Here is a 218,864-nt window from a genome sequence, read left to right as displayed (position 1 = left end):
TCCTGTGCGGTGGCAGCCCAGTCATCTAAGATTCCGGAGAAGGGGTGGGGGGGGGGTTCCGAAGGCCGTGACAGCCGCAATAGTTGCGCCGCGGCCCGAGGGGGCGAGCGCGACCGGAGGAACGCAGTGCAGACTGTTTCTCGCCCTGTCAGGACCGCGCAGAGAGGGGAGGCGGAGGCCTGAGGTGAGTGGCCTCGGGCCTGCCGCAGCTGCGAAGGGACAGGTCGGGATTTGGACAGGACGGCGGGAAACGGGGAGTAGGGGTGGGTGGGAAGGTCGGCGATGTGTTTTCCTCTTTCCCAGCTTTAGATATTTAAAGGCCTGACCCGGGAGGCCGTTGGCGTCTGGTTGTCATAACAACGGGGCGCCTCCGGGCAGGACGGGCCGGGGGCGGGGCTAACGGGCTGCAGCCAAGAAACGGACATGGAGACGCCGCCAGGTTCGGAGGAGACTGGAGCGGCTCTTTGGCTTACCTTTAGGCATTAACCCCAGTCCGCTGAACGAGCGGAAGTCCTCACCTGGGCGTTCAGGACCCTGCGCGATCTGGTCCGTTTTCACCAAATATTCCAGCGACGGATTCCTTCTTCCCCCAACTTGTCGGGCAAGCTCCGCTCCTCTGAGTCACTGTACGTGCTGTTCCTGCATCCGGTAGAGCCCTTCCCTCTCCTGTTGCCTTGCAGTAGTCTCTGGTAGCCGCCTTCACCTCGGTGATTCTGCTGTCCTACAATCGGCCCTACAGAGCCCCGTTTCCAAAAAAGCATCCGTTGATGTGTATATGAGTTGCGTCTCCACCCTGCTGTTCGCAGTTCAGGGTGCACCAACTCCTGCCCCTGCTTCCCTAACCACAGAAGCACATCTCCTGCTGCTACCCTAATGGGATATTAGCTAGACAGAGCTAGGGCCCACGTGCTCTCTTCCCGTCACCTACGCACGGTGGCCTCTGGTGCCGCAAGGGACGTCCAGACACTGGCTCTGAAGTTCCATCATCCCACATTCCTAAAGTCACCGTGACCCCTGAGGGACCGGGCTTTCTCCTGTTAGACTCTGGGATACAAAAGGGGGAGGATTCTGGTTAAATGCTTGGGTGGAGGAGGTTAATCTGAGTAGTGAACCCAAAAATATCTCCTGAGGACTCCAAAATGCTAGTTCTGTGTAAGGGGGCAGTAAAGTGTAGTGCAGCTTGAAATCCCCTCTAACTCTGATACGAATTCTATTTTTGCCATTTACTGACAATGTAACTTCTCTGAGTCTATAAAAGGCAGATAATAATAGTGTATCTATGTTATGTGGGATACAGTTTACAGTCTATTTGTCAAACACAAAAATACTCTCTATCATATACATATACCACCTATGTATATAGGTTATTATGTATCTTTACATATATCTATATACAGTTGACCCTTGAACAACACAGGGGTTAGGAGTGCCCACCCCCCACACAGTCAAAAATCCACATAGACCTTTTTTTAAGATTTTATTTTTAAGGGGCTCAGTCGGTTAAGCATCTGTCTTTGGCTCTGATCATGATCCCAGAGTCCTGGGATCGAGTTCTGCATTGGGCTTCCTAGTCAGCTGGGAGCCTGCTTCTCCCTCTCCCTCGGCCCCTCCCTCCCCTGTTCTTGCTCTCTCTCTTTCTGACAAATGAATAAAATCTTTTAAAAAAGATTGGGCAGAGGGAGAAGCACTCCTTCCCTCCCCGCCGCCGAGCAGAGAGCCCGATGTGGGGCTTGATCCCAGGACACTGGGATCATGACCTGAGAGCCAAAGGCAGACACTTAACCGACTAAGCCACCCAGGCGTCCCCCACAAAAAAAAAAAAAAAAAAAAAAAGATTTTATTTTTGAGTAATTTCTACCCAATGTGGATCTGGAACTTACAACCCCGAGATCAAGCGTCGCATGTTCTACCAACTGAGCAAGCCAGTCACCCCTCCACATACAACTTGTGACTCCCCCAAAACTTAGCTACTAATAGCCTACTGTTGATTGAAAGCCCAACTGATAACAGTTGATTGACATATATTTTGTAAATGTTTTATATGTTGTATTCCCATATAAAGTAAGCTAGAAAAAAGAAAACGTTAAGAAAACCATGAGAAAATGCACTTACAGTACTACACTGTGTTTATAGGAAAATAATCTGCATACAAGTGGACCGGCACAGATCAAAGCCGTGTCGCTCAGGGGTCAGCTGCCTCTGGGCCCCACCTGCACCACACACAGTGCGGGCACAGGGACCGACAGGAGCAGGAACCTGGGGAACCAGAAGGGAAACCAAGTGGGAGGTCTGGGAGTCTGCATTCATCCCCCATGGTGTGGTAGGTGCTTTGAAAAGGCAGCCCTCTCTCCCTACCCTGCCCTGAGCTCCTGACCCTTGGCCCCAGGACCCTCGCACTTCACTCTGTGTCCCCTGCAGGGCTGCTTGGATGATGGCATGCTGAGAAGCACCCCAGAGCCTGGGCCCCCATGGCATCCCCGGACAAAGATGAGGAGTCCTCATCTCTCTGGGCCTCCCAGACAGAGCCCTGGGATGCCATCCTCAAGGCCGTCAGGGAGCAGCTCCCATCTCTGGACTCAGATTCCTCCTTGGTAAGCAAGTGCCTTCTTCCTAGGCCCCGAATGCCCTTCCTTCCCAGGGCAAACATGCTGCTGCCCCACGGACAGCTTCGGAGCTTTTCAGCTTCTGTGTTTGTCATAATCTTGGTGGTTTTTATTCTCTGAATACATTTACTGGTACTCAGAATCCTCCCAGGCCATTTCAGTGACCCCAAACCATGACTGGAGAATTCCCCAACGAGCTTATCAGGATGCATTGAAATGGTAACATGCATTCATTGAACAAACATTTATGGAGCCTACTTTGCCTTTTCAAGAACAAGAGCATCGGGGCAAGGGCAGCTGGAGCCTGAAGCCCCCACCCCCGGCTCTGCCCACCGCCCTGTAACCCAAAAGTCCTCTCATTTGTCCACAGTCAGACTGCGGGCCAGACGAGCTGTTCATCTTCCAGAGAGATCAAACTGCCCTGATCCCAGACTTGTCAGAGGAGCTGGCTGAAGACCCTGCCAGGGCCTGGCTTGCTACAGCCGATGGGCCTTCTGAGGTCTGTAGGAAACAGGCTCCAGGGATCCACGACGCTGGGCCCCTGCGGGCAGAATGGGGTATGAGTGTGGGTGTCCACTAGACCCTAACAGCGGTGGAGCTCAAAGAGGTTAAAACCCCAGCACTCCCCAAACATTTGTTGATTGAATAATGGTGACAGTGGGGATTCAGAGGTAAGACGGTGCCCCTAGCTGGAGAGGCCAGATGAACACAAGAAACAATTAGGAAACACCACAGCACACTCTATAACTAAGTAGTTATAGAGTTAGTCATCACCAACCATCAGAGCAAAATTTCCATTTTCTTGTCTTTCCATTTCCCAGAGACCAAAAACTCTACTAACAACTAATGACTTGGTGCTTAAAATTAATTGCTCCCTTTATAAATAGAAGTCATCAAAACGGTTTCATCACTGGGCAGGTCCCCAACCGGTCAGGCCTGTTCAGCTCCTGTTAAAAGCTCCAAGAGACTGGCTTAGCTCCATTTTAACTATTTTGACTAGTGGTCACTCATTAACCAGGGGACTGGGGGATGCTGCCTAAGGCCAACACAACCAGACTTCCGTCAAAGCAGGGAAAGCAGACTTTATTCAGTAACTGCTGACAGCCGGGGAAAGAGCTGAGCTCCGTCTGGTCTGTGCAGAGGGGGCTGGGGTTTTAAAGGGAGAAGGGAGGGAGAGAGCAGGGCCCACTGGAGTCAGGGCCACGAACGACCACAGGGAGCCGGTCAGTGTGGGTGTGACCAGGCCAGGAGGTGTGTCTGCCGGCAGGTATGGGAGTCGGCAGTCCCACGGAGAAGGCAGACAAAGGCCAGGTCCTCCTGAAAGGCCCGTGACAGATGTTTCTGGGTTATAAGAGGCACATACTCACAAAAATAACCGTTTTCGGTAAATGCTCTAAGAAAGGGAGGTCAGGTGTGGTTGGAACAAACACTAAGTTCTCCCTGCAGAATGGAGCTTTCTCAGGGGGTGGGGGGTCATCCCAGCCCTGTGCTGCTGGAGGCCACTCTGGAGTCTGGTCAAGTCTCTCCATACAGGCGTGGGCAGAGTGGTTCTGTGCCGGCAGTCTGTCCCCCTCAGTGCAAGCCCTGACACAGGGTGGTCTTACAGAACCAGACAGGGCACGTCTCCTACCCACCACCATGACAGACGTCCCCCACTCACTCAGCTGTGCCTGGAAGTATAACCCCAAACAGGAGAAACTCCCAGGGCTGCCAAGCCCTCTGGTTAGTACGGGTGCAGCGACGGCCACAGGACTTTATCTCATGTTGTCTTCATTCCTCTAATTACCTCGGTGACACTCCTGGAGAATTTTTTTCAGTCTGTGACGGGAAAGTCTGCACCGGCTCATGCGGGCAGAAGCCGTGGGCTTGCTCTGGAGTCGAAGGGCCTGGCTTTCTTCTTGTCCACCCCTTAACGGCTATGTGGCCAAAAGGTGGAAACAACCTGTGTCCATCAACACACCAAACGGACAAACCAAACGTGGTGTGTCCATACAATGGGACATTCACGGAACCAAGTCCTGACGCAGGCTACCACCTCAGTGGACCTTGGAAACATAAACCAAGCGAGGACACAAAAGGACCAATGCTGTAGGATTCCACTTAGATGCCGTATCTAGAATAGGCCACTCCACAGAGACAGAAGGTAGACTGGAGGTTACCAGGGGCTGGGGGACGGGGAGGCACAGTCCCTTTGGGGTGATAAAAAAGCTTTGGAAATAGACAGTGCTGACAGCTGCACACTATGAATATACTTAATGCCACTGAATATTTTAAAATGAGTAAAATAGCAAATTCAGGTTACACACATATTTTACCACACACATACACATTCCCTGGAGCTCGTCTCTGAGGATGCTAAGGACACCTGTTTTCTCCGCAGGCAGGTGTGGTGTCTGTGGAACTCACGGCAGGACGCTGGAGTGAGGGGGGCGCAAAGACAAAGGGTTCTGCCTCTGTGCAAGGCGGGGATCCTGACGGGCCTGTAGAGAGCTGTGGTGAGGCCAGTTCCCTTTGTCGGGCGCCTGCGGACACCCCCACGTGGCAGAAAGGCGACCGTGGGGCTTTGTCCTTCAGCACCCAGGGTTCCCCCTGGGGGCCACACAGAGAAGCCACGTTCTCCCCCCGGGAAGATGACCTGGAAACAGAACCCCCGGGTGCTGCCTCACCAGCCCGCTGGAGCACAGACTCCAAAGACCACAGAGCCCTCCGAAGGGAGAGGAGGAAGATGATTGAGAAGGACATACTCCATAAAGTTACCTGGGATGCCCGCGGCCCAGCCTGCAGTGACCAAAGTCCAGTGGAGGAGGCATCGGCAGGTCTGAGACCAGAAACGCCCCCAGAGGGGCCCCAGGAAGGACCTCGGGTGCTTTCCCTCAAGGTAGGGAACCCCCTAGCCCGCGCTTCCTTTGAGGGGAGGTCCCTTGCACGGTGTCAACCTGAGGCCTGGCCCATGACACCTGTCCTAGTCTGGGCTGCTGTGATAAACTCTCATAGACCTGGGGAGCGGGGCTTAAACCCCAGGAATTCATCTCTCACAGTTCCAGAGACTGGGGAGTCCAAGACCACAGCCCCGGTACATCTGATGTCTGTGAGAGCCTGTTTCCAGGTTCACAGATGGCATCTTCTGGCCGGGTCCTTGTGGAAGAGGTGAGGAAACTCTCTGGCCCTCTTTTATAAGACCTCCACTTTCATGACCTACTACAGCGGTCACCTCCCAGCGGCCCCACCTCCCAAACACCATCACACTGGGGGTTAGGATTTCAACCCGTGAGTTTTGGAGGGACACAGACATTTAGTCTACAGCAATAACTATAGGCCCCTAGGTCCATGGTCCCAGGTCCTTCAGTGGGCGGTCATGCCTGTCTCAGTGGGTGTGGGGTTGTGGCAGATGGACCATCCTCAGCAGAGGTAACGAGAACAAGGAACAGCAAGGAGACTGGAGGAGGGGAGAGGAGGGGAGAGGAGAGGAGAGGAGACGAGAGGGGGGGAGGAAGGGAGACTAATCCAAGGCATGTTTATAAAGACAGACAACCACATACGAGATACAGAACAAACTTTGTTAAAACATAATTGCCCAAAGGGTCAAGGCTTCATTTTCATACTGATAGTGTGAGCTCCTGTTTAAGTTGTATTTAGCTCATTAATGAGGGAACCAGCAGGATGACAAAGCCGGTTCAGAGAGATTATAAGAAAGCAGGATTTTGTAAAATTCTGGGGAGAAAGAGAGGGATGCTGAGACAAAATGGCACATGAAGTACAAAATCGGTCAGCATCCGACAAGCAGCAAAGCTGTCCATTACCTCCAGGGTTACCATCTCTACGGGACAGAGAAAACCACTGCATCTGTTTCTCAGGTTTACAAAGTCATAACACGATCGCCTGTGGAAACCAAATTACCCCTGCCTCCAGGAGGTGGGCTCGTCAGAGAAGCCCTAGCATGACATTTAAACATCGTGCGATTTTTTTTTTGCCTTATTTGCAAATTTTGATTAATTTTCTTAATAACTTAGAGAAAACTGGCCTTAGCTTGTACATGAAGGTCATTTTTACCAATTCCTTTCTCATCAATTGCTGTTGAAATAAGCCATTCTTTCCTTTCTGCTTGCCCTGAAACACCTGTTTTCACACACCTCTAACGCTGCGAGAGGGTCCACAAGAAACACCAATTCCTCCTTAACTTCCCTCCCTCCTCTCATCACAGCCAGGATCCCCCAGCGCTGTCTTCCCAGTCCTCCTGTCACAGTACCAGCCCAGAACAATCTTAAAGAGCAAAACGTTTAAACCTCCCATCACTAAACCCGTATAAACCTAAGGAGCTTAAGACGACACTGGGTTTCCGGGCCAAACAGTCTTTGTACCAAAAACAAAAGTATTGCTCAAAAAAGCCGTAGGAAGGAGACGGCAGGCGGTGCGGGCGACAGAGTGTCCAGGTGGACGGGCACCTACACCCTGGGGATTCCTCACCCGCAACCACCCACGATGGCCTCCGCTGGTCACAGCAGCTGTGGAATCGGGCACTCCCGCCACCAGGACCCCGCGCTGCCTCGTAATCACTGCTTTAATTATTTCAGGAACTTGAAGAGTGGGATTTGGATCACATCCTTCAGAGTCTGGCAGGGCAAGAAGGCGACAGGGGAGATCACGCACCTAGAGCCACGTGGTGGGCAGCTGACCGCCTGGGCCGAGGTCTGACCTTGAATGCCGGGGCCCAAATGCATGCCCACAAGCAGCTCCTTCCAGGCCCTCTCAGTAAAATAGGGTCAGCCCTACAGTCCACCATGTCCTCTCTGCTGCTCAGGCCCCATGGTCCCAAACACACAGGTGCCAGTCCGTGGAAACTTCCGTCCATTCATTCACTCACTCATTCGCTCATTATATATATGACCCCCTACTGGGTGTCGGGAGTGGATGAGGCTCTGGGGATAGGAGAGGGGGACCTTCACACTGGTCCCTACCCTTGACTCACACCTTTCCCTCCTGCCCACGACCTCGGGCCTTCCTCTCTTTCTGGGAGCAAAGAGATCTGTGATTTGTCCTCCTTCAGCCAGCAGCTACGCACACCCTGCCTCCACTCACCTCCCCAGTGACAAAGCAAGCCAGGGATGTGATGACTGCCACTGCATGTGTGCCCTTGCTCTGGGCAGTTCTGTAAATAAAAGGAGAGCTCCTCCTCCCCTCTCCAGCCGTCCTGGGCCACACACATGAGTGGAGGCTGGTCTGAGGCAAGAGCGAGGAGGTGTGAGGGTTCCAGCCTCCACTTCCAGAGCAGACCTCCTCCTCTGTGGCTAACAGCCCCTGGTGCTGTTTCTTTCTTTCTTTTTTTTTTTTTTTTTAAGATTTTATTTATTTACTTGACAGAGATCACAAGTAGGCAGAGAGGCAGGCGGAGAGAGAGGGGGAAGCAGGCTCCCTGCCGAGCAGAGAGCTGGTGTGGGGCTTGATCCCAGGACCCTGAGATCATGACCTGAGCCGAAGGCAGAGGCTTAACCCACTGAGCCACCCAGGCGCCCTCCCCTGGTGCTGTTTCAACGTGGTTTTGTTTGTGATTTATAGCCTTAGCGCACGATGTGGAGAAACCCTGCCCCCTGTCAGGCAGGGGCTGGCCTGGCGGCTGTAACCGACAGACGCTTTACGGAGGGCAATGTGGCAGAAGCCACTCTCATTAAAACCACAGAAGCCTTTGACGCCCTTTCTCCACAGCTAGCGTCTATCCTCCACACACACCCCAGTGGGCGAAGATGTGTGTTCGAGGATGTTCGTTACAGCACTGTTTATAATCAGGAAAATCCGGGAATGACCCATTTTCAGTATCCAGCAGGAGTCAAGCTCAGACACCACAGAACGCGCTAAAACTCAGTGATGAGAATCTATGTTAACGCAGAATGACATAATCTCTTCCGTGAAAAAAAAATCTATAGAGGATAATTCTGTTGCGATTTTTTTAAAAAAGTGAACACACAGAACTGTTAATTATGGTTCCCTCTGACAAGTGGGACTGGGGGGTGACGAAGTGAGGGAAACCGTTCCTAGTCACTCCTACTGCACGGGGCCTGCGCATAGATCGCTCCCCTGGTCCTGCAGAGCTGGGGACACGGGGTCCTCATAAAGGGTTGCGGGTGGCAGAGGGGGTGCACAGTGAGGTAGACCCACACGTGGGAGCCCAGGGGGTCCTAAGGCTCAGGCTGCTGTAAGTCAAAGCATGGGTGTCCCCCTGAGCAGCCTCCCCGCTCTCCCATCAGACCACACCCAGCCGAACTGCCAGGACAGGCTCATGGAACGGCTCACCTTTCTGTGTGCCGCCCAGTCCAGAGCCCCTTCTGCAGACATACTCCAGGACACCACGCAGCACGAGGCCAGGAGCAGGTGAGACTTCCGCCAGCCACAGCCCCTGTCCTCTCTCTGGAACTGGCCATGCAACATGTATCGGGTCTACCCTGGGTGGGGCACCTGAGGCACAGTTCTCATTTCCTCTCAAGAATCTGATCAGGTTAGGTGCTGCCATTATCTCCATTCTACAGATGGGGAAACTGAGGCTCAGAGGTTGACCTACCAGGCCATACGTGGCAGAGCTGGCACTCAAGCCCCAAAGCACCTGTTCTTGCACACCCCCTGGGAACCCTCCCTTCAGCACCCACATGGCTCCCCCAGAGTAGGACCCTGACCCTCTGGCTGCTGTTAATTAGGCCAGCCCTGGAGTCTAACGCGAGCCAGGCCGATCAGAGCCTTTCTGTGAGAATTTCCAATCTCCCTATCTCTGGGTGGGAATGGGAAGGCTGAGGTGGGCACAGGGCACTGGGATCCCTTAAAACCTAGCTTCCCACTCTTTTTTAGGACTCTGAGAGCCAATGAATTCTCCTTTTCACCCAAGCTAGTTGGAGTGGCCTCCTATTCCTGGCAACCCAGTGACCAATAGAAATATCTAGGGGCAGGTGGTGGTTCAGTTGCTTGAGTGACCAACTCTTGGTTTTGGCTCAGGTCATGACTTCGGATTCTGCACTCTGAGGGGAGTGTGCATCCCTTCTCCCTCTCCCACTGTTCCCCCCACCCCCGCTTATGCTGTCTCTTTCAAATACATAAGTTTAAAAAAAAAAAGCATCTAGACCTGTGCTGTCCAATTGGTAGCCTCTGGCCACACGTGGCTACTGAACCCTTGAAATGTGCCTGGTGCAACTGAGGAAATGAATTTTTAAAATTTATTTTTAAATTTAATTTTAACTAGCTTACAAGTAAATTTAAGTAGCAAGTGGCCACCACACTGGGAAGCACAGATATGGAACATTTCCAATACCACAGACCGTCCTGTGGGACAGTGTCGGCCAAATCTTGAGGGTTGTTCTGAAGAGCAAAAGAGCAGGTGCGCTTACAGGGCCTAGCTCAGGGCACATTGTCATCACCAAGTGACGAAAAGCCCTGCTCTCTCATCTCAGATCTGCTCCAGGCTTCCAGGCTTCGCTGGGCCTGGCCCAGAACAGGCAGCTAAGGAGCCCAGCAGAGCCTCCCACCATCTTCATCGATCTGCGGCCCTCGGAGCCATCAGACCCAGGGTCGGTGGAAAGGTAGGAGTGGTGACGGCCCTGCTTTGCGGTGCTCACTTTGGCCTCAGGAGCAGGGGCTTGGGCAGGTGGGAGTCATGCTGGTGTGGGCAGTCCCAGAGCACCACTCAGCAGAGAGGAGTGCTTTCAGCCAGGAGCTGAGCCTGGCCGACCCTCCCGCTTGGTCCCATCAGCAGGCTCTCCCTGCAGGGAGGCAAGAGCCCAGGTGGGGCTCTGAGCAAACAAAATCTGAGCTTTGGTACATCGCCCTGGGGGGTGTCCCTCTACTACTTGGCAGGAAATCTCAGTGGCCTTGCGTCAACAGGGAGGCCTGGGTGGCCTGGGGCACATCCCGTGAAGCCAGTTTTCCTCTTCTCCAGCTCCAGCTCCAGCCCCAGCTCCTTTGACAGCGAGGAGGAGGAAGAGGAGACAGTGGCTCCCAGAGACCAGTGGGGCCCCACTGAGCAGGAGAGTCCTTGCCCCCGGCGGCTACGGTAACCACCAAGGGGCTCCCATCACCCGGGGACGTCCCATCTCTGCTTTCCACACAAGCCCTCAGCCTCACACACTGAATATTTGTGCTTTCAGCTCTGTCTTGTACCCACAGGGACAGTATGTGTGGGTCTGGGGAGAGGGGTCTAGGAGGTGGCCGTGGGAGCTCACTTGGGGCCCAGCCTGGACTGCTGTCCTCCCAACATCACCAAGAACACCTTAGTTCACTCCTGAGAAGGGAGTAGTGCTTTCCTTCTGAAAAATAGCTCCTCAAATTGATTTGCGCCCTACTCCTGATAGCACTGGAAGTGAAGTTGTTGGGATGGAATGAAGTGACGGTGGCTGGCTAGAAATGAGAGGCCTGGGTGAAGGAGGAAGCGCAGTGCCCCATCTGGAGAAGACCCGCTTCCTACTGGGCAGAGGCCTCGCACGGTGGTCCTGGGGCCACTCAGACTTATATGCTGTATCTCTTGTTTTTGGAATTGCAAAGCCTGTGGATCCTATCCTCTGGGAATGTCAGAGTCCAAGGCAGCTTTCCCCCTAAAGTACATGTCTAGGCATAGAGGAAAAAAGAAAAAAAAATCTGAGCTGAGAAGTGTCACACAGGTGTGCTCCCGGAAGCCTTGAACAAGCTGACATGCCCTGTGACTCAGCACAGGCTGAGAGGCCAAAATCTCTCACTTACCGTCTTGAGAACCAGGGAACACAATTCTGGAAGCACTCTGGCCCCTTCCTGTGGGGAGGTCTGGTGGTGACTGATCGTCTCTTGTGTCACAGGGACTGCACTGGGAAGAGTCAGCTTCTCCAGCAGCTCAGGGCATTTCGGAAGGAGACGGCTCAGCCCAATTTGCCTGCCACTGGGGGTCCCAGTGGCCGGAAGGCTCAGGTCCCTGAAGATCCAGCCAGCTCCGCAACTAGGAGGAAGCAACATGTACCAGCTTGGGCCGAGCCCCAGAACGCCCAGGCCAGACACCCAGGGGGAGGTCCCAGGGTGCTAGGGGACACTCTTGGGCTGGGGACAGCCAGGGAGGCCCTGGTGCCTCCCCTGAGCCAACCGTAGCTGCCTCCAGGAACCGAGGGGCGGAGGAGCTGGGTGGGATGATTCCACTCTCCATCCACATGCCCTGGCCCCTGGCTCTTCCTTGTTTCCGTGACAAGGAGCTTCTTCTGCAGCGTGGGGACCGCTGAGCTGCGGGGCAGTCTATGCACTTACAGCAAAGACGCCAGAACACAACCGTACAGAGCGTGTGACAGCAGCACCTCTGACTGCCCCTGGGAAACACACCCCACAGAGAGAGCACGGTCTGTGCCGACAGTGAGACTGTCCGATTTCTTCTCTCCTGTGTCTGTACCCCTGTTTGGTGCGCATCTGTTATTGGCATCAAGCAAGCTCTTTCTAAAATTAAAACTTAAGTAAAACATATTTAGAGAATTTCAGGGTTGAAAGGGTCTTGCAAGAGAATCGAGCCTGATCTTCTGGGTCCCTGGCTGCTTGCTATTCTGTGGCCTAAATGAAGACATCACACGCTCTCTCTCAAGCACCAATTGGATTCTTTGATAAAGCGGTGAAGGTTTTTTCCCTTTAACCACGATACAAAGGCACACATCTGTTTTAGGGTCCTTCCAAACTATGGGTGGAGCTGATCTTCCCAGAAAGTACCGAGTGTCCTGACACCCAAATGGTCCCCACGGAACAGGGCAGCGCCCCGCCGTGTGGATGACATCCCTTCTGTTACTTTGCAAGCACTATTCCCCACCGCCCCCTGTTTTCAGTCCTTTCATATCGTCTCAGCCCTGCCGTCCCCAACAGGCTGAAGCCCTGACCTGGGGCTACCTCTGTTCTCTCATCAACTTGTATCTGAGGTTCCACTTCTCACAGTCTCTGCCCCGTTCCGCCCCGCCTGCCCCAGGGGAAGAGCAGTCATCTCAAGTCCCCGTGACACGGGCTCAGCGGCTTGGCAGGGTCCTTGGGATTGGGCACGTGTTCCAGCATTCGGCTGAGGTCACCACATGCGCTGAGGATGGGTAAGGGTCTCTTTCCTTCAAGCCCTGTACCAGACAAGGCAGGCTCAGCCAGCCACACTGAGGGCCACAGACCCCCTTGATATGGCCATGGGGGCCCCCACACCAGCCCCCACCTGCACCAGTGAGGAGCCAGGGGCGAGACAACTTCCACCGAGGCCACAGGAGGCCCTGGGTGGGCCTGTTAGCAGGGAAGGTGACCAGGCTGTGTCACCTGGGCTCCCGGGTCTTGCCCATCTGCGAAAGTCCCTCCCCCTCTGCTCCAGGGCACCGGCAGTGCAGTCAGGGCTCGGCCGCTGGGCAAGGCAGACTGGACGTGACCACCTCCACCCATGCAGCCTGTCAAGAGCAACGGCCAGCTTTTTTTCCTTTAAACCCGTTTTCCCCACCTCTACCCCTTTTAACGCCAAGAAATTCATTAAACATGTTTCACAAAGTAAGAGGATAAACACTTTGTTCCATGGGTGAGTGACCATTAAGGCAAGCCAAGAAGATGATGGGGTAGGAGTTCGGCTCTGAGTTTAAAGCCAGTTCTCCCACGTGGACAAGGTCCTGGAAGCACTCAGGACCTCAGTTTCCCATCTATAAAAGGAGAGTCACAAAAGTCCTATGTCCTAGGACTGTGTGAGAGAATATTCTGGAACAGGCACTAATGGGCCCGGGTCCCAGGGCAGGAAGCAGGCGGGCAACCGTCTCAGCACCAGCCTGGACACAACAGAAGTGAGCCTACAGACTCACGGCCACATAGGGAAGGAGAGTGGTCGGCACCGCCAGGCACGCTCAAGTGCCCTGGAAGCACGCCTAGAAGGTAAAACTGTGCTTCAACTGAGTGGCCCCATTCTCTGGAGAACACACAGGGCAGAGCGCACGAGGCCAGAGAGACTGACTTTGTTTATTAAAGGAACCAAAAACAAATCACACATCCTGGAACCTGGGTTACACTGAAAGATGGAAAATACCTACAGTGATTGGGTAACAAACAGAATGGAGCACAAGACAAGGCCCAAGGCAACCCCACCATGGGAAACTGCCACACTCCCTGCATGGAATGTTCCCGAACCAAGGGGTTTCAGCAGCTGCCCCGACTCCAGTGACGATGAAACAGAACAAGGACCCTCTACTTTTCCTGTGAGCTGCCTGTCTGCCTCAGGAAGATCCAGTGGGTCAGCCAAGGCTGCCTCTGTCGTGGCCACTTGGGGCTGGAACAAAGACAACCATGGACTCCTGCCGTGGGGACAGATGGGAAGACAGGTCAAATCCACAGGCTTCCTCACAGGCTGGGGAGGCTGGAAGATGGGGTATCAGAGACGTATTCCCACACCAGGCATTCATCCTTTAGAACAGCTGTTGGATCTAGGAAGGTGACCCCCAACTCACCCCATGGTCCCGCTGGTAACACAGGGACACGGAAAAGCCCCCACAGCCTACACACAGAGTGTGGCCAGGCTGGAGGGGACGGTGAGAGGCCAGGAAAGGCTGGGGTGTGTTAACGCTGTAAGAAATTGGAGCCGCTGAGGCTTCCCCAAAGCGGGCCGATGACGCGTCCCCGGCTTCACGTCCACCCACAACCTCAGAACGTGCCCTTATTTGGAAACAGAGTCTTTGCAGATGTAACAAAGATGAGGTCATTCAGGACCAGGGGCCCTAAATTGAATGACTGTGCCCTTAGAAGAGGACACCAGAGCAGAGAAGAGGCAGAGACGGGAGCGATGGGACCGCGAGGCGAGAACACTGGGGACGCCGGCAACATGAGAAGCCAGAAGAGAGGCGTGGGATGGTGTTTCCCATCAGGGCGTCCGGAAAGCAGTAGCCCTGCCTACACCTTGACTCGGACTTCTGGCCCCCTGAACGGTGAGAATCCATCCCTGGGGTGCTGAGCCACCCCGGCTGTGCTCATCTGGACAGCGGCCCCGCGGCCCAGGCCCACCTGCTCTGTGTCCAGCCGTCACTGCCACGCTGCCCGGATTCTTCCCTCAGCCCGGGCGCCTGAAATGTCCCACAGCCATCAGCTGGGCCCCCAGCAGGGGCAAATGGGGTGTGTCCGAAACGCCTTCAGGTTAGGGTTCTGGTTCCGGGATAGTCGCTCCAGCAGCTTCATGAACTCTGACCTTGAAGTTCTGAACGGGACCCCTGAGGCGGGTAGCTCAGTGAGTGGCGGCCAGGCTTCGGCCCAGCAGCCTCCTGGAGCCGCGCTGTGGGGCTCTGCGGGCCCGGCGGGTGCTGCTCTTCGCTGTGGATCCGCTGGTGTTTGTGGAGGTCCGTGCCCCGGCGGAAGCCCCTGCCACAGGCTGGGCACACGAAGGGCTTCTCGCCCGCGTGTGTCCTCCGGTGCGCGCTGAAGTGGGAGCTGTTGCTGAAGCGCTTCCCGCACTCGGCACAGGCGTAAGGCCGCTCCCCGGTGTGCGTCCGGCGGTGGATGACCAGGCTGGAGCTCTGGCTGAAGCGCTTCCCGCACTCCGTGCAGGCGTACGGCTTCTCGCCCGTGTGGACCCTCTGGTGCGTGCTGAAGTTGGAGCGGTCGCTGAAGCCCTTCCCGCACACCTGACACTTGTAGGGCCGCTCCCCGGTGTGCGTGCGCTGGTGCTTGGTCAAGTGGGATGTTTTGCTAAAGCCTTTGCCGCACTCGGGGCACGTGTACGGCTTTTCGACTCGTCGGGGTCCTCCTCTTTCCAGAGGCTGCTCAGGTCTGGTCATGCCCCCGGCCGGCTCTCGGTCCCACTCCCTTCTCATCGACACGTCCTCCCTGGCGTCCTCTCCATCAAGTTGCGGCCCAAGCCCTGGGACAGAGAAAGCACAGTCCCTGAGGCCCTCACGCGGAGGGGGGATGCTTCTAAGAGGGCAGAGGCTGGGCGGCTGTCCCATCTGAGGAACATGAGAGCAAGGCTCAGAGCACTTAGCAGGGGAGTGTCGGACCCCAAATGGAGATAATGAACCATGGCCAGCAGCCCATGCAACCCTCACAATGCCAGTGAGGTGGGTGCTGTTACTGCCCCCATCATAAGATGGGGAAACCGAGGCACGGGAATGTTGAGGAACTCACCCAAAGTCACTTGGCTATTAACTTACAGGGTGGGCTCTGGAGTCTAGGCTCATAACCTTTAGGCCAAGTGTTCTCATCCGGGGGCAGTGGCAGCCTTCAGAGGGCACTCAATGGGCAGTGTCTGAAGGCATTTTTGGTTGTCACACTTGCCGCTAGTGGGTGGAGGCCAGGGATGCTGGTGAACATCCTATAGCTCCCAAGATGGCATCATAACAGAAAATTCTACAGCCTCGGGCTCCTGGGTGGCTCAGTGGGTTAAAGCCTCTGCCTTCGGCTCAGGTCATGATCCCAGAATCCTGGGATCAAGTCCCGCATCGGGCTCTCTGCTCAGCAGGGAACCTGCTTCCCTCTCTCTCTGCCTGCCTCTCTGCCTACTTGTGATCTCTCTGTCAAATAAATAAATAAAATCTTAAAAAAAAAAAGAGAAAATTCTACAGCCTCAATGTCAACAATATTTTGGTGTTTAACCAAACAAACCACGGCCAGACTAAATAACCTCTCACAATGTTATCTGTAGATCTGTATAACAGCTATAATCAGCTGACAATTAAAAAAAAGCAGATCACCCTCCATACTGTAGGTGGGCCTCAACTCATCAGTAGAAGGTCTCAAGAGCAGAACCTGAGGCTTCGCAGAGAGGGGCAGAGGGAGAGAGAGAATCCTAAGCAAACTTCCTGCCCAGCATGGAGCCCCTTGCAGGCCTTGAGATCATGACCTGAGCTGAAATCAAGGTGGACACTTAACTGACTAAGCCAGCCAGGTATCTCCCCCAGAGAAGGAATTCTACCTCAAGACTGCAATACAGAAATCCTACCCAGGTTTCTAGTCAGTTGGCTGCTGCAGATATCAGACTCAGGACTGCAACATCAATTCTCACTCGAATTTCTAGTCTGCAGGCCTGTCCTATGATTTTACGCTTGTCAGCAGTCACAATCCTATGAGCCAATTCCTTAAAACAAATGTTTTAACTTACACACATACACACACACAACTGGTTCTGTTTCTCTGAAGAAACCCAACTGATACCAAGAGGCAGCTCAATTCCTTGAGCTGAACATGCTGCAGGGAGTGAACGGGTATCTGGAATGTCAAGAGAGTGGAGCGGGGAGAGCAGCAGTGCTGTGTGGAGAGCTGGGGGTGGAGGTGGTCAGGAGAGGCTGTGGATGGTCAAGGCCTTGCCAGGAGCAGCTCGACCCACAGGGCTGTGGGCAGCACAGAGGCGGAAGTGAAACTGGACCAACCATGTGGGTGAAGGCACAAAAGAACAAGGAACCCAGGACCGCTATGGGCACCTGCCTGGGGCAAGGTGAGCAGCCATACTCTCCCCACTGCAGCCGGGCCCCTGATGGGTCACTAGCAACCCTGGCTTGGCAGGCTGCACCCAGCTGCTTGCTGAGCGGACTCTCCAGGGAGTGGCCTGGCCCACTGAACCCACCGGAGCACGGGGTGCGTTCCTGTTTCAGCACGCTCCCCACTGAGTCCTCGGGCCGCTGCGGCCTGAGAACTGTTGAACCGGGAGATCGGAGCAGGGAGATGCCGGGCCTGGCATCCCCGAGGCCCACACACAACTGTTGGGAAATGCCGAGCCGGCCACGGCCAGCCTGGGGAAGGAGACCCCCTCCCTGAGACCGGCCCACATCAGACACGCCACCCATGAGCAGTGGCCGGGGCCTCTCCGCACGTTACCCCTGTGTTCCGGCAGTGCGTCCCAGCTGCAATCCCGCTGAGCTGGGTCCGGGCTCTCCCACTCCTCCTGGGACAGGTACGCTGCCATGTCCTCCAAGGTCACTGGCACCTGCTGGAATACAAACCACTCAGTCCCATGCTGCGGCTCCAGCAAGTGGGCCAGCCTGGTGGGCTCGCCCACCCCCTCCGCGTGTATCACAATGGCAGGTCCTGCTCGTCTCCCCCAACTTCCTCTCTCCAATGCCTTCCCTCTCCATATGCTGTTGCCCATCCCTCCTCCTCAGGCTCTGCTCAGAGAACGGCTGAATCCTGCTCCCTGGGAGGACACCATTAGCGCCGCACCCTGTCCCTCTGCTGCTGGGCCAGAGACAGTGCAGAGAGATTCACAGTCTGGAGCAGCTGGTTCCACTGTGCGCTCAGCCACGGGGCCCAGGTTCCCCAGGGGCATGAGTTAGGCATGCCCTGCCTCAGCTCAACCAGCCCTAGGACCCAAGCGGGGTGTCTTGGGAACTTCAGGAAGCCTCTAGGCCAGTCGTTCCAAATCTAGCACCAAACTGACCCAAGGAACAGATTAAAACCCAAGCAAACAATGTCTAGAAGAGGTAAATCTGTACAGACAGAAAGCAGGTTGCCAGGGGCTGGGGAAGGGGGAATGGGGAGCTGTTGCTAATGGGTATGGGGTGTCCTGGGGAGGAAAGGGGAGAACTGGGACGATGGCTGCATAACCCTATAAATACGCTAAATGTCATGCAGTCCGAACAGCTGAGCCGGGTGTGTGTGAATTACACCTCGATAAGCCTGTATTTTTTTTTTTTAAGATTTACTTATTTCTTTTAGAAAGAGCAAGAGTACCACGAGCAGGTGGAGGAGCAGAGGCAGAGAGAGTCTCCCGCAGACTCCCCACGGAGGGCAGAGCCTGCATGGGGTCTGATCTCCCAACCCTGAGATCATGACCTGAGCCCAAATCAAGAGTCGGGTGCTTAACCAACTGAGCCTCCCAGGTGCCCCTCAATAAAGCTGTTATTTAAACAAACAAGCAAAGGAGATTTCAATTCCAGGCCAGGGCTGGGGGAGGAATCTATATTTTTACCTAAAGTCCCAAGAGTCTAGCGCCTAGCTGGGTTGGAAATGACTGCCCCAGCTCACCATTAAGCCCCAGAATCTTCTGGGGCACAACTAATACTTGATGGGATCCGAGAAAAGACCTTGAGAGGAGAAAGTTGGGGTAAAGGGGCCATTTCACAAGGACGTGCCTCTGCGAGTTGGACCTGGCACGGGAGAGAAGTGTCCCCGTGACAAGGGTGGGGTACACACGGGGAAGATGCAGACTGGGAACGTGCACTCACCTGGGACCACGACGAAACGAAGGACGTGGCTGAAGCTGCTGTCTCCTGATGCTGGGAGGCCGCTGGGCCTGGGGAAAGAGGAGAGTTGCCAGAGAAGGCCACACAGTCAACCAGTGTGGACAGTAGCAAAGGCCCAGACAGGTGCAACTACTCCCCACCTTTGCTCAGCTCCCAGGGAGGAACCTGTCCTTCCCACATGCACAGAAGCCCAGCCTCCTGTGATACCCCCTTCCCTCTGCCTCCTTCCCCTGCAGGGCTTCTTTCATCTACAGGGTTGGCTACTCACCCCTCTTTGGCCAGAGCTGGGGGCCCCTCTTTGGTCTGCGGCTCCGTTGGGATGGGGGCTGCTGGCTGGAGCATCCAGACCCTTCCTCCAGAGACAGCTCCTCCGGCCTGGCCTCCACTTGGTGTTTTAAGGACTGTTCTCCTGTCCCGTGGGGCGATACATCATCAGGGAGCACCTCCAGGCCCTGCATGCAGACAGAGATCTGTCCACCAGCTCCCAGAAGGTCGGGAGAAAACCCACGAGGTCCCCAACCACTGTCTCAGGCACCCCTGGCCATCCTCCTGTTCCCAGACTCTGCCCAACTGTGCCTCACCCCCCCCAACCCAGGGCTTCCTCTCCCTGTCTACCCCCATGGCCCACCACATGCCACACAGTCCTCCCTCCAGACATGCTCGAAGAAGGAATGTGAGCTGCGAAGAGGTCAGGCTCCCAAGTGGGACAAAGTGAGACCTTCACTGTTCCTGGATGAGTCTCCCCAGTCTCTCCCCATCACACTGCACTGTCATTACCATACTCTTATCCTTCCTTCCTTGGTGCTCCCAATAGACCTGGGCCAGGAGGACCCCGAATCATGTCTCATTTCAGAAGTTCGCGCTATTCCATGTGCTACGTTTTCTGAATTCACCTGCCGGTGCTCTGAAACAATCTATTTCCCAATTCCAGAGAAGGTGAAGAGGATGAACTTGGGTCTTGGAGTTTACTAAGCTCTGCAACAGTACTTGGGACAAGAGACATCCCCCAGGAACTGTGAAACCACCGCCAGGGACCCCTGTGTCAGGCTCAACATTGCACACCTCTAAGAGGAGACAGTCCCCAGAGGTTATGGGGTGCATGGAGCCAGAGGGAAGCCATGCTAAGAACCCCAATGCCAAGGCTGGAGGGGTTGGGAAGGGATCCTGAATTCCTGCTGGCCACGATAGCAGGATTTGCCTACTGCAACCAACTCACACTATGATCAAATTTGGGGGGGATGTGCCTATGCTGCTGGGCAAATAGAAAAGCAGTGTATGGCCAATGGTACCACCACAAAAAAGGTCACCTGTCCATATTTGCCAAATATTTAACCTAGAAAAACTAATCTAATCGAAGCAAGAGAAATCCGTAAGACTTCCCACTCCTCAGATTTTCTTAGAAGCTGGAAATGTGCCCTAGAGTGGTGCTGTCCACAGAACTTTGCGTGACGACAAAGAGTCCTACATCTTCGTTGTCTAGTAACCAGTACAGGGGCCACTGGCCATGTGTGACGACTGAGCCCTTGAAATGTGCCTGGTGTGACCTAGGAAATACAGATGACATTTTTAGTTGTAATTTTAAAAAGACCACATGTGGCTGGTAGCCACTGCCTGGGATGGCACAGCTCCAGAGAGCCTGGGGACATGTGGGGGCTCTAACCAGGGCATCCACCAGCCCCTGCTTTTTCTTCCTCCTCATTCTGGGATCTCTTCAACCCCTAGCATCCTGCCTGGGAACGTCTATAACCTCCCTCCCATCAAAAGCAGTGTCTGACCTCCACCGGGATGATGCTGATGAACCAAACCACACAGCTAGTGGGCTACATGTGCTTAGTCGATGGATTTACACCCATCAGCCAAGGCTGAGAAACACTCCGCAGTTGCGTTCTTCAATTCACAGGTGCAGGCAGCCCCAGTCCCCCCCCAGGGACCCAGGCAGGCCATGGCTCTGAGCCCAAGGAATTTCCAAATGCAGACCTCAGGGGCAGGGCCCTGAGGTCTTGGGGCCCCGTTTCCTCACCTCAGGGCCAAATTGCCCCCCACCTCACCCGCTGCCTCTGTTTCCTGGGCTCCCGCTGCAGCCCTTCCACGAGGACCACGGCCTCCTCACCACTCTCCGGCTGCTGCTCCCGCACCCGGGCCTGGATCTCCCCTGGCAGCACCATCAGGAACTGCTCCAGCACCAGCAGCTCCAGGATCTGCTCCTTGGTGCGCAGCTCTGGCCGCAGCCAGCGGCAGCAGAGCTCCCAGAGGCGGCTCAGGGCCTCCCGCGGCCCGGCCACCTCCTGGTAACAAAAGAGCCGGAAGAGTTGGCGGAAGGTTTCAGGGCTGGGGTCTTCTGGCTCCAGGGAGGGCTCCTCTTCCCAGCAGAAATCCTCCTCCACCTTCACGATCAAGATCTCATCTTGGTCCAGAGGCGGTGGAGGCTGGAGACCAGGTGTGGTTGCCATTGTCTGGGGCAGGTCTTGCTTTCTAGTGCCTCAGGGCTCCAATTTGTGCTTCCCCCGTACCTCAGGCCAGACACTGGAAATGATGTTTGCAGGGCTCTGTACAGAAACAATAAAATCAACTGGGTTTGGTGTTAGGGCTAGATAAGCATCTACCCAGAAGCCCCTGTGCTTGCCCCAGAGCCAACTCACTGCTCACTGGCAAAAGAAAACGGCTTTAATTTGTAAGTTAAAGCGTTCTTGTGGCTACCCCTGCTAATTCCCAGGCAAGTTACTCAAACCCTCGGAGCCTCGGTTCCGCGTTCAAAAAGCAGAGAAAATGGTATCCCTACACAGAGGCTGCTGAGAAGACTAAAGGACTTTTGGAAAGGGTGTCACGCATTGCCTGGAATAGAATCAGAGTTGGAGAAACGCGGTTTTTATTATCACGGCTGGCCCCCCGGGCTGGTGAGAACCAGGGATTCTGTCACGACCTGACCCCCGATTTCGGGCCCTGCAAGCCCCATAGGCCCGCCGGGTACCCCCGACTGGATGGTCACCTCGGCCTCTCCAACTCCAGGGTCCTGGGAGTGCTGGGAGTCCCCGGCCGGGCTGCTTTCCCCGGTTTCGTCCTCAGGTGGAGGGTGAGCGGCAGCCCAGGCCGAGCACAAACCCGGGCTCTGGCGGGGCCCGGGATGGAAGCTCGAGCCGGGCCCCCGCGCCCCGCACCCGCACTCACCCGCAGCAAGGCAGGCCCGGCCGAGAGCTGGACCGCGGGAGCAGGGGGCGCAGCAGGCAAGCTGTCCACAGGCAGGACAAACAAACCCACACAACGAACACGGGAGACGCGTCCTCGTGAGCCGCAGATTCAGCACGCTGTGGGCGGGCTCACTGGTGCATTGTGGGTAATGTAGTCCCCGCGCTACTGGCCGAGCCCGCTGTCGAGTGTGGGACTGAGTCTGGATAGGCGGGTCCACGCGGGCACTGTGGGCAACGTAGTCCTTGAACGGTGGCCGACCAGGAGTAAGAGGGTGAGAATGAGACCGCGTGGGCGGGCCCACGGGAGGCATTATGGGTAAAGTAGTCCTTGCACCTTCAGTGAGGGGGCAAGGTTATTGAGGCGCCGCAGGTTCTGGGCAATTCTCTCTGCATCCTTTCCATCCGCTCTCCCCTGGCCTGAGAAAAGTACACTGCGGGCCGGGACTTGTGAATTTACATTTCTACTTACATGTACTTCGTATGCACCAGGCTCTGTTTTAAGTACTTTCCAATTATTAACAATTCATCTTTCCAACAACCGTGGCCGGACTCGGGGAGTGGGGAGGGGGTTGGTGCCTGGGTGGCTGGGTGGCTGGGTCCAACAGCTGCCTTTGGCTGGGGTCATGATCTCAGGGTCCTGGGATCCTCGCATCGGTTCCCGGCTCAGTGGGGAGCTTGCTTCTTCCCCTCCCCCTACTTGTGCTCTCTCTCTCTGCCAAATAAATAAATAAAATCTTAAAAAACAAACAACAGTGGGCGGTAGGTATTGTTAGCAATATTTTATAGATGAGGAAAGGAGAAACACAGAGGTTCAACAACCTGCCTAAAGTCATACATACTCAGTAAGTGGAGAGCTGGAATGAGGTTAGAGCCGGGGCATCTGTTCTAGCCTACCTCTTCATTTTAGAGACTAGTTAATGAAGACCCAGAAAGTTACCTGCTGGGGGCATATTGGCTACCAATTGCTTATTTATTTGTTAATTTAATCAATAAATATTTATTGGGCTCTGCTTTGTACGAAGCAGGCACCGTGAACAGAAGGTGAACTAGACAGATGGTCCTTGGTGTTGCTGTGCATCCTGAGAGAGACTAAGCCGCTGGACTTTAAGCAGGTAAAGGGTCATGGAGAGGCTTAGCTGCTTAGCACATCATAAGTGCTCCATGAACATCATCACTGACATAAGGACCAGGAGACTCCCAAGTCCTTCGGCTATGGCATCCCCAGACCTAGCACCTTACCCCACCTTCCCACTAGCATTTCTTCCCATCCCACTCGCCATTCTCTCTCATGTTTCATTTTTCCTACTACATCCAATATCTAGTTTTTATTGTGGGCACACCGAGCAGAACAAGACACTGGGCTGCCCGGGACTAATTGCACTGCCCCTCCCTGAGTGGGAGGCATCTTTAAGGGCAGATTTCAGGACTGTCCCAGGCCTCCACAGCCTTGTGCTGGGGCCTGAAGAAAGGCAGGACCATATATGCCTCAGTTTCTCCTTCAGCATGGGGTTGCTGGCCAGGAAACAAGAATGTTAGAATGAACGAACACCAAAGTGTACACTTACTCAGGGAAGTGGTCCTTAAGTCCAAGCCAAGAGGCCTGCACTCAGTTTGCTTTGGGAGGAGAATGTGCAAGGGGGACCTTCGAACAAGTCAGAGGAAGGATGCAGCAGGGCAGGAAGAAGATAGAACAAATAAAGCGGGAGAGGGAAAAGGAGAGAAACAGAAGAGGCTGGTGGAGAATCTGAGGGAAAATCAGCAGGTTCTGTAGGACTGCATGATTCTGATCTGACTGCAGAGTGTGCTGGGTTGTGTGTAAGGGAGCGGAGAGGTGTGGGGATGCCAGCATTTTCAAAGCTATGCCACGCCTTCTCCTTTCTAACTGCCTCCTGGTTAGCTGTGGGGACCAGGCATCCACTCCTCAGTGCCATATATCCAGAAGTTAGCAAGTCAATGTAGTGACCAAGGCCTGGCTGACATAGCCCTGGCCCTCTCCTGTCTGGGCAATTTTCAGTGACCACAACCAACAGAGGTTTAAAGGACAAGTTTCTGCTTTGCTCCGGATTTTGTGTGTGTTTGTTTAGGATTTCAGTCTTTTTTTTTTTTTCAAGATTTTATTTATTTGAGAGAGAGAGGGAGGGAGAGGCCGAGCAGAGTGAGGGGCAGAGGGAGAACCAGACTCCCCACTAAGCAGAGAGCTTGACGTGAGGCTGGATCCCAGGACTCTGGGATCATGACCTGAAGGCAGACACTTAACCAACTAAGCCGCCCAGGCAACCCTTGGATTTCGGTCTTAATCCTATTTTGGGGGAGACACAAACATGCAGTCCCTAACAAATGTTAAGTCAGGATGAATTTGAGCATCCACAGATAACACCCCTAACCAGGTGTGCTTCAAATCCTGGTCCCACTACTCATTAAGTAGGTACACCTTACCTTCCTCACCTGTGAAATGGGGACGGCCATAGCTGCAGCTTCAGAGAGCTGAGGGACAGGATTAGATGAGACTGATTGTATAGCACCTGTGACAATGTCCAGTGCATAACCAATGCTCCTTAAGCATCGGCTCTAGCGTCATGACTTGCAGCCCCGAGGAGATGAAGTATGCGGGTCTCAGGGTGTGGGTCTTGGGTATGTGGCACCGTGGAGTTCCTGTAAGAGGTCACTGGGTCCACTAAGGCTCCAAGCACTGTTCATAGTCTGAATGAAAAGTATTTATAGTTATGCACACAGATCACTATTTATTTTTGTAGCTGTAGCTTGTTTTCAGTGTTTATGGGGTCTACAAAACAGTTCACGTTAAAATACATACTCACAGAAGTTTGCAGCACATACGTACTATACTCTGAAGACAGAGGGGAAGATCTCTTCAGACTGAAGACACAGTTCCGTCATCACATTTGAGACATCGGCTCAGCTCACACTTGCTCTTAACTAGAGGGAAAACAGGGTGTACAGTTAAGCCCTCCAAAAGTTCTCATCTTTGGTAGCAATTTCTCAATGTCCAAATGACTGAGAACTAAAAACTCAATATACAAATCAAATAGTTTAATTTGGCTAAATTATCTAAGAGAGTCATCGGAGAGCTGCCATGCCTCAAAACTAATATAGAATGGGTGTTTTATTACACTTTAAAAAAAATTTTTTTTAAATTTTAGAGAGAGAGGGAGGAGGGACAGAGGGAGAGAGAATCCTGAAGCAGACCCCCACCCCTGAGTGTGGAGCCCAACTCAGGGCTTGATCCCAGGACCCCAAGATCATGCTCTGAGCCGAAACCAAGAGCCAGCTGCTTAACCACTTTTTCTAAGGCTTCCATGAGGCAATAATAAAAGCTAATGTGGTTTTTAAAAAATATTTTATTTATTTATTTGTCAGAGAGAGAGAAAAAGCACGAGCTGGGGGGGGGGGGCGGCAGCAGGCAGAGGGAGAAGCAGGCTTCCGGCTCATGTGGGACTTGATCTCAGGACCCTGGGATCACGACCTGAGCCAAAGGCAGAGGCTCAGCCAACGGAGCTATGCAAGGATCCCAAAGCTAATGTATTTTAAGCACTTCCTCAGTCCACAGGAATTCTTTACTGTGCTACTTAAATCTTCACAAGGACTCTCTTGTATAGGTATCATTATGACCCAAATTCTAGAAGAGTAAACTGAGGCTCAGAAAGGGCATAGCCCTCTAAAGGCCACACAGCTAGGAAAGTGGAGAAGCCAAGTCAAACTCAAGCAGGTCCACTCCTGAGTCTGTGGCCCCAACCACTCCCCTAAGGTTCTCCGGAACACCAGCCAGGTAATCAGAGTCCTGCCTTGGAATAAATATCCGAATGATTCCTCGGAAGATTCTGGTCCTGCCCAAGGTTATCCTTTGAGGAGGCCACTTGGGGCCACAAAACCCTCTGGGTTTCAAAACACAGTGGGAAGATCTGCTTGGTTCACAGAGGTGCTCAGTAAATAATTGCTGGATGACTGAATAAATGAATGGGAGGAATTTGTTTTTCAGACACTGACGTCTGCAGCTCAGCCTTACACAAACATTCACAAACATAATGACGGTGGTACAGATGGAGATGAACAGTACCTGTGCCCCAGAGGATACTTACTAGGATTCAATGATCTAATACATTCAAACACTCCACTCTAGGGTGAAACCTAGAAGGAGTCAGTAAACAGTATTGTTACTATTTTCATTAACACAAAGCAGGAGGGAAAAGAATGCTTGCTGTGAATGCCTGGGAAATCTCTCCTTGGAGTCTGCTTGTGTTTTGGTTCCATTAATAAACTGGAGACAGGGACACCTGGGTGGCTCAGTTGGTTAAGCAGCTGCCTTCGGCTCAGGTCATGATGCCAGCGTCCTGGGATCGAGTCCCGCATCGGGCTCCTTGCTCAGCGGGGAGCCTGCTTCTCCCTCTGCTTCTGCCTGCCTGTGCTCGCTCTCTCGCTCTCTCTCTTTCTGACAAATAAATAGATAAAATCTTAAAAAAAAAAAAAGAATTAATAAACTGGAGACAGATGAGAGGATACATCAGTTAACAGGGAGGCCGAAGATAGCCATCGTTTACACCCTCAGCCACCCAGCACTTGAAACTTTATGTCTTATCCCTACAGCCAGCAGGTCAAATGAGAAGCTAACATGTAAGAACAGCCTTGCAAAGCAGGACCATTCCTCTGAGGGAGAGCCACCTCCAGGATAAGGAGGCTGGAGTGTGGAGGAAGAAGGGGGGGTTCAAGGACCACCAGGCATGCTTGGAAATCCTTACTCATCCGGATGACATCTGCTGAACTCCCCGGCTTGCGGGCAGCCCAGGCATCACTCAGAATGGGGGTGAAGAGTCACATGCTCCTCTTGGGAAACACCGTGTCTTCGTCTGCTCAGGGTGCCGTAGCAGCATGCCACAGAGACCGGGAGCCTTAGACCCCACACACTGATCTTACAGTTCTGAAGGCTACAAGTCCAAGATCAAGGTGTCGGTGGATTCAGTCCTGATGAGAGCTCTCTTCCAGCCTGCGGACCGTTACCTTCTTACTGTATCCTCACACGACAGAGAATGATCCCCCTTACTAAGGTCACAGTCCTATCAGGTTAGGGCCCCACCTGTTATCATCTCATTTAACCTAATGACCACTTACAAATCCTCTCTCCAAATATAGTTACATTGAGGGTTAGGGCTTTAACATATGACATAATTCAGTCCAGTTAATACAACCAGACTCCCCCCAAACTGCAGGTCCTTGGAATGACTGATGATTCTCCTCGGTCTTCACACCACCACCCACTCCAGACCAGGGTCAGGAAAGGAAGGAAGACAGGCCTTTCAACACAGACAGTTGGCACACCCAACATTCTGGAATATTCATGCTATCCACAAAGACACTTGCTCTCCCCCGTTTTTCTTTTCTTTTTTAAAAGATTTTATTTATTTATTTGACAGATAGAGACCATAAGTAGGCAGAGAGGCAGGCAGAGAGAGGAGGAAGCAGGCACCCTGCTGAGCAGAGAGCCCGATGCGGGGCTCGATCCCAGGACCCTGAGATCATGACCTGAGCCAAAGGCAGAGGTTTAACCCACTGAGCCACCCAGGTGCCCCTCTCCCCTGTTTTTCTTAAAACACGTGTCCATCTTGGTCTTTGGCACTGCCAGGTAGGAGAGTGACATGAATGTGGAGATTCTATCCCCACTACAAGAGACACAGCAGTGCCGGGACAATGGCAGCTCCTGCTGGAAGCAAGTGTCAGGGATGTGGGAAGTAGCACACGCCCCGTGCTGTCAGTCCATCTAACTGAAGAAATCTGGTATCTAGATGTTCAGGGGAAAACTCCTAATTTTGAATGTAGACTCAAACTGGTTTTAAGACCTGTGTGAGATAAACAAAACACATCAACAGGTTTCTGGGCTGTGTCTGGCACACACAAACAAAGGGAATGACACAGGCAGTGACAGTGTTATAAAGAAACATGTAGGGAACCTGGGTGGCTCAGTGGGTTAAAGCCTCTGCCTTCGGCTCAGGTCATGATCCCAGGGTCCTGGGATCGAGTCCCGCATCGGGCTCTCTGCTTAGCAGGGAGCCTGCTTCCTCCTCTCTCTCTGCCTGCCTGCCTACTTGTGATCTCTGTCAAATAAATAAATAAAATCTAAAAAAAAAAAAAAGAAAGAAACATGTAGGGCTCCTGGGTGGCTCAGTTGGTTAAGCAACTGCCTTCAGCTCAGGTCATGATCCTGGAGTCCTAGAATCAAGTTCTGCATCAGGCTCCCAGCTCCATGGGGAGTCTGCTTCTCCACTCTCATGCTCTCTCTCACTGTCTCTCTCTCTCTCAAATAAATAAATAAAATCTTAAGGAAAAAAAAAAAAAGAAACATGCAGCGGGAGGAGGGGAGGGAGGGACGCTGTTGTTTAGGTGGAGAATATTTATACAAAAAGACCATTAGTTCATGGGCTCCTGGGTGGCTCTGGATTTTGAATCAAGCCCCACATCAGGCTCCGTGCTCAGCGGGAGTCCACTTGAGATTCTGTTCCTCTGCCCCTCCTCCCCTCTTGCTCTCTAAAAATAAATAAATCTTAAAAAAAAAAAAAAAAAGACTATTAGTTCACCTGGTGGTTCATCTCCCTCATTAACAGAAGCCAGAATCTCCTTAGCTTCAATACTTTCTTCAATGCTTTTCTCCAAAAGGGCAGAAGGCCAAAGCGAAGGGAAGAGAAAGATAAAATGCCGGCTTCCCTCAAAAATCTTTTCAGCCATACTGAGGGCTGAAGGCAACCATGCAGAGAGCCAGCCTGTGAGAGAGAGAGAGATGGCGACAGACACACACACACACACAGACAAATACACATCTTTCTCAACCACTGTTCAGGGAAGTTATTCATGCCACTTGGCAAGCAATGGTACGGAAGGCTTTATCCAGGACCAGAGACAGGTGCAGGGATCACTGCAAGGGGGTGTGTAGTGAGGGAGAGACACTGGGCTTGACTCCCAAACACAGCGAGAAAGGCAGCATTTTATAGCCAAGGTGGGGGACGATGAAAATAAGAGGAAACATCAGGGGGACTGTGGCTAAACCAACCTACTAGGATTCTTGCTGAAAGCACGCCAACATGATCAGACATCACCTGGGGGATGCTGGAGGGTGAGGAACCCAATCAGGTATCAAGGGTGGGGGTCCTGGCTGAACTGACTCAACTGGATTCTTGCTGAAATTGGATAATGCAGAAATGAACACAGAAGTCCCAAAGTCAAGGCCCTGCTGAGAAGAGTTCAGAGGAGCCTACCACCTTCAGGGTAAAAGGACTCTCTCACAGATAGAAAGGCGCTCTCCAGAAGCAGGAAGTGCCCTTTGGGGTTCTCAGTTCTAAAAGCAGAAGTTGTTCAAGATAAATACAGCAAGAGATGCCAAGTGCTGTCCGCCCACCGCCTACCTAGGAGATAGAGACCTTCCAGGTCAATGCATAGCCCCAACCTTGTACTGCCTCCTTCATTCCTTCCTTCCTTCCCCGTCCCCCCTCCCCCCCTCCTCCTCCTTCTTCAGATTTTATCTGAGAGAGAGAGCGAGAGAGCAGGAACAGAGTGGGGAGCAGAGGAACAAGCAGACACCACGCTGAGCAGGGAGCACGATGGAGAGCTGCTTCCCAGGGAATCTGGGATCATAACCTGGGCAGAAGGCTGATGCTTAACCTACTGATCCACCCAGGCGCCCTGCCTGCTTCTTTCTGAAATAATAATATTGGCCTCCGATTCCGGAGCGCCTGACGATATACATTTGCTCTCCCTCAGTTCTTATTTTGGTAATAATAGGGGTAGTGGGATCTCTACAAGTAAAAACCCCTGAAGCTCCGAGGAGGTCACACAGCTGGGAAGCGCCAGAAACAGGACTGGAGGCCACGTCTCTGATTCCAGAACCCCAGCCCCGAAGCACCAGGCTAAAGCGCTGGCCGGGAATAATAACCCAGGCATCCCAACGCCTGACTTGGTTAGCTACTCTGGACTCTCGTCCGCTTTGGCTGAACACGCTCTGCCCCGTTACCCCATCTGGGTCGCGCCCAGAAAGGCCAGGAAGGGTCCTCAGATCCATGTCCGCTTCTGCCTGGTGGCTGCGACAACGCGCCACACACAGTAGGACAGCAGCTAAGAAGACGCCAACCATACTTACCGCGGCTGCAGCAGTTCTCTCGCATCTTTCCCCAAGCCTCGCGCGAAGTCCGTGACCGCCGGAAGCGGAAGTCGCCGGGGACGGAGACAGGACCGGACTACACTTCCCAGAGTGCCCCGCGCCGCGCTTGGAAATTCTGGTACTTGGGCGCTCCTGGGGTGCTGTGGGGTGCAGCTCTGCCTTGCGGTTCAACACGGGAGGCGGCTCTGCGAGGGCATCGGAGGGTGGCTTCATCTTCAGGGCAGCCACGTCCAGGTTACTGAGGCCTGGCCAGCCCCTCGTGGGCTATGAGCCTCAGTTTCCACATCTGTGAATGGGGACCTTAGCCGTTCACGGTTGCAACAAGTTCAAAACCATTCATACGTATTTTCCAAAGCATATTGAGACCTCCCATCTGCTAGCCGCAGGCGTTACCACAGAGGTTAGCAGGCGCTTGTTTTCGCGAAACTCAAATTCTACCAAGAGGGTATCTTGGAGATAGATCTACCTTGATCTTCATAACTAGGATGGTGGTTTTTTAAAAAAGATTTTATTTATTTATTTGTGTGACACAGAGAGAGAGAATACAAGCAGGCAGAGGGAGAAGCAGGCTCCCCACGGAGCAGAGAGCCTGAGGTGGGGCTTAATCCCAGGACCCTGGGATCATGACCTGAGTCGAAGGCAGAGGGAACCATCCAGGTTCCCTTTCTTGGTCTTCTTAATTCCATATTATTGATTTACCAACCTTCCTTGGGTATCTTTAAATCTTACATTCCTTTCTAGAAGAATAGAAAGGCCTCCACGTCACAGAACAGCAGTTAGACCTCTTGCACAACCCTCCAGCACTGAGAGCTGTAAAGAGGCACCACTAAGTCCACTTGGAATCAGAACTTGTTATAGACCACTGCACCCTCTCACTGATTAAAGACCCCTCCCCCTTTAAAACTCTCCTGGCTGGGCAGAAGCCAGGGAGTTGGCTTTTGGACAGGAGTCCCACTTCTCCGCAGGTGGCTGGCCTCCTGAATAAAACTCATATTCCTTTCCAAACAATATTCGTCGTTTGAGTATTGGCCTTTGGAGGGACAGGCAGCTGAAGTTGCGATTTGGTAACAAGAGGCATACCGTGACGAAATCATCACACAAGTATTCCTTGAGCACATCTAGCATATTCCTGCCCTCAGGGCCCTCAGGGCCTTTGCACTGGCAGTGGCTTCTTTTCCCTCTGTGTGGAATGCCAGGACCCTAGTTATCTCTGTGGCTTACTGCTTTACTCCTTCACATCATTACTCAAGGTTCCTTCCCAGTGAGGTCTTCCTGACCCCTTCCTCCAATTATAAACCCTAGACTGTCCGATATCTCTTAAATGCCTTACTTGCTGCTGGTGCACCCATTGCTATCCATTATGCCCACGTTTTACTTATTTTATTAGGATCCTGTCCCACCTAGGTGCAAGCTCCTGAGGGCAGTGACTTGGTTTTGTTCCCTGCTGAACCCTTAGCCTCTGTAGTAGCACATAGCGGACCCTAAAGTTCTATGGGTAGAATTAACACATGGGTGGTTGTAGCTCTGCCTCAATTTTTTTCTTCGGGCTTGAGATATAGTTGACAAGTAACATTGTGTAAAGTTTAAGGTATACACTGTAATGATTTGATATACATATATATTGTGAAAGGATCACCACAGTAAGGTTAGCACATCTTGTCACCTCACATAGTTATATCTTCTTTTGAGTGTGATGAGAACATTTAAGATCTGTTCTCTGGGCCACTTTCAAGTATACAACATATGTCAACTATAATTACTACACTGTATATTAGATCTCCAGAAGTTTTCTGTCTTATGACTGCAAGTTTGTAGCCTCTGACCTACCTACGTCTGCTCTGCCCCATATCCCAGCCCCGGGTGACCACTGCTCTACTCTGTTCCTATGAATCCAGATCTTTTAGATTCCCTATATGACCAAGATCATGCAGTGGCACTTGGGTGGCTCAGTCAGTTAAATGTCTGCCTTTGGCTCAGGTCATGATCCTGGGGTCCTGGGATCGAGGCCTGCATGGGGCTCCCTGCTCAGTGGGGAGTCTGCTCCTCCTCTCTCTGCCCCTCTCCCCCTCTGGTGTTCTCTCTCAAATAAATCAATAAAATCTTTTTTTTAAGATTTTATTGATTTATTTGACAAACAGAGATCACAAGTAGGCAGAGAAGCAGGCAGAGAGAGAGGAGGAAGCAGACTCCCTGCTGAGCAGAGAGCCCAATGCGGGGCTCGATCCCAGGACCCCGGGATCATGACCTGAGCCGAAGGCAGAGGCCTTAACCCACTGAGCCACCCAGGCGCCCCTCAAATAAATCAATAAAATCTTTAAAAAACTAGGCAAGATTGTACAGTGGTTGCCTTTGCTTCTTTTTTGTTTTCTTTCTCTTTCCTTCCTCTTTCTTTTTTATTTGCAAGGTGGGGGAGGGACAGAGGGAGAAGGAGAGAATCCTCAAGCAGACTCCCCACCAAGGCTGGAGCCCAATTTGGGCTCCATCCCAGAACCCTGAGATCACGACTTGATCTGAAATCAAGAGACAGATGCTTTACCAACTGAGCCACCCAGGTGCCCTGAGAAACATACAATCTCTAAACACAATTGCTGAGCCTGAGGGTGTGTGCTGGTAAATATCCCCGCCGTATTGCCTGGGGCTCTGTTGACCTCAGGAATGCGCTCAATCCCTCTGTGGCAACAAGCTGCCTCTGGGATGCTGGTGTGGATGGTGTGGGTCCCCACAGGCCCCGGGGAGTTCCTTAAGCCTGGTTGGCAGGTTTGTGAATTGGTGGGGTGAACAGCTATGAGGCAGGCGCTCTAAGGTTCATTCACTTAACAGCCGGGTCCCGACCAGCTGTCCTGTCCAGGATGAAGCTGATATAGCTCTGTCCTTACAGACCTCCCAGCCTGAGAGGGAGACCGACCTGAAAACAAACCATGTGATACATGCAGAGCAGGCAGCCAGTAATCAGCCTGGGGAAGTCACAGAGGGCATCATGGAGGAGGCAACTTCCAGCTCAGGGGATGGTTAGTTTTCAGTGTCTACTTACCTGGACCAAGGGACAGCCAGACAGCTGGCAAGATCTTATTTCTGGGTGCATTTGTGAGGGTGTCTCCAGAAGAGACTGGCATTTGATTTGGTAGACTGAGTAAAGAGGATTGCCCCTCCCCACTGTGGGTGGGCATTACCCAACGGGTTGAGGGCTCTAAAGGAGCAAAAAGGCAGAGGAAGAATGGATTTCCTCCCCCTGCTTGAGCTGAGACAACAGTCTTCTCCTCATGCTGGTCTGCCTGGGCAGGGCAAAGAGGAAGACAGGAAGGGGAGTTTGGGGAAGATAGCTGAAGATGGGGACTTTTTAAGCATTTATGACGCAGGGCCTGGCCCTGTGCCAGGAAGGAGGGTTGGCAGCTGTGGCAGAGCCTGATTTGGAACTTGGCTCTGGTTCTGGGGCGAAGGGGCTTTTGGTCCAAGGTACATGCTCCCAAGTCTTCAGGACCCCCCCAAGGGCCTGGGGTCTCACTCCATTATTTAAAAAAAAAAAAAAAAAAAGAACCAGGGGCGCCTGGGTGGCTCAGTGGGTTAAAGCCTCTGCCTTTGGCTCAGGTCATGATCTCAGGGTCCTGAGATGGAGCCCCGCGTTGGGCTCTCTGCTCAGCGGGGAGCCTACTTCCCTTCCTCTCTCTCTCTGCCTGCCTCTCTGCCTACTTGGGATCTCTGTCAAATAAATAAAAATCTTTAAAAAAAAAAAAAAGAACCATACTTTTATTTGATGATAGCTCAAAGAAATCATCTACAGGATGCCTTTTGTTTTCAAAGCACAGCTTTTCATAAAAAGCAATGTCCACCTTTAATACATGCTCTAGTACATAGGCGTGTGTTGGGGGTTGCCGAGGACACTGGGAGCCCCAAGGCCCGGGCGCCCTGGTGCTCAGCACTCCTCGTCATCTTCAGAGTCATTCTGGGCCTGCTGGCGCACCTTTGACGTCCGGGGGGTGGCCGGGGGCCCTCCAGGGGTCGGGGTCAGGTTCACCCAACCAGGCCCGCGAGGCAGCTGGTGGCTCTCATTGAGTCTGCAGACACGGTAGTTCTCGTAGTGGACGTTGTGGGTGATGTCCTTTAGGTCTTGGAGGTGGGAGCTGGGAGATGGGCAGCAGTTCAGCCCATGCCCTGCCACAGCTTCCCCCTGGGGTCCCCGCAGCCCCCCTGCCGGGCTCCCCCATCCTCACCGGATGAGCAGGTCTCTCAGGAGGGGAAACTCACAGTGCGCCAGGTTCTCCACTGCAAGACAGGACACGGAGCGCTGGCCCTGCCCTGCCCGGCCTGCCCTCAGTGCGTACTGAGTAAGCGCCCGCTGTATGCTGTCTACCCTCAATATCCACTGCAACCCTCCCCCCACATTTCTCACTGTCTTATCCCACCTCCCATTCATTCGTTCATTCATTGCTTTGTTCCCCAGTGCCTGGTACTGGCGGTTCCTAAAAGAGTTGAATCAATGAATCCACTAACTGTTATTGTATCCTTAATAATTACTACATTACTACATTACATTATATACCATATATACCATGTATATTATATCCTTTTAGTAATTGTATTGGTAAATTGGAGGCTCAGACCCTGGCTCCTCCTCCTTCACTTCCCAGTCTCCACCCCAGGAGGCCTCCCTCTGCTCCCTCAGGTAGCCCTGTCTCCCACCCCAGTTTATCTCATCGTCTCATCAGCTCTATGAGGACAAGAGCCCTGCCAGTCCTGCTTTCATTGTATCCCCTCAGGAACCACATACATTGCCTGGCACGCAGTAGGCCCACAGTAAATTCTGATGAATGCCTAGGGTATCTTCTGGGTGCTGGCCACTGTGCAAAGCAGTGGTCTGTCCTGTCCCATCACCCTCCATGTGCAGATGTGCAGTTCATCTACTGCACCAAAGCAACTGGCTATGACATTGATGTCGTCATCGTGCCCACTTTACTGTGAGGAAACTGAGGCTCAGAGAGTCGGGGAACTTGCCCGAGGCCTCCCAGCTGCAAAGAGGGACTTGATCCCAGGTCTGTCTGTTTCCTGACTGTGGGCCCTGGGATAGGTGCTGAAGGTGCCAAAGGCAGTAGGATGTGCCTGGCTTTTCACCCTCCCCCTCACCTGCATTCTCTGCAAGGTCGCTGCACTGACCTTCAATGATGCCCCACTTGGTCTTCCGGCCCAGGACACACCTCCCATTCACCAGGTGCTCTCGGTCAGCCCCGACCACAGCAAAGGGGATCCGGTCCTGCAGGAGATGAAACAGAAGGGTTGGCCTTGCCTGGGAGCGGGGGGAGAGAAGTCACTGTGGGAAAGGCACACTGTCCTCTGTAGAGAGAGAAAGTGGTAGAAGCAGCACAGAGATCTCAAGGCAAAAGACACGGGGCATCTGGCTGGCTCGGTGGAGCCTGCGACTCTGGATCTTGGGGTTGGGAGTTCAAGGCCCGCGTTGGGTGAACAAATAACTAAAAATAAGATCTTAAAAAAAAAAAAAGCCAGCAGGTACAAAATCTCATCAATGGCTCAGTTTCCTCATCTGTCAAGGGGGAGTCAGAACGGCACATACACAGGCTTTGTGAATGTTTGGGAAGTTCACCCAAGGTCACAGTAATAACATAATCTCGCGGATGGCCCATCTCTTACCCGGCAAACAGGAGCTGCGACCACCTTCATCAGTTATCGGGAGGGTTAAAAGACACAAACAGATTGATTTGAGCTTTTACTTGCCATTGGCATCAGCACTTGGACTGAAGGGGCAGCTCTGTTTCTCTGTGCATCGTGGCCCTTGGGGGAGCGGGGTCTCAGGGAGGACGGACTGTGGTGGAAACCAGCCTCAAGATGCTACCACACAGCGGGGAGAACGGGCAGTGTCGCTCAGGGTAGGGTTGCCCCTTGGGTCTGGACACAATCATTGGAATGATTTGTTTGTAACCCAGGGCTTGGCAACCTACAGAGAGCACACCAGATTCAGCCACGCCTGTTTTTCCACGTAGAAAGTCTGTCAGCTCGCGGCCCGTCCAGTCATCTACTCTGGTCCAGGTTGCTTTCCTGCTGTCACAGCAGATGGTGGGGGCTGTGCAGGGATGGCACAGCCCACAGAGTCTAATACCTTTATCATCATCTCGGCCCCCTCACACACACAAAAAAAGACATTTGGGGGCGCCTGGGTGGCTCAGTGGGTTAAAGCCTCCGCCTTCAGCTCAGGTCATGATCTCAGGGTCCTGGGATGGAGTCCCACCTTGGGCTCTGTGCTCGGCAGGGAGCCTGCTTCCCCCTCTTGCTCTGCCTGCCTCTCTGCTACTTGTGATCTCTGTCTGTCAAATAAATAAAATCTTAAAAAAAAAAAAAAAAAAAAGACGTTTCCTGAGCCCTGCTGAAAATTCTAGTTGTTCACTTGCTCGTGGTCAGAAGTGGAGAAGACTCGAATCCATAAACTGCAAAGTGCTGTCCAGGGCTTTGTTTTTTTATTTCTCTGAGAGTTAATTTGTGATGAGGAACAACACGGACGCTAACAGCAGCAAGCTATCTGTCGCACACTTATTAGGCGCCAGCCTGTGGCAAACCCTCAATGAATGCTTGGTGTCTGGATGATTTACTGAGATGTCAGGTTTGTTCTCCTTGTACTTCTGGTTCTGTTCCAGCTGTGGCCAGGCTGCTGCCTTTACAGGCCTTGGGGCAGAAAGCAGAAGGCGGTGGAGGTTGAGGTGGAGGTCCGGTGTTTCAGAGGAACTCCTGTTTGTTGGAATGTATGGAGACACTGGGTACCAGCTGGGAAGGAGGGCCTCCATGTCCAGATGTGCGGGTTGTTTACTGGGCAAAGGCAACTGGCATTGAGGCTGTGTAGGGCTGCTGCCCTGCAGGCTAGAAAGGGACCCCTGGGGAGGGAGTCAAGGCCTAGGGTGACAGATGATGGATGATGAATCCCAGGCCTCACCAGGGTCCTTTGTACAATCCAGACAGACAGACATTGGATGCACCACAAGGACAGCAAGGTGGGGGTCTGGAGTCCTAATTCACTTGATTTGGGGAAAAAGAAGATATTAGCTACTCTCCTCCTCCCCCCGCTCCTTTTTTGGAACAGCTTTACTGAGATAGAATTCATGCACCATAAAATTCACCCTCTTAAAGGTTCAGCGGCTTTAAAGGTACAGTTCACAAGACTGTGCCCTCATCCCTACCATCTAATTCCAGAGCATTTTCACCACCCTGAAATGAAAACCCACTCCCATTAGCAGTCACTCCCCATTCCCCTCCCAACCCCCATCCCCTGGCAACAACCACTAACCTACTTTCTGTCTTTGTGGGATTTCTCTGTTCGGGACATTTCGGAACGGAGTCACGTAATATTTATCCTTTTGTTGTCTTGCTCCTTTCAGTTAGCTTCATGTTTTCCAGGTCTATCCATTTTGGGGCAGGTTTTCTTTTCTTTTTAAGGCTGAAGAATATTCCATTGTGTAAACACACCATGTGTGTTTCTCCGTTCATAAGTCAGTAAGACATGTGCATTATGTCCACTCTTGGTCTATGGCAAGTACTTCTGCCAGGAACATCCATGTATACGTTTTTATGTGAACATAGGTTTTCATTTGCTCTCCGGAGTGGGACTGCCGCTGGGTACTCTGCTAACTTAGAGTTTAACCTTTGGAGGAGGGACTGCCAGATTATGTTCCGTTTGGCCTTCCCGCCAGCGGCGTGTGCAAGGTCAACTTCTCCACGTCCTCACCAGCACTCGGGATTGCCTATCGTTTTTGATTGCAGACGTCTTAGTGGGTGTGAAGTGGTTTTGATTTGCGTTTCCCTTATGACAGGTGTTATCGAGCCGACATCTCTTTGTGTGCCTCTCGGCCATCTGTTCAAATTCTCTGGGGGAATGTCCGTTCAAAACCTTTGCCCAGGGGTGCCCGGGTGGCTCAGTCGGTGAAGCAACCAACTCTTGATCTCAGCTCAGGTCTTGATCTCAGGGTTGTGAGTTCAAGCCCTGCGTTGGGCTCCACACTGGGTGTGGAGCCTACATAAAAAACCAAAAAACAAAAAACTTTTGCCCATTTCTAAATTGGGTATTTATCTTATACTGTTGATTTGTAAGAGTTCTTTACAAGTCCCTCTCACATACATCATTTGCAAGCATTTTCTCCCGTTCTGTGGGTGGTTGCTATGAACCATTTCTTGGTCACTTTTTGAGTCTGTGGATATATGGGGGTTCAGACCTGCTAGGAGTATGTGCCTTCCTGCCCTGAGCGGTAGAGAGAGATAAGTCTGCAGATGGGAAGGATGAGTGGAAAGAAAATCACCCAGCCTCGGTCACGCCAGCCTGCCCACCCTGTCCTGGCCTCCTACCCGGATCTTGCTGTTGAGGATCCTGTCGTTGATGTCCTCATCGAAGCATTTCTGCGGGTACACCTCGATGCAGTGGGTCCTCAGGTTGTGCTGGATCTGGGGACGCAGGTGACCTCATCTCATCCTGTGTACTCTGCCTCCTCCTTGCCCCCACCGACCCCATCACCCTGGACGCCCAGATCACCCTGCGCCTGAAGCTCTCTCGCTCCTCAATGGTCAGGCTGTCAGCCCGGGCAATCACGGGCACCACGTTCACAGTCTGGGACAGCCGCTGTAGGAACTCAATGTCCAGGGGCCGCAGGCTGCTCCGGTGGGGGTGATGGCAGTGGTGAGTATGAGTGGGGGTGGCAGCCCCCAGCCCACACTGGGGACTCTCCCTCCTCCACCTCCTCCTCCTCCTCTCCGTCCTGGGAAGGGGCCCTCCCCCAGCAGGCCCAACGACCTCACCAGTGCCCCGTGGGCGGCACGAAGTACACGCAGCAGTGCACCCGGGTGTCGGGGATGTGACGCTGGCGGGTAATGAGGATCTCCTCCTGCAGGTACTGCTCATACTGTTGGTTGATGTAGCCGAGGATGGGATCCCAGCTGGGGCCACAGATGGATGGATCTCAGAGCCCCGCCCCTGGGAGCCCCACCCCATTCCCCTGCTAGGAAGCCCGATGGACCTGGTTGGCCCAGGACGCAGGACTTTCAGTCCTGTACAACCCAAGGCCCCTGGTTACCCAGGCACCCTCCTCCTACTCCCCGGAATCATCAGAGAGGCCCCCTGCCATTCTCAAGCTGGGGCCTCAGCTTCCCTGCTCCTGAAATGGGGACAATATGAGCACTTACACTTTGCAGGGGTGTGGTATTGAAAGAGCTAAATTGTCACAGCCCAGTTCATTGCCACAAGGATCTCCTGTGTCCTCTCCCTTTGTCCCTTCTGCCCTGGTTGGGCTATTGTCAACACAGCACCCCAAAAGATCCTTTTACGAACAGGAGTCGGAGCATATCCCTTTTCTGTCCACCCTGCAGTGGCTCAAGGAAAGCCAAACTCCTTGCGTTGCACTAGCAGGCCCCACACCATCCCACCACAGTTTCCTGCCTGCCCTCTCCTCCTCCTCTCCCTGCCGCTCACAAACCGCCAGCCACACCAACCTTCTGGCAACAAACCCACCACAGGGCCTGTGCACGTGCCACCGCGCCTTGAACACTCTCCCCCGCGTTAGCACACGGCTCGTTCTCGCATCTCCTGGCAGTCTACCCAAGTGTTTCCTTATCCGGGAGGTCTTGCTTGATCATTCTGCTTAAAGCTGCAATTCTCTGACTGCTCCCGACCCTGTCCACTTCCAGAGATGTCCTGCCTGGATGATAGAGCTGAGGCTCCCCCCCGTGTATAACTGATTTACTGTGCTCACTGCCCCACTGCTCCACGGCAATGTAAATTTCAGGTAGAAGAAGATGTTCATCTGTTTTGTTCATTGCTGTGTCCCTGAGTCTAGAACAGACCTCACACACAGGACATGCTCTCCGAGGCGCCCTGTGCAGGCCTGGCTTCTCGGGAGCACAGAGGGAACAGTCCCCCCGTCTCTGCTTCAGAGGGCCTGCACTTGGCTGAATGTTCTGTAGTGGTGGTTTTATGATTCTTCATACTTTTTTGAACAAGGAGCCCCACATTTTCATCTCACTGGGTCCCCCAGATTATGCAACCAGTACTGAGAGTGTGTGTGTGTGTGTGTGTGTGTGTGTGAGAGACCAACCACTGTCACGGGGTTGGGGTCTCATCGAGAGCTTAGAAGCACTCTGCAAGGTGGGTGTCAACATCCCCAAGTGACAAAGAAGGAAACTGAGGCATGGAGAGCTTCCATGAGCAGTTCCAGGTTACATGGCTGGAAAGTGGTCTAACCTGGCGGTCCTGGCTCTGGAGTGTGGGCTTCTAACCCCTGCTATACCATAACCTTGACTGAGCAACTATTTTGTATGCCGGCCAGCAAGCTCTGACATTTCCGTACTTAACTCCCTTCAGTCTTGGAGGGATGGTTGCACACACCCATTATACAGACAAACAAACTGAGACTCAACGATTGCACAGCCGGGTTAGGTTGCTTCAGGGCTGGGCTGTTTCCCAGAGGCCAGAGGGGCAGAGGCAGGGACCACCAGGGCTCAGCCCCCACTCCCCAGGACTCACCACTTGTCATTGTTGATCTGGTCCCCGAAGCCGGGCATGTCGGTCACGGTCAGCTTGAGCTTCACGCCCTTCTCCTCGATGACTGTGTGGGGAGAGCAGAGTGGAGCGAGACTGGCGGGGGTGGAGTGGAGTGGGGTGGGGTGGGGGGTTGGGGGCCACTCACTGTGTGTCACTGACTGCAGCTTCAGCGTCTGGGGTATAGGTGTCTCCATGCCCAGCACGGTGGACTTCCATATCTTGGACTTGAAGAGGGTGTTCACCATTGTGGACTTGCCCAGCCCACTCTGCCCTGAGGGTAACCAGGGGACAGCAATGGTGGTGGACGTTTTAGGCAGTGCTTCTCAGGCTCTTAAATAGTTTTAGAAAGTGAACTGTTTTGTAAGCATAACATACAGAGAAGTGGGTAGTATTGTCAGGGTCCCCCTCAATGTTAACCCCCCCTTCTTATTGAGGCAAAACTCATAAGATAAATAAAAAAAAAAAACATTAGCAACTTAAAGTGAATAATTCAGTGGTATTTAGCACATTCCCAGTGTTGTGCACCCATCACCTCTGTCTAGCTCCTGTTAAAAATAACCCGCATCGTGGGGCTTAACCAACTGAGCCACCCGGTCGCCCCCCGGAAATGTGGTCTTAACTCGTAGGTCAGGAATTTTCTGGCCGGCATCAATGAGGTTTGGTCACATAGGGCTCCCCATCCCCCCAAAGGAAGGGGAGGTAAACCACCTGGGACCCCAGCTTGTCCCCTAAGGGAAAGCAGCTTTGCCTGGAACAATCCTTTCCTTTTGCTAATTTTCCTTGCACTGCCCCCCTCCCCATTTCTTATAAAAACCTTCCAAAACAACAACAACAACACAACAACAACAGCCCCAAAGCCTTACAGCACAGCCCCATGGAGCTCCCCTCTTTTTGTTGGATGGGATGCTGCCCGACTCATGAACCATGTAATAAAGCCAATTAGACCTTCCAACTGACTAAGTTGAATTAAAAAATTTTTCTTTATTTGAAGTAGGCTCTGGGGCGCCTGGGTGGCTCAGTGGGTTAAAGCCTCTGCCTTTGGCTCAGGTCATGATCCCAGGATCCTGGGATCAAGCCCTGCATCAGGCTCTCTGCTCAGCAGGGAGCCTGCTTCCCTTTCTCTCTCTCTGCTTGCCTCTCTGTCTACTTGTGATCTCTGTCAAATAAATAAATAAAATCTTAAAAAAAAAAAAAAGAAATATTTGAAGTAGGTTGAAGTAGGCTCCATGCCCAGCATAGAGTCCAATGTGGGGCTTGAACTCATGACCTTGAGATCAAGACCTGAGCTGAGATCAAGAGTTGGACACACGACCAACCATGCCATCCACGCACCCCCGAATTTTTTTATTTTAACAAAAACAAACATTTGCAAAAAAAAATTTGCAAAGAAAACCTAAAACAAATCATTTGCATTGCCCCCCAAGAAACCCCACAGTCATTGGCAGTCCCTCCCTGTTCTCCCCACATGGTCACCCTTGGCAACCACGAATCTGCTTTCTGTCTCCGTGAATTTACCTATTCTGGACATTTCCTACAAACGGAATCATGCAATATTTGTCTTTTTGTGTCTGGCTGCTTCCCCTAAGTATCCCATTTTCAGGGTTCATCCACGTCATACCAGCTGTTGGGGGCTGCGTTCTTTCCCAGGGCTGAATAATGTTCCATTACAGGAACAGACCACATTGTGTTTATCCTTTCAAGCTGATGGGCAGTTTAACGCATTTCACAAATTGAACAGCTCATGGACACAGAGAGAGAGCACACACGTCCCCACAAGCCCACTCACGCCCCATCTCAGTAGCTATAAGCCCCAAGACCCCAGGGACAACTGCTTACTGCCCTGACTTTCGACAGCTGGGCGCGGTTCTGCTCCCCCTTGTCTTAGGGAATCACACAGCGTGTGCCCTCCTGTCTGGCTCCTTTCGCTTGACCCTATTCGGTGAGATACACCCAGACTGTCTGTTGTTGTAGACAGTCCATTCTCCCTGCTCTGGGGGCTTCTCAAACTCTGTGGACCACACCTTGCAGGAGGGAGCACCTTGCTTCACAAGGACACACCTTTGTGTAGCTAATTGACGTGGTCCTTAGGGATGAGCTATCCTATCTGGGAGTCACACTTGGCTTCTGCCACTGGCGATAGGGCAAAGCAGAACTGAATTGCTCTGCAGCAAATACAAACCAGATTTTGCAGCCCTGGGTTTGCCAGAAAGAATGCAAAAGGTCTCATGGATCATTTATTACGTGGATTACATGTCAGGTCACGATAGTGTTTTGGAATCGTCTGGGTTACATAAAATAAGTGGTTATAATTAATTTCTCCTGTTTCTCTTCACTTCTTTAAAGGTAGCTACTTGAAATTTTAAAAATGATGGTACATAGCTCATGTTATATTTCTATTGGACAGCACCGCCTTAGAATAGTACTCTTCATGGGTGCTACATGCCCTGACCTTTTACGTTCTGTTGTAGCTCGTTTGTTTTGTTAAAATTGTAGCTTTGGCCTACAAAATTAATTTTGCATATATCAAAAGGCAATTCTGGAGAACCTCCTGAACGCCAGGCCCTGTGCAAAGCCGGATGAGGAAAGGGGGCAGAGAGGGGTCAGGGACGGTGCACAAGGTCACCCACTGGTAGGTGTTAAGGGCTGGGACCAGGATCTGGGTCTAGGTGTTCACCACTTCCTGCCACAGCCTCCCCTTTCATTGCTTGGTTTGGGTTTGACTGGGGCTTCCTGGGTAATTCTTGTCTTTTAATGCCTCAGGGTTTCTAGATCTTCAACTATGACACCTGGTGAGGGACCATTATCAGGCCCTTTACAGATAGGGAGACTGAGGCTCAGAGAGGTGAAGTGATGTGCCCAGGGCCCATAAGGTTGCATTCATTGGTCTGTCCTGTGAGTCCCCACCCCTCACTCACCCACTACCATGATGTTGAACTCAAACCCCATCTTCATGGCTTTGATCTTCAGTTGGTCCAGCACGGCATCAATGCCCACGTAGCCAAGCGTCTCGCAGGGTAGGGTCCTGGGGCTGGAGGGTCTCGATGAGCAGGGGGAGGGGGACTGCCTCATGGGGTCCATGGGGCCAAGGACACAGCAATGCCTGTCATCTGTGGGTGGGAAGAAGGGGGTCACTGGGGGTCACTGGGGCCCCCGAGGGGGACCCCTGAATTCTCATGTCTGGACTCTGGCTCCTGAGCTCTGTTTCCAGGCACCCCCCACACATGATACCCTGTAATCTACCCATCCTCCACATCTCCATGGCTCAAGGGCCTTGGGGTGAAGTTCCTGGAGGAACTGCCTTTCAGGGGAGGCTGAACCCTTCCCTGAGATGCACAAGCCCACGAATCTGTTCCTCCCCCACCAGCCCCCTCCCCCAGCTTCTTCCTGCCCCCACCCATGGTCCAGGCAGGATACTTGCTCGGCTACTCCCCACCACCTCCCGCAGAATGTGACCAGCCTGGCAAAGCCCAGGGTCTGGACCCGTGGGGACAGAGAGAAAGGGAGAAGCAGCTTTTGTGTGGCACCTGATGACCTTGGGACTCTGAGGGAGCTCCAGGGGGCTGTTCTGTCCTGGCAGACCCTGGTGAGTGTGGTGAGGGAGACAGTTAACTGAAGAATCTGAGCTCCACCCCTTTCCCCTCAAGGGGGTGGGGGGTGGGGGAGTGGGGGGGCTCCTCTACAGCAGGGAGCTGAAGGCAGGGACAGGTTATAGACAGGAGCCCAGGGCCTCTGGGCAGTGCCCTCACCCAAGGTCACCTAACTGGGCTAAGCGGGCTTCAGTCGGTCCCTCTGACTTCCAAATTCATATCCCTTAACCACTCTGCTAGGAGAAGCCAACCTGTGATCCATAGCTGGAAAGCAGAACATCTGTGTGTCTTCTTCGGTCTGTCCACTGCCGGTGCTAGCACTGAAAAATCCGAAGACTGATTTAGGAAATACTCACCCCACACGTAGTCTGTGCATATGTTGCTCTGAGGGCCCTAGGATGGTAGCTTGTTTAATAATCGTCCCTGCACCGTGAAGCTGTTACTCCCTCCAGTTTACGGAGAGGGTCTGAACCAGGTGTTCAAGGTCACCTAGTGAGGAAGCAGTAGGGTGGGTGGGATCTGAGTCCATGTTCTCACCTTCTAACGCCTCTTCTCTTGTTCACAGGAACATCTAGAATTCCAGTGTGTCTTAGAGAATGAAAGCCCTGGTGATTCTGGCCCAGCCCACAGCTGATGAGCTGCCCTCTGTAGCCGGGCCGTGAACTCTCCAGTTTGCCATAGTCCTCACCCCTCCCTAACGTGTCCCTGATAAGATGTTTCTTATACCAAATCCACCTCGCTCAGTTCTTCCCCACCTGTTTCCTGGCATGTAGGCAGTCCTTGGTGGTGCTGGCAAACATTTCCTCTGAAAGCCTGTGCGTCATAACATCTCTATGGCATGTACCCTTCAGCCCTGTTGTCTGAGCGGGAAAGCAGCCACAGACAGGCAAAGGGTGTGGCTGTGTGGCCATAAAAGTATTTACAAAAGCAGGAGGGGGCCTGCTGACCCTGCTCTGCCTACGGGAACTCACCAAGTCTGCCCCAGTCCACTCACCTCCACCGTCCTGAGCCCCAGCTAGCCTTCTGTCCCTCTCTACCCACGCCCTTCTGCTCCCCCACCTTCTACACATCTACAAGGCAGAGGCTCAAACTTCACCTTCAAGACTTGAGGCTGGGCAGGGCCTGTGGTGGGAGGACTGGGCAGAGCCTGCCCTGGAGCAGAGAAATCTCTCAAGCCACCAGTCCCCAGCTCTGGAGGGATACAGGAGCCTGGCCTCCACATCAAAGCAAATGAGAATGTTATGTGTGGACGACTGAACAGTACTGGGGACTGCTGGACTGGCCCTGAGCAGGGGGAGATTTGGCCTCTGGAAATGTCCCTTAAGGAAGTAAGCCACTCTGGAGAGAACACCCCTCCCCCTGCCAAAAAATCACATGTGAGTGGCAGTAGGGTTCTGAACAATTTCTGAACAAAGCAAGGCTCAGTGGGTGGCCACTCTCACTGCAAGCGAGATGATGGGGTTTGCAGAAAGCAGCAGTCACCTGCAAGGTGCCCTTGGCTATGTGGATTGCGAAAAGCCCAGGGTAAAGTGATCTGAGCAGTGTGAGCCTGGCCGCTGAGCCCAAAGGTGTACGAAGAACAGAAGAACTGGGGGGGGGGGGGGGTCACACCCACAATTTGGGTGAGTAACACACGGCCATCTAGTGTGTGTTTCTAGAGCGTCTCATCGGGCTAAGAAGTGTTAATGCGGATTATTCCATTCAGTCTAAGACGAGAAGGGGGAATGCTATGTATACACCCATTTTACAGAAAAGGATACTGAGGCAAAGAAGATCAGGGATTGTGCCCCAAGGCCACACACCAGTGGGTAGTAAGGGCTGGGAGCAGGATCCAAGTCTGGGGGGGTCTAACCCACGTGAAATATGTCCTGCCACATGACCTCCCCATCATTGCTCTGCTTGGGTCTGGGGGCTCTAACGGTGGTTTTTGTCTTTTTTTTTTTTTTTTTTTTTTTTTTTAAAGATTTTATTTATTTATTTGTCAGAGAGAGTGAGCACAGGCAGACAGAGAGGCAGGCAGAGGCAGAGGGAGAAGCAGGCTCCCCGCCGAGCAAGGAGCCCGATGTGGGACTCAATCCCAGGACCCTGGGATCATGACCTGAGCCGAAGGCAGCTGCCCAACCAACTGAGCCACCCAGGCGTCCCGGTTTTTGTCTTTTAACAGCTTAGAATGTCCCAGATTTTCTTTAATGAAAAGGTCTTACCTCCGCACCCCCACCATGGGGAGGTCTTACTTTCATAATGGGAATGAAAAACAAGAAACAAGGGTCTGGATGGGAAGTCTAAGGGTCAGTGGGGAGAGGAGCGGACAGAAGGCCTCTTGCCCACCCAGCCCGGCCAAATGGTGGGGGGACAGGGGCCACAGCTGTGGACCCCAAGGGGGCAGGGGCAGAGGGAGAGAATCCAAAGCAGATTCTATACTAAGCACAGAGCCCGAGGCAGGGCATGGAGCTCACTTTGGGGCTCAATCTCACAACCCTGAGATTATGACCTGAGTTGAAATCAAGAGTCAGATGATCAACCAAGTGAGGCACCCAAGAGCCCCAGTGCTTCCCTCTTTTTAAAAATTGAGGTAAATGGTGGCTTGGTCGGTTAAGCATCTGCCTTCGGCTCAGGTCATGATCCCAGGGTCCTGGGATCGAGCCCTACATCGGGCTCCCCGCTCAGGGGGAGGCCTGCGTCTCCCTCTCCTGCTCTCCCTGCTTGTGTTCCTTCTCTCGATGTCTCTCTCTCTGTTAAATAAATAAATAAAATCTTAAAAAAAAAAATTGAGGTAAAGGGGCTCCTGGCTGGCTCAGTCATTAAAGTGTGCAACTCTTGGGCTTGGGCTGTGAGTTCAAACCCCATGTCGGGTGTAGAGCCTACTTAAAAATAAGTAAGTATGGGCATCTGGGTGGCTCAGTGGGTTAAGCCTCTGCCTTTGGCTCAGGTCATGACCTCAGAGTCCTGGGATCGAGCCCCGAGTCGGGCTCTCTGCTCGGCGGGGAGCCTGCTTCCTCCTGTCTCTCTGCTTACTTGTGATATCTCTCTCTCTGTTAAATAAATAAATAAAATCATTTTTTAAAAAATAAGTAAATAAATAAGTAAAATTGAGGTAAAATTCACATAAAATTAACCATTATCTGTTCTTTTTAAAAAAGCTTTATTTACAGGGGCGCCTGGGTGGTTCAGTGGGTTAAAGCCTCTGCCTTCGGCTCAGGTCATGATCCTAGGGTCTTGGGATCAAGCCCCACATGGGCTCTCTGCTCAGCAGGGGGCCTGCTTCCTCCTCTCTCTCTGCCTGCTTCTCTGCCTACTTGTGATCTCTGTCAAATAAAAAAATAAAATCTTTAAAAAAGATTTATTTATAGAGTACCTGGCTGTCTCAGTCCTTAAACGTCTGTCTTGGGCTCAGATCATGATCCTGGGGTCCTGGGATTGAGCCCTGCATCCGGGCTCCCTGAAGTGCGGGAAGCCTGCGTCTCCCTCTCCCACTCCCCTTGCCTGTTTCCCTCTCTCGCTGTCTCTCTCTCTGTCAAATAAATAAAATTTTTAAAAAAAGATTTATTTAAGTATTAGAGAGAGACAGTGGGGTCTGGGAGGATCACAGGGAGAGAATCTTCATGGAGATTCCCTGCTGAGCACGGAGCCCAACTTGGGGCTCAATCCCAGGACCCCAAGATCATGCCTTGAACCAAAGCCAAGAAGTCGGACACTCAACCGACTGAGCTACTCAGGTACCCCCCTCCCCCACCGTTATCTGTTCTTTCTTTCGAGCAGGTAAGTGGCAGACCAGAATTGAGTGCATTCACAATGTCATAATGCCACCACCCCTGTCCTGTTCCAGGACATGTTCATCACCCTAAAAGAAATGCCATCAGCACTAAACACTCACTCCCTGCCCCCCCCAGTTCCCCAGCCCCTGGCTACTGCTAGTCCCTGGATGTGCCCGTTCTGGACGTCTCCCAGAAACAGAACACCGCTCTGTGTTGAGTCTGGCCTCTCACCGTGCGGCATGTCTTTGAGGGGCATCCGTTTTGTGGCAGGTGTTAGGACTTCATTTTTCTGTGTGGCTGAGGAAGGGCCCAGTATGGACAGATCACATGGACTGTTTCCACCTTTTGGCTCTCGGGATGAGTGCCGCTGTGAGCATTTGTGCCCAAGTCTTTGAGAACCTGTTTTCAGTTGTCTTGGGTCTACACCTGGGAACGGAATAGCTGGGCGTTTGCCATCACCGCGTGTGACTACCTGACTTCGTTCCACAGTGGCTGCAGCCCTGCCTCTCCTTTGGCAATAACACTCTGGTTGTTTCAAAATGACCCCGCCTCTTAGAACAGGGCTCGGAGACGTCAGAATGGGATGGAGAGACTGTAGGGACCCAGGGCAGGAGACCCTAGAATACGGCGGTCAAGGCCTCTGGGGTCTGAGTGGCTGGGTCCCGGTTCTGACTTCTCTGCTCACTCTGGGTATGGCCGGCAGAATCATGTCCCCCCAAAGATGTTTTCATCCTAATCCTTGGAACCTCGGAGCAAATATGTTAACTTACTCGGCAGAAGGGACTTTGCAGATGTCATTCTGATCGTGAGGTCATCCTGTGGGCCGATGTCGTCACAGGGGTGATCGTCACAGGGAGGCCAGAAGGGTCAGGGCCGGAGAAAATGAGGATGGAAGCAGAGACTGGCCGCTAGGAGCTAGAAAAAGCAAGGGGCAGATTGTCCTCTAGAGCCTTCAGAAGGAACACAGCCCTGCTGTTGTTTCAGACTCTGACCTCCAGAACCGTGAGATAATAAATTTGGATTGTTTCAAGCCACTAAGTGCAGGGGTGATATGTTCTAGTGGCAACAGGAAATGAGTACATCAGGTGTGTGACTTGAGCTGGTTGCTGGACTTCTCAAGGTGGCACCTTTCCTATCTGTGTGTGGGGAGAACGGGAACGTGCCGTTCAGGATTGCCGCGAGGACGCATCTGGTAGCGGGTGTACGGTGGTCTGGTTGGTCCTCAGCCTAGCTGAGACGTGGTCCCCTGCTAGACCACAAGCCCCAGAAAATGTGTCCACCTGGGGCAGGGCCGACCTCAAGTGCTGAGCCGTCTTGGGCCCTTGGTGGGTCTGGATGCGTGTGTGCTGAAGGAAGGGAGAGTGAGAGCTGCCTTTGTGGTCAGTGTCAGGCCCCCAGGTCCCCAAGTCCCGTGGGAAGAGCTCGTTTGAGAAGACAAGCATCTTCTTGTAAGGATTAACCTGAAGATGAGAATACAGCAAACAAGGACACAGAAGACTCCTAGCGCGGTGCCGGCAAATGCCACCTGCCCAGGAAAGGGACGTGGAATGGAAACCAGGTTTCCCTCCCTCCCGTCTTCACTCATGAAGTCCACAGCGGCCCAGGGCGCACTGTGTTCCAGGCTGCTCGTCTGGTCTACTGAGAAAACATGAAAAATCCCGGAAGGAAGAGGGTTGCGGGGCCCGTGGCTCCCTCCGTGGGTCCTGCAGCACCTGCTGCTGTGGGGAGGCTGTGAGCACACCTGCTAGGGCACAGGCCCCGCCCTCTGGAGTCTGGCCGCCCCCTGGGAAGGGTGGGACCTGTTGCCAAGGTGCCAGGGCCTCAGGCGGCACCTATGCGGATCCGGAAGCAGGAAATAGTTGGTGTTCTCAGGACCTGGGACCTGCCTGGCTGGGGGAGCTCGGAGGCTGGTGGGGGTCTGGGGTGGGGCTGCTGGGGGGCGTGGGAAGGGACAGGGCAGGGGCGGAGGGGTGGTGTGGGAGGGGGCAGGCGCAGGGCAGGGGCTGGACTGCGGGAGGCCTGGATGCCGCCCGGTCCCAGAGAACAGGGTTCTGAGGCAGCCCTGGGGGGCCGGGGCAGGTGGCACCCAGAGGCCTCGAGCGGAGATGGACTTGGCAGAAGACCTGGAGAAAGAGCTGGAGACCACAGCCCAGGAAGTGCTGGGGAAACTCAGGAGCGGTGAGCTGTTCCAGTCCAACTGGGACACTGCTGCCTTCATCATCTTCCTCATCTTCCTCGGTGAGTGCGGCCCTGGCCTCTGGCCCCCCTTGGCCTCCTGTCCTAGGCCTGGCCGAGGGCCACGTCTGGACACCCGTTCCACCCCCAGGCACCGTGTTGCTGCTGCTGCTGCTGGTCTGTCTCCACTGCTGCTGCCACAGCTGCTGCAGCCGCCGCGCCTCCAGAGCCCGGAAGGTGAGCCCCGCCCGGCAGGTGAGGCCCGCCAGCGGCGGCAGCAGCCGGGAACTGCACGGGGGAGGGGGGTGCTGGGGCTCCTGTGGAGAGGGGCCGGCGGGGCACACACGAGGGAAGCCCGGTCAGCCCCCTGGGCCTCTTTTGCAGGAACACCGCAGGGGAGTGGATAACTTGGCCCTGGAACCTTAACGCCACAGCGAGCCCCCAAGCCCCCCTGCCCTTGTGTCCTGCTGGCAACAGTGCGGATGCCTTGGTTGTCCGGAACTTGAGTCTGGAGTGTGTTCTGAGTTTCCCTTCAAGGGGTGGGCAGTGTGGGCACTCACTGCTTTCTCCAAATGCCCACCTGCTCCCCCACGGCTTTCAGCGGGCTGGACTGTCGCTCCAGGTCATACAGCAACTGCTGACGAGAGGGGAAGCTGGCCTCCAACTCAGTGGTCCGAACCCCGAGGCCGAAACCTTGTCCCCAGCCCACTCAGTCCCTTGGCAGCCTGGAGGACCCCCTCAAAGGTGGGACAGGAGGCCAGGGGCTCCGTCATTGGGTACCCCACCCAGGTGCTGATGATCAGGGATCCCCAGCTTGGTCCCCACTCAGACAGACAGACAGACAAGACGCTCCAGGTAAAGTCAGATGATCTTTATTTCCTGGACGCCTTGTCAGGGATGCGGAGCAAACACATTCAAGGGCACCACAGCGAGGCGGTGGATGGTTCTGTCCGCCCTCCTGACTCCCAGCTTAGGGCCCTTGCCCACTCCTCACCCTCCAACAGAGGGGAGAGTACGGCTGCCCGTCACCATCCTGGGGCAGGTCAGAAGGCAGAAAGAGGAGGGAGGAGGAGAGCCCTGGGCCTGGCACCACCCCAAGTCCAAAGGTTCCCGCTGTGAAGGGAGGGCAGGGTTTGGAATGTGGGCCACCTCTGGGCTCTGCCTTCCTGACCACCCCCCGTAAAAGAAAAAGCAAGCCAGCATCCCTGTCTCTCCGTGCTTCCAGTGATCATTTCCATCTGTGCAAATGTGATGGGCAGGATGGGGCGAAGAGGGAAATAAATAATAGCCCACGCTGCCTGGTTCTGGCTCTGGCCAACGTTCCTGGGGGGGATGAGTGAGGGGGACAAGGGCCATTTCCCTGGGGGTCAGGCTCTTGGGTGCTCTGCTCAGAAAGGCCTGTAGCTCCAGTAGCTGGAGAACACGGAGATCTAGGGAGGGAGAGAGGTGGGGGGACATGGTGAGTGGAAGTGTTAGGGGGCTTGGCCCCTACTGTAGCCTGTGACCCAGGTGAGAGTTCAAGGTCATTTGGGGGCAGTGTGTCAGGGAGAGGGTACCGCTGCTCAGCCACACCGTGGCCCATCTGCCTCGTGTGTGCAGAAGGTACAGAGGACCTGAAGATTTGGGGGTGCTTTGGAGGTATGACAAGAGCCCCTGGAATCCCTCCAAAATGAAATGACTTAGTAGCCTGGTATCTGCTGGCCCCGTCTGTCTGAGAGAGGCCCGCCCCGCCCCCACAGTCCCCACAGCCCACCTTATCCTTGAGCTGCTGGCAGAGCTGCAGGGACACGGTGAAGAAGACTAGGGCGTCGTTGAGCCATGGGATCACACACTCCACCTTGTGCACGTGGCTCACCTCCAGGCGCTGGGAGCCCCACTCGCTGGGGGGAGAAGGAGGGTCCCTGGGGGTGGCCTGACTAGCCCAGCCCCCGGGCCCCCAAGGTGTGGAAGGTTGGGGCGGGCGGGGAGCTGCAGGGCACCGTACTTACAACATGGCCCCGGGACTGTGGAGCACGGCGCCTCCAGCTGGGCGGAAGTTCTAAGCCGAAGAGAATCAGACCCAGTCAGGCCCGAGAGGCTGCAAGGCACTTGGGGGTGGGGGGGCGAGTGGGGTCCCCCTCACCTTGGTGGAATTGGGCTGCAGGGCGTGCAGCTGGTACACGGTGAGGCAGAGCTTATTGAGGTTGATGTAGACATTGACGAGCAGGTCGGAGGGCAGCGCTGGGGCAAACATCCGCTGGGGACAGGGACCGGGCAAGCAGGAGGCATGAGGGCCAGGCAGGCACAGCTTCCCCAGGACCGCCTGGGGGACCCCATGCCCTGGCCCATGGACTGAGGCTTCCAAACTCTTCCCAGGTGCCCCGGGGAGCTTCCTGCACCAGGCCTGGGAACCACTGACCCAGACCCGGGGTATTTGGGGGATGCAAGATGGAGGCCCAGAAAACTGCACAGACCTAGACCTTCGACTGACAACAGTTTGGGGTTTCCAGGACCCCGTCACACCCCTGTGTCCCTCCCAGGGGCAAGTTGGGCTCCTTGGTGGGGATTCCCTCTCCCGGAGCAGGGGCTGGCCTAAGGCACTGACCGTGAGGCCACTGGCAGCGATCTCAGGCAGAGTAAGGGTGGCCGGCGTGGTGAGCCGGTTGCGGGCTCTGGTCAGCTGCAGCATCACAGCGTCCATCAGCTGTGGGGAGGTGGCCGGTCACAGCTGCTGCGGGGGCAGCGCCCACCCTCTCACATCAGGGAGGGACCAAGTCATGGTGGCGCCCAGCTCCTGCCCTGTGTGGTCCCACTCTCACGGCCTGAACCCCCATAAGGTGGGGCTTGTTCAAGGGGCAGATGTTTGGGCTCCAGCTGTGGGTGGGGGACAGGACGTCTGCACTGCTGACTACCTGTGCAGGAGGTTCTACCGCATGGGGTACTGGGTGCTGCTGGTCCAATGGGGAATGGAAGACAGAAGCTCCCTGGAGTTACTCCCAGGGGCATGAGGGCTTTGTGGATGGGGGTGCAGGCAGTGAAGGAGCTTAGAGGAAGGGGACTTAATCCAGGCTGGGTGCAAGGAAACAGGGGAGGCTTCTTGGAGGAGGTGACAGGATGGGTAAGTTGCGGTCCGAAGGTGGGCACCAGCCCCGTTTTCAAAAGTAAAGCTCCAAAGTGGTAAGGTCAAATAGCTAGTCAATGGTGGAACCATCTGGAACTCATCCTTTTCCTTTGACAAGGACCAAACCTCTGGCCAGAACTCCTCAGAGCCCCAATTTCCACTGCTTCCAGATATTGTCATGGGAATGGGACTGGGGGTGACCTGGCTTCTAGGAAAGGGAAATTTTGGGTGGAGGCCTGGGGGCCGCACCACCTACACCCAGGGTGGTCACAGTTCTGGGAGCTCAGTCCATCTAGTTGTAAGTTTTCATAGAGGACCCAGAGGTCCAAAGAGGGTAAATGAATCACCTAAGTCAGGGACAGAGCTAAAGCATGAATCTGAGGTGTGTCAGTGCAGCCCACCTCTCCACACCATGTGAATTCACTTTGCGAATTACAAGGGTTTCTCTCTGTCTAGGAGGGCGACTACTTCCTGAGCATTTGCCAGGGGCTGCTTCGTCTGGATCATCACAACTGCCAGTCATGACACCATGGCACCCTTTTGTAGTTGAGGCTGTTGAGGCACAGAATGGCTAAGAAGGTGACCTGGGGCTGCACAGCTCAGTGGAGCCCTGGGATCAGAGCCCAGGTCTGGCTGGAGCCCAGGCTGTGAATCATTTGACCGGCTGCGTGGACATGTCTATCGAGAGGTGATGGGGCGACCATCGGCTGCACCTGAGGCTGTTGGGGGCAGAGCTCTCCAGGGGCCTGGTCAGGGGTCAGGACCAGGAGTAAGGATCCTGCTTCTCCTGCTCCTGCAGGCAGCTCACCTTGAGGACCTCTGCTCCTGTCCTGAACTGGTAGCTTTCATCCCGGTTGGCGAGGAGGTAAATGGCCTGGCTTACGTGGTTCCTGGCATCCTGGATCTGAAAAAAAAAAAGCCCACTGAAAGGTCAGTGGGCTGGGCCTCAGGAGGTAGAGACGCCAACTTCAGAGTAGCCAGTTTCCAGGGCCCCCGATGACAGGGCCTCACTCTGAGGGGTTGTCCTCCGGGGAGGGCTGGGGTGGGTCTCGGCTGCCTGACCCCTCTCTGCCAGCTGTCCTCTCTGTGCCCACTGAAAGCCAGGCCCTGATTGGGTGTTGGGCATACAGTACAGACTGGCAGGCCTGCCATCACATAGCTCACCTTCTAAAGAAGGACAGACAGTAGCAGAGCAAAGGCACAAGAGGACAATACACGGAGTGACTTGCATAAGGACAAAAGGGTGACTCTGCAGGTTGGGGGAGGAGGAGCCTCTTTAGATGGATACATCAACGGAGGCCCCAGGGAAGTTCCTCTTGAGCATCACCCAGTGAAGAGTAAAGCAGTGAGAGGGCTCCAGGCAGAGCGATGAGCGTGGGCAAAGGCCCTGAGGTGGAGGAGCAGGGTCCAGTCACAGCGGAGTGTGGACTTTGTCCCCAGGAGCCACTGGAAGGCCCTGCAGGCTCCGTGAAGGAGAGTACCCTGTGTTCCCCACTGGGGCCCAGAGGTCTACGGACAGAGCAGGTTCCCACCTCCCTCCAGGCTAGACTCTGGAGTCCCAGGGGCTACCTGCCCCAGCTTTGCTGCTAGGAAACAACTTCCCGGGCTCGCTGCAGCCTTAAATCCCCCACGGCCACCCCAGGAGGCCTCGTGCCGCTCAGGCCTGCCCCTGCCTGCCCCTGTGGCTTGAGCCCTGGCAGGAAAAGGGCCCGACTACCTGCTGCAGCTTCCACTGCTTGTCCTCGCGGAAGGCAAAGTGCAGCAGCTGGTTGTTCCGCGGAATCTTCAGGTTCACGTCCTGACGGGCAAGAGTGTATAAGCAGGAGGACCCCTCTCCTGCTTATGGCCACTCCGAGCCCTTGAGCAGGGGGCAGACATGGCATGTGTGTGGTAGCTCCGGCCCCAGCCAATCCACAGGGGAGAAAGTCTCCCATCCTCCCTGGCATTTGGGGTGTGAACAGGGAGGTCAGGAGACAGGAGCTCGTGCCCAAAAGGATCCACGAGGAAATGAAAGGGAACAGAGACAGAAAGGGGAAGGTGGCCTCAGCTGAGAGGAGGAGGTGTGACTGTGGGCAGAAAGGGAGCGTGGCTACAGGCCAATGGACTCAATACCCACTACTGGAGGAGAGGCACCTTCCCCCACATCTTGGTGCCTGGCACAGACGGAGCTCAGATGTTGGCTGATTCCACTTTGAATTGGGGCCAGCCTAATCCCTCCAATGCCCACGCTTCACTGGGCCCAGACTCAGGGCCAGGCCGTGTGCAAAGCATCCCCCTTCCTGCATCTCTCACTGAAGCCACACACCAATTCCAGAGGAAGTTTAGTGGGGTGCGTTGTTATTGTACAGATGAGGAAACTGAGGCTCAGGGAGGTCAAGGATCCTACAGGGTCACACAGCCAAGGGTAAAGGCAAAGCTCAGCAGGAGGCCCCCACACTCTTCCCCACTGGATCCTCCAGCAGCAGGGAAAGGGAAGAGGGGCTGGGGGACTCACCGCCTGGCTCAGCGCGTCCCCTTGCAGAGTCAGCACGCCCTTCACCTGGTCTGTGCTGCAACATGCGGGGGTCAGAGCAGTGCCTGTGGCTGCCCTTTCCCACCACCTCGCCCTCCCGGCAGGTTGCCCCTGCTGTCACAGGATGGCCCAGGCTGCCCCACAGCACACCCTCTGCATGTTGGGGCTGAAATCAGTCTGCATGGCAGGGCCGTGGCAGTACAGCCTCCCCTAGAGGGTATCCCAGGTGTCCCCCTCACAAGCAGTCCGTCCCTCCTGTTTCTGCTCAGCCCTGGCTCACCTACAGCTGCCGAGGATGAAGTTCTCTTGCTTGGCAGGCCCCTCGGTGCCTGCACCAGAGCACGGCAGAGTGAAGCGGAGTGAGGCCTCCTGGAGGGGCAGAGGGGAGTGGAGGAAAGTTGACCCAATCCAGCTCACCTCTCCTTCCAGAAGCCCCATTCCTGGGCTGGCTAGGGGAGGGACAAAGGAGGCTAGTTTTCCAACCTCCAGGGCACCTTCCCATTTCTCTGGCCCTTCCCCCACCACCTGAGTTTCAGGTCCTACCAGAGTGGATAAGCTGTTCCTTTCACATTCCCCGGACGCCTACCTCCTGCCCAACTCAGGGATATAGAACAGAGATGACCTCCAGGCTGGGTGAAGATGCTCGAGTGTGGGGGAGCAGAGTCAGGGAATGACAGTACTCATGGTAACTCGAAATTCTGGCCATAGCAGGCAATGCCTGGACATTTTTGTAAGTTGACTTGTCTTCACAACAGCCCTGTGAGGCCAGTACTGCAATCTCGTTCTTGCGAAAAGGAGGCCCCATGAGGTTGAGTAAGGTGCTGGAGACCTTGAGATCACAGCTTCAAAGGAAGCCTTCCTTGAACCCAACCGTGACCGCCTAGACCCCCGCTAGCCGGGGGCCCATCCCAGGCCCACCCCACCACGCTCACACAGCTGCTGGTGATTAAGTGGGCAATCACATAATGGTGCCTCCACTGGACGCCAAGTTCACCGGGGCAGGGCCTGGTCTGCACAACGCGCGTCGCGTCCACAGCAGGCGCTTGGGAGGCAGGCGCGGCGCCCCGGGAAGGATCCGCAGCCGGGCCGGCCCGCCAGAAGCCTTACCTTGAGGATGTCCTGCAGCTGCCGGAGCACGGCGTGGACCTCGTCGTGCAGGAGCCAGCGGAACTCCTCCTCCTGCGGAGACAGGCCGGCGGTCAGCCGCCGGGGCCCGCCGGCCCCCGCCCCACCCCACCCCACCCCGTTCGCGCGCCTCACCAGCACCGCTCGCTCCGCCGCCGTCGCTGCCATCGCGGTCGCCATCGCCGCCGCTCGCCGCCCAGGGACCGCCACCCGCCCGCGGTCCGCCGGAGGCTCGGTCCACCCGCCGTCCGTGCGCCCGCGGCGCGCTGGCCCACCCCCGCCGCCGATTGGCTGCGCGCGCGCCCGCCCCGCTCCCGGGCCCCCTCCCCCGCCTCCGACCGGCCGAGCCGGGGCTGCGAATCGAGGCTGGCGACTGCGCGAACCCGCCTGCGCCGGGTCGCCCAAGCCGCCGAGGGCACCTACCGCGGGCGCAGCGCACTAGGGCGCCGCTCCCGCGGGAGCGCGGCGGTCGCTTATCCCGCCCCTCCCGGCAGTGATAGGGCGCCCTGCTCCGCTTGCGCTCACTGATTGGCCAACGGGCGGCTTGTTCTCGTCGCGCCCGGCGATTGGCCGGCAAGGAAGCCTGTTCTTGCTCAGCCTTGCCCTCCGCGCGCTGAGCTCTGCGGCCGGGAAGCAGCAGCGGGCTGAGCTGTCCCGGAGCTCCCGACCCTCCTCCCTCCACCGCTGGGCGTGGAGGGTCTGGGGGTAGGTAATGGCCACTGCTGAGGTAATCAGTCACAGTTGTGTTACCAGTAAAGGTTTTATTTTGCTTGCAGTAGCTTTTTGTTAATTGCACAAAATCATGTTTTTGCCATTTAAACATTATCACACAATCCTATTCTGAAAGACAAATGTTCATTAAAAACAAAGCAAAAATAAAAATTCACAACCTTAATTACCTAGATTTGTCATTTAAAGGAGGTTTAAAGGAAAAAAAAAAGGGTCATGGAAGAGGGGCTTTCTTACAAGTTTTTTCACAAGTGTCACATTTTCTCCTAAAAGGGAAGGATTTCAAAACAAAGGTGAAATAGCTTAAACAGAAATACTCATAAAAAGAAACTTTACAGAATTGTCAACAATATTAAGACAACATTGACTAACCAGTTTCATTACAGTATTCTCCCCCCCCCACCCCCCCCCCAAGTGTCCGGCTAGGACTAGAACAGGCTTTGTGTTCAGAGAGAAAATTCCAAATCCCAGTGAAGTTATGCCAAAAACACGCAGCATCTTCCCTGCCCTCCCCCTATGTCTTCTGAGAACCCTCGCCTGGTTTCTGATCAGCGGAAAAGGGCCAAGGTTGAGGGGGAGGGGTCCACACCAGTGTGGTCTCATTCTGTGTATTCACTAGAAATGCTGACCTGCAAAGTGTGACTTTGGAAAATGCAACCCAAGCAGAGGGAGAGAACACTGACATCCTTTAGGTGACTTCTCCTTGTTTTTATGCCACATTCCAAGCCCCTCTGGTCCCCTATCCAAGGAGAAATGTTAGGGTCTTGAGGATGTCTCAGGTCCACCTCTGAGGGTCAGATAGTTCAGATTGGGTCAGGTCCAGTTCTCTTCCCTCCCGAGAGACCCTGGGGCCCTGGAAGCATCGAAGACCATGCTTCTGGCTGAAGTGAAGACACTCGTTCCTGTTTCAAGAGCTGAGCCTAAGAAATGGCTGTCGTTGGTCAGGCTGGGTCTGGGCCAAAGAAGGGACAGAAAACACTGTCTCCACGGGAAGAAAATGAGGAAGAGAGAATGAAGAGGCGGGCAGGTGGGGAACATGTGCAGGAGTAGGCCGGAGAGGGTGAGACTGCTGTGAGGGGACCCAGTCAGAGTGACTCTTGAGAACCAGGTGGGAGTCTGCAGCATAACGGAAAACAGGAAGGAACCCCTCTCCTCCCTCTTCACTCCTCCCTGGTGGCCCTCAGGATCCCCTTCCCAAGGGCTGGAATGCAAATCCAAATACTAAGAGAGCCTGGTGAGGAGTGAGCTCCCCTTTCACCAAAGCAAGGAAGTCTGATCCCAGCCCAGGGCTCTGCAGTGACGGTGACTTCTGGGACAGGTGCTCAAGAGCGGCGAGGAGAGCAGGCTTCTGAGGCTCACCTCATGTGCTGGCGATTTGCTGCTCTCCCCAGAGAGCCAGAGCCCTGCGTCTGCTCAACTTCGCCAATCTCTTTACAGTTCACAAAGGCATTTATGGAGAGTTGGTTGCACATTGGTAGCTTAAACGTGACAATCCTCATCAGCTGGTCACCTGAGGTTGGAGGGCCCATGAGGACCCTGTTTGGAGTCGGTGCTGGCTCATCTTGACCCAGAGCCTCTTTTTCACACACAGGATCCAGTAGGGGGATGTGGACAGAACCACAGCCTCGTTGCTCTGAGGGAAGGAAGCAGTGGAAAGGCTTCCAGTTCTTACTGCTGATTCTAGTTCCTTGAATGGAAAGGGTCTGAGATAAGACAAGCTCAGAAGGAAGGAAAAAAAAAAAAAAAAAAAAGCCAGGCAGCAGTTTCTGGGCAGCTTCTATCCTGGGGCGAGAGCCAGTGTGTGGTATGTAGGGGTTGTGTGTATTGTGTATTTGTATGTGTGTGTGTGTGTGTGTGTGTGTGTATGAACACACAGCCACCTAGTCCGGGGCCAGTGCCCAGCTCAAGAGCTTTCCCAAAGGCCAATCCTGCTGACACCCCTCCCCTCCCCAGGACCTCCAGGGGAGGAGTGACGCTGTGTGCTGTGCTGATGGCAAGTCTCAAAGTCTGTATAAAAGGAGATGGAGACAGGTGGACTGGTCCAGAGTTAAGTCCCAGGACCCCAACCCCATGTGAGGAGGAGGGGTCAGAGGGAAGACTGGGGGGCAGGGGTGGGGTATCGAGGGCTTAGTGTATATAGGCTCGGTACACGGCAGACATGTCGTTGTCAGACTGGTCCAGTGCCTTGGCTCTTTTGTACACCTGGAAAAAAAGGAGATGGGCTCAGTCTCTGGCCACAGAGCTGACTTAAAGACACAATCTGCTTTTGGAGGTAGTTCTAGATGCGGTCAGGCAGGCAGGCTCTGGAGTCCAGGCTGTCTGGGTGCAATTCCTGGCCACCCTCCACTGATCTTGAGCGAAGTGCCTCAGTTTCTCTCTGTCTTCGTTACTACTCCTTGATGTCATGGAGAAGATAACAAGGTTATCATGAGGACTAAATGGAGCGAGGGAGGTAAAGTGCTCAGAGCATCGTTAGTAATTATAGTCATGTCTCTTCCTGCCTTTAGGGTCTCCCTGTGTTATTCTCTGGGCTGCTATGCTTGCCCTTCCCTCTGCATGGGATGCCTTTCCCTAGGCAAAGCTGGCTCCTTCCCAGTCAGCTCCAAGGCCTTCCCTGACCGGTCTCTATAAAGCAGCGGCTGTGCCACTTTATCCTGTCACCTTATCTTACTATTTTATTCGTACTTCTGACCTTCAGAGAATTCTTGTTTAAATACCTATCTGCTTATCTCGTGCCTCCTTCCATTAAAACGTTAAGCTCCACAAGGAAGGGAACGGGCGGCCCCTCACCATGTCCCCAGAGCCTAGAACAGTGCTTGGCGGCTGAGAGCCGCTCCAGAACCACTAGGTGAGTACTATGAATGAGCGTGAAGAGAATTAAAAAGCCATTCAAGCAGGGCAGTGTGGCGTCCAGGCACACTGAGGAAATGCAGTTGGCCACAAGGTTCCTCCCACATAGCTGCATCTTTGTCTTTTTTTAAAAACATAGTCCAGTTGAAGCCACGATAATTGAGTGTCCATTATAGCTCAGGTATAGCTGTCAGCTCAAAATGAAGGCTAAATAAAGACCATTTCAGAGAAAAGAAAACGAATCGTTGCCAGCAGACCTGCATTACAGGGAATGCTGAAGCAAGTTCTTCCAGTTGAAAGGGAACAATACCAGAGAGAAATTCAAATCTTCAGAAAAGAATGGAGAACACTGGAAATGGTAAATTAGAGAAATATAAAATTATTTTTTCTTTTAATTAAAAAAAAATACATACGACCACTTAAAACATTCCAACATTGTCTGGTAGGTTTAGAACAAGGGCAGATCTAACACACAGGACATCTATTCCCCAAAGCAGGGGTTCTTTTGGGGCGCCTGGGTGCCTGAGTTAGTGGCTCAGAGCGGCCGACTCTTGATTTCAGCTCAGGTCATGATCACTGGGGTGTGGGATCAGGCCCCCACGTCAGGGTCCACACTCAGTGTCAAGTCTGCTTGTCCCTCTCCCTTTGCCCCTCCCAACTCATGCACGTGTGTGTGCATGCTCCCACTCTCTCTCAAAATGAGTAAATAAAATCTTAAAAAAATAATACAGCAGGGCTTCTCAACCTGGGGTTATTTTGCCTCATGGGACACATGGTAGTATCTACAGACCTCTTCCCAACTGAGAGGGCACTGCTGGCTTCTAGGGCTTATAGGACAGGGATGCTACTGAATATCCTGAAATGCACGGGACCACTCCCACAACAAAATGGCAATAGTGCCCAGGTTAAGAAACCTTGCCTTAAAGGAGGAGGGAGGGCAGGTGAGGGAAATGGATCTATGTTTTATGTGAACAGGTATAATATTAACTCTAAGTGGGCCATGAAGTTAAGGGTATTGCATATCCTTGCACACTGCAATCTCTAGACCAAAGATAAAAGAGAATGAATTATTCAAGAGCCAACAGAGAAAATGGAATTCTAAAAAACAGTCCTATAATCCAAAAGGCGATAAAAAAAAGAGGGATAGACAAAGTCAGAAAGGACAAAGAGCAATCAAATGGTAGCTCTAAATCCGACCACACATCAACAGACTTTAAGACAAAGACTAAATGTGAATGGACTGGTGAACCTTAAGATCCTGAACGCTGGGCTCCAGTGAGGAACCTAAATTCACACCCTCCAGAAAGCACCACGCTCCACTGAGAAATTAACCAAAATGTCTGTTTTCAAGCCAACGAGTCCTGTAGAGCCAGGGCAGAGGCACGTCAGAAATCACAGAGCAAGCTGCCAGCACAAGCCACACGCAGATCCCCTCCGAAGTAACTTCAGTTAAAGACAATCGACCAAAAAAAATCTATAAAATACACAGAGAAGTCCACTGCTAAGAGAGAATCCAAGGCCAAACAAACAGGAGGAACCTGAAACTGTACTGCAACCTAAAAAGGTGAAGTGAGTTCCCTGAAATGCTCAGGCAGACAAGAAAGGGACAGGAGACTGAATACAAATTATGAAAGGCCACATCTGAAAAGAGCACAACTGTGTTTCTTTACTTCTTCACTGGAACAAGCCACTTGAGACTTCTTTTTAACTTGAATCGAATGTGTATCCTCTTAAAGTTCCTGGAAGATACAGCCTCTAAAATAAATCAATTTATGTGTTTTGTGTTTTATACAAAATACAGTTTTGATTGTAACTCTACAGTAATGAAATACTGCTCAGCTTTTTTAAGGCTACCCTTCTGAGGAAGATGACCTTCTCAACAACTCTTTCTGGAGCCCCTGGCTCGCTCAGTTGGTAGAGTTTGGTCTGATCTCAAGGTCATGAGTTCGAGCCCCACATCAGGTATACAAATTACTTAAACTTACTTAAACAAATAAACAACCCCCTCCCCAACCCAACTGTTTTCAGGAAGTGCACATGTAGGTGCCCCGTTGTCACTCAAAGAAATGTTAATGACCAAACACTCCAATTAACAGGCAGATACTGTCAGAATGCATACAAATGCAAGGCCCACCAGACAGGTTCTACACTGAGGATACCATTTAAATATAATCGGGTTAAAGCCTCTGCCGGGTTAAAGCCTCTGCCTTCGGCTCAGGTCATGATCCCGGGGTCCTGGGATCAGCCCTGCAGGGAGCCTGCTTCCCTTCCCCTCTCTCTGCCTGCCTCTCTACTTGTGATCTCTGTTTGTCAAATAAATAAAAATCTTTAAAAAATATATATATAAAGACACAAGTTGAAAGTCAATGAATGAAAAAAAGATATACCATGTACACAGCAGCAGCTAAGGTAAAACCAGGCAACAGGCTTCAAGACAAAGGTCAGGAGGGACATTCCATAATAATTAAAGGCCAAATTCATCAGGAAAACATGACCATCACAAATGGCTAAAAACCCAAACACAAGAGTTTCAAAGATAACAGAATTAAAGGGAAAAACCGACAATGCTACAATCATAGCTGGAGATTTTAGTATCTCTCTTTCAGCAACCGAAAGAACTAGAGAAAAAGACCAATAAAGATGATCTGAAAAACCACTACCTAACCTCGACCTAACTGATTATCGGCAGAACACAGCACCCGACAAGCGGAGAACAGTCTTCCTAAGTGCACATGGTACGCCCACCAAGACAGACCAGACCATCTGGTGGGCCGCAAAACAAGTCTCAATAAATTTAGAGTTAAAAATCACACAGCATCTGTTTTTTAACCACAATAGACATACATCAGTAATCAATAACTATTAGATTCGCAGGACAATTCCAATTATCTGTCTGATGCACTTTTAAGTAATCCGCAGGTCAATGAAATCACAAGGGAAGTAAGCAGGGCTCAGAAGGGAATGTACGCTTTTAAATGCTCCCGTCTAGAATCAATGACCTGACCTTCCACTCAAGAGGTGAGACACAAAGAGACACAAAGCAAAGAGAGGGGAGGAAGCCTAGAAGCAAAGGGAAGGCTGTCAGATCGGGCCTCTTGCAGTTACCTCATTGGCTGCAGCTGCCATAGGAGTAGGATGGTTGACGGCGTCCCCCAGGGCAATGGCTAAGCGCAGATCCTTCTGAATGTACTTCAGGTAGAAATCGGGCTTAAAGTTCCCTTGCAGGATATCTGAGGAGGGAAAGCCACATGACAGAAGAATTAAATGGACCCAAATTAAGAAACTATCTGCTGGACCACCAGGGCTCAACATCTAGCATTTCTTCCCTCTTGGACAATGAAGAAACCAGTCCCCAGCCAGTACCCCCACATCCCATCTGCCATGTCTCTGGATCCCTCTGACAGAGGGCATGGAGGGCACGGACTGACCAGAGAGGGGGCCTCTTTCAAACCGGTCAGCCCTTGAAGAGAATGCTCTGTGACAGCAACCTGACCCGGTTTCTCAGCTCCAATCACAACTAAAATGCAAGAAGAGAGGCCAAAGGCAACTCACTTTGGCACTTCTGGTCCAGGAAGATGCTGGCCAACTGTCCCTGATTGAGGATGTCCAAGAGTGTCTGCTGGGACTGGCCTGTCACTTGGGCCAGGGTTAACCCCTCAGCGATGGTGGCCATGAAGCTTCCCTGTACCATGTTCACAATCAGCATCATCTTGGCTGCATTGCCAACCTCACCTGGCCAGGGTAGAGAATCAGGGTCACTTTCCAAGAATTCCGAGGGAAGGGACTTTCTGCCCACCCTCGTCCCTGCTCGGACCCACCTCTACACCCAGGGGAGGCCCCATTCACCTGCCCCTGACAGAACTGGCTCTGACCCTTCGGGCTCTTCCTCCTTCCAGGCACTGACTGTGCAAGTCAAAGGAAACCTTCCCACGGGGGCCCCAGGCAGAGAGGCCGTGCGGGATTGACGCAGTCATCAGTGCGGTCTAGAGGGGATGTGGCCCACCCAGCCTCCGGGCCTGCAGTGGCCCGACGGGTGGGCAGGCGTGTTACCTAGAAAGAAGGAGGTCTTTCCCATTGCCTGGAAGCAGCTGCTGCAGTCCTCATACAAGCCCCTGTCTCCGGCTGCTAAGATCACCAACATCCCATCATTAGACAGCTGCTGATTCCCTGAGACTGGGGCTTCCAGAAAGCGGCCCCCCCTGGACACAATCACCTAGAAAGGAAAGTCACAGCTTCTGAAGGCCTTGCCTCTCACCGGGGTTTCAAGTGGAAACACCTGGCCCTCCACACTGAGCCCCCAGACAGGTGTCTGAATTTCATGCAGTAAACAGCGAAGAGGGGGTCTCCCCAGAGACTCCCACTGACTCAGAATTTCTTGCAATGACCGAGCGCGACCATGCCAATGGCTTGGCTGAGCACACCTCCTCCAGACACTGCCCTTCCCTGCTTCAGCCACTTTCAGAACACACAGGGGCCAGAAGTCACCGCCCTCTCACTCGGCCCAGGAGCTCAGGCAGGGAGAATATTGTTGGTAACAACTGTAGACGGCCGCTTAAACCAAAAAGGCCCTGCTGGCAGCCTGCACTGCTTCCCATTGTGGGGCTGGCAGCTACACGATCTAGTGCCCATCCCGGCAGCACCTCTCCTCTCACGGCTGTTCAGATTAGCTGTGGCTTGGAAAGCAGAAAGTGAAGACAGGCTAGTTCCAAGGCTACAAGCCTCTCCTCCTCTCCTGGCTTGGTTTCTAGAGTAACCAAGTTGCTCACTCAGGCATAATCAATCAGCCTGAGTCTTGGGCTCCAACTGCCAAGGACGCTGGAGGGCCAGCATGAACGAGGCCGCTACCTGGGCCAGCTCGGTGACTGTGTCAGCATCCACTGTTGACATGTCCACGTAGCACTTCCCGGGGCGGATCCCCTGCAGCACACCACTGGGGCCCAGCACCAGCTGTGGGGACACAAGGGAAAAGCAATAGCCCAGGCTCCCAGCCAGACGCCCAGGAGCCCCTTAGACTTAAGGTCAGAATGTTGTTACTTTTTTGGCTCATTTCCTGATTAGGAGGTATTAAGGCTGCAAGGGGGCAGCAAGTAAATAAGCCTGAGGGAGAAAAATACCTCTACTTCATTCCCATTTATCTTCAAAACAATACATGCATGTTCCTTTTCACTAAAAATCTCCCATTTAAATGATAACCTCAGTATTTTGGGGGGCTTCTTTGGATTTACTTGGATTAAACTAGTTACCAATTTAACAAAAGGATTACTGTACTTGAACTTATAAAACATACAGATACGGTCACAGCTAAACATAGGATCTTGCCAGGTACACAAAATAAGAATACATGAGGACAGTCGGCATAGATCTCAGGGACCCTAGTTATTTTCATTCTTTGTTCTGAATTAAAGGATGTCTTTATTGAATTTATGCAGGTAACTTTTCACAATCCCCCATTTCACATCCCCCATTTTTCACAATGGGGGATGGCCCCAGATGGGAAATACAACCCTCCCACATGCTACAGACACTCACTCATGAGCAGGGGAGAAGGCAGGGAGGCCAGCCAGCTTTCCTGGCCACCACCTGAGACACTGAGGGGAGGGAGGGGATCCTTACGTCCTTGGCTGCCTTTGGATCGGACACGCAGGCAAAGGTGATGTCACAAGTTGAAACGACTTCAGCGGGGGTTCTTCCTAGGCGGGCCCCCTCCTGGATGAACAAATCACACTGCAAAAGTCACAGATCCTAATGTGAGCTGCAGGCAGTGCACAACAAACACACCAGCTAGGCCAGAGACACGCTGCGCAGTCCTCCGAGTTGGCCATCCAAGGCAGAAGGCTGAGGCTAGGAGCCAGGGACACCAGAGGCGGTGGTCTGCCTTTCTGAGGGAAGTGGATGCGGCTCCTCAAGGACTGTCTTGTGTTTGTATACCTGATGCTTAGAACGATGTTCTACTTCACAGTAAGCATAAAACAAGTGTCTGCTGAAGGTTTCCTGTTTGAAGAACAGGTGTAAACAGCACCTGTTCGCAGCCCCCTGTGGCTAATTGGCTGCGGCAAAAACGTGCCCAGTGTCCCAGGCTATCCACATTGTGCTGGGGAAGGGCTGGGGCTGGGAAGCTGCTGCTCTTACCAAGATGTTTCTGGGAGTCTAAAAGCAGGAACTTTTCTTCCTTGAGAATTAAAATGACCCAGAATATCTCATAACAAAACATCATTAATATTTCAGTATTATTTCCTTTTCTAGGGCATTTAAAAAGGTAATTAGAATAAAGTGAACCTACTATTTTGTATCCAACTCTCAATACTGTGTGTGATATGTATTTATACATACTATAGTCTTTTATAATAGATGGCTGCAGAATATTCCATTGAGATAGACCCGAGTTTACCTAATAGCTCTCCTGCAGTTAGTTATGTAGCCTGCTTTTAATTATAAATGACTCCAACAAATATCTTCACATACAACACCTTTCCTGTATGTTTTGAATTTAGGTCTCGGAAAGCAGAATAGAACAGGCTCCAAACAGCCTTTAAAGTTCTTAATAAATGTAGACAAATGGCTTTCCATTGGAGCTGTTAATTTATAAAGATCATCAGCAAGGTCTCAAACCACTATCGGTACAAACTTTAGAAACAACAAACAAGGGGTGCCTGGGTGACTCAGTCATTAAGCATCTGCCTTCGGCTCAGGTCATGATGTTGGGGTCCTGGGATCGGGTCCTGCATTGGGCTCCCTGCTTGCGGGAAGCCTGCTTCTCCCTCTCCCACTCCCCTCGCTCGTGTTCCCTCTTCCGGTGTGTCTCTGTCAAATAAATAAATAAAATCTTTTAAAAAAATTAAAAAAAAAAAAAACAACAAACAAGCATCCATGAATACACAAAAATTTTGTCCTACTTTATGATTTAACCAGCCCACAACAGCAACTTTTTGATATATTTTGATCACTATTCATTACTGAACCTTTTAAATTTAATACCTTTGTTTGCTGTTTCTTTTGTGAGCTAGTTTTTATTTTGGAGTTATCAATATATTTAATAAAATCAATATATTACCTTTTCTCTATCATCTTTGCTATAAGCACTTTGAGTTGCTGTCCCCCTCAATCTACACGAAATTTACTTTAGTAGGGGGTATGAAGTGAGATTATTACTTCCTCAAATTTCTAACCAGTTGTTCTGAATACAGCTTACTGATTGGCCTTTCTCCCATCACACTGATTTGCAGCGAGCTGCCTCTATCAGACAGAGTCCTAGCCATCCAGTCTAGCTCATGGGTGTGTGTCTTTACCACACTACATATGCATCTTAGCCTTTACTATACAGCTTTACGTTTTAAACTTTGCTTGGGAGAAATCGCATTACTCTTTTCTGAAAAAGTGAAAATATGTTTCCCATTTACTATGCCAGGGAATAATTTTTAATCAAGATCCTTCAAAAAAAATTACACAGGGATTGTCGAAGATCTACATGGCTTTTTTTTTTTCCTTGAGAGAGAGAGTACGAGAGTGAATGTGAGTGGCGGGGGTCTGCAGAGGGAGGGGGGAGAAAGAATCTTGAGCAACCTCCATGTTGAGTGCAGAGCCTGACGTGGGGCTCGATCTCATGACCCTGAGTTCATGACCTGAGCCAAAATGCAGACTCCATGCTGAGTATGGAGCTCAACGTGGGGGTTGATCTCAGGACCCTCAGATTATGATCTGAGCTGAAACCAAGAGTCAGACGCTTAACCGAATGTACCGCCCAGGCACCCCTAACCTTTTGCTTTTGCGGCCATCATTTTACAGATGAGGACTGAGGTTTAGGAAGGTAAACAATCTTGCTGGAGAGGGTGAGCAAGACAGCTGTGACTTGGATTTAGGTCTGATTCCAAACCGAGGTTCGTAACTGCTTTGCTCTCCTGCTTTCCCATAAATTAATTTAGACAGAATGGCCATGTTTATATAATATTTAGGTTTTTTTTTTTTTTTTTTTTTTTTTTTAAGATTTTATTTATTTATTGAGGCAGGCAGAGAGAGAGGAGGAAGCAGGCTCCCTGCGGAGCAGAGAACCCGATGTGGGGCTCGATCCCAGGACCCTGGGATCACGACCTGAGCCGAAGGCAGAGGCTTAACCCATTGAGCCACCCAGGCGCCCCAATATTTAGGTTTTTTAATCCAGATACAGGGTGACCTGAGGCACCTCTATCAAAAGTGAATGTACTTACAAGGGAAACCCTCTGACTTCTGCCTTAGGTACCCAATGCCCAGCAGGGGAAGCCGAAACCTTTAGCACAGCTTTCAGTGCCCTTTCCCCAACCCTCTTGACTCTCCAACCAGTTCCTTGTTATTCTTGAAAAGGCTTTTGTTTCACTAGAGTAATTTTTTTTTTTTTTTTACCTTGCCAAGACATTTCTGTTCATTCAAACCCATCAGCCCTGACACCTCCTTCAGCAACCACCCTTTCAGCTGCACCTAGCTCCACAAGGGTGGTTGCTCAGTCACTATGTAAACACATACTCAGCCACACCTGCCCCCCAACAGGCTGGTCCTTCCTCACTCTCTCTTCGTGTGCCCCTGGTGACTACAGGTCTCTAGTTTCTCGGTACTCAGACTACTGTTCTTCACCTTTTCTTGGATAGGAATGTGATGGGAGGAGCCATGGCTCCTCTCCCTTACAAAAGGTGCACATTTGGACTTGGAATTCCATTTCAGGGCATGCACAGACCCTTGAAGTGGTGGACCACCACCTTAGGTTAAGAGCTTCTAATCCTGTCCTGTCCACTTTGGTGGGCACTTGCCATGGGGAGCTATTTACATTTAAGTGAAATAAATTAAAAATTCAATTCATCCATCACACTAGCCATGATTCAAGTGCTGACGAGCCACAGTGGCTAGTGGCTATCATGCTGGACAGTACAGACATGGACGTTTCCAGCACTGCAGAATGTTCGACTGTACGGTGCTGTTAATACAATCCCAGTAAGAGAACACAGTGCAGCCATTAAAAAGGAGAAGCAGATCTATCTCTATGCACTCACTATCAGTGAGCTACTAATATACACACACGCATATATTTTCATGTGTAAAAAAGGATACAAACATCTGACCTGAGCTACCACAGGTAATGGCAGGAAAGGGAGAATTTTCACTTTATTTTATACCTGAGGATTTTTAAATGTTTACTTTTTATAGTAACATTCAAAGCTTAAAGATTCGCTTTTTTTTTTTTTGAAGATTTTATTTATTCATTTGAGAGAGAGAGCATGAGCAGGGGAGATAGGCAGAGGGGAAAGCAGACTCTGGTGAGCAGGGAGCCCAAGGTGGGGCTTAATCCCAGGATCCTGGGATCACGACCTGAGCTGCAGGCAGATACTTAACCATCCGAGCCACCCAGGAGCCCCAAAGCTTAAAGATTCTTAACTATACAGAACAAACTAAGAGCTGATGGAAGGCGGTGGGTAGGGGATGGGCTAAATGGGTGATGGGTATTAAGGAGGACACCTGTGAGGATATATACACATTATGTAACACCGGATGATATTACAAGTGACGAATCACTAAATTCTATGCCTGAAACCAGTTTCTACCACGCATGTTAATTAACAAGAATTTATTTTATTTTAAGATTTTATTTATTTATTTGACAGACAGAGATCACAAGTAGGCAGAGAGGCAGGCAGAGAGAGAAGGGGAAGCAGGCTGAGAGCCCAATGTGGAGCTCGATCCCAGGACCGTGAGATCATGACCTGAGCCGGGGGCAGAGGCTTAACCCACTGAGCCACCCAGGCGCCCCAACTAGCAAGAATTTAAATAAAAATTTGAAACTAAAAACAAAAAAACAAAGCAAAAACAAAACACACAAAAAACCAACCTCTTAAGCTCATATACCTACAGCTTTACCTGCCTGAACTAAGAGCTTGGTTTTTCCTACTCCACCTATGCAGAACGCGGAGCGGAGACAACAGGAAGATCCCTATCCTTAAGCCACTCCAACTCCAAGGGTCAAGGTGTTGTCCCCACCCCGCCTGACAAGCACCCCCCCGAGTACTTACTTTTTCTGCAGTCCGGTTCCAGACAGTCACTGTGTGACCCATCTTTAGCAAGTTGGAGACGATGCCACTTCCCATGAGGCCAAGGCCCAAAAATCCTATCCTGGAAGAGAGAGATACGGACGGGCTCAGGGTGGGGCCCCACGCACCAGAAAGCTCACTCAGTGGCCCACAGCGCCTCCGCAGAGCCAGCAGCAGCGTGTGCACATTGGGCCTTTTCTCCTCATGCCATGGTTTCAGAGAGCCCCTCGGTTTTTAAATGGGTTTCTCTAAATCCTTGCCTGCCACAGAAAGAAGTGTGCCTCAGACGATTTAGGGCAAGTCTTCCAGCTTGTTCCCTTACTGCTCTGCTAGAGAACAGCGAGAAAGCAGGCATTTGCCTTCAAGTCTTGCAGCGGCTTCCTGGTCAGCCGCCCTGAACGCCAGGCTTTCGGATGTCATTTTAAAGCACATCAGGATCTGTGACAAGGAACTGAAGCAACGCGATCAGAGCCAGCCAACTTCTCAACTGCAGGGATCGGGATCATAGTCTTCACCTCCCTCCCCAGCTCGACACCGGACACTACCTTTGTGTTGTTCCTGCTGTTAGCAGAGGCGGCCACTGACCCTTTTCGAAGCCTGGAGCTAATCTTCTCCAGAATGTGCATTCTCCCTATGCCTGCCTTCTCCAGAACCTGTCTGGCACTGCTCTGTGCTGGCCTGTCCGCGGCTCCCCACCCTCTAACTGCAGCCCATGCTCGTCCTGGGGGACTGAGTGCAGGTGGACGGCAAGTTCTGCTTACCTTCGCTTCCTGCGGCCTGCTTCCTCCCGCAACGCTGAGAACTTAGGGGCTGTTAGCTACCACTGAGATTTCTACGTGCTCTTACAGATTTTACGTTGCCCAGCGGTCTTTTTCTCGTTCCTGCGCTTCACTCCTTGCATGGGATAGAGCTAACCAATGCCTCTTCCTTCATTTCTTATTACGTGGTGCTCTGGTTTCAGTTGGGTTTCTCTCAGCTCCAGACCCTCTCTGCAGCCTGTCCGCCTTCACCTGAGTTACCCTTTTAGTATTCTCGGTCTCCGGGGCTCACGTTCGCCGCTACCCCTGCAAACTGGCTCTTGTACTGAAACGGTCTCTCCGCATTCCCGGTGGACAGGCTCTCTGTCCTAGCCTGACTCCAAGGATGAAGAGAGCCCACCACCTTCCTCACCACATGGCACCCTTGCACACCCTGCAGCCAAAGCTCAAACCCAAGAGATCTTCTGTCACTCACATTTGTCTGGGTAGTGGAAGCTTGCCCTATGACGCGACATCACGGCAGACTAATTCTCTTTGCCTGGCGTTCCAGGACGCCTAGTACCCCACACAGTTGCTTTGCTTTTTTAGTAAGCTTCACATTCACATCAAAAAATAGTTTGACTAACGGGGCAACAAAGGTCTTAGGTGAAAGCGCTGGACTCTGGCCTCAGCCTCACTCTTGTCTTTTTTTTTTTTTTTTTAAGTCATTACAGTCCTTCTTAAATCATTAAGTGACACCCATCTCCCCTTTCATTAGCACAGAACATGCCTTTGCTTTTTCCATTCTCCCCAGGACCGTTCACCCAAAATAACCAGTAGAATCAGGGATTTCATCAGCACAAAAAATTAAGAATAAAGTAAAAGGCGTACTGTTTTCACTCTGAGAAAGAACTGTACAGGAGATATGCATGGAGAATTCAGACCTGGCACTCAGGAGAGCGCCCCATCTTAGCACTTTTAGACACACGACGGCAAATACCGCCAGAGGAAAGGCAGGGACGTGCGGGTGCAAGCTAAGGCAGGGTATGCGGACCACAGTCCAGGCTCACCCCAGAGCGCTGCTGGCAGGTATGCGGGAAGGACCCAGTGGCAATAGCAGGGAGAGCTGGGGAAGGCGGGATGATGGTGATTCACCTCTCACCAGCCACCTGCCCCCACCACAGCCAGTTTCAGGGTTTTCATCACTGTTCTACTAAGCCAGTGGTTCTCAAAATGTGGTCTTTTGACTGGCAGCAGCAGCACACCCTGGAAGGTGTCCAAGATACAAACTCTCCGCATCTACCCTAGAACTACTGACTGAGAAACCCTGGGGGCGGGGTGGGGGGTGGGGCCAAGTAGTTGATGCTTGACACGCGGCCTTCCAGCTGATTCTGAGTTCGGGGAAAGTCTAAGAACCACCAAACTGAGTGTTCCTCCAGCTCCAAGACTCACCAGCGTGCTATGAAGGCAATCCCACCACGTACTTAGAGGACCTTGGTCTCCTGCAGGTCAAATTACTCCCAGGCAACTCATTAAAAATTACGCCTTTCCTTCTCTCTTTCCATTCAATCCCAGCAATGGCTGGGATACAACCCTTAAGGAAGCCCCTTGGGGTCATCCCCTATTCCCTAACAGAACTAGAACCACAAGAAGCCTTTTCGTCAAAGGTCCTACTTTTTGTCTGTGGGTGTGATGCTGCCATTCACGGCCGTGCTGTCTGCTGCCTGGATGGAGGTGGACCCAGTTTCCTAGGGAAAGGAAGCACAACTCATCAGGTCAGTCTGCCCACGGCAAAGGCCCCAGTGGAAGAGAAAAATAGGGAGGTGTGGAACCTACGTACCTCTTCACATATTTTCAACTTCTTTGTGATTGCCTGGTAACAGACAGCTGGCTAATAAAGGAGGAAAAAAGACCCATGTATTAAACTGAACGCTTAACTGGTCTTTATTATAATTTCCCTAAGAGGTTAGGCCTAAAGCGTGGTGTTAACACTGTAAACCTGTTTGCTGTTCAACTTTACTGAACTCCAAAGGACACATCAGAAATGGAATACACACTATCTCACTCAAATATCTAGGCAACTCTGCAAGTTTCTTTTGCCGATGATGACATTAAGGATCAGAAAGTCATACACTCAGAATTACAAAGGTAGTCAGTACAACTGGGATCGCAACCCAGATCTGTCCAACTCCAAAGCCATAGCCTATCGGGTCCTATATCAAGGTTCAGCCTAACTCACGGCCTTGCCGATACTTTGAGAAGCCTTCCCTCCACAAGCTGACGGTTCAGAGAGACTGCTCGCACAGCAAGCCTGAGACTGCACCCACCAAGCCTGAGACTGCACCCACCAAACAGCACGGGCTACCTCATGAGTGCTGAAGCTCGCAAGGTCTGGCTTCTGCCCTAGACTCCGAAGGCAACCACAAATGTCTCAACCACACAGCTGCCGAGTCTTTTTTTTTTTTCTTTTTCTTTTCTTTTATTTTTTTAAGACTTTATTTTTTTGACAGAGAGACACAGCGAGAGAGGGAACACAAGCAGGGGGAGTGCGAGAGGGAGAAGCAGGCTCCCCGAGGAGCAAGGAGCCCGATGTAGGACTCTATCCCAGGACCCTGGGATCATGACCCGAGCCAAAGGCAGATGCACCCACAGCTGCTGAGTCTTAAATGCTTCTTTTGGGGGGTTTATTTTCAAACATAATAACACCTGATTCACAAGTGGGCCTCCATTTGACTTTGTTTTGCTGCTCCGCGCAGCGGTAGAAGCAGAGCCTCACTTTACAGACCAGTGGGGTGAGGTCCATGGAGCCACCTTCTCCCCTCAGGCCAGCCCCTGACCAAGGATCAAGAATGTCAAAGACCAACTCACCTTCTCAGTTTGGCTGAGCAGGAAATGATGGAAATGAGGGTCTGCATCTTTCACAGGCTGAAACCAGAAAATGATTGAATAAAACAACTTAACTTCCATCAGAGGTCACCTTGCCTGCTGCCTGGTAACTGACTCTCCTCTGGCTCAAACACCCCTGGCAGCCAGTCTCGACTCTGCCTGGAAGCGCCTTCCCTTGTTGGTCTGAGCCTTTTATGACTGATCCCTGCTCCACCTACAGGGAAACTGGCTACAAGTGGAAGAGAAGACATAATTCTGTCAGGTTGGCCTAAAAATTATTCCAGTAACAGTGTAGGAAAATAGTTCAGAGGAATACTGGTACTTTTTTTTTTTTAAAGATTTTATTCATTTATTTGAGTGAGAGAGAGCATGAGAGGGAGAAGGTCAGAGGGAGCAGACTCCCCATGGAGCTGGGAGCCTGATGTGGGACTCAATCCTGGGACTCCAGATCATGACCTGAGCGGAAGGCAGTTGCTTAACCAACTGAGCCACCCAGGGGCCCCGAATATTGGTGTTTTTAAAATGTAGCATTTACCAGTCCTGGGTAATCGAGCAGGGGAGGCCAAATCAATTCTCATGACTCCTGATCTAAGGGTTTTACCTACTGTGTCTGGTGTCAGACCCTGGAGTGTCTTGTCTCATGGAGGACTGATATAAACAGAAATGGAGGACAATGAGGGCTTTCATAATTAGGCTCTACAGGGGACTGGGGCATCCACTACAAGGGGCTACTGAACAGCAGAAGTTGTATATGTGAACAGTGAAAGGTGTGTGTATAAAGCATTAAGGAAAAAATGTGTGGGCCAATCCCACATTTGTGAAAACCAACCCTATTCCCAACAGTAGAAACCCCATGTGGGTATATAATTCTATAAATGATGGGTGAGTGGGGCGTCTACCAAAAGGTCTAGAAGAAGTTACATCGAACTCGAAACTGAGCACCTCTGAGGGTGGAGACGTGCACTTTTCCCCCTCATACACCTCAGTACTATTCTGCAATTTTAAAAATGGGGAAAGGAAAAGCGCCTCACACAGGCCAGGAAACCAGCTTGGAGGCTGGGCTTATCCTGGCCTGCGGGAGAGCTTGTTACCTCGCTCACAGTCGGCTGCCATTTAAACGCGGCCATCGGTCCAGCCATCACCCCCTTCACGGTACTAGACTCAGGGATGGTGAGATCCTACAGAGGGAAAGGCAGATGGTCAAGACACTGAGGCCACCTCAGTAGCAGATGTCTTCCTGAGCCAAATCGGGGAGCACCTCTTCACTGCTCCGCTTCCTTCAGTCACATTCCACATTAAAGGAACCCCAACTCCAGTCTCAGTCCCCAGGCATGGTTCTGACTGTCCATCAGGGGGAAACCAGGCAAGTTTTCATTAACAGGGAACAAGGGTTTCTTCTCTGTTCTTGAAATAACAAATTGTCTTCTTGTGCCCAAGTTTCACAAGGACAGGTGTCTCTGGAAAGCCCAACTGTGGTGTGCAGTGTTGTCAGCAAATCACAGCGAAGTGTCCTTACGGCCAATAACGAACATGAAGAAAACAGTACTCTCTTCAGAGAAGACCTCAAAAAACACTAAGAAAGCCACATGGTGCCAATGAGGAAATGTGCCCAGCGTTTTAGCTACTAAGTGACAAAGCTAGAGACAACCCAGAGCAGCTGGGAGCCAAGAGCCCCACTTGCTCTCCAGGCTGATGCCAGAGCAGGACCCAGCAGAACGGGGTGCACCTCCTCACCAAGGGCCTGGCCCATACCCATCCTGGACAGCGAGCTGCTTCAGCCTTACACCTGCTGTGCTCTTGTCCCCTCCACGAAGTTTACCTCACACTCCCTTCCCGCAAGTGCGATCTTCCGGCCACAGTGTCCCTCCTGACATTTCTACTTGGATATCTCATGGGAATCTTGACATGCCCCACTCTGAACCCTGGATTCCCCTGCCCAAATGGCCTCCTCCATAGTCTTCGCAGTCTTAGAAAAGCAGCTGCATTCTACCAGGCTGAGATCCTTGCGGTTCATCTTGATTCCACGCTCCTCTGATCTGCTGGCAATGATTATGGTTTTACGACTGCTGATCTGGGAACCCCTTTTGCCACCCCACCGCTAACATTCAAGCTAGGCTGCTATCACCTGTCACTTGGGCTGTAGCAAAAGGGGTCCCCCCGCTTCTGTTCTGGAACGCTGCAATCTAGACTGTACACAGCAGCTACAACTTCTCTGCCTACAACTGGCTTCCTGTCTCATAGGCTAAAGGCTAGAATCATCATGGCCTATGGGGCACTACAAGTTCTACAACCCTCACTCCATCCTACTCTCCGAATTCATGTCCTATTATATTTTCTTCCCCCTAATCACTCTCCAACTCACTAGCACCCCCTTGGCCCTCCAGCCATTCCCCAAACACACCAGGCATATGCCTGCCTCAGTGCCTTCTGGGAACGCTCTACTGGGAACGCTCTTCCAACAGTTATCGACTTGGCTCACGTGCTCACTTGAGGTCTCCACGGAAATGTCACCTTATCGGGGTGCTTTCCCTGACCCCTCTGTATCTTCCCCCATTCCAACATGATACTGATGTTATTATCAATGAGTTTTATGAAAGCAAGACCTTTGCCAATTTTGTTCACTCTATACCCCACAGTGGGAGCCATGCCTGGCACTGACGAGATGTTTCGTTATTTACTGAAGAAGTGAACACAGGAGGGACCTTGTCAAAGTATCATGCGGCTGAACCACTAGACATCTGGCTTCTGGTGGAGCGGCTCCATCCACAGGTGCTGAATAAAGATCTCTGGGGGAAAAGGGGGCCTAAGGCAGTACTGCCCCAAAGAACGTCCTGCCACGACGGACATATTCGGTATCTGTCCCCTGTGGCTAGGGGCAGCACAGCTCTAGTGACCTGCTTCAGGTCTCAGGACAGAAGAAGAGTGGCGTGGAGAGCACTGGCTTTCCATCTGGCAGCAGCAGCAGGCCTCAGCTCCCAAACCATCAGCCTCTGCAGCACTCCGGGACCTGGGGAGAGCCAGAGCCCCGGCGGCTGCAGGCTGCCAGGGTGTGGTGCGCCGACTAGAGCTGCAGTTCTCCTTTCCAGCCCAGGACTTGGAGACGAGAGCCCCTGAGAGAGGATGAAAGCACACCTCTCACACTGGAGTCGAGGCACGAACCCAGCCTTTCCCTGTTTGCAGAGAACTGACACCTCTCCGTCAAAAGGTCAGCCTTCCCCACTGATCCTCAGGGGACAGGGGATTATGGCTCCGAATGGCAATCATCTGGGGCTTTGCCCAGGTATCAGCCTAGGCTATTGCTGTTTCAGAGAGAAGCCTGACAGCCAATTGACAATTACCGTAGCAACACACACTCTTTTTAGAGCACAGGGATCAGAAGATGCACCAAAATTCCAAGCCCAGATTCCCTACATCTCTGAAGGTGCTTAATTAAAACCAACCGTCTGAACCGAAATGGCGGTGCCTGCCCTGCACCACTAGCCACGCTCCTTCCTCTCCAGCTGACAAATCCTTCACCAGAGGCCAGGCCAAGCAAGCAGACTGCACAAAGGGCTGTGCTGAGGGTAAATAGCAAGTAGATGTCTCGGCTGAGGACCTCACTCCAAGAACAGCAGCAGAAATGTTACTACCCCCTAATTAATAATTCAGACTCAAGGGCAAACTGCTTTTCTCTGGGAGCCCGTGAGAAGAGTCCCTGCAGAAAGCCCGGTGGTGGCCTCGGGTTACACGAAAACCACTACGCTCTCGCTGCACAACGGGCTACTGCCAGACACTGACACATGTAAAGCCATTCATCAGATGCGTAGATCACGGCTCACTGTTCTTGGTGCTTTGCTCGTTACTTGTTTAATTATCACAACAAACAAGAGAGACAGGTATCACTACTATTCCCAATGATCAGATGAGGAAATGAAACCAAGGCGAAGGTAGCTGGCCAAGGTCACACAGTTGCACAAAGTTATGGAGTCACAGTTCAGACTCAGACCTCCTCCTCACCTCTCCTGGACACCTCCCTTTTTCCAAAAAGATGTTGTTTCTCTGCGGGGCCAGCACGGAGTTGGTGAGATCCACGGCTTCAGAAGGCAGAAAATAGGAATTTGGAGAACAGTATAAAACCTGACAGCTCAGATGCCTCTGGATCCCCAGGAAATCAGTTCAACTGGACCAAATCTGATCACACCCCCTGAGGAGTTCTTTCTGCACCACGGCTAGCCGTTTTCTCCATCTTCTCCATCTCTGGCTGGCAGTTCTCTGTGCTCAGTGTCAGCCAGGGCTGTCCCGACCGCTAGTCACTCTGTCTACTCTCAGTCTCGGGTCATCTGACAGTGAGAAGGATCTTCTCTAACACAGTGGTCACTCAGTGGCAGCCCACAGGCTCAATCGGGCCCAGAGATGTTCCTTGGACCTAAAAGTACTTTAAAATTTTGAATTAGCATGTAACATTTAAAACTGGAGTGTTTCACATAAAACTCTGTATTTTCAGCTTTTCTTGAGGAAAAACCAGACAACCTGGCACAAGTTGGCTGGAACCCCATGGACAGAGCATGATCTCCCCAGAGCGCCAGCTGCTGTCACCCCTAACGCTCTCAGCGTGGAGGCAGGTCAGGGCTATGGACCCTCAGCAGGCCTCTCCGCTTGCTGCAGCAACCTGTCTGGTCTCACTGGTGTCTGAATTTGCAGGCCATGATCTGATGCGGTCTAGTGTTTCATCACGGCCTTATCACCCAACTGTTTCTGCCAGCCATCTGGCTCCCGTCCCCTTGATTGTGCTCTAACAATCCTTCCCTGTGTTTTGACAGCCTATCCCCTTCATCTCAAATTCTCTCCGATTGGCTTTTAATACTTGGCCCATATCTTTTCAGGAAGGTGAAAGGTATGTTACTTCCACTTTATTTCACTGTGATGGCTCTTCCAAACCCTTCCAACTCTGATCTATGGGTGTTTTCCCTGCAAAGCAGACTCCTGCCTTTGACCGCTCCTTCCTTACTTTCTTTAAAGTAGAGGGCCACTGGGCCTCAGATATACTTTGTTTGTGTTCTCCAACATACTTTCTACCTATCTGCCTCCCACATCTACATTCCATCCTGACATTAGTTCAAGTCTCCGTAATGGTCTGGCATTAAGCATTGGCATCACCTCAAATTCATCACAGTCAAAATAGTACCAGTCCTTCTGCTCCGTATGCCAACTCTACTCGACTCTTGCTCTTAAGAACGATGTTACCATTTCCCAAACAAAAACCTGAAATCATCTCCCTCCCCCTTTCCTCTGGAACCAGTTGCTAAATCTTACGAGCCCTTCCTCTGAAGTGCCTCTCAGGCAGTTCCTTTTAGTATATGCTATCAGGACAGCTCCTTATATAAGCGTAAACCTAGGTTTAGCTTTCTGACTGGCTTTAGCCTGTCTTCTCTGCCCTCCACCAATGCTAACACAGCTTCGAGCACACCACCACCCTGCCGCCCAGCTTCAACGCTCGTGGCCCCCTATTGACTCTGTGACCGTAAATACGGCTTTAGTAGTAGACCTTGAGGCCCTCTACAACCCAGTGACTACTCACTTTTAGCTCTCTGCTCTCCACCTTGTCCTCTACCTATAATGAGAACATCCACACTAACATCAAGCCCCACGTAGGCTGGGCACAGACCTCTGTCTCTGGAATGCTTTTCCCCTCTTTCTTCTTAAGCCCCTTCCAGTGCCAGCCCTCACATGCTGGCTCAAGTGGACTATTCTCCGGTCATGACCATCTAGCTGAATGCAAGATCCTTTACAGCCTTGTGTTCCTATTTCACGCCTGTGCACCCAGGCTGCGTCCCTCCCCTGGTCTGCAGGATTCTTTAGGGCAGCGCTTAGCACAGGTTTCTAGGTCCACTCAGTGAGCTGAGGCACACTGTAGGGCTCAGCTCTTTCATATACAAAAGGAAGTCGCTAATCCCAGAAGCTACAGAGGTAAAACAAACCTTCTCATCCTTTGGGGGCCGACCCCGTTTCCGGGGACTCTGCTCTTGGGCTCTTTTCAGAGGGGACTTGGAGCCTCTCTCTGATGAGCCTGAAGACACCCTCTTCTTTCCTTCTCCCATGTTCTTCTTCACCTTCCCTTCAGACAGGCTAAGCTTCCGCTTCTCATCACCTGAGTTTGGCCTACTTCTCTCCTCACTGGAATTACGCCGATTCTTGTCATCAGCAGAATTGTGGGACGACGTCTGAAAGTTTAATAATAACAATGATAGCCACCACAGCAGCCACTGCTGCCATCACCGCCATTTACACAAGCCACACCCTAGGAGAAGCATTTTACATGTGCTATCCACACAACAACCCTACGAAATAGGTTCTGCTATCACTCCCACTGATGTCTGGGGAAGCAGATAAAGTCAAATCACTTGCCTATAGTTCCAAAGCTAAGAAGTGGGATTTACACCCAGGCAGTGGATATACACAAGAAGCTATACTCCTAATCTCTAGGATGTAAAAGGGAGAAATGCCTGTGTGGTACTCAAAAGCTGAGATACTTCTCCTGAGTCCAAGAGACTTTCCTAAGAACAGCAATCCGTTTCAGAAAGTTTGCTGCATTCATGGAGTTTCAAGCTGATAGGCAAAATGCGGATACCCTAGATTTGAAGTAGTATTCTTTCCATTGGCATTTCGTAAGAATAGGGTTTGGGTTTGGGCCGTATTTAATCTGCTAGTTACTACACCAAAATAACCAGTCAGATGTTAGAATAAAGCAAGGATCAGTCTCTCACCTGGTCTTTCCCTTTGGCTCTCCGGAGGAACTCTTCGACAGCATCCACCGCCTGCTGGAATCGTTTCCCCTTGTTAATCTTTATCATTTCCTCCTTGTGTGCATGGTATGGCTTTAGCTGTTCCACTTTGATCCAGGCACTAGCAGAAAACATACACACAAAGGGTATGATCCACACTGCCCAGGCCCGAAATTAAACACCTCATCACAACAGAATGCAAATATTATGCTTGGTTTCACTGGACTTCGAAACATGCCTGCTGTGTTTTCAAAACATGTTACCAACCACCCCAAACTCTTGGGGTGTTTTCCTGAAACAAGTCAAGCACAACCACCACCACCACCACCACCACCAATACCAGAACACCCTTCACAAGCTGCACACTCTTTCTGTCCACTCTCGTTCACCAGCCTTCCACACTAAACCACACACCACTTGCCACTTGTGCAGGGCAGAGGAAGCCTGGAGATGTTCTTCCACTCTCATCACAGGAGCCCCTCATGGACCCAGGGCAGCAGGAAGCATTATCGACCACAGCAACATCACTGCCCAGTCAACGCCCAAACCCGAATGACAACCTGTCAATCAACTGGGAATCAGGGATGCTCCCATGGCTCAAGAAATGCAGCATCTGAAATCTGCTGCTCATACAGATATTTGTTCTTAAATGATTCTGTTCATGGCTACTAAACCACACAAAACGTGACACAGGATTTGGAATTAGGGCAGCAGTTGTAACAGGAGGTCTTTAGAAACAAGATTCTGCCTGTGATTACAGGTAGAACATACCCTTATGATGTTTTAAATTTTAATTCCTACCATCAATGTGTAACACACACAAGTAGACACGCCATCAGTTGTCACTTTTTTTTTTTTTAAAGATTTTATTTATTTATTTATTTGACAGAAAGAGAGATCACAAGTAAGCAGAGAGGCAGGCAGAGAGAGAGGAGGAAGCAGGCTCCCTGCTGAGCAGAGAGCCCAATTCGGGGCTCGATCCCAGGACCCTGAGACCATGACCTGAGCCGAAGGCAGAGACTTTAACCCAGAGCTAGCCAGGTGCCCCAGCTGTCACTTCTGAAATATCTGGTTTATCATACTAACCTGAACAAATCTGCCCCAGCTGGCTTCCTGTGATTTTCCTAAATGACATTTAGTATCCCAGTACAAAGGAGAGGATTTTATAGGCTTGGTGAGGTAACAGTTAACTTACATACATTTTTACTATGCAATGCTCAGGTTTCAGAGCAAAACCTTCTGAAAAAAGGGGTCAGGTTAGGGACCTAACTAACTTAGGGTCCTCTCCTTTAGACAAAGCTGGAGAATATTCACCAATAATAGTAAAAATGTGGGGCACCTGGGTTACTCAGTCAGTTAAGCGTCCAACTCTTAATCTCAACTCAGGTCTTGATTTCAAGGCGGTGAGCTCAAGGCCCACACACTGGGCTCCACACTGGGCTTGGAGCCTATTTAAAAAAAAAAAAAGTGCTAATCTCTACATAAAAATAGTGCAACTAAGCCACCAATGGCCACCTATGTTTTGAGTGTTACACGAATAATTGTGACGATGGATTTGTACAAACACAATAGCCGTGGGACTATCAGCCTGCAAATGTGACAGCAAACCAGGACTAAGCAGGTTCCCCAGGGCGAAACAAAACCACAGAGAACAGAATGATGAATGAGGACTCAGATGCGGTCTCACCGCACAAAGCTCCAACCAGGTGAGGTAAGCAGGTACCTTCCAGTAACTAACTCATCTTAAAGTCTGAAACCTGACATGATAGATTCAATTGGTCTATTCTACCGGGAGGAAAAATGGAATTCTATCTTGACCTTACACTGCCTGGCAGGTACACCACCGAGTGGGACCATCCTGCTTCTCTTCCCATTTAGTGTTTCTAAGGACAGACCACCAGAGCAGATGCAAAGCCAGACACACCCTAAAAAGCAGGTTAAGCTGTCCTACCGAGACGACAAAAGTACTAGCGATGAAGCTTACAGAGTCATGTGCTCTGGACTTGCCTCTTCGTTCTCTGAGCGGCTGGTTAGAAGCGGAGACCCACACAAGTTCTGGTGTAAGATCAATGGGGGGGGGGTGTTTATAGAGCCACCTGAGATGGGACAATACACTCCAGGCATTCTAACCCCTGCCTCCCTCTCCCCACATGAACCTCTAATTCAGGGGAAGTGGAGAGGTAGGGACATCCATGGAGGAAGCACCAATAATCCATGCACGTTTTTCCACTGAAGCATTTTAAGTGGATTACTGATTTCTGCCACAAGAATGGTACAGTCAAAATTCCATTCATCCCGAGACTGGCATTTGAATACTCAAATGAAATTTTCCTCTCTGACCACTTTTTGAAAAGTGAAGATGGTTTGCTAAAAGAACGGACAGTGTACATATCAAGAGGATAAATGCAAGAAATATTAATCTGGTTAAGATTGTTGAAGCAATGTGCCCCATCAGAAAAACTGTAAGTAAAAATCCAGCCCAGCAGGGCTCTAGGAGGATTACCTCTTGAAAGCAAGCCAAATTGAAATAGAGTTTTTTCTCTGAAGTCTGTATTGCAGAACTCTGTCTCCTCAAAGAGTATGCTTTTCAGCCAGAGTTTCAATAATGCACCATTCTCTAGTACACTGATGTCTGTCACCTGGGCCTGGCATGCAACTGGTGCTCAATAAATAATCACTGAGTAAATGATGCCTTCCAGGCAAGTTCAGAGGGCTGGAATGCTGGAATGTTATAAGGCTTTGCTGGCCTTTTCTGGTTGTTGCTGTTGTCTGTGCATTTCTGTTTCTGTTTTATTATGACCCTGAGATTGAGACCTGAGCCACGATTAAGAGTTGGGATGCTTAACTGAGCCACCCAGGTGCCCCTGTTTATTTATTTTTTTAGGTGACTTCTGTTTCTTTCTGTGATATGAGCTGTGACTTATGATTTCCTTCTTATCATCCTCCTGATGCCTAGATGGTGCTGGACCTTTTCTGCCTAATTTGCTGTGGGGCTGGGAGTCAGAAAAATCAAGCTTAGTCAAGTGGTGTGTAAAGTACGAACCTTTGCTTTTATGTACAAGGAAGTAAATCCCACTGTAGTGGCAATCAGTGAGGTCATCACGAAGAACCCTTAAGGAAGGTCCCTTAAGATGTCTGGCTAAGTGGAAGAAATCAAAATGCAGAACCTTGTGTACAGTATGCTATCACTCGTGTAAAAACAAGGAAAAAGGAGGAGGTAACTTCTTGATTTTGCATAGTGTCTTTGGTGGGACATGCCATAAGAATCTAGTATAACTGGATGCCCAGGGCTGGTAACTGGGTGGCTGAGGGACAGGGATGAATGGAAGTGTTTCACAGTTTATAGCTGGATTTGGGCGGGCAGGCGGTCAGGGGAGAGGGGGAGGGCATAAACATGTATTATCTTTAAGAAACAGCAAATCAACAATAAAGGCCTCTGCTGTAGAACATGGGCTGCTCTGCCCAGGGGGCTGCCCCCAGGACTTCTTCAGGTGGGTAGCTACTGGCTGGTTGCAGTAACTGCGCGTGTAACACAGCCAGGAGCCGCAAACTTACCCTGGTATTCTGATACATCTCCTGTAAATTCTTCTCATTTCTACTATAAGCCCTCTCGCATTACACGCTCTGCTCAAAATGAATTCAAACACCTCACGTTTTCAAAAACTTCATAGTTCTGACCTGCTTTTCCCTTAAGTTAAAATCGTATCATGTACACATTGTATTAAACATGTGGTCTACAAATTAAACGTGGGTCTACGAATAATCTCTAAAACTCTCACGTATGTGACTCAGACTTTGCATGACACAAAGACCTGGGTGGGGGTGGGAGGGAGAACACACACGTGTCAGCATAGTCCAAAGGTGAGAACAAAGATGGGGATAGAAGACACGGGCTGCTTCTCCATCTAGATTTTGTGAGTGGTACTAAGCAAATGATTTGTATGCTTGCCCTGCTTCAAAACCACTTAAGGAGACTGAGGATTACTAAGTTGTTACAGGTCCAAGTCTAAGCTATTCAGAAATCAAGACACCCCAAAACCCACAAACCAAAATACAAAACAAAAAACAACAAAAAGCCACAAAGAAAATAAGAGTTTGTCAATTAGTTTCAAGCACTGATTATCATATAGACATCAACAAAGACTTGCAGATAAGATAGATTAAGAAGATTCTGTTTTCAAAACTTGAAAACATTCCCGAATGCTGGATAAGGCTTCCAAACTGTGCTGTCTATGCCAATATGGGTAGCCACTTCCTTTGTGCTGGATTCTTTAATGCTGGAGCATGACACCTGTTCCTGGAGTCCACTGTCTCAGCCATGAGGGGAGTCACCTGTAGGATTGATGCTGGTGCTGGGACAGGAAAACCTACTCAGTGCTCTCTAGGACAGGTATCGTCCAGTCCTGGCAGAGGACACTGCTGGCTCAGTACAAACAGCAGCGCACTCGCCATCCATCTGGCTCCGTTCTCCAACTATTGCACAATGTCGGATGTAGGCAAAGCGGGGCCATCAGCTCCCAGGCGAAAAGACAGAGGGATGCTCAGATGGCTCCAATCTGCTTGTAATTACAAGCCGCAGGTTCTTCTCCAAGAGTCATACCTTTTATTTGCCTTGATGTAAAAAGTTTCTTAGGTTGGGATCCTGGAAATTCTATCACGGAATTCCACAAATCTCCTGCCTCTCAGTGTACTAATCTGTTAAAAAGTGAGAACCAGAACAAATATGCCATCTATTTCCCTAAAGGACTGTTGTAGGGTCAGGTGTGAAGACGCTACACAAACTCTCAGGTGGTCATTTGGGATCTATCCTCTTTTGCCAGTAGTCTCTTGAACTGTTTGTTTCTGGGCATTTTTGAACACCCACAGACTATATGAGCTTCCTCCATTCTGCCATCCATGGCCACTACTGAAAATTTCAAACTCCAGGCTGTTTCTATTCTGATGGGCAACTCCCTGTCCAAGATGGGCTCTCTCGTGCCTGAGACTTCATCTGCGGGTGTGGTCACCTGGTAGTCGTCAAAGTTATGCTAAAGTTATTTTTCCCTCTGTATCTCTGTGGAATAGAAAACGACCATAAGTAACCCCTCTACTGGCCATCCAGGCTCGGAGAGCTGAATCCAGCCATCTTACTAAGTCCTTCCCCTTCCAGGGTGGCTGGTTAGAAAGGTCTGGTCCTCTCTCTCCCTTTTTTTTTTTTGAAGATTTTTTATCCATTTATTTGACAGAGAGAGAGAGAGATCACAAGGCAGAGAGGCAGGGAGAGAGAGAGGGGGAAGCAGGCTTCCTACTGAGCAGAGAGCCCGACTCGGGGCTCGATCCCAGGACCCTGAGATCATGACCTGAGCTGAAGGCAGAGGCTTAACCCACTGAGCCACCCAGGCACCCCTCAAATAAATAAAGTCTTAAAACAAAAACAAAAACAAAAAAACCCCCCACAAACCAGAACTCGCTGAAGTCCTTAGGAATTTCCACCTCTCAAATGTCTTTTTCAAACACAAATCCTTTCTCTACCTCTCAAGTTTCCCTTACTTAAAGCCACCTGCTTCTTACCAACTTATTCTCTCTCGTACAGTATTCATTTATTTATTAAAAAGATTTTATTTATTTATTTGACAGACAGAGATCACAAGTAGGCAGAGAGGCAGGCAGAGAGAGAGGGGGAAAGCAGGCTCCCCGCTCAGCAGAGAGCCCGATGCGGGGCTTGATCCCAGGACCCTGGGATCATGACCTGAGCCGAAGGCAGAGGCTTTAACCCACTGAGCCACCCAGGCGCCCCTCTTGTACTGTATTTATATGTCAACCTGAAGTTTACTGAACCTCTGTCATATACCACAACACACTACAAACAAATGGCACTACTTCTGCATAACTATGAGGTAGAGAGCATCATCCCACATTGTGAGCAAGGACACAAGAGTTAGAAAGGTGAAAACAACTTGCCCAAATTGTAGGGCAGGTGCAATGGCATCTGAATGCACAGGAGGCCAGCATCCAATCCAGAGCTCTTTCCTCAAAGTAATTCCCTGGACACCTTACCTTCAGACAATTTAAAGATAGTAAATAATGTCTGCTGATCACTGACCACGAAGGACCCTTCTTCCGAGAAGTGCCTAGAGATCCTCACCCCTTGTTTCCTTTCATTGTCAACTGCCTAGCCACAAAAAAATGTGTTGGTCCTGTGACAACTTACTTTTTAATAACTTTTTATGTGGAATTCTACCAAGCGAGCTTAACAAGCTTAAAGATATTATATCTAACAGCTGCCCAGAATCCACCTGCTTATGAATCCCCTCAAAGAACTTTAGTTAGAAATCACATCAGCACCACCACTACTAACACCACTAGGTTATTTCTGAGTTAAGTGCATCCTTTTCGTTGGCTTCACTTGTGTGCCTGGTAAAGTGCTAAAATGCACTCAACTCCATTTTTCCGTCTCACCTATAGTATTTTTTTTTTTTTAACACATAGGCATCCGTTCACTCTTCTGACCTGCAGCTTTTTAAATTATAAGATCACAATGGCTTTCGGGCTTCCTGTAATCCGACCAAGCCCCCATTTCCCATGAGTTTCCACCTTTGTTTTAGACTTGTACATCTCCGCTTAGCTAACCAAGCTGGGTCAACCACATTTGCCTGTTATTCTCGAGCACAGTTCTTTACCGTGGGGGGGGGAGTGGGGGGGGGCGCTCTTTCTGACCATGCATCCAGCTAACACCCAGGTGCTCACAGTATTCACACTGCCTGCACGGCCCTTCTTCTGCCCCCCTATTTGAATTCTATCTGTCCTCCAGAGGTGAATTCTAACTCCATCTCGTCCATCACCCTTCTTTGATCTGCCTCTTCTCCGTGATCTCTCCTTATTCTAGAATCCTTTAATAGTTACCTATATCACTCACTCTGCACTTATTCCCATCTGTAATGTTTACGTCTTGTCACCTGAATTCCTAAAAGGCAAGGCCCACAACATTTGCTTTTCTCTAGAAGTTCCTCTTGGTGTCAACAATTTGGTGTGGCTGTACAGTTAGCACTTGTTTTATACACTGGGGCAATGTTTCTTATAAAGTCAATGGCATTACCAGAACATTCTGGCTTCCAGAGTGTCTCTGGCTCTCAAAGCTCTGGGCCAATGACTCCCTTGAATACTGTCATCAAAAGGCGGTAAATTGTTCTGTGACAGAGAACTGGGTATATTGGTGTATCTACACGGTGAAGATAAACACTTCATTTAAACTCTAACGCAGGGGTGCCCGGGTGGCTCAGTGGGTTAAGCCTCTGCCTTCGGCTCAGGTCATGATCTCAGGGTCCTGGGATCAAGCCCCGAGTCGGGTTCTCTGCTCAGCAGGGAGCCTACTTCCCACCCTACCCCCGCCTGCCTCTCTGCCTATTTGTGATCTCTCTCTGTCAAATAAATAAAATCTTTCAAAAATAAAATAAAACAAAATAAACTCTAACCCAAGGGGTGCCTGAGTAGCTCAGTCCCTTAAGCATCTCATTCAGCTCAGGTCATGATCTCAGGGTTCTGGGACAGAGCCCCATGTGAACTCCCTGCTCAGCGGGGAGCCTGTTTCTCCCTCTGCCTCTCCCCTGCTTATGCTCGCTTGTGCAGGCTCTCTGTCAAGAAAACAATAAATAAAATCTTTAAAGAACAAAACAAAACAAAAAACCCTCTAACCCAGGCTGAGCACTCCGGTATATACACCCCTGAATGAGTGAAGAACACTGTTTATAAGAGATCTTACTATAGAATATCATATTATCACTTTCTAGGAACATATATTTTAACCACGGTTATTAGATTCCTTAGAAAACTCACAGACATTTTCAAACCCAAAACTACATTTTTCTCTAAAAATGGTAAGTAGAAATGCAACTACTTAAACCATCTAGCTACACCCAGGTAATCAAATCCAGGTAATAACAAGAAAGCTGAACAAATCACCTGAAACTCAGGTAAATACACATTCTCTTCTTCACTGTGACCAAATGACCTATCAAAGAATCTCAAATGAATGGTAATGATTTCACTGTAAACCTCATTCATGAAGCACAATGATAAACAGCCATTAAAAGAAAATCAAACATAGCCCTTATAAGAAGAACTACCTATGGGAGTTGATAAAGAGATGTCAGAGATAATTTTATTGTGATTATCATACTCAGAAGATAGTGAATTCTATTTTTCACTCAACTGAAATTGTTATAGGCCCCAAGACAATTTCTAGGAGCTAAGAACAGCACCTTTTATTTACGTATAAAGCCAAAACAATATGCCATTCTGACAGACTACAGTAAAAGTGACCTAGGGTCCCTAGAATATTCTCACAAGCAGCTCAGATCCAGGACAACGCCCAAAGAAAGGGAAAGCGAAACTCTTGATGAACACTACTCACTGATCTTCTGTTCCAAAAAACTTCACAAAGAAGCATTTCTTTCCACGTGGTTTCTTCAAATCTTTGGGTGGATTAACAATCTGGGGAGTAAAAGGGGGAGAAAAGGTTTTTCCACACTTCTAAGTTGGTAAAAAAAAAAAAAAAAAAAAAAGGAAACAAAAGGAATATGTTTAAAAAGAACCCAGGTAGTACATGTCTAAGTCTGGCACTCTTCTACTGAGATGTGTGGAAATGTGCAAATATTCTATAAGTTCCCTACATCTACCATGTAGCACTGTTCAGTAGGTAGAATATCCCTTCTGCTGGAATTGGCACTGTTGCAAAAGCAGTTAAAACTAAGATCAACATCAACCCCCCCCAACCACGTGACCCTGTCATCACTGAAGAAATGCAGAGAAGAGTTCTAAAAATACATCGGTAAAGTAAAAAGGTTAGGTGGTGTCTATGTTTATCATGGTAAGCAGTGGATAATGTAGAATTACTGAATCAATATGTTGTCCACCCAAAAACTACTATAATGTTTTGTTAATTATGCTTCAGTTAAAAAAAAAAAAACAACTGTGCAAGGAGAGTTGAGGCAGGTAATAATGACAATGAGAACAACTGAGGCAATGAAAATGCCATATTGCAAAGAAACAGTCTAAAGACATTTCCTGGGCTCCTTGCAAGAATATAAAAAGAGAACATTTGGAAAGCTATGACGGATCGCCTCATGCAAAATCTGGAATGCCAACTTCTGCAAAGATGCACTGGAGCAGCACATATGGTAACATGGAAAGAAGATTTAAACTTAGTTGGGACAAAAATACTTTGACTTTTCACTAACCTACATTTAGACTCCTCTCTTCCTGGGGAATTTATTTTCTTCTCCTTTTGTTACATTTAAGTGTAAAGCTAAATTCAAATTAGAATTGATTTCCAGGATTAAAAAACTTCACCCAAACCACCTCTGAGTCAAGAGATAAGCATTTACTGAAGATTACACGACCTTGTTTATATTATATTGCCTTTTCTAAACAAACAGTAGAGAGAGAAAACCTCCTGAGTTATTTACTTATTTTTTGGAAGGTTTTATTCATTTATTTGACAGAAAGAGAGACGGCGAGAAAGGGGAACACAAGCAGGGGTAGTGGGAGAGGGAGAAGCAGGCTTTCCGGTGAGCAGGGAGCCTGATGCGGGGCTCAATCCCAGGATCCAGGGATCATGACCCGAGCTGAAGGCAGATGCCTAACAACTGGGCCACCCAGGCACCCCTCTGAGTGTTATTTAAATAGGTCCAGTTTAACTAAACTGGACCAGAAACTGAGGGGAATGAATCTTATAGTCTCCACCTTCTCAAACCCACTTCACATATCTTCCAATAGTAGCAAGACACTCACCTTTCCTGGCCAAGGAGGATACCGGCCGAGTTTGCCCCTAGAGAAAACACACAGTCAGCATTTGCCCTGGAAAAGCCAGTCCATCTCCTTCAACCCACTCAACGTCGAATTTATTTTCCTAACTCTCCACCTGCACCCTCAAGTGCCAAAACAAAAACTGGCAAACAGGAGGTCTTAATTTGGCTTCCACAGCTGGGGCCAAGAGGCCCAAACTCTTCAGAAATGAAATACAGAAGTGCATAAAGTATGTGCATTCTTTTGGTGACAGGGAATACAGAACAACAAAACCAATCGAGAGTCACTCGTATAGAGCCTCCCCGTTGACGGGGGTTGGAGGATAGTTTGCTCTGTAAACACAGACTTCCCCTTACAAAGTCTGGTTTAATTCACGAGCCCGGCTTTGACAAATGCTAATGGGAACCTTCCTCTGGGTCGAAAAGTGAGCTACGTCGCTCCAGGGAAGCGGCGACAGTCAGTCTTGGTTCGGGCGGTTGTCTGGGACACAGAAGTAGACCACAAGAGGCACCCAAGAAGGCACTGGTCACTGCCAAGCCTTCAGCTGTAAAGGAGAAGTCCCCCTTCCATCTCTTCACGGGGCAGCGCCAGCAGTCCGGTTTCGACACCCCCAGCCAAGTGGCCCGCACAGGTCGATTCCATTTCAACGCGAGTTTTGATGGGCTTGCCCAGGCGAGATGGCCCCGCCGGCTCCCCGACTCTCCCGCTTTCTGAGGAGCCTCAGCAAGACCCCAAGGACCCGGCGTCCGCGGGAGCTGTGCGGCGCCAGAGACTCCCTTCACGGTGGCCGCCGGCGTGCAGGTGCGGAGCGAAGCCCTCCCCTAGGCGGCCCTGGGGTTCAGAGCCCAGCCCGCCGCGGCCACTCACGGCCTCAGTCCCCCGGGGCCGGGCTGCCCCTTCCGCCCGGCGTAGCTCCCAGCGCCGGCCCCTCATCTTGCCCTCTCTCCGCAGCCTGGAGCGCATAGAAAGGCAGCTCCGGGGCTGTCTGCGAACCCCGCGCCCAGTGGGGGAGCTCCCCGGCGCACCTCGCTTAGCCCTGGCCGCCCGGACTCACCACACCAAATCGCCGAGCCGCAGACTCACAGCCGCCATCTTACCACCCAACCACCGCCGACGCACGGGCCGCCGGGAACATCAGGTCGCCCCGGTGCCGCCCATTGGAGTGCGCCCGGCCACGTGACGAGGGCCGGCTGTCACCGGCCACGCCGCTGCCCTGACGTCACCGCGCCGGCAGGGGTTCATTGGACGGCGGAGCGGCACGTGACCCGGGCGCCGCGGTCTCGGCGCGCCGGAGCCCGGAGTCTCCCGGCTCCTTCCCCCTCCCTCCGGCTCGTGACAACGAAGCGCCCGCGGTCTGAGGCGGCGGAGGTGGCGGCGACGGTGCGGCCGTTCGAGTGCGCGACGGAGCCGGCCCTGCGGCCCGCCCCGCCCCTGGGCTCTGGCCTCCAGCCCCCTCCCGTCGGCGCTTCCGTTACGGCCGTTAGTCCGGCTCGGGGGCCGGCCGTGTCGCCACACCGGGAGCTGCCCTGACGGACCTCGGCGCGGCCTGGAAGCCTGCCTCCGCCCGCGCCCGGGGCCCGCGCCCGGCGGGCTCTGCGTGGCCTCGCCCGGGGGGCGGACGGGTCCTTCGGTGCGCGCTCTCTAACGGCCGGCGTCCGGGGAGCGGCTCGGAGCCCGCGTTCGCCGCCTCAAGTTCTCCCGGGGCGCCAGTTGCAGCCCGCCCGAGGTCCCGAGCTGCTCGACCGACGTGGAGCCGGCGTCTCTCAGCTTCCTTCGGGGCCGGGGCGGCGGCACGGCCGGCGAGGCTCCCCCGGGCGCGTGGGGACCCGGCCATGGGCCGCGGCGGGGGTTGGCCGCCCGCCGGGAGGCATGGCTCGGGGGCCGGCCGCTAGCAGCGCCGCAGCCCGGGCGCCCGGGCCGGCATGAGGACGGCCGCGGGGGGACGAGTGCGGCCCTCGGGGCCGTAGCCTGCGTCGCGCCGGGGACAAAGGTGCGTGTCTTTGTCGGGACCGGGCTCTTACGTACATCTCGTTGTAGTTTGACACTTTTAGAGAAGTTGGGAGCTGGCTGTTGTCACAACAGGAAGGCAGATGCTCGCGTAGTTTCAGTACGTGGAAACCAAGTCGTTGAATGGGGAACTGTTCACAGCAGTTCAGCACAGGGCCCAAGCACCCGGGTGGAAAATAACAGTTTTTGAAAAGGTCCCAATCCCTCTTGCAGACTCCACATAGTTTACGTGTCGACTTAGAGTTTTTCTTGAGTCGCCCTGGAAAGGTGGCGGATCCTCACGCATCTCCCGTAGGTGTTTTTGTTGTAGAGAGACTTTGGTTGTAAGAGTGTTTTGTTTGTTTGTTTGTTTAGTGACTTGGCTTGTCCGAAGCTTGGTTTTTCTTGGAGTTCAGTTTCCCTAAAGTACCGGCAGTTAGTTTCAGGAGCTGTCATTTACTGTTTTATATTGTCTTAAGGGCAAACCAGTTATTAAAACACATTTAAGATTCCAGGAAATGATTTCATAAAATTCAACACGTTCTTAATATTAAAACTCTTCAATTTTTGAGCAATTGAAGGATATTTTAATGGTTTGATTAAAATATATGAATTTTAAATCAACATCACATTGGACCTAGAGGCATTCCCATGAGAGTCAGAACATGGCAAAGAATATATGTTTAATGTTATTCTGGAAGTTCTAGCCAATGCAATAAGACATGAAACAAAAATAGAGACATTTCAGAAAGAAGAAAAAATTCTCATTTCCAGAAATGACAGGGCAGCCTATTGTGGAGGGGGGAAGGGAAAGCCATTAAATGAGTTAAATAAGGAGACTAATTACAAAGTCATCATACAAAATTAAGTTTTTCTGTTTCACTGATAATCAGTTTGAAAATACAACATTTGGGGCACCTGTGTGGCTCAGTCATTAAGCGTCTGCCTTTGGCACAGGACGTGGTCCCAGATTCCTGGGATCAAGCCCAGAGTCCCACTCACTGCTTCTTAGGAAGCCTGCTTCTCCCTCTCCCACTCCCCTGGCTTGTGTTCCCTCTCTCCCTGCCTCTGTCCCAAAAAAAAAAAAAAAAAAAAAAAAGAGGATGTATGATAAAAAAAAAAAAGTGTAATTCCTGGGAATAAACCAAGATGCAAAAGAAGGCTAGTGGTTCTTAGATGAGGTTTTTTGGAAGTGATGTTTTTGTGTATACAGTACTGTGCTTTTATTTAGAGTGATCAATTGTTAAAATTGAGTATTTAAATATTTAGTTTTTCTTAAGCCTTTTAAGTTTCACTCCCAAATCTTTTTTCTTTTAAAGATTTTTATTTATTTTGAGAGAGAGGAAAAGGGAAAGGGGAGAGGTGGAGGGAGAAAAAAGGGAAAAGAATCCCAAGCCGACTCCATGCTGAGCAGGATATGGGGCTTGATCTCACAACCCGAGATCATGACCTGAGCCCAAACCAAGAGTCGGACACTGAACCAGCTGAGCCACCCAGGTGCCCCCCCCATCTTACTTTACTTATAAATCTAAGAGTAGTTATATAAAAATAAAAATATTTGACCCCTGACAAAGCTTCAATTAAGGTACCAGTTTAAAAGATTACGTTCCACTAAACAATGAACTTTTTTGCAAATGTTAACTACCCTTAAAAGTTTTAAACTGCATTTAAAGTTTTTGTTTTTTTAGTAGGTCCATGCCCCAGCGTGAAACCCAAAGCCAGGCTTGAACTCATGGCTCTGAGATAAAGACCTGAGCTAAGATAAAAGAGCCCAATGCTTAACCAACTGAGCCACTCAGGCACCCCTACATTTAAAGTTTTGTATGCTTGTTCTCTGAAATACTTCAGACTTCTGAAATGGTGAATTTATAAGCCTAATGGTAAAATCTTTCCAAAGACAACTCTTATAATGTCTTTTCTTCAGATAGATGTAGAATTAGGTTTAAATGAACACTTTGATACTTCTATTAACCATTTCAAATTAAAATTGTAAGTCTAATAAGTCAATCATTATTGTGTCTGATTTTCTTAAATGTTTCAAATAACTTTGTAACAAGTAGCAAGCAATTATGGTGATTATAAAATTTAATCCAAAATCTAATTACTAAGTGTTAATATGTTATAGGTTTGATTTACTTTATTCTCCAGGTCTTATTTGTAAAGTCATACAACTGAGAGAAGCAGTTTTACCGTCCAGGTGAATAAAGTTGCAGTGTCTAACATTAGGACCATGCTAAGGGTACTTTTTAAAAATTACTGCCTGCGGGCGTCTGGGTAGCTCAGTCGTTCAAGTGTCTGCCTTGGGCTCAGGTCATGATCCCAGCATCCTGAGATTGAGCCCCATTTCCCCATATTGGGCTCCCTGCTCAACGGGGAGCCTGCTTCTCCCTCTCCAGCTCCCCTGTGCTTAATCTCTGTCATAAATAAATGAAATCTTAAAAAAAATTACTTCCTGGACAAGGACAGGAACCTGGTTGCCCCTTCCAGGGTGAATGTCCTGTATTTCATCTGTTAACTTGCACGTTCCCTTTTTATAGTGAGACCTTGCCTGCTTGTGTCAGTGGGGGACCTTTAAGCATCAGCTTTCAGCTGTGATTTATTTTCACAACCCAGGGCATCATGAATGTCCTGGGGCCCTTGAAAGGTTTTATTAGGGGAATTTTACCCCAACATTTTAGTGCATGATGGTTTTTTGCACTACTAATCTATTTTGCTGCTAATCACTTTGCTGCCTACTTAGGATTATTCTAACTCTTCATTTTTAGATATTTTACTCCCTGATCTTAGCAATCAGAATTTTTGGTCATAGTTGAAAAAAATGAACATTATGTATATAGTAAACATTCTTACATGTGGATATATGAGACATGTGTAAATCTTCTTGAATTAGTTACTACTAATTATTCATTACTGTCAAAATACAGTGAGCTTTTTTTTGGAATTTGTCAAAATAATTCTAAAGTTGACCTAAAATAATAAACAGGCTGGAATAACTATTTTTTTTAAGATTTTATTTATTTATTTGACAGACAGAGATCACAAGTAGGCAGAGAGGCAGGCAGAGAGAGAGGAGGAAGCAGGCTCCCTGCTGAGCAGAGAGCCCGATGTGGGGGCTCGATCCCAGGACCCTGAGATCATGACCTGAGCTGAAGGCAGAGGCTTAACCCACTGTGCCACCCAGGTGCCCCTGGAATAATTTTTTAAAATAATAATAAGGATGAATTTTTGATTAAAGATATTAAAATATACCATAGAAATTTTTCAAAACAGTATAGTTTTGGTTAAACAATGTCTACATATACTAGATTAACAGGTTACATTTTAGTAACACATCTTAAGATGTCTAATGCATTACTATATAATAAGAGCCAAGTCAGCAGGGAAAAGAAAGGTTAGGGATTGATGCTGGGAAGAAGCCAAGTTAGTACAGTGTGAAAACTAAGTTAAAATTTCCTTTATACTTTAAACAGTAACAAAGCAGAAAAATATAGTTGTAAGTGGTATGACAGGCATTGTATATATCAAAATTTATAGATTTATAAGAATCAATTGTAAAAAGCTATGATTTTTTAAAATTATTTTTATTAACATATAATGTATTATTTGCCCCAGGGGTACAGGTCTGTGATTCATCAGGCTTACACATTTCACAGCACTCACCATAGCACATACCCTCCCCAGTGTCCATCACCCAGCCACCCTCTCCCTGCCCCTACCCCCTTCTGGCAACCCTCAGTTGGTTTTGTGAGATCAAGAGCCTCTTATGGTTTGTCTCCCTCCCAGTCCCATCTTGTTTCATAAAAAGCTGTGATTTTTTTTCCAACCATTTCCTTAATGCTGGATATTGAGGTGGTTTTTTAAAAATCATTTTTCTTGTATAAACAAGGCTGCAGTAAATATTTTTATTTAGTGGCATTGTAGAAAGTTCACACTAGAGTGTGTTTTAAAAAGCAAGACGTAAGATTATACCTGAAGCACCACACAAAAACTGTGTGTGTGTGTGTGTGTGTGTGTGTGTGTGTTTGGATATTTATGTTCCATAAACCCTTGGTATTCTGAGCTTTACTATCTATTTTGACCATTTCCAAGCAACTTTGAAGGTCTTTGGCATGTGATAATTTTTCATTTTGCTGAGGCCAAGTTTTGGGTGAAGAGAGGCTGGTGTGTTAGGAAATGAGCCGAGCCACAGTCCTCTTGAGACACTGGTTTTTTACTTATCCAGAAGAGGCAGTACCTTCTGTGATATGCTGAAAACTTTCTCATTGTAAAGATAGGCCCTAAATGTAAGTGCAGTGCTGGTGATGAAAGCATAGAGATCTTAAGAAAGAGATTATTCTCAGCCAGAAAATAAAGTGTCGGATAAATTAAATGAAAAATACTACTCTCTAGTGGTGTTTGCAGTTCTGAGGATTTTTTAAGGCCCTATGAGAATGGGTTCTCTAACATCAAAGAACTATTGACTAGGCATAGAAAAAAAAGACTAGAAAGAAGTATGCTGAACATTATCTCTCAATGATAGGATTTGGGGTGATTTACGTTTACATTTAAAAGTGGTATATTTAAGATGAATAGTATTGAAGAAGAAAGCAGTGAGTGGTAATAAAGATCAACTTAAAAAAAAAAAAAAGATCAACTTAACAAAGGATTCTTCTTGACAAAGAAATTCTTTTAAGCTTGAATCTGAGTAGCTGAACAGGAAAAATCACCATTTTTATCATCTTGGTTTGACCTGGCCCTTCTTTTAATGTTAACAGAAGCCATGCAGTGACACCCGCTAAGACTTGTTGGTAGCCATGTCGGAGCCCCACAGGGTCCAGTTCACCTCTCTCCCAGGTTCTCTGAATCCTGCATTTTTGAAGAAATCCCGGAAAGAGGAGGTTGGGGGAACAGAACAGCATCAGGACTCTGAGCCGGCTGCAGCAGCTGTTCGGATTACACTCACCCTCTTCGAGCCAGATCACAAGCGCTGTCCAGAGTTCTTCTACCCGGAGCTGGTGAAGAACATACGAGGGAAGGTGAAAGGCCTTCAACCCGCAGACAAGGTACACCCGAGCAGCCTCAGACTCAGTCTGCGGATACAGTGCATGGCACATCCTGTGCAAAAGGGGCTTCTGAAGGGTGGAAGCAAGACTAGAAAGGCTCTGGCTATCCCAAGATCATGGCAGTTAGTCCAAAGCAGTCACAAGGTGTGCTGGTTTTGCCACTGGCAGGAAAGGATAGAATTCTTTCTAGAACCATTCTCCTGATTTATGCTATAGAGAACACTCTGCATCCAAGGCTAATATGAATTATGGCTAATAATAAACAATGAAGCTTTTCATGCCAAGGTTATACATGTTATGTGTAAACGTGAGAAGTTCCTGGCTGTTCCAGCCCTGGAATTTGGTGCTGGACATTTTTATTTTCCAGTGGAATCTCACTCTGGTTAGTGTAAGGGCAGGTGAGAAAAGACCCTGACTACTCATCTCTTCTGAACAGTGAGATTCTGGATAGTTTCTTTACCTGGATGGATGGAGACCTGTTTTTATGGGATTTTTTTTTTTTTTAAATATATTTTGTTTGTCAGAATTGGGTCGTAGCCTTCAGGTCTTTTGAGAATCAGTTTGATTTCTTAAATGTTTTTTTAAATGACCTATTTATTTTCCCAGCAGATTTGTTTTGCTCTTCAGTATGGAACTTCTCAAACATGCACAGAGGAAGAGAGTAGTATAAAAGCCCCCATGTACCCATCACCACCTTCAGCTATTACTGATGTTTTGATAATTAACATTGTAAAATTTTTAAAAATACCATTTGCTGAATTAAATACATAAGAAAAGTGCATATATGATAAATGAACAGGTTGATGCGTTTTCACAAGCTCAATACACCCATGTATCCTGTGCCTGGATTATAAAATATAATATTTTCCAGGACACCAGAAATCCTCTTCCTGCTCTTCCAAAGTACTACACGGCCCACTGCTCTGATTTAGAGTATTTTGGTCGCTAGAGTGGCTCTTAGTAAAATGAGGATCAGCCTGGTACCTGGCTTACAGGGTGCTTGAGGGTAGAGTGAGATCACGTAGGTACAATTTTTGGCAGCATAACTCAGTGGGCCGTGCTCCTTCATTTTTAATTCACTGTTGTGCTGTTGGGGGTGAGTGCCTTTGGTTAGGAGGATTATCTGTTTTCTTTGCTCAGGTTAAAATGTGTTTCCCTGATTAAGATCTATTAACTGAATGGAAGCCAATAAGTTTCTTTGAAGGGTAAACCTGTTATTTGAGGGCTTTTGGGCAGAATGAGAAAAAATAATTTCAAATCCATTCATGATTTCTTTTCCAAGGTCGGAATGGGATCATCTTCCTTGAGAGGAAGAGACAGTAGCAGGGATTGGTTGAGGTCTTTATGGGCTTAACTGAAATTAGAACTCTAGTACTCTGATTCCACCTTTTTGAGGGATCCAGATGTTCTCCATTGCAGAAAAATATATGGAGCACATGCAGAGAGCTTTGGATTCAGTTCTGGCCCTCAGGTTCAGAACTCCTGAATCTTTGTGTCTACTCTGTGGTTTTCAAAGTATTATGTAATCTGATGGATTCATGTATTAATTCAGTTAGTGTGTGTATATGTGTGTGTGTATATATATATCTTTTTTTAAGATTTTATTTAAAAATTGACTGAGATCACAAGTAGGCGGAGAGGCAGGCAGAGAGGAGGAAGCACTCTCCCCGCTGAGGAAAGAGCCCGATGCAGGGCTCAATCCCAGGACCCTGGGATCATGACCCAAGCTGAAGGCAGAGGCTTAACCCACTGAGCCACCCATGTGCTCCAATATATATATATACTTTATTTTTTATTTTATTTCATTTTTTTTAATATATATATTTTAAAGATTTTATTTATTTGACAGAGAGAGACCCAGTGAGAGAAGGAACAGAAGCAGGGGAAGTGGGAGAGGGAGAAGCAGGCTTCCCACCGAGCAGGGAGGCCAGTGCAGGGCTCAGTCCCAGAACCGTGGGATCATGACCTGAACTGAACGCGGACGCTCAACAACTGAGCCACCCAGGCGCCCCAGCATATATTTCTTTCTTTCTTTCTTTTTTTTTAAATTTTATTTATTTATTTGACAGAGATCACAAGCAGGCAGAGAGGTAGGCAGAGAGAGAGGAGGAAGCAGGCTCCCCTCTGAGCAGAGAGCCCGATGCGGGGCTGGATCCCAGAACCCTGGGATGATGACCTGAGCTGAAGGCAGAGGCTTTAACCCACTGAGCCACCCAGGCGCCCCCCAGCATATATTTCTTATAAAGGCACTGGGCAAGATGCTGAGGACTATATAAAGGTGGAGAAGCCACTATCCCAGCCTCAAAGGAGCTTTCAGTCTTGTATGTACTTTAGAATTATGCCAACACAGGTAACAGGAGTTACAATGTGGCAGTTGCTAAGTCTCATGTAAATACAAACCCTGCAGGGCTTGGACAGCAGAGAGCTTACATTCCGGATGCTGTGCATGGACAGAGGTGGACCTTCATGCACGCAGAAGTAGACCTTTTTGGACAACTACTGGTTGCAAGACCTGAGAGAGTATGCATTGTATCCAGTATTTCTCTGGATTGATGGAAGTTCTTTAAATTATTTAAAGCAATTGAGTTATATGTGATCATCATAGAAAACATAAGAAGGTACAGATGAGTGCATGTTTTAAAGAACACTCACTTGTGGCACTTATATGTACGTTCCACAATATCTCATTTAACTGGTCCTCATGAGTGGATGGGATTCCAGTGGGCAGGGATGGGAGGGTCTTAAGACGGGCATCCAGTCTTTAGTGATTTTTGTCTACTTAAATATATTCCGTTTAGGAGTTTTTTATTAAAATTAAGGTTCCTTGCCAAAGAAGCTTGAAGTCCAGCTCTCGAAAATTTACTTGATGAGAAAAATGGAAAACTACATTCATGGAATAGAAATAAAACTGGAAAACCACATGAAAATATTGGGAGTGGGTATTGACATTGGGAGGAAAGATAAGATTATTGATCCATCAAGATAAGCTTCCAGGCAAAGGGAATGCTATGAACCTGGTTTTGACTATTTTTTGTTTTGTTTTGTTTTGACTATTGATAGCAGTGAGGGAAGTGCAAGTTCATACCTCTCTACTAAGAAATACAGCAGAATAGCTCTCCAGGACTTGTACTACTTTTCAGTGGGTTCTTAACCTTTTTGAGCCATTGACTGCTTTGGAACTCAGTGAAGCCTATGGACCTTCTTAGAGTACTGTTTTTAAATGCGTGGAATAGTTTTTAGGGTTACAAAGGAAACCAACTGGGGGCACCTGGGTGGCTCAGTTCATTAAGTAACTGCCTTCAGGTCAGGTCATGAACCTGGAGTCTCAGGATCGAGTCCCCCATCAGGCTCCCTGCTCAGCAGGGAGTCTACTTCTCCCTCTGACCTTCTCCCCTCTCCTGCTCTCTCCCTCTCTCTCATTCTCTCATATAAATAAATAAAATCTTAAAAAAAAAACAAAAACAAAGGAAACCAACTCTATTGAAACAGTTCTATACAGGTTGAGCATCCCTAACTAAATGCCCTTTGCCATATTTGGAGCCCTCTAGGACATAGTGCTTTGGTGGGCAGTTGTAGGCATTTAGTAAAGTTTTGTTGAATTATGTGAATGGAAGCTTTATTTCCTTTAGCAACTGAGGTAAACACTGTTGGGAGAGTAGCATGTGTTTTATCTTGTCTTTTTTGAAAAAGCTGTTTTCATTATGCAGTTCATGGGTATCGAATAGTCAGTGCAGGTATTATGAATAGGATTGTGGGAATTTTTTTGTGACTCTTATTTTTGTGGAATGGTCTCTTTGCAGAAGAAAGATCTCTCAGATCCTTTCAATGATGAAGAAAAGGAAAGGCATAAAGTGGAGGCCCTTGCCCGGAAATTTGAAGAAAAATATGTAAGATTCCTCTCTTGGGCAACAAAACAACCTCGTTGAGTGGGAGAGGTTTCCAGACATTTTTATGTTCCTTTAGTGGATTATCATCTAAACAAGTACAGAGGTTGGAGAGAACAAAATGCAATTATTAGATAAATGCATTAAGGTACAGAAAATGCATGTGGCAGGCACTGGTGTGTGAAGCTAAATGGATGAATGAGCAAGAAGGGCCTTTTATTCCTAGAATTTATGCTTAGAATAAATGTTTTGATACAAAGCATAAAAGCCATTTAGTTCCTTCTTCTGTTTGAGGTCATTTTATGCAGATACAAATCTGTTCTTTTTAGAAGGTCTTCAAGGGAGTGGGGTTTGGAGTGGGTGTAGGGGTATGTGTGTGTGTGACTGCTTCACTGATTTTACAGCCTTTAGTCACTAGTTGATGGAATTCAAGGCAACAGTTAATTCTGTGTATCAAAGAAAGTATGTGGCCTTAGACTTAAACATTTCTTATAAGAGGGTGGGCCTCATGCTATGTGTTTTTACTACAGTTACACATGGAAAAAGCACATAACCTATTTTAAATTTTAGGGTGGAAAGAAACGTAGAAAAGATAGGATACAGGACCTGATTGACATGGGATACGGTTACGACGAATCTGACTCCTTCATTGATAATTCTGAGGCGGTAAGTCCTTACTGAAAATGCCCCTGGAATCACGACATCCTAGCTTCTACTGATGATGGCCTGGAGGTGGAGGTTGGGTTGGTGTGGGCATGCCCTCAGTGTGAAGAAAAGACCGCCCTGGTGAGAGAGAGAGAGAGAGAGAGAGAGAAAGAGAGAGAGAAAGTGACACGCTTGATCAGGCCATGGTTCCCTCACTGAAAATGTTAACCAGATTTGTCCAAATGCCTTTGAGCTTGGACATCCGTGGTTGACCAGAAGCAGGTCTTGTCTGAAAAGTCACAGAAGAACACAGTCCTATCTGCTCTACCAAGACCCACTCTGTACCTTGGGACTAGAGTACCAGAACTTGGAGCTGACTGTTTGTTTTCCCCCCTTCAGTATGATGAGCTTGTTCCGGCTTCTTTGACTACAAAGTATGGAGGATTTTACATTAACTCGGGAACCCTGCAGTTTAGACAAGCATCCGAATCTGAGGATGACTTCATTAAAGAAAAGAAGAAGAAATCTCCAAAGGTTAGAACGATACTTGCTTTTGGATTTCAGAAGTGCTTTTCTTGTATGACTTTATAAGATCAGTAGGTGACTTGCCAAAATGCTGGTTTAGGATGGCTCAGGAGCTTGGTGGAAAGGCATGAGCTGTGCCAAGGCTGACAGGTCACTTCTTACACCTGTACTGTGGCGAGGTGCCGTGAACCTGGAGGTGTCCATGCCTGTGTCGGAGTAGGCTCAGCAGGGATTTGTTTCTCGAGGTGGTCTCAGGGCGGGGACTTAAGGCAGTGAAGGGTGTGGAGTGAGGGGAGTTTGCACCAGCCTTGCTGTGTCTCTTCTGCGGACATGTAGAGGACTTCAGTTCCCAGGGCTGTCACCCCACCAAAAATAAGTTAGCCTTAAGATAAGTTTATTTTGAAATCTGCCCACCACTGCCTGTGTGTTTTAAATAAGAGGTAGGGCCCATATACAGCTAACTTGAACTAGAAAAGTTTCAGGCTACAGAATGGCCTCTTGCCTCAGCCCTGGGTGCTTCCAGGAGACACTGTCAGTGGGAACGCTGTGTTGACCTGTTGCAGGTCTGTGGTCCAGGGACCTTTCTGAAAGCTGTTGCTCATGAAGGCAGTGAGACAGCTCTCAGGATGTCCCCTGGGCGGAGCAAGGCCAGTGCTGTGTAGTGCACTTGCTCCCTGAGTTAGGGAGCCGTGTAACTGTGCCTTGTCTTTAATTCTCAGAAGCGGAAGTTGAAGGAAGGTGGTGAGAAGATAAAGAAGAAGAAAAAAGATGACACTTATGACAAGGAGAAGAAATCGAAAAAGTCCAAGTTTTCCAAAGCCGGGTGAGAGGCAGCAGCTTCTTCGCTAGGATAAAATCTGACCTGTTAGGGCAGGACACCTGGGAGCTGACGCGCCCTCCTCCTCACAGCTTCAGAAGAGGCAGCAGGGCCTGGCCTTCCGTTCCCTCTCATGCCTCCCGCAGTGCCCTTCGGGGCAGTCGGTGCTCTCACATCTCTGTGTGTCAGACACTGGAGTTCTCTCTGTCCCTCTGTCAGTGTTGGCAGCTATTTCTGTCACTGTGTGACTGCTGATGTTTCTTGTTCTCTTGGGCTCCCCTCCTCTGCCCCAGTTCTCCTTCCGTCTCTGCCATTTCCTTTGTCTTCTGTGGTCCTGCTTTCTTCGCCTCACTTGGTCTCACCCCAGCTGCTTTCAAGTTGCTGCTGCTCTCTGCTGCTCCTGCTTTTTCCCGCTAAATACTTTTCTTGCCCCCCACCCCTTTTTTCGCAACCTTTTATTTCAGCCTGGCAGTGGTTTTTAAAAACACATCGGATATTTAGCATTCCGTGACACTGTTTTGCTAACCTGTATTAAATCTCAAGCTTTGGTCCCAGCAAGAAGGAGCTCCATATGCCAAGAGGAGGGAGGAGGAGTAACAGGGTGGCCTTGTGACTGAGGTTCCTGGAGACAGTTGCGCTGGGAGCAGGGGCAGTCTCTCATGAATTTCCCTTTTGAGGTGTACTGCAGCCCTCGTAACCAAGTTCCTCCTTGCTTGCAGCTTCACAGCCCTCAATGCCAGTAAGGAGAAGAAGAAAAAGAAATATTCTGGGGCTTTGAGTGTTAAAGAGATGCTAAAGAAATTTCAGAAGGAGAAAGAGGCTCAGAGAAAGAGGGACGAAGACCATAAGCCCGTAGCGGTCTCGTCGGCGGAAGCTCAGGGCCTGCGGGAATTGGAGGGCACCTCTGACCCCTTGCTCTCGCTCTTTGGCTCCACTTCTGACAACGACTTGCTCCAGGCAGCCACTGCCATGGACTCGCTGACTGATTTGGACTTGGAGCAGCTGCTCAGTGAGTCTCCAGAAGGAAGCCCTTTCCGTGATATGGATGATGAGAGCAATTCCCTTGGGGTGGGACTGGACCAGGAATTCAGGCAGCCCTCTTCCCTCCCTGAAGGCCTGCCTGCACCCCTGGAGAAGCGCGTTAAGGAGCTGGCTCAGGTATGGTGACACAGAGTGGCCGGGCTTTCCTGGAAGCGGTTTGGGCAGATTGACGCTGGTTCTGCACCACATGAAGCTCCCTGCCCAGAGCAACCCTTAGTGAATTGGCAGTTTTGGTGTAAGCTTTTCCAAGCTCTCTTCTCCTCCCAAGTGAGGACACCACGTAAGCTCTGCCCATCAGACATCACTTTTAGGCCTTTTGTGGTTCTTCCAGAGCTGGAAAATCTACTTTCTTCTGGGGGGAATTTCTGTCTTTCCATTTCCTGCCTATCAGTTCCTTCCCTGCAAATATCTTTCCTTTGGTGCAATAGACTGACACTGATGTTGGCAGCAGGCAGCTGAGGCACAGATCGGTCATTTTCGTAATCTTTTGAATGTTTTCAAAATTCACTAAAGCTTGCAGATGAATGTTACCCACAGAGAGTATGTGCTTAGTTGCCACTGGGTTTCAGTTGCTCCTTGGGCTTGCCTATCGTCACCATTAGGTAGTGATTATAGGAATGCCTAAGGTTCACGTGATAGATGAAAAGGAGCTGAACCTTAGTAATGTCCGTGAACCATTGAAAACAGTGATAGTCTTTGGGCTATAGCAGCCGATGGCAATTGGGAATGGATTTCTAGTGTGCTAAGAATTGTCAATTTGGTAATGTATTACTAACCATAAACCAAGCATAGGCCATTAGTTACAATGACTTTTAATTAAAAAAACGTTTTACCTTGGGCACCATGACTTATAATGCAACTCCTGCGGCATTCATAGTCTGTAGCTTAAGTCTTAAGCCAGTGATTCTCACAGGATTTCAGAATCACTGTTATACGTAATCTCTCTTGTGTTTTAGGGAAGGGTAAAATGTTAACCAGTGCTACAAATGATTTTCTTGTTTCCAAAAAATATTTAAGCACAATATACAAAGTAAAGCAAATGTCTTACTTGGATTTCTTGTTCTTCCTCGTTAGCCTATGTGCAGTATTCTGTTTGAATGTGATGACTTAAATGAATTGTGCCATGTCAGGGATTCAGAGTATATCTTAATAGGACGTTAAGTTGGAAGTAGTTGAATCTGAACTTGGCATGTTTGAGCATACTGTTCTGTGTTTGCTCTCGGAATTTGTTTAAAAATGTTCTTCTCAATCCTCCAGTTTGTAATCAAATTGTTTTGTAGCTTCTGAAAGTCTTGTTAAGTAAGTTGAGTGAGATATATGTCGCAGTAGCCAGTCATTTCTTGAGAGAAAAGTCAAAACCATTCTTGGATTTGACCCTACCCCCACCGTAGGTAGTGTTCTAGTCTGATGACTTAGACTCATTATTTCAATGTCTTGGGAAAGATGGACCAGTTCAATGGAAACAGAGTGGCTTAACATGCAACAGCATTGGGTTGTGATTCAAGAAAGCCTCGCTTTCTGGAGTCCACTGGATGGACCCTGAGCAAGCTGTCCTTCCTCAGCGATTGCCAGGTTATCTCTTGGGACAATGGAGACAGGGTTCTGGATCCCGTAGATAAGGTAGGCTTGGGTTTTGGTGGGAAGGTGGTGACCAGGACAAATTGACATACTGAAATGAAAATACAGTGTTCATATGTGAAATTGATACTTTAGTCATCACCTGGCCCTTCTACTATAACAGTGTTAAGAAACTTTGGGAAATGGGGTAGAAAGTGGGGATTACCCATCATTCTGCCAATCTGAAAACTATTTTCAATTTGCTTATTCCTTTCTAGCTTCTGTGTATGTTTTTATGCAGTTGTAATTATAGTTGTGAATAATTGTTTCCTGCTTTCTTCACTTAATAAATATTATTGTAAAGCCCTCATCACTTCTGATGGTTGCATGGAAAAGAAGGCTTATTTTTAGAAAGTTACTTAATGCCATTCCAAAGGATGCTCAGGTGCTCCGTTCCCACCAGGGCCTTTGCTTGGGAGCCTCCTGCATGTGTGCACAAGTGCTCTAAACCCAGATCTCACTGAGCATCTGCTGGGAAAGCTATTCTTCCCAGTAGAAAAAAGCCTATGTACACAAAAATTGCATATAATTCCAAAAGCCACCCATGGATATTTGGATCCTTAATAAGGAGCCCTGTCCTCAATCTTGAACTGGACATTGCGTTTTTAAAATTTAAATTAAACTCGATGTACGTAACTGTAACATTAGTAGTGTTATGTGTTTCTCACTTTATTTTTCACTCCCCTTACTATCTTTTATACTCTTATTTTTATAAGATTGTTTACATTTAAAATTTTGGCCCTGGGTAATAAGTGTATCAGTTTTTACTGTTGTCTAGAAAACTGCCCAAATCTTAGGGCTTCAAAGAATAGTTCGTTTCTCCTGACTCTGGGTGACTGGGCAGTTCCTCTTCTGGCCCTGCCTGGCTTACTCTTGTGGCTACGTTCAGCTGGCAAGTTGGCCAGGTGCTGGGATGGCTGGGATGGCCAAGATGACCAGAGCGTCTGGCCTTTCCCTCCTCTGATCTTTCATCCTGGGTTTCTCCAGGGTATGGCAGTTTCAGGGCAACATTTCAAGAGAATGAAGGTGGAAGCTGCAAGGCCTGTAAGATCTAGCCATAGAAGTCGTGTGTTGGCATCACTTCTCCCACTCTGTTGGTAAAGCAAGTCGCAGGAGCAAACCAGGTTGGAGGGTTGGGAAATTAGAATTTCCCAGTACGGCAGAATGCATGTACTGGGAGGGAAGGGATCTGAGGTCCTCTTTGCCATCTATCACAGTCTCATAAACCGATTCTAATCTGGTACGTATCCGTTCCTTAGGAATTAATCTTTGCTGTGGGAAGCGAGAATTAGATTTACCTTCTAACTAGACATGATGCCTAAAACTTTGAAAAAAATCTATTTGAAAACTTAAATATGTTAAAGAGGAACCCTAAGAAGGCTGCCCTGGTGGATGCCCAAGCAGTGGTCACTGTTTTCTTCTTATGTTAGCCTGTTTTTCATTTCCTGTTCCCTTGTATTGTACATTTTTATGGGCCCCAAGAAATCCAGTGATTTTATTTGATGGCCTTACCCTGTCTGCACTTAATATGCTTTCATTGTGCCTTTTGTCTTGGTTGTTGGAAAGGTCAGGTGTGTCGTGTCCCCCTTCCCCCCCACCGTCCCCCAGGGTACTTGTCTTGATGTAGTTTGGCAGCTAGTCAGCTTGGTCCGTACAGACGACCCAGGTCTGTTGACTCAAGCATAAAATGGGAATAACACTGAGGAAAGAAAAGAAACAGAAACCCGTCTCGCCCACCCCTCTAATCTACCTGCTCACAGCTTACCCTCCTATAGACTTAGAACTCCTACATCACAAATCCAGGGAGACATGAATCCAAGGAGAAAAAGGTAGAAAAACAAAACAAAACAACTAACCTGTTTGATCTTTTCTAAAAAGAAAATCATACCAGCAAAAACAGGTACAGTATATAAGGTTCTGATTTAGGTGCTAAGAGGCTGCAAGTGGCTTTTCTTCTAATTAAAACAGCTCATTAAAGAGCTATTGGAATTATTATAAATCAGCATGATTGGGCTGTTTGGTTTAACTTCATTTCCTAATTTAGGATTGATCAACATGTACAAGTCCATAAGCAAGGGTGTCTCTTCTTAGGGTTGAGGAGCCTCACTTATTTCCGGAAGACTGTCAGATAAAAATCTGTTCTTTTAATTAGATTTATTTAAAAATAGAACACTTGAGGGGCACCTGCGTGGCTGGTCGGTTGTGTCCGACTCTTGGTTTTGGCTCAGGTCATGATCTCAGGGTTGTGAGATTGAGCCCTGCATCAGGCTCCACGCTCAGCTGGGAGTCTGCTTCTTTCCCTGTGTGTCTGCCCCTCTCCCTCCCTGCTCACGTGCTGTCTCTTTCCCTCTCTGTCTCTCAAAATATTTTTAAAAAATAAAAATATAGCACATGACTAATTATCTCCGTATAAAACCAGACCCTCAGAGATAATTGTCTACACAATTCAAAAGGCATCAGAAAAAAATCTTCTTAAGAAGTATATTGCCAGAAAGCCTCTGACACATTGGAGGAACTGGGTGATATCTAAAATTAAAATTCGAATGGAAACCCAGGCTTGTTGATAGGTCTTAAAAACAGTGGGGCATTTGAAATACATGTTAAAGTAATTAGATTGAATTAATATGGAAGTGCTTCTGGATCTTGTAGCTAGCAGTGTATAAGCTTAAGTAAGAGAATGACCCAGTTTTATTTTCTCTCAAACTAAAATCATACTCTCAGTACATTAGAAGTGCTGAGAATTCTGAATCCTTCTGAGACTGTAAGAAATTGGCAGGTGAATGAATGGATTAAAAGTCACACCCTTTATTTCATTTCCATCAAGCCATTTCACCCCCTCTCAGTCTGGCCTTTGTACTTCCCTCCCTCCCCCCAGGGTCTGCAGAAGCTTGAGTTTTGTGTCTCGTCTGGTTCCTCTGGTTGCATTCTTTCAATAATACCTGTTTTTCCTTCATGCATTCACTCAGGCAACATTTACTAAACTCTGTTATGTGATAGGCAGCTGTGGGAAATATATTGACAAGTAAGATTCATTCATGTTCTCCGTGAGCTTGTTCTGTAAGTGGACCAGTAGATGTGTGAACACCTGGCTGTAGGACAGAGCAGAATGAGGTAAGCTCTGATGTTTAGGTGGCCAAGCAGATGCTCAGGTGAACAGCCAGCTTTGAGGAGGTAAGACAGAAGCGCCTTAAGATACATACGAATCAGACTGGAGGCAACAGGCTTGGCCAGGGCCAGTGGTGAGATGGTCTTATAGGGAGCCAGGGCATAGAGCTGAGGATGGACAAGGAGTTGTCAAGTTGGATGGAATGGGAACCCCCTGGAGTGTGGTGGGGGATGTGAAGCTGGAGTGGCTGGCTGGGGCCAGATCCTGGAAAGTCATAAATGCCACATAAAGGAGTTTGGATTTAATGCTGGGTTTGGAGAGAGCTACCTGAGGGTTTTAAAGAGGGGAGTGGAAGGATTTCAGGAGGATGGAGTGTAGTTATTAGAAGTGGGAAACACAGGAGGAGGAGCAGAAGCTAGTGGGTTTGGTTTTGGGTGAGTGTCCATACCAGAGGATCATCCACTCACAGAAGTAATTGGAAATTCTAATCCAGAGCTTAGAAGAAAGGGTGTAGGGCTAGAAATTTAGATTTGAGAGATCTGCATGCATTGTGTTACTTCAAAGCTGTGACGGAGAAGAAGGTATTAGGAGAAGGTAGTTCTGGGTAGAACTTTGGGCTCCATATCGATTTAAGGAGTTTTAACGGAGAAGACAGAGAGGGAGCAGAGGTAGGAAGAAGACACAGAGAAGGCAAATGGGGTGATGGGAAGGTGGAGGTTGGTTCTCAGTGCCTGGAGGGGTTGATCAGGATTGTTTTAGACAATCATCTTATTGCCCTTGTTTGTGATCATTATTCTATATCAATCCTGATTTTAGATACTTTATTTTTGCCTAAAGCCTTTGGACCAGCAATTTTTGGGTTAGATCAGCAGTTCTCAATCCCCTCTGCGTATTAGAGTTACTGGGGCTCCTTTTAAAGAAGCAGATGCCTGGGCCTCATCCCCAGAGATTCTGATGCGGTTGGTCTAGGGTGGGGAAAGCCACCAGGTAATTCCAATATGCAGCTGAATATGAGAACCAGTGGTTCAGACTTTTGCCGGGATTGCTTTCCTGACTTCTGCACTCAGTGCGCTGACTGCCTGTCCTGGCTGCCATGCAGGGTGCTAACTGTGTTCTCATGGGAAGCAAGACTGAATAGTAGCCTGCTCTGCTACTTGTGTCAATAGGTGGGGAGGAGTGTTAGTAGTTCAGATGGTCTGGGTAATAGAGTTTGTGATACACTGTAACTAGATTGTGAATTTGCCAAGAATTACAATGTCCTTAAATGCTAAAGTAACACTTTATTATTATTTAGGGGTGAGGGGAATAAAGGTCTTTGGATTTTGCGGTTTTGTGGAGGTTCTTAATTGTTTTTATACTGTAGACGTATGGAAATAGCAACTGGAAATAGCAACTCACAGTTGAGGTGACAGACTGCCAGTCACAGGAGTTAACTAGCTGGTTGAATCAAATGCGTCATGATTGCTTTGGCTCTGTGGATGTTCTTTTATGTGGCTGTCTTTTTAAGTCCTGGGAAGAATGGACAGTCCATAGATGCTTTTGCATAGATGCTTTTGAAAAAAGCATTTGAAAAAGCTGGATATACCAATTGTGGAGCATATAGCCATCATAGGTGAACTTAATCTGGGATTAGGACTGAGTAGTGAGGATTTTATCAAATTGACAGGTGTTCTGTAGGGACTGACTGGTCTTGTGCCTGCGGGCATGTGTGGTCGTGTGGCGAAAGTGCACTAACGGATGTTACTGTCTGCTGTGAACCAGGCTGCCAGAGCTGCTGAAGGAGAGAGCAGACAGAAGTTCTTCACCCAAGATGTTAATGGCACCCTCTTAGAGTGAGTATCTTTTGTTTCCGGGCATCTGCTCTTACCATGCCTGGCTTGAGCAGGCTAGGGGAGATGAGCACTGATCGAACTACATGAACGATGACCACTTATGAGAGGAAAAAAAAATGGTTTTTATTGTTTATTCTTTTTTTAAAAGGGGGTTGGGTGCACCAAATATTTATCTCCAAGAAATGATAGACCTTACTGAACTTAGGCAGCAGGTATTATTAGAACACTTGTTTAATATTCATGGCCAGTTGCAAGAGGATTTCCTGGCAAGTATGAGATGAGAGAGAGAAGAAGTGTTGCTTTGCCTGTCTTTGAGAATCCAGAAAAATAAGAGATAACTTGGTGTAGCCACAGGAGCCTGCTCTCCTAGGATCATTCTCCTCTCGTTCTCTTTTCTCCTAAGGCCTGGCTATGTAAATATTATCCCTTGGCACTTCTCCCAGGTACCTGAGCCTCTGAGATGTTGCACATGTATGAATTAGATTAAAAAGCAAAAAAACCCCTGCACATAGAAATCCAAACCGAGTTCTTGGTATCCGGCCTTCCAGCTCTGCCAGCTTCTCTCTCTGCGCTGCATTATTTAGCAGAGGAAGCTTGTTGCTCAACGACTGAGGATTTTGCACATATAAGAACAGTTGTTAAGGCTTGGGAATGTTCTAGCAAATGACCAGGATGGGGATTGGCCTCCTGGGTCAGGAAGCCTGGAGTATAGGGAGCACCTGAGGGTCAGCACACATGAGAGATTTGTGTCAACAGTAGCCTGCTGGGGCATGCCAAATACAGAGAGCTCAAGGGATTGAAGACAAATATTTTTTCTGCTCAATTAGGTGGGGACACTGGAGGGGTGAGGATTTTCCTGACCTCCTTATTAGGGATAAAACTGTGGAAAAAAGGAAACGCTGTTGGAAAGTATTTCCTGTCTACAGCAAGTAACCCAGTCACTTTCATTGTGAAAGCTCTTGTCTTCTTTTTGTTTGTGAAATTTAGTACTTCAGGGCTTGTTGTCTCGGGTTCTGTTTTCCTGACTACCTTTGAGCTGGTCTTGTCTTTGACCTGAGGGCCTTGGCCTAGTTCGTCAGGTGTGGGACTTCTGATTTGGTGACTCCTGAGGATCTGTTGCACTGGTCACTCGGTTACATTGTGTGACCGAGAGCGTAAGGTTTGACCTGTTGTTGGCTCCCCCTCTCTGCAGTAGGGTGACCTCATGATGCGAGGAGCTCCAGTGAGCTGCGGGCTCTTGATAACTCTGTTCTGTTCTTCAGCATAGAGGTGCAAACTCGGGAGCTGAGTAGCCAAATCCGTTCTGGGGTGTATGCCTATCTTGCTTCATTCCTGCCCTGCAGCAAGGACACCCTGGTCAAACGTGCTCGGAAACTTCACCTCTATGAACAGGTGGGTAACTGTGGAGTGGAGTCCCTTGGCTTCAGGGCCCAGCAGAGAGGGTGACTGAGTCTTCACAGATGCCACATCTGCTGTTGTCCTGCCTTCGTGCAATTATTCCAGTAGTGTATCCTCAGTATAAGAAGTGATGCGTAAACCAGTCTTACAAAATGTTCTCCTCTCTGCAGGGAGGGCGTCTGAAGGAGCCTCTCCAGAAGCTTAAGGAAGCCATTGGAAGGGCAATGCCAGAGCAGATGGCCAAGTACCAGGATGAATGCCAGGCACACACACAAGCCAAGGTCGCTAAGTAAGTGTGTCTCATGGCACTCACATGACATCATCCTCTTGCCTCCTCTCTTTCTTTCTTTCTTTTCTCCCCCATGATTACATTTGTGAATGAGACTCTTGGCTCTTCTACAGCATTTTCACCTTCTCTTGGAAGCCTGGGGCAGGGTGTGGGCAGGGGGGAGGTGGTGGGTCTGGGAGGAAGTAGTTCTTCCATGGCGGTGACCTTAGGGTCCCATTGGTCCTATTTACACTATAGGATGCTGGAAGAAGAGAAGGACAAGGAGCAGAGGGAGCGGATGTGCTCTGATGAGGAAGAAGATGAGGAAAAGGGGGGCAGGAGGATAATGGGACCCCGGAAGAAGTTCCAGTGGAATGATGAAATCAGGTGTGCCCAAACTGGGACCTTGCCTCATTGGAGGGTTTGTGGGGCCAGTGTCTGAGCATGTTCCTGTGTTTCTGATGAAGGTTAGAATCATTTACTTTAATCAGGGCTGCTGAAAGCACATGATTGAAACCTTGAAAGAAGCATTTGGGGTAGTTTGAAGTTTTTGACTCCTTTCTACCTCTCAGGGAGCTGCTCTGTCACGTGGTGAAGATAAAACTGGAGAGCTACGATCTGGAGAGGAACAACAAGACCCAGTCTTGGGAGGACTATGTGAAGGCCTTTCTGGATGCTGAGGTCAAACCTTTGTGGCCCAAAGGCTGGATGCAGGCCAGGTGAGGGCCACGAGCAGCCAGCGCGGTCAGTGTGGTGATGCAGTGGAGCGATCTTGCAGTAAAGAGACACCGGAGTGTTTCTGTCGTGCCAGGCCAACAGGGTCCCTGCCCTCGGGGAGTCACCCTCCGGCTGACTCAATCCCCATCTCCCTTTAGTAGTCGGACGGTGTGCTGGTTGCTGTGTGTGGCTCTTACTCTTCCCTTGAAGAGGGAAGTTATCTGTGGGGTTTTCTCTTTGTCGTTCTGTGTCCCGCTTCAGCAATGAGTTGGGGTGTGCTCTTCTCACCTGCGTCTGCTCTTACCTGTTTTGAGGTAATGGCTCCTCCTAGAAGTTGAGAGGTAGATTCGTATTGGAAACCTCGTCCCGTTCGGAACAGAAGTCTCATTTGTGAGTAACAGGGCTGACTGCTTATTGGAGTTATGTAGCTTCTCAGGTGAATGGACCACAGTTGCCATCCGCAGGCAGGAAAGGTGGTTGGAGTTAGTGCTTCCCGCCCCCCCCCCCCACTGTGGGAAGATACACTTTACATAAAATTTACTGTCCTAACCATTTTCAGGTGCATGGTTCAGTGGTTTTAAATACATTTACATTGTTGTGCAGCTATCACCATCCATTTCTATAACTCTTGTCATCTTATAAAACTGAAACTCTATACCCATTAAACAATAACTTCATATCTCCCCACCCCTGCCCAATTCTGTGACCACCATTCTACTTTCTGTCTATGATTTTGACTCCTCGGAGTACCTCACAGCAGTGGAATCATACAGAATTTGTCTATGTGTAACTGGCTTTTTTCACTTAGGATAGTATCCTCAAGGATTTTGTCTGTGTTACACATTACAGAATTGCTTCCTTTTGAAGTCAGAATAATACTCCATCATATGTATAGACCACATTTTACTTATCCGTGCATTTGTTGATACTTTGGTTGCTTCCATGTTTTAGCTGTTGTGAATCATGCTGTTGCGGACTTGGCTATACAAATACCTCTTCGACACCCTGCTTTCAGTCCCGTGTGTATGCCTGGAAGTGGAATCGCCGGATCATGTGATAATTGTATGTTTAGTTTCTTGAGGAACCATCGGTGTTTTCCATGTGGCTCTGTCATTTCGCATTTCTACCAACACTGCACAAGGGTTCCATTTTGTCCACATCCTCACCAGTACTTGCCATTTTCTGGGTTTTTGACGGTAGCCACTGATACTTGAGGTGGTATCTCCCTATAGATTTGATTTGAATTTTCCTAGTCATCAGTGTTGTTGAGCAACTTTTCATGTACTAATGGGCCATTTATATAAAGTCCTGCACCAAAAAAAAAAATCCTACACCCGTTTTTTAATTGGGTGATTTGTTGCATTGTTGAGTTTCAGGAGTTCTTACTGTATTCTGGATATTAATCTCTGACACCCTTGACAGATGTGATTTCCAAATATTTTCTCCCATTTTGTGAGTTGCCTTTTTACTCAGTGGATAATATCTTTTGGTGCACAAAATTTCTAAATTTAATGAAGTCCAATTTGTCTACTTTTTGTTGTCTGTACCTTTCTTTTTTTTTTTTTTTTTTTAAAGATTTTATTTATTTATTTGATAGACAGAGATCACAAGCAGGCAGAGAGGCAGGCAGAGAGAGAGGCAGGCAGAGAGAGAGGAAGGGAAGCAGGCTCCTCGCTGAGCAGAGAGCCAGACATGGGGCTCGATCCCAGGACCCTGGGATCGTGACCTGAACTGAAGGCAGAGGCTTTAACCCACTGAGCCACCCAGGCGCCCTGTTGTCTGTACCTTTGGTGTCCTATCTAAGTTCTAATCATCAGATCCAGTGTCATGAAGCTGAGCTAATTTTTGTATATGGTGTTAAGGGTCCAACTTCATTTTTTTTGGATGTGGCATCCAGTTTTCCCAGCACCATCTGTTGATAAGACTGTCCTTCCTTCATTGGTCTTCACATCTTTGTCAAAAATCATTTGACCACATACGTCAGGGTTTTATTTCTGGGCTCTCTGTTCTTTTCCATTGATATTTGTGTCTGCCTTTATACCAATAACGCACTGTTTGGATTACTGTGGCTTGGTAGTAAGTTTAAATCAGGAAGTGTGATTCTCCAGCTTTCTTGACTTCTTCTTCTTCTTCTTCTTCTTCTTCTTTTTTTTTTTTTTTTAAGATTGTGTTTATTTATTTGAGAGAGCAAGTAAGAGAGAGCCTGAGAGGGTAGAGCTTCAGAAGGAGCAGCAGACTCCCTGCGGAGCTGGGAGCCCGATGTGGGACTCCATCCTGGGACCCTGGGATCATGACCTGAGTTGAAGGCAGGCGCTTAACCAACCGAGCCACCCAGGCGCCCCAGCTTTATTCTTTTTTAAGATTATTTTGGTTATTCAGGGTCCCTTGAAAATCCATATTGAATTTTGGGATGCGTTTTTCTATTTCTGCAAATGACGCATTAGGATTTTGCTAGGGATTGCATTGCATCTGTAGAAGGCTTTGGGTAGTCCTGAGATTACAATTCAATAATAATAAGTTGTCTAGTCCATGATGGGATGTGTTTCCATTTATATCTTTAACTTCTTTCAGTAATGTTTTGTCATTTTCACTGTACAAGTCTCTTACATCCTTTGGTGAGGTTAATTCCTAAGTATTTCTGTTTTGTTTTTTTCTTTTGATGCTGTTATGAATAGAATTATTTTGTAATTTCCTTTTAGATTGTTCATTTTTTTTATGTACAGAAATACAACTGATTTTTGTGTGTGTTGATTTTTGTGTCTTGCTACTTTGCAGAATTCATTCTAAAATTTTTTGGAATCTTTAGAGTCTTCTAAATAAAAAATCCTATCTGCAAACAGGGCTCACCTTACTTCTCCTTTCCAATTTGGATGCCTTTTGTTTCTCTTTCTTGTCTAACTGCTATGGTTTGAACTCATAGTACTATGTTGAATAGAAGTGGTGAAAGCCAGCATTCTTTTTTTTTTTTTTTTTAAAGATTTTATTTATTTATTTGACAGACAGAGATCACAAGTAGACAGAGAGGCAGGCAGAGAGAGAGGGAAGCAGGCTCCCTGCTGAGCAGAGAGCCCGACGCGGGACTCGATCCCAGGACCCTGAGATCATGACCCGAGCCGAAGGCAGCGGCTCAACCCACTGAGCCACCCAGGCGCCCGAAAGCCAGCATTCTTACCTTGTTCCTGGTCTTAGAGGAAATGCTTTAGCCTTTCACCATTATGATGTTCACTGGAGGGTTTCACATTTGGCTTTTACTCTGTGGAGGTATTCCTGTTCCTAGCTTATTGAGTGTTTTATCATGAGAGAGTGTGCAATTTTGTCCTTTGCCTTTTCTATATCAACTGAAATGATCGTGTGGTTTTTTTTTTCCTTCATTCTGTTGATGTGGCATATTGCATTGGTCAGTTTTCATATGTTGAATCACCCTTGTATTCTGGGCATAAATTTCACTTGGTCTTGGGCGCCCGTGTGGCTCAGTCAGTTAAGCTTCTGCCTTTGGCTCAGGTCATGATCCCAGGGTCCTGGGATCCTCCATTGGGTTCCTTGCTCAGTGAGGCGTCTGCTTCTCCCTCTACCTCTCCCCAGTGCTCTTGATGTCTCTCTCTCTCTCTCAAGTAAACAAAATCTTTAAAAAAAAAAAAAATCACTTGGTCGTGATGTGTAATGTTTTTAGTATATGTGCTGCCGAAGAGAGCACATGTATGATGTTTTTAATATGCTTCTGAACCCTGTTTGCTAGTGTTTTATTGGGAGTTTTGCATTGGTGTTAACGCAGGATATTGGTCTGTAATTTTCTTGTGTGTCTTTGCCTGGCTTTGGTATCAGGGTAATGCCAGCTTCATAGAATGAATTTGAAAGTATGTCCTCTTCAGTTTTTTGGAAAAGTTTGAGAAGGATTGGTAGTAGTTCTTTACATACTTGGTTGAATCCACCCATGAAGGTATCAGGTCCAGGCCTTTGTCAGGAGATTTTTTTGTTAAGATTTTATTTATTTATTTGACAAAGAGAGAGGAATCACAAGTAGGCAGAGAGGCAGGCAGAGAGAGAAGGGGAAGCAGGCTCCCTGCTGAGCTGAGAGCTGGATGCAGGGCTCGATCCTAGGACCCTGAGATCATGATCTGAACCGGAGGCAGAGGCTTAACCCACTGAGCCACCCAGGCATCCCTGTCAGGAGATTTTTGATAACTGGATGAGTCCCCTCACTAGTGATAAGTCTAGTCAGGTTCTGAATTCCTTTGAGAAATACAAAAAGTCTTGGTAGGTTTTGTGTTTGTAGGAATTTGTCCATTTCAGGGCCTCTGAGTGGCTCAGCTGTTGGGCATCTGCCTTCGGCTCAGGTCATGATCCCAGGGTCCTGGGATTGAGCCCCTCATCGGGCTCCCTGCTTGGCGGGAAGCCTGCTTCTCCCTCTCCCACTCTCCCTGCTTGTGTTCCCTCTTGTTCACTGGGTCTCTGTCAAATAAGTAAATAAAATCTTTAAAAAATTAAAAAAAAATTTATCCGTTTCAACCAAGTAATCCAGTTTGTTGGTGTGCCATTATTCTTTGTACTCTATGAGAATACATTTTTATTATAGAGTCAGTAGTGGTGTCCCCGCTTTCTTTCCTGATTTTGGTAATTCGATATCCTCTTGAACATTTCTTTCTTTCTTTTTTTTTTTTTTTTTAAGATTTATTTATTTATTTGACAGAGAGAAAGATCACAAGTAGGCAGAGAGGTGGGCAGAGAAAGAGTGGGAAGCAGGCTCCCCACTGAGCAGAGAGCCTGATGCAGGGCTTGATCCCAGGACCCTGAGATCATGACCTGAGCCGAAGGCAGAGGCTTAACCCACTGAGCCACCCAGGTGCCCATCCTCTTGAACATTTCCTAGTGGGTCTAGCTAAGGAAGGGTTTGCCAATTGTGTTGATGTTTTCAAAGAACCAGCTTTTGCTCTTACTGATTTTTCTCTATTGATTTTCTGTTTTACTTACCTATGCTCACATCTATATTTTCTTCCTTCTGTTTGCTTTAGGTTTAATTTAATCTTTTCTTGTTCCTTAAGTTGTAGAGTTAGGTTGTTGATGTGAGATTTATTTTTAAATGTAAATGTTTATAACTTTAAGTACCCCGGGGTCTCAGCATCCTTTGCCCCATAAGTTTTGGTATACTGTGTTTTCCTTTTCATTCATCTTTAAGTATTTTCTAGTTTCCTTTGTGATTTTTTTTCTTTGATCCATTGATTGTTTAGTTGGTTAATTTCCACAGTTTTGTGAATTTTTCAGTTTTCATCATGTTACTGATTTTTAACTATATCCTCTTGTGATCAGAGAAGATACTTTGTATGATATCTATCTTTGTAAATTTTTCTCTTTTGTTAGGATTTTATTTGTTTATTTGAGAGAGAGAGAGCACGAGCAGGGAAGAGGGTTGGAGAGGGAGAGGGACAAGTAGACTCCCTGCTGAGCAGGGAACCTGATGGAGGACGGGATCCCAGGACTCCAGGACCATAACTTGAGCCAGATGTAGACGCTTAACCAACTGAGCCACCCAGGCACCTCTATCTTTTTAAATCTCTAGAGACTTCATATGTGACCTAACATATAGTATGTCCTGGCAAATGTCCTATATGTACTTCAGAAGGAAGCGGTTCTGTTGCTGGGTAGACTGTTCTGTGCACTCTTTTTTTTTTTTTTTTTTTTTAAGATTTTATTTATTTATTTGACAGAGAACACAAGTAGGCAGAGAGGCAGGCAGAGAGAGGAGGAAGCAGGCTCCCTGCCGAGCAGAGAGCCCGATGCGGGGCTCGATCCCAGGTCGCTGAGATCATGACCTGAGCCGAAGGCAGAGGCTTTAACCCACTGAGCCACCCAGGCGCCCCTGTTCTGTGCACTCTTGTTAGATCTAGTTGGTTTACTGTGTTACTGGTTTACTTTCTGCTGTCTTACTTGCCTTCTCTCTGGTGTTCTATCCACTATTGAGAGTGGGTACTGAAGTCTCCATCCCCTATTGTGGAATTGTCCATTCCTCTCTTCACTTCTGTCAGTTTTTGCTTCCAGTGCAGGAATGGTTATAATTATTATATCTTCTTGCTGTTTTGAAGTTTTTATTAATACATAATGTCCTTCTTTGTTTTATAATCTTTCTTTTTTTTTTTAAAGATTTTTTTTATTTTATTTATTTGACAGATCACAAGTAGGCAGAGAGGCAGGCAGAGAGAGAAGGGAGGAAGCAGGCTCCCCGCTGAGCAGCAGAGCCCGATGCGGGGCTCGATCCCAGGACGCTGGGATCATGACCTGAGCCGAAGGCAGCGGCTTTAACCCACTGAGCCACCCAGGCGCCCCTGTTTTGTAATCTTTCTTGATTCAAAGTCTGTTTTGTCTGATATCAGCATAGCCTCCCCTGCTCTCTGTGGTTATTATTTGTGTGGAATATCTTCTGTCCTTTTGCCTTCCACCTGTTTGTCTTTGGGTCTCAAGTGAGCTCCTTATAGACCACATTGAGTTGGATCATATGTGTTAATCCATTCTGCCAGTGTTTGTTTTGATTGGAAAGTTTAATTCATTCATATTTGAAGTTATTACTGTTAAGGAAGTGCTTGTTTCTGTAAGTTCAGTGACGTATAAAAGTGCTGCTCCCTTACAGTTCTGTCGCCACTTTAGTTGCTGATGTCACAAAATTACATTCTTAGACATTGTGTGCCCCAAAACCTAAGTTAATTATTTTAAGATTTTATTTATTTATTTAACAGACAGAGATCACAAGTAGGCAGAGAGAGAGAGGAAGGGAAGCAGGCTCCCTGCTGAGCAGAGAGCCCCATGCAGGGCCCGATCCCAGGACCCTGAGACCATGACCTGAGCTGAAGGCAGAGGCTTAACCCACTGAGCGAACCAGGTGCCTCAAGCTAATTATTTTTTAAAATGCGTTGGTGTCCTAAATTATCGTAGAAGACAAGATTTGGAGTTACAAACTAAAGCCTTTAATACTAATTGCTGTTTTTTTCTTTAGTCTCTTAAATCATGTAGAAAATGAAAAGTTCAGTTACAGACCATTGTTAGAACACTAGCTTTTTTTTTTTTTTTAAGATTTGAGAGCTCAATTTTTTTTTTTAAGATTTTATTTATTTATTTGACAGAGAGAGATCACAAGTAGGCAGAGGGGCAGGCAGGGCAGGGGGGAAGCAGGCTCCCTGCTAAGCAGAGAGCCCAATGTGGGGCTCGATCTTAAGACCCTGGGATCATGACCTCAACTGAAAGCAGAGGCTTTAACCCACTGAGCCACCCAGGCGCCCCTCAAATAAATCTTAAAAAAAAAAAAAAAAAAAAAAAAAGGAAGACTTACTCTCTCAGCAACTTTCGAACACAATACAGTATGACTAATTATGGCCTCCATTCTGTATATTGTTTTTGTTTTTGAGAAGGTTGTGGGCTATCTCTGGGCCTGGGAGCAGCTTGCAGTGTAAACTTTATATTTACTTTATGTTTTTTTCCCAGGTTTTGTCTCAGCCCTTCCTTGAGCTTGTGTAGTCACTTTCTCATTTTTCCCCATATATGCACTTGTTTTGAATGTTGTTTTTTTAAATATCTGTCTCCTGAAAATGGGAAGGTGAACAATGAAGGAGGGGGAAAGGCCACCAGTTTTTCAAATCCCCTGGAAGTCACCTCAGCCAGAGGGGCAGGGATTTGCCACACGGGGGTGGTGTGGGGGATGGGAGGGTGGACAGCACTGGCTGCCCGCCTCTTTGTCTGCATCTCTGTGATGAAAAGCAACAGTCAGAGCAGAGATTCCTGCTACTTGGAGGACAGTGCATTTTTGCCCACCCTAGTTCTTGTAAGCTGCTTTGGGGACACATGTATGGCTGTCGGCCATGGGGCTGGGGACAGAAGGCTGCAACTGTGCTAAGAGCTGAAACTGATGGCAGTTTACCCTCCAGGCCTTCCCCTGTAAGTTGTCAGCCTTCAGCACAGTCTAGAATTCCAAAGTAGTGATTCAGTTTTATGATTTACTTTTTTATTAGAGAGAGAGAGAGAAGGCTCAAGTGTGTGAGGGGGAGAGGAGGAGAGAGAATCTCAAGCAGACTCTGCTTTGAGTCTGAACCAAAATCAAGAGTTGGACACTCAACCGACTGAGCCACCAGACACCCCCAAAATAGTTGTTGTAGATTCTTTTAGTGCACCTGTTGTCCAGATGGGTAGACAATTCCTGCTGCTTCCTACTCCACCATCTTCCCGGAATCCAAATCATGGAGCCTTTCTTCATCTCTGCTCCTTCTTTAGGTGTATTTGCTCTTTTCTTTACAGATTGAACATCTGAAACTGTGCAGAGAGGAACACAAAATTCTGTTGTTTCAGAACCACATGCTATGGTTACTCCACATTTGACCCTTGGAAGGGGTGAGAGTCAGCAATAAGGAGAGCACTCCCGCCTTTGGGGGCAAAATCACTATGAGAAATTTGGGGGCAGAGCCATAGCTTTTTGGGGTCACTCCTAGACTGTTTGCTTCCGAGTGGCCAGTGCAGCCACTTTGGATTCTCTCACTAGGAATTAAACTCACCAGGTCACTGACATTTAAGGTCTAACAGCCATTGAGTACCAGGGATGGCAGGAAAGCTCTAGAAGCAGAGTGCCTGCCTTCGGGGGTTTGCACAGACTGCCTAGTGTTCTCTGTCTGTTTCAGGACTCTGTTTAAGGAGAGCAGACGAGGCCACGGGCACTTGACATCAATCCTGTGAGTGTCTCAGTATTTTCTCTCCTCAGGGTGACTGTTACTTTGACTTCCTCTGTGGATCTCTGAACCTTTTCTGTGTTCATTCCTTTGAACAGGGCCAAGAAGAAAGTAATGGCCTCTTCTAAAATCAAGATGAAGGTGAGTCAGCACTCCGATCACGTGCTGGTCTCCTTTCTCTCCAGCCATGTGTGTGAAACCTCTGAGGCAACTAGAGCAGCTGATTGAGCTTTGCTGAACTGGGGGACAGCCCTTCTGGATGGCACTCTTGAGACTGTCCAAGAGGCATCCCACCGCGGGGGCCTGAGGTTGGCAGGGCACAGACCTGAGCTAGGCCGCTTAGTACCTTCCAGCCTTAGTTCTAGGATACAGTACTCACCTGGTCCATTCCTCGGGTGGTGGTGGTGGTGGTGGTGGTGGTGGTGGTGGTGGTGGTGGTGGCGGCGGCGGCGGCGGCGGCAGCGGCGGCGGCGGCGGTGGCGGCGGTGGGATTTAAATGAGGTCTGCCGAACAGCCCTCCGAGGAGTGAAGAGCCCCTGCTGACGTGAAGGTCTTACAATGTGGTGATACTCTTCCCGTGGGAGAACACTGCTAGCCAGGTGCGGGTTCGCCTGGTGCTGCCCCGGAAGGGACAGGTGCTTTGTTGGGTTTGCCTGGCAGGAGATGGAACTGAAAACCATCTTGGGCATTACAGAAGCCTTTCAATGTAGTAAAAATTGCTGTTTTACCAAAAATTTTGACAGCTCATGAGGCTTTACAGTGCCCTTAACTGTACATAAATAGTCCATGAGAATCAGCTGTGTAAATTCTGTATTCTACAGTATCTATTGAGGTCCTACAGGGTCTCAGACGAACTGCATTAAGCACCTGGGGTGTGAGTGCTCACTTCGGCAGCACATATACCAAAATTGGAAGCACCTGGGATGTGGGAGTGATGAGATAGACCCTGTCCCCACTCCCATGACAGGACTTTTCCTTTGCGCCCAGCTGAGGAGACATGCTGGAGAGGACCAAGGAGGAAAAGAAAGCTAAGGCAGTTCTCGTGCCATGCATCATTTTCTGATTGCAGCTGGGAGTACCCTGAGACACTGTGAGGCCCGTAGGGGAACATCTCCTTGCTCGAGTCTTATACTTTTTCAGAAACAGAGAAGAGGAGTTTCTCTGTGTGTGGATGGGTACCTAGCAAGAAGGCATACTTGGTAAGCCCAGCCCCAGCCAGCCAGCCAGAAGCCAGAGCGGGTGAAGGAGATAAGCACTTTTAAGTCCAAGCAGGCATGGCAGCCGTTCTCTTCCTGTCTTGTTTTTGTAATTGTACAGGAAGGTCTGGTTCTTTTGGCCTTGTGGTGTTCTCACATTTGTGTTCTCACCACAGGACCAGTGTTGGCACCTTTGGACATTTCTAAACATCAGAATTTCTCCTTTCCTTTAGGAATCATCTACTAAGCCCGATAAAAAGGTTTCCATCCCACCAGGCCAGATGGGCGGTCCCCTGGCTTTGTCTTCAGAACATGCCGGAGGCCTGAGCAGTGGGGCTGCAAACAGAGACCACTCAGCCCAGGCGTCTGTCAGTCTTGCTAATCCTGCTCCTATCAACCTGGAGGACTCATTGGATGGAGACTTGGTCCGTAACTCGGCCTCCTCCTTGGAGGTGGTGTCTAAGGAACTGGCCGGGCTGAGCAGCAGAGCAGGTGGGAGCTCTGAGTTCCCACTGCCGGCGTCCTCAAAAGCACCCACAGAGAAGATGCTGGGCGTCGTGTGTTCAGAAGAGAAGAGGAACTTTCCGAAGCCCGGCCCTTCTGCCCCGCCAGCCTCTAGTTCTCTGCAGTCTCCCCTCAATTTTCTGGCTGAACAGGCTTTGGCACTGGGGCAGTCCTCTCAGGAGAAAAAACCAGAGAGCTCTGGCTACAAAGAGCTGTCCTGTCAGGCTACGCTCAGCAAGGGCCTGTCAGAAGTGCACCAGTCCAAAGCAAAGCACCACGGCTTGCCGCGGACGTCTCACACCCCCCAAGCGGCACCTCCTGTGCCTGGCCCCCAGGTCAAAGTTTTTCATGCCGGCACTCAACAGCAGAAGAGCTTCACCCCTCCAGCTCCTTTCGTCAATAAGCTCCAGGGCCCAAAGCCTTCATCCCCGCAGTGCCATCGCTCCCTCCTCCAGCTTGTGAAGACAGCAACCAAAGGCCAGAGCTTCCATCCCTCCACACCAGCCTCTTCAGGAGGCACACCAGCCTCCAGCAGCAACTCTCATAAGACCCCAGCCTCGTCCTCCACCGCCCTGAGCCATCCAGCAAAACAGCACTCAGCCGGCTCTTCAGGGCCATCTTACAAGAATAGTCCCTTTGCCAGCTCTGTCTCTAAACATGGGGTTTCTTCTGGCAGCTCTTCCTCTGGAGGAACACCAGTCCAGAGTTCTACTTCCGGGAACCTGCTCCCCGGTGTACAGCCTCCCTCCACAGGACAGTCTGCCAGCAGACCTGTCCCAGGCTCTGCAGTGAAAAAACCACCTGTTTCCCAGAAGCTGACCCTGGTGGCCCCTCCAGGTGGTCCAAATGGAGACTCCAGTGGTGGGACCCAGGGAGTGGCAAAGCTACTGACTTCTTCCCTAAAGTCCAGCGCGGTTAGCAGCGTGACATCGTCTACCTCCTTGCCAGTGAGTGTCCTGGCACAGCAGCCCGCCCCTCGTGGGTCTTGTGGACAGGGCCGCTTGCCTTGCCCTGCTCGGAGAGTGAGATCTGACACTGAAGGTCAGGTAGGAACAGTGAGCCCAAAGATTGGAAGGAGGACTGGGCTTCCTGTTTTCAGGTCTTTCCTTTTCTTTTTCTGGTGCAGGAATCCCAGGAGAGCCTGAAACTTCTCCTGAGGATGAGCAGAGGGAAAGGACTGGTTTGCAGGGATGCTATGATCGTGGGTAGTATAGAACAAGCCATATAATTCCTTTCATTTTTCATGGCCTCCTACTTGTCCATCTCTCCAAACAACTAAATGGAAATGCTGTCACCTCTCAGATCATCAGCTTTGTGGAGATGTTCATGCCCCAGGAAAAGTGATTCTTTTGGTTGGGTTTTAAGGGACTCTGCAGGTCAAAGGCAGTTTGACAGAGTGCAGTGGTTAATGAGGGTTGCCTGTGGGTAATCACAAGAAGTTTGGATGCAGGGTGGGGACATGGGAGAGAGCATGTTTTCATTTTTCCAATATGTTTTCATTCAAAATGAAATTTGAATTTCATTCAAAATGTTTTCGTTTTTCCAATATATAAAAAGGTTATGTGGTTTAAAAACAAAACTATAGAAAGGTTTGAGGCAAGGTGTTAACTGCCTCTGTCTTGTCCTACCACCTCTGCAAGATGACTGTATTTCTTAGGTCTGTGTTTTTCCTGTTTCTTTCTAAAAACAAAGATCGATACATAAAACTATATATGTGTATGGGGGTTTTTTGTTTTTTGTTTTTTAAAAGATTTTATTTATTGATTTGACAGAGATCACAAGTAGGCAGAGAGGCAGGCAGAGAGAGGGGCGGGCGGGATGCGGGGGGAAGCAGCCTCCCTCCTGAGCAGAGAGCCCGAAGTGGGGCTCAATCCCAGGACCCTGGGATCATGACCTGAGCCGAAGGCAGAGGCTTTAACCCATTCAGCCACCCAGGTGCCCCAATATATGTGTATATTTTGTGTATATAAGTGTGGACACACCAGTGTTTGTATATGCTTACATCTGTTGATGTCTACAGAAGATACCCTTTCTTCCTTGCACAAAGGAGGCATATTTAATACTCAGCTTTTCAAGTGAACACTGTCCTAGGAGCCATTCCACACCAGTTCAGAAACTGTCCTCTTCCTTTCCTCTGGGGCGGCAGAGCACAGGGCACCTTCATAAGGGGTGGTCTATGAGTGGGTCCCCGCCCTGCACGTCCGTTACCAGCCTTGGTCTGTGGGTGAGCTGCGGACAGAGCTGGCATTCTGACCATGCCATGTTTCCTCCCCAGAAAGGAACGAGTGGGGCTGTGCTGCTGGCCAGCTCCTCGCCCTTAAATCTGCTGTCTGCATCCTACAAGTCTGGCAGCCCGAAACTGCCCGGAGCCATGAACTCCAACTCCCTGGGGATCATCTCCCAGTTTCCCCTCCACGTGCTCTCCTTCAGCGCCGAGTCCTCTGCCAAAGCAGGGGTTTCCAAGGATGCCATCGTCACGGGTCCTGCCCCTGGGACATTCCACCACGGCCTCAACCATAGTAAGTGCTGCTTTCCTCTCTCCTCATGCTGGAGGGACAGAAGGTTCCCCAGTGCCTGTGCCGTGATGAACTGATGAGTTCTGTTGTCGTGTGCTGGGTTCGTGTGTTTGTCTGGTGTGCGACCATGGGCAGCGTTCCTGGGAACCATGCCGAGCACCCCCTCCCCTTGGTGTTCTCACCCAGAACTGGTCCAGTAGGTTGTCTGGGCTCTCTACCGCCGAAGCCGCTTTTCTGTTCCCGTCTTCAATGTGTGTGTTCTGTTCTCTTCTCCCCTCCTGTTTTCTCTCAGGTCTCCTGGCTGGCTTGCACTCCAGCCCACCCCGTGCAGCGCCTCTCCCACACGCTGCCGTGTCTACCCACATCCCGCAGAGTCTGCCAGGTAATTGCCAGGTGATCAGAGTGCCATGCACCCCATACGCCATTGTGCTCCCCACCCATTAGATGCCTTGTCTGCTGCCAGGGAGTTCAGTGTCTTCAGCTTGTTGTTACTGTGTTGTCCTGGTTTCTCCTTCAAGGCTCTGGCTCTTTGGGTACTCACTGACTTAGGCTTCCACTTTGAAATTTCCTCTCGTTCCCCACTTGAAACTGCTATTGGGTCACCCTTACCTGCTGTGATCATAGGGGAGGTTGTAATGTCCTGTGTTCGAGGCAGAATTCCCTTAGCTAAAGTTGGTACTCACATCAGTGCTAATATCCAAGGGCTAATTGGGCACAGAAAGGCCTTTACATTTAAACTGCTGCACCTTTCGTGTGCTGCCAGCTAAACTTTAAGTGAAAGGGAGAGCCCAAACAGCAGCAAGGTGACAGGGGCTAGGTCTTAGGAGAGGGACCCTAACCTGTGATGCTAGCATATGTGCCAGAGAGGAGGATCTTCCAGTTAAGTTCAGGGTGAAGGCAGATGTTAGGGAACACAACAGGACCTGGGACGGCATTCTTTTTCTTTTCCTGCTTCTCATCTCTGTAGATTGGTAGATTTCAGAAAGGGGTAGGGTATTGCTGTGAGAAGGCAGCACAGATGCCCCAGCTGGCACCTTCACAGTGAGTGATGGGCCTTGCCCTGTGCTGGAACATGATTCTTAAAGACACCTAATGGGATGCTGGTGGGAAGCCTCCCGGGATCTTGGTTTTGGCCTACTGCTCTTCTTACTACTCTAGACCTGCTCCAGAGAGGACCAGGGAGGCTGTGTCAGTCACGGCACAGCCATTCTTCAGGAAGCTGAGCCTGGGTAGGCCTGGTGCACAGGTGCCGGGGTGGGAGTAAGACAGGGAGCTTGCCTGGCTGGACGTGACTGTGGCCGGCACCTCCCAAGTCTGTGTCTGTCTCCAGATTTGCTGTGGGTCTCTGTCCTCGTGTCCCGAGGCTGATGCATTCCTGGTGAACGCCAGAGGCTGTCTGGGCATAAGAATGGATTGACAATTGTCAAGATGGAAATTTTGCTTCTTTAGAGAAAGGAACCAAGGTGCTAAGCCTGTATGAACAGTGACTCCATTTTCCTCCAGAGAAGCTGTAGCTCAGTGGCCCAAACTCCGCAAACTGGTGGCTGCTGTAGTAGCTAAGAGGATAACGTTGGTGGGGGGGGGTGTCACAGAGCCACCTGGGTGAGAGTGTGTGGTTTGAAAGATGGCACTGCCTCTGCTTGATTTCGGGCATGTCACACTTTCAAACAGAAACAAAATAATTGAAGAGCCATTGGAAACATGACTCTTGGCCTGTGGTATTTTCAACAACCAAAGAAAAGCACTTTTCTTATACCATCTCTGCCTCCTTTAGCCCTTCTTCACACTGGAGGATTATACTGAGTGGTTGTAAATGAAAAGCTGCCTGCTTGTTTCAGCTGTGTGACTGTGTCTGCTTTGCTTTCTTTCCCACGCAGACTCAGAATGCTAGCACCTTTGAACTTGTCTTTGTAGGGCCTGAGGGTTTTGCTGGTGAGAGCGCTCATTGCTGCTTGAGTGGAGTCCCGCGCGCCAGGGGGTGGTGGCGGTGGTGGGGAATGCGAGTGGCACAGAGCTCAGGGTGCCGTGCACGTTGCGAGCCGCTGCAAGTGACAGTGCCCTCCATCTCTGCCGTGGGATTTTGGGCTCATTGGAGCCTCAGAACATGCAGCATTCGGGGGCTTTTGCTATTTGAGTGAGCTCCTTGAGGTTTTGTTCTTGCCACCCTTTTAAGGGAATCAGAGATCCTGAAAGACTTGTGTTTTTTGCTTACTCTTTTCCAGACGCTTCTCAACTTCATGGAAAGGGGCCCGGTGTACCACGGAAATTATGACCTCTTCAGAGGAGAGGCCCAGCTCACTTATGTCTGGGCGGAAGCTGAACAAGTAGGTCTCAGAAACTGGATAATCACTATGCTCATTCTGCCGATTGGTTTTCTTCAGGAGAAGGTGTGAGTGCTAAGTGGAGCGTCTCTTGGCACTGTGATGTGCCTTCTGTTAGGGGAGCAGCCCTGGGCTTCTCCGGAGGCACTGACTGGCCTGGTGCTCCGGGCTCCGTGGCTCTGTCGTGGACAATCGTTGGAGGGGCAGCTCTGGGCTAGGGTGCGCGCTGGGTCATGTACGATGCTCTGGTGTCAGGGCGGAGCAATCGGCACACACGCTTTAAATCCGCCTGACCCCTGGCATTTGGTCAGAGTAGCTCCTGGTGCCCTAGGGGTCCGGGACTCCTGGCTACAGCGGGATCCCTGAATGGTCATGGTGTCCATCCCATCCGCAGGCTGTGTGCTCAACAGGACAAAAACCCAGGCTAATACGCAGCTGGGAGACTTACCTTGTTTTTTTAGAAAAATACTCAGAACATCTAACGTGTGCTCATCATGGTGGGGGCCAGCTTCTCTGCTGAACATGACAATGAAGCTCTTTCAGAGAAAAGACCTTTGTAGATTCAACAGTTGTGACAGGATTTTTAAAGACACTTATTTTGGTCCAGATTTCATCATTACCATTAACGCATTGGATAGAATGGGACTGCTTTTCGCATGTCGTATTATAGTAAGACATAATTCCAGTGCCTTTTTGGTGGAGCAGAATTAGACACACGTCCATTCAGCCCTCTGAGTGGATCTCAGATGAAGACTTTTTTAAAAGATATGTCTGTATTTAAGACATAGCCAGTTTGAGTTTTTTACAGTTGCACATCATAATCTGTGCCGTCCTGACTTGAAGGTCATCTGGGCCCCCAAATCCCAGGTCCCAATACAGCCAGGGCCCCCATTTTGTTTTTTCAAAGTTCATACAGGTGGACTGCAGAGCCCCAAAGCCCTTCATCTCTTGGAGGGCCAAGGATATGAGGGGTTCCAAGTCTCAAGACATTCCAGTTTGTTTTATTTAGAAACCGTTCTCAGGCAGAGCTGCAGGAACAGACCTTTGTGAAGCGTCTGCCATGTAGAAACAGGCCTCGCCGTCCTGGAGCGCTCCCGGCAGCAGGGCTGTGTGTTGACCTAAGGGTGGCGCGCCCATGAGCTTGGCGAGTGCGTCCGAGACAGAGTAGGACCGCGACCCTGGAGCGCACTCAGCCCTTGGCTGCTTCACAAGGATGGTGAGGGCATTTGCCTGTCCTGTGAAGTATGTGCCACAAGGCGTGTCTGAACGGACTGCTTCGGCTAAGTGATTGCAAATATGGAGAGTTCTCCACCTCCTCAGAATGTGCGCCTGTGTGGAGACACAGGCCGCTCTTTTGGTTCCTGCCTTCCAGGGTACAGTGCTCAGTAACTCCCAGTTCACGCAGAGGTTTCCCTGGTTGCCAGCAGAGCAACACCTCTGTCAGCTGTCCGGCTAGGCCTCTGCTGTTTGGTTCCCCCCCCCTTTTTTTTTTTAAATAACGTAAGAACCAACATGTGTTTTACATCGGGCTAGAGTGGATTCCTTCCCTTCATTATATCTATTTTTTGCAACTTGGGTTTCCAGTTTGTTTACAGAATAGTCTTAGGTAGTAGCAAAAGAGCCAAAGAAGAGATTTGTATTGCTGAGCTCAGAGCCGTGCAGAGGCCGCCCGTGAACACTGAGCAGTGGGAACTCTCCAGGCTTCTCCACCCGAGAACACCCGAGGTCCCTTCCCTGCAGCGCTCCCTCCTCCCCGTGTACCATTGAGTGTGCAGCTGGAGCAGAGTACCCTCATTTTTAGGAATCTAGTGATGCCTCTTGCCTCAGGGAAACGTTTCTTTGATGGGGAGTTTATGAGATTTCTTTTTCTTGTTTATGCTTTATTTGTGGTAATGAAAGAGTGAATGACTTTCACAGCCATGGCCGGGCAGCCCGGCAGGCAGAGTGGGCTCCGGGGCCGGGGGCTGCGGGGCTGCCCTCGGTGCGGCCAGCTGCTCCTGAGGTGTGAGAGGGGCTGTGGCTTTTGTGCGGCGCGACTATGTTGGTGTGGGGGGTGGTGTGGAAATTGTTAATCTTGTATAAAGCAACTCAATAAATTGTTTCAAGGTTTCCAGAACATTGTTTCTCATTCTCTTTACCTTTTTTGCAACTAATTCTTCTTCCCCTAGGAGCTGGTAGATGTGGAATATCCATTTTGGCCAAAAGCCAAGAGGGAGCAGGGGAAATAATAAGCCTCGCGTGCAAAAGACGACGACACACTATGGAGTTAGAATGAAGCCACCAGGTTTTTATTTTTGCACTATAAATAGAGTTCCCTAGTCCCATTTTCTTACATAATACATGAGATAACAGAGAACCTAAAATTCTTTTGGTGAAAAATCGAGTGTATAGTTAGTATACCTAAACACCAGTGAGCTGGCAAGAGGACTTGTAAGGCACTGAAACTAAGGCTAACAGCAATGCAGTTCTTTATGAAAATACTTTAATTTCAGAACCACAACACCTTATCTGATGGTACGTTTTCCTGGGACAGTCTGGCTGACAGTTTACCTTCACTCGAGCGCCGAAGGCCAGGCGTTGTTCTGGCTTCTTTGCAGCTTTTCTGGCCTACAACCTGGATCTCTCTCGCCAGGAGGTCTCTGACAGAAAGTCTGCTGTCAGCCAGAACCCAGAGGGGGCATGGGAATGCAGGTCAGCAGCCCTGAGGGCCCCAGTCCTTTGATGTAGGGAAAGGTGTCAGGGAGGGAGGCCTTTTTGCCCGAGAGTCCCCCCAGCTGGGGTGTGAAAGCCAGTCCTCGGAGTGGGCTTGTCTGTCGCAGTCGTCATGTGTCATGTGCTTTAGTAGTTTTTCGGGTTGCTTCCAGATGTCACATGAGGAGACTACTGATGGAAGTGTATAGGAAAAGGGACAGAAGAGGGGCATCGTGGTTGTCTGATCATCAGAGGATGAAGTGGTCCCTCCCCCAGGTTGAGTGACAGCGAGGGCTTGGGGGACGTGCTCAGCTCTGCACGGGTCAGCAGCCTGCAGAGGGTCAGGGAGAAGACGTGGTGGTATGGGGTAGGCTTCTGAGAAGACGGAGGACCAGGCTGTGCCTACTTCTGCCCAGACACCAGGACAGCCAGCTCCTGGATGGACATATCCTTGTTGACGTAGCGGTCGTACTGAGCTGGGGTCAGCCTTCCTTTCTGCAGGGCCTCTTCGATGGAGAACTTCCTGCCAGACTTCCTGTCGTGGATCACGGAGGACTCTCCGGTAGGACCCTTCACTGATATTTCCTCCCAGTCACACTCCTGGCTCCGGAGTTTGACAAACATGTTCCAGTCGATGAGACCGGCCCGGTGGGCTTCCTCCGGGGACAGCTCCCGGCCTGTGTCAGGGTCGATGACCACAATGGAGCGCCGCAGGTGGTTCTCCCTCTGCTCCCTCTTGACGGCCACGGAGCCCAGGCGCTTCTGCAGCTCATCGATCTCGAGGTCTTTGTCTTTGGAGAGCCTCTTGAGGTCATCCAGTTCTCTCTCCAGGGACCACAGTCTGGAGTCCAGGTTCGTCCCCGAGTCCGCCATCGTCATGTTTCTCAGCTCTCGTGTTTCTGTTGACGCCATTTCAATTTCTGACTGGAGCCGCCGGGTCTCGAGCTGCAGGCTCTGCCGCTCCAGCTGCAGCCTGTGGTTCTCTTCCCTTAGGAAGTCCAGCTCCTTGGAGGACTTGGAGTTGTAGAACTCCAGCTCCGACAGCTTGGCTTCCAGCCGGCCCACCTCCGCGTCCAGGTCCCTCTTGCTCCGGCTCTCCTCCTCCAGGCTGCTCTTGAGCTTCTGGATCTCTTGCTCCGTGTCGCCCTTGTCCACCTGGATGCTTTCGGAGAAGACCACCTTCTCCTTGACCTCCATCTGCTCCAGGTTCACTAGCTTCTTCTTCAGGGTCTCCAGCTCGCTCTCCAGGACCTGCCGCCGGTGCCGCTCTTCCTCCAGCTGGACCTGGAGCAGAGAGTGTTCTCTGGCCTGCTGGGGGTCCTGCTGCAGCACCACCTTCTGCTTGAGGGTCACCTTCTCCCGGGCCTCCCCCTCCTCCTTCTCCAAGTCAGCCAGCCGCTGCTTCAGGCGCTGCACCTCCAGCTCGGCCTCCCTGCGCGCCTGCCTCTCGCGTTCCAGCTCCTCCAGCTGCCGTTCGAGCTCCGCACGCCTGCGCTGCAGCCGCCGCAGCTCCCCGCGGAGGTTGTCGATCTGGCGCAGCTCCACGTCGATGCTCTCGGTGAAGGCGTTCACCTCTGCGCGCAGGCTGGGCTCCTCCTCGTACCTGACCACCTCCTGCTGGACCACCTTCTCCTTCACCTGGGACAGCTGCTCCTCCTTCCGCCTGACCTTCTCCTCCTGGGAGGCCCGCTCCCTTTCCAGATCCACCTGCTTCTTCTGTTCCTCGGCGAGCCTGGCCCGCAAGGACTGCACTTCCTCTTTGGTTTGGGGGTCTTCCTGGAACTGGAGGATCTCCTGGACCACCTCCTTGGTCTGCACCTGGGGTTTGGTGTCCTTCAGGGCCTGGATCTCTTGCTTCAGCTGGTAGATTTCCAAATCACACCTTTCAATGAGTCTCGTCTTGTCCACAATCTCCTCCCGGAGCCTCTGAAGCTCCTTCTCCATCTCAGGGTCGGTCTTGTACTTGATGACTTCCTTCGTCACCTCCTTGACCTCTACCTGCGGGCCCCGCCTCCGGAGCGCCTCCAGCTCACTCTGGTAGCTCTTCAGCTGCTCCTCGGCCGCCCGGTACTTGCGCTCCTGCTCCACCAGCTCCAGGCGGAGGTCGGCCACTTCCCTCTCTGCCTCGGGGTCCGGCCGGACAATTTCCCGCACCTTCTCCTGCACCAGCACTCGGGCGTTTTCCTCCTCCAAGGCCCAAATCTTGCGGAGCAGCTCTGTCTTCTCCCTCTGGTTGGCTCGAGCCTTGGCCTCCTCATCCTCATACTGGCGTTTGAGGTCGCTGACCTCCCTCTCGGTCGCCACATCCTTCTCCACCTTGAGCACCTCCTTCACGGTGATCTTCCCCTCCGCCATGGCCCGCTCCTTCTCCAGCCTCTTGAGCTTGTCCTGGAGGAAGGTCAGTTCCTCCTCGCGCTCCTCCCTGAGCTTGCCCTCCCGCCGCTGGGCCTCCCGCAGCTGCCGGTACTCCGCCTCCAGCTGGGGGTCGCTCTGCAGCTTCACCACCTCCTTCTCGGTGACCTTCTCCTGCGCCCGGTTCTTCTCCTCGGCCAGGGCCGCGACGCGCTGCTGCAGGAGGGCCACCTCTGCTTCCCGGGTGCCTTTCTGCCGCCGCAGCTCCTCCAGCTCCTCCCTCAGCTTCAGGACCTCGTCCGCCTGGGCTCTGTCCGGCTCGATGCGCAGCACCTCCTTGACCACGTACTCCTGCCCCCCGTCCCCGGTCTCCTGCTCCAGCGCGCGCAGCCGCCGCCGCAGCGCCTCCAGCTCCTCCTGCAGCCGCCGGTTCTTGTGCTGCTCCTCGCCCAGGCTCCGCTGCATCTGCTGGAGGCTCTCCTCCAGGGCAGGGTCTGGCACCTTCTTCAGCACTTCCTTCTTCACCACCGCTTCCTGGGGGCTCCGCTGCTTCAGAGTCTGGATTTCTTCCTGAGCGCTCTTGACCTCCTTCTCCAGCTGCTGCCGCCGCTCGATCTCCTCATCCAGCTCCTTTTGAACCTTCCACGTCTCCTCCGCTGTGGAGCCCGGTGCGCTCCCTTGCAGGCTCTCGTGGCTCGCTCCCACCTCCGGCTGCTGAGGAGGAGAAGACAGTGCGTGGTTACAGCCAGACGCTCTGCCCGGCCCGTTCCCGCCTGGTCAGAGCGCACCTCGGTCACCTATGATGAACATGTCAGACTGGTGGTCCCGTGACCCCCAAGGCTCCCTCGGTGCCGAGGTCACTGGAGTTCTAGGGTTACTTTTGAAAATGGTAAAAACAAGTGGTTTTTTTTAAGTGATAAAGTATTTTTCAGCCAAAGAGCATGAAGTGAAACTACAGCCTGCTACCTGCCTCTGGTCGTGTTCCCAGAGGCTGTGGGGTGTCTTGGAGACGTGCATCTGTCCCGCACCGATGGCTGTCCCCTGTTCTGCACTTAGTAGGGACAGCGAATTCCACAGTGGTGCTACTTCATTTTCCACTGTGTGGCCGGACAGGCGCGGGCTTCTGAAAATAAGCGACCTGCTCCTGGGCACCCAGCAAATGTTTGGTGGATGGCATGCTTGTCGCATTCATGTCAGCAGAGGCACTGGTGGGGGAGCCGGTACTTGGCCTTGTGCTATCCAGCCATGGTAGCAAGGGACACTGCCACCAGCTCACAGACTGTTTCTTGGAAACAGAATGAGCCTTATTTCTCACCTGCTGGCATAGTGTTGAGCAAAATGTCTTACTAAGAGGGGTGCCTAGGCGGCTCAGTGGGTTGAACAGCCGACTTAATTTCGGCTTAGGTGGTGTTCTCAGGGTCGTGGAATCGGGCTTCGAGCTATGTGAGGAGTCTGCTTGGGATTCTCTCTCCCCCTCTCCTCTGCCCTTCTCCTTTCTCTCTCTTGCTCTAAAATAAAATCTTAAAAGAAAAATCTAAGAAGAAAACATCTAAGAAGATCCATTACCTGTCTCAGGAGACTCAGAGCAAACTCCAGATTCTGCAGCCTCTGTCTGTTGATGGCGTTAACTTCTGTGAACTTGGCAGCAAGAGCCGCTTCCTACAGGAGAGAGTCAGCAAACAGAAGTCAACAGGCTAAGCCAGAGTGAGCTGGACAGTGTTTGCAAAGTCTGAAATTTGGGGACAGTGGGTGGCTTCTGGCCTCTTGCTACCTGAGCTGGACTGCAGTCTGAGGTGGTGGGAAAACTGGATTTAGAGGGAGAAGCCTAAGTCCCCGCCTCTGTGCCCTAATGTTTTCGTGTGTAGAAGGAACATCAGCCCTCCGTCCTTGTGTACTTAGGAGGGGTAAAGTGGGAGCCTTCCGAATGCACGGCTCTGGCCCAGATACCTCCAGCAACCTTTCCAGGTAGATCAGCGTTCCTGCCCGAGAACAAGTTCATTATCTTTTCTTACTGAGCATCTTAGCTCCCAGGAGGGCTTCTCAGGCCAGTTTCCCTATGGGGTGTCCATCTCTGAGGCCCCGACAGCCCGCAGAGCTCACCTCTTCCCTCACTTTGGCAGCAGGGGACTGGAGCCTGGCTCTCTTGCTCACATGGTTGCTCCTTCCATTCTCCAGATCAAGAAGGGACCTTAGCTTCTCTGCTTCTAACTCGTAGTCCTGGTGAGAGAGAGAGATACGGCAGGGGGGCAAGGGCAGCGGAGTCTGAACCGTTGTGCCCCTTGCAGCGGCCAGCAGAGGTCTGCACAGCTGCATCACCTGCCAGGAGCAGCACCGAGCTGTGTCCCTAAACAACGGAGGACACAACCAAAAGTGCCCGCATCTGCCCCTCGCGCCCCACACAGCGGTCCGTCCGTCCCCGAGCGTGGCGCTCTGCTGCAGCGCCGTAGCCATTCCTCACCCCGGCGCCTCCTGATCCTCCTCCTCTGTCAGTGTGACATCTCTAATCCAGCAAGTGGGGGAAGGAGAACTCACCTGGCCGCTTCTCTGCTGTCCGCCATTTCGGGGATTTCTAGTTTCTCTTTTGCTTTTGTAAATAATGCTGTTAGAGTGATTTTGTTTATCTTCCATTGTTGTTCTTTGGTAATTTTTTCCTTGAGGATAAATTCTCCCTGTGTACTGCTCTGAGCAGTAGAAATCCCTTTTCTGGAAGTGTCTGATGCCCCGCTGTTGTCCCCAAGGTCGTGCCGGTTGACAGGAGGCCCGCCGGGCCCGGCCCGGGGCATCCCTGTGCAGCACACCTGGCGGGAAGAGGCTCACCTTGACAGCTTGCTGGTACTGCTGGGAGTGCGCGCAGACTGCGTGGACTTCCTCCTCCCTCCTTGCTATCTCATCTAGCAGGTTCTGTAAAACAACAGAGACTTTAAACATCAAATTGAAAAAAAGAAAAAAAAAACCAGCTTGACAGAGGAGCTGGATTCCTTAAATCTGACATTCTTCCTCTGTAGCACAAAGTGTAATGAATGGCTTCCTTGTGTACAGCTGTTTTTCACAGAAGGCAGTTCTCCAGCCCTATGAAGAAGGGCCAGGAGATGGTGTTTGCCCAGAAACCAGTGTTTATTGAGTGCTTGGAAACATCAGGCACCGTTCTCCTACCTTGCTTGGATTATCTCATTTAATCTTCCAGCTGCCCTGTGAGGGAAGCACCATCACCCTCTCCAGTGGAGGAGGACACCAAGGCACAGGGAGGTTCAGTGACTTGCCCATGGGGACACAGCTCTTAGGAGTAGAACGTGGCTTTGAATCTAGGCTGTTGGGGTCCCATGTCCCTTGTCCCTGAGTCCAAGATTGCTGCCTTCCAAGGAACCAGGACCCTGAACTCTGGACACGGACGGGACCTTTGACCACAAGCACTCGCTCCCCTTATGGAACTATGACCGTGTGCTCAGTCAGCCACCCTGCTCGGACAGTCCACACCGGGCCGGGCCCCGTGCCGGGCACCGAGGAAGGAGTGAGACTGCTCTCGTTCTCATAGTTAGGTTCTGGGGCCAGGCAGGGCCAAGGTCCCTTGAGGACACAGCTCTGCCAGGCCTTTGCTCTCCTCCTATTGGGGCAGGCGGCAGCCACTGCCTGGGTCCCCTCCGAGGCCCCCCGTGCCACTATAGGCCTATGAACACAGAGGCAGCTGCCCTACCTTCTGATTTTTCAGCTTGGTCTCCATCTGGCTGAGGCTGTCGGTCTCCTGGGGCTCGTAGCTGGGGATGTGGGACAAGAACTGGAGCACGTGGTCGCAGCCGCGGCGGTAGTCCTCATACGCGGCCTTGGCACTCTGCAGGCTCTGGGCCCTATTGAGACAAAGCCCGTCAGGCCTCTGTCACCGTCAGCGGGTGCTGCCTATACTTTTTCAAAGTTCTCTCCGCTCATTGTTTACAAGCAGGAGGATCAAGTATAATCCAACAAAACCTAGACACTCCCCACAAAGAGGGTGGTTAATGAAATTATGGAATGTTAACTTGGAATACACCGTGGCCTCTGTCAAGGACAGGTAGGTCCAGGTGTACTGACCGGCAGAGATGCCCGTGGGGTATTATAGGACCTCAGTAACCCACAAGGAGAAACCCCAGGAGACGCTTGGAAAACTGAACTTACTATAAATACATTAACATTTGTGGGACGCAGCAAAAGCCATGCTTATAGGGAAATACGCAATTTTCAGTGCTTTTATTGGAAAAGGAGGAAGCGCTCAACAATGGAGAAAAAATAAAGCAAATTAAAGCTAATGCCAGCAGGGAATGGTTAAGAACAGATGCCACTGGAAGAGGAGACAAAACAGGAGAGAAAAGGACTGAAACCAAAGCTAGTTCCTTGAACTGGTCGGGAAGGTCAGGAAGGAAAAAGAACCCATAAATAAAATGAGAAAAGGTAAAACATCGGGAATGAGGGAGGGGACATCCCCTCAGGTCCTGGAAGCAATGAAAGAATGTGATTAGGGACAATTTTATGTTAGTCGATTCACCCACTTGAGATGGACAGATTCCTTGAAAGACACAAGCTCTCGGACCTGCTCCAAGAATGAGATGACCCAGAATAACCGGATACCTAGTAACAAGGTTGAATTTGTGAAACTCACACACCGGTAACAAATGACTCAACAGGCCTGCGTGGCTTCTCCACTGGTGAATTCTACCAAGCATTTAAGCAAGCAGGATTGGTTCTGCACTGGCTCTTCTGGAGAAGAGGAGACCCCACTTACTGGTGCCTGACCCCAACAAAGCGGAGAGGAAAAAGCAGGACGCAGTGTGTTGTCCTCCGTGTTCCATAGCTGCCCCAGCTCCTCCGCGTTCTTGGAAGGGGACACGGGGCTGGTCGTTATAATCGCTATAATTGTTGTAATTGCCTTGAGTTTTTTAGTTTGTAGATGTATTATTGCTTTTCTCAAAAAGAAACTCTAGAAAACAAGCAGCCTTCGGCAGCCTCAGTGCAGACCAGCTAAGCGGGGGCTGCGGCCTGCCCGCGGCTCCTCACCTGAGCTCAGCTTGCTGGCGGAGGTTGTCTGATCGCTGGCCCAGCTTGTGCACCTCGGCCTCCTGGCGCTCCAGGTCCGGGCAGTGCTCCTGGAAGCGGCTGGCCAGGGAGCTGGAGCACTGCTTGGCCGCCTGCAGGTTCCGCTCCACCTCATCGAGGAGGGCCTTCTGGGCCTGCAGCTCGGAGGCCAGGGTCTGCCGGGGCGGAGAGGCAGATGGCGGGTGCCGTGGCCGGAGCTCCCAGGGCCAGGGCAGCGCTGCCCCAGCTGCTGGGGGCCCTCTGCCTTGGCAGATAGGTAAACCTGGGTGTGGGAAGGGACTGGGGCTTGGCCTCTGCGTTTCTTCTTAAATCTGGTGGTGGTTTCTGCAATGCTGGGTTTCGTCACAACACGGTCCGGAAAACCTGACCTCTAAAAACCCTGCATTCGGCAGCGCGTGCCCTGTGACATCGCACCGGTACCAGAATGACAGGCTGCTCTCCCTCCAATTGCGAGGCCTTGGTCCTGAGGTGAGGATCCCCGCAGGAGAACGGGTGCGTGAATGAGGGGCCTCCCGAGGGCTGGAGTGCCCACAGGCGACAGGCAGGCAGACACACCGAGCAGCCCAGGGACAACAGGGCAGAGAAAGCGGACGCTAGGGCTGGAGGCAGCGGGCACTCCATGGCTGCTGACCTGCTCCGAGAGCATGCCGGCCCAGGGGGCCAGATCTGCTTGTCCGGGGACACTGGAAATCTGGGCGGTTGATGTGGATACTTTTAAATCCAGGCTCCTGATTTCCACAAGCCCCACGAGCAGCTGGGACTCGTGCCATAGGCCTCCATTTGCAACTTCTGACCTGGCACCCTGCAGCCTTTCAGACCTGCAGACTCACTGCCCCCGTACTCAGGGCCTCTGTTCCCGTCTGTTCGGAGGCAGGGGGTCAGGGAGCACGTGGGGAGAAAGGCTCGCGAGACCCCGGGTCCCCAGACTTACCGCCAGCTCCTGCCTCTTGCTGTCCAGGGCACGGCCACTCTCAGGTACTGTGTCATCCTGGGTCAGCTGCTTCTCGTAGGTGGCCAGCACCTCCCAACCCTGCTGCAGACTCTTCTCTAGGCGGTTGGCCACATCCACTCTGGGGACACGGGTCAGGAGTGAGGGGTGCCCGCCTGGCCCCATAACCCCCCATAACCCCACCCGGCCCCCCCACTGCCCGCCTGCCACCCACTTCTCCTGGGCCAAGTCCAGCAGCTGCACTAGGCGCTCATATTTGCGGTTGGTGTCCTCCACCCGGGTCTTCAGCAAAGGGGTGGTGCCGCTGCCCGGGAGGGCCTGCACGAATTCCTCGCACTCAGCTGTGCTGCGCGCCTTCTCGGGCTGGATCCGCCGCAGCTCGTTGGTGATGTTCTGTGGGGACCAGAGCCCCTGGAGTTGGCCACAGTCTGGCAGCCTCCTACCCTCTAGGGGCTTCACGGGACAGAGGAAGCTGCTGGGGAAGCCTGGGCCCTCCCTGGGGAGCCAGCCCCCCCCCCGGGGAGCCAGCCCCCCATGAGCGTCCCCCGGAATTCTGGTACGGTGGAGTGACGGAAATTAACAGGTAATTACCAAGCAACTGCTCTTCCGTGCACATCATGTGAATGATCTCCTCCGTCTTTACGGGCCACCCCATGAGGTGGGTACCTTTCCTCTCCCCATTCACAGGTGACTAGCTCAGGAAGGGATGCGATGGGGCTTGGCCACGACCCGCCCCTGTGCCTGTCCTCCTCTGGCCTTGAATGCTAAACACACTGAGGCCTGGGCTTGAAGAGCAGGTCTGCAGTCAAGCAGCCAGCAAGCAGCTCTAATTCTGAAGCTGTGGTCACCTTGCATGGTAGCCTCCCACTTGGCGGGTTACTGGTGTCATCCATACTGCCATGAGCCGGCAGGTGACAAGCCATGTGGAGGCAGCATGAGCCTCACGCACCTCCTCAGTCATCAGCCTAGAACAGCGCCCCTCACTGCCATCACTCAGGACTAATGGTTACATGGGACAGGTGGTCCCTGTCCAGCACCAAGGCCCCCATGAGGAGACCAGCCTGGTGGTACCTTAAGGTCCTTGGCCCGTTCGGCGCTGTCCTGCACAGCCCGGCCCTGCTCCAGCGGCGGCCGTAGGATCGCTGTGATAGCCTTCTCCTGCCGGTCTAGATCTCTGGCCACCTTGTCCAAGCCAGCCAGCAGATGCCGCCCCTGAAGATCAGAGGCATCTGCCAGGAGGAAATCAGAGTCAGGTGGCAGTGGGGAGCCAGGGGGGGCCATGAGGCACAGGGAGAGGGCCTAGGCCAGCTGCGACCTCTGGGGCTATCCCAGCCTCCCCCACCCCTGTCCTGCCTGTCTGCTGCCATCCCATCTGCAGCACAGACCTGGTGTCCATTCCCTCCTCCCTGTCCACCCAGAGCCCTGGACCGTGGCCCCAGCACCCACCTCCAGGATTCTCTGCCTTCAGCACCTCATGCCGCTGCTGGAGTGCACTCCTGCTCCCGGCTGCCTTCTGCCGCACACTCCGGTACTGGCTGCCCAAGCTGTGAGTGCAAAAACCGGCTGGGGTCCGGGGCCAGCCCACACATGGGGCCCCAGACCGCATCTGGGCAAATGGCCCAGGGGAGTCACCAGGCTCATCAAAATGCTTTGAGAAGTCAAAACCTGGTACACGTGGAAAGTTTGCTGTACTTCTGGGTTCAGGTAGGCCCTTTTCTTCTTCATTACCAGTTTTACTACCTAAAATTCTTTGTTCCTTTTGTCTTTCCCACCAAGATGTTACTCCTGAGGTAGCAGTACACAGCAGGTGCTCAATAAACACTTGCTGAATGAATACATGACAGCATTCCTCGAATCACTCACTGAACAAAGGAGTTGTCGGGTACTTACTTTGCACCAGGTACTGAATGAACAAGGCCCTGGAGAGAGTAAATCTCAAAGAGCCCCTCCCCGCCCTGTGACTGACTCGCACAGCATTCTAATAAACGGCAGTTACGTGCAGGGGGAGAAGGTGCTTGAGCCAGGGTGGAGTGTGAGTGGACAGTCAGGGGAGGCTTCACAGAAGAGGTGACCATGGAGCTATCTTAATTCAAGAGGCCTGAGCCAGCCAGGCCTGGAGTAAGCATCCAGCGGGAACAGCATATACAAAGGCCCAGAGGTAGGTGTCCAAGTAGGGGGAACAGCGTATGCAAAGACCCAGATGCACTTGAAGAGAAAGTGCTGACTGTGCCTGCAGCCTGATATTGACCTTTGGCAAGTCAACCTGCCAGTGGGGTCTGGTCCTGTCCCACTTGAGCCCCCAAGGGGGTGCAGGTATGGAGTGTCAGTTGCCTCCTGAAGCTGGGTCAGGATGCCCAGGGCTGTGAATGGGGCCAGCCCTTGCCGGCTCCGTCCTTTGCCCCATACCTGTCCGCCAGAGCCAGGGCCTCGGGGTCAGTCGGGGGGATCACGAAGCAGACGGCGGGGGCAGTCAGCTTATTCCCTGCGCTGTCCGTGAGGTCCCAGCTCTCCCCATTGTTGCTCTGCAGGGTGTAGCTGTAGCCCCGTGAGATCAGGCCCTGGCAGGGGCAGGCTGGTCAGAGGGCATGGAGAGACCTGCCCTGGCCAGTGACCAGGAGCCCAATCGCCATCACACCCCAGCCCCCCAAGCCTTAGCCTCTCTCTCTGACCCTCCCCAAGACATTTCGCTATAGAGTGTAGGGAAGGTCCAGCTGCAAGCAGATGTGTGGGATCTGATGTCTCAACACTCACTTGGATTTCCCCTTGAGGAGCTGCCCCCGCCCTCACCAGTCCCTGACTGCTCAGGGTGGGCATGTGACTCAGGCCTGGCCAATGAGAATGGCGTCTGGAGCCACGGTGACTGGTTTAGGCAGGATAAGGACTCAGCTGGTAGAACAGAAGGTCAGGGCAGCTGGTGGGACACTGTGGGGGTGGGGGCTGGCAGAGAGTGACCCCAACTGCAGGGATGGACAGAGGTTCCCTAAAAACATTGTGTGAGACCCTGCATCCAGCTTTGTCACTCCTAAGACTCTTCAATGACCTGAAAGGGGCAGATCTGGGCCCAGCCTGTCTGTGGCACCCAGGACACCTGAGCAGCAACTCACCTGGTCACCCTCAAAGTCACAGAGCGCCTCCACGGGGATGGGCTTGAGCGGGGTCTCCCGGCGGTACTTGAGGGGCACAACCTGCTGCCCTCGCTTCTGCAGGCCCCGCACCACATGCTCGTACTTGTCCAGAGCCTTCTCTTGGTCCTGAATGCAGCAGGGGGAGGGCCCAGGTGAGACCACCCACTCCCCCAGGTGGGAGCTGCAGGGAGGGGTGCGCAGAGGCCCTGCCTGGGCCCATCACTCACGTCCAGCTCCCGCAGCAGCAACTCAATCTGGTACTGGTCCTTGAAGTCGGGGTTGTACTTCTGGTTCAGGTCCGAGTCCACCTTGTGCAACAGGTCCTGGGCATCCTTCATGTCTTTGTGGAACTAGGGGAGACCAGATGATCCTATCACGGACAGGAAACCACTAGGACACGGCCAGTCCTGGCTGCGGCTTCAAGCCCACCCCAGGCCAGGGCTGGGCACCCCCAGTCACCCTGAATCCACTGGCTCACACCCCAAACCCTCCCTAGCTGGCTTCTGGGGGCCTCTCGGGCAAGGTGCTTTCCTGCCAATCCACACGAGGCAACCTTTAGGACATTTTAAGTGTTCATACATATGTACTGTTAAAGCTTGCTTTCCTATTTCATTCCTCTCTTTGAGCTAGGGACACCCTGACTTCACGCTACACTTTTCAAAGTCTTGATACACGGAACACAAGCCTCCCCACTTTGTTCTAGAAAATTCTCTTGGCCGTTCTTTAGTCCATCAACTCTGGAATCCCTCAGCTCTCGCCTGGGCTATAACAGTGAATGGGACCCTGAGGCCCTGTGAAGCTCATAGACCAGCGGGGTCCAGATACTGAACCAGCAGCTACATGAGTGTCACCTGATTTCGAGTCCCCAGTCCTAAAGATCAGGTGACCAGCCCTTATTAAAAATACACATTCCTGTGGAAACCAGCTAGTATCCACCAGTGAAGAATGGATAAACACAATGTAGTCTGTCTATACAATGGACTAGGATTCGGCCACAAAAGGGAATGATTCATGCCATGCCTCGAAAACATCAGGGTCAAGTGAAAGCAGCCAGACACCAAAGGCCACATAACCTGTGAGTCCCCCTTCATAAAACGTAAAGTAGGAAAATTCAGAGAGACAGAAAGATGGGTTAGAGGTTACCAGGGGCTGGGGGTAGGAGGAGGGAGAGAGTAGGGAGCGATTGTTTCATGGACACAGAGTTCTTGTTTGGGATGATAGAAAAGTTCTGTAAACCTCCCCAAGGTGAAGGCTACACAACACTGTGAATGTAATGAATGACACTGCATCATGCTCTTAAAAATGGCTAAAATGGTAAATATCCTATTCTATATGTTTTACCAAAATGAAAACCCCACACTCCTTCCTGGGCCCCACACTGACCTGTGAGATCGGATTCTCCAGCCCTGGCCTCCAAGGAAGACAGACAAGGGCCTGGCAAGTGCAGGGGCACAGCCATGTAGGTCATCAAAAGAGTGGGCACGGGGAGGCTTGGGACGGCAGCCCCGTGAGGCCCCTGGAGGAGGCCCTGAGGGGTTTCCATCAGGGATACTCCGGGTTGGCGCGTACCTGGTGGTAGTCTTCCATGTACTTCAGGTGACTCTCCTCGCAGATGAGCAGGTTCAGGTACTCCTTCCAGTCTGCATGCACGGCCTCCATGTGTGCCTGCCAAGAGAAGGGGCCGGGAACGGGTCACTGCTTGGCAGGTGTGTGGGATGCCCAGGGAGGAATGGCAAGATTCTGGAGCAGAGAATGGTGGGGGAGGGGGCACCTGGCATCTTCCTGAAAGTGGCCCCCTCAGAGGCAGCCAGCTGCTTTCCAGGCATGGGAAGGAGAAAAGGAACATGTGGAGGAGCCAAGCAGGATTGCCATGTATAGGTACTTGGGTTGTGCACTGCACAAGGGACAAGCAGGGGCTGCATCTCCCCAAAGGGGTGTTTTTTTTTAAATTCACACAAAGGCATCCCTCTCCTCCCCAAAGTCACGTCTACCCAGAACTCAGAATGTGACTTTATTTGGAAACAGGATCTTTGCAGATATAATTATGTATCTCAAGAGGAAATCATTCTAGATTTAGCGTGGGCCCTAAGGTCCAATGACTGATATCCTTATAAGAAAAGGAGATGACATGGGGCGCCTGGGTGGCTCAGTGGTTTAAGCCTCTGCCTTCGGCTCAGGTCATGATCTCAGGGTGCTGGGATCGAGCCCCGCATCGGGCTCTCTGCTCAGCGGGGAGCCTGCTTCCTCCTCTCTCTCTGCCTGTCTCTCTGCCTAGCTCTGATTTCTCTCTGTCAAATAAATAAAATCTTTAAAAAAAAAAAAAAAAAAAAAAAAAAAAAAAAGAAAAGGAGATGACATACAGAGACACATAGGGGAGAAGGTTATCTGAAGACAGAGGCAGAGATACAAGTGATGCAGCCCCAGGCCAAGGAATGCCACAGACTGCTGGCGACCTCTAGAAGCAAGGGGGCAAGGAAGGATTCTGTCCTAGAACTTTCAGAGGAAACAAGCCTGTCAACATCTTGATTTCAAACCTCTGGCCTCCAGACTGAGAGAGAGTTAGTTTCTGGTGTTTAAAGCCACCAAGTTTGCGGTCACTGGTCACGGCAGTCCTAGGAAACTATTACAGGTACCGTATGGCTTTCAGAAGTCCAGGGGCCGAGGGATGAGATAATGAGAGGAGACAGGGTCAGACAGAGGAAGGAAAGACGGCGGAATGGAGAGACAGACAGACAAGGATGCAGGACCCCCGCCTTCGGGGCTGCCTGAGTCCAGGTGACTCACAGCAGAGGCTGGCCTGAGGCCACCCTGGAGGAGGCATCCCCCCGCCCAGGGCACACGCACCTCAATGGAGTTCCTCCCGGGGTGCTCGGCAGCCAGCAGCTGGTCACCCTCACTGTGCAGCTTGTTAATTCTCTCCTCTTTGGCCTCCAGGTTCCGGTTGATGAAATTCTGCAGCGGGGGCAGGGGAGGGGGCTCAGCGCCCAACTGGCGGCCCTGTGCTCCCCCCCAAGCCCTGCCCTAACACCCCAGGCCCCGAGGCCCACCTCATACTGGCGCCGGCGGCTGGGGTAGTCGAGGTTGCGGTCACTCCAGTCATACTGCATGCGGCCCTTGGCCTGCTGGTCCAGCCAGTACAGCTCGTTGGTGCAGCGCTGCATGTAATCCTGCAGCGTGCTCAGGTGCTGCTGGCGAGCCTGGGATGCCGCCTGCAGGGGGCCAGTCGGGGGGCAAGGACAGGGCTGAAGCCTCCCTCAACCCTTCCCCTTGGGCTGGCTCTGGCCAGTGTGTGGACAAGCCCAGCTCCACACTTCCCAGCTGGACCGCCTTGGTCAAGTCACCTGACCCTCCGAAGCGCATTCACTCGCTCAGCAACCGTCTATGGCACAGCTACTAAGTGCCGGGCTCCGCTCCAGGCTCTGGGCATGGAGCAGTGAGCCAGACGGACAAAACCCGCAGGGAACAGACTCTCCTGGGGAGACTCGAGTTTCCTCACATGCAGAACGGGGATGACAACAGCACTGATCTCATAGGGTACAAAGACTGTCAAACGAGGGCGCCTGGGTGGCTCAGTGGGCTGAGTGTCTGCCTTCGGCTCAGGTCATGATCCCGGGTGCTGGGATCAAACCCCATGGAGCCCCATATCGGGCTCCCTACACAGTGGGGAGCCTGCTTCTCCCTCTGCTTGTACTCTCTCTCTGTCTCTCTGTGTCAAATAAATAAAATCCTTTAAAAAAGGCGCCTGGGTGGCTCAGTGGGTTAAGCCTCTGCCTTCAGCTCAGGTCATGATCCCAGGGTCCTGGGATCGAGTCCCGGATTGGACTCTCTGCTCAGCAGGGAGCCTGTTTCCCCCCTTCTCTCGCTCTACCTGCCTCTCTGCCTACTTGTGATCTCTCTGTGTCAAATAAATAAATAAAATATTTTTTTAAAAATCCTTAAAAAAAAAAAAAAAAAAGACTGTCAAACAGTTGGAGCTCAATAAATGTGGGCAGCCACAGCTTCCCCTTTTGACTTTATCCCGATGCCCATACAGAGGCTAGGAGCACAGAAGCAAAGCGTTACTGTGTTAGTTACACGGGAGAGGTGTTGGGCGCGGGGCAGGGAGGAGCGGGAGGGAGCACGGATGTCCGCCTCTGCTCTGCAAACAGGAACAGGAGCTAATGAGTAGGGGGGTCCTCCTGCGTGTGTCCCCTGCCGGGACTGTGCTGTGGGCACATCTGCTGCATCAGCGATCCTAGCAGACAAGGACTCGAAGGAACTCTGTCGTGCAGATCAGGAAACTGAGGGTCTGAGAGGCTCAGGAGCTCGCTCAAGCTCTCCACAGCAGTGAGCGATGGAGGCGTCTGGCCCCAGAGCCTGTGTGTCCTCTCACCCGAGCGGTATGAACCAGCTGCAGCAATGAAGCATTGAGGCATCACTGCGCACTTGTAAAAAGAATGCATTCTTGGGGTGCCTGGGTGGCTCCGTGGGTTAAAGCCTCTGCCTTTGGCTCAGGTCATGGTCTCAGGGTCCTGGGATCGAGCCCCGCATCAGGCTCTCTGCTCAGCAGGCAGCCTGTTCTTCCTATCTCTCTGCCTGCCTCTCTGCCTACTTGTGATCTCTGTCAAATCGATAAAATCTTAAAACAAAACAAAACAAAAAACAAGAACATATTCCTTAAAGACTTTGAAAAGACAACTAGAATACGATTGCTTATAAAGCGCATGGCATTGTATCTGGCACACACACGGTGCTTAGTAAAGAAACAAGAAGCAGACCGCAGGACGGGCTGTATCCAGGGGACCTATTAGGGCTTTCCACAAGCAGAGAGCAAACTGGGACACCTCTTGGGTGGGGGCCCGGGGTACAATCTTCCCACTCAACCATTTTCATTCTCGATGAAACGTTCACCGCACATGCATCCCGTGCCCACGCCCCTGGCTTCCCACCCCCTCCCGTCCCATTTCCCAGGGGGGCTTCTCACCAGCAGTTTCTGGTACTTGGCCTGGAGTTCGCTGTTCTGCTCCTGTGGACAGAGCCAGGGGCAGGGGTCAAGGCGGGGCTGCAGGTGTGAGCCCCTCTCCCCCCGGGGCCAGGCCCCCAACACAACCACAGGTACCTTGCCCCCATCCTTGGCCAGGTGGGGCCCAATGGCCTTGACCTCATTGTGGAAGATATTGTGCTGTTCCACCTGGTGGTCCACCAGCGGCAGGTCTGTCCCAAAGCTCTGGCTGCTCAGTTTGTCCTGGGAGGGTGAGCGAGGAGGTGGCCCACAAACGGTAGGTGAGGCCCTGGGACGCGCCGCCCACCCACCCCAACGGCCAAGGAGGGAGCCCAGGAGCCCAGAGTGAGAGATGTGGGGAGTGACGGTCACCTTTACCGCCGCACCTACATATGTCATCTCACTGTAACCTCAGAGGCCCCCACAGTCGTCATTTCCATTTCACAGATGGGGAAATGGAGGCCCCTGGTCAGGGGAGTCACTTGCCCAGGTCACATCACTAAGAGACGACGGCTGGCTCCAGCAGCCGGCCAGAAATCCGGCCGCTCCTCCTAACCTGCCCAGGACCCCAACAACCAGGCTTGGAGAGCAATCCCAGGAGGGCTCCAGTCTCCACCACGTCTTCTGGGTGACACTGGGCTCGGTGCTACACCTCTCTGAGCCTCGCTGTCCTCGCTGACGCAGCCACTGAGAAACGTCAGGGACATGACCCTCCGCGAGGCAGGACCGTGGTACCCATGAAATGGCGGGGTCCTCCCTGCACAGGGCTGAAGCCGGGGCCATACCAGCTTCTCATCCACCAGCGCCGCCCAGTTGACCTGCGGGTCGACCTCCTTCACCACCAGGTTGTAGATCTGCTTGTGTTTCCCACGGAGGCTGGTCACGTGCTCCTTCAGCTGGCGGATGCTTGGCGGGGAGAGTGGCCAACCTGGTTAGTGGGGTCGGTCGGCAGGCCCACTACCCACGCCCCTTCCCCCAGGAGGGGCCTCCCACCCCACACACTGGCCTGGGGCTTTCTGCCCAGGGGCCTGGGAGGACAGGGACCAGGGCCTTGGGTTCCAGACCATCACTACCATCCTCCCTCACCCTTCCTTCCCCTATCAATGTTTCCCCAGGGCCTACTCTGTGTCCAGAACCGTAGAAGGTTCTGGAAGAAAGAGGCAGGTCCACCACTCTCCAGAGCCCACCGTGGAGCAGGAACCACAGGGGTAGTGTGGGCCATGACAGGAACGACGCAAGGAGTCATGAGACACCCTGAGACCCTTGCCCCTGCCAGGGTGGGGAGCAAGAACCAGGCGGGAGGTGTTTTGGGGGGGGCTGGTTTATCCACATCTGAGCTGAGGGGAGAGCCATGAGCACAGGAAACTGGCTGGACATCAGGGAGTGGGAGAGCGTGCTCAAGGACTTGGAGGTCAGACAGCATGATGGTCAGGGACCTATGGTCACACAGTGACCAAAACGGGGGGTGTCAGGGCTGAGTCTCAGTTTCCCGGACTACAAAATGGGTCGTCATGAAGATAACATAAAGCATTTGGCATGTGCCTAGCATCGAATTAGCCCTCAATAAACCTTGAGTTGGGCTCCGGAATGCTGAGCGGTCTACAGCCCTCCTGCCCTGTCCCAGGAACCTGGAGCGGAGGGGACTTACTCCTCGGCAATCATGTCTCCCTGGGGATGCTTCATGTGCTTGGCGATGGCCGCGTCCGCCTCCAGCACATACAGCAGCTTCTCCGAGTCTGACACCTTCTGCAGGGTCACGTCCCGATGCTCGGGCTGTCGGCCCTCCTGCAGCCGGGCCAGGTCCTGTGAGAGTCAAGACAGAAAAGGGGGTGGCGGATGGGGACTCAGTGGGCACTGTGGGGGTGGGAGGGGTGGGAGGAGAGAGCCAGCAAGGGGTTCCTAGTCCCACCTAGCCTCTCCTCTGCCTCTTGACAAGCAGCCCAAGCACTTAGTGTGGAGGTTCTGGGACACAGCTTCCAATGAAGAGGCCTGACCCTGCCCAGTCCAGTCAGATAAACAGATAAACCTCACAAAGGTGATTCCAAGTTCACACAAGTTGGTGTTTACCAAGGAAACACACCAGAGGTGGAAAAGCAGAGAACTGCATTAGATTCCGAGATCAGTGAGCCCCTTTGGAGGCAGTGACACAAGCTAAGAACTAAGGATGAAAGAAAAGAGTGCTCTAGGCAGAGGGAACAGCCTGTGCAAAGGCCCTGAGGCAGGAAGGCAGGCTGTGGGAGGAAATGTAAGAGGTGCAAGGCAACAAGACCCCATCTGTCCTCAAGGGCAATGCCTCACTCAGGGCTCTGAGAGGACAAGATAACAGCTGAGAGGACAGTCAGCAGTCGCGACAGGGCTGGGTGGGAGCTGACCACGGCAGATCTGGGGCGGCATCTGCAGAAATGGTGTGAGTCAACAGAGCAGGTGGATTTTTGGGAGGTGTCGCTGATGAGTCCAGGGTCTCTGCTTGTTTAGGGAAGAATAAGGACCTGGCAGTCAGGACAGCAGGTGTCTAAACACAGCCTGTTAGCTCACTCGGTCAACACTCCTGAAGCCCAGCCACACGCCATGCGGGGCCCTGGAGACCCCAGGCCCTCGGGGGAGGCGAGGACAGGCCGGTGACTGGGCTGAACACAGACCGTGGTGGTCACACAGGGGGCCTCGAGGAGCCAGTGTCCTCCCCTGTAGAGTCTCAGCGTCCCCACCTCTGCCATGGGACTAAGGAAGAGGTGTCCAAGTGACCCCAAGTGTAGGGTTCCCCTTTGCACTAATCCGTGGAGACAGGAAGTAGATGCGTGGTTGTCAGCGGCTGGGCGGGGGGACTAGGAACAGTAAATGAGCACAAGGATTCTTACTAGGGGATGAAAATGTTCACAAACCCATTTATGGAAACGGCTGTGCCACTCGGTGAAGTTACTAAAAATCACTGCATTGTACACTCGAAGTGGGAGTTTCTCCTGATACGTAAAACACACCTCAATAAACCTGCTACAAAAGCCAAAAGAAGTGAATGACGGGATGTGCTTCCTGGCCCGGAGGAAAGAGCAGACGTCCCCTGAGAAGAAGAAAAGGAAGAAGAAAAAGCCTCCCAACCCCAGGAAGGCTGAGGGACAAGTGGAGCCCCGCGCATCAGGGGCTCGGAGGTGATGCCCAGCGGGGCCTGGGCCATCTCTCTGGCCTCGTGTGGAGAGAAACATCGTGGTTCTTGGCTCGGGTGGGACAGTCTCCCCTCCAACCCTTCCAGCTGATCGGCAGCTCTCCCGGGCACTTACAGTGTCAAAGATTAATTCTGCAAACGGGGAAGTAAATTAATCATTACCTCATTCATGCAAGAGCGGTGTGGGAAAGCAAGCCCGCTTGAAACGCGCTACCCCGGAGGAGGGAGAGAACATCGAGCTGAGGGATGCCGCGTTCAAGGGCTCACAGTCGGGCAAAACAGATCGATGGACAGAGGGGTCAGCGTAGTGGTTACCTCTGGGGGATACGGATTGGCAAGGTCACGAGCAGCTTTCCGGGAAGTGTTCTCTATCCTGACCTGAGCATGGTTACCTGGGTCCCTATGGACGCAAAGGCCCTTAAAACGTGGACGCTTTATAGACCTTATGGAACGTACACCTCTGGGAAAAGGTTTTTACGAGTTAAAAAATCATAGGGACAGATGGAGCTTATAAATCACAGGCGTGTTGAGGGGCAGATAAGCGATAAAGCAAATCCAGCAGCTGGGACCGGCGGAATCTGGGGGGTAGGGATATGGATGATCTCTGTGGGGTTTTTGCAACTTTTCTGCACGTTTAAAAATTTGAAGAGAGGGGCACCTGGGTGGCTCAGTGGGTTAAGCCTCTGCCTTCGGCTCAGGTCATGATCCCAGGGTCCTGGGATCGAGCCCCGCATCGGGCTCTCTGCTCAGCGGGGAGCCTGCTTCCCCCTCTCTCTGCCTGCCTCTCTGCCTACTAGTGATCTCTCTGTCAATAAATAAATTTAAAAATCTTTAAAAGAAATTTTTGAATAGACAAACGGCCATATATTGTACAATTCGGTTTATATGAAACCGAATGTGAATATGCACAAGCAAATTCACAGGCACAGAAAGAAGCAGATTAGGGTTTCTGGGGGCTGCAGGGAAGGGGGATGGGGAGGCACTGCTGTTGGGTACGGGGTTCCCTTTGGGGGAAGGGGAATGTCTTGGAACTAGGAGGAGGTGGTGGGTGCCCAGCCCTGCAAACGGTCGACAGGCCACTGACTTGCACCCTTTAAGTGGTTCATCCTACGTTCTGTGAACCTCCCTTCAATTTAAGAGAACAGGAACATTGGGAAGAACTTTGGGGTAATAAAATGAATAGTGACGTCTTCTGAGAAATGAAACGATAGAAGGAAAAAAAAGAAAGCAAAAGATTAGTCCATATGGTCGTCCAAGGACGGCTTCTATTTTCAGGTTTGCTCATCTGAAGTTAAAAAACAGTTCAAAATTATCCCCCAAGCACAGCCGTGTTACTGTGAGTCATTACTCTAAGCAAATAAAAATGAGAGCTCGAGACCCTATTCCCTCCCTCTCTCTCACACACACGCACACACACACACGCACACAGGAAAAGGTCAAACAGATACACCAGAAGGTTAATAAAGGTTAACAGCCACTGCCTATCTCTGGTGCTGGAATTATACAGGATTTCAATTTGCTTTTTATATTTTGTATATCAGTCCTGAAAGATTTGTAACAAACCCATATTACTTTTATTAGGACGAAAATGGACACACCCAAAAAGCTGTTTTCATTTAGGAAAGAAAATAGCAAGACGCCACAAGAGGAGGGGCGTGGAAATTCAGCAGAGGAGCTGGGACAAGGCTGCGGCCTGTGGGGCGAGCTGCGGGGCTGGCGAGGCCCTGAGGCACGTAGAAGCTGGCAGAAGGGCAGGTGAGGGCAGGAAAGGAGCCAGGGGAGGGCCCCTGGCAGGGAACACAGAGAGCGCCCCTCGCCTTTCCTGCTCGTTCCCACATTGCCATTCCTCGCTCCTGGCTCTGCCATCCCCAGCCCATCCCATCCCTGTGGCTGCCTGGGGACTAATCCTGGACCAGCAGACCAGAGCATGGTCGGGGGTGGAGGGGTGGGGGGCAGCCACGGCTGGGCCAGGCCTTGAATTCGCTCATGACCTGTTCACCTTCTGTCCCCCATTCCTCTGGACCTGCCTCTTGGTCACCTCCTGGGTAGGAAGGCGGATGAAATACAGACCATCCAAATTTCAGATAAACAATGGAGAACTCTGTAGTGTAAGTATATCCCAAACACTGCATGGGATATACTTCTATGAAAAAAAAAACACCTGTGTTCCAAAAGTCAAATTTAAAGTACATCCTGTATTTTTATTTGCTAAATCTGGCAACCCACCTCTGGGATGCCTTTGGGGCTAGCTCTGTCACAGAGGAGTCACCTCGTTGTCTCTGAACCTCAGTGTCCCCAGCTACAAAATGGGTATAAGCTCAACCGCACTGGGCTGGTGGAGGGTTCAAAGGGATGGTCGTCCCGGCAGCTCCCAGGCATCCCGCCTGCTACAGATTGCTCAGGAGAACCCGTGGCTCCGAGTGGCTGTTAGCCCACGTCACAGAAGAGGAAAGAGAGACAACAGAGAGGGAACACGATCTGCCCAGCTACTTTCTCCCTCTTCTCTGTGAAGGGAGGATCGCATGCTTCTGAGGAAGGGCAGGGGACGTACAAGAAGAATGAGGATATCGATGGTAATATCGAGCCCCACGATACACCTGCATAACCTCGCTGAATCTTTACAGCAGCAGAGGGGATGGGGATGATCGTTTTTACCCTGTCGGAGGCAATCACACACACAGAGAGGTACGGCGACTTGCCTCAGGTCACACAGGAAGGGTCAAAGCTGGGATGCTAGCAGGGCTTGGTCCCCGAGGCCATAGGTCCCCTCCAGACAAGGTCCACAAGCTGCAGGAACTTAGCCCCCAGAGTGGGGGGCTGATACTCACAGCAATAATGAGGTTTCTCCATCTCAGCACTACTGACCTTTGGGGCTGGATCACTCGGGGGAGGGGGAACATCCTATGCCCTCAAGGGTGTTTACCAGCATCCGGGCCTCCACTCACTAGACACCCGCCCACCGCACTACCCCAGTTGTGACAGCTAAAAATAACTCCAAATGTGGCCACATGTTCCGGGGGGGGGGCGGAATCCACCCCCATCCCCAGTAAGAACCATTGGGTCGGGCAAGACCCCGGTCACAAATGGGGCTGACAGCACGGGGGGGCGGGGCACTCACGCTCTGCATCTTGGCCTCCGTGTCCACGATGTTCTTCTCCACCTGGTCGGCATTCTTCTGTAGCTGCTCGATCAGCTCTGACAGCTCCTTGTTAGAGATGCTGGGGACGGAAGACAGGAGGTGGGCTGGGGCCGGCAGGGGGGGCCGTGTCCCCACCAGCCTCAGCGGGAGCCTGGCTGCCCGCCCCGTCTCCTGCCCCTATCCCAGGCCAACATCACCAAAGCCACGGGACAAGGCAGCTTGGGGCGAGTTTCTATTTTTACACGGCAAAACACCTTTCCTATGTTCTTTTTTTCCCCATACTTTTTATTGAGATATAATTCACATACTATGAAATTCACCCCCTTAAAGCCTGTAATTCATTCAGTGGGTGTTAATCTATGCGCAAGGTTATACTGATGGGTGTCGGGCCCTGCCTCTGTTGTTGCTTCCTTTCAACACCAGAGAGGGAATGGAACTTGGCCGGTGTCACCCAGCCAGCCAGGAATGGTCAAGATTAGCACCTAAGGGGCGCCTGGGGGGCTCAGTCAGTTGACTGCTTTCGGCTCAGGTCACGATCTTACGGGCCTGGAATCGACCCCCACATCAGGCTCCTTGCTGCTTCTCCCTCTGCCACTCTCTGTACTCTCCTTCTGTGCTCTCTCTCTCTCTCTTTCAGGTAAATATATAAAATCTTAAAAAAAAAAGAAAAAAAAATTAGCACCTAATTCCCCAATCTCCACTGAAAACCTTTCTGTACTGACTCCACAGTAGAGTCCATGCAGCCAAGCACCCAGAGGTTTCATTCTACCTGCACTCATTAAGCACCCACTATATGCCAGGCCCAGCACCGTGCACAGAGAAAGCCTCACCCTCTGACAGGTCACCCCCTAGATGGGAGGAAATCAGCATCTACAGAAATAGTCACAGAATAGTCTGGACCCTCAGGCAGAAGGCGGCCACCACCTTTTCACAGTGGAGTTCTTCAGATCAAGGCCCGGGACCCCCGTCCTGGGGCACGAAACATTCAGATTCCCAGGAACTAACCCAGGCCCTCTGGATCTGGATCTCCAGAGCTGGGCCCGGGAAGCTGTATTATTACTGCTCTGGTTATTACGGGTTCTCCAGGGAGCCCTGATCCCCTGTGGAGTTTGAGGTCCAACGCTTGCTGGTACTGCTGGTAAGTGGGGAGGGGGGTGTCTCGGGGGCAGAATTGGGCACAGCCAACAGAACCTATGAGTCTGTCCATCGTGTCTCAAACCCTGACTGAGAGCCTACTCTGTGCCAGACCTGGGTGCACAGGGGCCAGGGCCCAGGAGTGGGAGGGAGGGAGAAACAAGACCCAGGTGGCACCCTCTGCCAAGTGTATCAGGGAGGCAACCTTTCCCAAAGTGGGTCCCAGAAACCCCAATCCTGTAAGCCACTCCCAGAAGGCAGGCTTTGGGAGTCAAGGCAGCTAGGAAAACCTGGACCCTTGAGAAGTTCATGAGCCAGGAAAGGCTCTGAGCAGTCCTGCAGCGCAGAAAGATGGTATTCAGTGGAGAGGAAGGGAGGGCTCAGAAGGGACTCTGTGTGGGAGATCGGAGCAAGGAAGGGTAAAGGCTGGGCTGCCAGGGCATGGACTGAGCCCACAGCCCTCACACCCCTGGCTGGTCAGACCACATGGGGAACACGAATCCTTCCAGGCCCCTCCCCTCCACCAAACCACTGACCCTCAGCCTGGCCTGCGGCACTCAGATGTGGCGAATCTTAAACCAAATATTTAACCCACAACTGCTCAAACATCATCAGGAACCCCCCGTGTGGACTGGGTGGGGGTCGCTGGCTCCGTGCAGCCCCACCTCAGGACACGGGACCAGCTCCCAAACCAGCCCCTTCACTGGCTGCGAAAGTGCGTTCTGGACCCCAGCCTGGGCTGGCCCATTATTCCAGCCAAATCCTAGCACCAGAAAGGGGACAAAGGATGGGGAGTGGAATAACCAGGCTCGGGAACACGGTGTTCCTGGCAGAGGACGAAGGAGGGCTCCGTGGGAGCTTCTGGCCAGACAGGCATGGGCTCCAAGTCCAGGGGGGCCATGTGCTGCTTGGACCATCTCAGGCAAGCACCTTACCTTCGAGATACCTCCGTTTCTCCGTTTGTCTACAGGGGGTGCCCACCAAGGGATCGTGATACTTTGATAATTTGTGATCGTGAGAATTTGATACTTTCCACGCTTGCTTCGCCAGACATCAGACATGTTCACAGGCACTTCCCCAACAACATCCTCACCCTAAGCCCCAGGGGAGGGCTGCGTGCCCCTTTACAGGGACTTCACAGGAAACCAAGGCTCAGAGATGTCAAGGTGCTCGTCCAGCATCATACACCCTGAACGGGGCACCAGGACTCTGCTCAGGCAGTCTTGTTCCAGAGGCCATTTCATCAAATACGGGGCTCACAGCTACTCACAGCGGTGCTGGGAAAATCACAAGCACACATACGGCAACCATCACCAGAATAGTATGAGCTTGTATTTACTTTCCACATGCCAGGCTCTCCGCTCACTTCTTAATCTTCATTACAATCCTGTGAGGTAGGTGTTGGCCCACTGGGTCATGATATTATTGTTCCCCACTTTACAGATGTGCAAATGGAGGACCAGAGAGTTTCAGTAACTTTCCTAAAGTTACACAGTAATTAAGTGTTCGAGCCAGAATTCCAACCCAGGCAGGCCCCCAAGTCCATGCTGTTAACACCCTCCTGTGACAATCCTGCAGGGCTCCCAGGACATCCGAGGCATGGACTGCTAAGTACCCTAGACCACAATGGGATACCACTTCTCACCCACCAGGATGGTGATAATCAGAAAGACAAATCACAACGATTTGGTGACAAGAATATGGAGAAATCAGAATCCTCACTCACTAGAGGGTGGGAACTGTAAAATGGTGCAACTGCTTTGGAAAGCAGTCTGGAAGTTTCTCAAAAAGTTAAACATAAAAGGGGCGCCTGGGTGGCTCAGTGGGTTAAAGCCTCTGCCTTCGGCTCGGGTCATGATCCCAGGGTCCTCGGATCGAGCCCCGCATTGGGCTCTCTGCTCGGCAGGGAGCCTGCTTCCTCCTCTCTCTCTCTCTGCCTGCCTCTCTGCCTACTTGTGACTTCTGTCAAATAAATAAATAAAATCTTTAAAACAAAACAAAACAAAGAAACCTTTCCTTTAAAAAAAAAAAAAAAAAGGAATGCCTGGGTGGCTCAGTTGGTTAAGCGGCTGCCTTCGGCTCAGGTCATGATCCCAGCGTCCTGGGATCGAGTCCCACATTGGACTCCTTGCTCCGCAGGGAGCCTGCTTCTCCCTCTGCCACTCTGTCTGCCTGTGCTCGCTCTCTCTCTCTCTCTCTCTCTCTGACAAATAAATAAATAAAATCTTTAAAAAAAAAAAAGTTAAACATAAAGTTGCCACATGACCCAGTACTTCCACTCTTAAGTATCTACCCATGAGAAATGAAAACATAGGCCCACACAAAAAGTTGAACGAAACACAAATGTTCCTAACAGCACTATTTACAATAGCCAAAATGTGGAAACAACACAAGTGTTCATCAACCAATGAATGGATAAATGTGGAATATCTGTACAACGGAATATCACTCAGCGAAGAAAGGAACGAAGCACAGATATCTGCTACAGCATGGGTGAACCGCAAAACCATTACGCCAAGTGAAAGCAGCCAGATGCAACAGGTCACATATGGTAGGAGTCCATTTACATGAACTATCTAGACCGGGTCAGTCCATTGAAGCAGAAAGCAGATTAGTCATTGCCGGCGCCGGGGGTGGGGCAGGTAAGTGTGCACTGAAGGGTATGGGGTCTTTTGGGGGGGTGATGAAAATGTTCTAAAATTGATTGTGATAGGGGCACCTGGGTGGCTCAGTGGGTTAAAGCCTCTGCCTTCGGCTCGGGTCATGATCTCAGGGTGCTGGGATCGAGCCCCGCATCGGGCTCTCTGCTCAGCGGGGAGCCTGCTTCCCCCCCTCTCTCTGCCTGCCTCTCTGCCTACTTGTGATCTCTGTCAAATAAATAAATAAATAATCTTTAAAAAAAATTGTGTTAGTTGGGTAATTCCATACATATACTAAAAACCATTTAATTGTATACTTTAAATGAGTGAATGCTATGCTCTGTGACTTACATCTCATTAAATCTGATACTCAAAAAATTGGCAAGTGCCATTTTTTGGCAAGTAATAGGGGCTTGTTTCTTCCTCCCCCACCCCTTTTAGCCTTCCTCCTGCCTCCTCTCCTGTTTTCCGTGGAGACTAGACCAGCTCCAGGCGATGGCCAGCTGCCTAGAAGATGCTAGTTAACACAAAGAAAGTTGACTCTGTGCCCACCAGTGCTGAGCAAGTCACATATATGAGCTCCTTCAACCCCACCACTGCTGAAGCGGCACTGTTCTCCAATTTTGCAGATGGGGAAACTGAGGCATTGATAGAAGAACTTGGCCCGAGTCCCACTACCAGGAGATGAGGAGAGCTGGGGATCTAATCCAGGCCTCCGGGGCACGGTCTTAGTAATTTTGCCTTTTGGGTTTGGCATCAGGAATGAGAGGCCGCGCAGGGTCCTGCATTCTGGCCAGCAGTGCAGGAATGCAGGAACGTGGGCAGGTCAGGAACGTGCAGGGAGGGGACGGAGATCCCAAAAGGACTGGGAACTTGCCTGGCCAGTCCAGCTTTTCATCTCACTAATAAGACCCACGGGGACAGCCAGACAGGGCATCAGCCCGACAGATGAAGACCAAGATACAGCCCTTCCCCACCACCCCCGTCCAGTCCTGTCCCACCCACGGAAATGACAATCACCGGCAGAGCCAGGAAAGCCGAGGTGCCCGCACCCCAGAGAGGGGAGGCGTGTCTGAGTGACATGCTGGGAGAGGGACACACCCGGCCTCCTACTTACTCAGAAGTTTAACACAGACACAGGTTCTCAGGGCAAGTGGCCTTTGGTACTAGAAGGTGGCTTGGAAGTCATCCAGCCCCACCTGCTCATTACAGAGATGAGCAAATCGAGGCCCTCAGAAGCAGAGGCACCTACCTGAGATCATACAGAAGGCAGCTGGTGCCTGGAGTCAGACAGGGTTCAAATCCTGACTACACCAGCCATTGGGGTAAGCTTGGAGGAGCTACTTTATGCTTCCGAACCTCTGTTTTACCATCTGTAAAATGGGGATAGTCCATCCCACCTAGTCAAGTGAGGTGGGTGGGGGACAGGTCAGGAGCACTACTGGAAACACCTGAATTGAGTTTTGAAGACCACTTTGAGGTTCAAGGACAGAGCTGGAGGTTCAGGGCAGCCTCAGGAGGCCCAAAAGCAGATTAGAGTTCATGTAGGTTCACAAGTGGAATCTCCGCGGTTTCAACTGGGGCCGAACCAGTGCGGGGCACGTAGGAGACATTCAACACGTACTGTGCGGTGAAGGACCTCGAACTACTCAGCACACCGGAGGATGTGAGGATGACGGCTCATTCTCGCAACACTACCCACTACCCTTGTAGTCCCCGAAGGGGGTGCCATTCGCCATGCGCCTGAGCCCTCATGGGGCTCCCTGAGCCACGGACGGGGCTCTGCCTGGGGACTCCTGCTTGCCAGTCATGCCCCGTCCCGTAGAAGAGGTTTCTTCTGAAAATCAGTGAACTCACAGTGGAGAAGACAGAGGCTCACTTCCCCAGGGGAAGGCACATCAGCACAGCGGAACGCCTGACCCCAGGGACCAAGGAGGACACAAGGCTGATTCCAAGGAACCCTTCTCAGTGCATGACTCCGTCTCATGGCTAGAGGCCAGCAGACAAGCCCAAACCGAGGGACGGTCTACAGCACACCTGACCAGCTCCCCTCAAAAGTGTCAAGGTCGCGAAAGACAAGACTGAGAAGCCATCAGCCTGGAGGAGCCTAAGAAGACGGGACCGCTGAATGTGACGCAGGGTCCTGGACCAAAAAAAGGACATGAGGGGAAAACCGGGGACTTAGAAACACGTTTATAGTTTAGTTTTTAAAGTTTCCTTCCAGATTTCTGGGTTTTCCAGCAAACCCCTACAGGACATCTTGGTGATGGGAACGGCATCTAGGACACCCACCTGTGGGCAGGCAGGGAGGAGGTGGGGCCGTGACCCAAGACCCCCCTGGTAGAAGCTGGTAGGACTCGGGATTCAGCTGTCCCCACGACGGTCCCCTCAGTTCAGCCCAGCCTGGCCCGGCCCTGCCCAGGTGCTGCTGTGTGGGGTGCACAAGCCAGGTTGGGGCGTCCTAGGCAGACGTGGGCCCGTTTCTCCAGAGAATCAGCCCTCATTTTCTCCTCCTGGGCTGAGGAGGCTGGGGTCTGGCATGGGCCCAGGAGGGCCAGGGTCCTGTCCAGGGTATGCCAAGGAGCCCCATTTACATGGCCTGGTCTGTATATGAGACTCCTGGCACAAGGAGGGAAATATGGGGTGCAGGCCGGCCACGGGGCTGTCTGGTATCTCCCCAGAGCCCTGGGCTGGGCTTGAGGACACACTGAGGGACAAACAAGGGCCTTTTGGGTCTGAGCCTGCAGGCGCCAGCCTAGAACAGGTGTCTCTTTGTGTCCCAGGCTCCACTCAGAGCCCTGGAACAGCGGGGAGAGAGCCTGACAGCTTGACACGGCATCAGGTACCCCTGTTCTGTCACCGGGAGTTAGAAACTCAATAACCACAGTCCAACCTGCTCTACAGGAGGCCACCCAAGCCCAGGAGGTCAGCAGCAGCGCGGGAGGTGGTGCAAGGGCCAGCAGGGGTGCCGTCCAGAGAAGTGGGGACATGGGTAGTAACCAGGTCATCTAGACGCCACGGACGGAGTATATGAGCAGGAAAAGAACACAGGCATCTCGGGGGACCCTAACCACCCCCATCCTGCTGCCTACCTCTTCTTGCTTTAATTTTGTGAAGGTGCTCCCTGCCCTTTTCCCTGGCTGGAGGGGCAGTATGGCCTGATGGTTAAGCACCCGGACACATGGCAGCTGGCCTGCATTTGAATCCTGACTCAGTCCTTACTAAGCTGTGAATTACTTAGCCTCTCTGAGCCTCAGTTTTCCCATCTGTTAGTGGGGCTCATGGCAGTATGTCTGCTGCAGTACTCGGCCGGGGGTTTAAATGAGAGAGAGAGTTGCTGTATGGGTGAGCCCAGGCTCTCTGCCTCCACTTGGGGTCACTGTCCAGGGATCTGCGCTCCTTTTAAAGAGATGATAAAAGCTGGCAACGGAGGCCTGAAGGCAGAACCCACTGTCACTGGGGAGCTTTAAAAAAAAAAAAAAAAAAAAAAGACCCAGGGCCAGCACACCATTCACACTGATTCTCACACAAGCCAAGACATGCTCTGGCTCGTCCCTGTGATGTCGCCTCGCCCAGGCATGGGAAATTTGCAAGTAACATCAATATTTGGAAATATCTCCTCCAATCCCTGTAGGGAGAGGCTGGTGTACACATGGGTAGTAAGGTTGCTGGGAGGATTCGGATCCCAGACCTGGTCTTGGGTTTGGGCTTAGAATGAGGTTTGGGATTTGAAAGGTATGGTGTGTTTCCACTGCAGGGTTTCTGCTGTTCTAAGAATCTCCCCCATCTATAGGAGGGAAACCACAGAATGGGAGAGCAGGGAAGGCCTGTCTACCTGGTTGTTCAAGCAGAAACCCAGAACCAACCCAGATCCCTCCCTTCCCCTTCCTTGGTTCCACCCAGGAACAGATCTCTTGTGCCTCCATCCTCCCTTTGCCCTACGGTCTCAACCTGATCAAGGTTGCTACCTCTCACCTAGACCAGTGCAACAGCCACCCCCAACTGCCTCCCCGTACCCACTCTCATGCTGCCTCCAGCCAGCTTCAGCACATGTCCACAATGCAACCTGATCTTACCACTGTCTGGACTCCAACTTGCCAGGGCATCAGAGCATCTCAAATGCTCTGAGAATAGAGCTCACACTCCTCCCCAAGGCCCAGAGGATGCCCAGACCTAATCCCTGTACCCAGCCTTTTCTGCCTCAGGGCCTTTGCACCAGCTGGGACTTTGGTGGTGGGTCTCTGTAGATCACCTCCAGGACCACTCTGGCTAAGACTTGGTTTATTGACTGCAGGCCCAACTGACCCACTCGGTCTAACTCCTTCCCAAGCTCAGCAGCCACTGGAAGGACCTGCTTCCCAGCCTCCTACCTCAGGAGAGACCCAGGCCCTCAAAGGACACCATGAATGGCCAACCCTCCAGCTAGCAGCGACAGCCACCCTTGCTGCCTTCAGCTCTCTGTGCCCAAGTCATGCTGAACCAGTTGGCCCATTTTTCCTCTCTATCCTGCCTGCAGGGAGGGAAACTGAGTCATCCTGGTGAAGAGAAAGAACGGAGGGTCTGGTGTTGCTCTGACCCGGGCAGGCTCCTTAGCCTCTCTCTGCCTATTTTCTTGTCTGTGTAATGGTGATAAGAATCTCTCCAACCCCAGAGAGTTGAGACAATTCAAGGAGATAATCCTTGCAAAGCACTTTGCATGTGGCAGTCACATGGCGAAGGCTCAGGATTGCGCCCAACACAACGCTCACCCAGCCACAGTGCAATGAGCCGCGCAGGTGTCCAGCGTCACCAGACGTCCTCCCTGAATCTCCTCATCCATAAATAGGGTTATGGTGTCTACTTGCGGAGCGGTGAACGGAAAGACACATTTCATAGGTCGGGAGCATCCCCAAGTGGGGGTTTGTACTATGTGGCTTTGCATTCAAGGCCACTGCTGTCCCGTAGAAATAGGCTGCAAGCCACGTTTGTGGTTTAAATTTCTCCAGCAGCCACATGAAAAAAAGTCAAAAGAAACAGGTGAACTTAATTGTTATATGATATGTTATTTAGTTAATGTATCTAAGAAATTACTTGGACAGGTAGTCGATGGAACTTTTTTTTTTTTAAAGATTTTATTTATTTATTTGTCAGAGAGAGAGAGGGAGAGAGAGAGAGCGCGAGCACAGGCAGAGGCAGAGGGAGAAGCAGGCTCCCCGCCAAGCAAGGAGCCCGATGTGGGACTCGATCCCAGGACGCTGGGATCATGACCGGAGCCGAAGGCAGCTGCTTAACCAACTGAGCCACCCAGGCGTCCCTCGATGGAACATTATTAATGTGATATTTTACATCCCATTTTCATATTACGTCTTCTGAAGCCTGCCATGCAGTTATTTTTTTTTTAAGATTTTATTTATTTATGTATGTGACAGAGATCACACGTAGGCAGAGAGGCAGGCAGAGAGAGAGGAAGGGAAGCAGGCTCCCCACTGAGCAGAGAGCCCGATGCAGGGCTCAATCCCAGGACCCTGAGATCACGACCCGAGCCCAAGGCAGAGGCTTTAACGCACGGAGCCACCCAGGCGCCCCATGCCATGCAGTTTTAAATTGCAGCACATCTTGGCTTGTTCTAAACACACCTCACGCGGCTAGTGGTTCCCAAGCAGGACGGCAGAGTTCAGGCGATTCTGTGGCTTCCGGCCACTTTGCTACGAGCCCGTCGGCTCTGCCATAGTAAAGGTGATGGGTGCTCTCAGAGGATCTAGTGGTCCTGCTCAGAGCCTGGTACCTAGGGACACTCAGTAAATGGTCATCCCTTTTGCTCTCTGCCACTCTCCCACCAGACCTACACAGGCTACCCCGACACCTGCCCCAAGGCCAGGTCTGGTCTACAGATTCCTGGCTGCCTGACTTCAAAACATTCCAGAGCTCCCAGCTGCACCCAGCAGAGTATGGTACCTGCGTGTAGAGGGCCAGAGCCCCTAAACCACAGCCCCACGCCCTTTCCCAGGCCCCCAGAGCTGCAACATCCTTGCCCACGGGCCCCAGGGCAGACCCATCGGCATTTGGCTCATTCCCTGCCATCTCTCCCTTCAGGCTGGGAGAACAGCTTCTCTCCTGCCCTGGCCTCTTTTCAGGACCTGCCACTTTGGGGATGAAATCACACCCCCAGAGGGGTGCTGCAACCCTGCCATATGACCATGTCCCTAGCTGTCCCTGCCTGCCTAGAACTGCTCTGTCCCCCATCAATCACAACTCAACTTTCTCTGTGTGTAGAGACAGCAAGTGGTGGGCACAAGGCATCTGTCTAGTGGGAACTGCTCTTCTTCCCTGGCCAGGACCACCTAGGCTTCCAGGCCTGAGTCAGTCCCCAAGTTCCCCTTGATCACGTCTACCCGTCCTTCCCTTTGGGGGTTAATTCTGTTTCAGTGGGTGTGCACGGGAGCAGGGGAAGGGTGGGCAGGAGCCATCAGCTTTGGAATGTCTGGAATGCGTAAGAGTGCACACCTCTCCGCAGAACCAGCCTCACCCTTCCCAGAGCCCAGAGCAGGGCCCTGGCTGCCTGCCGGCCAGGGTCATCCTCTTCTGGGTCCTGCCTGCCTCCAGGGCCAGCCAGGGCAGGAGCAGCTCTCTGGGGACATCCAGACCTGCTGGGAGGTGTACCTCTGTGCTGGGCATCCCCCGGCCCCCTTTTCCTTTTGTCCCTCCCAGACACCTGTCCATCCCTGACACAAAGGCACACATGGTAGGCACTCAGGAAATGAGCGCTAAACACTGAGAGCACCTGCTAGGTACCCATCGCCCTCCTCAGCCTCTTCAACCAGATCCACTGAAATCTTACAGTCCTGGGAGAAAGCCACCCTTACAGTGATTGGACACTTCTCTCTTTCTAAAGATTTTAAGTAATCTCTGCACCCAACGTGGTGCTCGAACTCACAACCCCAAGATCAAGATCATACGACACCAACTAAGCCAGCCAGGTGCCCCCATTGGGCACTTTTCTTAATCCTGCCTTTATTAGACTATACACTTTTGGACACTAAGGATGTAGTCACCTTTTTCTTTTTTAAAGATTTATCTATTTATTCTAGAGCTGGAGAGAGCCCACGTGGGAGAGAGAGAAAGACTCTGAAGCAGACTCTGCGCTGAACACGGAGCCCAGTGCTGGGCGTGACCTCATTGATCTCAGGACCACAAGATCATGACCTGAGCTAAAACCAAGAACCTAATACTCAACCGACTGAGCCACCCAGGCACCCCAGGACCTACTCATCTTTTAGAGGGCCCTTTGTGGCCCTTAATTCCAGGCCTTTCACAGCTTTGGGGCTCCATAAGTAGGTACTGAACTGAACAGACTTCTGAGAGCATGGCCACAATTCCTAACCCCCCATTTTCCAGATGAAGACAACTGTGGCTTAGAGGGGATGAGAACCGCCCCCCCCCCCGCCCCAAGGTCACACAGCTGGAAAGTGGTGGTGCCAGGATTAGAAGAGGCTCCAGAAACACCTTCTCAGAACAAGGGTGACATCAATACCCATCCACGAAATGACAGGGAGACACTGGGGAGACAGGACGAAGCAGCAAGGCGTTTCTCACTCAGGGGAGGCCTAGTGATTTACATCTTGTTGGCATCTGCCTCAATACAATTAATCCCAGTGGTTGAGTAATAGTGGTGGCAACTGACTCAGACATCCTCCTAAGATGCCACCGTGAGGGGGTCCCAATCTGTCCCGCTGAGCAGGCCTTCTGAGAGAAGGAATCAGTACAGAGGGAACACCTCTCCGGGCTGTCCCCTGCTCTGGGGCCTGACACATATTTCCACTTGGATCCTCATAACAACCCCTCCAGGTTGGTACCATTATTGCTCCCTGGGAACAGACTGGGGCTCGGGAGGCGGGGCAGCTTGGCTGGGGCAGCTCTGGGGGCCTGGGAAAGGGCATGGGGCTGTGGTTTATGGGCTCTGGCCCTCTACACGCAGGTACCATGCTCTGCTGGGTGCAGCTGGGGAATGTTTTGAAGTCAGGCAGCCACCGGACTAGTAAGCATCCAGACGGATGACTGCTATTACCCCAGCTGTCTTCTAGATAGTCAATCACTCCTGAATAAACTTTCAGCCCCACCCCCAACTCGTCATCTCTCTATCCCCCTTACAGGCCCTGGGAACAGGCCCTTCTCCATTACCAACCCGAGACAGGAGTTGTTAACATGCTATCAGATGTCCGCTCAATTCAACACTTATTTATTGACCTCCAAACCTAAGCAAGACCTGGAATTAAGGGCACCAAACTGCCCGCCCAAAGATAGGTAAGTCCAAAGGTTCATTATTTCATTATTTTAAGATTATATTTATTGGGCGCTTGGGTGGCTCAGTCGGTTAGGCGGCTGCCTTTGGCTCAGGTCATGATCTCAGGGTCCTGGCATCGGGCCCCGCAACAGGCTCCTTGATCAGTGGGGAGTCTACTTCTCCCTCTCCCTCTGCTGTTCCCTCTGCTGTTCCCCCTGCTTGTGCTCTCTTGTTCTGTCAAATAAATAATTAGAATCTTAAAAAAAAAAAAAAAGATTCATTTATTTATTTGACAGAGGGCAGGTGGCTCAAGCACAAGCAGCCGGAGCAGCAGGGAGAGAGGGAGAAGCAGACTCCCCACTGCGCAGGAAACCCCACACGGGACTTGATCCCAGGACCCCAGGATCATGTCCTGAACCAAAGGCAGACATCCAACCAGGCACACAGTCCAAAGGTTTATAACCTAATAAGTAGGATGAAGAAAAACACCCCAATGACTATAATTGCAAAGATTCAGAATGCCTGGGTCAGGGTATTTTCATCCCCTCTGTCTCATTCAGGCTTTATATCCTAATTTAATTGTGAAAAATACAGTTTGACCCAATTAAATGAAGGAAAAGAGCCAAAAGGAAACAATAGAGAAAGCATGATAAATAAGAAATACAAACTAACATGTCAGAGGTAGGTGCAAACACATCAGTTATTACAATAAATGTGAATGAGTCAAAGTCTCCTGTTAAAAGATAAGATTCTCAGGGCGCCTGGGTGGCTCAGTGGGTTAAGCCTCTGCCTTCAGCTCAGGTCATGATTTCAGGGTCCTGGGATCGAGCCCCGCATCGGGCTCTCTGCTCAGCAGGGAGCCTGCTTCCTCCTCTCTCTCTGCCTGCTTGTGATCTCTGTCTGTCGAATAAATAAATAAAATCTTTAAAAAAAAAAAAAAAAGAAAAGATAAGACTCTCAGGTGAGAATACAAAAACAAAACAAAAGCCAGCTCTGTGCCATTTTATAAGACACATACCTGAAACAGAATGATACGGGACAGACAAGAATAAAGGAATACAGCACAACTGATCGGGCAGCTGCTACAGCAGTGGGAAAGCAAGGTAGGTGTGTGTACCTCACGGACAAGATGGATCAAAGTTGTCAGTGTAAATGTGGGCTTCACACCCCTGGCTACACATCCAAAGACGGAGGTGTGGGCCCCACCCGAGATTTTCTAGCTTAATCGGCCTGCGAAAGGGCCTGGACACTGCTTTTAAACTGCCCATATGAGTCTAATGTGCCGCCAAGGCTGAGAACCCAGAAATGAACCACAGTAATGTGTCACAGGGTCAGGGGGAACAGACTGAGGAAGAATCCCCAGATCTCTACAGGAAGGAAGTCTTATAAGAAAGCAGTACACAGGAAGCATGCAGTAAATACCAGATTGATTGGTCAATTGACTGATACTCTCCTTACTAGAAACTTCCTTGGTAATTAGACAGTAAAATCCTCCACACCCAGCTATTAATCCTGGGGAAGTACGTCCTAAACAGAGAAGATTGCTGGTGTAGTAACTGCAGATCCGTTTCCCGGCCTAATCTGTTTCCGCCCAGCGAAGCCACCCAACCTCCAGGCCCGTGTCAGGCGTGTGCTCTTGGGCTCCTGTTACCCGCATGCAGAGGTTCAAGCTGCCTTGGGTAACATCAGGGCTAATCTTGAAGATTTCTGCAAGGTTTAAACGGGGCTCAAGCCAGTCTCTGTGCCCCTGCAAGTCAGGACGCCATTCCAGCTTCAAGACCAGGAGTACCAGGCTCCATTTATTAAGCACCTACTGTATCCCTGATGTTGTACGCCCACCGTCTCCAGTGTTCTCCACAAGCTTATTGCTCCTCCAACCCACAGAGTCAAGAGAGACCTTCCGCCACTGTCTACTGAGTGCTACGTGTGGTTGGCACCGTTCTTGGGGGCATGGGAGTGACTGCACAGCATGCAAAGTCCCGGCCTTCGTCAAGCCCAGAGAGGGGTAGGAATGTGGCCAGCAGCACAGCAGGGCCTGAAGGGCGGGTCTGCAACTCCCAAACTCAGGCTCCTTCTACTCCACCCCCCATGCCCTCTGTCCCTGTCCACGGGCCCCGGCCTCCCCACTCAGCAACAGTGGAGCTTGGCTGCCCATTTTATACTTGGTAAGAGTGAAGCTCCTTAATCGTGGCAGCGGGACCGAGCCCTCTCAGTTCCTGGCACAGACTTAGAATCCTTCCTCAACTTTCAGTTGGAACCACAATGTCCCCACACCCGGGACCGAGAAATGAAAGCCAGAAAAGCTGGGAGTCTGAGACCCGAGCCCAGGCCGCTGGGGCAGCGAGGAGTTCCACACGCAGTCGTTTCCTTGCAGCGTTCCGGGGTCAGCGGGCCACAGACGGGGCTGCCGGCAGGGAGTGGCTGGGCGGGCAGCTACCTTACGAGGCCTGACAAACCCTTCGCCCAGGCAAGGGTGGGCCAGGCGGCCAGCTGGGACACTCTGGTGGCCAGCTTGCCTGCTCCCAGCTCAGAATGCCCGTGTTAGAGCGGCTCAGGGTGGCTGGGCGGGCTACTAAACTCTGAGCCTCACCTGAAACAGACCCATTGGGGCCGAGAAACACCACACATCATCATTGAGGGCAGCTGCTCCAAGCCCGGACTCAACCTGGAGCCTCCCATACATGCATAGCTTTCCCAGTACCCCCTGCCGCCTTCCTGACACTTTCCATCTGTGTCTCCCGATCCAGAACCTCCTGCTTGCCTTCCAGTCTTGCTCTTCTGGCCTCAGGACTTGCCCCCTGGGATCACCTCCCCTTCCCCCCATGACCCCTTCTCCCACTACTGACCGGACTCTGAGACACAGGACTCCAGGCTCCCTTCCAGGCTCCAGCCCATGCTGTTCCTGCGGCCGGCTCTCCTTGCCCATCCCACTCCTCACTTTAAAGACCTGAAAACTCATGATCTAGCTCAAACACACACAAAAGCACAGAAAAGAACCCTACCACCAAGACTCGGCTGATGTTCCCACGCTGCCGTACTTGCTTTGGATTTTGTTTACAAAGAAATATGATGTTATCGTGTATTACCCCTTCGGCCGCCTCCTCTGGGGGAGGGAGATTTGGAGCTACTGGTTTCCCCCTAAGCCCGTTTCAAGCTTTCCACTACGTACCTCTGTCTGCACCCAGAAACATCATATTGGGGGGAGGGGGGAAGAAACATCAGATTGCTTTGTATGAATGTTTTTTCAAACGTACATAAATGTACTCTGTCTCCTTCATTAGCTCTGTTCACTGATGACTTTTCAGGCTGATGTACCTGGAGACACCTACCCCGCCTCGTCCTGCTCCAGACTCTCTCGATCCACCCACCTCCTCCTGGTCCCCCAGAAGCCCTCGGGCTGGCTCGGGGCCCCTCTGCCTCCACTGTCCCAGCATTTATCTGCATTGTTGCCACCTGCTTACTGAGCACACAGAAGGTGGCTGGATGAGGGCAGGGGTCAATGGCACTCTCTGTTCAGGCCCTCACGTTGTCCAACCCCCACCTTCCTGGTCAGTGTGTGTGTGTGCACACCAGTGTGTGTGCTCTGTGAGGGTTTGTTTTTTTTTTAATTTTTATTTATTTATTTATTTGTCAGAGAGAGAGAGAAAGCATAAGCAGGCAGAGTGGCAGGCAGAGGCAGAGGGAGAAGCAGGCTCCCTGCTGAGCAAGGAGCCTGATGTGGGACTTGATCCCACGACTCTGGGATCATGACCTGAGCTGAAGGCAGCAGCTTAACCAACTGAGCCACCCAGGCATCGCTCTGTGAGGGGTTTAAGGAGGGAGAGCATCTTAGCAGTCCTCCATGGCTCACCCTCATTCATTCGTTCATTCATTCATTTGCTCATTCAGCACGTGTGCTACACCAGCCAGTCTCTTGGGTTGGGAGGGGAGATATCCACCTCCCTCTGGCCAAAGGACCAGAGTTAAATGGCTGCTGAGATAAGAATCAAGGAGATGGGCAAGACAAGAGGTTAGGGAGGGCTTAAGGAACAGAGACCAACCAACAAAGAGGAGGAGAAATGGGCTAAGAGGGGTGGGAAGAGCATTCCAGGCATGAGGACCGGTGTGGGCAAAGGCCATGTGGTTGGATGTGGTATGGAAAGGACAGGGTGAGGGGCACAGATTCATGCGTGCAGGGCTGCTGCAACCAGGGCCTGAGAGCAAAGGGAATCCAGGGGCAAGGGTTAAGCAGCAGGGGACAGGATCAGATCCGCATCTTACAAAGAGCTCCCCGGCAGCCATGGGGCGAAGGGACTAAGGTGTCAGTGTGGAAGCAGGAACTGTGAAGAGGCTACTGGGAGTATGCCGGCAAGAGGGCCCGGGCTGCTAGCTAGGCAAGGACAAGCAAGGCAGAACTGAGGCCAATGCAGGGCTGGCCCCTGCAGAAAGCGACCTCCTGCCTGGGGCACCAGGCGCCTCCCTGCCCAGGTTCAGGAGGCTGAAACACAGAAGGGCCACAAAGAGCACAGAGAACAAAGACCAGAAGCCATTTTCCCCTTCTCCCTCCAGAGACAGGCTGGGGCAGGCCGGGAGAGGGGCAGGCGCCCCTGCCTGGAGTAGGAGGGAGCTGGGAAGCCCAGGTCCTCCTCCCTTGACAAGAAGCCTTGGAAATGCTCTTAAAGGCAGCTTCTTCCTAATGCCCAGGCCCTCTGGGTGCCCCTCACCCTCCTTGGGGTATTGCCTGAGTGGTGTGAATTGAGCTAAGCCTCACCCGGCAAAACTTCCCATCCCTAGATGCTTGCCCCTGACAATGCTTGAAATGCCACCATTAGCAGCCATTCCAAAGGTTCAGTGCTGTTCTGAATCTAATTTATCAGGTGTCCTTCCCTCTGCCAACAGGAGCACTGGGCAAGTGAGGGCAAAGCCAGAGAGAGGGGAAGCAGACAGGGTTGCTGGGGCGGAGTCAGGGAATACAAAAGCCAGTGACTCCACCATCTGCCCTGGGGCAGTCCCTGGAGACAGCTGCCACCAGACCCAGGTGTGGGTGGGAAGACCTAGTTTCCCCTCCCAGAGGCTCCTGGGCCCCCAGCATAGGCCACCTGCGAGCTACGAGCGGGAGGTGAGCACCTTTACTCTTGGCCTCAGTATTACCCTCAGTGAAATGAGACACCAGCACCAGCCTGGCTGGCACGGTGTCAGAATGAGATGCTATAACACCCACGGCTGTGCTGGGCGCACAGAAGGTGCTTGAGAAATGGTGGGATCCTGCAGTACAAACCACCCGAGGGGCTGGAGGTGGGCTTTGCTGACAGAACCCTCCCCAAATCGTTCAGGCTTTCCAGCTGTCACTAATCAATGTATGCAGGTGTGTCTCCATGGATCTGGAGGTGGGGGGCCCCACGAATGCTGAGGTGAATGGACCTCACCTCACTTCATGCGTGCAGGGCTGCAGCAACCAGGGCCTGAGAGCAAAGGGAATCCAGGCGCAAGGGTTAAGCAGCAGGGGACAGGATCAGATCTGCATCTTGCAAAGAGCTCCCCGGCAGCCATGGGGAGAAGGGACTAAGGTGTCAGGGCGGAAGCTGGAACTGTGAAGAGGCTACTGGAAGTAGTCAGCACATCTCCTGCCCCACCTGGGAAAAGAAGACAACTGCCTGGTCAGCTCTGGGCTTAACACTGTCCTTACCCTTGCAGTGTGTGCTGACTGGTGCTGGAGTTGACTGGGTACTCACAGTGAGCTGGGTCTGGGGCTGGGCACCCAGCAACCTTACCAGCGGGGGCGTGCTATCATCACTCCCATTTTGCAGATGAAGAATCTAAGACTCAGAGATGTTAAGTGACCTGCCCAAGGTCACAGAGTCAGGAGGGGCAAAGGGAGGACTTGAACTCACACCTGACTGACATCAGACTTTGTACTCTCAAACACCAAGAGGCTCAGGGTACCCCAGCCGGCTTCCAGGAGGGCAAGCACCCCTTTCACCAGCCCTTAAACCCTTGGGTCCCACCTCCCACACAGGGTGCTCCCTGTTAAGACAGATCAATTCTTGCAGGATGCAACTCAGGTTAGTTTGAGAGGTGAGGCCAGGCTGCTGGGGGCTTACTGGGACCCATGTCTAGGCAGAGGGGCAAAATTAGTCCCACTTTACAGATGAGGAAGCTGAGCCTCTGTGAGGCCAAATTTCTTTGCCAAAATCAAACAGAGGCAGAATTCAGTCTAACTCCCAAGCTAGATTTTAACCAGTCCACTCCTCCCCATGACAGGTTGGACACCTCCCCAGGAAGTCCTGCCTGATCTCCTAGGTCTCTGCCGTGACAGCTCTGACTTCAGACCACTCAGGCGCACCAGAGTCGATGCGCCAGAGACCTCGTCTATCCAGCTCTCTGTCCCACCACCAAGACACAGTCCTGTAACCACACTAGTAATTAAGCATAACTCCATCAAGTACAAGGAGATTGTCAATGTCTCCTCCACACCCCCGGAAATGGCAGCCCCGGAGTTGTGCAGTGCACAGCCTGTCCACCAGCATCCAGTTCAACCCCAGGCACGTGGTAGGTGTCTTATCTGCATTTGTTCAGTAGTTATAATCATCACAGCTGCCATAGATTGAGGCCTCCTAGAACTCTCATCTCTTTCCCTGTGTTATTTCATTTAATCTTCATGCCATCAATATCATCCCACAACTATGCTTATGCCCATTCTACAGAGGAGGAAACACCAGCTCAGAGGCCAAGCAGCTCGCCCTGGGTTGCCTAACCAGGAAGGGGCAGCTGCTAGGGGCCACGCTCTCAGCCGCTTTTCAGGGTTAGGCCCCCTCCAGACCTTCCCTGCTGGGCTGGATGGCTGTGCTCATCCCCGGTGACCTGCACTATCAGGCCTGACCCTGTCATTAGCTTAGGTGTGAACATCAGCTTCCACACCTGTTATTAGGAACCAGGGTGACAGGAGCAGCGGGGTTCACTGCAGCCCTCCCCAGTTTCAGATGCTAGAAGGCGGACAAACAGGGAGAGGCGGTTTTCTCCAAGAGGGCTTTTCTGTGGTTCCCTTGCTTCCGGATCCTGGGTCCCCTGCACTGAAGGGGGTGATGCTGACCCTCTGTCTGGGTACTTCCTGTGTGCTAGGGGCATTCTGTGTGTGGTCACATTTGCCCCTCTCCCAGGACCTCCTGCTGGAGACACGTATTCACACCACCCCAGCTTTGCAGGTGAGGAAGCTGAGCCTCAGGGCGGTTCCCCGACTTGTCTGTAGCACCTGTGGCAAAGCCGGGATCAGAAGGGAGGCCTTCTGCTCTCGGGGCCAGAGCTCCCACCCACCTCGCCATGCTGGATCTTGCTGGCAACCCCACCCTCCCTCACATAAAGGAGACCCCCCCCAGGGTGAAAGATTGAGGGTCAGGGACCCCATCACAAGTGACAACATCTTGGAGCTCCAAGACAGTGCTAGGCACCAAGTGACACTGAGAAGATTCTTGTTGAGAGAACGGAGCAAGAGGCTGTTCCCCAGCCCACAACCCAGTCCATGAACTTGTCCCCACAGAGGGGAAGGGACAGAGGGATGCACTGGTCTGGTGAGATCAGGGAGGGAAGCTCCCGGCCCCTACTCAGGGCTGTCTGTGCCAGGCCATAGAGCCCAAAGGAAGAGTCTCTCATCCCATCCTCGAGGAGAGAATCGGGAAGGCTTCTTGGGGAAAGAAGCTCAAATCTGAGATCGGAGATCCAGGACTGTCAGGCAAGGGCAGAGGATGGCTGCCTTGGGCCAGAAGTATGCAGGGAGGGAAAAGGGGATGGCAGAGGGGTACGACCCTGAGTCTTTGCTGCCCCAGGCCCTTGGAGTCCACAAAGCTATAAAGGATGGGAATTCCTTCCTTCCTATCCTCTATTGGGAAAGCCAAGACCCTTCCAGCTCGTATGATTTCATCATAACCTTGTTAGGTCCAACCTTCTAGTGGGGGACCAGACAGACAGCTGAAGGGATTAGGGTCTGGAGGGATGGGGGTGGCAGAGGGCAGGGTGAGGCCTGGCCCATCTCCCGGTGTGTGGGTGTGCGCATGTGTGAAGGACTGGAGGAGCCCGAGTCTTGGTGGGGAGAGAACAGAGCAGTCCCCCACGGCTGGCACAGAGTGTGCAATTGTGCAATGCTCCAGGGAACAGCCCAGGGACTGGACGGGACCCCAGCTAGGTCTGAGAGCCAGCTGGACTCAGCCACAGAGGAACAGCATAGAGGGCCCTGCCCAACCTCTGGGGTTGTGAAAGCCTGGGGAGGCTGGGGAGGGGGGAGGCTTTGGAGGGGAAAATAAATGCCTCTGAGCTTGAAACAGTCCAAAGCAGAGATGGGGGACCTTGAAATCACAGGGTGGTGCAGTTTCTGAAAAACCTGCAACTCACAGAAATGGAGTGCCCAGGCCTGCCTGCCTCTGCCTGAGGGGTCTGCCTGGGCTGGACGGCAAGAGTACGGGGGGAGCCCTGGCCGGAGCCTTCCCACCTTCTGGGCCTGGACGGGAGTGCGGATCATGGTGACTGAGGGCATGTTAGGGTGGATACTGCCAGGCTGGTGGGCAGTGCAATTCGCTGAGTCTCCCGCCTGAATGAAGCTTGGTAAAGCGCACCGTCCTAGCCAGGAGCCCCCACCTCATATTTGCAAGCGCCGAAGTCCCACCCCTTCCCTCAATCTCAGCATCTCCAAGAGGCTTCCCTAAACCGGTTATTAAATGAATACATTAGGCTTATCAAAACGGACGTGGGCTGCCGTCTCAACGCAAACACATCAAGACATGTCATTCCCTTCCCAGGCCGCCCTGGGAACCTGAGGCTCAGAGACGCCGCCAGTTTCTGGGCTGGGGGGTGGGGCACACCCCTGGGAAGTCAGGCAGCGAGAAGGAGGCTCGGATGACGCCCAGCCGCCACGCAAACCCCGGCATAGGTAAAGGGGCGCCTCAGCCTGTGCCCCCCCCCGACCCCACACACACCCACGCGTTTTTCTAGGTGACGCTCTGGAGGCCAGGGTGGCAGGTACCGGGAACAGCTGCCGCAGGTGGCACACAGACCACCTTCCCGCCGCACGCCGCCCCCACCCCCTCCAGCCCCACCAAGCCAGGAGCACCTGCGCGCTCTACCAGAAGCGCTGGCGAGCGCCCCCCTCCCCAGCCCAGCTCAATTTCCCTTCCCCCGTGAACCCCTACACGAAACTTCCCGAGTCCCCTGCGGCGCCCCCGCCTTGGCTTTAGCGTCCTCCCGACACACCACCGTCCACCCCTGCGGTGCGCCCCTTCGCAAGGGCGACCCTGGGACACAGAAGTCCCCTGTACTTCCAGCTCAGCTCTCCACCCTCTAGGTGACCAAGTTAATGCTCCCTGGGCTCCTACAATCTCCGGTGCCAAGTATCATGTTTCCCCTCGGTCGCCCCCAGCACCCACCCCCATTCCCACCCCGGCAGCGCTCGCCAGCTCAAGGGTGTCCCTCGGAGCCGCGTTCCCGCCTGGCGCGCACTCCCGGCTCAGCTCCCCGCCCCCGGGGCCACGCTTTCGGGGACGCTCTGCAGCTCTCCCGGCCGGGTCGCTCCCCCCGCGCTCGGGGCTGTGCTTCCCCGCCTAGGACGCCCCTCAGCGCGCTGGTTTCCCGCTGCCGTCCCGGGCGCGGCGTGCGGCGTCTACTCACCTCCGAGTCTGCACGGTGGGGCTGTATTTGCCTTTGTTTCTCTTCCTGAAGAGCGAGTTCATGGTGGCGCTCGGGGTGCGCGGGCGGGGGCGGCGGGTCGCGGCGCCGGGCTGGCACTGGGAGGCGGGCGGGCCCGGCGCGCACCGAGGGGCGGGCAGCGGACGCAGGTGAGCGAGCGGCGGCGCAGGAACCCCTAGTGCGGCGCGGCGACGGCGGCGAGCGGTCACTACTCACGGGGGGCGGGGCGGCCGCCGGCCTCCGGCTCTCCCGGCCGCCCGGGGAGAAGGTGGTGCTTACCTTCCCGGAGGAGGGGCCACCGGGCGGGCGGGGCTTCCAGGCCCCTTGGGCGCGCGCCCTAGGCCAGGTCCGAGCGAGCGGAGCGTCCAGCCTGGCCTGGGGGTGGGACACGGGGACCTGTCGGGACACCGCCCACCCTCCCCGGCCCCTGCTCTCTAGTGACTGGCAGGTGGGCGGGCGCGCACAGGCCGCTTTCCCGGGCACACCCAGCCTCATACTCACCACCCCCTCCCCCGGGCCTGGCGCGCCCCCTGGCTGAGGGCCCTCACCTGGCTCTCCGCTGCCCCTCGCGCGCAGCGCTCGCGTCTCCGTGGCTCACACCCAGGTGGTTCCCCCCAGACAGGTGTGGCAGAGACTAGATGGGTCTCTGTGCCATGGCTAGCTGGTCAGTTACACTCAGGTGGTAGTAGTGCCGATGGCAACTGAGAAAAGAGGTTGTGGAGCGCACCTGCCTGGTTCAGATCCCTGATCTCAACCACAGATGGTCAGCGGACACCCGGCAAGACGTCTTCCTGCTCCCAGCCTCAGTTTCCTTATTTGTCAAACAGCGATAACAACTGCCCATAGCCCCAAGGATTAGGAGGAGAGTCCTTTTGAAGATTTACCGTTTAGAATCCACACGAAGTACTTAGCACAGCGTCTGGCCCAAAGGTACAGGAAGCACCGGCCATCTAGGGTAGACAAAAAATCCTTAGAAACTAATGACTCCAGGCCCTGGCATGACAGAAATAGTTCATGGCTGGTCATAAAAGCCGCTGGATTCTGGTTCAAAATAGCCAGCATGTGCTCAGGTTACATCGTGGGCGGCAGGGTGCCTGGGTTAGACTGCGGCCCACTGTCCACCCTCGTTAAGTGTGTTCCAGTCAAGAGGGCTGAGCTGAACAGACAGTAAACCGAGTCTGGCAGTGAGCCCAAATGGGGCCCAGACAGCTGGGAAGGTTCAGGGCCACTTTAGAGGGGGGTGGGGGTGAGGGCTGGGCCCAGCAGGAAGGGAGGAACAATGAGGTCTTCAGGGGAGGGAGGCAGGAACCCCCCAACCTTCCCCCCCATCCCTAGTCCTCAGGCCAATGCCTTCCTCACATGTTCTTATTTATAAAATAAGGACATTGCTGGGGCACCTGGGTGGCTCAGTTGTTAAGCCTCTGCCTTCAGCTTGGGTCATGATTCTGGGATCCTGGGATCCTGGGGTCCTGGGATCGAACCCAGCATCAGGCTCCCTGCTCAGCGGGAAACCTGCTTCTTCCTCTCCCACTCTCCCTGTTTGTGTTCCCTCTCTGTCTCTCTCTCAAATAAATAAAATCTTTAAATAAAATAAAATAAAATAAGGACATTGCTGTGGAAGTTGATTCCCAAAGACTTTTACTACCCCTGGACCCCGGAGCATCTGAGACACACGGGAACATTTATACCATCTCTTGTCCCTGCCACCAAAGGACTTCGGTTTCCAAGTGTTACAGAAACTCCAGGAAAATCTTATTCTTAATGAGGCATCTGAGGGTGGGCTTCAGGGGGGTCTGTGAATCCTTATAGCTTCTTTCAAAATGTGTGTCCATATGTGCATTTTTCTTGGGGAAGGCCTATTGCTTTCAGGGGGTTCTTTCATTCACTCCTCCCGCAGATACTAACATTCTCCCAGCTTTGGCTGCCTCGTTCCGCTACGATGATAAGAAAAGGGAGGGGCACCTAGGTGGTTCAGTGGGTTAAAGCCTCTGTCTTCAGCTCAGGTCATGATCCCAGGGTCCTGGGATCCAGCCCCACATTGGGCTCTCTGCTCAGCAGGGAGACTGCTTCCTCCTCTCTCTCCCTCTCTCTCTGCCTACTTGTGATCTCTGTCTGTCAAATAAATAAATAAAATCTTTTTTTTTTAAAGGGGAAAAAAACCCCAAAATACAGCAGGGATGCCTTTCTCTTAAGGGATGGGGACTGGGGGGACAAAGAGACTCAAGTCCATCCTGCTGACACTGGGAATAGGTATCAGGTGGGGGGAGGGGCAGGGAACCCAGGGCCTGCAGAAACCAAACTCAGCACAGAGTTTACCCACCCACAACCCCAAGTGGGCCATAGACAGGGGCTCAGGCGGGGATCTTGTTGATCCCTCTGCTTTTCCCCTTGCGGCAACTCTGCCTGGAAACCCTTTCTTTTTTTTTTTTTTTTAAGATTTTATTTATTTATTTGTCAGAGAGAGTGAGCACAGGCAGACAGAGAGGCAGGCAGAGGGAGAAGCAGGCTCCCTGCGCCCCTTGATTTTATTTTTTATGTATTTTTATTTTTTAAAAAATCTCTTAATTTTATTTTTTTATGTGCGTGAATCACCTTTTTGGTTGCCATTTTAAAACTTGTTTAAAAAGATGCAAGTAGGGGCACCCGGTTGGCTCAGTGGGTTGGAGCCTCTGCCTTCGGCTCGGGTCATGATCCTGGGGGCCTGGGATCAAGCCCCACATCGGGCTCTCTGCTCCGTGGAGAGCCTGCTTTCTCCTCTCTCTCTGCCTACTTGTGATCTCTGTCTATCAAATAAATTAAAAAAAAAAAAAGATGCAAGTAGGGGCGCCTGGGTGGCTCAGTGGGTTAAAGCCTCTGCCTTGGGCTCAGGTTATGATCCCAGGGTCCTGGGATCGAGCCCCACATCAGGCTCTCTGCTCAGCGGGGAGCCTGCTTCCCACTCTCTCTCTGCCTGCTGCTCTGCCTGCTTGTGATCTCTGTCTGTAAAATAAATAAATAAAAATCTTTTTTAAAAAATGACGCAAGTCCGGCATTCCCTGTTCCCAGTGCCTCCCCGCCCCACCCCGGCTGTGTGCCCCTCTATCAGCACCCATCACACTCTATAGTGATAACCGTCTTCCTCGTCGGACTTTCTTACCGAACTGGGAAGTACTGGTACATAAAGATTATGAAAGATATGAAACTTGGGGACTAGAAGAACCTGTGCTGAAGCAGGAAACTGTTCTTCCCTCAAGCTGCTGATAGTCTAAGAGCTGAGACAAAGATATAGTTACAAAGCCCACCTGGATGAGTCTGGGAAGAGCCTTATCAGGGCTCCAAAGATGGGAAGGAGCAGCCTGGGAGACCTGGGGTAGATTCCTCGCTTGGTCCCTTTCCCCTGTGTGGACGTGGGCAAGTCATCTTGCCACTCTCAGCCTCAGTTGTCCTCATCTGTGAAATAGGCACACAACAATAGCATCGACCACAGAGGGCGAGCCCCCCATGTGTGAAGCACGCCCCCTGCAGTTAGTGATGGCTCCACAAATGGGAAGGGGTTACATCTGCAGCTGGGGGCTGGGTGCTTGTGGGGCTGAGGGGTACAAGCAGTCACAGGAGCTCCAAACTGTGTCAAAACTCCAGACTTGTCCCAATTTCCAAATCTTCTTTCCCCACACCTCTTAGAAAGGTGATGGTTGGGGATGCCTGGGTAGCTCAGTCAGTTGAGGGTTCAGGTTGTGATCTCATGGGTCGTGGGATAGAGCCCCATGCCAGGCTCCAAGTTCGGTGCAGAGTCTGCTTGGAATTCTCTTTCCCTGTCCCTCTGCCCCTCCCCCTGCTCTCTCTCTCTCCGAAACAAATATATTAAAAGGAAAAAAAAAAAAAAAGGAAGGAAGGTGATGTTGGCTTTGGAAGGAAACCGGGCTAGGGACCTCCAGGTTAGCCTGCTTGAAGCTCAGCTGCTGATAACAGTCATGACACTGACGATATTTATGTCATTTCTCGTTTATGGAGGACGGACTCCGTGCCAGGCAACATGGTATGTGCCCAACCTGCCTCAGCTGATTGGTTCTCTCCAAGGACCCCCGCTGGGTGAAGCCGCCAGCTCTCCCCACATGGGGCAAAGCACTCTTATCTCATGTTCCAGGGAAGGGCACTGAGGCCCTGAGAGGGCTGGTGCCCAGCAGAGCTGGTTCCTGGGTCAGCCTGCTCCAGCACGGAGCTGGGACCCCCACCCACCTCCACCCTCCCAGCCTCCCGCTGACTCAGCTGGGGAGAATTAGCAGATTCAGGGAGGAATCTGGGCCGTGCTTCACCATCCCTCCCTGCTCTGTTCTCTGAAATCTGGACTGGGAGCCGGTAAGGCTCTGTGTGTATACACACGTGTGCATGACACTCGTCTGTGGGCAGGCCGGATGGGGTGGGAGCCGTGTTCTGGCCCCATGCATCCTCCTCTGGGCAGATGGGATTTGTTTGGTTCCGCGGAGCCCTCTTATGCCAAGTGACTCATTCCCCGGTTGGCTGGGGGTGGGGGCTCCGGTAAGGGTGTTTGCTTTCCTGGGGTTTGCCTGATGGTTAAACTCACAGAGGTCGCACCTGCAGGGGCCTTGAGTGCCCTGGCAACCAGACCATCCTCGGACCCTGAACCCTGTCCCCTCTCTGCAGCGGGGCCTGGCTGCTGACTCCCAGGAGGCCACCGCCTTCCGAAGGGTCACGCACACCCTCCTTGTTTGCTGTCATTGTTTCCCCAGCGGTTGGAGAGGTGCTCACTCACTCACTGGCTTGGGGTGTTCCTGTGAACCAGTTTCAAACAAGAAGGGCAGCATTCTCCCAGCCCCAGAGACAGGGGTGTGTGGGACCAGCAGCCCGTCCCTAACCGCACCGCCTTCTCCTCCCATCCTCCTGTGGACAGCCATCTCCTGTCTCCAACTGTGTGACCCCCACGCCCCACCTGAGGAGCATTTAAAAATGCAGATTCTAGAGTCCCCTGGTTGGATGGGTCTAGAAGGGCCCAGGAATCTGCATGTTAACAAACACCTACGCTCTGGTCGCTGAAGCCGTCCTAAGAAGCACACTCTGGGCCCCCCGAGACACACAGCTGCGAACAGATAGATGCAGTACCTGCTCCCACCTGGAAAGAGCCCCCAGGCTGTAGCTTGAGGCCCACCTGGGTTTGAATCCTGGCTCAGCCACACCCCCACCTGTGTAACCTTGCGGGGGTGGGGTGGCTTCACCTCCTGGGGTCTTGGTTTCCCCATCTATAAAATGGGGAAGAGTCAGTGTGGCATGGGGCACCCCAAGCACCTGGCACGGAAAGCCCTCTGCCCCCCACTCTTCAAGGGGACAGGAGGGGACTGGCCCAGCTTCACCCTGCGTTTTGTAACATGTATTTACTTTTCTTGCAGAACAATGCAAGGGATGGAAAAATCGTGTTGGCTCTCCAGCCCAGCTGGGCTGACTCACACTCGGTCCTGGGCTGGGGGCCTGGTGAGCTCCCCACAACACCCCTGGGGCCAGAGGGGAGGCTGGACCCTGGCAGCAGAGGGAGGAAAGGGTCTGTGGTGAGTCACCCTACTCAGCCCCTGAGTCATCCCCTGAGAATGTGCCTTGGGGCCCTACCCGCAGGGGCCCCCCCACTCCGGCAGGCTGCCCCATCCTGGCCATCTCCCCACTGCCTGCCAGGCGGCCCCACCCTGCTGCCCTCCCAGAGAGCCGCTGCTCAGAGGACCCTCCTGCCAGCTCCCTCTGGATGCAGGTGTGAATCTAGAAGGGCTGTGTGTTGTCAAAATACTGAAACAGCTCCTGACAGTGGTTGAATAGAATAGCGGCCACTCTGAAGCCCTGGTGCCCCCCACCCCCACAGCCCTGGCCCTTCCCCCAGACCCAGCCACCGAGGGGTTAACCCTCAACTCTGCCCGGGGACTCTCAGACCCTGCCTCTCCCACTCTGACCCAGCCCTACTAGCCCATCAGTCCATCTGGCCGATCCAGGCCTCATGAACCCTGGATTGCTTTCCAGTACAACCTGCTCCCTCTCTCTGGACACCTCATTTTAAGCCCTTCCCTGGGCCTCTCAGCCAGGCCAGAAGGGCCTCCCAGTGAGGAGGTCACGCTGTCGGGCAGAGAGCGGAGCTGGGTGCGACCAGACAGGCTCTGCCAGGCTTGGGATCCCCGCAGGACAGGCTGCCCATCCCTACCCCAAAACTCCTGTCCTCCCCTAATCGCCCAACCTTTCTTCCTCCCACCCCGCCTTGTGGGGCCCTGCCAGGGCTCAAGCTGCCCAGACCGGTAAGGCTGCATTTCTGGGGCCACTGTCCAGGGTGTGGCAGCCCCTGGGGATGGCCCAGGTCAGAAGGTCAAAACCCCATTCCCTCCAGAGCCTGGAGGCCTACGTGATGGGCAAGCTAGGCAACAAGGGGCAGAATCAAATTAGGTTTTAGCTTGAAGTCATTCTGGGTTTGAATCCTGATTCTGCCGTGTACCCAGCTGTGTGATCTTAGGCAAGTAACTTAAACACTCTGAACCTCAGTTTTCCCTATCTATAAACTGGGGAAGAGCCAATGAGTTAAGATATCAAATCCTAGGGGCGCCTGGGTGGCTCAGTGGGTTAAAGCCTCTGCCTTCGGCTCAGGTCATGATCCCAGGGTCCTGGGATCAAGCCCCACATCGGGAGGCCTGCTTCCCCCTCTCCTCCCCACTTGTGCTCTCTCTCACTATCTCTGTCTCTCTTTCTCAAATAAATAAAATCTTGGGGAAAAAAAAGGTGTACCATCCAATGAGTTTTGACATCAGCACCCAACAGTGAAACCAGGATGCAACAAAGGAGATGAACTAGCCCTCCTCCTCTCCCCACTTTTCAGATGTGGAAACCAAGGCTCCAAGACAGGAAGTGTCTGCTCAAGGTGGTCAGGAGAGGACTCAGGATTCAAACCCTGCAATTTGGGGCGCCTGGGTGGCTCATTCGTTAAGCATCTGCCTGTGGCTCAGGTCATGATCCTGCGGCCCTGGGATCGAGCCCCACATCGGGCTCTCTGCTCTGCTCGGCGGGAAGCCTGCTTCTCCCTCTCCCACTCCCCCTGCTGTGTTCCCGCGCTCTCGAGGTCTCTTTCTGTCAAATAAATAAAATCTTTAAAAAATAATAATAAATAAACCCTGCAATTTGGGGCACCTGGGTGGCTCCGATGGTTCAGCATCTGACTCTTGATCCCAGCTCAGGTCATGATATCAGGGTCCTGGGATCAAGCCCAGCATTGGGCTCTCCACTCGGCAGGGAGCCTGCTTCCCCCACTCTCTCTCCCTCTGCCCCTACCCCGACTTGCGCTCTCTCACTCTCTAAAATAAATCAATAAATCTTTAAAATATAAAAAAAAAAAACCCAACAACCAAGCAGTCTGGGCTAGCATCCTTGTCCCCACGTGTGTCCCCATTCAGCAGGCTGCCTGGCACAAAGTAGGTGCTCAGTGTCACTGCTGAATGAATGAACAGGGTCTATGCACGGTAGCAGTCTCAGGGAAGCTCACAGAGGAGGATGACCAAAGCCTAGTAGGTCCCGAGTTGGAACCATGATGAAGAGAAGGTGTTTGTTCATTCATTCATCAAATATTTATTGACAACCTACTATGTGACAAGGCCTGTTTAGGCACTCGGGATACAAGGTTGAGCACAACAGACACAGGTCCCTACCCTCATGTAGCTTGCTGCAGAGGGGTGGGGGCCGGGGACGGTGAGTTTAATGCCATCTGTGGGTAGGTGATGGCACCTGTCCTGGGTCCCCAGCGATGGAGCACCCCAGGCAGACAAAGTCAGGGAGCAGGGGCCCAGAGACACTGTGAGGAAAGCAGTCAGACCCGAGATGCTAAGGGTGGTTGGTGCCCTGGCAAGGGAGGGGAGAGAGGCAAGGGAACGACCCTAGTTCCCTCATCATCCTCCCAAGCATCACTGATATTTCCACAGGAATCAGTTTCCCCCTACGCCCTCAGGGGAGGATCTTCTTGCCTCCCCAGTGCCTCCCACACATCCACCCATCTATTTATTGGGCACCTACTGTATGCCCAGCCCTGGGTATACAGCAGCTAACAACATACGACCCATGTATTCGCAGCCTGAGAAGCGAAAGAGACAGAAAAACAGACAGACAACACGTTTTATTATTTTTTTAAATATTTTATTTATTTATTTGACAGAGAGAAACCACAAGTAGTCAGAGCAACAGACGGAGAGAGAGGAAGGGAAGCAGGCTCCCTGCTGATCAGAGAGCCTGATGTGGGGCTCGATCCCAGGACCCTGGGATCATGACCTGAGCCGAAGGCAGAGGTTTAACCCACTGAGCCACCCAGGAGCCCTGACAACACGTTTTAAAGAGATAAAATAACCTAATATCTGGCAAGTGGGTGCAGGGAGACGTAGCTGATGAGTGCTGAGACTGACATCGGCCATGGCCACGGCCACATTGGGGGGTCCGGGGCGTGTAGGCCTCACAAGGAAGACAGCGCTGGGGGTATTAAGTGAAAAAAAATGACCCCGCACTGCACGTTGCATTTTTGCCATTTGTGGTATAAATTAGAACTGCTCCCCGCCCCCTCTCTCCCTCCTGCTTGCCTAGGTCTGGGTCTGCCTGGGCCTTTTGTCCACTCTCTCTGCTGAGGTCAAACATTCCTGCCAGGGACCTGGGTGGCCAAGCCCCCATACGCTGCCCTCCCAGGCCATTCTCTGGTCACTGGCTCAGGCTTAATCCCTCGCCTGGGCCCAAGCCCCGGAAATGATGAGTCAACAGCAGTTGGTTCTGGACAAACACCCCCTCTTTCGCCCCCACCCCCGTTCAGTCCGCCCTTCCTGTTCTCTGGAAAGGGCCCAGCTTCTGCTGGTCTAGGGGCGGCTCTGGAGAAGCCCTGTCCAATGGCACTTCCTGAGATGGGTTGAGTAGTTGAAATGAGGCTAGTGCAAGTGAATTTTAAATTTTATTGGTCGTATTTATTATTATCTATATAAATATATATTCATATCCATGTGATTATTTTAAATTGAAACAGCTGCATGTGGTTGGTGGTTATCGGTTCCAGTGGCTCCAGAGACTTGGACTGGCCCCAGGCACAGAGGAGAAGAGGACAGCCCAGGACCCTGGCCCATCCCCCAGGCAGGGGCAGCTGGGGCCTCAGAGATTGAACTGGGTGTGGGGGGGGTTCCCTTGGGGTCTACCCTGTTAATGAGGCCAAGCATAAGTTTTGATGCCTGTGGCCAACCTCCTACCTGCCCAGCATCTTGGTCTAACTCCAGCGTGGCGAGCAGAATCATGACCTAGGCTGACCCCTTAACACTGCAGTGCCCAGCTCCAGCACCATGGCCTAACCTCTCTCAGACCCCACCTCTCCCTCTGCCCATCCATGCTCCCACCAGCACTGTTGTAGAGGAGCCTAGGATGGGGGGGGGGTGGGGGTCACAACTGACTTGCTGAAAGGCAATAGCCATGCATCCTCCTTCCAACCCAGAGGAGTCAGAGGCCATAGCTGTCCTCGTCCTTGTCCCCCCAAGAGCTTGGGTGCAGAGACTTTGCTTTTACAGGAACCCCAGACCAGGGAAGCAGGAGCAAGAGGGAGAATGCACCAGAAGGCGGCAAACCAACCCAAGGTACAACCACAGGTGGGCCCTGCAGTGGGCTAATGGTGGCCCTCCCAAAAAAGGTAAGTCCAAGTCCTAACCCCCCAGCAATCTAGAAATGTGACCTGATTCGGAAAAACGTTCTTTGTAGATGTAATGAAGTTAAGAATCTCAAGACGATATTGTCCTGGATTTAGGGTGGGCCCTGTATCCAGGGACAGGTGTCCTTATAAGAGAAAGGCAGAAGGCGATTTGCAACATGGACACACATTGAGAAAAGAAGGCCATGCAGTGACCAGCACAGCTAGAGATGAAGAGATGAGACCTGACGATGCAGGCAAGGGTCACGAGCCAAGGAATGCAGCAGCCTCTAGGAGCTGGAAAAGGCACGGAAATGGATTCTCCCTTCAGAGGCCCCAGAAGCAGCAAACCCTGCTGACATTCTGACTTTAGCTCAGTGAGACTGATTTCACATTTCTGATCTCCAGAATTGTCAGATAATTAATTTGTGGGTTTTTTTTATGACGCTAGAGTAGCAGAGGGAAATTAATACGTGAGGTTCCTTCTTCCCTGCCCCAACGGGGGACTCTGTGCCGTCAAGGTAACTTGGGGCCTGAGGAAGGTCATGGGTAAAAGCAGGGGAGTAGGGGCTGGGGGAACATGGAGGAACCTCAGAGACACGATGCTCAGTGAGAGAAGCCAGTCACGAAAGGCCATGTTGCACATAATTTCATTGACAAGAAATGTCCAGAATAGGAAAATCCATAGAGACAGAAAGCAAATCAGTGGTTGCCAGGGGTTGGGGGGATACGCAGGGAGGGGAGGGACTGTTAAGGTTATGGGGCTTCTTTTTGGGGTGATGAAAATGTCCTAAAAATTGGTGGCAGTGGTTGCACCATTTTGCGAATACACTGGCTCGTACACTATATGTGGGTGTACTGTATAATGCGAGAATTATGTCTTAATAAGGGAGAGTTATCACTTTCCTCCACTGCACCATCTCAAATGCCACCCTGTTGCAGAAGTGCCCTGGAAAATGGTCCTTCTCTCCTAGCTGACACTATTTACCCCTACATCTTTAAAAGATTTTTCCCAACCTGATTTCTTGAATTATTATGGTCAGATATACTTAATACGAGACTTCCATTTTACTAACTGGAATTAAAATAAAAACGTGGAAAAAAGACTTGCCATTTTAACAATTTTTAAGTGCACAGTTCAGTGGAATCAAGCCCATTCACGACATTGGGCAATCATCACCACCATCCAGTCCCCTCAACCTTCTTTCTTATCTTGCAAAACTGAAACTCTGTCCCCATTAAACATTAACTCCCCATTTTCCCCTCCCCCCCTCACCCACCCTTCCACTTTCTGTCTCTCTGAATTTGACCACTCTAGGTCCTTCATATAATGGGAATCAAACACTATCTGTCCTTTTGTGACTGGCTTCTTTCACTGAGCACAATGTCTTCAAGATTCATCCATGATGGGATGCCTGGGTGGCTCAGTCAGTTAAGCCGCTGCCTTCGACTCAGGTCATGATCCCAAGGTCCTGGGATCGAGTCCTGCATCGGGCTCCTTGCTCAGAAAGGAGCCTGCTTCTCTCTCTGCCACTCTGCCTGCTTGTGTGTGCGTGCTCTCTCTCTCCCTGACAAATAAATAAATAAATAAAATCTTAAAAAAAAAAAAAAGATTCATCCATGTTGCAGCATGCGGCAGAATCCTCTTCTTTTTTAAGGCCGGGCAACGTCCATGTTATCCCCACTTTAAAGGAGGGAATACTGTGGCCATATATACTGCAGGGACACTACAAGGTGGCAGGGCCAGAATTCATACCCAGGCTGACCTGACTCCAGCACCCACGGCTCACCTTGCTGCCACCCAGCCCCCTCCCAGGCGCCACACTGACTCCCAGTGCACCCTACCTTTGCTCCCTCTCTCTTCCCTCCTCACTGAGACCTCCTGGGACTTGGACAGCCTTTTACTCACCTTTGGACCCTGACCCCACCTGCAGCTCCTGCTGGAGTCCCAAAGCTTGTGTGGAATTAACTAGAACTGGGGGTGGACGGGGGGTCTGGGCGTGCAGTACCCGGCTGTGCAGCCTCCTGGATCAGGTCCCTCCAGGCTCAGCTTCTTGTTTCACCAAAGCCGCCCAATGACAGGGACCCCTGCATAGAGTTGTGCATGTTACAACCTACACACCTGCACACAGCCACCCTGCCAAGGACCCTTATGCCCCTCGAGATTCCCAACTCCAGGAGGTTCCTGATCTCCACTCTGAGAAGAGATAGGAACTTAGAGGCGGCCCTGGGACAGATGAGATATGGTGTTGAAAGCAAATTGGGGGTTGCCAGGAGCTAGGGAGGGAGAAAAGAGGAGGGACTGCCTGATGGATGCAGGTTTCCTTTTCCGGTGATGAAAATGTTCTGGGACTGGGACACCTGGATGGCTCAGTTAGTTAAGTGTCTGTCTTCAGCTCAGATCATGATCCCAGCGTCCTGGGATCGAGTCCCACATCTGGCTCCTTCTCCCTCTGCCTCCTGCTCCCGCTGCTTGTGCGCGCGCTCTCTCTCTCTCTGATAAATAAATAAAATCCTAAAAAAAAAAAAAATCTTCTGGGACTAGATAGTGATGGATAGTTGCATAACCCTGTGAATGTACTAAAAACCATTGAATTGTACACTTAAAAATGGTTAGGATCATAACTTTTATGTATATTAACCACAATTTAAAAAAAGTCCAATCCTCTCCACCTTCTGTACTGTCCCGGGGCACTCATGTATTCCAGGGCCCACATCAAGGGCCACTTGTGTCCCCTGCCAAGGGTCTGGACTTTGGACCCTCTTACTCTCACCCCCCTCCTCACCCCATCAGTGTTTGGTGTCACACTGAGCTATCCAACTGAGGACATTTCCCTGCAGGACAGCTCATTCTGAGAATATCTGCATTTGGGCCCAATATTTTTACTCAAATAAATGGATTGCTAATGGTTTTATTTCCTATAGCAGGGTCCCTTCGGTGGAGGAGATAGTCAGAGATGCAGGGTGGTTCCTGGAGTCTTCCAAAAATTACCTCACCACAAGGCAGCTTTGGCTTGGTCATTCCCGCAGGGCCAGTAGGAAGCAGCAGATAGAGGCTGAAAGTCCTGCCCTGGGACTGACCTTTCACCCTCCAGAGATCCCATGGAATCAGCCCATCCTTCTAGTACCTCCTTAGCCCAGAACAAGATGCTTTACAGTCCAGGCTGGAAAATCATATCATCTGGGTCATTCGGCTACAGTCCCAGGCAGAAGGCGGCACAGGAGAACTAGAGTCCTAGGTCTGAGTTCCTTAGTAGCTGTGTGGCCTTGGGCAAGTTACTCAATCTCTCTGTGCCATAGTTTCCTTATCTTTAAAATGAAGATCAAGGGGGGCCTGGGTGGCTCAGTGGGTTAAGCCTCTGCCTTCAGCTCCAGTCATGATCTCAGGGTCCTAGGATTGAGCCCAGCATGAGGCTCTCTGCTCAGCGGGGAGTCTGCTTCCTCCTCTCTGCCTGCCTCTCTGCCTACTTGTGATCTATCTCTGTCAAATAAATAAATAAAAAATCTTAAAAAAAAATGAAGATCAAAATAGTTTTGATCTTAAAAGTTCTTTCTAAAAAAACTTTAGATGATAATCATGTAACATAACCACCAGCCGTTCTAACATGAACCATTTTGATGTGTACAATTCAGTGGCATTGAGTGCATTCACGATGTTGGACAACCACCACCTCTAGGGAGTTCCAAAACATTCTCACCACTGCAGGGGTTGTTTTGGAGGATTAAATGTTTGTAAGGCCCTAGAACGGTGCCTGGAACAGCATCCGCCAAATAAACAACTGGATAGATGGTAGAATAATTAGTAACAGAAGGGGGCTCATAATAGGTAACACGTGCTGCGCAATGCTATTATTAATTCGTTTCCCTCGAGCTGGAGGAGGAGGCAGTGAGGTTCTCACTTCACTTTAGGCCATATTTTCCACGTTGAGCTTTCCGAACCCGCGTGGCTGTCGCCCCCTCCCCCATACTCCCTGCTCCCCGCCCAGACTCCCATCCTCACCGGTTGGGGGCGGCGGGGAGGCGCTGAGGGTAACGAGGAAACCTGAGACCTCCTCCGCAGTCTCAGGGCCTCTCCCCTGCTCCTGGGACTCCTCCTGGCCCGCTCCCTGCATCTCCCACGCCCGCTCCTGCTCCCCCAAGCTGTCACCTTCCGTGGCAAAGGAGACACGTGTGTGGGTGGGTAGCCAAGATTCTGCCAGAACCGAAGGAAGTGAGTTGAAGTGGAAGCACGCCCACATCTGGGAGGAGCTCTGGCGAGCAGACCTCCCCCGCTTATGAGCGCACCACCTCCCCCTCAAGACCGATGTTTAGTCCGAGCACTCCAGGATCCTCGAGCGCTTGGAAGGACCCCCTCGATCTGCCAGCCAGCACCACCAGACCTGTCCACTCAGAAGAATCACTTGGGGAAGCTGTTAAACAGGCAGATTTCTAGCCTCCTCCGAGAGGTGCCCGGGAATCTGCATTTTAGCATGCACGCTGCTAAAAGGAGTCTGAGGGGATGGAGAGTTTGGGACAGACTGTTCCGCCCCATCTTTCTACGTGTAAACATTCTGCTCTGTGCTTACTGAATGCCTATTGAACCCCCTCCGTGCTGGAACGGCAGCTAAGCGTTAGTGCTCACAGCGCTCCCGCAGTGTCGCCGGGGTCAAGCAGGCCAGTTTCCTTGCTAAGCCCCCGGGTACAGCGGAAACATCCCTGGACCCCATCTCCCGCAACTATTTCCCTTGGTGCGCGGACCCTGGAGTCGTGGACTGTCGTTTGCTGCCACCTCGTGGCAGGGATGGCGACCTTGCCCTCCATTTCCGTTCTTGGTAACTTTAATTGAAAGAATGCGCTGAGCACCTACTGTGTGCCCGGTACCCAGTAAGGTCCTGGGGACCGGGGGGCAAATGAATAAGGCAGATATGGTCCCTGCTTCACGGAGCTCACAGTCTCCTGGGACAGTCAATAACGTACAAATAAATAAAATGAATGAATGAATGATTACAGAGCGCAAAACATGCTAGAAAGGAAACGAACAAGGGCTGGTTATCGTAGGATGCAAAGGCCTATGTATTTGTAAGGCTGTGTATTGCTTTCCCTGTCCAGGACTGTGCGCCACGCGAGGGCATGCGCGTCTGTCTGATTTCCCTTTGTGAATGGGTGAAGTCACCCAGGTAGGTGCTCAGTAAATGTCCAATGAATGAATACATTTCAGGATGACAGAGTTGCCAGAGCCAGCCTGTTGGCTCTTCCAGGCCGAATAGATGGGGAGTTAGGGGGAAGGGAGTGCGCTCTGGAAGGGAGGCTTGTTCCCTAGGGATCTTGAGAGGGCTAGATGGGTTTGGGTATGAGCTAAAAGGAGATGATGGCCAAATGTCACCCTCCCAGGAAGGACCCAGTCCATCCTGTTTCAAATTGTACCTTCACTTCGTTCACTTTTTGAATGCTTTCCCCTTGGTACATTTCACCCTCTCACATTCTATATATTTGCCTTATTTATTTACTGTCTGGTCCTCCGGGAATGTAAGCTGCAGGAGGGCAAGGATTTGTGTGTGTGTTTTAGGTTTTACTTACTTATTTGACACACAGAGAGAGAGAGATCACAAGTAGACAGAGAGGCAGGCAGAGAGAGAGGGGGAAGCAGGCTCTCTGCAGAGCCGAGATCCCGAAGCAGGGCTCGATTCCAGGACACTGGAATCATGACCTGAGCCGAAGGTAGAGGCTTAACCCACTGAGCCACCCAGGCGCTTCGGATCTTTGTGTTTTGTTCACTTAATGACTCTCCAGCACCTGGAAGGACTTGACGTTAATAGGTGCTCTGTAAACCTACGCAGAGTGAGGAACGCTGCTTGGGCGGGGCTTGGGGCAGAGCCTGTAGAGCTCAAGTAGTAGCCCATGGGAGGGGCGGGGCTCGGAGACTAGGCGACCCTGGTAATCAGTGTAGGAAAGTAAATCTCACGGAGAGAGGAGGGGCTGGGCGGGGCAAAGGTCCGCGTGGGGGCAGAGCTAGACTGGGGGTGGAGCCTTGGGCGAGGTCTTCCCGGGGCTGGGCCGTTTTCGAGGCTGGGAGTCTTCGGGGAGGGACGAGTATAGGGGTGGGGCCTGCCGGAGGCGTGGCCAATCTGGAGAAAGGACCGGGCTGGGGCGTAGGCAAACAGAAGATAAATAAGGGAAGGGCGGAGCTAAGGCTGGGGCGTGGCTAGGGGTGGGGCCAGGCCAGGGGCGGGGCCAGGCCGGATTCTCCGCTGTCCCAGGTCCTGGAGCACTCCCTCCAGGCAGGTCTCGCTCCCGCGTACAGGCCCCTCCCTGGCTGGCCGGGCCCCAGGAAGCGCAAGGCAGGACGCCCCAGGCTGAGCGGTCGCGGTCCGGCCTCGCCCCAAACGCTGCGCTCCGGGCCAGGCGTCTGCTGGGAGCCCCGGCGGACTCAGCTCCTTACTGCCTCCTGGGCTACGTCCCCGGAGACTCCGAGGGCGAGGGTGAGCGGGGCTGTGGGTGCCTGCGAGTGCATACGTGTGTGCGTGCATGTGCATACCGGTGTATGTGAGAGTGTGTGGGCGTTTGTGTGCACCAGGGGAATTGTGTGCGTGCATGGAGTAGTCAGTAGGTGTGAGGTCCAGGGAGCTGAGTGTGTGTGTGTGAAGTTGCATGTGCGGAAGAGCAGTCCCGTGTGGGAGGTGGGTCATGCATGCGTGTGCCCGTGTGCGTGTGTGAGACAGAGACAGTGCATGTGAAATTTAGTGAAGACTGTGTGTATGTCAGGGTATCTTGGAGGAAAATGGGAGGGCATATCCAATGATACTTGGGGATCTATAGGATCAGGACGTCTGTGGCGAGCTGTGGGGCGCGTGGGTGGGTGATGAATTGTGGGAATATAAGAGTTGCAAACGTGTGTTTCCATGTGTGTGGCGGTGAGGGGTGCTGCTGAGGGCCTCAGTGCGAAGGGGTGGGGATAGAGGAAAGTTTGGGTACTGATTGGTCTTCGAGGGATGAGTGTGATCTGGAGCAGTGGGTAATGGACAGGGCAGGAGTCTGGGGCCTGGATCAGGGTAATCTGGTGATCACATCAGCCTCCTCGCTTTGAGGGCTGGAGAAATGTGTGGGGAGAGCCTGAGGGGGCTGGGCTTGCCCCTTGCTTGGGGAAGCGGTGGGTGGGGTTCTTGCTTCAGGTGGAGGGAGCTGCTACCTTACCAGTCACCTGTCACCCAGGCTCTGTGCTCACTCCTACCTGGGTGGCTTCTGTTGGCGCTCCTGCGAGAACATGGTGCAGAAGTACCAGTCTCCTGTCCGCATCTACAAGTACCCATTTGAGCTGGTCATGGCGGTGAGTGACCCTTGATTCTCCAGCCTCCTGTGTGATGGTTAGAGGGACACAGGAAGTCAGTTATGCAGGAATGAGAGGCAGCCCCTCAAGCCCCCAAATGAGAAGGCATTATTGAGCTGCTCCTCTGCCCTTGTGGATTGAGCTTCTCACTAGTGACCCCTCTATCCGGCCATCCCAGCCTTCACCACAGCCTCTGGAATCGTTCCCCACTGACCAAATCACAAGGTCTTCCTTTTCCTCCTCAGTGAAGCAGACCTATTCTCTCATCTCAAGGTCCTCTGATGGAAAACAAGGATATTGTGGCACGAGCCACTGCTGTCATTTTGTGTAATGCTAATAATAATAATAATAGTAATAGTAAATATACGAATGATGACAATGGTAGCAGCCATTCACGGAGGGTTTACAGAACCAAGTCTTTATGTACATTGTCTCATTATTCCCATTTTACCTTCACTAAACCGAAGGTTTGGACTGGCGAAGGGGGCCCCAACTTCTGTGGCTGAGAAGAAGTAGAGCCAGGGCTCAGACCGAAGCAGGGGGTACTCCAGAGCCATGACTTTTACCGCAACACCCCCACCAGAGTCCTCCTTCTGCTAGCATACCTCTTTTCCTTTCCCTCAAGGAAGCTGAGAGGGTGTGAGTGTGTAGCAAGGACCGTCATTTTCAGGGTGGCTTCAGACTGACTCTATGTAAGTCAGGCAGCCAGTCAGCTGAGGGACTGGCATTGGCTCCCAAGCTCTTGGCCGGTGTAGGTGCTGTAAACAGGCTGATGTAGCTTTCCTTCTTGGGACCCTCCCTCTGCCTCTCAGAAGTCCCACTCCTTGGGGAAAAGGGGGCAATGCTATGGGATTGTGTCAGGAATGAATGAGAAATGTGTGATGCCTCTGGCCCAGTGCCTGGCACACAGTTGGCACTCACTAAACGTGGGTGTCCTAGCTAGTGCACCACACGGTGTTATAAATGATTGTATTGAAAGTGCAAGATATACTGGCATCCACCTGCGTCCTCCCCATCCCAGCCTGGCTGCCTTAACTTCAACCTTTGATTCAAGGACTTTCATATCAATTGGTACCTCTGTGGGAGTGTGTCCTCCCTGATCTCATTCTACAAACCTACCTCTATGTGTGTTTATAATCGCATAATGGATTTTGGAGCATCTGGAGTCATTCATACATGTTCTGCTATTATGTGCAAAGGATTCCAGCGCAAGAGGCAGGGGCAGGGCTGGTGTTGACCAGCTGGGTGACTTTAGGCAAGTTACTTAACCTCTCTGAGCCTCCATTCCCCATCTCTAGATGAGGAGTATGTGGTTTCCAAATCTGGACTTTGTGCCGTGGATTAAATTAGTCGATATACATAAAGCTCCCGATGCAAGGTCTGGCACAGACCAAATGCTGTTACTGTTACGGTTGCTGCTGCGTGTGGCTGTGTGACTTTCCCTCATTGGTGATGAGGGTGGGACACCAGGGCATGATGAAGAGTCAGGAGCACTGGGTCCTTGCTACAGGTCTGCTGTGCTCTGGCTGTGTGCTGTTGAAAAGGCACTGAATTTCTCTGAGCCTTGGTTTCTTCGTTTGTGAAATGGGGATGATTATATACAGTTCACAGGATTGTCATGAGGACTCAAAGTTTTATAATATATAGGTTATAAATATGTATGTTATATATTATAACATAGGGGAAACGGGGGGGTGGGAGGCAGGTGTCCCACATGGAGCTTGGTCCATATCAAACAGACAGTATTTGGCAGCTGAATATAAGTACTTGTCCTCTGTCTAAGGCTCCAGGCAGCTCACATATTCTAAGACCCTAGGATTCATTCATTCATTCATTAAAATAAGAGAGCCACTGTCCCCACCCTTCTGGAACAGTCCAAGGACCTGTGGTTCTCTACCATGAAACTGAGAAAATAACTGCCAAATGGAAAACTAATACTGTTTTATTATTGCCAGAGCTTAATAAATCTAAATTTAATTCAGCATATTTAGGATTCTCAAAATATTTACAATTACTGCACTTTAAAATAAAATATGCTGGCTAAAGTCTCACATAAGTATGTATTAGGAAGACTAGTACAGTATTCACTTTGATTTTACTGGAGTAGGTTAAGCATATTTTGTATGTATTTCATAAACAAGGCAGGACTCCCTTTACCCCCCTCGCTGTTAACAGTCCCTGGGTGTTCTTGCACAGAGGCTTGTGGGAACAGTAGGAAAGAAAGGTTTTCAGATCCTTATTATCTGTATCTGCATTAATTTATTTGTATTTCTCAACTTGCCCACGTTTCCTCATCTTCCATACAATCCTAGTTGGTGAAAGGGCCCCAAATCTCTGCAAAGCCACTTTGCCGAATGTTTACAAAACATCATTGTCCCCAAAATAGCTGCATAACTCAACATAACTTGCATGCTGTGTGGGCACAAAAGGGTTTTTCTGCACTTACTGTCCGTCTTTGTTTCTCAGCTAAACACTTGCCCTCAGTTTGGGTCAGATGCCAGGGAAGTTTCAGATGGACTCAGCTCTTCTCAGTGTATCCGAGTGACCAGATGAGCTGGCCTTTGCTTTTCCTGTTTAACAAAACTGACTTGAGAACTGAAGCATTCCTTGCTTCAGAAGTCCACCGGCAACAAACACAAATGACTAAAACTGGGCTCAAGGAATTGGTTATGAAATAGCACTGAGCCAACCGTTCTAGACAGAGCTTAAAAAATTACAAGAAAGAATTTTTTTCCTCTTTAAATTTCAAAAATTGAATCCAGAGAATGGGTGTCTCTCTCCTTGGGCCAAATTCCTTGATGTGAATTCTATTTTTGAAGGGTGGGATTCCAAGGACCTTTACTTTCTTCTTTCTCGATTGTATTCTGTGTTATTTGGTTCAAAACAGTGAGCTTGGATTATCTTGGTAAACAGAGGGAAATAATTAACACAATGGAGGTAGCTCTGAATCCAAGGTTGGAGAGGGTCTTTGGTTCCTTTTTTTGTGGGGTCCCAGGAGGTGGTGGTGGGGTCTTTGTGCATAGAACGCAAAGGCCATATTTTGGACTTCAGACGGTGGTCCCTTGAGCATCGAAGGCCTCTCTCTGGTCAGCCTACGGCCTGTTGTGAATGGATTCCGGGTTATCTGGGCTCTCCTCCCAGATGGATGGTGGTGAAAAGCCAGATCTACCAGCTGGGTCCCTGATCCATTTTCTCAGCTGGAAAATGGAAGATAATAAAGCCTCCTGCTCCATCGAGAGTAAAAGTGAGGATTAAATGAAGGGACAGGGGTGCCCAGACATGGCCAGGCGTATTTGTTCATGCTGGTGAAATACTATTTAGGTTTATTATTTTCATTTTTATTTTTTTTAAAGATTTTATTCATTTATTTGACAGAGATCACAAGTAGGCAGAGAGGCAGCGGGGAGAAGCAGACTCCCCACTGAGCAGAGAGCTCGATGTGGGGCTCATCCCAGGACCCTGAGATGACCTGAGGTGAAGGCAGAGGCTTAACAACTGAGCCACTCATATGCCCCCAAAATTTGTATTCTCAATCATGAACTCTGCCATTTCTCAGAGCTGAGTATCTCAACTCACTGGGGTATCACCTGAGCCCAGTGAGTGGTCTGGCAAGGATCGGTACCACCAGGACTGTGTCCCCAATGCCTGTACTCTATCAGGACCCCACAATGGGGAGCACACCAGGAACCCACAGATCCTGGCCTGCTGGAGGGGGCAGCTGATGCTGACAGCCTGGCAGTGGTTACCTACCAAACCCTCTCTGTGTCCAGCTCTTGAGGCCCGCTCAGAGGCAGGAACTTTCATGGGTGGCTTAGAACAACAGAAATCTAGAGGCCTGACGTCCAAGATGAAGCCTGTGCTCACAGCCACATTCCAGATGCTGGCGCTGATGTTCTGTAAACACCTGTGTGCCAGCGGCCACAGCAGCTCCAGGAATAACCGGGCTGCCTCCTGTCCCGGCACTGCCCCGGGATCCCAGTAGGGCCCCAAGGCCCCGTGACTTCAGCTCATCTCAGATTCTGCAATTCTAAAGAAGGAAGATGGCTTGGAGTAGAATTTCCTTAGCAATAGGCTTTTCACACAGAGGAAGGGTTACGGAGGTGAGAGCTGTCATCAGCAATGAAGTGTTAAAATATTTAAAAACCTGGCCTTTGTCTTGATAAACAGCTTGTAATTTGGCAAATGGGTTATTAATCAGGAGCAGCATCTAGAAGTAAATCCTCGCAGCTCAGGCCCCGGCAGTTACAGTTGGACCCGTTGTTATGGACCTAGCTTTAATAAAGCAGCAGGGGCCTTATTTAAATGAGTTTAAATTAGTTCCCTGGAGCCCATCATCTGATCCTGTTGCTAACAGATTAAGGGAAGCGACATGTTCCCTCCTGGTTTGCTTACAGGGACCTGACGTGTTCTGATTTGGGCTGGGAGAACAGAAGCGGTCCAGTGCCCAGCAAAGGGATCTCACGATTTCAGAAGCAAATTTTAGGTCCTCACTCATTAGTTTATGCAGATATTAATTCACACACGTGTTCATGTGTGAATCCTACAAATATTTATTGCGTTTCACTGTGTGCTGGCAGCATGCTAGGTATAAGGGCTACAACAGAGCAGATTCCTAGCACATTATGAAATGCATCAGGATTCTGTTCATTTGCTTCCTGGCTTGTTTATAGGGGCCTTTCTCATTAAAGTAAGCTTCAGGAAGGTGGGGACTTTGTCTATCTTGTTCTGGTCCCCTGACACCATCCTTTCCTGCCCTCACGGAGCTTGCAGTGGAGTGTGTGTGTGTGTGTGTGTGTGTGCGTGCGCGCGCGCGTGTGTGTTTCTGAAAGAGAAAGGGAGAGAGACAGAGAGAGGAACCAGGCAAATGCTACGTAGAATGATTTCCAATAGGGAATACACAGGGTGTTATAGGAACATGGGGAAGGGTCCATTAATCACCCGCTGAAGGTCTTTTAGGTGCTTTAGGCTGAGCCTGGCCAAGGGCAGGAGGGTCCACGGTGTGCAGAGAAGGGGACCTTCTCTCTGAAGAAATAAATGTGGCTCCTTTAGGTCCCAGTGTGAGTTAGAAAGTGATTGCCAGGGTCAGTTTGTCTGTTCAAGGACCTTGGGAGCTTTGGAAGGCTTTAAGCATGAGTGACATGATCAGATTTAGGGTTTAAGTGGATTGGAGGGGGTTTTCCATCCCAGAGGCCAGGGGAGCCAAGCAGAGGTGACAGAGGCTGGGCACATTCCTGAGACACTGGAAAAATCTAAAATAGTGTTTCCCTCCCATCGAGATCCTGACATACCGCTAAATGTCAAGATGCTCTGGGCCGGCCTCTCTGCCTCTCAGTCCCGTCCCTGAACTATCAAGGGCACCAGCTGATCCTGGAACTTTGTGGGCACAGAGTGTATTCAGAGGAGGAAAGTTTCCTCCACCCTGCTCCCCATGCGTGGGTGAGATCCACAGCAGATTTTTTGTGCAATTGCTGGGTGGGGCGGCCCGGCTGTGTGTGCCCCCCCGCCCAGTGCTGGAGAGGCCGGGCATTCTGATGGTGTGACCTCCCGAGGCAGAGACACAGTCCTGGTGGCCGGGGCAGAGGGACATCCAAATCCGATTCGTGCAAAGAAGGAATAGAATAGGAACAAATTAATACCCACGCCCCGCTCACAGCCCCCCATGCTCCAGCCTCCAGCCCAGGAAACTGAAAAGCAGGCAGAAGTGTTCCCTGGCACCTTGTCTGGGGCTGATTCACTGGCCAGGAGCGGCGGTTGCATGGCTCTCAGGACCGCAGACGGGATCTACTCAGGCATTTATTCACCTGTGCGGTGGGCACCTGCCAGGATTCATCTCCGTGCAGGCGGAGGGTAAACAGCCACACACGGGCACAGTTTACCCACTGGGCCTGCCACAGTGCCCTGGCAGGTGCAGACAGAGCCCGCCTGAGGGAAGATGGGGGTCCTCTACTGCTCTACCTGTCCTTCAGGTAGATCTATGTCAATGGTTCCAACTTCCTGCTTTCTTTCCCCAACACCTGCTCCTCCTTCCCTCCCAGCCGCCTTTCCTTCCTTCCTTCCTTCCTTCCTTCCTTCCTTCCTTCCTGCAGCAAATATTGGCTGGGCGTCTGGAGCATCCCAGGTGTTGTACCAGGGCACTGGGGAATCCAGTGGTGAAGGAAACAAACATAGAGACAGAGGTGTTGCCCGAAAACAAACACACAGACATGGTATTCTACTCCAAATAACAGTCAACATTCCCGGCAGGGCTATAAACCACCTCGGAGATGGCTTACTCTTCTTTTTCCCCCCTAAAAGTTATGGTAAAATATACATAATGCGAAACTTCCCATTTTAACCATTTTTAGGCGTACAGTTCCATTCAGCATGAAGCACATTCTCAGTGCGGTGCAGCCCTTACCACCATCCAACCCCAGAACTCTTTCGTCTTCCCAAACTGACATTCTGCCCCCACGAAACACCAGCTCCCCGTCCCTCCTGCCCCTCCCAGCCCCTGGCGTCCACCCTTCTACTCTCTGCCAGCGAATCTGACTATTCATACTCGTGGAACCATGGAGTATGTGTGCCGTTTGCATCGGGGTTCTTTCACGGGTGATGTTTATAAGGCTCAGCTGTGTTCTAGCAGGTGTCTGAACCATATTCCACTATATGGATGGGTCACTTTTTTTTATCCATGCATCTGTCCAAGGACACTTGGGATGTTTCTACTGTTTGGTTACTGTGCCTGATTCTGTACAAATATCTGTTCAACTCCCTGTCGGTTTCCTGTCGTCCATTTATTTATTTACTTATTTATTTTTTAAAGATTTTATTTATTTATTTGACAGACAGAGATCACAAGTAGGCAGAGAGGCAGGCAGAGAGAGAGGGGGAAGCAGGCCCCCCGCGGAGCAGAGAGCAAGATGCGGGGCTCGATCCCAGGACCCTGAGATCATGACCTGAGCTGAAGGCAGAGGCTTTAACCCACTGAGCCACCCACCCAGGCACCCCTCCTGTCGTCCATTTTAAAAAGTCCACAGCATCGTGTCTGCTGTAGTGTCTGGCACTGTGCTCGAGGCCTTAAACATATTATCTGCCTTTGATCTTTACCGTAGTCCTTATGAAGGAGGTATCACTATCATTCTCATTATCTTCTCTCTCTCTTTTTTTTTTTTTTTTTGAGGGAACTGTTTCTCAAAGAGGTGAAGTCAAGGTCACCCCGCTGGCAAATGGCAGAGGCAGCGTCTAAACCCCGTGCTTTGCTTCTGCCCAGCCCCCCACACCCAAGCCTCGCCCCTTCGCCATGTCCCCGTGCCCTGGCTGCCGGGTCCTTCTGCCCCTTTGTCTCCATCTCTTGTGTCTCCCGAGCTTGCTTTGACCAGAAGAGCAGCAGGTTGTCCAGCTACAGGACCCTCTGGGCATACCTGTTTTTATAGATTGTATACAGCAGTCAAGAGGCTCCAGTGGTGTGCTGGCCTGGTTCTACCAGGGCTGCTACCCTTCGTCAGCTGGGGTGACAGATGACTGGTGTCTCATCCCCCAAGCTCTAGCTGTGCAACTTGTCCAAAGTTGGGGGGGGGTCCCCGACAGTAGAATATACTTCAACCGCGAAAAGGAATGAGGCACTGACACCTGCCACAACGTGGATGAGCCTTGAAAACATGAGGCCGAGTGAAAGAAACCAGGCGCAAAAGGCCACATGCTGTATGATTATTCCACTCCCATAGAATGTCCAGAAAAAGCAAATATGCAGAGACTGACAGTGGGTTAGTGGTTGCCTAGGGCTGGGGTGGGGGCACTAGGGGTTGACTGGAATGGGTAGGGAATTTCTTTTCAAGGTGATGACATGTTCTGGAATTAGGTAGTGTTGATGGATGCACAACTTTGTGCTAAAACCCACTGAACTGAACACTTTAAAATGGTGCATTTTGGGGGGCGCCTGGGTGGCGCAGTGGGTTAAAGCCTCTGCCTTTGGCTCAGGTCATGATCCCAGGGTCCTGGGATCAAGCCCCGCATCTCACTGGGATCTCTGCTCAGCAGGGAGCCTGCTTCCCTTCCTCTCTCTCTGGCTGCCTCTCTGCCTACTTGTGATCTCTGTCTGTCAAGTAAATAAAACCTTTTTTTTTTTTTTTAAGAATTCATTCATATGGCAGACAGAGATCACAAGCAGGCAGAGAGAGAGGAGGAAGCAAGTTCCCTGCTGAGCAGAGAGCCCGGTGACCTGGGCTGAAGGCAGAGGCTTTAACCCACTGAGCCACCCAGGCGCCGCAAATAAATAAAATCTTAAACAAACAAACAAACAAACAAACAAAACCCAGTGCATTTTAGGGGCACCTGGGTGGCTCAGTCGGTTAGGCATATGCCTTTGGCTCAGATTATGATCCCAGGGCCCAGGGATCGGGTCCCGCATCAGGGTCCCTGTTTAGCAGGGAAGCCTGCTTCTCCCTCTTGCTGCTCCCCCTGCTTGTGCCCTCTCGCTCTCTCACTCACATAAATAAATACAATCTTTTTAAAAAGGGTGCATTTTATGGGATGAGAATTCTATCTTGGTTTTACAAAACGTTGGGGGAGCTGAGAGGATTGATCCTCGTCCGTCCTGGGGCCTCCCAGGCTTGCAGGAGGCAGGTGGGGGTCATCGAGGAAGGCTCTTGAGGAGCATGACGGGAGGCGTGTGCCTTGTGTGAGGTCACACAGTGCTCAGTGCCCCGAATCAGCCTGCAGCATGGAAAGGGAAGGCAGGGTACCGGGCCGGAGTACGTCAGTGCAGTTTGGATCTTCTTTCCACACTCTCGGTGGAGGGTTTGGGGTAAGAAGCTTCCAGCTTTTTTTGAATTTGCATGAGGAAGGGCAGGAAGGAAGGAGGGATGGGGGGAGGAGGCGGCAGCTGTCAAGTGATTAGCAGAAATAGCTTTTCTGTACTTTATAGAATCTCACTCTTTTTTAAAATTTAAATTTATTTAACAAATGCTTATGTAGAACGAACCATGTGCCAGGCACTGTTCTCAGCACTTTACAAAAACGGACTCCTTGATTCCACCCCCCCCACACATCCCACAACTCAGCAAGGTAGCCACTTTCCTTATTCTCCTTTTAACAATGAGTACATTAAGGAACGGAGAGTTCCATGACTCGTTCAAGACCACACAGCTGGTAAGAAGCAGAGCAGAGATTTGGACCCAAGCCCCAGAGTGCGTGCCCTTAATGGGTATGGAATGCTGTCGTTCACTCATTCACCATGTAAATGCCCACTGAGTGTTGGCTGTGCCATTTTGACAAGCCCCAGAGATTTGGTGGGAGGGGGGAAAAACGCACTGCCAGGGGCCGATGACTTCTTGTCAGCAGCTGTGACGCACAAATGAGGGAAAAGGGTACAACCGGGTGCTCACTGGGAGTGAATCACTCCACTTTACAGCCGAAGGGAGACAAGACATGCCCGTGCTCAAGGTTACCCAGCCGAGGGTAGGCAGGTCTGGCTCGGACTCCAGCTGCCCATCTCCACATGCTAAGTGTGTCACTGTGGATTTTTACAGGATGGAGGCCCATGGGAGGCAGTCAACGGAAGTTTCCACTGGTCTCTGCCTACCCCAGCTGCAGCCCTGCATGGGCGGGATCTGGGCCTTGGACCAGCTTCCTTTCTGAGTGAGGAGGCTTGGGTGTCCCTCTCTAGCCACCTGGCAGAAGGGCTGTAACCGAATCCTTCTGCTACCTTGTGTTCCGGGGTGGGGGGGGGAGCAGACCATGAGCTTGTTCAGCACAGGGAAGCAGGCGTGATTTGTGGGGACAGGAGCCCATGGGGAGGATCCTGTGGACTGTTCCGTCCTGTAAGACCCTGCGATTCTCCAAAGGCAAAGGTGTCCCTGACTCACAGGTTTTAGGCCAGCAGGACTCAGCATTTCCAAACTCTTGACGCTTGGGATACAGCCAAAGTCCGCTGACAGGTGGGGCAGGGTGGTTCAGGGCTGGGGTCTGGGTCAGAAGGGCCTGTGCTCCAGCCCCACAACTTACTGACTGTGTGATGCCTTCCCGAGCCTCAACTTGCTTATCTGTAAAATGGGGAAATACTAGTTTCCCTCTTGGAACACTGTCCAAAGAAACGATGCAGTTGGCATCCCATAAATGTCAGTAGCAACAGTGCCTGACCCTGGGCCTCACAACCTTGGGGACTCTCCAGCAGGAAGTACAGCACTGGGAGGGACTCTTTATTTAGGGACCCCTGCCTTCCAGCTGGGACCTAGCTCTGACAGCTCCCTGCCCTAATGCCTGACCTTGCCCCATCATTGCTACTTGAGAAAGGTAGCACCTTCCCTTTTAAGGTCAGGGAAAGCTGGGCCCAAGCAGCCTCTGCTGCTGAGCAGCCCTCCACCCTCCACCGTTATCTGGCGGCTCCAGATGGAGCTCTTCTAACTAGGGGTTTATTACAACAGGAAGTCAGCCCCGGTTGGATTCTCAGGCTCCATGGTCCGTCGTTGCCCTCCTGGGACACCTTTTTTGGGGCTTTTTGGGTCATCGACAAGTTTAAATTATTTTTTTCTTTGCTTGTGGACATTTATTAGTCCTACTGTGTGCCAAGAACTGAGACAGACATGCATGAGTTTAGTGCTGTGGAAAAGCACGTAGCCCAGGCCTCTGGCACACCACGTGAGAGCTAGGATATGGCTAAAGGGTGTGATAAATGGTATCAAGGAAATGAATAGGCTAAAAGGACAGAATAGGGAAAGAGGCCGCCTTGTAGAGGAGAAGGTGGGGGAAGATGTCCCAGGAGAGGGACTAGCACAGATGAATTCCTGAAGCCAGAGCATCTCCTTAGCCCCAAGCCCTCTGGAAGCCCCAGGTACTCAGGCCTCCTTCCTCCTTCACTGTCAAGTAAACTGACTAGTGACCCAAGGAAAGGGAACAGCTCGTGCAAAAGTCCTGTGGTGGGAACAGATGGTACACGCATTAGTGTCCTGGGGCTGACATTTAAAAATACAACAAACTGGGTGGCTTAAACAGAAATTTGTACCTCACAGTCACAAGCCTAGAAGGCTGAAATCAAGGTTTTGGCAGGATCAGTCCCTTCTGAGGGCTTAAGGGAGAATCTATTCCATGCCTCTCTACTAGCTTCTGGTGTTGCTGGTGATCTTTGGCATTCCTTGGCTTGTAGAGGAATCACCCAGACCTGTGCCTTCGTCGTCACATAGTGTTTTCCCTGTATGACTGTGACCAAATTTCCCCTTTATATAAGGACACACCAGCTGTATTGGATTAGGGGTCTTCCCAGCCCCACCCCTCCAAGTATGACCTCTTCTTTTTTTAAAAAATTTTTAAAAGATTTTATTTATTTATTTGACAGACAGAGATCACAAGTAGGCAGAGAGAGGAGGAAGCAGGCTCCCTGCTGAGCAGAGAGCCAGATGCGGGGCTCGATCCCAGGACCCTGGGATCATGACCTGAGCCGAAGGCAGAGGCTTTAACCCACTGAGCCACCCAGGCACCCCAGTATGACCTCTTCTTAACTAATTTCATTTACAAGGTTCTATTTCCAGATAGGGTCACATTCAGAGAAACTAGGTAGGACACATGAATTCTGTTGGCGTTGGGGGAGAGGAGGATTGGCACACAACTAAACCCATAAAAATGTGTTCTAGAAACAGCAAGGCTGGCGTGGCTGGGGCAGAGTGAAGGTGGCTGGCAGCAGAGAATGCCTGGGGGACTGGTGGGCCACAGTATGGAGTCTGGGACATGTTCTGGGCATCTAGGCCTGCTCTGAGTATGTCATTTCATCTGGGAAGCAGGAGAGACTGTAGAATAATTGAAGGGAGTGCAGAAACTCGGGAGCAGTGTGGCCATGGGCGAGTAGAAGCTGAAGTACTAAGGGTAGAGAAGGGGGAAATCGTCACCGCTCGGCCCTGGGTTTAATGCCTGGCTGTTTCCCAGCTGCCCAGAAGAACAAAGCCTTCCTGAGGGAATGGGGACTGTGCCACGCTGGGATTCAAATCCAGGTTTACCAGTTTTCACTGTGTGACCTTGGGTAAGTTACTTAGCCTCTCTGCATTTCAATTCTTTCATTTGTCAAATGGGGGTGCCACCCCATTTCACAGATGAGGAAACAGAGACTCACAAGGCCACTCATTGAGAAAGTAGCAGAGACATGAACTGAGCCTGTTGATTCTGAAACATGCACCCCTTTCCCTCCACATACTTTCAGAAAATGTCAGCATCCCTCCTCCTTTCACGGAGGTGAGCCCAAGCCGGCCCCTCTGGCTCCCTCCTGCATTTAGTGCCAAGGGAGTACTCAGATATGGCTGGTAGGGAACTGTCTGCAGTTCTCGCAAAGCCGTGTTCTGTTGTCGTTTGAGCCTCGTTGCCTGGAGAATGAAAATTCTGGTTGCTTTAAATGAGCCAGGCTCTGCATTAAGGAGCTAACCTGGTTTCATACTCTGGGAGGCAAACTTGGTATGTACCCATTTTCCAGATGGTGAAAGAGGCTTAGAGGAGGAAGGCACTCGCCTCTGTTGGGAGGAGGTGGAGCTGGGCCTCACACCCCCTTGGCTGGCCACCACTCCGGGATCGGCCCACTCTGCGGTGCAGTTTTGTCCTCAGTGGGCAAATGCCAGCTCGCGGTGCACTCTCCGCTGGGGAACAAGGGCTCCTTATTCCAACCCTGCCGTGTCTGCTCTGTCTGTACGAGGCAACCAGGCTCAACATATGGCAGGAAGACACACTGGGCTGGCCTTGTGGGGCCTGGGGTGACATCAAGGGCACCGGGCACCGGTCCATTTCTTCTTGCCCCTCCCCCGCTCTGCCCTTCGGAGCTGGGAGGAGCCCTGAGGGATGGGGGAGGAGGTGCTGTCCTCAGATGCCGGCACTATTTTTGGAGCTGCTTTGATCCCGATTGCCTGGCACGTGGGCTGTGACAGGCGCTTGGAGCCGACCCCACTTGGATTCAGTCAGCCATGGATGCGGGCTTACCCCACAGTGGCTCCTGCCCTGACGTTTCCGGAACTGGGCACAGACTCCCGTCCTCCGGTCTGGATGCCTTTTATTTCTTTTACTTCCCTAACCGCCAGGGCTGGAGGACAATGTCGAGCAGACTTTGCCAGAGGGGACATCCTTGCCTTCTTCCTGATCTCAGAGGGGAAAGTATTCTGTCTTTTAGCCATGAGTATGATTTATCAGGTTGGGGAATTTCCCTTCTAGTCTTCGTTTGCTCAGTGCTTTTGTCGTGAAGAGGTGTTGGATTATATCAAGTGTTGTTTTGTTGTTGTTGTTGTTTTTTTCCTGAAAGATGCCTTCTTTTTAAATGCCCCAGGCAACCCACGCTTCCTTCTGAGGATGAAATCTCAAATTTAGAGCCAAGGAGTGATTTGATAAATCATTGTTTGTGCACTTGTGTGTTAGTCTCTGAAACAGGTATTAAAATGATGTCTTGTTGGTCGAACAGCAGTGGTCACTGCTTTTAAGCCAGGAATTCAAGTTTCTGCTCTTGGGTTTTTTTTTGTTTTTTTTTTTTTTATTGTTAGCTTTTTTTTTTTTTTTAAATAAGCTCATCTGCCAGGTAAGCGGGTTTTTTGTTTTTTTCTTAAGATTTTATTTATCTATTTGACAGACAGAGATCACAAGTAGGCAGAGAGGCAGGCAGAGAGAGGAGGAAGCAGGCTCCCTGCTGAGCAGAGCATCGGAAGCTGGGGCTCGATCCCAGGACCCTGGGATCATGACCTGAGCCGAAGGCAGAGGCTTTAACCCACTGAGCCACCCAGGCGCCCGTGTTATCTTTTTTTTTTTTTTTTTTTAAGATTTTATTTATTTATTCGACAGAGAGAGAGACAGCGAGAAAGAGAGAACACAAGCAGGGGGAGTGGGAGAGGGAGAAGCAGGCTTCCCGCTGGGCAGGGAGCCCCATATGGGGCCTATCCCAGGACTCTGGGATCACGACCTGAGCTGAAAGGAAAGGCAGACGCTGCTTAATAAGGACTGAACCCCCCAGACGCCCCGCGTTTCTGCTCTAGTAAATGAGACAACAGCCCAGCACGAGGGAGGAGGGTTGAGCTCCAGGCCTCAGCAGCCACGCTGTGGGCCCCTCTAGGGCCACCAGCCCCCTTGGCGCTCACTCCCGCTCTGCCTCCAGGCCTATGAGAAGCGCTTCCCCACCTGCCCGCAGATCCCCGTCTTCCTGGGCAGCGAGGTCCTGCGCGAGTCCCGCAGCCCCGATGGGGCGGTCCACGTGGTGGAGCGGAGCTGCCGGCTGCGCGTGGAGGCCCCACGGCTGCTGCGGAAGGTGTGCGGGGAGCAGAGTCCCAGGGGCTGGGGGAGGGGCGCAGAGGACGGGACTGGGGTGGGGGACCTGGGGGCTGGTTCAGGTGGTGGATGGAGTTTGTGGGAGTGTAGGTGCCACTACGGGGCGTCCTGGGATTGGGGGCAGTGGGATCTGGGTTGAGGTCTGGTCTGGGAAGGACCAAGGCCTAGGGGCTGATTGATGGGCTGGAGACTAGGGCCCCGGGCTGGTGGGTAGGCACCGGGGGTCTCAGGGTCTGGGGGTGGAGGGCCAGCTGGTGGGGCGAGGCCAGGTCTCCCCGAATCTCCATGTCCTGCAGGCGCCCCCATTGCCCTTCCCTTGCAGATTGCTGGCGTTGAGCACGTGGTCTTCGTGCAGAGAAACGTGTTGAACTGGAGGGAGAGGACCCTGCTCATCGAAGCCCACAACGAGACCTTCGCCAGCCGAGTCGTGGTCAATGAGAACTGCAGCTACACAGTGAGCCTGTGTCCCGCCCCTCCCCCTTGCACCAGCTCAGCTCGCCCCCTCCTCTGCCCAGGGGCCTTGTCCTTTACAAGACTCAGGACACCAGGTTTCCATCTGCAATTCAGATGCACAGCTGATACTTTGTTGTTTGTTTAAGTAGTGGCAAGTATTGCTTGGGACACTTAACAAAATATTATTCATTGTTTATCTGAAATTCAAATGTGGCATCCTGTATTTTGCTGGAGAAACCTGGCAACCTGCCTCCCCCTTCCTCTTTTTTTTTTTTTTTAAAGATTTTATTTATTTAGTTGACAGAGAGAGATATCACAAGTAGGCAGAGAGGCAGGCAGAGAGAGAGGGGGAAGTAGGCTCCCTGCTGAGCAGAGAGCCCAGGACCCCGATATCTTGACCCCAGCCAAGGCAGAGGCTTAACCCACTGATCCACCCAGGTGCCAACCCCCCCTTCCTATTCTCTCTCTCCTTTCCTTCCTCCAAGAAATGCACCCTCATTTACAGTTTCTCCATCTGTTTTTAAGTGGGGTTAATGCACCTACTGCATGGGTTGTGTTGAGGATTAAAGGAAGTAAATTATCCAAACCCCTTAGAAGAGTTCCTGGCACATACCAAGCCCTGTAGGTGTATTATCTTGTAATATAATTAAGGGTCATTCATATTATTCTTCAGTACACACTGACTGGGTGCCTACTACACGCCAGGGCACCTGGTGGTGGACTAGTCCGCTTGACCGTTGGGCTCACGAAAACTCCCATTCCAGTGGGAGACGGACAAGGGAAAAAAGTCAACATATACTTACAACGTTGTCACAAGTGCTAAGAAGGGATCCAGCAGGCAGGATGAGGGAAGGGAAGGGGAGAGCCACTCTCTTAAGTACCAGTGTCCCTTGGGCCTCTCTGAGGAGGAAGCTGAGAGCTGACAGATGAGAGAGCTGGGAACAGAATTCTGGGGCAGGAACAGCATATGCGAAGAGTCGGAGTGGATCAGTAAAGTCTGGGGATGGGGGCTGCAAGAGCAGGGTCCAGAGGGTGGAGGGAGGGAGGAGTCTGGAGGCATTTGCTGGGATGCAGCCCAGCTCTGCCACTTTCTTGCCGAGTGATGTTGGGCAAGTTGGTTCCCCTCCCTAGGCTGCCCCCGAGGTTTTTGCCAGGGGAACCTGCCTCATCTGGTGCTGGCAGGAACAAATGAGATCTTGTAGGTAAAGCCCCCTTAGCCTGTGCTAGATCCCAAATGGTGGTTTTCATGATGATAAGTCCGACATCGTAACTATAGTGCATTAGAGGTGTTTCGGGGGAGCCTCCTCCATGGAAGGGCATTGCCTTGTTCATCAGTCTGGTCCCCAGCACTTTGCGTGGTGCCTTGTAGACAGCAGGTATCCAGTAAATGCCCATTGCTTTTTCCTTCCACATTTTCAACTCCTCTTGGGGCCCCTGGAAACTGGGCCCAGGATGTTCAGATGCTTACCTGTAAGAAAGTGTGGGTGGCAGTTTTTTTGTGAATCGTTTTTAGTGCACTCTTTCTCAGAGTGAGTTCGGCCCACAGCTGAATCAGCATCACCAAGGCTGCTTGGGAAATGCAGGTTTCCAGGCCCCGCCCTGGACCCATTCAGCCCAGACAGCTGCATGTTTAGCAGACTCCCCGCTCATGTTTCTGCCCACGGAGTTCTGAGAAGTACTAAGCCTGGGCCTGCGCAGTCACTGTGTCAACAAAGTTTGCATATATATATATTTTTTTAATAATACACATATATATATAACACATACTTTAAAATATGTACCTAAAATATATACTAATTATGTTTAACTTGCTTATATATAATTAAATATTAAATATATTACTCATTTAAAGATATCATTCTGTAACAGTTTTTAAGGGAGAGGCATGCACATACCAGACCCACTTTCTCCCGTCCCCTCATGAGAAGGCTCTTTGTTCTTTAACACTTTGCATTGTTCTCTGAGCGAGGCTGCTGCCCCTCCCCCTGCCCTAGGCGCTCCCCCCCCTCCCCCGCCCCAGGTGCTGTCTGCTATATGCTCTGGCTGGGCTCACAACGCCAAGGTGGGGGGGCGTGGTATCCCCACACTGGGACCTTATCATCACCCCTGCCTGGCTTTCAGGTCCACCCTGAGAATGAAGAGTGGACTTGCTTTGAGCAGTCGGCCTCGCTTGACATCCGGTCCTTCTTTGGCTTCGAAAGTGCCTTGGAGAAGATCGCCATGAAGCAGTACACAGCCAACGTCAAGAGGGTAAGAGGCGGGCTCCTGGGTCAGTCACAAGGAGGAAGGTACACAGACCTCAGAGCCAGCCATCCTGATTCAAAACCCGCTCTGCCACCTGACAACCCAAGTGACATCGGGCAAGATGGATCCTTAACTTTCCTTGGCCTCAGTCTTCTCATCCATAGAATGGGTATCCTAATAATGCCAATAATACACAAGATAATGAGTGGAAACCACCCGGCCGGGAATGGAGGCACCATAATCATTATCCTGAAGCTCCCTGATGTTTGGGGCTTGTGCAGTGAACTCTGCACAGAGGAAGGGCTTTCTCTGGTACTTTGCCCCACTTAAAATGGTTGCTGCGTAAAGATCTCAGACCCGTCCCTGAGGAGACGGGTAATGAAACAGATGAAATTCATTTTAACAGTATATTTTATCCAATGTGTTATCCAGAGAAAACTTATTAATGAACTCTCTTATTTTTTTTGTTCCACACTAACTCTTGGATTTCCAGTTTGTATTTGACACTCATGGCACATCTCTATTTGGACCAGCCACATTGCAACTGCTCAATAGCCGCACGTCAGGGTCGGGATGGCAGCCAGGTGGGGGTGACACCCAGGCTGACGGGCTCACCTGCCCTGGTGCTCATGTGCCTCTGATCTCTCTGGCTTCCAGGGGAAGGAGGTGATTGAGCATTACTTGAACGAGCTCATCTCCCAGGGCACCTCTCACATTCCCCGCTGGACGCCTGCCCCCGTCCGAGAGGAGGACGCCCGCTCTCAGGCTGGCCCGAGGGATGCTGGCTCCCTGGAGGCTGACAGGCCCGGCAGCACCCCAGGCCCTGCTCCTGAGACGGTTCTTACCGAGGGTAGGTCCCTGCGGCCGATGCCAGCTGGCCAGGTCTCTGCCTTTGGCCACCCCCTCCCCCCCCCCGCCAGCCACCCAGTCCCCGGAAACCTGCTTAGGGTTTGCTCACTCCGTGGGAGGAGAACTGCTGCGGGTCCCCTTGGGAACGGGTCTGGGACCTGGTATGAGTCAGCTTCCTCCCTTTCCCGAAGCGTCACCCTCTCTCTTCCTTCTGGCCCAAGAGCCAGAACTGGTTTATTTCTAAATCAGGAATTGACCCGATCTGGTGCCTCAGGGCTGCCCTTTTCTCCTTTTGTTGTTGTTGTTGTTGTTTTTGACTATTTTTAATTATATGAGTAATGCATGACGATGGTAGGGAAAAAACCTCAAATTTCTTGGAAGATGTAAATTAGGCAGTAAGACTCCTTTCTTCTCCCTCGAGGCCATAATAGTTTTGTGCTCGTAATTCCTGAAACTATCTAGGCATTTATACGTACATAATATGTACACACACACGCATACACAGGCAAGCAGACATGTATAACTTACACGTTGAATGAGTGAGAGCATGTTATACATTCTACTGGATGTTTTGCTTATTTTCTTTTTTTTTTTTTTTTAAGATTTTATTTATTTATTTGACAGATCACAAGTAGGCAGAGAGGCAGGCAGAGAGAGAGGAGGAAGCAGGCTCCCTGCTGAGCAGAGAGCCCAATGCGGGGCTCGATCCCAGGACCCTAGGATCATGACCTGAGCTGAAGGCAGAGGCTTAACCCACTGAGCCACCCAGGCGCCCCTGTTTTGCTTATTTTCAATTCCTGATGTTGCTTGAACAGTTTTCTGGATCATTGTTTCTGTCTCAGCACCTTGCAGTATTTTATGGTGTAGTTGGACCCTACCATAACTTAACGTATTAATAAACACATATTGATTATTGATTATTTTTAGTTAATTTAGCTTATCTTCTATTAATGGATATTTAGGTTTCTGGTTTTTAATTTTTTCCCACTTAAAAATATAAATAATATATCTTTCTACTTAAGGTTCTTTTTATATTTATATGAGCATATAGGTAGCATACATCTTTTTTTTTAATTTCCAGAGAGAAAGTGAGAGAGAGAGAATGAGAGCACAAGCAGGGGGAGCAGCAGACAGAGGGAGAAGCAGGCTCCCTGCTGAGTAGGGAACCCAGTGCGGGACCCGATTCCAGGATGCTGGCATCATGACCTGAGCCGAAGGCAGATGCTTAACCGACTGAGCCCCCCAGGCATCCTGTAGCATAAAATTTTTTAAGTTGAATTGTTGGGTCAAAGGTTATATGCAGACAAAATTTTGGCTGATTTACCAATTAGGCCTACAAAGACATTGTACTAATCAATGTTCCCCCCAAAAGGACGTAGCTGTGTCTATTCCTGACCTTACTCCAGTTCCCCACGAGACTGTGCCTGGGTGGCTCTGTTGGTTAAGCATCTGCCTTCCACTCGGGTCATGATCCCGGGGTCCTGGGTTCGAGACCTAAGCTGGGCTCCCTGCTCAGTGAGGGAGTCTGCTTCTGCCTCTCCCTCTGCCTCTCCACCCCTCCCCACTCGTGTACTCTCTCTCTAATAAATAAATAAAATCTTTAAAAAATATGAACTGAAAGCAAACAGTGACCACTGGTAGACGAGTGGGGCCAAATATTTTCTTGTTCTTAGTGACTCCGTATTGCTTTTTTGTGAATCTCTGTTCTTGTACTTTTTTATTTTCCTATTTGTCCATTGATTTCTTACTACTTTGTAAGAGCTCTTTGTACTGAAGGCAGTTAGCCCTTTGTCATATTTTAAACTTTTGTTGACATGGGAAATGTTCACAATATAATGTTAAAATTTAAAAAAAAACCCTAGGACCCAAAACTACACATACTCCATGAATTCAGTTCTAACCATATCCATCTGTGCTCACGAAGATTCGGTCTTTCCTTGGGGGCCACTGAAGTGCAGGGCTTGGCTTTCTTTGACATATGCCATGTAACTAATAATACATCTGGGGCAGTGTTTAGGGAGAACAAAATTCATTCACTCAACAAACATTTACTCTGTACCAATTGTATATGCACTAGCTGGCTGCTGGGGTACGTGCGCTTCTAAAATATTTAAAAAATTAAAACTTCTGCCCCTTCTTGTGCACATTGTCTGGTGGTCATGCCCTGTGCCCTCCTCATTTTGCACCAGGCTTTTCCTCCCTTGTCCGTCTGTGCTGTGCAGCAGCAGGGCCGGTGTTCAGGATGGCTGGCGAGAGGCAGAGTCAAGCCCCTTCCACCCGGCCCTGAATCACTGGGCCTTTGTGCTCAGGAGAAAGGGGCCTTCACAGCTGCCTGGAGGCCGGAAGGATGCTGGTATCTCCTGCCTCCCTTGTGCTTTCTCCCTCATCCTCTCCAAGCCCCTTTCTCATCTCCAGCCTCTCTGAGGCTCCCCCACCCCACCCCACCAGCATCTCTCCTGCTTCTGTTTCCCCAGATGCCTTTTGACCTCCAGCCTGGACTGTTTTTCTTTTAGAGGGAACCATTGGGTCCTGCTGCTGGTTGTGCACACATCCCACTTGTTTTCTTATTGCGCACACAGAGGACGGGCTGTGCCCGTGGGGGCTGATCTTGTGGACCGCCTACCTGCTGCTGAGATGCTCGCATTTTAATGTCCGTGCCAGCATCTGCCGCCCCAGCAGTTAGGAGTGGGCACTGGGACCTCAGGTTGGAGCCCAGCCTCTAAATGCCTGAACATGCTGACCCCAAACAGCCCAATCACGCAACTGGACAGGACTGAACACTGTGCAACTCCCAGGCTGTATTTTGGGGTCAGGGCTCTGTCTACAAAAAGCCTCAAACCCACAAGGGGGCCGGGAGGTGGGAAGGCAAAAGGAACTGTATCTACCGACCATCTCTTTTACGATGGGGCACTGCATGCGTTTGTTGCTACTTAACCTCTCCTGACCTCAGTTTTGTCTTCTGTGAAGTGGGGACGGTAGTGCCCCTACCTCACAGGGGTGCTGGGGCTCCCTGAGATGATGCATGTCTAGAAACAACGAGCACATGTTGTTAATAATCTTCAGAGGGAGAGACAGCTCCAGGGGGTGGGAATTACCTGGATTTCCAAGGGTCAGAGGACACATCACCTGCCACAGTGAGATCCAGGCTGGCCTCACCATGAGTTTTCATAACCATCTTGGAAATGGGTTGGCAAGACCATAGGATGTGGAGCCCCCGTGGCTGTTCTTCGGTGAAAGGGCCACTGTACCCGACGCTTCTGATCCGAGGTGGCCAGTGAGACGAGGGTTCCAGAAAGGGTAGACAATGTGGAGAAGTTTGCCCTCTGGTCCCGAACTCCCCCATCCTCTCCCACAGGGGACAAGCTGGATGCAGACTACATTCAAAGGTACCTGGGCCATCTCACGCCCGTGCAGGAGAGCTGCCTGATCCAGCTTCGGCACTGGCTGCAGGAGACCCACAAAGGCAAGGTGGGTGCAGAGCTGGGGTCTATCAGAGCACGTTCAATGACAGCTACTCACTTCGGGCCCTGGTGGCAGAAGGGTCGGGTGAACAGGCTGACGTCATTAGCAATCCTGGAAACTTCTATTTTACCTTCCTTTTTTTTTTTTCTAATTTAAATTCAACTGAATCAACATATGCTGTATTATTAGTTTCAGAGGTAGAATTCAGTGATTCATCAGTTGCATATGACACCCACTGCTCATTATTTCAGGCCCCCTCCTTAAATGCCCATCCCCCAGTTATCCCTTTCCCCCCACCTACCTCCCCTATTTTGCCTCCTTTTTATTATGTATCGTCTCATCTGTGTATAACGCATATGCTGTGCGTACCGCTGATCACCGGCTTTCTTGTCCTCTGCACTGTTGACATTTGAGGCTGGACAGTTCTTTATGGGCTGGACAGTTCTTTACGGGGGATGTCTTGTGCACTGCCGGGTGCTGGCATCACCGGAAGATAACAGGAGTTCTTCTCCCCCAGCTGCGACCCCAGACTCTAAGCCCTATCCAGTGAATGTCCATCATGCTTGTAGGTCCTAAGCATGGACTTGACCTTCAGCTCTGCTGAATAAGAACGTCCAGCTTGCCCTTCCTTCCTATCCCCTCCCCAGGCTGGATGGGGCAGACGAGGGAGACCGAAGGGCAGACAAGGGAGTTACTTTCTTTCTTTTTTTTTTTTTTAATATTTTTATTTATTTATTTGACAGACAGAGATCACGCATAGGCAGAGAGGCAGGCAGAGAGAAATGGGGGAGAAGCAGGGTCCCCGCTGAGCAGAGAGCCCTATGTGGGACTCGATCCCAGGACCCTGGGACCATGACCCGAGCCAAAGGCAGAGGCTTTAACTCACTGAGCCACCCAGGCGCCCCAAGGGAGTTACTTTCATGTGGGGCCGTGCTTTAACCTATCTGCCCGTTTTCTCATCTGTAAAGGGGGATAATGCTGGCCGATGCCATCTGGACTGAATTACAGGGGACGAGGCATGTTAAGTGCCCAGAGTTGTGTCTGGCTCAGGATGAACACTCAAGCAAAGGGAGCTTTCACTGGGGCTGGCTTTCCCTTGCCTGTTGATATTTGCCCAAGGAAAGGAAGGAGAGCTGGCAGGGTCTCCGCTTGTCCCCTCGGCCTCTCAGTTAGACTCTGGGTTCTGTGTGATAGGAATGCACCTTGAGTCAAGGCAAACAATAAGGAGAGGAGTGTTTATTGGCCCATAGGACTGTTGAGCGGGCTGTATTGATTTTCTAGGGCTGCTGAAAGAAAATGCCACAAACGGAGGGGATCGAAACAACAGAAACGTATTTTCACAGTTCTGGAGGCCAGTAGTCTGAAACCCAGGCGCGGGCAGGGCTGGTTCCTTCTGAAGGCTCCTCGGGAGGGTCTGGGCCGTGCCTCCTCCCCTCCTGGCTTCTGGCCGCTGCTGCTGGTCCTCGGCTTGCAGACGCAGCGCTGCAGTCTCTGCCTCCATCATCGTCCTGTGGCCTTCCTCCCCCGTGTGTCCTGTGTCTGTGTCCCAACTCCCCTCCTGGAGTGGGGCCAACCTATGCCAGTGCGACCTCATTTTAGCTAATTATATCAGTATAGACTCGTTCCCAAATAACGTCCCATTCCGAGGTTTTGGGTGGATATGAATTTTGAAGGGACATCACTCAGCCTCGCCCAGGGGGCCATGCAGCCTGTCTCAGGGATGTCCCGAACCAGGGCTCACATGCCATCGGGACCCCTGAGCTCTTGTATTTGTTTGCTTCTGTTTCATCCCCGTCAGACTTACTTCCCCGTTGAGCTTGGAGCTGTGGCTGCCCGTGGCTTGTAGACTCACCTTTGGCCACTGCAGAGAGAGGGGTTCACGACCCATTCTTCTGATTTAAGTTGTCTACGTGCCCTGATTGGGCTATGCCACCCCTGAGGCCCCGGGAGAGGTGTGCTGATTGGCAACCCCAGCTAAAACCAGGATTGGTGCTGGGGAGTGGGGAAGTAAAGCAGCTGCCCGAAAGGAAAGAGGTATATGGGGAGGGAGGAAAGTCAGGCAGCCGAAACGCGCAGATTTCCCCTACAGCTCACCCCTAGAATGCGTCATGGTTAAGTGTGTGGTCCTCTTCCCAGCTACGTATTTTGCAGAGAACACAGGAGACGCGCTCTCCATAATTTTGCCCATGGGTTAGGGAATACCGTTCTATGGACTTTCTCCTTCTCTCAGATTCCCAAAGATGAGCATATCCTCCGGTTCCTGCGGGCCCGTGACTTCCACCTGGACAAGGCCAGAGAGATGCTGTGCCAGTCCTTGAGCTGGAGAAAGCAGCACCAGGTGGATCTCCTCCTCCAGACGTGGCAACCGCCTGCCCTCCTGGAGGAATTCTACGCAGGGGGCTGGCACTACCAGGACATAGGTGCGTCCCTTTACCTCCATAATGCAGAACGTACACTTCGGTCGCTGCCAAAGTTGATTTGAAGGTCGCGTTTCAGGTTGGCCTCTTATTATTTTTCCTTTTGACTCTTCTGGGTATCCAGAGATGCCCTTGGCGTTCACCCAGCCGTGAGGAAAGTAGGGCCGGACATTTTGGGCTCAAAGCACTATTTCTCAGGCAGGGGCAGCCTTGGCCCACCCTTGCTTTTTTTTTTTTTTTTTAAAGATTTTATTTATTTATTTGACAGACAGGGATCACAAGTAGGCAGAGAGGCAGGCAGAGAGGAGAGGAGGAAGCAGTCTTCCCGCTGAGCAGAGAGCCCGATGTGGGGCTCGATCCTAGGACCCTGGGATCATGACCTGAGCCGAAGGCAGAGGCTTTAACCCACTGAGCCTCCCAGGTGCCCCGCCCCTTGCTTTTGATCTTTGGGACCCCACACATGATGGCTGCATGAGTTTGCATGAGTGCCCGGGGCCTGCTGAAGCAAATTACCCCACGCTGGGTGGCTTAAGGCCATAGAGATGTATCTTCTCATAGTTCTGGAAGCAGAAGCTCAAACTCAAGGTGTGAGCAGGGCCATGCTCCCTGCAATGTCTCTAGGGGAGAGTCTCTCCCTGCCTCCTCCAGCTCCGGGGGCTCCTAACGCTCCTTGGCTTATGGTCATGTCACCCCAGTCTCCGCCTGTCTTCACATGGCTACCCTCTGGCTGTCTCTCTGTGTCCTCTCCTTCTCTTATAAAGATCCCAGGTCATTGGATTTAGGGGCCACACTGATCTAGCAGGATTTCCTCTGGAGGTCCTTCACTAATTTCATCCGCAGTCTATTTCCAAATAAGGTCACATTCAGAGGTTCTGGGTGCCCGTGAATTTTGGGGGGACACTGTTCAACCCACTACAAATGACCTCCCTCAGTTTCTCACCAAGCTGCCCTTGATGCCAGTGCCCATTATTCTTTCCAATGCCCTTTAAGTAAAAATTCAATGTATCGATTTGGGTGAGTGCTTGATTCTCCTGGAGAACCGGTTGGAGCACTTTATTTTAATACACAGTCATTCCTTATTATTCATGGACTCCATATTGGTGAATTTGCCTACTCACCCAAATTTATTTGTAACCCCCAAATCAATACTCGGGGTGCTTCTGTGGTCAATTAGGACCATGCACAGAGTGGCAAAAAATCAGCTGTCTGACCTGAGTGTCCCCAGGATGTCCTTCCACCTTTTTGTCTCAGCTCTCATACTGTCCACTTCGTACTACCCCTTTTTTTTTCTTTTGGCAATTTTGTGCCTTGTGTGTGTGTGTGTGATTTTTGCTGTTTAAAGGCAAAGTGCGAAAGTGCTGGCCAGTGTTCCCGAGCACAAGAAGGCTGTGATATGCCTCACAGAGAAAATGTGTGTGTTAGGTAAGCTGCTGCTTCTTCTTTTTTTTTTTAATTTTTTTTTAAAAGATTTTATTTATTTATTTGACAGACAGAGATCAGTAGTCAGAGAGGCAGGCAGAGAGAGAGGAAGGGAAGCAGGCTCCCCGCTGAGCAGAGAGCCTGATTCGGGGCTTGATCCCAGGACCTTGGGATCATGACCTGAGCCGAAGGCAGAGGCTTTAACCCACTGAGCCACCCAGGCGCCCCTAGAAAAGCTTCTTAAGGCTTGAGTGTTGTGCCGCTGGCCGTGAGCTCACAATGGGGATGAATCAACAATTTATACCCAATAAGGTGTCCTTAATGAGCACGGCCTCTGAGGCTAGAGCTCCGGAATTCAATAAATTCAGGACAAGGTTATGTATCGATCAGTCAACAAAAATGTAATGTCTCAAGGCTCGCAGGGACCTTACCCCATATTATTCCTCAAAGCGATGCTTCATTGTTCCCTAACTCGGTGTTCAAGGTGACTTTAGGAAAGAAACATCACGACCACGAATAACAAGAATCGACTGTAATCGCACACACTTCCTTATTTTTCCTGTTCGCTTTGGTTGGCAGAAAGCTGAGAGCCAATATGATCCCCTCTCTCCGTATTCCTTCCTAACACAGTTCATCTCTTCTTTTTTAAAAAGCTGTAAAGTAAATGGTTAATTTTAGGAGAGGTTTGCAGAAACGTTGCTGAGGTCGTACAGAAAGGTGTCCCGTGCCCCTCACCCGGTTTCCTGTGTGATGCAAATCTTTTTGACCCTTGGACACTTTGCCTCTCTGGCCATAACTGGTGTCCGCCCCTCTTGGGAGCAGGCATTTTTGAATAAACGGACAGGAGGGGCCAGGCTGAGCCACAGCCTGGCATCGCCTCCTCCAAGGAGAAGTTTGGGCCTTGCCCTCTCCCTACCAGCC

At 51.3% G+C, this 218,864-nt stretch overlaps 9 protein-coding genes across 20 annotated transcripts in view; 4 read left to right on the top strand and 5 right to left on the bottom strand.

The window, feature by feature from the left end:
• The first annotated feature begins 491 nt into the window (after positions 1 to 491).
• On the top strand, positions 492 to 12,068 carry DNAAF8 (dynein axonemal assembly factor 8). The gene is made up of 8 exons (XM_080830397.1): positions 492 to 626; positions 2,419 to 2,591; positions 4,984 to 5,481; positions 7,175 to 7,289; positions 8,843 to 8,966; positions 10,031 to 10,159; positions 10,516 to 10,629; positions 11,405 to 12,068. Exons 2-8 carry the CDS (start codon positions 2,469 to 2,471, stop codon positions 11,685 to 11,687), a joined length of 1,386 nt encoding a protein of 461 aa, XP_080686523.1. The 5' UTR covers positions 492 to 626; positions 2,419 to 2,468; the 3' UTR covers positions 11,688 to 12,068.
• A 1,453-nt stretch (positions 12,069 to 13,521) lies between these two features.
• ZNF500 (zinc finger protein 500) lies at positions 13,522 to 21,285 on the bottom strand. Of its 2 annotated transcripts, none has more exons than XM_080830203.1 (5): positions 20,788 to 21,285; positions 19,008 to 19,191; positions 18,722 to 18,789; positions 17,376 to 17,484; positions 13,522 to 15,426 (listed from the first exon to the last, which is right to left on the bottom strand). In XM_080830203.1, exons 1-5 carry the CDS (start codon positions 21,187 to 21,189, stop codon positions 14,744 to 14,746), a joined length of 1,446 nt encoding a protein of 481 aa, XP_080686329.1. In that variant the 5' UTR covers positions 21,190 to 21,285; the 3' UTR covers positions 13,522 to 14,743. The 2 variants fall into 2 exon arrangements, with proteins under 2 accessions (XP_080686329.1, XP_080686328.1); XM_080830202.1 differs by having other exon boundaries at positions 17,376 to 17,487; positions 20,788 to 21,240.
• A 12,513-nt stretch (positions 21,286 to 33,798) lies between these two features.
• Positions 33,799 to 44,495, bottom strand: SEPTIN12 (septin 12). The gene is made up of 10 exons (XM_080829878.1): positions 44,437 to 44,495; positions 43,514 to 43,705; positions 40,744 to 40,869; positions 40,581 to 40,662; positions 38,861 to 38,998; positions 38,598 to 38,715; positions 38,414 to 38,509; positions 35,228 to 35,324; positions 34,288 to 34,339; positions 33,799 to 34,197 (listed from the first exon to the last, which is right to left on the bottom strand). The coding sequence occupies exons 2-10, from the start codon at positions 43,674 to 43,676 to the stop codon at positions 33,990 to 33,992; spliced, it is 1,080 nt and encodes a 359-aa protein (XP_080686004.1). The 5' UTR covers positions 43,677 to 43,705; positions 44,437 to 44,495; the 3' UTR covers positions 33,799 to 33,989.
• A 5,278-nt stretch (positions 44,496 to 49,773) lies between these two features.
• SMIM22 (small integral membrane protein 22) lies at positions 49,774 to 51,419 on the top strand. 2 transcript variants are annotated; one of them, XM_080831080.1, is made up of 4 exons: positions 49,774 to 49,850; positions 50,020 to 50,178; positions 50,267 to 50,352; positions 50,500 to 51,413. In XM_080831080.1, the coding sequence occupies exons 1-4, from the start codon at positions 49,775 to 49,777 to the stop codon at positions 50,539 to 50,541; spliced, it is 363 nt and encodes a 120-aa protein (XP_080687206.1). In that variant the 5' UTR covers position 49,774; the 3' UTR covers positions 50,542 to 51,413. The 2 variants fall into 2 exon arrangements, with proteins under 2 accessions (XP_080687206.1, XP_080687207.1); XM_080831081.1 differs by having other exon boundaries at positions 49,797 to 49,850; positions 50,267 to 50,370; positions 50,500 to 51,419.
• ROGDI (rogdi atypical leucine zipper) lies at positions 50,967 to 57,119 on the bottom strand. 2 transcript variants are annotated; one of them, XM_080831078.1, is made up of 11 exons: positions 56,988 to 57,119; positions 56,835 to 56,906; positions 56,008 to 56,096; positions 55,710 to 55,764; positions 54,933 to 55,013; positions 54,024 to 54,119; positions 52,700 to 52,798; positions 52,238 to 52,351; positions 52,104 to 52,153; positions 51,869 to 51,995; positions 50,967 to 51,545 (listed from the first exon to the last, which is right to left on the bottom strand). In XM_080831078.1, exons 1-11 carry the CDS (start codon positions 57,030 to 57,032, stop codon positions 51,504 to 51,506), a joined length of 870 nt encoding a protein of 289 aa, XP_080687204.1. In that variant the 5' UTR covers positions 57,033 to 57,119; the 3' UTR covers positions 50,967 to 51,503. The 2 variants fall into 2 exon arrangements, with proteins under 2 accessions (XP_080687204.1, XP_080687205.1); XM_080831079.1 differs by lacking the exon at positions 52,700 to 52,798.
• Positions 57,120 to 57,595: 476 nt separating this feature from the next.
• Positions 57,596 to 91,754, bottom strand: GLYR1 (glyoxylate reductase 1 homolog). 4 transcript variants are annotated; one of them, XM_080830363.1, is made up of 16 exons: positions 91,699 to 91,754; positions 90,630 to 90,666; positions 89,251 to 89,330; positions 80,844 to 80,982; positions 80,058 to 80,300; positions 75,192 to 75,278; positions 74,083 to 74,139; positions 73,055 to 73,105; positions 72,889 to 72,962; positions 70,460 to 70,559; positions 66,045 to 66,155; positions 65,277 to 65,378; positions 64,482 to 64,644; positions 63,984 to 64,163; positions 63,537 to 63,661; positions 57,596 to 59,783 (listed from the first exon to the last, which is right to left on the bottom strand). In XM_080830363.1, exons 1-16 carry the CDS (start codon positions 91,734 to 91,736, stop codon positions 59,709 to 59,711), a joined length of 1,662 nt encoding a protein of 553 aa, XP_080686489.1. In that variant the 5' UTR covers positions 91,737 to 91,754; the 3' UTR covers positions 57,596 to 59,708. The 4 variants fall into 4 exon arrangements, with proteins under 4 accessions (XP_080686489.1, XP_080686490.1, XP_080686491.1 ...); XM_080830364.1 differs by having other exon boundaries at positions 66,045 to 66,137; positions 91,699 to 91,753; XM_080830365.1 differs by lacking the exon at positions 80,058 to 80,300 and having other exon boundaries at positions 91,699 to 91,750.
• Positions 91,755 to 91,982: 228 nt separating this feature from the next.
• Positions 91,983 to 130,872, top strand: UBN1 (ubinuclein 1). 5 transcript variants are annotated; one of them, XM_080829740.1, is made up of 18 exons: positions 91,983 to 92,634; positions 97,385 to 97,672; positions 101,473 to 101,559; positions 102,127 to 102,222; positions 102,601 to 102,735; positions 103,446 to 103,549; positions 104,263 to 104,701; positions 111,069 to 111,139; positions 112,402 to 112,531; positions 112,708 to 112,826; positions 113,064 to 113,192; positions 113,378 to 113,524; positions 122,174 to 122,224; positions 122,320 to 122,362; positions 123,651 to 124,868; positions 126,197 to 126,440; positions 126,730 to 126,819; positions 128,660 to 130,872. In XM_080829740.1, exons 2-18 carry the CDS (start codon positions 97,424 to 97,426, stop codon positions 128,707 to 128,709), a joined length of 3,402 nt encoding a protein of 1,133 aa, XP_080685866.1. In that variant the 5' UTR covers positions 91,983 to 92,634; positions 97,385 to 97,423; the 3' UTR covers positions 128,710 to 130,872. The 5 variants fall into 5 exon arrangements, with proteins under 5 accessions (XP_080685866.1, XP_080685864.1, XP_080685867.1 ...); XM_080829738.1 differs by having other exon boundaries at positions 123,651 to 124,967; XM_080829741.1 differs by lacking the exon at positions 126,730 to 126,819 and having other exon boundaries at positions 128,660 to 130,866.
• Positions 130,873 to 131,024: 152 nt separating this feature from the next.
• On the bottom strand, positions 131,025 to 176,063 carry PPL (periplakin). Of its 2 annotated transcripts, none has more exons than XM_080830313.1 (22): positions 175,877 to 176,063; positions 154,193 to 154,292; positions 149,566 to 149,720; positions 148,703 to 148,823; positions 148,035 to 148,160; positions 147,900 to 147,941; positions 145,984 to 146,145; positions 145,781 to 145,888; positions 144,506 to 144,601; positions 143,164 to 143,286; positions 142,916 to 143,062; positions 142,218 to 142,369; positions 141,258 to 141,355; positions 140,883 to 141,040; positions 140,026 to 140,204; positions 139,794 to 139,932; positions 138,824 to 139,017; positions 137,493 to 137,643; positions 136,619 to 136,702; positions 135,902 to 136,018; positions 135,368 to 135,460; positions 131,025 to 134,515 (listed from the first exon to the last, which is right to left on the bottom strand). In XM_080830313.1, exons 1-22 carry the CDS (start codon positions 175,936 to 175,938, stop codon positions 131,852 to 131,854), a joined length of 5,271 nt encoding a protein of 1,756 aa, XP_080686439.1. In that variant the 5' UTR covers positions 175,939 to 176,063; the 3' UTR covers positions 131,025 to 131,851. The 2 variants fall into 2 exon arrangements, with proteins under 2 accessions (XP_080686439.1, XP_080686440.1); XM_080830314.1 differs by having other exon boundaries at positions 131,025 to 134,512.
• A 16,720-nt stretch (positions 176,064 to 192,783) lies between these two features.
• The window catches only part of SEC14L5 (SEC14 like lipid binding 5), a gene marked incomplete at its 5' end in the record, with an annotated part of 40,807 nt that continues 14,726 nt past the window's right edge, over positions 192,784 to 218,864 (top strand). The window contains 7 exons of the mRNA XM_080830541.1: positions 192,784 to 192,846; positions 206,930 to 207,079; positions 207,422 to 207,553; positions 209,674 to 209,802; positions 210,454 to 210,646; positions 214,001 to 214,113; positions 216,338 to 216,527. Of these exons, the coding sequence (XP_080686667.1) occupies positions 192,784 to 192,846; positions 206,930 to 207,079; positions 207,422 to 207,553; positions 209,674 to 209,802; positions 210,454 to 210,646; positions 214,001 to 214,113; positions 216,338 to 216,527 (970 nt within the window). The remainder of the gene's footprint in view (positions 192,847 to 206,929; positions 207,080 to 207,421; positions 207,554 to 209,673; positions 209,803 to 210,453; positions 210,647 to 214,000; positions 214,114 to 216,337; positions 216,528 to 218,864) is intronic.

The sequence above is a fragment of the Martes martes genome (genome assembly GCF_963455335.1).
Source record: "Martes martes genome assembly, chromosome: 18".
NCBI lineage: Eukaryota > Metazoa > Chordata > Mammalia > Carnivora > Mustelidae > Martes > Martes martes.
Note: the sequence above shows the minus strand (reverse complement) of the source record. Positions and strands in the feature narration are given on the sequence as shown.

Coding starts and splice junctions, on each gene's coding strand:
- DNAAF8 (XM_080830397.1), top strand. CDS start 2,469: ATGGCATCCCCGGACAAAGATGAGGAGTCCTCATCTCTCTGGGCCTCC. Junction 8,967..10,030: donor CAGCACGAGGCCAGGAGCAG/GTGAGACTTCCG, acceptor CTCTCATCTCAG/ATCTGCTCCAGGCTTCCAGG. Junction 10,160..10,515: donor GACCCAGGGTCGGTGGAAAG/GTAGGAGTGGTG, acceptor CCTCTTCTCCAG/CTCCAGCTCCAGCCCCAGCT.
- SEPTIN12 (XM_080829878.1), bottom strand. CDS start 43,676: ATGGACCCCATGAGGCAGTCCCCCTCCCCCTGCTCATCGAGACCCTCC. Junction 38,510..38,597: donor GAGAGAGCTTCAGGCGCAGG/GTGATCTGGGCG, acceptor CTGCGTCCCCAG/ATCCAGCACAACCTGAGGAC. Junction 34,340..35,227: donor CAAGTGGGGCATCATTGAAG/GTCAGTGCAGCG, acceptor CCTGTCTTGCAG/TGGAGAACCTGGCGCACTGT.
- UBN1 (XM_080829738.1), top strand. CDS start 97,424: ATGTCGGAGCCCCACAGGGTCCAGTTCACCTCTCTCCCAGGTTCTCTG. Junction 112,532..112,707: donor AACTTCACCTCTATGAACAG/GTGGGTAACTGT, acceptor TCCTCTCTGCAG/GGAGGGCGTCTGAAGGAGCC. Junction 124,968..126,196: donor GATCTGACACTGAAGGTCAG/GTAGGAACAGTG, acceptor TTTCCTCCCCAG/AAAGGAACGAGTGGGGCTGT.
- SMIM22 (XM_080831080.1), top strand. CDS start 49,775: ATGCGGATCCGGAAGCAGGAAATAGTTGGTGTTCTCAGGACCTGGGAC. Junction 49,851..50,019: donor CTGGGGGAGCTCGGAGGCTG/GTGGGGGTCTGG, acceptor GGGCCGGGGCAG/GTGGCACCCAGAGGCCTCGA. Junction 50,353..50,499: donor GCGCCTCCAGAGCCCGGAAG/GTGAGCCCCGCC, acceptor CCTCTTTTGCAG/GAACACCGCAGGGGAGTGGA.
- ROGDI (XM_080831078.1), bottom strand. CDS start 57,032: ATGGCGACCGCGATGGCAGCGACGGCGGCGGAGCGAGCGGTGCTG. Junction 52,799..54,023: donor CAGGAGCAGAGGTCCTCAAG/GTGAGCTGCCTG, acceptor ACCTCCCCACAG/CTGATGGACGCTGTGATGCT. Junction 51,996..52,103: donor CACAGTCCCGGGGCCATGTT/GTAAGTACGGTG, acceptor TTCTCCCCCCAG/CGAGTGGGGCTCCCAGCGCC.
- PPL (XM_080830313.1), bottom strand. CDS start 175,938: ATGAACTCGCTCTTCAGGAAGAGAAACAAAGGCAAATACAGCCCCACC. Junction 146,146..147,899: donor CCAAGTACCAGAAACTGCTG/GTGAGAAGCCCC, acceptor GGCCCCCTGCAG/GCGGCATCCCAGGCTCGCCA. Junction 145,889..145,983: donor GCCGCCGGCGCCAGTATGAG/GTGGGCCTCGGG, acceptor CCCCCGCTGCAG/AATTTCATCAACCGGAACCT.
- GLYR1 (XM_080830363.1), bottom strand. CDS start 91,736: ATGGCGGCTGTGAGTCTGCGGCTCGGCGATTTGGTGTG. Junction 74,140..75,191: donor GGCAGCCGACTGTGAGCGAG/GTAACAAGCTCT, acceptor TTCTGGTTTCAG/CCTGTGAAAGATGCAGACCC. Junction 64,645..65,276: donor CAGTCACCGAGCTGGCCCAG/GTAGCGGCCTCG, acceptor TTTCCTTTCTAG/GTGATTGTGTCCAGGGGGGG.
- ZNF500 (XM_080830202.1), bottom strand. CDS start 21,189: ATGGCAACCACACCTGGTCTCCAGCCTCCACCGCCTCTGGACCAAGAT. Junction 17,488..18,721: donor TCGTTTCGTCGTGGTCCCAG/GTGAGTGCACGT, acceptor TTTGTATTCCAG/CAGGTGCCAGTGACCTTGGA. Junction 15,427..17,375: donor CGCACTGCCGGAACACAGGG/GTAACGTGCGGA, acceptor TCTCTGTCCCAG/GGCTTGGGCCGCAACTTGAT.